Below are 288,358 nucleotides of genomic sequence, written 5' to 3' on the forward strand. Positions count from 1 at the left end.
GGAAGCTGAGCTTTTCATCAAAAACAGTGCTGGAGATATTAGCTCTGGGGCAGCGCCGACGCGGCTGCCAAGGCAGGGTCACGCACGGCTTCCATCAGGAGGATGTACGCGGCCGTATCTGCGTATTCACTTGGGCCACGCGGCGTCCGTGCGTCATGTGGAGGCCTGCCTTGAGGGCCAGGTGCAACGGTCACTCTGCCTGGGTTCACAGGTCACGGAACAGTAGTGCCAGTGAGTGTGTGTGTGTGTGTGTGTGTGTGTGTGGGGGTCATTGTACAAAAGAGAATAGTCAGCTCTTCTTGAACCTCAGGCCCCTCTTGTTCACATACACCCCTCCCTCCCCCCGACAATACCCAACTGCACAGAGGGCCCACTCCAAGCAGCTGGCCGGCGACTCCATAATGCCTGGGCGTAAACTGATCTGCCTGGACTACAACTGCAGGGGCACCTTCCCAAGAACATTCTGTCCCATGGGTGAAAGCAAATAAGAGATGTGGTTTATTTTCCTAGTTTAACAGCTAGCATCCTTTCCAAGAGGATTTATGGGGATATGGAGAAGGGGCTCTGGAATGTTCTGCGCATGGGCAGCCTTTAAAAGGTGTAATGAAGAGAAACGGAGAGAGAAAAGCTCTTTTGATGATCCCATCAAGGGTAAAACATCAAGGGTGTTGGAGCAGCACTGCGAATCAACCAGTAACATGAAAGACAAGCATTAGCAATGTGCAATTTCAATACCTAAATCAATGTAAGGGAACAATGTATGAGCTTCAACGGTGCCTCGGAGCAGTTTCAGAAGAAAATGATACAACAATTTCCTCTTAGAGTTGTTTTGGAAATTTTACAGACTAACTCACTTCTCCTTCTAAGCAATGATGGATAGGCCAAGCTTTCTTCTTGTTTTACCTTGCCTGAAGGCAAGTTAGTTCTGTTCTGTGTGGCAACAGCGTGGCAAGAGACCCTTTGCTTTTTGCCACCGTTGACGAGACACATATATCAGGCCTGGCACCCCCCAAGCAGAGTTGATGGAGTCTTTTCACATTAAGTACTCCATTGCAAAGCTGGAATAAGTGACGTGTGAAACTCAAACACTTATTGCCACAGGACAAAGGCCACTGCTTTGGTTCTGAGAGAAGAGGAGAAGGTTCTAGAACCATTAACTGCCCACAACTCAGGGGTGCCAATAATTCTGGAGCCCACTGTAGCTTACAGTACATATAATTACTTCCAATGTTCCATCTGCTTAACAGTTAAACATGGACTCCTGAAAGTTCTGCTTTGTCCAAGTGATTCTACATTTGATCACTCACGGTACTAATAATTCCTGCCAGGATATTAATTTAACATGTAACCCAGTCTGATAATGTTTTTTTTAGACCTGACAGAGACATATTGCCACAGTTCTGTGCCTCTGTCATTTCACACCTTAAGAAACAGACAATTCGATAAAGTTTAAAGCTTCCAAATGTACATTTGTTAAAGTGGGGGATAAACCAAAATAACTGATTTTCTTCATATTGACCGTTTACGCCCCCAATATTAAAAGCAGCCATACTGCCGGATTGCCAAGACTTCAGTGCAAAACAAAAAAGGTCCCTGCAAAATGAAACCCAGAAGGCTCTGCCTAGCGACAGAAACCGCAGGCCAATCAGGAGGGGTTTTATGTTGCACACTGACTCTGGCTACAACAATTTCGTTTCAGAGCTGACGGCTGACATGGCTTGAGGCTATCCACGGAAGGTTATTCTGAGTCAACGACCTGAAGTAACACCAGAGCCTGACGTGGTAGACACACCCACTTCCAGTAAATAAGCCTGTCAAGCTCTAGCTAATGCTAGGAACAATCGGCGTAAACACTGTAAAATACTTGGTTCCACATAATCAGACTTTATCACATATTGCCGTTTACCACAATGAAGTCTTTACTAGCCAGTTGCCTTGTTTGTTGTCTGTTCCAAAACAGTGAATGATAAGAACATGAAAACAGTACACGGGCCCCACACAAATCTCATTGTATACTTCAATGACCCAACGACATCCCTAACAGAACAGCTGGCAATTTGACCTGAAAACACATAATGACTGCCATTTGCTGAACAATGCTTTCTGCAGTTCCTTGGCAACTTTATAAACAGGACATATTGTGGCTTTAAATACGAAGTCAATGGTTCTTTTTAAACTGAGCTGGTTTTGGTTATATTGCCTTTTCCTACCCAAAGACAGGCAGAATAGGGTACCCCTCTGCCTACTGCTAAACTGACAACGCAAAGTCAAACATAATCAATCGGTTGCATCATTAAGATTGCAGAACCGCCAAGGTTAGGACACCGATACGCAGTTATAAAAGGAAAGGGCTGCCAGTTGCCAAGATCGCATCCGAGGCCTAGCACAGAAACTGCCGTAATTAACTTGCAAATCGGCATCCAGAGAAACCAGATTATTCAGAAGCGAGTGGAAAAACAATCGCAGAGAAACAAAAACAACTCTAGCTAGGAAAAAGGTAAAACCATAAAATGGACTAAAGTACAGCTGCAGTAAGAGCACCGAATGATGGAAGTGACCATTTAATTCCGTAAATCGTTTCAGGTCAAAAGCCGGGGACAATAGATTCAAGTGGAGCAGGAAATTCTAATTACTGAAACCCGTCATCCCTACAGACTCTCCAGCAAGACCAGACAGTGGTGCAGGCCTTGTCTGACCACTCACCCCTCATAAGGAACTGGAATAATGAAATCCCATCATGCCACTCTCCCGATTTACCCCACTGTCAGATTAAGAAAATGAGTGACAGGTCAAGGTGGGGGGGGGGGGGGGGGCTGGTGGAATCCACCGGAACAAGCAACTATGTGCCCATCTCTACCCTGGCTGCTAACTACAAAATGAGGATTGCACCCTCATCGATTTCTCCTTACGCGAACATAGTGTCTTCAGCCTCAAATGCAGTCTCTTCCCACAGCGAGTCCCCCATTCTAAACCCAGCCTGCAGAGGGGAGGGAAGTACAGAATACAGAGAGGAAAAACAAGTGCAAACCAGCAGGCCCAGGCTGTAAAATGGAGGCTGTCTACTGTGCGGCGGATTAGTAATTAGAAGCAGGCCTTTTCAGACGCATTCACTGCGGATGGGGGGCTGCGTTAACCACACGCCCTCCCTGGATAACCCCCGGCCGTTGTGATCTGAATTTTAAACGGCCGGACGGGAACGGGGTGGACTGGCGATTTTCGTCGACCGTGCCGCCTGGGCGTAGCGAGGCGGATCGGCTCTGGGGAGCCGCTTGTTTCGGCCACCGCCCGTCTCGCCTCCGTGGGCACGTACGGGGGGCAGCGCACTGGGGCGGGGGTTGTGTGGCATGCTGGGAAAAGCTGGTGTCCGTCCAATTGGGCAGAGGCACAAACATCCCACAAAGGGGGCCTCGGCAGAGCTCTGAAACCGGGGTTTCTAATCCCCAAATAAACTGGGGAAGTTTCAAGCTTCCCATGTTATTTCACTTCTTCACCATTTCCAAACAACAAACTATAATCTCAGAATATTTGCCTGTTTGTTCTGTGGCGCCTTTGGTTAATGCTAATTGTTGGCCTAGGGGGTGGTGGGACACAGGGACTGATTCTGGCAGGACAGAGTTGTACTTTTGAGAGGACGTAGCCAACATTACACTGCAGGGGGTTAGAAAAACGTGGGCCTGGGTGCCTGGTAGTTAATGGGACCCAGGAGTGCCTGAATCTCCAGTAAGTTTAAACAAATATTTTAAATGACTTTCCTGAGCTTTGTCAGTAAACAGCAATGTGCATGTGCTGTAAGTGCTTCTGACTCCAGCGGATTCCTACAGATGAAACAATACAATAAAACCCTACCTGGCCAAAGCCCTGTCGGTGTTTACAAACATATGCAGCATGTGAAAGAAACGTATTGATTTTAGAGGGCAGTAAAAGGCCGGTTTAATATTTTCACAGTAGAGGCTTACGCAACCCCCTCTGAAATCCTGTACAGACTCATGGAGGTTTACGTAACCGCGCTGACAGAAGTGCGACCGCGGTGTTCTGTGCCAGTGCCTTGCCCGCGGGGGTCTACACGCCCTCATAAACGTGCGCCGTTTCCACCGGCCCGTAGCGAAAGGCACACAAACGTCCGCACGGTGTCGAAGGGCAGGCCTTCCCGCCCCTAACCTCAGTCTTCAGGAAACAGACCCTGCTCTGTTTCACCAGCCCAGGCTCACTCAGCCTTGTGGCACCGCAGAAACCTCCAGCCGAGGCACTTTCATTAACAGCTACCAGGTGCAAACAGGAAATGCGCCGGAAGCCATTTGTAAAAGACTACAAAAGCCCAACAGGGTAGACTTTAAATGGTCCCATTTTACAATATTTTGTCATTGTACCTACACAATTAGATTTGAAAACACTATTTAAATATTAATAATGACATTATACATAATAAATTATACCTACAAAGAAACTACTTCTGAAATTATATACTAGGAAAAAGGCCACTGCTTTAGAAAAACATGATCCCAAAAACAAAGTAAGAAACTTTCTAAAATTTTGCCATGAACTTAATTTCTATTGAAAATAAGTAGTAGAGTGAAGTATGTCCAGTATACTTGTAAGATTCAGAGCAAAGGTTTTTAAAATAGTTTGTGACCTTGGCAGACTCCAAGATGCCTGAGACCCTCACACACAAAGCCCAGCACAGTAAATGAAAAAAGGTTTTCTCCAGACAGAAGCTCCTCCTCTGTGCCTTCCAGTCAGAACTGAGTCACAGCTACCAAACGGCAGGGGCCACCATCTTGCCGCTTTGGAACTTTTGTCAGCGAACATCACGCGCCTTGTGAAAGCCCATTACTCATTCTGAAAGCATTTTTAACAGTCAGAGACAAACGGGTCTAGCTTTCCTAGCAACTGAATAGGACTGTGCAATTGCGCCTACATGCTCCTGCATTTACACTTCAGAACAAAAAGAGCATTATAAAGCGTTAAAAAGGGAGTGATATAAATTAGTTCACTTTGTCTCCTTTGTCTACAGTCAGTGTGCCACCTCGACAGGGAATCAATACACTTATCTGAACGATCAAAATAAGAAAGCAATGGCCTTAGGCCAGTTCTCCTTTTAGCATTTCTTTCCAGAAATAATAAAAACTGGAGAGCTTGGCAAACAAAGCACTCTTTTTCACGTTAGCTTTGAAAGCGGCAGCTTCGGCCAGTTTCCCTGATGCTGGGTGCGGGCGTCTGGCCCCTCGGAGTGCGGAACTGAAGCACGTTTCTGCGCGCTCCCAGAAACGTGTGCTAAGCGCGTGCTTTAATTAGCCATCCCAGCCCTCATCCCTCCCTGGCCCTAAGTCCCTCCACCATATGTTTGCGACCAACGTAATCTCTCGGAGGTCAGAGCAAGTCTGGGCATCCAACAAATGAGAATTAGCCGGCAGTATCCTGCTCCTTCCGCCCTCATAAATTCACAAACCAAATACAGCGATGTTGTTTAGTAAGCATGCCACATAGTTTCAAAAAGATTCTTGCTTTGTCTGGCCACAGGGGCTGTGACAGAGCAGACATGCAGTCCGGGGTGTTTAACAGAATGTAAGCATCAAATTAACCACTGATAGTGGGTGTTGCTAACACCTCAATTCAAACTTTTTTTCCACCAAGCCGTCTGTGTACTGCGGAAAGGAAGGTTTCTAACAGACATTAGAAGGGGTCTGGACTGGGAAGCTCTTCTCCCGGGCACAAAAACAGAAAAAGACTGATAATTCACTTGGAACAAAGCCTTGCCAGGACTTGTGCCCTGATGACAAATACAAAACTCATACACTGGGTAAATAGGAAGTCATCAAAATGTCACACATCCCGCAAACACTTATGTGGAAGCGCTAAAGATTCCTTTTTACTCAGTAGTGATTATGACACAGAATTCTTCAAACTATCTCTGGCTGAACAGGAAGTTTGAAGAACAAAGTAAAAAAATAAAGAAATAAAATGTAAAAAAACGAAAGAAACTCTTGGTAAAGCTAGGAGATGCAACGCAGCAAGCTTTGAAACCCTGGGGGCGACAGTGTGAAGAGTGAGGTCACGTTTCCTCATGCCTTTCATCTTACAAGGAATGACCTACAGTAACACTGAGTGACAGGGGTTACTACAGGGCATTCTGGAGAATAGTATCATTACCACGAAGCAGGTTGACTGGCTCGCATTACAGTCTGCCCGCTTTCTGTCTCCTGTCTGAAGGCTCCGTCCACCACAACACAAACTACAACAAAGTATCCCCACATAAGTGCCTGGTTTACTATCAGTACTAATGCATTAGGGTCATCCTGTTTATTTAGCACTGTGTATTAAATGGGTGTAATTGTACGATATATGCTGTGAATAGTAGTTTTTTGTCGCATTTTGACGTCTGACCTCATCTTGGTATGGCCAATGAACATCAAGGACCACGATGGAAATAAGTCCATGACTTTTTCATGTTATCGTGTTATCCAAATTCTTCACATGTTGATCTTTTTGATACATAGTATAGTACCGCAACGTGAGTATTTAAATTGGCTCGTATTTTGCCACTGCAGGACGGCAATCAATGAGCAGCCGTGGTGAACCAGGAATTAGTGAGTCGGACATGGGACATACCTCGTCTGCTCCTGCAGTATGAGGTGAGGTTCAACAAAAAACTTGACCCGCAGCCGCAGTCTGCATGGAGTCAGGCTGTCCATCTGCTGGGAGATCCTGTTTCTCAAATTCAGCCATAAGTTCTCTCCTTTGCTGCCAGAGTACTGTAGCCCAAAGTAGTCCACTTCTATTATTCCCAACTTCCTACAAACCTGTAGGGGAAAAGGAACACAATAAACCACTGAACTGTAGATGGGAAGTGTAAATGGAGATAAAGGCTCTATATACACTTGTGCAATTTTGTGGAAGTATATTTTTATGGAGCATAATAAAATGCTAATTAAATGTGATGAAACGGATTCCGCTGATGAGCTTCTGGAGCTGTATCATCCATGCCCAGCATGCAATTATAAGTAATATGATTCTACGATAGTAATACGGACAACAATGAAGAGATGTACTAGCACATCCCTTCCCCCCTAAAACGGTTGCATACCCACTTCTCACCAGCGGCAGGAAATTAAGGGGATAGCTATTACGTAACCACGAGTGTGCCTTCAGAAGCGGCCAAAATGAATGAAATCCGATTCCATGGCCATTTCAAACGCGGGCACAATTTTTTTTTACTTTGAACTTCTCATGATGGAGGCATATTAAATGCAAAGTGTAGAGGATGACAAACGACCTAAACGCGGAAGCATGTTTCCATATCGAATCCGCACGTCATTTCAACAATTTTGTCTCGCGGACAATGACAATATGTTGGATTAAACATATGCATTATCAAACGTTTAATTTGTTATATGCCGCAATTGTCTTCTGAATTTTTACACTAACACAAGTAACGCAGAAACGCAAAGCCTCACTTGTTGTAGGAGGTTTCTTGTTGACAAAGCATATGCATTTAACAGGAGTAGGTTGACAAAACATCTGCGGGTGGCGCATATGAACTCTAGTAACCTCGGCTATCGCACTAGAGATCTCCGGCTTCAATGCAAATTAGGCTACTTTAAGTTCAACTTAACTCGTTGAGTATTTTTCTTTTACCGATTAAAAAAAAACATTACACATATTGCAATAGCAACACACTAATCGTAAGATAAATACAAAATAGCCTATTTTATATACTGTTTTATTAAACGAATGCGCGCTGCCGCGATACGAATGATGTTTCAGTAGTCACTTCGAGCGCTTCAGTTTTGAATGGCAAATTTAAGCAGACTGTACATTTTAGGCAAAAAAATATAACTCGACTGCAGTTATGCATCTATAATAAACTAATAGGTTAAATCGCATTTTCCATTATTTAATGTTCAGGCCGGGCAGACTATTCTTTGTCAAAATTAAAGTTGCGATCGTGGTAAGTACTCCAAAAAATAATTTGCCTAATAAAAAAAAATCAAATTGTAGCCTATCTTTTGAATAACTACAGAACAGTACATGAAATGACAAAAACAGAATGTGATGCATTACCTTATTCAGACAGTCTTCGCCGTTTGCCTTCGTATCAACCTCCACCTCCATCACCACCGAATCCGGACGTGTAACATGGCAAAGCATTTTGGCTTGCAATAATTTATCTTTGGTCTGACCTTCCTTTGTGGAAAATAATAAGATAATCTCTCTCCTCCTTTGAATCCCTACATCAAGCCCTCATTCACTTCCCCAACCTTCCTCTTCGCCTGGTGTTAACTGTCTCCCAGCTGTGTATCAATGAACTACTAGGCAAGCATTGCATTCCCTGAAACACAAGCAAGGAGCCAATGACAGCCCGCGTACCATACTGGCTTGAATAAACCGACCAACGGCAAGTACTTTCTCATGCAGGCGAAACCAAAAAGAGGTAAACTGCAGAAGGTTGATGTGGAGCCCCCCTCTGTCTGCTTTTTACATTGTTTTTACTTGTCGCAGAATTTTACTCAGAAGGTCTTTGAGGACACATTGGCCATCCAAATTGAATTTATCCAAAACAGAAAACTTAGTTTTGACAATTGACAATTGTTTCTGAAAAAACATGTAGTGCAACTGTCCTAAATTCCTCTGTGATCTTGTCAAATTTCGAGTCCAAATTCATATACGATAGTATATATATATATATATATATATATATATATATATATATATATATATATATATATATCTTATCTTATAGATCACTTATTTTCTGGCATAATTTTCAAACATTGTCCCTCTCTAACCCAAATTCTGAATATAACATTTCTGTTGGGCCCTATTTAACTTAATGCTAAAATGTTTTCATTCTTTCTCGGTGGAAAAGCTTTGATCCTAATAGCCATATACACACACTTTGTGAGAAAGTAATGACATGTTTTTTGTCAATTTAATGTAAATATGCTGCCTATTTTCGTTAAATACTTAGAGAGACACATTTTAACCTTTCAATCACACTTGCTACTTGAGTCATTTAGAGTGAGGTGAGTCGACTGACCCCAATTACATTTTACAGGGCTTAGTCTGAGGAACAATTTGTGAGTTATGGAGATAATACTGTATCCGCCACTTTTCAGCTTACTGCATCTGAGCTCAAAGTAGTTCCCTTATAATTACCCTTATGTTGGTAGTTATAGTTGGGTTGCTGGATTTGGATTGGCACTCTTTAAACCAAGGGATTATACAATAATAAAAAATAACCCATGGATCGGTAAAATGCTTTCTTTCAGGGCAAATTAATCAGCCTAAATCCAAGAATTAATCATTTTGTAAGTCAGCTAGATATGACCTTTTTCACAATCATTAAATATTCATGTAATATTTTGCATGGACAATTCTCATTTTATGAACCAGCACTACACGGGATGACATAATTAGGCTTGCTTTCACAATCTTTTAAATACTGTCGTGCAATGAAGACTATTTTCATGAAGATATATTAGGCATTATAGAACCTGCATTATAATCTCTCTGTGCATGCTATACAGTATATAGGGATAAACTCAATGAGCAATTTATTAGGTAGACCTGTACACCAGCTTGTTAAGGCAAATATTTAATCAGCCAATCATGTGGCAGCAACAAAATGCATAAAAGCATGCAGATGTGGTGAAAAGGTTCAGCTGTTGTTCAGACAAAATGTCAGAATTGGGAAGAAATGTGATCTAAGTGACTTTGACCATGGGGTGATTGTTGGTGCGAGAGGTTGGTTTGAGTATCTCAGAAACATCCAGTGAGCAGCAGTTCTGTGGCCTAAAATGAGTGAGAGGTCAGAGGAGAGTGGCCAGACTAGTCGAAGGTAAGTCAAAAAAGTAAGTCTAATAAATACCTAAGCGCTCACTGAGTGTATATCCATCCATCCATCCATCCATTATCTGAACCCGCTTATCCTGAACAGGGTTGCAGGGGGGCTGGAGCCTATCCCAGCATACATTGGGCGAAAGGCAGGAATACACCCTGGACAGGTCGCCAGTCCAACGCAGGGCACACACACCATTCACTCACACACTCATACCTACGGGCAATTTAGACTCTCCAATCAGCCTAACCTGCATATCTTTGGACTGTGGGAGGAAACCGGAGTACCCGGAGGAAACCCACGCAGACACGGGGAGAACATGCAAACTCCGCACAGAGAGGCCCCGGCCGACGGGGATTCGAACCCAGGACCTCCTTGCTGTGAGGCGGCAGTGCTACCCACTGCACCATCCGTGCCTCCGCTCACTGAGTGTATATTAGAATAAAAATCCAAACTGCATTATTTAGGTATTTGATACTTGGTTAAATTGAAATTAAGTCGAACCTTACTATTATACATTTTTAACTATATATTACATAATAATCAAATATTTTTATTTGATTATACCTATTATACCAATATTTTGATTGGTATCATCTGACAATTTAGACAGTTAAGCATATGCAATGATCCACCTCAAGACAACTTTTAGACATATCTGAGATTGATCTCGGCCAGCTCATTTTCTGATAGGCCACTGGACGCGGCTCAGTTCAAATAGACTTGGTTTTAAACCGAACGCTTTTGTGTTATGAGGAATAGGTTTTGTAAAAGTGACACACACCTTTTGCCTGGAGGAGTGTAATCATCAATTATATATTGCAATACAGCAACTTAGCATAAAATTGTTCTTTTACCTACTGTTAATGTATCATTAATGTGTCCTTTACATGTTTTTAAATGCTGAAGTTATATGCATTGTCGCTGCAGCTGAAAGCTATTTTTAAATCTAGTAAAGCATACTGACTCAAAGGAACAGTGCATGCATGGAAATTACGTAATATTATAAGTTACAAAGGGCAGGAAGTGTGTACTTGAAATAAAGAGCAAGTATCCTGTTCATGCCCATCTTTAAAAGCACTTAAAATTTTAATGCCATCAGATATGTAGCTCCAGTTTGTCTCAGAGGTCTGCAAAACATATTTTTAGCCTCCACTCTCCAGTCTCCATGACTTGTACATCACTACATCTTGTGTTCAGTTTCCTTTTTAATCCAGGCGACTGTTTCCGAATAATCTGACTTCAATGGACTGTACTGTCTTAAAGGGTCTTAGGGTCTTAGAGGCTCAAGGTCTTGTCGTGAATCACGCTTTTGTAGATTATTTCAATAAGTGTAGTGATAGTAACCTTGGGTATGATGAGGCAGTCAGACAGAAACGTCTGTCAGTGGAACAATGGTTCTCTGTTCTATGAGGGCTCAGAATCATCAATTATTCAGCCATTTAACTACATGAGTTATAAACTTATCTCATCAAATTGCATTGTGCTGACCAATCAAATTTAAGCATTAGGTATAGTGTGTCCTCCAAATAATTGCTTTGCATATGCTGCATTTGCTTTCTACATTGTAAACAGCATGTCAGTTGGTTAATATGACATCATAATCATTCCTTCTTACATCCATGTTTATTTTCCAAATTGGGGGACTAAATAAATAGTCTGTGTAAATGTCTAAATAGGGCTGCAATTCCTACAGGGTTCACCCAATATGGATGTAACTGCCCAGAAATGAAAGCCGACATTCTGCACTTCAAACTCACATTCAAATCCTATATTCTGGGGTATAGGCAACGAAAACAACAAAATTGTGTGCTTATGGACAAGCCATATACAGTACTGTTCAAAAGGCACCTGTATAACATTCTGTACAGATAAGATTCTTTCAAAAAGAATTAAATGAAAGGTCCTAAATAAACGTAATATCCATTTTACATTACATTTTAGTAATTCGGCAGAATAGTTAAAAACTCAAAGTGCTGCAATCAAATCAATATTTTTTTGTGACCACCCTTCGGCATTAAAACTGCATCACTTCTCTGAGATAGCCAAAGCTGTCCTGCAGTTCTATAAGCCAATCAGCAGGGAGGTTGTTCCAAGCATGTTGGAGAACTTGATCATGTTTTTATGTAAAAAGTAGTCAATCATACTAACACACACAAAAAAACTCCCCATATATATAATAAAGTCTAGGGCGCCTAAGACGTCTGCACAGTACTGTATACTCGTGAGTTGGAATGTCTGGTTGCATACTGTCAACTCACAGCCAGTCAGGGAGATGAATGGACTGGCAGTTGGGCATGGCCTAGCTGAGCTAGCATACAGTGTCCTCTGCTCTCCGTGGGAAGGGCAGTGAGTGTAATCCTCTCACCGAGCTCCGAAAACGAACGTCACACTCTCTCAGAGGGCCAGAATGCGGGATCATCTCACAGAAATCCCACATTGTCCAACGCAGGCTAGCATGTGGTATAAACCAGTAAGATACTTGTGAGAGTTGTTGTGTGATACTTGAACATCGCTTTGTTGCCCATTTTTCCCCCATTTCTCTCATTTTGGATAGCAGCTGTAGTCCTGTTCCATTACAGCACTGTCCTTTGTCATTGAGAACCTGAATGATATGATTCTCACTTGTGTGCCAGACCTACAAGAGGCCGACAGACACAGTTGACATTGACACAGACAGGATTAGACTTCATTGCTGTGCCACTACCGCCAGGGTCTAGTGATGGGATATTCCATCCAATAGCCTGCAACTGTTGGTCATCTTTTCATAATATTGGGAGAATATTAGAAACAACCTGCATCGTCTCCCCTTGAATTGTATGGTTATGTAAAGCTTTTCCTAAGTATATCATGTTCAGATTTTTCTTTTTAGATACGTTTTTGCTTGGAATGTTTAAAAGCCCTTGCATAACCAAGTCATCATCATAAACTATCCCTCGTATATGAGGATGACAGGTCTTGAGGCTACAGTAAGTTATTAATGTGTCGTGTCTTGTCTGTGCTGGCTGATTTTGGAGTATACACCTGAGCACAGGAATCGCAAACACAGTCGGACAGGATTTTTGGAGTGAGTACTAGGGGTAGTGCAGCCTTCTACAAAACTGGACCACTTGACCAGTTCAAACCAGCTCCCAGCTTGACATGGTTTGACCAGGACAAGCTATGTTTTAAAACATACTGGCATACTACTTCAGGCTACACCTTTCCCTCCCCAACTCACAATCACCGTGATTAGCCTTAGACCGTAATGGCACTTATGTATAGATATCGTTACTTGTATAGGTATTGTTGTTTTTATTGGCTGTTGTATTGTTGTATTCTAGCTGCCAACTGTGGTATGCTAGTTTGAAAGTTGATTCAAGGGTTCTGAATTTCTGTATGTTTACACTAGGACTCGGGACAGTACTGTCCTCTCAGGTCCACTTTTGCACTTGTTCTTGTGTTTGATTTGCACTTTGTTGTACGTCGCTCTGGATGAGAGCATCTGCTAAATGCCACGTAATGTAATGTAATGTAATGTAAAAACAGCTGGTAGCTGGTTGACCAGCTCATAGCCAGCTAGACCAGCTTTATGGCCACCGTAGCCATGCTGGTTGACCAGCTCATACCCTGCTAGACCAGCTTATGACCAGCGTGACCAGTTTTTAAGTGGGTTAAGCTGGCATAGCTGGATTTCATAGCAGGGAAAAGAAGTCTGCTCATGGGTAGTATAACACAGGGAAGCCATTGGTGACTTAGCAGACCAGACAAGGGGTCCAGGGTTTCCGGCCCCTTTTAGCTTTCATCCGCCTTCCCAACTGTGGGGTGGAAGGAGTCGTGGGAGTGGGGTGAGGCTCCTTCATCTGCCCGGTCTGTTGGCGAGGACTTGTAATTAAACATCAGAGCTGTCCTTCTCCTAGGCTGACTGGCTACCAAAGCTGGAGACCCCGACCTGAGCTGCATCCTTCATGATCATCAGAGGGGCCTCTTACAAGTTACTGACAGCCGGGGTCAGCTATGCCCGGCACTCGTGTAGCTCAGGGGCCTTGCACCCTGACATAGATAAACAAGCCGAGGCTACCCACTGCCCACATAAGCACTAATCTCAGTTTGTATCCGGTTCCTTTACAGCTACTTACAAAGACTTCAGTAACAGCAATGCTGTGAGAGACGTTTTGCGGGAAACTATAGCTGTGGTGGTTTAAAGGAATGCATGTAATTATGGCTAACTGGGAGGGACGTGGTACAGTGTAACATGTTGGAGAAGCAAGTCGTGCTGCAAGTGAACAAAGAGCAGACATACCCTACCTCTCATTCGACAAGAATCTGAGCATGTGCCAACTTCTCCCCTGCTCAAAGCAAACACAGAAGAAGGAACGTAGAGCAGATGTACTGTAAGCCCAAAATCTCATAGTGTACATGCATAGCACCACAAATGCTTCCAAAAAAAAAAGAAATTAGATGTTTTTTCTTACTGGTGAAAGTTGTGTCTCTACTGTTGTTCAAATGGAAACCTTCTAATGCCTCATAAATATTCACGAAGGGGTGTGAACAAAGACAGTTACTGCTGCAGTGGCTATGCTGTTTTTGGGCAAGCGTCCTCTTGAATCTTGTTTTTCAGAAAAGTTGCACTTGGATTAATTCTACGGAATGTTTTATGCAAGAAAGTGATTATTTCCCTCTTATTGTTTATGTAATCATCTCACAACCAAGCGTGTAACAACTAATCATGTAAACGGTGTGCTCAAACTATTGTTTGACAATAGAGCGAACCATTCAGCCTTTTTGAAAACACAATGTCTAACTTGATCTTTTTAACCCTCTTAGAAATAGCTGTATTGCCAATTTTATTAATAAGCAATAGTCGACCAGTACTATTCAGATGAGTAAGAAACAGTGGACCTGTAACCAAACAGAATTCATGAAATGTGAATGGTAGATGAATAAGCCCTTCAAGGCCATTCTTTTTACTTCTTGCTAAATCATCTGTCAAGGCTCATCATCAGGGTATTGTGGCAAATATTTCTGCAACTGCCGATTTTTCAGACATCTCAAGCATTCTTTAGATTTATGAATTTGCTCTGCCCTATTGGCCTTGTTGACAAGGCCCTAGCAGCAAGCAGGCTTGTCCTGATCAGAGCACTCAGTAGTGGTTCCTCTCCAGTTCAGTACATTTCAGTGGCTCTGACTTTCACTAAGCAGAATTTTAAATCTGCTTTGTGAAAGTCAGTGTCCCCTGTCTCTGCTTCCAGGGGAAGGATCCTCTTTAAAGGCAGACATAATGGCCAACAGAGAACCTTGGGCTGAATGAGATCTAAAGCTCATCCATCTCCTTATAGTGCCTGCTGAACACAGGCAAAGGCATGCACATCAAAATCAATAGTGTCTCACAAGATAGTATCTTAAGCTAATTCACATTTGCCCTATACACTTACTGAGCACTTTATTAGGAGCTTTATGCACCTACTTATTCATGCAATTATCTAATCAGCCAGTCGTGTGCAAGCAGTGCAATACATAAAATCATGTAGATATAGGTCAGGAGCTTCAGTTAATGTCCACATCCACCATCAGAATGGGGAAAAAATCTGATCTAAGTTCATTGGAATGATTGTTGGTGGCAGAGAGGGTGGTATGAGTGTCTCAGAAACTGCTGATCTCCTGGGATTTTAATGCTGAATAGTCTCTCAAAGAATGGTGCGAAAAACAAAAAACATCCAGTGAGCAGCAGTTCTGTGGGCAGAAGGGCCTTGTTAATGAGAGAGGTCCGAGGAGAATGGCTAGACTGGTCAAAGCTGAAAGGAAGGTCACAGTAATGCAAATACACACACATTACAGCAGTGGTATGTAGAAGACCATCTCTGAACACACAACATGTCAAACCACATATCAGTGGATAGGTTACAGCAGCAGAAGACTAATATAACAGACTTAATACGTATAAAAAATAAGTCTAATAAATACCTAATAAAGTGCTCACTAAGTGTATGTACACTCACCGAGAACCTTATTAGGTATTTATTTGACTTCTACTGCTGTTTTTTTGCGTTACTGTCACCTTCCTGTAAGCAAAGTCAAAGTCAAAGTCACATCAAATTTTTTTCCCCATTCTGATGGTTGATGTGAACCTACATGATTGTATGCATTGCACTGATGCCACACAATTGGCTGATTAGATAATGAATAAGTAGGTGTAATAAAGTAAATATGTACCTAATAAAGTGCTCGTGAGTGCATGCGTCCTGTTTGAGAATTGGGTGTGTGGGCAGTCCCTGCTGGAACAGCAGTAGTTTCTACTCCCCTCATTTGAAAGGGAATATCTTCTAGATGGTGGAGGGAGGACTCCACTGCTATGCACTGCATAACTCTACTCAGGAGCGTTTCCTAAACATAATATTAAGCCTATCTATAAGACTAAATACCAGGGTGTCTAATGTTATCCAAAAAGGGCCAGTGTGGGTTCAGGTTTTTGCTTTCAGGTTTTTGTTCCCTGGATACTCTGCGCGCCATTTGCTGCATTTCATCATCCCAGACCCAGAACCTTCATGAATAAGTGTTGTTCTGCTACAGAGGGTTTTTATACAAAAAAGCTGAGCATAGGCTGTGTCATTATTTGCCTGGGAAAGGAAATCTTCATTCCAACCGATTTTGGCCTTGCTCTTCCAGGGGTTAGACTGGGTAAATAATCGAGGGGTAGGTTACTACTACATTAGATTCTCCCAACAACATGTCAGACAGGCACTCAGAAGCTACCAGTCGTCGTCTGTGAGAGATATGTCTCTCCTCTGAGCTGGCTCTTTAAAATGATCAGGCCTGGTATTTTTTCCCTTTGGCACTGATTACATAACATCTACATGTCATAACTTTGGTTTTAAAATGTCAAATATACAGTCTAAACCATACATGACTTGGTCTTGAGCAGTGTTCATTTTGTCAGCAGTCCACATAGTTTGAAAACACAGGCAATTTTTGTTTGTTTGGTTTAAGCAACAAATTATAAGTCGGAGCCTTCTCAGCACTGGGGTCTGTCCATAATCTTATTAAGTAATCTTTTTGTTGAGTGTAGGCAGAGCTGAGGGGAGACTCTGACCCCTCATTTCAGACTAAAGCCCTGCTTTCCTGTATGCCCACCCCACCAGCAGCTATCCACCTGGGCAAGCCTGGTAGCCCTTTAGTACAGGCTGCAAACAGTACTGGTCCTCTTGGTTGGCTCAGTTGATCTTGACTAGTGCAATTGAGCCAACCAAGAGGATCAGATAGCGGAGTTTGCACTTTTTGAGAGTATTTCATAAGTTCCAAAAACACCAGACAAGCTCAGTGAAGCTTGGAAAACAATTTGAATACAAAGGTCTGATTGTGGACAGTAGTCGCACACAGTGTTATTAAATATATGGGACTTTAACTGATTAAGTACTTGTACTAATCCATATTTTCTTCAAGTAAATCCAATTATAAATGTTTTTGAGTATACCGCTCTGTAGGGAGAGTTTGACATTATTCAGAGACCACTCAGTTTCCGACAGGAAAAAATTAGCTCAGCAGAACACCTCCTCGATGTGATGGAAACAAATGCACAGGCAGGAAATTAAATGGCACTATGTTTATGCTGAGGAAAGGAAAGTTATTACAATGGGTTGACTGCGATACAGCTTCCAATTTGAGGATTTGCATGTTCTGGTTTCACCGATGTACCTAGTTAAGTATGCTGTTATAGGTAACACTTTACAGTATGGTTACATTAATTGGCATGTACTAATGTAGTTGTTAACTAAAAAAGTTCAGCTGTTCAGCTTTGTTTATCTATTTGTACATCATTAACACGTGCTAAGAACTACATTAGTTCATGCCAATTCATATTGAAATGAGAAAAACTGTTAATGTATCTGTCAACGCTTAACTAATTTTATGTTAATCCCATGGTTTGCTAATGTATAAATATTAATGTCACTAATACATTAGTTAGGAGTTAAGCGATACATTAACTAATGAAAAGTTAATTTCATGCTTAATTAATGCATTTGTAAATCATTAACTCATGTTACCAACTACATTAGTTAATGCCAATTCATGTGACCTTATTGTAAAGTGTTAACCAGTTATGATATCACGTTTTAACTTCAGGTGGGTAGTTTGTATTGCATTTCTAACACTTAATTGTGTCCACAGCACCTGTATATGTATACACAATGTATACACAGTATAATTGCCAGCTCACAATTGCTCCAACAAACAAGAATGATAAATTGTTATTACCTCCTACTGTGTCCATCCTTGTGAGAAGTTAACAACATTGTAGCTCTACTGTAGGGTAACTGCCAGTCTCTAATAACCATCAGTGGCCTGATTGTTGTGATCTATTTAAAAGGCTATGCACTAATTTGAATCAATAATGCTGTCCCTGAACATGGCAGTGCTAGAAATGTGTATTAGAATACCCATCAGACACTGCTGGGATTCCAAGACAAGGGGTGAAATGTATTCATTGTTACCTATGTGAAAAACCAAGAGAAAGTGTTTGGTTGGGATTGTACCTAGTATTCAATGTACCTAAAATCTAAAATCAATTGTTTGGACCTTTGACCTGTTTGAAGTTTGTCAAGCCCATTCAACACTTCTCTAGGGTTTCTTCATGTGTTCACTCCTAATTTTTTCCCCAGAAAGCACTGAAGGTATCCCCTGCTCTAACTACATTTCTTATATCTAGGGATCTTTACCATGTAAGTTACATGTTACATTTCATCCTTCCAAAGAACCACCCTCCATCTTATAAAGTGTACTGCTATCTGGGCAACACTGCAGGGCCAACAGTAGTATTTACTGTCCACGGTAATGGTGAGTGGCCTGGTAAAATGGCCATGCTAGAACTGTGTAAGCGCTGTTCAATAACACTCATTAATCTGCCGGAGAGGCCTCGGCCACCTGAGCCCCCATTCATCTCACTGGATACCCTGCACGTCGTTCGCAGCATTTTATCATCCCAGACACAGAATCTCCATGAATAATACTGTTCTGTGTGCGAGTGCTACAGAGGGTTTGTATACAAAAAAAGGCTGAGCATGGGCTATGTCATTATTTGCCTGGGAAGCGGTGGAACACGTTTTGGCCTTGCTCTACCAGGGGTTAGGCTGGGTAAATAACCTAGGATTGTTTAGGTTGCTGCTACATTTGGTTCTCCCAACAACATGTTAGGCACTGACCTATTGTCAGTGAGAGATAGGTCTCTCCTCTGAGCTGGCTCTTTAAAATAGTCAGGCCTGGTATTTCTTCAGTTTCGCACTGATTACATAACATCTACAGGTCATAAGTTTTGTTTTAAAATGTAAAATATGCAGTCCAAACCATACATGACTTGGTCTTGAGCACTGTTCATTTTGTCAGCTGTCCACATATTTTGCTGAATACACAGGCAATTTTTATTTGTTGGATTTGAACAGCAAACTGGTTTGTTACAGAGATGTCTGAATATGGATTTGCTTACTTGACTGTCGCTTAATATAATGTAATTATGAGCTTTCAGTATGCTAACTTAACAGCCCATGTGTTAGGTACAATGGATGGATAATTATGTGACACACAGAAGAAAAATCAATGCAACAGATTTGTTATTGTCGAAATTGCAGCCAGTAGACTGTCATACTCATAACTTTGTACATTTGGTCAGAGGTCTCAACCACATCCAAAGGCCTACCCGATTGATGATAGTTTTATAGTATTTACATATTGTTGATTTCTCCAAATGAAATGGTGTGCTATGCAAATAATATGAAAATAAGCATAAATATCAAATGAAAATGTCATTTAAAAGTTCACCATCATTAATTATGGAAATGTACAAACTACGGAGCATATATCCTTGCCCTTTCACTGGCCTGAAATATGCCTTTATCTTTGTGTTTTAAAGACTGAGGAGGACAGTTGACATAAATAATTGTTTTTGGATCCTATTCAAGGAATGTCCTCACATCTTGTATTTTAGTCAAACAAATACATGTGTCTGCGATCATGTATTTTAGAGGGTTGCATTTCTCAGTCCTTTTTGGTTCATAATGTCCCTTTGATGGCGGCACGGATGGTGCAGTGGGTAGCACTGCCGCCTCACAGCAAGAAGGTCCTGGGTTCGAATCCCCGTCGGCCGGGGCCTCTCTGTGCGGAGTTTGCATGTTCTCCCCGTGTCTGCATGGGTTTCCTCCGGGTACTCCGGTTTCCTCCCACAGTCCAAAGACATGCATGTTAGGCTGATTGGAGAGTCTAAATTGCCCGTAGGTATGAGTGTGTGAGTGAATGGTGTGTGTGCCCTGCGATGGACTGGCGACCTGTCCAGGGTGTATTCCTGCCTTTCGCCCAATGTATGCTGGGATAGGCTCCAGCCCCCCTGCGACCCTGATCAGGATAAGCGGGTTCAGATAATGGATGGATGGATGGATGTCCCTTTGATGCTACATGACGTTCCTGATGTCATCATCGCTGAACACACAGTGTGTCCTCAGCTTCGGGCTCAGACAAATAATTAATACAGCAAACTATCTGCATACTTTAATAAAGACAAACATATTCAGGGTGATGAATATGTGACATCCACATTTTACATTTTAGTAGCTCACTTTGGTCTTATTACATCTTCAGCTCAGTAAAATTTTCTGATGGACTGTTTCTATTGAGGAAGAGAATTTGAATGCTGGTGTTCAGCTCTCTAATGCTTTCAGATACAGTTTGTATTTAGCTGGGAACATTAGACACTAGACAGCATGGTGTTCTGTCAAGGAAAGCTATTTCAACTTTTACCCTCCAGACTAAGTGACAGCTCTGAATCTGATGAATGACGTGTGCTTCGTTTCTACAAGTCGAGGAGTACTTGCATTGCACGGAAAGAAAAATGCTCAGATGTAACAGGAAAAGACAGGAAAGAGACAGGAAACAAAATGCCAAAAACCATACCATCGGTTTTTCATACAGAGCACAGAGAGCTGTCGCTACCAAACAAGTTATTTTACTTGCGGTAGTTCAGAAGAGAGGATGAAAGTGAGATTCTACGGAGCAGAAAAATGATGGTCCAGATGCCAGATTTATTAAAGCAGATTCTCTCTCACTCCCCATCTTGGTGAAAATAATATTGTCCCTCAGACTGCAACCATCACTTCCAGGCAAAACATAGCGAGTAAATTAGGGAGCATCTCTGTATCTCTGCTATAGCATGCTGACATAATGCAATTTCACAATCTAATATGTCTTGTTGCACACTGGAACTGAGACGGCCTGACTGGAGAATGGGTTGATTAAGGACAAAGGAGAGATGTGTGTGTGTGTGTGTGTGTGTGTGTGTGTTTCGGGTGTGGGGGTGTGAGGGGAGTGGTGGTGTTGGGGGAGTTTTACATGTCAAAAGGAAGTTACCACATGTAATGACCATATGGCAACCTGATTGGTGGGGAGGAACCAGCATTTTATTTTGAGTTTAGGCTGTCGTGATTGCACTTAAACTGTACTATATTGTATTTCCCATGCCGTGCTTTTATGTGTGAATTTGTGTTTAATGATCAATCTTTTCAATAATTTGGAAATCATGAAACAGGTCATTTCTTATCTTATCAAAACAGTGCAGTCCATAAGTATTTGGAAGGCGACAAATACTTATTTGTTTGTTTTGGCTCTGTACTCCAGCACATCGGATTTATGTTTATGTTCAAGCATATGGGAAAACTATATACTTTAATTTCAACACTTACTCTCATGCTTCAATGTTTTTCATTAAGTATTTTTTTTTTCTGAAAACAATACATGCCAAAATTATTGCCATCCCTTGTAAATAGAATCAAACAATGTGAAATAGGCAATACAATTTTACTTAATTTAATCTCTGTCTAAAGCAGGGATGGGCAACTCCAGCCTTGGAGGGCCAGTGTGTATACAGGATTTTGCTGACACCAGTTACCCTGGCCAAATCAGCTAATTAGCCATATGCATCATGACTGATTCACTTGTAAAATAGACCACAATAAAATGCTACAAGACAATAACATTTATCAGATGCTGTTTATGTCACGGAATGTTGCTATGAATGACAGATCATGTAAATTATTGGGCTAATTAAATAATCAAGAGCCAAAGTAATTAAGATACACCTATCCCTGGGCTAAAGGAACTATATTGTGTCATTCTTCTCTTCTTCATTCTTTACTTCCAAGTATGCAAATCCCTTTGTCATCCATCACCATGGGAAAAGCCAAAGAACTGTCAAAATGGTTAAATATACCACTTAGCACTGTCAGGGCAAGAAAACAAAGTTCTGCAAAGGCCATCTCAGTCCCCAGACTTAAATCCCATCAAGAACCCAGGGATATCAATGATTCTGAAAAGTTCTGCATGGTGGAAAGGTGAAAAATCCCTCCAATGTATTCTCTAACCTAATCACAAATTATAGAAAAACACTGATGGCTGTCATCTTTGCCAGGGTAATACAAAGTTTATAATATAGTTGTCATATATGTTTGGAATATTTATCTGTGTTGTTTGCTAAATACAGCCTTTTTTCTTCATTTTTATCATTTTGGTGGAGTGTTAAAATGAAATGGCCACTAGGGGTGGTAAACAAGCTCAGACTTTAAGGAATGTAACATGCACGGATGGTGCAGTGGGTAGCACTGTTAGGTAGCAAGGAGGTCCTGGGTTCGAATCCCCGTCGGCCAGGGCCTCTCTATGTGGAGCTTGCATGTTCTCCCCGTGTTTGCGTGGGTTTCCTCCAGGTACTCCGGTTTCCTCCCACAGTCCAAAGACATGCAGCTTAGGCTGATTGGAGAGTCTAAATTTCCCATAGGTATGAGTGAATGGTGTATGTGCCCTGCGATGGACTGGCGACCTGTCCAGGGTGTATTCCTGCCATTCGCCCAATGTATGCTGGGATAGGCTCCAGCCCCCCTGCAACACTGTTCAGGATAAGTGGGTTAGGATAATGAATTAATAATAATAATAATAATAATTATTATTATTATTATTATTATTAATAATGAACATTACAATAATTACCGAAATTCTTATTTTCACGTAAACTGCGGAGAAGCCAACTGTTTAATTACATTTGGTCCCCGAAAATGGGGGGGCTATGTATAAAAAGAGACATAATTTAGACGCGGTTCACCTGATATGGATGTGAATAGTACACTCAAATTTAAGATGACAGTCTGCAGTTTAACCTCATAGTTTCATTTCCAATCAAAAGTGCTAGAGTACAGAAATTGTACCACTGTCCAAATACATATGGGCTGAACTTTAAATACATAAGAGCATGTGATTGAGGTAGAGTGTCTGAATTAATGTTGCGTTGACAGACTACACACGAGAACTTACAATTTAGTCTAGTTAACTCAGCTGTTGTTCAGTTGCCTTTTCACACAATACACTCGGGTTATGCAGCATAATTATACAAACAATCAGTCATTTACCTCATCACTCAGTAAATTTTTTTAATTATTGTTGTAATTTAATATCAACACTCCGCAACCTGGAGGTGACTGGCTCTTCCTTCCTGTACTGGCCCCACTGTAGTGGAGCTGACTTCCGAAAGTGGTCAGGAATGCAGAATGATTGGCTATCTTTTAATACAGACTGAAGACCCTACAGACTGCGTCTTGGTTCCCATCCCAATACAATACAATACTTCTTAAAATCTTTTTATCCACTCCAAATGTTCTCTGTGAGATTGAGTTTGTTGTCAAAAACAGTGCCGGGATATTTGTATGTGTGGACAATAATTTCTACATATGGTTGGGGTATGCTTCTGGAAATGTATAATCATGTCCTTACTGGAGAACCCAAAGTAAACCCACATGAACACGGGGAGAACAAACTCTACACAGAGATGGCTGGGATTTGAACCAAGCAACAGTGCAACAGTGCTAAAAACTAGTCAGGTCTGGCATTATCGCACACTTTAATCAAGTCAATACACTTCTGTTTGTTATATATATTAAGTTACACTAGATAAGGTTGTAAGTGTAAAAACAATTGAATCCACACTTGCACTCCTTGGAAGAGACACTCATCTGAGTTTATTTAATTAAGAACCAATGTGTAAATGTTTACATGTGAGAACACTTGGAAATAAAATGGATGGAAGACACTGATGTGGTACACTTCGAAGACAGAGGGGTTTAATACACATTTAATATACACAATATGAAAGTGTTCCATTTATGCTGGGAGAACAGATGCATATTGCTGCATAATACATTGAGTTATAGACTGGTTATGAGTGCAAGGCTTGCCCATAATAATAATGCATGGAACACTGCAGGAGTGAAACAGTCAGTGCAAGAGGTCTTCACTGCTGCTGATAAGACGTCTTGTTTTTCTTTTCATCATGACAAAAGGCTGCATTTCACAGAGGGAACTGAGTAAATTGAGTCACTAAATCTCACATATCATAAATGATGCATTGCCAAACTTGAATGTTAGACAGATTACACAAAGGTATTACACAAACATATGCTGCATATTCTTATATATTCAGGAAGATACCTATAGTTTTAAAGGAGGAAATCCAAAACCTGCATCGGAAAATTCATCATGTCACTGGAAATTATATTTGACTCTATAAAATGAACAAATGCTGTTGCTGTTTTTTAGCTGTGGGATTAAGGCCCTTGCTCAAGGGCCCAACAGCTGTGGGATCTTACTGTGGCTACACTGGGGCTTGAATCACCAACCTTCAGGGTCCCAGCCATGCACGTTAGCCATTAGGCTACATACTGTCAAAAAAAGCCTCAGCTACATAACTAATGAAATGTACTGACAGTTTACATTAGTTTGCAAGCAGTGGAAACAGCATCCCTGGTACCAGAGAAGGATGCTGTGGAGGGTGATTTCTCCTGGCAGGTGAAATGAATAGCTTGCAAGTGAGGGCAAGTCGGGTTCAGAGCGCTGTGTGCCAGATACTTTAATGAGGGCGCGGTAAACACTGCGCACAAAAGGCTGGCGGCGCTCACCGGAGTTTGAATGATTAATTGGCACCACTGTGGCCGCTGCATCCCTCTGCACAGCTGACTGTAACGCAGCACAAAGCTAAGATTGATGAACGACTCAAGGTGCATTCCAAGGGTGAAAGCAGGAATTATACAGTACTGGAGACTGCAAAGCTCTTCTTTGACATCACTGTGCATGTCAACAGCTGGCCTTGCATGTACTGCACGCTTCTCAACGATAAAGACATTTCATCAGCAAGAGGAGGAGATCTCACCCAAATATTGTTCACCCATTTTCCGTCCCCCCCCCCCACATAACACTGTAACTAAGTATCAAGAACTGTCGTCTGTATTCCCATGTAGCTTAATTAGTGCATGAATTATGCTGCATTATGTGTGGGAGTTTAAATGCTTCTAGTTGTTGAGAAACTACTTTGCTGAACCACTGTTTGTGTATTAATGTAATGCATGATGCATGAAATATTTTAAATAAAATTAAGAAAATATTGCATAAATACAGATCAAATAGCCAGACTGAATTACTTTCAATGTATTAGTGTTTTAGGAAGTCACTTGGAATGCTGAGCTAATTTCTGGTTTTTAGGACTTTGTCAATACCAAAAGCACAATGGCGTGGATTAAATAGTAAAATAACAAAAACTATATGCTTCCCTTGTAGCCATATTATCACTTTTGATTCACTCTGAATTGTTATTAGGATACACTTATGCTTGAGTGCCAGGTGTTGATGGAGGCCTCTTAACATTGTGATGACTGGTCTGTAATGTGATTTCTATGACGAGTAGCTGCTGTAATTACATACTGTCACAATCTTGCCCTGTTAGGGGTAGATAAGGGACAAATGATGGAAGTTGTCACACTGATTCGCTTATTTAAATAGTCATAAACTGAGCTTACTTTCGTTCAGAAAATTTTAACCTGAACATTTCTTCTTCTTTCTGTCAAATGGGCTAGGCTATTGGCTATTCGCCTGTAATGTGATTGGAAGGTAAGGCTACTGTAAAAATGTCATATATTAAGTGACATTTTACAGTGTCATATACAGTATGACTTGATATGTAGCCCAGAACAAATATCAGCTAATTATAAAATGCTACAGTACTTGATAGGGGGAAGTGGCCTTGAATAGGCTGCCAAGGTTTGGGCTGTATTAAGAAACAGAATTTCAGATTTCACAAAGCACTCTCCAGACAGAGAAAACATTTTGGTTTCCTTCAGCATTGGCCATGAAACTGCAAGGAGAGGCAGAAAGTAGGCAAAAATAATTCACCTCAGATCACGAAAATATTACCTCTCCCTATGAACGGTTTCCATCATCGACTGCACAACAGCCACAGTCCTGTTTTTGACGTTCATTGATAAGCCTATATGTGACATGCAAAATATCTAGTCAATATTATTTCTGGACAGAAACTACGCACAAATCAGGTAATGCCAAACACGTGAAGGAAGCAGGAAGTGAACTGGTGCTGGCTGCACTGGCCGCGCAATTGAGCTTGGCTTGAAAGGACTGATCAACTAGGCACAACAAGAGTTATTCTGAAGGAACTGTCTGGGGACCGGTTGTCGATGAGGGAATAAATCAGTACTCTTTAGAATAGGCCGACTGTTTCCAAAATACTGAGTGACAAGAATAAATAAAATACGGAAAATGTTTGAGAATTTCAGAGAAAGATTGCATACGGTGCAGCAAGACTTTTCAACTGGGTTTGTATTTTATTTCGCAATTCGCTGGGCTAACGACACCAACATGCAGGCTTTAGTCCGCTTTACTAAATTACTAATATATATATATTGCCATCTTCCTAACGTTAACTGAATTGAGAATTTAACTTTTTGCTCGTTATTAGCATGTATTGCGAATGATATGTATGGTCACAGCTCAGATGGCTGTAGCTATTTAGCTAACTGGAATGATCTCACTGGTGATGCGCTTTTTGTTGACAGTGTATAACAGTGAAGTTATACAGCTGCGCTGTGGTATGTTAAAATGCATTCGCACTCGTCTGTATTTCTTTTAAATATTATTTCGGTGATTACAGCCCAGGAATGTATCACTTTGTTTCTGAATAGAAAATATCAGGTGCGATGGGGCTAACATCATGGACACGACTTTTGCACATACTCATTGACATTTAGTTTCAGCTGACTATCATGTGGCTTCAGGAAAGTCACATCGACGTAATTAACCAGGGCACCAGCTAGTGGTTACAGAGGCAGTAGCTTGTTCAGATAGCTGTCGTTGCTGTTTTCCCTTTAACTCAATGAACATTAGCCTGCAACGCAATTTGGTGGAAACAGAAAATAAGTTCGGATGGAAAACAGCTTTGTAACCTATTTTCGTTAAAATACTCAGTTAAAACAACAGGAGTTTACAGCTTGCCAAACTAAAACAATACTGTTTCTGACATAGGCCGCTATTTACAATACATTGATCACATGTTCTTTTGAGAAATCACAGGGTTACAACATTCTCTGAATAGAACGCAGTTAATGGCCGTTTATTGAACCTGGTATTTTTTCCCAATCCAATGATATAGTAGAATTTATAAATAAATATATACATCTTGGAGATGTTTTTTTCCAGAGCCCAAACATAACCTCTCTAGATAAAGTTTAAACTAGTGTCAGGACCTGGGCAATGAAAGTTTTTTGCAACTTGGAAGCAACACTTGACCTAGCAAAAGTGTACTTGTATGCATTATGTTTAATGCATGTTTTACATAATTTTTACCCTTCCAGGATAAAGACTCTGAGCATCAAACCAAAGGAACCCAAAGTCAAAAAGAGGTAGGCAATTTGATGCTCTCCAGACACGTTGTTCCTGTTAATTACTCTCTCCATTTATACACCACTCATTGGCCTGAACTATTTTAGCTAAATATACACATCCTCAGCTCTCCTGACATCGGGAATATACCAGAAATTAAACTATGAAGCGCAAAACCTGGAATGAAATTCAGAAACGCGTCAGTTCTTCTTTGTACCCTTAGTGGGACACTGTTTTGATGGTTTCTGCATGATAATGTTGTGTGCATTCCTTTCCATTGCAGGTGTGTTTGTACTCTTATGTAATGACTGTTGCTTTAACACAGGAGAGATGACAGTCGTCCACAGTTCTCAGCAGGTGGGGAGATTCTCAACCGGTAAGCTGAGCACATTAAGAAAATCTACCCTGTAGATACAAGAAAAAAAGGGCTAATTACAGTGTAAATATAATTATAAATACTTCATCAATACAGCCTTGATCAAGTAAGCAGTAAAATAATACAATAATAAACATTGTTTACAACAACTTTCATCCCATTTTTCAAATGTATACAGTGAGAATATTTAAATAATAAAAGTGATAAAATAAAGAAAAACTTGGAAATAAGAAATATAAGTTGTTTAAAATCATTTTTTTACTTTTTTAAAATTGAAAAATAATAGTGTGTCTGATCTGCTTGAATCGGTCATTCCTCAATTAAGGTGCATAAAAACAAATTAAGCCTCTGTGATTGTGGATGGTAGCTTACTAAAAGGTTGGGCAATATTCTGTTAAGTCATTACATGATTTTAAAACAATATTATTATTTTTTTTTTTTGGTAACAATTTCTTTGAAGGGTCCTACCTAGGAGCTATATAACTCCTTCATAAGCACTAGAAAGTTAATTAATAAGCATTGCATAAGCATTCACACTTGTTGCATCAATGTTTACATAACACACTGTATGCCTATTTGCAGATATTGACATAAATGCTTATGGATGCTTATTTAGTGCTTATGAATGGGCTATGTAATGCTTATGGAGGATTTATACAGCTCTTATGTAGGACCCTTCAAAGAAAGTGTTACCCTTTTTCATAAACCACGTGCTGTGGTATTATGAACAGGTTGCAGCAGATCAATGGTCTTTTGCCACAAACAGAAAAACGCTTTTAGGGATGCAGAGTGATATCAGGGTTGTATCAGTATCTGCCTACAAAACGAATATAAAAAACAAACTTATCAGCTTCAGCCAGATGCTAAGATTATGCCCGATATGATGAGAGGCCAGGCATTTCATGTGCTAAAAAAACCTGATGATGGTCATCTGAACCTCTTATTTATTTTTTTATAAAAATAAGTTAGTCTCACAAGCAAAGGTATGGAGACTTGAGACGTTCTCTAGTGCCTAATAATAACATACAGTACTGTAGAGTAAGTAAATCGCCAAGAAGTTTCATTCCACACATCCCTAGTTTGCTCAAAATAAAACATCTTTTAGCCTTTCTGTTACCGCCTGTGTGAAAAATGGCAGTGTTTCAACGGAGTTAAACAGCAGCTATGTTTACATTCTGAGAATGTAAATCATTACCTAAACAAATCTGTATCTGAAGTAACAGCTAGGTTCTTAACTTCAGGTTTGATGTGGAATAACAGTAGCCCTTGGTATTTGGATTATTTTTCTCTTTGCTTAACTTGGTTCATCTTGGTTTAGAGAAACTGGTGCAACATTTGAATTGTAGTGGTCGGTCAAGTAAAAAACGACTGCTAAAGTCATTTTTTTTTTAAATATTCAAAGTAAAAAATTTTGCAGGGCACAAATACATATGTATTGTTTTTTGGTAATTGGTATGTCTTTTGTGGAACATAATCGCTTTTATTTGGTCTAACCATGTGGGATTTGTCACTGAATTGTATTAGCTCTTGTGAGAGCTATTAGCACTCCAGTCAACAACAGACTATCAGCCTAAGCATAATTTGATTTTGTGGATGTAAGAATTTGAAGCACTGCATATTTCCTTGCTTGCATAGCATTGAACGTGTTGTATTATATGAGCAATTGCAGAAGACTTCTAAAGGCCTTGCCTGCATTAAAATCCTGTCTCCAAACCTCAGGAGCATATGTATATGATGTATCTTGAATCTCAAACATAAATAGCGCTTTTTTGTTTGTTAAGTTGAAAACTGTTTCTGTATTTTGATTTATTTTGAGGTTGTACTGTAAATGCATTGCAAAGATACTCATGAATATTCAAGATCAGTATTTTCAGTAAAAATGAATGTTCAAGTTATGTGAGGCTGCAGATACCATCTTCGTATCATCCGTTAAAAGCTGTTTTCCAGTTTTCTTAATAGCCCTGAAATGGCTTTGTTAAATGAGCTTTTTTGAAACACAAATCCCTCTCAGATGGCAGTGTTTTGGCAAAAGTTAATAGGTTTTGTTTGGTAATGCCCATTTTTGCATCCAAACCCTTCCGGGTTCTTTTTTCCTCACTATTTATTGTTAATCTCGTTGAAAGTCAGCTGTCTTGTAATAGGAGTTGGTTAAGCAAACAACACAAACCAACCTTGATGCCACAACCTTGCTTGTTCTAAGATGGCTGCACCGAAGTGTTAGTAGCTGCAAAAAAAGCACTAACTTTATTTTTCTATCAAATATGGGTCAATTTCAGATTTTATATCTGCCCACATCTTATCTAAGGTAAAGAGCAAATTAACCAGTCATATTACCAAGTGCTTCATGTCCCTTTTAAGCTCCATATTTGAGTTGTTTTATTAAAGCCTAGCCCTTGTTCTGTGTTGTGTCAGTGGCCTGTATGAGATCACGGCTGCAGTGTGCCAGTTCCAGCCTGTGGGGTGCTGCCCTGACATGTTCCCGCGTGCCTGACTCTGTGAGGCGACAGGTGTTCCCCGGCCACCTGCGCACAAAGGAATGCTGGGGCTTCTCTGACGCTGCCGATTCGTGTTGCGACCTGTTCCCCGTCCCCAGCCTCTGTCAGAGGGCCGCTGGGCTGGTCTCCTCTGGCCTTTGGACTGCCCCTGGCTGCCTGTTCCTGCCTGGTCCACGCACAGGCGTGTCCTCACACGTCCAGAGCTGTTTACGCTCGCGTTTTCACACCTCCCTGAGTCCTCCATTCTGTGGAGCAGGTGGCTGTTCAGTTTGTTGCGTTTTGTGTGTGGTGTGCCTAGTGCCTAAGTTGCTTGACTGGCACTCAAGGTGGGTGGTTCAAACCCCAGTGTATCCACAATAAGATCTGTACAGCTGTAGGGCCTTAAGCAAGGTCCTTAACCCCACATTGCACCTGGGGGATTGGCCCCTGCTTAGTCAAATCAACTCTAAGTCGCATTTGGATAAAAGTGTCAACTAAATAACTAATGTAATGTAATGTTTTGGGTTCTGTGAAAGTGCTATGATGTACCACACAGTCTAGAGTGAAATTCTGACTATCAGTACTGACTTTGGCTGGCAGAACCTACTAGATGTGTGCTATTGGGTATAGCAACACCCATGGTGTTGAAGCTTAACCTCTGGTTATTTGGCTGTCTGGTGTGTGCGCCAAGTGTGTTTGGAAATGTATCTGGCGCAGTGATCTGGGAGAAATTGAAAGAATTGTGGATAATGACAGGAAAATATTTAAATGCATGTTTGGAAGGCTTTCGTAAAACATGCACAATACCTGCATGAGTACAACATTGTTACTTCAAATCCTTTATGTTGTGGGGACGTGGACTTGTGAGCACACATAAAAAAAATATGTCCATCCATGTAAGAGAAAAAACGTTTTTTAGTTGTGTTGCATCTAGGCACCTTCTACACTGTCCCCACTGTTGACAAAAAGCCTTTTTAATTGTCAACAGTGTAGAAGGTGCCTAGATGCAAAAGCAGGTGATTTGATTAATTTTATTTGATGAATTTTCTGTGTTTTTGATGAATGAGTAATAGCTTTCTATCATCAGAATTCATTATTTCTCATTATGAATATGTTATTAGAATGGCTCTTGTAAGACAGAAACGATCGTGAAAGTCCTTCACCTTGCAGAAGGACAGCGTCAGTCTGAAGAATCATTGTCATTCAGAACCCTTAAACCTGTTAGCATGAACTTCAGACCACCCTGCAGTTTGGTTAGACTAGGTTTTGCACTTAGGAGCCACTGGAATGTACAGTTCTTCTGGGTGGTGGGGATGGGGTTTATTAAATCCTAAGCTGAATCATTGCTGTTGTTTTAAGAATTGTTACGTAAATGATTTGTGTATTGTTCCTAGAACAGCTCAAATCTCTATCAATAATGGATTTCAAACTATTCATAATTAATGGATTACCTATTTGTATGCATCTTGCTCACAAATGTGTTTCTATACTGACCAAGAGTTTCCAGATAGCATAAGCTGAGAAGGAATTCGCTGAAACGTGCAGTTCAGGGCAGAGTGAATGAATGTCGCATATTATTTGATGGTGTTGAAATATGAGCAGAGAACAGAATGAAATAGATAAGCCTCAGCAGACAGAATATTCTTTCACTGCTTTGACTTTGTCAAAAATTGTGCTTCCACCTATTTTTGTTTTAGTGTTGCTGTCTGAATGATGGTTTTTAATGTAGTTGCATTCTGTAGAATGTTTGAATGTTTAACGTTTAAGTATCGCCCCTTTTCTTGACACAAGCTTAAAAATGTCATACCCATGAACCGTTTTGATAACAGACATAATCCTGGTCTCTTCTGAAAGGTAACCGTAATAATTACTCCAAATATTACTAAAACAAAGTTACAGAAGCTCAAATAGTGAAAGTAGAAGCATAATATTTTAGAAAGAGAAACTGTTATGCATTTGGTCCGCTGGACAATTGTTGTGAAAAGGACACCAACACTTACCATATTTCTTGTAGTATGTGGATTTCCAAAATGCAGAGAAGGTGAGATCCCCCCACACTTGTTTTACTACCAACATATGGAACTGTTGTCAATGGCATCTTAAAATAGTTTATACAGATAGAACCGTGAGTTTTCATACTTTCAAACAGTATATTTGTTTCAATAGTGATTGAAAATGATGCCCTGAAAAAAGGAATTAATAGGAATAAGTCCTGTCTTGTGAAGAACTAGGAATTTCACTGCAGTCAAATGAAACACCAGCTTGCAAAAACGAAAGAATTTAACAGAGCCAATCTGTAGCAACTCTACCAACGTAATGTATACCATGCTTATAATATTATCAAATATCTTCCATAATTAAAAAGAACTATTAAAGTGTTACGAAGAGAAAATGGGGTTTGTATAAGGTAGTCGTTCAGATGAATGACTAAAGCGGAATGATCTCATCCAGTCGGTCTGTAATGCACAGTTATACTGTATAATGTGGTAAAATCTTAGTTGTGAAAATCCCAAATCGTTTCTGGTTTATTTCTAATTTTCTGAAACTTATTGATGCCTTCGATCATGCTTCACCATGTTATGCAACAGAGTGAACGTGTACGTTTGTGACGGGTTCTGAGTGACACGCTCCTGTTTTGCATTGCAGGTATGAAGACATGTGGGTGGCTCTCCACAAAGGAGTGAGCGAGTGCGCGAAAGCCGGAGAGGTGGGTTTGTTTTCCACAGCTCTCCTGCAGAGCATGTTTCAACAGTTACAAAAAAAGAACACCGATCGGCCGAGAGGCATATCATTTTCAGGCAGCCAGCCTGTGGTTGCCTTTCGTTATCGGAAACACTACGGCAGTAACCAAAGGAGGCCAAATGGACTGAAACCCACACGCCGTGGGACAGCGCCCGTTTATAGGCCTCTGCAGTATAGACCATAGACCAGTGGTCTTCATTCCCGGTCCTGGAGAGCCGCAGAGTGTCCTGGTTTCCATTGTTACTCAGCACTTGTTCAATGAAAGCAATTGATTACACAGTTACAGTAACTCACCTCCCCTGGTTTCTTGGGTCTGAATAGGTGAACTGCTATTAAGGCAAAACCTAAAATCAGAAGACCCTGCAGCTCTACTGGACCAGGAATGAAGATCATTGCTGTAGACTGTTCATGGCCTACTGGACCACTAAGGGGCTAATCAATTTTCATTCTCATCCATATTATTGCCTTTCAAGGCCTGCAATACCTAATTGAAACCTTCATTTTATTACTGATATGCCTTTGCATTGGATAGTGTTGTAGAATGATTGTACACAATGTAGAAGTGTGAGATCAAACTTGTCTTGCTTTGTAGTTTATAATCTAAAAGGTGTTTGTAACAGATTCATCTTGTGAATGCAGAGCCAGGTGAAAGGAAATGGGGTTTGACAATATTCAGCTTCCCAAGACTGTCTTCTGTCTATGCAGTTTTAGTATTTCACTGTTAGAGAAAGATAGATATGTCTGCTACACAATGACGAAGCCAAGACATACTCCGTTAAATGCAAAAGAAATGCTGGTTGAAAACAATGTTGATTGAGAAAGTACAGATGGAGAACAAAACACTGATTAAAAGATATGGAAATGGGAAATAAACAGACTTTGTAGATTCTAAACTAGTGTAAGTAATTATAAAGAGCAATAAATAAGGCTGTCTCTTCAATATGACTGTTTCAAATCTCAAATGACGCCTTTTATGGCCTGAATAAACTTGCGAAATATCAAGCCATGTGCCCAAACACATTAAACATAATTATGCAGACAAATTTCAAGGTTGAATCAAAGGAATTTCTTCTGCCGCTTGCTCTTTCACTGCCTGTTCCCTAACTCACAGTACTCCTTAATTTATGGCAAGATGTTTTCAAGAAGGCAACTGTTTATAACAAATATACACAACACTTGCAACACATATTCAATCAAAAAGGGTTAACTCTTTATTTTACAGTCCAGTAATTACCTAGTATTTACTGTAACTATTTCAGAGGTAAGTACTATGAAACAGGCTGTAAAACATATTTATGTACTACTTACATATGGTGCGTACTGACTTTGTTCCATAGTACTTACCCCTGAAATCAAAGTAGTTACCTAATAATTAAGTACCTGGTGTTTACCCATAAATAGTTAGACTAGGTAATTACCCGGTTGTAAAATACAGCGTTCCATACAAAGGCTCACAATATTTGTTCACCAAGGACAACTTTGAAGCTGTTTCTCCAAGAAAGACATAACTATGGGAAAAGTCTCGGTTTTTTAAATCAGTGTTCAAGAACTCATTGCTTTCAGTTACCAGTAACGATCATTCATCACCATTAGAATGTTCAGTTTAGGTTATGTTCCACTGAAAACACATCTTTGATCTTCCAGATCATTTCAGAGGTACATACCTCAATTATCATGAGGTATGGACTTAAAAAGATACATTATAAGTAAGACATGTTTGAAGATTGTTTTGAGCTTTTTTTAATCACCAGTAAGCTATAGTCATTTTTCTGGAAAGTTTCAGCATCTAACAATGAGATTTTTGATGCTTTACCTGCCCATAAAGCTTTTAACAAGAAAATACTTGGCTGAAACCTCTCCTGGATATGGAGTAAAGGTTTGTAAAGTTTCATGATGATAGGATGACTATGTACTGAGAATAATGGTTCTGTAATGTTGTCCATAATCAAGTTTTGAGAAAATCGACTCCAAATATAGAAATTATACTATTTTCACCATACACGTGGCGTAATCATTCAAAAGTTGGTATTATCCTGAAAGTTGAATAGTTGAGGGATGATTTACAGCAGTAAACAGAAAAAGGCAAATTTGACAGAATTATTTTCTTCTTCTATGGAACAGAACCTTAAGAACATATTTCTGATCTTGCCCCTTTTAGCCTTTTCGGGTTAATTGTTCAGTTAGAATGGCTGGTCTTTGAAAATATTCTACTTTGTTGTCCTAGAATGAATCTCTTAGGGAGCAGCTGGGGTTTTGTGACTGGTTTGTTTACTGCTTCAGTTCATCAGTTATTTTGAAAAACAGCCCGTCCTTGAGTTGAAGGTGTGTGTGGGGGTAATCTCTCAACATCACACTGGAGAGCACTCATCATTCTTATTATATTGACTTTCCAGTTAGTTCCAGCTTTCTTTCTCTGTGCAGTTCCTTTATTGGAATTTGGAAAGCAGCCCTTTTTGCTGGCACCCACGTTGAGGTTATTATCGGTCATTGAGGCTGCCTGAGTTCGTCCCTCCCCCTGTTCCAGTCACACCTGCTTTCATTGTAGCTTTCCGGATTAGTCCATCTCCACTGTCAGGGTGTCTTCTCTAAGTAGTAGGATATGCACTTCCCATAAGATCTCTGCACAACAACAGTGTAACGCTACCAGCTACAAACAATGAGATACTCAAAGTGAAGACAAGCATAACCTTTTTGGCCAGACTGCAGTGAGAAAAACAAATGCTCCTTTCTTAGTCAGAAAGGAGCCTCTCTGCAGCATCACATATCCGAAAAGTTCTGTTGTGCATTGTTACTGAACGCTGAGTGTCTCCTTATAGGTGGATTCGAGTTGTGCAAATAGCTTATACTGAGAGGCCTTCATTACATCACAAATTCATCTGAATGACTCCCATTTTCCGTCAGAACTATAGTATCAAAGAAACCAGAGAAATAATTTCATTTCAAACTCAACTGCAAATGTGTATCCCACCTGCATCACATTATTTGCAAATGTGTAAATGTGGATGTTCACACATTCCTGCACTTCTTTTTTCTTTATAAATCTGTTTCTGCTTATTTCCCGTTTTCGTGCCCTATCTATTCCAACTGCCCGTGTGTTAGCTTGGTATCAATTTCAGACAATACAATATGGTATCTCAAACTGACGTGGAAACAATAGGATGTCGCCACATTTGTCAGATAAGCTCTCGTACAATAAGACGACCGCTTATGAACGACTTATGAATGTGTCAGGCATACCATGCATATGCTGGTCTGGTGTTGAATGTGTAGTGGCAGTGCGGCATTGGAATAGAATTTCCCAGAGCGATAAACATCAGTATCAGTTTTACTGATCCAAGCCAGTCAGAGTCACTGATAGTTCACCTAATAGAGGACATGCAAGACATAGTATCGCTCCCCAGGAAATGGATCCCATTACTAGCATGCTTTGATTTGATAATGATGCGGTTTATTGGGTGGCGGTAAGCACTCTAACATTACAGAGTCCGGTTCTTCATGCTGACAACAGAGTAATGAGTAAATTCTCTCAGTTTCAATTTAATGGAAAGATCTTAAACCACCCCATAACAGAATGTAATCGTTTTAATGTAAAGGTTTTATGTTCTTATTTTGATTGAGCGAATAGCTGGTGCTTTAATTTGGCATTTTATAGGTTTTTACTTATTTTTATATTATATTTTATTGTATTTTTTTATTATATTACAATATTATATTATATTTATTGTCATTTTTTATTTAAATAGCACTATACATTTGTTATTAATTTTATGTAATTCAGGTCTCCCTTGAAAATGAGATCTCTATCTCAATGGGATTTGCCTGAATAAATAAACGTTAATAGTTGGAGTTCTATTAATTTATTGCATAATCAAGGCCTTTCTATTCTACCCCCACAGCTAGGTTTTGATGAAGTAGATGTTCACAGCTGCCTGTGCTTCTCGCTCAAGGGCACGACAAAAGGTCCCATCTGCAGTTTGGACCCATAGTTTTAAGGTCACGACCCCAGTGCCTCATCTTTTTCTGCCGCCTTGCTCATATTTTGTGACCGGAAAAAATTGAACGTGCATAACTGAAATTGGGGCTGGTTCCAGACGCATAAATCAGCGAACATGAACCGGTTAGCCATGTGGTGACCCCATTCCCTCTCCCTCTGGGGAAGAAGAGAAATATTTTGTTTCCGAAATGTAATTTTTTTTATGCGCGGCTGATCGCGTCACGCTTGTACGGCTTTTATGTATTATTTATTTTGGAAAGAACTGCTCGTCTCCTGAGCCAGTCAGAATAGAAGTTTGTTCGCTGAGAAGCAATGTATCGTGTAAGCAGTACTGCCTTCAAAGGCCCCAGCAGCCGACAAGCAGCAAAAGTGGTGAATGAATTCAGCTCGATTCCGGCATATTCCAGTACAGTCCCGAGCTTGGTTTTCTGCTCTGGGTCTGGCTCACTGTGGGTTTTTTTGCAAGTTAAGCATCCCCTCCTGACCCCTACCATATTGTCTGGTGCACCCGAGTTGTTTTGGTATCCTTGAGGATTATTGTTATGATTTTCCTTACTCGTGTACCATATTGAGGTAGTCACTGGGTGCACTGTATGAAATCAAAAAGGGATTTCAGTGTTCTCAATGTTTTTTTTTGAAATTATTATTTTGAAATATTGTCCAGTTGTGGACAAAGCTATTTAATCAACTGCATATTATTCTACTTCAATCTATTCTGACTCCTCCATTGTCTGGTGTTACAGCAAAAAGACAAATAATATCTAATTTTCCCTGTAGTTGTAAAATTGCATAAAACCCTGGCACTGAATCATGGAATAATGTTTAAGACACTATACACACAGAAAACTATAAAGTTTATAGGTGCAATCCAAAAAAATGAACTTTGAATGTGGTATCAATTCTGTATAATTACAACACTTGGAATTAACTTTAATGTGGTTTAATTTTTAAAATGGTTTTAGTTTAGTATATGTATAACTGGGAATGAAATGATGAATTGGGTTCATGCCATATTCATTCATTACAGTTTTAAGCATAGACCATTTGTGAAATTCAGAAACAGAACATGGTATTAAGTAGTTAGAAGAACATCTGGATTTCTGCACATGCACATCTGTGACTTGTTCGCTGATTAGCATGTGTTTATACCTGAGGAGCACTCTGTCGAAGCCTCTTGCACTACAATTAAAGCCTGTGAATTATCTTAGTTTGCCTTCATATCTAGAAATTACAGCTATGAATTTAATTAATTCCTGAAAAGATACATTTTGTTCAAGCAGCATGCAACTGAGGTTCTTAGTAGCAAATCTGTCTCCCTTTAAAAAAATAAATTTGAAATTATTTCATACACACGTACCAGAATATGTTGTAATCCATTGTCCTAAACCCTCCCCTACCCACCCTATGCAGTGAACTGATTGTATCTGTGTATTCAAGTCAATAGAAGCAGTTGCTGTGGAATGGAAAGAAATGAGTGAGTTTCCGCTGTATTTCAGTGGACACTGTTTAGAGATGCACTGGAAAAATACTGGAGGGGCCAGCTCAGGTTAAACAGATATCTGATGCTGTTGCACATAGAGTATAATTTTAATCATTTTAATAGAAAATTATTCTTGTCAAATAGGGCAGACATATCCTAACTTGGTACTGCTCTATATGTGGAACTATGTTGTTTGTTGTGTGTGCTGTATATGATATAAGAAAAATAATAAAAAAATGTAAGAAAGAAAAGTGGTTGTCATCATATGCGTTTAATAAACAGGATATGCTTAGGGTTGGGCTTAGGGTTGCTCAGGTGTGACCATGTAAATACATGTAAATGAGTTGTAGTTCTAGTATGACTATTGTGGCACGTTGATTGGATGAATCAGAGATGTGACCGTGCCCCTGTAGGCGGTGGATGGAGATGTGGTGGTGCTCTTGGCGCACTGGGAGACGCGGAGGGCGGTGCTGACGGGCCTCCAGGATCAGCTCAGAGAGGTCCCCAGCTTCCTCAGCGACCTGGGCTCCATCACCTCCCGCATTGGTGAGTCTGGGCCTCTGACCACCAGGGGGCAGGAGTGAGGGGCACAGACAAAGGCTCTTCAGAAGCACTGGCTGGGTTCAGAAGTCATCACAGGTTTACTACTACTATACCTAAAAATGATACAAACATTGTAATAAATCATTATTATAACTGTTATGACCCAACGCTTAACACTAGGTTCTCTGATTGGGGTGTCTCATTTTTCTATGTTTAAATTTGTTTGCTACCATTTTCATAGCTTCACACTATGCTTTTCTTCATCCTACCCTTGTACTATTTATACATGAATGCAAGTATGAAGTGTGCAGTGTATGTGTTCGAAATTAAACTACAACAAACCAAAAGGTCCACAGCCCATGCTGGGAGGTAGGATGTTGGCTCACTCGCTCTGAAGCCTCTCCTCCAGCATGGTTCCCTGTGGGTGAATGAACAATATCTCTATTTATTCATCTAAAAAATAAAGGTTGGAAAAAAACACCTCCATTCTCCAATGCCATCCTTGCACTGCAAAGCACTGCAATCCAACTAATCCAATTAACTTCAATAATTCCCAAAACTTCTGGGGTCAGTAGTTCACCTTAAAAGAACCCTGGGAAGTAACTTTTCTAACATAACCTATACTAATATAAATAATCATTGATTAGTTTATTATATTTTTTAAATGTCTGCGCACCATACATCAAGGCTAATTAGCTGAAGACTTCTAATTAATCGAGGGATAATTCAGTTCCGATTAATTCAGGCCTACAATCTACGATCTCTACACCTTCAATCTCGGTTGAGCTTTATTATATGATCATGGGGAGAAGTACAAGCATTTGTAGTTCTCTGAAACAGTTATGGTGTTGCCCATATTTATACATAGACAGACAATGATAAGAAGAAGAAGAAAAAAACAACCACAGGACTCCTGCCATATATCATTCTGCCCTTCTTCCAAACAGGAAAGGAGTCACTGAGAGCAATAACCTCTAATAACCTTCAGTTCACCTCCTTTTCAAAATTCCTCTATAATTCCCTCCATTTTGATCATGAGATCAATTATTAGTAAACATTACTCGGGTATCAGGTCATGATAGGTTCTGGGAACCCTTCCAACTCGTATGTAGTTGTTCCTACGAGAGGAGAAGCTTGGTGCAGCATTTGCATGTTTACAGCAGACCATAATTATTTTGTGATAAAGGCTTGGATACAAGTTAAGCATGACATGCCTACGCCAAATAGGAATAGAAAAACAAGTACTACAGGTATTTTTAGTGTGATTGCAAAGCAACAATCCAAAAGTTGTATTTATTATTTCGCCAGTTTTTTGTCTGCCTACTCCTCCCACAGTTGATGATATCGATGCCAACTGGAAAATGACCGGCTTGGTTTTGAATGGTGTGCTTGTTCACAGCTTGTCGATTTCCCATTATGTTCCAAGATATTTAAGGTTTTCCAGGGGGAAAAAAAGGAATGAATGGAGGAATGTTCAGTTTCTACTGTGGTGACAGGTGGGATTAAAAATGTTGACACGTTTTTTGAACTGGCATTACTCTATACATTTTTACACTACATCCATATGTTATACATCAAAATGTTCATGGTGTACTGGTGTAAATGGAAGTATTTAAATACGATAGTATTAACAGTAGTAACGATAGTCCACCGATTTGCTGCAATCACACATTTTCTTGAGGAAATGCACATCTCTAATTAATTTTAAGATTTCAAAACTCCCTATTCTCGTGCTTCTGGAATTGAAAGGCATCTTGTAGCCTCCCTGTAACTATTCCATTTTACATCAGAAGCATCAGGTATTAATGTACAATATCCTTCAGATTTATTTAGTGAAGCACAGAGACCTCCATATAATCTAAAACCATTTGGTGATGCATAAGGACCATATCAGTATTTCTTAGTTGTTTAGTTACCAGTTCAGAGCCTTTTATAGTTTAATTTGAAAATTGATCCAGTGTGTTGGTGATATTGTCATATGATCAGCTAGATATGTGACTCCATAAACGGGAAATATAGCTATGGCTATCTTTTCTCTGACACTGGTTCTAAAGATTCTAGCTTCAGGGGTGAGGTTTAACTAACTAACTATCTTTTAATCCGACGGAAGGGAGTAGAGGTGGCATTTGTAATAGGGTAAATTTCATAGGGTGAGGTTAGCTTAGCTAACAGCATCCAGTCCAGCTTAAAGGTAAATATGTATTTAACCCACAAACCCACAAGGCTTGATCTATCGTACCTATCCCTGCAGCAGGGGCAGCACTGTCAGGGCCCAGGTCTTTGGCTGTCGCTTCAACTTTTACCATGTCTCCTTTCTGAGTTATTACCATGACTCCAGTATCGAGTCCTTCGTGGACATAATTCTCACAGCGTGACAGGCCTAGCCATTATTTTCCTGGAGTACGAGGATTAGAGGCCTTATCTCTCCAAACACAATAAGGGGCCAAGGTTGGGGCCTGTTTTACTTCAGTGTGTTGAGGGGTGTGGGGGTTTGAGGCTGTATGGTTGTCTGGATACAACCAGTGTCAAGAAACTAGGTAACGCGGGTGTAGAGACCGCAATAGATGGAAGTATCACAGAGGATTGCGATAATGAGCGTTTAGCAGCCTGATCAGCAAGGGTATTTCCCTGAGAAATGTCATTAGTTTTAACATTGTGAACTTCACATTTAACAATGGCAAATAGATTGAAACACGATAAGGGGCCATGGTTCAGGTCTGTTTTACTTCAATGTGTTGAGGGGTGTGGGGGGTTGGAGGCAGTGTGGTGTCGATGAACTAGGTAATGTGGATGTAGAAACCGCAATAGATTGAAGCACTGCCTGATCAGCAAGGGTATTTCATTAGTTTTAGCTCCACATTTAACAATGGCTAATTGATTAGGTAATAATAAGGCTTTTGCAAATTATTAATTAGTAATGTGTGTTGGATTGGTTTACCGCTTGAAGTTGTAAATCCACGATGTTGCCACAGAGTATCTCCCCCATGCTGTTGGTTTATTTTTTCTGCCTCACCTCCTGTTAACCCAGTTCCTTTTTGTTGACTAATTATGTCATCTGCAGAAAGGTGAGACGATGCACATTGGATCGCCTGTAGTAATGCATTAGAAAGATTTTTTTCATTTTAGTTTTCTGTCTGATTTTCCCCCATTTTCCCCCAATTTGGTAGCCAATTGCACCCTATCTATTCTAATCACCTGTGTTGCTGTGGATGCACTGTGAGCGATACGCCTTCTACAGGCCGCATCGTCTCAAGTTCCCGCGACCGTGACTCTGAGACGAGTGCAATCGGCTCTACTGTATACAGCAATCCTACAGGCCCTGCTGAGTCCCTCCCCCCACCCTCGGAGCGGCGAGCCAATTATGTCACTCCACGTGTGATCCGGCCAACCTCGGCTTTGGCAGGACTGGGAACCCCAGTCCTCGGTGTGCAGCTGCAACCAACTGATGCCTGCACAGCTGCACTTCTACTTTATTTATTTTTGTTTTCATTCTTGGAATCATTTGATTCTAATTCCAGCTTTCGCTTCTTCACTTTTTGGGGTTGATGCCGTTTCGCAACCGTTTCCACACACCGTCATGAGTTTTCTATCCCAATTTGGATCTCCTGTAAATTTTTATTTCCTCTTCATCTGTTTTATTTTATCCAAGTTCAATGACCATGCGGCCACCTGCCTTCTGTTCAACTGTTTAGCTCATGTGTTAACGGCACAGCCCAATAGGTGGAACTTGTTTTGGTAATTAATTTATTGACTGGAGAACCTGACGGTACAATTGGTTCACACAATTCCTTTTTTAATTTGATCAAAATTGTCCTAATTTTTTTACTCGGCTTAAAAGGAAACTCAGGGTTTCCTTTTTCCTTCACACAGCAATTTCCCATTATACTCACCTCTCTGCACATCTTCTTTTTCTTTTCTGTAAAACCAATTGTATTGAGATCTTGTTTGTGACGCAAATTTGTAGAGGAATAATAATTCAGGCCTACGCAGACTTCAATCTTGGTTGAGATTTATTACATGATCACTACAAATTCTTGTACTTCTCTCCATGATCATGTAATAAAGCTGGACCAACATTGAAGTCTGTGTAGGCATGAATTATTCTGAACAGAATTATTCCTCGACGAAGTATAAGAAAAAATATAATTTGGAATAGAGTGCGTCTTTGGTTACTTGGAGTTAGGTTGAGTAGTTCTATTCAATATGTTGTCATTCATCCAGTGAGCATTATTAGAAAAACTGCAAATTCAGCAAAGCTGTCCAATGGAAGTTTGGCTATAAAACAGTTATTAGCCTGGCAGAGAACCTAGTCTGATGTCTATCTGACCCTGAGCTGCTGACGTTTTCCAGATTCACTTTGGCTGGGAAGTGCTACAGTAAGACATGTAGACTGTATATAGAAGCTCTTTGGTGCATGTATACTGAGGATGTAGCTGTCAGAGTGGTTTCCAGAATAGATAAAGTATCGCTCCTTCTGCTAAGTCAGTAGAACTATTCTAATCAGTCTATTTCTATGGTGGGGGCTTGGTTCACCTCAAGTGACCCTCTTGTTTAGCACTGTTCACTGAATTGAGTTGGTTTGGGGCTTACACACAGTCTGTAAACAGGACCTGGGGGGGTTGTGTTTATTCTGTAACTTTGTGTATTTTTTATAACTCTAATAATCTTGCTTATTGGAACCCACCTCTCAGAACTAATCACGCACATTAATCTACAATAATGCCCGTCTTTGCTGTTTTTGTGCTTGTGGTGTAGAAGCTTTTGGAATTTGGGACAAAATGGAAGCTTTCTTAGCTATCAAAAGGCTTAAACAAACCTTGGGGGTTTAGACATGGGCTGCCCCTGGCCAGCAGTCAGCCGGCACTGCTCAACCTGACAAGCCTGTGTGTTGAGCCTGACCTTAACTCCTGCTGACATGCCAGATGTCTGCCAGGCCGCGGAGGACAAATGCGAGAGACCTAAGATGGACGACCCCCGAATATACGCTATTAATAGCAACCTCTCAGCTTGTCATCACCAGTTTCTTTATCATCATCATCATCCCCCATCATAAACCATATGAGAATGTAGTATCATAACAGATGGTGCACTGGGCATATGCAATGGTGCAGTGGACATATTGAATTCAGGATATTATTTAACTGGGTGGAGAGTTGGGAACAGGAGTCTGATCATTAATCCAGTTTATGTTGCGAGACATCACCTTCAACTCCTCCAATAATTATGCTTTCATTTATGTTTTTGTTTACTAATATTTAAGCAAACCCATCAGTTTGGAGCTCCATTGTAACAAAGAGGCATGGCTCTTCAACATGAACTCCATCTACCAAAACATTAAATCTACATTTCCAGTGATTAATTGTCTGTATTTGAGTCAAACACTGTACTATCATTTGTTGTTAGCTATTGGAAGATTAGAGTGCAGTACATTCGTTTTTGCTCATAAGGGACTTGCGTGTAACTCAAGGAGCACAGTTTCACATTGGACCACTTGGGATGAGGTCAATCAAGGCCTCAGACAAGGGACGTACTAGCAAATTGGGACACGGTATACAGTAAAACAGGAAATGCTAAAATGCATGTTCTCTGTTATACAGTTGCCCAGCTTCTCAGATAAACAGAAGAAAGATAAACGAACAAAACAAACCCTTTCAGCAGACCGTTATGGGAGCCATCTTAGTTCATATTTACAAATCCCTCTGTCTTTTTTAGGTCAGCGAAAACAAGCCTGTTGTTTATTACATCAGCCTTGGAGCCTCAGTGGTCTCGGTCACCGTGAGATTCAAGCAGGGTCATACTTTATTTAAGAGGGTTGTAGGCTGATTGCACCATGGAAAATTGTGCTCGCTTCCTCAGAACTGAAGCCATCTCTTATTTACAACAACTCGGTTCAGCAGAGGTTGCACAGAAGCTCCTCATGTCTAAGCTCTCAACCTCCTCAAAGTCAGTACAGTAATCACTCTGAAATGTTTACTGTAAACATTTTTATACATTACATGTTGTGTGGAGGCAACACTTTACTCTGTAGTGTCTACCATTCTTAATGTTGAAATGTTAGTTTGCCACCAAATTTTGGTGCACTGAATTGCACCGTGTGTTCACCGCAGCATCTGTCATTTGTGACTGTTGAATCACGCCTTTGCCGCACACACCCCAAGCAAGATTCACTTCAGTGTTCCCTTATGTGAGCTAGGCCACGCAGTACTTTGGGAAACTTAGCTTTGAGTGAAGAAGACTCTCTCACTGACGGACAGCTGTTAGCATGTTAGCACCTGCTGCATCATTGGAAAGATTTACCGTAACTGTAACCCTCAACAACTCAAGCCCTGTCCATTGGTGCGACACAGTCAGTTGTGCCCAACCACTATGTGATCCCAGTCATAGCTAGCCAATGACCCGACACAGGCTTGATTCTGTCAGTTGGCAGCAATGGAACCCACACCACCTTGTGTTGAATGCCTTTGCCCTTAGCCACTTGGCCCAGCTGTGTGCCTTTTCAGAAGTTTGGCAAAGTTTCTAAAATGTCTGCTGCTACCATATGCTGTCCTTGAGGTGTGGAATACTTGTGCTAAATGTTGTTTACATGTAAGATTAAATTGTGTAGAACTATCATTAAAACATAATCAAAAACAGATCTGTGAGTCAGAGTGGTATTAGATAAACAGGTGTGCAGTACGATCCTCAGTTTGCCATGTTGTGTGAATAGTTCTTTGAATGTGTGCTGCCCCCTTCTGTCTGTTCATATTCATTACCGCTTATTTCCTGGATCCCATGCTGTAGAGATTTTGAGCCTCTTCATAGCCAGTTCTGCTGAGTGCTTAGGTTCTTAATGACAGAACATTTTAATTGTCATTTCCCCCTGAAACCCTATTCTACCCCATCTCAGCCCCTTATCACACATTGTTGCATTTTAAGTTAGCTAGCATTTACTCTGCACTCATTCTGTCGTGCAATAACAGCTCCAAGTCAACTGGAGTACAAAGAGCTCTCTAATTTTGTGTTCTCTCTGTCATTTCCCTTCTCCCCTGACTATCTAAAGAGACATTCAATTTCAGAGCTCTGGGAGGCATCATTGTGTTCCTGGCGGATAAAAATGAGTCTGGCTTTATTCGATACAGACTTGATTCAGGTCCTACTCCAGCGTGTTTTTCATTGTTTTCCTGCCCTGTAGCGACAGCAGCAGAACAGGAAAGCCCTGAACCCCATTGGCCAGTCCCCCCAGGACCACCGTAATGCATGCACGGAAATTGTGGGGAATATGAAAAAAGAGGGGGGGAGGGGTCTTTTGTGTAGCTGGTAATTGGACTCCATTAATCCATATTACAGACAGGCTAAGCGTAGTGCTTGGCTGTCTCGGCTCACAGGGTTTATCTAATCCTTGCTAATAAGGCCGTGTTTCGCCATAGAAACGACATAGAAGTGACATGACAGGCTGACAGGCGTCACTTAAGTGTGCTACCAGCAGTACCCTTTTCTTACACTAGATGACCACTGCGTTAACAATGGCAGTATCTTCAATGTTATTGCAGTTTTACATGAAACAATATTTTTTAAAAACCCATCTGGGGTTTTTTAAAAATGGTAAAGTGAATTCTCCACTGGGAAGTTTTTATAATATTGCATTTGAAACAGACTAACTTCAAAATGGCAACAAATACACTAGTGATACAATGTTATCTACAGTTGACACAATTTGGGTGTTGAAAAACAAGTCCAAAGCAGACACACTTATTCCGTGGAATTTAACAAAATCTCTGCAGTAATCATTTACTGGTCTGACATTTGTCTGGATGGTTTACTTAGTCTCGATTTAAATTGCTCTACATTCCCATATTGCTGTAGGAGTAATTGCGTATCAGGACAGGTCTGTAATGAGACCACTAGGTGGCAGCATGTGCTTGCATTTCCCTTGCATTTCCATCAATATGTAAGAGTTTTTAGTTCATGAAATGATAGCAGATATGTCACAGTATTTGGATTAACAGATTAACCGATTTCTTCATAGAATGATATCAAGCATTAATTTTAGGAAGGACTATGGTACATTCTATGGCAAAGATGTGAATTTACAAGGTAAAATAACAAGAAGCCTATCGAACAAGTACAGAGAACTCAGCCACCCAACAATATAGGTGACCAAAAACCCACACCATCTTTCCTTCAAAGTTATGTTTTCTTTCCATAACCCTTATTTATATAATGTCGGATTAACTCTGCAAATGTCTGCTGCATAAATGCATAATAATAACAGTATTAGTTCACCTGATAATCATATATGTCCCAATATGACAGCTGGTCCACAAGAGTTTGGGCTTGGGGTTAGAGAAGTGGTCCATTATCCACTGGTGTTGCTGTGAGAGCTAATGTAGGCTCTGCAGTTCAGTGCTATGACGGACTGACCTGGGATCAGTGGTAAGACAGCACTGTGCTTGTTCGGTAACGTCTTGATTTAAAGCAGTCCTGCAGGAGGAGCACAAGGGACCTGTTTGTAGTGGCCATCAATGGCCTTGTTTTCATCCGGTGCTGTGCCCTGGGTGGACTGGGCCTTGCTGACCTGGCTGGCAGTGCTAGTCTCGGGCCTGCTTCTGAATGAGCTTGCTTCACACACATGCAAACTGGGGACCAGGAGCCTTCTGCGACCACTCTATTAAAAATCTTTTATGGTGACTAGAGGATGGAGAATAGTCATTGCGAATGGCCTTGCGTTAGCTTTTATATTATGTGTGGAATTCAAGGTCTCTCTCTTTCTCTCTCCCTCTTTCTCTCCCTTTCCATCCAGACTGTTTAAGTTTCAGACCTCCCGGGTTTTAGCGTGACTCATGCTTTTTTGAGTCATTTAATTCATTGATTTGTAATTCGCTTGGCCAATGGGTGTTGTTTATTTGACGGGAGGGAAGAATTCCTTCAGTTTGGCCTGTTGCCCTTGGGTCCTTGAAGAGATTGTGAGGTGTTGACGCTGGTGAGACTGTGACCACTGTGATTCATGTGGGTCTCTGTTCACTGGGAGAGAGGGAGAATGAGCAGGGCTAATGGCTGAATATGTTTTCATTTAGGAATCAGTGAGCTTTCACTATGCTCAAATAAAACTAACAATATTCAAGTTTGACCAACTAACCAGCCTTGGTTGACTGGCTATCAACTTGTGATAAGCAGTATACTGTATGTTTATAAGTTGCTGTTTTTTGTTAAGTGGACTATGTGAAGAGACCATAAGAATGATCTCACAGGCTAAATGTTTGCCGGCATAAGTGATTTAAAATTAAATAAAATGGGGTTGAAGTGAGTTAAACACAGATTCAAGCACTTTATGGTTTGTGGAGAAATCTTTCGAGTCGAGCACTGTAACTAATATGCTGTTGGAAACCGCACAAGGAACATACTCTGTGCAGGGCTGACGGTAATCAGCTTCGGTAATGAAGGGTTAGCTTGTGCAGAAACTTGCTCGAAAATAAAAATCATCCAAGCAAATGTTTACCAGAAATAAAATGTGTTTTAAAACTGATAAAGGTTTGCTGCTAAGCTTCAAAGAGGGCCTTTTCGTTTTTACAACGTGGGTGGGGAGCTCAAATTCATGCCAAAACGGCGAGCCACGGAAACTGTCTGCCAGACTGCCTGGGCCAGAGCCGGGGCTCCAGTTGTGTGACCTCTGACCTCTGACCCCCTGCCCCCCTGACCCCGTGTGCAATTATTCTACAGCGCACATGGAGGCGGACTGCGAGGAGATGGAGAGTCTCTTGATGCACCTGGAGAACCTGTGTGGTCAGTGTGAGCTACAGCGTGCCAAAAACTACCAGGACGTTCAGCTGGAGAACTACAAGAAGAAGAAGAGGTAACTTCACGCCATGTGAAGCACACAGCTCATCTGCAGGGAGTCTGGGAAGGTTTAACAGCTCAGACAGCTGCTTTCACATGTTATTTTAGCTTCAATCTGAAACCTCTTTCCTGTTTTTTTTAAAGATTCACACTCTGGGTACACAGAGGGAATGTAAATTCAAGAGTGCTATGTTACAAGTTTTTAACCGTATCATTACCACCAAGCTGTGAAATAGCAACTAGTATGTTTATTTTTATACGTACTGTATTTCCCCCCCCCCCCCTTCATTTGGCTGGCTGTTGTGACAGTGGAATGCCTCACGCACTCCTTCCATCTCCTTCCGGAAGTTCAGACATGGGTATTTCTACTGCTCTGATGCATTCGAGACCTGAGAATTATACGGTCCTAACTGACAATGTGAAAGCTTTGCAGCTCAATATCTCAAAATGACCTTATAATTCCAAGGTCACAATTTGCCCGTGTCTCCAGTGGCTATTTGTCACACTGCAAGGTTCACCCCAGCTGAATAATAATAATAATAAAGCAGCCCAGATCTGAAACAGCAGTGACTTGGCTGTATGACTCAGAGCTAGCACCTTTGCCAGCTAAGCTACTTCAGGACCTTTCCCCCGGGATTCCAGTGATTGGCCGGGGAAGACTGATCCATTAGCAATTGGGGCTAACTTCCACTCGAGACCTTTTTAATCACTGCAAGCTTTGTGCTAATTCAGCTTTGTACTAACATCAGAGCACAAACAGTCTCTGCCGTCTACGTTGATTGTGAATTTACCAGGACCAGGATAACAAAATAGACAATTGCAAATATTTTCAAGAACTAAATTGAAAATGGTTAATAATGCACTTGTACTAAGCACTAATTCTGTGGTCTGTGACCCTCATTTCAGTAATCGGATGAATTAAAAGGATTAGCATCCACAAAATGAACGCCATTCACGCCCTAATTGTTTTTGATTTATCTTTGAGTACTGCGGCAATGCCGTTGACCGGTAATGAGAAATGGCATTTATTATCACTTGCATGAAACCACAATGTCCCTCACAAGCGTACAGACTTGGACAAGGCACACAGTAGGACATTTTTGCAGACGTGTTCTGATTCCAATATTAACACAGCTGAACGATTATAGAATTCAGAGAGATTAGGGCTAAAGGTGTCCAGTTGAGGAAGCCGGTGTTAATTTGTTAAATGATTCACTCAATCAAATTTTATTTATATAGCACATTTTACGAAGACTTCCTGTTTAGGGCTGTTATCGGAGTCAGTGTAAATGTGTCAGTGTCATCTGGTCAGGGGTGGAGGAAGAGGAGGAGGTAGAGGTGGAGGAAGAGGGGGAGGAAGAGGTGTTGGTTCGGCAGGAGTATTGATAAAGGAACGCAGGAGGCCCAAGGTTAATCTCCCTAATCCCCTTATTGACTGACTGTAGTCACCAACATGTGGAGGAGGAGGAGGAGGAGGAGGAGGAGGAGAAGCCCTGTTCCTTTGATTCACAGCGGGGGGGGAGAGACAGGCCACTGCATTTTAAGATGCCTATCCTCTCTGTCCCAGCCATTGTCCTCAGTCTTTCTGACTGAGGCTGACAGTGACCTGTCTCTCTCTTCCTCTCTCTTTTTCTCTCTCTCGCTTACTGCTTTTCTCATTATCTCTCACTCCCTCTCTTTCTCTTGGTTTCTGTTTCTCTCACTGTGTTCCTCACTTTGCCTCTCTCTCTCTCCTCTCCTTCACTCCCTCCCAGTCCCTTTGTAATGTAAGGAAGCAGTAACGCCTATGAAAATATGCAGGATTAAAATGATGGAAACCGAATGCACGAAGGGGACTGGCGAGGGGGGGAGTTGAGCGGAGGGGTATTGAGGAGGTAGAGACGGTCAGGAGTTCCCCATGGCGACGCATCAAAGCGTTTCCCTCACACAGCTGCAAGCCGCTGTCAGGTCCAGGATGAAAAGCCTGCCCTCCCCTGGAGGCTATTTGTCAACAGTAGTAAAGGCAGCCACATTAACTTATCTGATCTGGTTCCCCGTACAATTGTAAGATCACGTGTAAAGCCTTCTTTCTTTTTTGAATGCTCGCCGCATTGCCTAAGTTGCTGGGCAGATTCCATGGTTTAAAGAGCACTCCCACTGTCAGGAAAAGAGCCCCCAGCTTCAAACGGTTACTTAAGAGAAATAGGTCATGCGTTCACATCACCACCAAAAATCAAAGACAGGCCCAGTGCAGCGTAAACCTTACATATGTAATATTTATGTCAAATTTGCCAAGGGTAAATAGTGACGGTTCTTCCAGCTGGGCTGTGTCAGCTTTTCTCATAGGGCTTTAATCACAATCAAAGGACTGGTGCGCTTTGAGAAATTCCCCTTTTTGGCTGAAATATGCTTTCATACGAATCCCACGTGTTTACAAGACCAGGGCGTTTGACTCTTTTTCCGAAGCAGGAACAGCTGCGGTCAGGATTCAGCTGCACTCGCAGTTGGTTTTTGTTGCGAGTGATTCAAAAAGATAAGGGATGCTAACATTGGAATTGTCATTTAATTTTTGCTCTAAAGACCTGATCTTGTTTATGGAACCATATGAGTCTAAAAAAACGTGTATGAATTTACTCTCATGGGCTAAATTATAATTGATATTATGTTACATAATAACCTTATATTATGTTCATAATAATAATAATCTGTTTGCCTTGCAAGCTGCTATTCATTTTCTTGTTTTTCCTTGATCTCAGTTGAAGTTAATTTGGTTCGTGCATGAACGCTTTAAACGCTAGCTAACATTGTTGGATGGCGAGCTCCAATTATTTCCTTTGTCACAGACAGACTCTAGGCTCATGTTATTTTGAGCGCTTGGAACATAATATGGTCTTAAAATCCTCTGAAGCTTTTGTGTGTGGTTAAAAACATCCAATGACCATGTTCTAGTGATGGTTCATTAGTCGTTCTGGCTGCAGATCAGTGAAACCGCTTTTTCATTGTTTGCATATGTTCATATTATTTTGGCAGAAAAAAAAACTAGCACAACATGTTCATAGCGTGCATCCCACCATGTAACCTCTAACCTTGAAACATCTAATCAAGGGGAGTCGTAAGGTCCGTCCACACCAAAAACTATAATTAGAAACGGTAACTATAACGATAATAATGTGAGCATTGATGCTGATGAATGATAACATTCTGTAAATTGTGGCGCCGAGACATTTTGAACGTGATGCCCTGTAAATTTGGATTGATTGGCTGTCAGTTTTTCTGTCGTTTGTGCAGCTGGTAAAAAAAAGTGATTCCAGCGATATTGTTTGTCACTGTCGTTGTCGTTATAGTTGTGGTGTGGACGATATATTTATAGTTATTATAGTTATTGATCTTGGTGTGGACGGGCTTTAACACCAGTGATCTAACCACTAAGGGGTGCAACAGCAACAGTTTTCCTAAGATTCAAACCAAACCTAAACCCAAATGAACTTCATATTATCATATTTAATTCTACTGTGAAAACGTATCATATCTAATAATGGGGTGATTCTTGTTGGCAGCATGTTTTTCTGGTAGTAATAAGCATTGTCTGACCTTTTTGACCTGCCTCTTCCACAGGTTATTAATGTTCTCCCAACAAGCAGCTGCCAGGCAAATATGTTCATACCTGCAAATGATTGCAAATTGAGTGAGAGTCGCTGAACTGCATGCTTACCTATTACCATTAATTATGTGCAAGTTATATTAGACATGAAAGCAATAAACAAAAAGGGAAATGCTTTATGTGGTTTGTTGTGGATTGTTGTAGTACATGTACAGTGTAAATGATTTCGATGGTGACACAATTTCTGTTATTTTGACTCTAAATACCAGCACATGGGATTGAAATGAAACTATGAAAGTGCTATCACCTTTAATTTGATGCGATTTACATCCATATCGGGTGATTCATATAGGAATTACAGCCCTTTTTATACATAGTCCCCCTGTTTCAGGGGACCAAAAGTAATCGGACGGTACACTTCTTGAGCTGTTTCTGATTAGTCAGGTGTATTCAATCGCTTCCGTGGTCTAGTTATAAGAAAGTATTCAGCAACTTTCCAGGCTTTTTATTGCCTTTTTAGTCTGTTATTGTGTTTGTGAACATAAAGAGTTGTGCCAATGGCAGTCAAGGAAGCCATTATGAGGTTGTGAAATAAGAATAAAAAAAGAAAAAAGAAAAAACCAGTCAGAGACATAGGCCAAACAGTAGGTTTATCAGAATAAACTGGAACATTATTAAGAGGAAAGAGAGCACTAGCGAGCTCTGTATTAGCAAAGGGGCTAGTAGGCCAAGGAAGAACTCTACAGATGATGACAGAAAAAAGTATTGCCATAATGAAGCCCCAAACACCTGTTTGACAGATTAGAAACACTCTTCAGGAGACAGGTGGGGTTGTCTCAGTAACTACTCTTCAGAAACAGATTTACAGAGGCTACACTGCAACACACAAACACTAGTTAGCTACAAAAGTGTACAGGTTACACTTTGCTAAGTAGTACCTAAAAGAGCCTGCGCAGGTCTGGAACTGCAGCCTTTTGGACAGATGAGACCAATATTGACTCGTATCACAGTGATGACGTGTGTGGAGGCTAAAAGGAACTGCCAAAGACCCAAAGTACACCCCTCATCTGTGAAACACGATGGCATGTTTTGTTTATGTATGGCTGCCACAGGTGCTGATTCACTTGTAACTGCTGAGTTAAGTCTTTTAAGTTGTTTTGTTATAGTAGCAAATGAATGAATTCTGAAGTGTACAGAAGCATCTTTTCTAATGCCTTCAAACTATTGTTTTATTTATTTCACAGCCTCATAATGGCTTCCTTGACTTTCATTGGCACAACTCCTCATGTTGACAAACGTAAATTACAAAGGCAGTCAAAAGCCTAGAATCAAGACAAGATATGGAATTCTTTCTTATACCTGCACTAAGATAGTGATTGAATATACCCGACTAAACAGAAACGGCTGAGAAGCCAACTGTCTAATTACTTTTGCTCCCCTAAAACGGGGGGGGGCTATAAGTATATTAAAAGGAATGCAATTCCTACACTGATCACCCAATATGAATGTAAATACCTTCAAATTAAAGGTGACAAAAGAACATTGTATCATTGAATTGTATCACTGTCCAAATATTTACGGACTGCACTGTATGTTGCTATAATTATTTTACATTGTCCTCCTATGATAATTCAGGTAGAGAATACTGAAGGGAATGGGAGACGAACCCAACCACCTTACATGGTTATAAAAGACTAATGTCATGGTGTGAACTTGATTTGACAGGGGGTTTGAGTATGAGTGTGTGGCTTTAGTTTTTTTTGTGTGGATAATCTCAGCAGGGACTGACTGTGTTTCTGAGAGGGGAAATGGGTCTGACAGTAGAGTCAGAAATGCTCTTCATATTCATATTGTGAAGGGCCTCTGTATAAGACTACCTTTGGGAGACATAAAGCTACAGTAAGGTTAACCAAAAAACACATCTTTGGGGTATGGGCGGCAATGGAATTACTCCAAAGCAATATTAACAACTCCAGATGAGTTCCTGGTTAAAACCCTTTCCGAACTTTTTTGTTTTTGTTCAGCCAACCAGAGGGAAATTTGAGACAAAGTGATTTTTGTATGTCTCTAGAAGGGGGGGGGGGGTATCATAGCTACATCAGCTACAGAGAACTACAGTGTGCCACCTAGCAACCACAGCCATATCTGGTTGTTTATGGATTATGTACAACAATAGCTGTAGAATAATTCAAGGTAATTGTTTGGAAATTGGTTCTAATTTCCACGGCCAATGGTGTTTCAACGTCAGAGTGTTTACAGAGAAGGGGGAGGGATAAACAGTGTTATGGTTGAAGGTGTTTGTTGCTGCTATTTCTCTCTTGACCGTTAGAAGTCCGAAAATGCCTATTGCCAATTGGGCCATATCAATTTTTTGCTCATATTAAATGTGATATATTATATGATATACTCAAGTATAGCATTACAATTAAAAGATGAAGTTTCCTTTAGCTTTAAGCTAGATGTATCCTTAGTTCAATAGGCCTTTAGCAAGTGCACTGTGAGCACCCAGTTAATCAGATTTTAAAAATGAAGTATGCACAGTATTATCATTGAAATGGGATCCAAGGTATAATTTATACATGAAATTTGATTGCAACTTATTATCACTTTGGATTACAACTTGGTTGTCATAATCAGTTACACCATTGCAGTTCCATACATTTAAATGCACATTGGCTACGTTTAAAATAAAATTGTACTGCTTACTGTATGGAAATAATGCTTGTACATTGTCATATGAATATGACATATGAATATGACAGTTGGCCTCATCAATAAATATAATCTCATTTCATGTGCAGAAAGATGTTCTATGCAAACAAAGTTAACCAGTTATTCTTATTTCGATTGTGACTTCATTTGTTAGCAGTTATATAATTTCTGTATCTTTAGAAAAGTGGGCAACTGCTAAAATATTACATAATTCTGTTAGTGTTGGGCATCTATGAGGTGTAAATGGCTATGTAAATAGAGTGTAAAAACAGTACATCACTTCAGGAGAGCGTGTGAATTGCCTTGCACAGTAATGCCCAAGCACACAAACCCTGCTGTATGAATTTCATCCTTTTTGAAGTCTTGTTGGTTTTTATTACAGCATCTATTCCTTACACAAGGCAATTCCACCATAAAAAATAGCTCTTAAAATGGCTGACATTCAACCCATCTAACACTGAGGCGTGTGATGTCATCTTCACACTTGTGAATATAGACCCTGTGTGCTAATAGTCTTCTGTAGACCTTTCCTGAAAAGTGTGTTTGGATGGATTGGAGCTTGGTATTATATTACAATTTGTTTCAATTAACATTTTGCTGTTGTTTCACTGTGTAGCAAAAGCGATGGTGGAGCAAAATAATATCTTTATTTAAAATTGAATTCCTCACAGATGCCATAATATTACTGTTATTAAAAACTATAACCTAGACTTTTTGGTATCTTTATTTCAAACCAATAGACTTTCGATTGTGGGGAATTAAGTCTTATCTGTTACTCTTTTCAGAGCTTTCTTAGAGGGAATTATTTATCTGTAGAAAGTGAATAAATCTTTCTCTCCCGTATCTCGCCCACAAACTAATTTCAATTTGAAATGCTAAACTGCTACGATAACCATGGACCATATTGTATTCTTAATGAACAGACATTAGTTTCTCAACAAAAGGATTGAGAACAGCAGATGTTACGTGAATCTCGCACCTATTTGTTATATTTTTCCTTTTGTGTTTTATGGTATACCATCCTCTTAATCAACCAGTACCAGGTCGTCAATGTCTGATGCTGGTGCATGGCAACCTGAACACCTACTCTCCTGAACTTGGTGCTTATCTGAGTATTTCTGGTATTTATGCTCTCCAAAAAGAGTTGTTACACATGAAGTTGATTAAACTAGGCATGTTGCTATGGAAAAAACCACAACAACCGGAGAACAAACATCTGGCAGGGTTTGGTGTGCTGAAAGACTGCAGCCAAGTGCAATTTCCCTTGAATTTATCGCTCTGTTATCTCTGCTATCTTTTTTCTAGCTTCTTCACCCAGCAGTTAAGCTGAGACTCCGAACAAACACGGTGCCTTTTGCTCCGATTCAGTAAGAAAAGGCGCTTGCAGCACGGGCCCATCGTTGCCTGGCAACAGGCTCCCGCCACCCCTGGAATTAGTAGGGTTTCGGCAAGCCCACTCACTCTCAACAGCTTACCTGCAGACTCCTTTGGGAGTCTCGTTCGCTCGCGGCTCATCCTCCTTGGTCCGGGGTCTGCTTTCTGATTTCTCCCAGATAAGTTGAAGAGAAGTTGAAAAGATTGGGTGGTGGGGGCATTACTTTGAAAAGTGGACCTCACCTTTAGTCTAACTGCGATTCACTGCCTGTTGGGGTTTTCTCTATTATCCTCTGTATTACACTGCAATTCTTATATCTTTTTTGTTAAATAAATGATTGCCAATGAGATCAGACATTTACTCATTTGCCAATGGGAAATTTCACTTGTCAAGCAAAAACTTAAAACAAGGTAATCATCTTTACCTTTAACTACTTTTAACTACTTAAACCTCTAGAGTATTTTATAGTACTTTTAAGTCTCATTACAAGCCTATGCTTTGTTGGTGATAAGACCAGTGTAATACAGTGTAATAATGTAAGAGTGGACAGAGGAGTCTATCTTGTGTTTGTTTTTCATATAAATTTTGTCATGGTAGCCTGTGAGATCTCCCAGGGGCTGAGCAGCTGAGAAACCATTATTAAGAAATCACTGATAGCATTAATAAATAGGTCAAAAGTATTACATATGTGAGAAAGATCCTTAGATTTTGAGGGAACCTTTGATCTGAAGGTTCCTTAGCCCTATCAACTTGCCCCCTTGGGGATCAAAGTAGAAGCGTTCATGTTGCAATCCCTGTCAAGTAATACTTGGTATTATCTGCAAATTGTAAACGATGTCCAGAAGCTCAACAGATGCCAGAAGCCCCTTAGTCTGCAGAAAGAAGAGAGGCCAATGCCCAACTTTGAGGCCAGCACTGACTATTATATCTTTAAATATTGAAGGGCTTATCATTGTGATATTCTCTGCCTACAAGAAACCCACCATGGACCTAAAAACCCTCGCCCTCGTATGGAAGGTATGACCACCCTCACAGAAAGACCTCATGAGAAATACGGAAGCATCATACTAGCAAAAAATTGGACAATCGCATCAGAATATCAAAGAGCGAGAAAAACACCATTGAAGTCCTAATCGCTGAGCTCCGAGGAGTTACCGTCACCTCAGTTTACAAACCACAACATCCCAAGAGGCTGCCGCACTCAATATATCTCGGGCCTTGATGCTCAAAGTACCAAACTATATGAGAACCCTCCAAATACACCAAAAGGCAGAAGTATCTGAGAGGTGAAGGAAACGTGTACAGACATTTATAGAACCAAATCCCACCTGGTTATGAAGCTATGGGTGCTTTCTGACTAACATTGGAGTTTATTTTGTAATCCATTCAGCCGTTTTCGAGAAAGCAATCTATTTGCTGGGACTAAGTGAATGTCATCTTGTGCTAGGTCATTTCAGTACTACAGTATTTGGACTTGCTATAGATAGATATTAGATAGATATAGATAAACCTGTAATTAACTTCATTTTGAAATAAATTTCATTTGAAATGTGATGCAGGTTAGTTAGAAAGCATTAGTACTCCTTTTTCGAGAGTTTTTGGACACTTTGGGCATGCTTTATAAAAACATACACTCATATATGTGAATAAACACACTTGAAGGTTAATTTTCTTTACATTTTGTAGAAAAATAAGCTTTTCTGATCTTTCATTCGTCTGGACAAAAAAATATGCAGCTGTTTTGTATTTGGAGAGATTTTGGGACACTTGAGGACATCTGGGTACAGTTTTGGGAAAACGCATGTGGAATTTGAATGCCTGTCGATATCTTTACCGAATTTTGTACACAAGTTTACATCAAGTTTGTGCACAAATATAAAGTTGGGTAGGTCTTTTGAGATATTCAGTGCTATTAAAAACATAAGGAGTTTTGTAATTTCTTTGGTAGTTTTGTGTACACAGCATGTACATTTGTTCTGTCTTAAATGTCTGAATGGTACAACCCTCTTTTTTAATTTAAGTCTTCAACCATGTGTGTGCAGTAAATAGTTTTTGATATATTGACACTTTTCCAGGACTAGTACAAAATGGGTGGAAATTGCCCTCTAGGGGACAAAGTGGAAAGGGTTCTTTTTTTTTTGTCTACTCCTGATGTATGGAGGTAAATTTTTTTTTACATTCACCCTAAACAGATCAAATATTCGAATTATCCCATAATGTGATATGAATGTCCTGTACTGACAGAAATGTTAGTCTCTGATTGCCTGTCTTCGTCCGTTAATGACACAGTCATAAGACAGAGTGAAGGTAGTGAACTTTGATCTCCCCATATAATCACCTTCCTTGTTCATCATACATACATCATTGGATATTTGCATCTTTAATGTTAGCCATTATTATGTTCTTTGCTTAAAGCATATGAATAATTTCTCTCTGATATGCTAATATTAATACTTTGTCTTGTCTCCTCCACAGGAAGGATCTAGAATACCTCAAAGGTAAGAGCCCAGCTTAAGCCGGTCTTTGTGTGGATAGTAATTGGTGCCTGGTGACATTTTTTGCAGATCTCGTACAGTGAAACAGCCCTTAATTAGCCCTTCCCCTGCCCTGGTAATGAAAGGCTATCGCCAACTTTCAGCTGTGAAGACATGTGATTGTAGTGCTTGGAGCTGTCTGCTCCCTGTCTCCGCTTGTCTCTCTGCTTGTCTGATAGGCTTTAGACGCTGGACGTCAGTGCTCTTCATAACTCAAGTGTGCCGTTTCTGGTAGCTGGTACTTTATTCTGTCAGCTGTACAATGCAGGCCCTGATATACATCTTCGACCAATGGCATCAGCTGACAAGGCTGTATTTCCTGCATTTGATGTGTAAAAACTCCAAACTTGGTTGGGTGAATGTAGTCCTAAAGACGTGTTAAATTAGCATTTGTGATGATTTCATGCTCACAAAACAGATGTTTCAGTGTCAATATTTTTCCATTGTAACACATGAAATTACCTCTATATAGAAGCAATTATGTGGACATTGACATTGCAAAAATGTGATGCTCATCATTGAAATTGTTTTTAATTACTTTGTAGAGTATGTATATAAGCATTTGGCTATTGGCTATTTGGTAGATATTCAACCTAATGGCTTTACAGTATACAACAAAAAAGGGTGTCATTCCTACAAGGCTGGTAGACCATTCTGTGTGAACATGCCACTGAAGCAAGTGTTAACAAATGCTCCACTTGGCTCTGGCTCTGTCTGAGATATGTGTCAGCTGATGGCTGCCACGCACTCACTGACATTTTTGCATCGTGTAATATGTAAATGTAAATGAAAAAGTACCTAATCCGAGCCCCTCTGCTGGGAAATATACAGAAATTTCCATTTAAACAAATGGGAGAAGATGAGCTTATGGAGCACTTTCATTCCTCCCAGAATGCCTGTTTACACAGAAGGACTGTATTTTAGATTTATTGAAGCAATAATGTATTGTCTTGTGTGCAGAATGATATCCTTATTTCAATTAAGTGGTCCTGGTTTGATCTCTATGGTGCCTTTCATCAAATACTAGAACAGTTTGTCAAACGGTAGTCCATGTGTATTGGAGCAACCCTGAAATGACCACTTTTGTGTTATAAACCTGAGCTCCTTTTGGAAATTGGAAAAGTAAAAAAGATGAATTGAAGGTGCAACTATTGAACAGCCAATTAAAGTGAGCCAGAAAAAGAGGTGAGATGAATTGAAGTTACCAGAAATTAGCAGTACAAAGTTACCAGTACAAGGTGTATCTAGGCTCCAATTCTTTTCTCATCACACACCATACACACTCTGCTGTGATTGGTCTAGATCCCTCATTGCAAATGTTTGGTCCAATTGCAGTCAAGTACATGTTTTTTAAGAAGTGTTTTCCCCATGGTTCTCCCGGTGAGACTTCGAGAACAATAAAGAATGCAGCAGTGGAAAATATCAGTGAACTGCATTGCTATTGAAAACATACTTCAAAACAGAATCCCACTCCTTGCCCCACCTACACTGCTAGATGAGGTATTGAACATTACGATTAGGTCTACAATTTCTATGCCCTGTGCTGATTTCTTCATGTTTGAAACCACAAGAACAGTGACTGTGCTTACTCCAGCTTTGCTACAATAATAGGGCTTTAGTTCACTGGCAAATAATTAGACCTAAAACTGTTATTTAAATTAAGTGTGGATTGGCCATGCAAGCAAGTTGGTTGGTAGTTGTTTAAGTGAGACATATTTCACACGCATCTCGTCAAGCCAATTCACCCCTTCCGTTTATCTCACAGCCGGTTCTCCCTTTATTTCTTCTCCCATTGTCGCTCCCTGGGGTTATTCCCCCCATTATCTGCCACCATAGTTACGGTGAAATTTGAGTAGGCTATAAGAGGAATCCAGAAGTACAATGATGACACCGTTTGAGAAGATTATTGCAGGAAGGGTGAACAGCTGTTGGAAGTCTAACTCCCTATGATTAAAAAATAGATCCCTTTTACTTCCTTTACAATTGTAAATGTGCCTATTACAGTGAAGTATATTATATGCTTTAAGTAAGTAACTCTACAATGGTATATTTTCAAGATGCTGTATAACAACTGTGGGTAAATATCCCTAAAAGTCAGATTCTGCTCTTAAAAGAGAAGATGGTTCCAAGTTGCTTCTACTGTGGTCTTGTATTACAGAACATAAATTTTTCCCCCTCTGAATTAAAATGAATTAAAATCAATGTGACATCCTTTTTGCTGCAGAGTAAATGCTTTTGATGTACATCAAAGGGTGCTGAATAAGTCTTAATTTCTCTGTAAAACAGAACTGATGGATAAGAAATGTGGGAAACTAGTGTTCTCATTATCGTACATGTGTGTTTTCAGTGGTTCATTTTTAAAGTTCCTTGTAATGGAAATGAACTCTTTGCCATGTTATGTTCTGTAGAGGACTGCTTAATTAGTCATTGATTGGCTGACTAATTACATAACGTGTCACTAGGGTGGCATGTATTTAAAATGTTGTGTAAGTTCAGCCACATGGAGGCAGACTGTTTAATGTACTGTGAGACTGCCCTTCTATCTCTATGGAACAAACACACAGCATGATATTTCATATCAACATAATTGTTAGTTTAAAGCTAAACCAAAATATGAGTAATCTGTAATACGTCTGTAGCCGATTCAAGCAAGTGTTGCATTTCAGCTTCAGGTATTTGCTGGTCATAGAAAAGCATTATGCTTACAGTACATGAATTGAAGTCCTCTTGTAATTTGGATTCAGATAATGCAGTTATTTTGATGTAACCTAAATGATTACCCCAAGGATAAAAAGCATTTGCACATATGCACACCTACTTTGGAGCAGAAATGTACAGCCTTTTTTTGCCCTGAAATGCTCATTTAGAACGTAGGGGAAGATGATTGTTCTGCTATCCGTGAGAACTATTGGGACAACCATGAAAACCATGAGTGCTTGCATTTTCAGTACCAGTGGAGTATGGAAGTGCTTTGTTACATTTTGGAAACTGAGTGCACTCTATTTAATGTATTTTAATTTAATAAATGGCAAACGGGCCTGTTGGACTTAACTTGAACGACAGGTCTCAGGCCATCTGTACTGCAAAGAAACTAGCCTTTTAGGCTTACCTAGACAGAGTTATTGACTGTTCTCAGATCAGCAGGTGGGTAAAGAAAACTGCCTTCGGGATAATACACAGCTGGGAATATCTGCTCTCAGACCAGCTGTACAAAGAGAAGGATGAGTTCATTCTCCTTTTCCCTCTCCCTTAAGGAGAGCTTGATACTCTGTGAGCTTGTTATGACATTGGCGTGTCAGGAAAGTGCTTTGAGGTAAAAGCCTGGTCCCAATGAATAATAAATCACCCATTCAATTCAATAACAGCTTCCCCGCTGATGGGAAATGCCCAGCAAAACCTCTACCGTGGGTTGCAATCCCAGGCCATAAATATTAATAGCCAATCGATACAAATCAAGATAGTTTGCCTTTTATAGACACAGGGTTGCATTTGGACAAAAAAACACGCCGTAGGATTTTTGTTTTCTTTTTACTGTAGGAGTACTCTGAATGAACCCATCGTTGCTCGTGTGTACAGTACGTTGATGTGTCTGTTATGCATTGAGCTCTTTGTTCTGTGGAGGAATATTTTAATGGGAAAGGAGGCCAGGTTCATAAAATAGCTGGAGCAGAGAGGGTTTGCCCTGGAGCGTTAAGCTTTGAAATCCTCCGCGATGGTCCTCCCAAGAGACACTACAGCCCCCTCCCCCCTCCCCCCTCCCCTCGAGACGTGGCAAACGCAGATGATGTTTTACACTCCATGTCATTTCGATTTTTTGGTGCGAATTCTCCAGTGCATTAGTTACGCCCAGGATTATGGTCACACAGCGGCATTACGATATACGATACTCTCCTCGTATCCTAATTCATACACTATCTATGGTGAAGAGGGGAAATTTTAATACGAAAGGGACCCCTTTGACAGTGGGGAAATTCAATCAAATATTTACCAGTGTGCCATGTAAAAGTGTTTTCAGAATTCTTTGGTTTAAAGTTGTGCTCTGCTGCTATTTGTAATTCATTTAGATCACTTCGCCAGTGAGTAATATATCTTTGCTGGAGACCCTTTCAAAGTTCTCAAAGGGCAAATGTGTTCTACAATTTCAGTTGGCAAATTCCACAAGGGCTAAATTATAACTGAGTTTGAAGTGCATTTAGGAGAAGCGATTCAATACGAATACATTCTCCGCTGGCCCAAACGGAGCGCTTTTATATGCGAAGGGGCAGTTGTGAGTCAGCCATAAATCAAGGCAGTTAAACAGTCTTATGTGGGCTTCGCATTCTGGTTGATAATAGCATGATGACCAAGTGTTTGTGGTTTTTAATTATTATATTTTGGAAAAATTTGGAATGCACAGTTCAGGTGGCACCATTGTCACAATGCTGTTTCGGAAGGAAACATGCTAGACCCTGTTTCCCCTGAAACGCTCACCAACTGCTGTGCAGTCAGGATAGCGGTTGTGGAACTTGGTTGGATACTCAGAGCTTTGCCAGTGATCTCATTAGTATAGCTAATTCAGTAGGTTAATCCAGTCATGTTGTGTTTTTTGTCCTTTGCCCATAATGTCATTTGCTTCACATTTTATACAGGATTATGTGAGTTACCGCTACAAAGGATCGTCTCTGTCCAAATCTCACCCTCTTTGTGTGAAGGACATTTTCAGCAGTTCACTGAAATTGCATCACCATGAGCCATTGATGAGTACAGCAAAGCAGACAAACATCTGATTTGTTCTTCTTTATGTTTACCCTAAATGTCTTACAGTCTTGCAGAAACAAATACCAGCCAAAGCCAAGGCAGCTGAGGGTTTTTAGGATAAACAGATATTGCTCTAGCTTATCCGTGAGATAAATTTAATTACTCCCTCCGGTGAAGGTGGAAACTTACCACTGGTAACCAATAACAACACATGTTTCTCTATGTAATAGATGTAAGTAATAGGTGTATGTAATCTAATTTATACAAAGTAGAGTGTGAGCACTGATAACTGCCTGTGGCAGTAACAGATAGGATTTTTCTAGATTAAAGGTTTCCATTTAAACAGACTTGCTATAATTCTCAAAAAATATTATTTTGTCTCTATATTTTCCTGAACTGTAGCCTGTATATGAGTGTTATCTGTTACATGATCATTGTAATCTGTTCTATTGGAATGCATATTATTTCTTTATGCTTCATGTAATGCATTGGTTGACATTTGTAGGGCAAATAATTAATCTGTTTTCAAATATAGGTTTAATGTTAGCACCCAGAGGGCTATATGTTAACTGAGTCTGTACAGCTGCATATGGCAGCTGATGACAGTGGATCATATAATTTTTCATATATACAGTGAGCTCCAGAATTATTGGCACCCTTAATAAAAATGGAGAAACAAAACTGCATATAATAAACAATTCCATATAATAAATGGATAATATTTAAACATACAGAAAAATGATGTACTTTTATTAAAATATTTCGTCTCATATTTGAATGTTTTTTTTTTTTGGTAATCTCATTTTTCTGAAAACCACAGGTGCCAACATTTTTGAGGTAACAAACATGCAAAATCCCTTTGTCAACCATCAGCATGAGAAAAGCCAAAGAACTGTCAATTCAGATGGCACAGATAGTAATTGTTTTTAAAAAAAACATAAAACATAGTGAATGGTTCCAAACTTGCCAGGAAGAGGATTCAAGTGCAGGAAGTGCATATTATCTCTAGAAGCAAAACCAAGCATCTTGCCAAACCTCATTGGAATTACAACTGGAAGAGAGTGCTATGGTCAAATGAGACAAAAATGGAACATTATGGCTGTGTACACCATCAACATGTTTGGCAGCAAAATGGAATGCATACTTAGAACAGCAGAAATCCCATGAAAAACACGTCTTCTGACCTGAAGAGGGGCATGTCCGAAGGATGATTTTGAAAGGTTCTGCATAGAGGAATGGTCAAAAATGTTTTCTTTAACCTTTTACAAATTATAGGAAAACACTCATGGCTGTCATCTTTGCCAGAGGTGTTTGCACAAAGTATAAAACCAATAAATGTTTTTTGGGGAAATATCTTTATTTGCAAATTGTAAGACTTTAGTTGATTCCATTGAAATGTTCGAAAATAAAGCTTATGTCAACTGTTATTTTTTAGGGGTGCCAATAATTCTGGAACCCACTGTATTATGAAAAGTTACAAATCTTAATGCATTTGGAAAATGTGTATAGTTTCCTTGCTAGTTACTGAAATATCGTCTAAGACAGCGGTCGGCAACCCTGGTCCTGGAGAGCCGCAGGGTGTGCTGGCTTTCGTTGTTACTCTGCACTTAATTGATCAATTAAAGTAGTCGATTACTCAGTTAACTGGCCGCACCTGGTTTTTTGGGTATGAATCAGTTGCTGGTATTAAGGTGAAAACAAAAACCAGCACACCCTGCGGCTCTCCAGGACCAGGGTTGCCGACCCCTGGTCTAAGAAATGGATAGATGGGGTAGCCATGCCATCTGGAGACAGTGTCAGTTATCTCCATCCTTTCCCAGCTACAAGCTCTTATTAAACATTTTAATTAATTCAACAGAATATGGTTATATGCCATCATTTCAAGTAAGGAGCAGTAATTAGTTAATTTCCAGACTCCTAATTCCATCCCATGGATCCAGGCTAAATGCTCCTCTAAAACATTCAAAGGGGAACATCTGACTTAAAATAATGTCCGGTGCACCTGGACGTTGTGTTACTGCATTTGTATAGCATGTACGTTCTCTTTAATTTGCCTCCTTTGCTTTATGCTAAGCAAGGTCAAGGCATTGACTCAGACCGCTCAAAGGTCTCTGTCAGCCTTCAGAGTGCTTTTAGCATCCACATCCCTGCTCATCAAAGACGATAAATCAAAGCAAACGAAGCAGATTGACAACAGAAGGGCAACTGTCGGGAGAACATTGAGATGAAGCCTACAGGAGTGTTGAAACCTACCAAAGTCAATGCCCTCTGTATGTCTTCTGTCTATTCTAGGTAAAAAGTCTGAATGTTAGGATGAATGGATGTTGCTTATATATTTAGCTTTATGTGCAGTGTTTTTTGATAGGGTTGCATTCCTGTGGACGCTATGACTCTTCTTCCACTGGGAATTTAGAGATGCAGAGCTGGCTTGAAATTGGTCCGGTCATCTGAGAAACTTGCTTATGATAGGTCGACCATCATGAAAAGAGGTCTGTCATTTGAATGTTTGACCTATGATGCTATCGAGTTTAAATAAAGTATATAATAATAATAATAATAATAATAATAATAATAATACCCCCCCGGTTTGGTTCTGGCCAGAGGGGCAGTGGTCGCACCTCCAGCTCTTGTAGTTAAATTCAAACGAGCCTTCCCTCCTCCCGTTGCATCATTTCCCCCAGGGCTTTGGTTGGCATCTGTCAGTGTTGAGCCCGAGGGGTTTTCCTGGAAGGCATTGGAGCACCTGTTCCTGGGAGCAAAGGTCAGAGAACAAGAGAAAGTTAGGAGGGGGAGGGGGGGGGGGGTTGTTGGGAGGAATTATTGAATGCACATAGCCTCACATCACCCCCTGTTGTCAGCGGTGTTGAGCATTATTTGGTGGAATAGGATTACGAGTCAGCATTATGCGCCTAGGACACGGAATGACATTACCGCCAGGTCTGGGGCTCGTGTTTGTTTTCGCGGAGTCTGACTGAAGCCCCCCCCTCCCCCCCCCTCAGCGGGGCCGGTAAGTGGTACGTTCCAGCTACTACTAGCCCGGCTCCACTGCCAGCGTCTCCACAACGTTGTCAGTCGGCAGGCAGCTCTGCACCGAGCCCTGAGAGCGGGTGTGTGTGTGCGAGAGGCAGCGTGGGGGGAAGAGCATCGGCATCGCGTGCGTACGTGTGTGTGTGTGTGCGTGCGTGTGTGTGCGTCTGTGAGTGTGCGGCTCCTCCTGAGCTCTCCCTCCCCGGCCTCAGAGGATGAGCGGAGGGCCGGCAGCGCCGTAGACCGACCGGAGTTCCACCGCGCCTCCTCGCTCCGATCCGCTCCCCCCCCGTCAGCGCAGGGATGTCTTCTCCGGGATCCGCCGACGGCAACAAGAAGGATTCCTGTAGGTCCTCTGCACTCCTCCTATTCAAAAATAATCTACAGGTTTACTTTGACTGCGCCTTAAATGCTCAGTGCGTTTTGCGTTCAGAGCGGGTTGGTGCCTTTCTTAGCGGTGTTTGTAAATTGTGGCTGTAAATTGTGTATTAGGTGTGTACAGTAGGCAGAAAGTGTTTTGCTCAGCTCCGGGGGGACTGTGGTATTGCGGCTTGGCCTCGCCAGCAGTTGTCACAGAAACGGGCACTGCTGGGATTGAGGGAGAAGGGCGGACTCTCGCTCTCCACCTCTCTTTCTGTCCTACTCTCTTTCCTCCTCTCCTTCGCTTTAAATGCCGACTGCTCCTGGTGTCCGTGCAGAGCTCAGCGGGGTGTCATGTGATGCAAAACTTGCATTAAACTCACAGCACGAGACTCAAATTAAACTGTACTTTCGTGTGATACTGTTGGAAGTATGTCAGCGTATATCAGATGTTGCTTTGGTACCTTGAAAACCTAGTCCTGATGGGTGATGACAACAACAAGAGCAGTGTTAAAAACGACGACGCTGATGATGATGATGATGAAGACGGCAGCGATAGCGGTGATGACGGTGACAGTGTTTGTCCACTTTCTTATTCCGGTTTGAAAGTTGTGAAGCTAACAGCAGCGAGAGCAGGTGCGCTTGTGGAGGGCCAGGTGCAAGGGCTCTGATGTCTGATCCTCAGTGAGTCCCGTTAGCGCTTCCCTATTTGGCTGTCCTCACTGAGAGATTAACTGTCGGGATTCACTAGGACAGTTTCTGATGTGAACGGGGGCAAGTGACAAACTGTTGTGCCTCTCTACATCTCATGCTGCCACACAGGACACTGGGTGTGGGGACACTCATCGATCAGGCCCAGAGAAGGAGGCTGATTTTTATTGTTGTCTTTGTCGATTTTGGCGGTCTCCTGAGACCCCGGAGCTGATTTACCGTTCTTCCCCCTGTTCTGGCAGAGCGGCCGTTATGGTTCCCTCGCCCACCCCGTCTGTCCGAGAGCACTCACACAGACCTTTAATTAACTTGATGGGCCCTGCGCTCACCCCAAACAGGGAGCAACAATTCATTCGCAGAGGCCTCAAATCTGAGATGGAGGACGTGACAGCCAACAGACCGAGCCAGGTTAAGTAGCAACAACAAACCGAAAATCCAAAAGTTCCACGAACGCATTCGGAGCTACTTCAGCTTCTCCAGTTGGAAAGGCAGAATATCGAACACTCCACATAATCACGGCGCGCGGACGCTGTGAGTTGCTTTTTGGGTTAAACTTCTCAACGTATTTTGTGTTTGCGCTTGACGTTCTCGGAGCCGCGGAGGTCAGGGATGAGACGAAGATGCAGCAGGATCCTCGTGGGCGGAAGCACACGGAACGTTCTGTGAGAGCGTGGCGGCCCACGCGAAAGTCTCGGTGTTCAGCGTTTAACCGACTGCACATCGCGCCTCTCACTCCCGCGTCTCCTGACCCTGCACCTCTTCCTGTTCCCATTCAACGCTTTGCCACAAAGACCGAGCGTATTTGAATTTGCATTAAATATTAATTTCAATTAAAACAGTCTGGTGCTGTAGCAGTTAGCCTCTGCTCCACGTTAGTAAGAGACCACATCCTGTAGGGCATGTCTTATTTCTTCTGGTCACGACGTGGTTTTATATTTTTTTAAGCGGCTTCTGGTTAATTGTGAACTTAACGAATGAGGGATACCATGGAGGCCAGAAGGGGTTGGGCCGGGGTGGCTCCTGGAGGTAAGTGGCAGTAGGGTTCCTGTTTATAAATGTGCAGGCTGAGAATTTATGTGAGGAAACTGTTTAATACTGAACATATTAGTTACAGATATATTATTCAAGGCACTAAAGGATGCCGCATATTGGGTAGCCTACAACTGGCCCTGCAGTTGGGAACAAGACTGTGCTGAGAGGGTGAGCTCAATTCTGGGAGCATGGATCTTGCATTTCACTTGCCGAAAAGATAAGCTTCACATATTTCACAGCAAAAGGCTGCAGTGTTTTCGTCTCGAGACTTAAAATCATATTTTTTTCTCTCAGGTAGAAAGTATTACTGTTTGCTTGACAAGTGACATTTATTTAACACATTGGCAAATCTTGAAATTAGAAACTCAATATTTTTGTCTTATTTTGCAAAAAAGCAATAGAAACTAGATTTAAGTTGAAATATAAGACTATGATACTTGACTTATAGTTTGGGTTTTGCAGTGTGAGAAAAATACTTGCTGAAATATTCACTAAGCAGTAGTCGGGATGCTTTGTGTGAGATTTTATTCTACGTTGTTAACCAAAATGTTCTTTACCAGTCCTGTACAACTCTCCCCACTGTTATTGATGGTCTCTCACTCAATTAAGGTGCTTGTTACTGAACCTGGGCATGTTCTTTGCACTGGAGCATAGACCTGGCAGTCTTACAGGTGGAGAGAGAGAAAGCGGGGGAGAGAGAGAGCGAGAGGGGACAGAGTGGGGGCAACTTGGCACATGCTAGAGAGCAAAAGGGAGGGGGAAGAGAGAGAATGAGAGAGGTCATCTGCAGTTAATTGGCAGGCAAAGTCTTACAGACCAGAGGATGAAAATGGAAGAAACCTCCATGAAAGTTAGGTATCTGCCTGTCATGGGCATTTGTCACGAAACAAGAAAAGAGGGCTGTGAGATGCGGCCATTAACCACGACAGCCGACAGGCCATCATGTGAGGAACAGGAATGTTTGAGGCTGCCTCGCTGCCTTGTGCTTTGAGCAGAATCCATGAGGGCTATTAGAAGCTGGCACACAGCGCTGTGCTTTGCTGGACCAGTTCCAGAGTACGGCCAGCTGCCGTTCGATGGGACACTTTTCTGTAAGCAGAAATGAGATTCGATCCCGTCTTGGGTCCGGCTCGACGCTCATTGATCGCCTCGTCACCTGTGACGCGTTTGTATTCTGCCAGCTCTTACCTCAGTACTAGGTGATAGTCTCCAGACCTCAAAGGAAGCGGTGCCGTTGGGCAACACTTTGCATCGTGATGATTTTGAGAGCGAAATGCGGTTAGAATAGTGGCCTATGAAGGACGGCTCTCACTCGCTCGTCTTTCTGAGCAGGGGTTTAGCTTGTCAGCGGTAATCGGTGTGCGGAAGCTAACGAGCGGCTTGTGTGTTTATTTTTTTCCCTCGTGTGCGAAAGCGGGAAAGCGAATGTGACAGTCCGTCAGAGGCGTTTCCGTCCGAACGTGGCGTGGCCCGTCTGCGCTCATCTCCCTGCAGAAGTGTGGGCGGTAATTAGTTTGCATGGTCGACCGGTTTGCGTGACACGATGGTGGCAGGTGCAGAGAGATGAACCGCTAACAGGAACCGCTAACTCTTCTGAGGGCTAAAGAGGCGCTCTGAGCCCAGGGGACGCTGGGTAATTGCAGGCCCCGCAAGAGGCCTGGAGAGGAGAGATGGATGTCGTACCCAGCCCTAAGAAAAAGAGTAGTCTGGAATTAGAGTAGCTCATACATCCTCACATCTGTCTCTACAAAGCAAAAATCCTCCATCTCTCCTTACTTGAACTTACTTGAACTGAAAATCAGATGCTTGTTGAATGTCATGGCCAAAGATTACCACAAGGTTAATAAACAGAGAACAATAACAGTGGCAGTATTGTGAATGCACAATTATTCCGTGTGGGACCGGTCAAACCAAAGAGTACGCTAAAAAGCAAAAAGACCCATGACTAACAGGTGACTAACTTCACAGATCTGTGGAGTTATTCACTGCAGCTGACAACAGTTCCCTCCTTATCAAAGACGGAAGGGCAAAGAATCCTGTAATCCTGAAAGGGAGAAGAAGAAAAAAGCAATTTGAAAGAGGAATTTAAACTCCCTCCTCCCACGCAACCTGCCCTTTACGGTCAGCGCCTGCGCGCCCGTCGCGCTACTGTGCCTCTTCCCCGGGAGATAGCGTGTCCGCGAGCCACGCTTTTATTTTGTAACCATGTCATTGTGTTTTAATAATTCAGTCACGGCTGCCTCTGCCACCCTGGTCTTTAACGGCGGTGTGATAGATGGTGTGATAGAAACGCCTCCTAGGCCGGTCCGTCCTCCGGGAGGAGGAAGAGCCGATTCACATGTGGAACGCCGCCTGAATGATGGACTACGCCGTCTAATTGCTTCTGAAGTAGCGCTCCTTCAAAGCTCTGCCGGGGGAAGAGTAATGGATACGCGAGAGTTAAAAAATTTTACGCTCCGTTTTTATGACCACCCGCCTGGTAGATTATGTTTGTCTTTGCCAGAATTCTGTATCGTGCGTGTTTTCAGGAAACGATGCAAACGGCTGGCGCTGTAGTCAGCTGATCTAGTTGGAGAGCGTTCTGTTGTAAAATCCCTTCGCGTTGGCTCGTAAAAGAAAATATGATGTTGTTGTGCTGTCATTTGCTACCTGTGCTTAGTAGAGGAGTAAAAGAGGTTTTGGTTTTTTTTGTGCTCACGTAGCTCTGTGGTGAACTCAGGGCTTAAGGTGAGTAAAAAGGTGAGGCTTAGTATAAATAATATTTTACTTGAATACATGATATAATGCGTAATATTTGAATTTAATGAAAGCCATTTTGGTGGACCATCTGCACATTAACATGTGCTCAGCATTTGGATTTATTTTCTTTTTTTGGACACATTTTTATTCACTCTTTTTCTTCCATGATTTGGAATGCCCAATCATGACTATGTTATTCTTCCCTGTCACAACAATATCCTCAATTCATTACGAACCCTAAAGTGAGTGCAACCAGCCACCACTTCTGTTCACTATGCAGTCCACCAACAGAGCTGTAAAGCTACTGCTATAGAGAACTAGACTTCTGATTCAATCGCGATGGATTTGTCTGATTCACCACAGGGGGCTGCCGTTGCCAGATGATGCAGAAAATCCACTTCTGATCAAATCCCTCTATTTATGAGTTAGGTTAGACTCCTGACCACAGTCAGCACTGTGTTGGTCCAGATTCCATTCGTTCTTTGGCAGCTCACACCATGAGCTGTCGTCCAAGGGCAATTTTTTTGCAGCACTTTACACATTTAGTTAGTCATCTGTGTCTTGGGTGGTTGGATGTAATAAAGGGCTGAAATGACTCCTTCAGTTACTTACTTACTTACTTCACCATCCCCAAACTGCACTACTGCTGAACAGGCCTTTTCTATTACAGATCAGCCTGGCCACAACCCTTTATCTTTATCTTTACGTGCTAACGTGCTAAACTTGCTTAAAAGATTAATTTTAACGCGCCTCCTGCTCTTCCCAGTGACATTCTGATTGGCCAAATGCTATGCATTTTATTCTCATTTCTGGTGCAGTGAAATTCACAAGGGTCAAATATTTTCCTAAAAGTATAGAAAGAAGTCTTTAATTCAATCACCTCTATCAGTAATAGTTCACTGCCTCAGATGGACACCAGGCTGCTCATTGGTATGCGGTAGGCATGATTGATGTCTCTGCAACGTGCATTTCTGTGAATCAATCTGTATGAATTTGAAAATCGGTGCTTAGGGCCTTGTCGAGAAGCATGTCACCCTACAGATAATCAAATCTGAAGTGACATATTGGCTGCACAACCTCAAAGAGGGCATCCTATTTTTAAAAACACTTCCCTTTTCAGGTTGTGTTGTGCTTTCGGGGCTCTCGAGTCTGGTTTAATGGACTTGACAAAAGCACTCTGGAACAAACAGATTTTTTAAATGAGATCAACTTTGAGAACCAGTCAGTGTATTAAGAAATGCATTGCTCACTATGAATAATTCAGTTTTTCCACACAAAAAAAGAAGGTTTATGTATTGTGCTAGTCTCACATTGAATCTTTTGCAAGTCAGTTTCCTTATTCAGTCAATCGTTCGACCTGTATGATGCTACACCAAAGAGTAGGGCCCAGAATATATGGAGCTAAAATGGACAACAAGTCATACAATTAGATGGTAATGTTAGGCAGGGACTGATAGCATGAAAGTGCTTGGCATTAGCATCCAAAAATAAAGTAGCAGGCTAATGACCATCTTGCACTACCAGACAATTAAAGCTTTCATCTTGAAAGCCACACTCACCCCCCTTGTCATGTCGCTAAAGGCCAGATGCTGCTTCCTTCCCGCTTTACGATCCTCCAGTTGGCTACATGGTCATTGCTTTAAGGTCCATTTTAAAGGTGGTGCCGTCCGGATGAAGGCACAGACTGACCAGGGCAGTTGCTACTGTGTATTGAGTGCAGGAACATCGTTCAGACTGAAAACAATGCAATGCTGTGGTCTTTTTGCCTCGCCCAGTGAGACTCACTGTTAGGCATCAGCCTCCAGGGTCACTCCATTCACAGCCAGCGCTTTAGCTGGATAAGCTAACCCAGGAAGTCTATGTTAGCATTTTCCCATTATCCTCCAGTGGGTTTAATACTTTATCTAAAAGAAACAGATACTGTTTCCACCTTGACTTTCCTCTGTGCCTGTAATGGATTGTGCAACTTCAGTGGGCAGTCTTCCACTCTCGGGCACAGCAAAGTGATTTGCTAAAGCTGCCTCAAGAAGAACAAATCTTTATTGTTTACAGTAAAATCATTTATTGCCAGGAAAATTGCCAGCAGCAAAATGGGTCACGTTGTGTTATCCCAAGCGATGGTTATTAAAGTCTTTATACCGTTTTTTAAATGTTTCTTTTTTGGTAGTTTTTTTTGGTAGCCTTCAGTTTTATTGTTCTCATTTAGAGTTTGAGGCAGTAGCACTTTTATTGTGAAATTCTGTTGAGATAATGGGCTCAGAGTCGTACTGTGAATATTAATGTGTTACATTGTATCAGTCTGCCCATTAAATTTAAGCTGGCATAAATGGTTTAGTGGAAAGAGAACTTTTGGTTTGTAAATGCGTGTAGAATATTAGATTTAAAGGCTTTGTTTCCCTCAGCAATAACCTTTGTAAAATGTAAAGACATTTTGATGGATTTTTGATAAGAGCCAGACACATACCCTCCCTCTGCTATTCTCCCTTTTAAGGAAAGCTCTGCATTTCAGCCTGCCAGTCTGCCTAGTGTTTTTTTAGGCCTGCAGTTAAAATGCACAGACACTTCTCATCAGAAAATCATCCACAATCCCCCATCCGCTCATTAAGAACAAAACACACAGGCGTTCACACTCATACTGTATGCATGCATTGTACACATGCGCACACACTCAAATATGCAGTGTAGCCCCACGTTCCTTTGGCAAGCTCTTCTGCTCATCATTAAACCAACAGCCTTAGGTGTTACTTGATGGAATTTCATGTTTAGTTGCGCTTTTTTGAATGGTGTGAACTGTTGATTCTATATCTTATGCACTGTCCATTGTCTACAGCTCTGAACTCCGACTAAAATATATTCCTAGTCAAGCATTCCCCTTGCTTTACTACAAATATACTGTATGTGCTTGTTAATGGCCTGTATTTGGTTGGGGAGCCCTCTTGGTACATTCGTGCCTCCTGTTACATTTGCACTGACCTCCACGGCCAGCCGCTTCCTGTCTCTGGAGATGAGGTGGAGTCCCCCCATGTTTGTATCGCTTTGGCACGCTTCAGTAAATGTCATGGGGGGGGCCCCGGGCTGTCTTCTGCCCACGTGTAACTCTTTGCTGATATTCAAAGGGCAGAAAACTGGATCCTTCTGACACAAACGCAAGCTGACGTAGGCTTGTGAGCGTTGAGCATTGACCACTCAGACCCTACAGCGCATCAGTAGGCTTCTTTCTTTTACGCACGCGTTCACCGTACCAGGAACAGGTCAGAGCGTGTAATCTGCAGGGGGTGGGCTTTCCCACAATGGTTAGAACAACATAACAGTTGTGTAAGTGTGTACTTGATTTATTCATTCATTTTTTCACTATCATTAGCGTTGTGTTTTGTTAAAAACACTTTTTTTTTTTCCGTTTGTCATCAGATTAATCAACAAGGCCCCAGTTCTTATCTTTGTGGTCATTCCTAGCACTAGAAACTATACTTCCCTCTCGGGTCTTTTCAGTGCTCTTGTCCTCGGTTATGGTTATGCACTTTGTTGTACGTCACTCTGGATAAGAGCATCTGCCAAACGCCTAAGTGTAATTTAATGTAACATCACAAATCAATGCGTCTCTGTCACACACGTGTTACTATCGCACGTTTCTGTCTCTCTATAATAATGTACAAGGGGTGACTGATGCCAGCTTGTCTCTTGGTTGTGGTGCGTCTCTCTCTGAGGCCTCAGTGTGATGCCTGCGCACAGTTACCAGCTGATCCACGTCACAGCGTACCCATCAGTCTTTTTCACCTCCGTCAGCCTGAAGGGTGGAGGCCAGCACCTGTCAACCTGACAGAAACCGGGAGCACAACCACGCACTTCACTATCTGCTGAGACACCGCACGACTGGCTGAATGTTTTAATAAACGCTTCCTTTCTTAGAGGCGTGTGTTTGTTTTGAGCCACATGCAGTCGCTCTAAGGACGCTGCTCCTCTTCACTGTGCAGTACCCCGGGTTAGCCGTGGTCGTGTCAGAGAACGGGACAGCTGACACAACCGGTGCAGGCAGTTTTCAGTTCCCCTGTCGGTCAGTGTAGTCAATGCTGTGTGTGATGAGGCGCAAGATCTTACCCCTCTCTCTGACCTATGCTTTGGCCAAAAAAAAAAAAAAAAACCCATACACCAAGACTCAAGCTTTTTCATGTGGGTAATGTTTGGTAGTTTATAAAAATGCATATACTAGCCTATATCTTAACGTGTATTTGTCTAAATATTCACAAAAGAGGGTGGTTTTGCATTGTGCTCTATCAGTCAAGTTGAACTCTGAGTACATTGTTTGGGAATTTAGGATTTAAAATGAAGGCAGTTATCTGCATGTTTTGGAAATATTGTACACCTGTTTTTTCACATTTCATGATATCTTACTGAAGCAAAGTTGAGGGTCAAGATTAGTATTTTGGCTCTTGCTCGGCATAGTTAATTCTCAGTAATTGATGTCAGTATTGATGTCAGCTGCTAGTCTGGGAAAGTGGTTACCCAGGACAGACCGTATTACTCGCAGCCTAAATCAGGTCAACACACTTACGCTCTCTTACCTTGTAGATCGATCTGGATAGGAGCATCTGCTAAATGAATGTAATACAATAAAATGCGGTCCAAGTCCAGCCAAATCAAGCATAAAGTTGATAGTCTTATTGCATTTCTCCACCGTGTCGCTGGCAGATTAAAGCGGTAAGCATTATTTATGCATACCGCCTCAGGTTTGTACTGTGTCTGTACATTTGGGCTGCTCATAAGGTTGGTTTTTTAATAATTCTTTCAAAATTATTTAATGAATTATTTATCTGGGCAAAACCCGGTGCAACAGAAGCGAATTATCCAGTTCTCAAGGGAGAACTGGGTATTCATTGGTAATGAAGGCAACCCGGTGTGCATGTTAGATGTTATGGAATCGAGCCTGATGTGCATGTCAGATGTTCGGCTGTGTCCTCGTCGTGAATTTAATGTGACGTTGAAACGTGCTTGCCCGGAGCGGCCTGCGATCTGTTTCAGAGTAAGAGCGGTTTATCCAATCGGAAGAGGCCGTCAGCTGCTTCCAGCCTCCGTGTGATGCTCGGCGCAGGAGATGAATGTTTTTCTTTGTAAGTGTGACACCGTGTCACGCTCTTTTGCTGGGCTGCGCGGAAAAGAGTTTTAAGAGTCGTGTCCTGCATGAAAGAGTGTCAGGGAAGCACATAAACTCTCTGTTCTGTCTGTCTGAAGTCTCAAAGGGGCAGACCGAGGGAGGCAGTGTTCTTACATCTTTCATTGAAAGTAGTGCCCGTCAAGCACGTAATGTTGAATGCAGTCCAAAAACCTGTAACACCCACTCAAGGTGTGCTCAAATGTATGGACAAAGTGCATGATGGGGAGATTGAATACCATTATACAAGGTTTTAACTTGTGCAGAATATCATGGGTTTTCTACTGTTTTGTTTGGTTATTTGTTTTGTTTTGAGCTGTGTTACTTAATTCAGCCAATGGGCAGTGACTTTGGGACTTCTATACTGTTTCAGAAAAAATGTTCAGATAAAAAGTAAAACAGCACGTAGTCTGTGACTTGCTTCACAGAGCATGGAGTACCTGCTGTCATACCTACCTGAAATAATGACTTTTTCTCACATGAGCGGGACTTGAGGAATGATTAGCCTGAGAAATGGACACTACAACATTTGGACGTTACAAGGGTACAGGGTGGACAAGCGAGTTCTGCTTTATCGAGTGCCACTGTTATTTTCTGCATCGGCTCCCATTCTGACATTCGATTTATTCTCAGGCCAGAGCCTTAGACTCCAAACCTCATTGGCCCTTACCCAGAGCCCTCTCCCAGACAGACAGTTTCTAGACAGTAAAGATAGGGCTGGCCCTATGTTAGTGTATCAGGGGAGTCTTGTTAGGAACCCAGGCTCATATACAATAGCACGTGACCATTTGTGGTCCATGAAACACCATAACGGTACTGGAAAAGCCTGTTCATCCCCAATGCTCTTTGCCCCTTTGAACCAGCCTGAAGAGGATTGTGAGACCATTCAGGACCTCCCCCTCCCCCCCGCCCCCACCCTGAGATACTTTTCTCCTTGCAAAATCACAATAAGATTGGCAGGGCTGCGCTATAGGAGATGAGGAGGGCCGGCCTGATTGTTATGGTGGTAATATGGGGCATGGTACAATGTGGCTATGGCTGCGCTGGGTTGTTCTTAGTAAACAGCACCTGTGTTCTCAAGCCAATCGACCTGTTGACTGTTAAATGTGTTTACTTATTTACTATTGGACAGATTTTGGAAGATTTACTATTGGACAGATTTTTTTCCGATATACTATATAAATAAGAATTATATAGGGATTATAATAACATTTACTGTATTTACAGTGTTGTCACGACTACTGGGCTCAATTTAAATGGATTAGTATGGATGCCTATTTTTAGCCACTGTTGTGTGTGTGTGTGTGTGTGTGTGTGTGTAAGCGTGCGCATGCACATTTGCAAATGTTTGTACTCGTGTATGCTAATACGACTACTAGAAAGTAATAGCTGCCCCCGCACACACCTTTTGATATGCCTTATAATCACCAAATCATTATGAATCACAAAGACAAATTAAGATATGGTTCCACTTGTCTGTGCCTGCTGTAGAATTTCAATTGTGATACCTCACAGCTATAAGCCTGCTTTTCAGAACGTGACAGAATTCACTGACACTGATTGATGCGCCAGGTTTAGGAAACAATACACAAGATAATGTGTATGCAAAAGAGTGTAGCATCTGAAAGTCACCTGTGCCAAAGTAGTGGATTGTGTAATTCATTTATTGTATATTTCACTTTTCGGGAGCATTACAGGCTTCTGATTGCCAAGGTTACTATGGTTTCAGGGATTGCTAGGGCTTTAAAGGTCCAGAAAACTGGATTCCAAGTGTGGTTACACTCACAAGCACTTTATTAGGAACATTTTAACTTTATTACACCAACTTATTCATGCGATTATCTAATCAGCCAATTGTGTGACAGCAGTGCAATGCATACAGTCATGTCGATACAGGTCAGGAGCTTCTGTTAATGTTCACCTGGACAATCTGATCAACCATCAGAATGATTGTTGGTGGCAGACAGGGTTGTTTGAGTATCTCATAAACTGCTGATCTCCTGGGATTTTCACACACGCTAGTCTCTAGAGTTTGCCAAGAATGGTGCAAAAAAACAAAAATAAAATCCAGTGAGCAGCAGTTCTGCTGACAGAAATGCCAGAATGGCCAGACTGGTGAAAGCTGACAGGAAGGAGACAGTAACGCAAATAGCCACACATTACAACAGTGGTATGCAGAAGAGCATCTCTGAACACACAACACATCATAACTCTTAAGTGGATTGGCCACAGCAGTAGAAGTATAAAAAATAAGTCTAATAAATGCCTAATGAAGTGCTGACTGAGTGCATAGTCCCCTGAGTGAAAATTTATTGTCTTCTTAGTATTTACTTCTAGTCTTTCACCCAATTATAACCATTCAATTGTAATAAACACTTTTCAGTTATCCTGACCTCTTCAGCAGGTAAGGAGAAAGTGGGCGTGCATCCTGCGCTCATTAATATTCATATCTGTAAGCTGCGTCGTATGTAAACCAATCCTTAGGTTAGTGCAGGTTGTCTCTTGCAGTGGCTCATGAACATAGACACCCAATTATTATTATTTATTAAAAGGTTAGAGCAGGTTGATGACAGTTACAAAAATGGCACACAGTGTAAACGTTAGTATTATACAGCTGTACACATATGAACCGGAGGACTTTTTGACAACTGCGTGCCTACAGTTCCAGCATCCACCTTTGCAATTTTGTGCACAGATTTTAGGTCAGGCAGCTGTATACTTGAGGATAGCATTGGATGTTTACCTGCTTAGTTTGAAACAACTGTGTTTTCCTACAGTATCATTAGACTACCAGACAAGACGAAAGAAAGAAACGTAAGCTAGGCTTCATCAACGTGTAGTTAAGCAGATCATTCAATGTGCACGAATGTTGTGACACTGAGCTAGTGTACAGCAACATCAATCAACAGCAGTTTCAAAAAGAAAGGCTTTGAATCCGCGTCTAAACTTGAAGGCTTTAATTATCACTAGGTAACAGTAGGCCAACTAACCCATCGCATTGGCAGGGAGGTGGACAGAGAGAGAGCACTGCACTATGCACCAATGCTAGCTCTTTAGCAGTCACACTGAAATATGAACTGTTCAGGTTATTGCCTCCAGAAATAAAACCCATTTCTTACAGGTATGAATTTCTTTGGAAAAGCAAAAAACGCGTTTCCAACTAAGCTGGTTTTTCTGCATCCAGAGAAGGTGCAATGCTTAGGCAAAGAGACAAGAGCATCGTTTTCACCATGGTAGAAATTGTTTCAAAGGTCTTGGCGTTCTAATGACATACATTGTAAGCAGCTGACCACACCCACTGAAAAAGGGGCAAAGCAAGCCATCTCTGTTTCTGCTTTTCTTTTGCAATAAAAAAGATCATAAAAAAACAGAAAATGAATTACTATATTCAGGGTTCCAGTGCTTCTTGAAGATGCTTGAAAATCTTTTCATTCTGGTCAGCCATTGAAAAGTGATTGAAACTGGTGAAATAACCCTGGCTTGGACATTCCACAACCAATAAATACAAAAATCATACTGGAATGCTTGCCTGGTGAATTTTATCAACAGGTCACGGAATGGCGCCTTGCTACCTCGCTGGATTGCACATTAAAGCCAGGTTTTTCAATCCCTCAGAATCTTCAATATACATTTATCCTTGAGCTTGATACCTTTTGAAGTGGCCTCCTTAATCTGCGCTTGCTGCTAGTACATCTCTTTCGAGTTTGTGCCTTGAAACCTCATTTAGAAGTAATAGAAAATCTGTTTTGAGTGGGAATGCTGAATAATTTTTCTCAGTGGATAATGTTATTTCTCCAGTGTGACTAATGATCCTTCTAACTGTACTGCTCATGTGTCCTGCTATTAATTTACTCCTATATTTCTGTTCTGCGTCATTTAAGGTGCAATAACTCTGGCTGTTTGTAAACAGGGGCCGAATTCCATCAATGATTCAACCGTAAGTGGATATCATCATGGCAATGCATATGGATGTGTTCTTTATCTGTGAACAGGCACTTTCCAGAAATGAAGTGGTGGTTAATAGTGGTTCCAAATCTGTGGGTCACAAAGGTTGTTGAGATTGTATTCTGCATTAGGACAGTTTATAAGGGGTGGTTCACAAAGTGTATGTGTCATTAAGTGGGTTATGGGTTTGGGAAGCTAGGGAACCCATATTTTTTACGAGGCCGTTTGGGAAAGGAACTGTGACATGAAAATGTCAACCATCATAGCTGGAGGGCTAGAACATTCAGCGGCAGATGTGAACCATATACTCAGTTGTTTTTGTGGGTGACAGGTTTATATTTTGGTTTATGCTTGAGGAAATTAGCGGCCTGTAGCGTAGTGGTTAAGGTGAATGACTGGGACACGCAAGGTCGGTGGTTCTAATCCACAATTTCTAGTGTGTTCTAGTTCTAGCCACAATAAAATCTGCACAGCCGTTGGGCCCTTGAGCAAGGCCCTTAACCCTACATTACTCCAGGGGAGGATTGTCTCCTGCTTACTCTAATCAACTGTACGTCACTCTGGATAAGAGCGTCTGCCAAATGCCAATAATGTAATGTAATAATGAAATTACACATATCGAAAGATTCTGTCACTTGGATATTTTTCCTAGTTGTTGTATTGTCTTTCTCTGTCGTCTCTTATTCCTCGTGGTAGCAACTTTCCAAAAGCCCTATCTGTAAACCTAAATTCTACCACTGTGGGGGAGAGTGGGAAGATGTCTGCCCTAGATGTATCCCTTTGAATGCAAAAACCTGCTTCCTCCTTTTGGCCCCAAAAAACTCCTTGGTTGCCTTGGCTGTATGTTTTGGATCATTGTCCTGCTTCATGATGAAGTGTTGTCCAATCAGTTTTGATGCATTTACTTGAATCTGAGCAGACAAGAACCCGTTATGATCATAATTAGTCGTAAGTCGTGGAGGCCAATTTCACATAAATCGATGTTCATGTAAAACTGCTGTAGAACACTAGGGCCAAATTCAGAGTAAAAATATCGTTTTTATGCTTTTAAAGCAATGTCAAAGTCAGTAATACCGGAGTTGTGCATTGTTTGGAGGCTAGTCAAAAATAGTAAATGTTCAGAGTAAAAATATAGCTTTAAAGGGTTTATACATAAGATGACAAGTCATAGAGTTTTGTTAGCCCAGTGTCGGTAGTCTCCCAGCCTCCATAACTCTCAAAAACATGGTATGGTGGTGCTCAAAATGAAACAGGGCACAACTCTCTTGATATCTGTAGTAGATAGATATATTTAGTATCATTAGAAAGCTTACATTCGCTCTAAAATATGTTTGGTCTCACTACAACTGATTTTGATAGAGCTGGTGTCCTTGGAGCTTTCCTTGCATCAGTACCTTATGTTTTAGCATGTTAATCTACACCATTCAGACATCAACCTGTTTAGCACTACACTACAGGCAGAATTACATGAGTTATGTCATTGTTTCCACTGTAGTAAATCTATCAAAAATTAAGTAATCATCCTATTATATCGCAGGTACATTATCCATCAGGGTTGCTTAGTGAAACAAGCGTATGGACTCCATACATTCTTAACTACTGTACATATCGTTGTTAATAAAGATAATGTACACAGTTATGTACCCACTCACAGTGAGCACAAGCTAAGGCATGCCTCATTCTGCATGGACTCATTCAAAAGTAGTGGCCTAATAATTAATTCCCTTTAAATTGCTCATTAAATGTGTCTGGAGACTTGAAACAGAATAAATGATGTTGGATTATATGTGAAGTGCTGAAGATGATTATGAGATGAAAGATGTGCCAAGGCATTATGGGACTGTACCGCATAGGTTAGGAGGACCGTTCTGCTTGTGTCTGCAGCAGTGCCAGGCATTCACCCAGTGACAGAGCATTTGGCCATTGCACATGTGGCCCATGTCCCCTTTGGGGTAGGGAGACTTTATGATGTTCTCTGCATGACAACAAGCTGTTTGGTCCTCACGATTACTCGATTACCGTTTTATTTTATTTATTTATTTATTTATTTATTTTTGGTGGGGGGGGTGCCTTAAGCCCATTTTATAGCAGCAGACTCACTTGAAGGTGTCACAGAGCATTTATTTTGGCTTTTGTTCTGTAATGGGTATGTTCTTAAATCAGGTCCAAACTGAAATTACCATGGTAACGATACAGATAAGATAAGATTTCAGAGTTAGAATGTTTCTGTTATATGGCCCCAGGACTGGAATAACTGAATAACTGTGTTAGTAAACTGATAGGATATTGTTTGATAAATGTTTTCTTTTGCTATTCTGGGAAAAAAAGAAATGAAAATTTCTAATAAATAAAAAAATTAAAAGACAAACCTGGTCTATATCCAAGATAGCACATTTTCTTTTCCCATAACCCTGTAGTTCTGTGTCCATTTTAGCACTGCACTCGAGGGAACGAGGCACATCCTGAGACCATGCTTTCTCAAACGAGGACATTACATTTGCTTCCCAAAGCTCTATACAGCATTTCTCTTAACATAAAATTAAATTCAATATATATTTAAATATATATAAATATATATTTTGCATACAGTATATATCACAGCAACATGTTTCTGTCATCCAAGATTCTTAAATACTTGAAAACATTTTATCTCCCAGGTCTCAGGAGGTTAGTCATTTATTTTTCAAAGGTGGGCTTGTTCTATTGAGCGATTTATTATTTGCAAAGCAGGTTTTTTTTCCGTAAAGCTCCTCACCTTCCTTTTGTAGGCTTTCTGCAGATTTCTCTCCCAGATCTTGAGTAGTGGAGAAGCGGGGCGTTGAGTCAGCCTGCAGGTCTGCACTCCCACGCTGTGTGCGTGGGCCTCTCGCAGTCGATCGGCCGGGCTGGAACAGAGCAGCCTCTCGGACAACGGAACATTCCAGAAAATGCAGCTAACGCCTGACTGCTGCGCGTTAGCTGCATTCGTCTACTCCTCCTTACGTAAACTTGTGTTCATCTCCAGCAGCTGTTGCTGTTTTTAACAGTCTACTTCAACACTGTTTGTTTCAGAGACAGTGGATTTGGATTGCTTTGTATTGGCACCGTGCTGTTCACACACAAATGGTTCCTTGATGTGAAATTCAGCTAAGGCATTTTCAGTGCGCATTCACACTACTTTGTTTTAAATGCAAAAAGTAGCGTGGTGGTAAATGATGCATCTAAATCGAAGTATGTTCAAGATGACAAGCCCATCTAAACTACCAAAGAGCACTGGAAAGTTTGACCTTTTACAGTACCATTCCACACAGAGCTTACATAAAGTGGCGAATGCAGAAATGCGTAACCATGTTAACACAAGTTACTACTCGTTACATCAGCAAATCAGACGCGAGCTTCTACGTTCTCTACACGCTCAGTCCCTGACTCTTTAAGCAGGCCCAGTGATGCGATCAGGACTGACACTCTGATGACGGATGGCAATAATGAGGGAGACACCGCGCACTCAGGCCCTGAGGCTGCTCCTGACTCATGTGGTACCACCGGCGAAGTTTCATTCACCATTAAACTCAGCACAGATCTACTGTTAATCAGGCACTGCTCCGAACATGGAAATTGTAGTAATTTTTTTTTTCTAAAGTGGGGGTGGGGAAAAAAGTAATCACTGACCAATTTTCACTTGAGTAGAAAGTAAGACGTTGATTTTTTTCTCCTGTGGAAAAGCCCAAACTTGCCGCCCTGTGATTGTGTGACTGCACGACATCTCTTGTGTGAGAATCGTGAATACAGACCTCAGTGTACCCCGTACAGACCAGGTGACTAAATTCACAGACTAATGACAGCTGCCCCTTGTTAAATGGCTCATGCGGTGACATTTTGTTGGTAAGTATTCATCAGCTCGGTTCAGTTGTCGTGCGACACCCGATAAGCGATTGCTGCTGATCCTCATGAAATCTCATTTCAGAGAACTGTGGCCAAGCTGCGATAATTCTCTTTGCGGTCGGATTACTTTTTTGTACCATTCTGTGGACACGCTATTATTTATTTCATTACAAAGCCTTGCGCATAACACATTTCCCACTGGATGCGTTGTACCTGTATGTTTGCATTGTCTTAGAACGGTCTGACTAGGATTTGCATTAAATTTGGCAGATTTGGCAACATCAAGACCTGAATAAAGTATAACTGTACCCTTTGGAAGTATGAATAATGTTTCCTTAGCAAAACTGAATGCATCTGAATGCATGCCTATCTAATTAACATAAGAATGATGCAGAACGTCGAAACTGCAGCTTTAGTTTTCCCATGTAGTTATCCCTTGCTTTAGCCTGACCCTGGGCTGCTTGCTATTCAGGGAATAAAAGAATATGCATGCTAATCAGCTATTTCAAATTGGAGAAAAAACTCAATTGTAATATAAAGCTGTAAAACGCAGCCAATTATACTTTGGTATGAACATCTTACGTCCTATTGTGTGTGTTCTTACCGCACTGCTGTGCTGTTTTGGTTATAAGCTGAAAACATTTCAAACTATTAACAACATATTGTTCACGAAAACACTATTTTCTCTTCATACAGCTTTGAATTGAAGTTCAAAGCTAGATTTGTGCAGCTGTGTCCTGTGCTGGTAACCTGAATAAAAATGAGAGCAACAGAAACCAGTAGAAGTCTGGATGCAGTCAGCCATGCCCCATACCATAGGGTGCCCAGTGACGACCTCTTCCTCAGGAAGAGGCCTTGATGGAGGGAGATGCACGCAGAAGAGCTCCTTATTTTGCCCTGAAACGTTTCCTTGATCTTAATCATTCTTCCGTGATGCGAATCATTGCACGCGCAGCCCCTGTTCGGCTTGCCGTTTGGACATCGCGTGCGTTGTGTCTGTGCTACACTGCGGTGGCTGAGGCGTGATATGGGATTTGGTCCGGGGGGTGGGGTAGGTGTTGGCCGGTGGGCTTGTAATTTCAGTGCACCAGTGTGGGCTTTTCTCTGGCATGGTGAGGACATGCAAAGGGCAACACTAAGTTAGGGCATTCCTAACGTAGGTGCAGGAAGAACTTAAACTGCCATCTAAACTTCTTTATCTGCCCAGGGCTTGAATTGCAAGGCTTCGTGGTATATCCATACCTATCTATCTGGATCCTCTCACCCGTGTGGTGACACCAAAACCCCAGAATCCACCCTACCCAGTACTAAATGTACTCTAGCTGAACTTCTGACCTGCTTGTTGGGTGACTGTGTTTTCATATTACTGCCAGTCTTTGGCATTACAGAATGGGATTTGTTTGCTGTGGTTGCCACTGTAAGAAAGAAATATCTTCCTTTCCAAGAACAAAGTGTACAGACTCATCATCCTGCTGTCCTTGGTGTTGCTGGTATTTTCATGAAAAATGTTTTAATTCTGGGGGGAAGGATCTTTAGTTTGTCACAGCTCAGATGTCAGACAGTAACAGGCTAAAATCTATTTGCTCAGTGTAAATCGAATCAGTTAATGTTATTGGAGACACTTTCGTTCCGGTAACTTCACATGGTGTTTCTCAGGAGAGCTACATTATTACCTTGCCTGTACTATAGATATCTTATTTTGGCATTAACATTTACTGTTTATGGTTTTCATTTTTTGATTTGTTACTTTAATGGTTGTTCATGATAACTAACCAGACTTCATTCACAAAAAAGTATGAAATGGCAATAAATTAGTACCATTGTTGACATTGTGAAAACCATGTTGCCATTGTGTGTGTGTATAAGGAAGCAAGCATGTTTTATAGAAGCAGGGATCTATTGCTTCTTTGTATTGCTTTTGGAGATGTTTTTATATTTTAAAACTGGAGGAACTCAGATGGAACGATTCAAGTGGTTTATGTTCTACAGACTCAAGCTGTGCATTTGTAACTTGTGTAAATGCAGTATTTAATTGGTGAAGATAGGAAACAAACAGGAGACTTACTGCTGGCACTGACCTCTAACTCAGTCAGCATCTTGACACACAGTCCCTGCAGGGGGAAGTATCTATGTGGCTGCTGAGGGGAGGGATACAGTTAAATTGCATTGGTGAATTAAGAAAAGTATTTTCCTTTGTGATGGGCCCATTTTTACCTCCTTTCTCTTTGACTGTGTGCTTTGATGCTAGAAGATGAGTCACTCTGTGGTTTATTGGTTCTCTTTCTCTATTTCTGCTGCTATTTCAGTGTACCAACTCGTTTAATGTCTTCTTTTTAATTCATTATAATTAGTGAGCTGTGAGCATATAATTCTTATGTTATTTCTCACTGCCTGTATTTTAATCTTATATTTCTATTTTAAATCCTGGTGTGAGTTGGTTTGATTCCTCCAATTAAGTATATGACCCTGTCTGCAAATCTGCACTTTCACCACATGCAAATTGTTTGTCTGTCTGTCATCAATCAGAAAAAGCAGAAAAGGGCAAGGTGTGTCGAAAATTTAATTACATTTGCTTATCTTTCACAGGGATAATTCATTCTAGACCATAGCAGAATTGCAAGCTGCCACTCTATACAGTATCTTTGACAAACTCCTATTGGCTGATGTTGCATTCTCCTTTGTGATGCAGTGTCGTTTGCACTGTCAAACCATATCAGCAGTGTTGTCGCATGCTACTGTCGTCACCAATTGTTAAGTTTACTGTAGCAGAGTAGGCCATATTAATACATCTCACCAGCAGGAGGTGTTGACTTTACTGTAGCAGAGTAGGCCATATTCATACATCTCACCAGCAGGAGGTGTTGACTTTACTGTAGCAGAGTAGGCCATATTAATACATCTCACCAGCAGGAGGTGTTGACTTTACTGTAGCAGAGTAGGCCATATTCATACATCTCACCAGCAGGAGGTGTTGACTTTACTGTAGCAGAGTAGGCCATATTCATACATCTCACCAGCAGGAGGTGTGGACTTTACTGTAGCAGAGTAGGCCATATTAATACATCTCACCAGCAGGAGGTGTTGACTTTTGTAGGGTCCTTTCATAGGGCACAAAATTACTGTAGGGTCCTCGCACGGGCTGCCAAATAACTTAGGGATTTTACTCTCTACCAAAACGGGGCGCCAGTTAATGTTATGTAGCAGTATAACTGCAAAAAGTAATCAGTCTCATAAAATTACTGTTATCAGAAATATCTAACCACAAATTTAGTATTTTAATTAATAATTAAAACAACTAATATTAATGGTTAAACATACCGATAACCTGAAGGTTGGAAGTTCTTCGAAAGACTGCTTTAACTTGGCTCTCATGTCTATGTGACGCCAAAACAGACACCGGGTTTAATAAAATATATTTATTAAACAAATGTACAAACACAGAACAGATAAACTAACGGGAAGTTAGTAGGGGAAGTTAGTAGGGTGTGTGTGTGTGTGTGTGTGCGTGTGCGTCCTTGGACAAAGGAAAGGTAAATTGGGCGTGTCAGTGATAGAGTTAGCTGTGAGAAGAGACTACTTGCGTAGTTTTACTCTAATTACATACGTGAAAGACGGCAAATCAATCAATCGCGATGGTGCTGTGAATGCGTGTCCTGGAGAGGTGCGCAAAGCTGGGGCGTTCCCGTCTTAGCCGCGCGTTGCTGTCTGGTCCGCTCGGTTGCTGGAAGGATGTTCACTGGTCCTTTTTCCGGGTGGAAAAGTTTGTTGATGTTGTTCCTTGGTGAACTTTGCAGGGGTAAACTGATGTAGCGTTCCGCGTACACCAGTTTCCACTCGCTATAGGCCACAAAGTTACCGCGAGGTAACTAGGTGTGTCCGTAGGCCTGATAGTGCGCTGTGCAGCATTCAGCCTCTGTCCGAGTCTCGGAGCAGATGAGCTGAAGCGAATGGCCAAAAAGGGTGCATCGAGGAAGGGTGGAAGAAGAGAAAGAAGAAGAGGAAGAAGATCCCGAGAACATGTCTTGCTCTTATACGGGAAAGTTTATTGCTCCCGCCATTACGGGATTGACTGAACCAAGCTAGACGTCATGCGGGGTGGACGTCGCGGAATTGTCCTCTGGGATTGTGGGAGTTGTAGTTCCTACACTTTGCTGTAGCAGAGTAGGCCATATTAATATGCAGTCTCACCAGCAGGAGTTGTTCAGGTGTAAAAGCTGCTTGAATATTGTGACATCATTGTGACATGTCCCTGGCTGATTTTCACACCTGTGTGCTGTGGAAAGCTTTACACACACAAACTAACACTCACACACACACACACACACACACACAAACATGCAGACACAGGCACGCACATGCACACACATACACACACTCACTCAGACACACAAACATGTAGACACAGGTACACACCCTGGCACATGTACAGAGATACAATCAGAAAAACATGCAAATATGCCTTTGAAAAGGACATACACATGCATGCATACACAGACACACACGCACACACACACACACACACACACACACACACATACAATAACTCTCACACACAAAGACAGACACGCACAAACACACACACATACACTCCCAGGCATGGGTCTACAGAAGCAATCAGGAAAACATGCTCATATGCCAATGAACAGGACATACACATACATGCAGAGACACGCATGCACACACATGCATATACATTCAGACACACCAACACTCACACACACAGACACAGACAAACACGCACACACAGGTAGCAGTGTAAGAGAAGTGTCTGGTGATGAGCTGTTTACATAGTTTTCACAGAACTGTCTAACAATCATCATGTTGAGTCACAGTTTGTATCTGACAGCTCATCCCTCAGTGTGGGATTCACTGGGCCAAGCCAACATGTAGCACAGCTAATCTGACTCATCGCTCTGCACTTATCACCTCAGTTAGCAGCACACTGTGTGCGTGTGTGTGCGTGTGTGCGTGCGTGTGTGCGTGCGTGTGTGCGTGTGTGTGTGCGTGCGTGCGTGCGTGCGTGCGTGCGTGCCTGCGTGTGTGTGTGTGTGTGTGTGCGGGCGCATTTGTTTCTTCCTTTGCATAATGCAGGTACTCATCTAATGTGTGAATGTGACTGCTGTGTTTGCGCCATCGTTGGATAGTGTTACGCTGTACAGCGATCGCTATACAAGCAGTGCAGCGATGATTTCTGGTGAGCTTCTGTGTTTAGCCTGAGTTTCGCGTTGTTATCTGGCAGCCGCGCTGCTTTCTCAATCCTCACCCTGGGGTTCTACAATGGGGGGGGAAGGTTATAATCAAACTGCAGAGGAAGGGGGGAACACTCTGGAGGTCTCCATGACGATGAAAGGCTCGGTTGGCCTCCCTGGGGAAACCGCAAACCTTTAACTAAATTTAAACGAGGAGAAAACAAAGCGAAGGGGGGAACGATAGAGAGCGGAGAGAAAAGATGGCCCCTTGGGGCCCAAACCTAATAGAGCAGTCTGGGCGTGCCGCTCCGAGCAGCAGCGCCTCTCTGCTCTCAGATGCTCGCTGCCGGGGAACAATAGTGCTGGAGGAGGCCTCGGGAGAAATACCCTTCCCTTTTCAGGTTAGACGCACACGTCCTCCCTGGGGACATGACCTTCTGACCCGGTAACAAATGGTTAAAATCACACTCACAGACCGCGGGGGCCCTTGTGTGCCACGGTTCCTTTTCAACCAGGCAGCTGAGTGTGTGTGTGTGTGTGTGTGTGTGTGCGTGTGTGTGTGTGTGTGTGTGTCAGTGTATGTGCGTGCCTGCATTTGTGTGTGTGCGTGTGGGTATGCATGTGTGTGTGCATGCGTGTGTGCATGTGCGCGCGCATTTGTGTGTATGTGTGTGTGTGTGTGCACGCATGTGTGTGTGTCAGTGTATGTGCATGTGTGCATGCCTGCATTTGTGTGTGTGCGTGTGGGTATGCATGTGTGTGTGTGCATGTGCACGTGTGTGTGTGTGTGTGTGTGTGAGTGTATGTATGCGCATGTGCACATGTTGCTTTCCCTGGTAACCAAGGCTACAGGATGGCATATGTCTGTTCTAGGCTGGTCTGTGCTTGTGTAGTTTCAAGGCTGTGGGTCATAGTCTATATTAATGTTTCTGCAGAAAGTCAGTCACAGACAGCACAGATGACCACACAACAGCGTAATGAGAGCACAGTGATCTTCATCTCAACCATCACTCCTTACAGGTTTATGGAGATCCTGGAAACATGACCCCTTAGAGTCTAGTCATATAGCTGCGCTCGCATGTTTGTGTGTGTGTGTGTGTGTGCATGGTGTGTGTATGCATGTGCATGTGTGAGTGCACGTGTGTGTGTGTGTGTTTGTATGTATGTGTGTGTGTGTGTGTGTGTGTGTGTGTACAGTATTTGTGTGGTTGTGTGTTTAGGGCGACTGGATTAGAGTCTAGACAAGTAGTAACTGACAATCAGTTACTCCCCCCTGGTGTTCTGTCTCCTCCACTGAACACTCATCTTTTCTGAGAGGCAGTCTGGAAGAATAAAGCAGGTCAGGACAGAACAGAACAGAACAGAACAGCACATACAGTCATACAGCCAGTGCTAGTACAGTATCTGGAGCCTTCAGATCATAGCTATAGTTACATAAAATATGTAGGTCATACAGACCCTTTCAAGGAAATGGTAAAATGTATGTATATGCACTGGCCTGTCAGATTAGATGTGTACAGTGCCCATGTAACTATGTCAGTTTTGTAACTTTTTGTAACTTTGCACAATTATATAGTAGCTTAGCACCCTTTGTTAACTTTGCTGTCCATACCATTTAATATTGAGTGTTAAGAAGAAATGACAGTGGGACTGTGATGATTTGGGCTGAAAATTGAACCAACTTTCCAGTGTGGACCAGGCAACAACAATAGCCTTACAACAGTGCGTGTTGACTGCTGTCAAATTAAATGCCTCCCGGTTTCCTCTCATTCCTAAAGCGATAGTTCAACTTCTTTTTTTATTTTCTTACTTCTTTAGTAAGCAGTTTAGCTTTGTGTGCAATGAAGGGTATTTTAATATTTGTTTTGAAGACCTGCCAGCTTTACATTACCAGCAGAAGGCCGTTTGGGGGTTGGTGGTCTTGAGCAGGAAAATACACTTTGTATCTATATTACCCGATTATTCTTCAAAAAATGATTTTAGGCTAGAACTCTTTCCTTTGGCGCATGCTACCCAATACTCCTGCGTCCAGTGAAAGACTGGAATCTTATTAAAAACAGATATTTATGTTTTTAATTCTGAATAAACACAAAAAAAACAAAAAAACCTGTACAGCCTCTGGAATTATAGGCAGTTTTATGTTGGAGAAGACTCAAGTGTTGCAACAAAATGTGGAAAGCAACAGCTTTCCCCCTTTCCTTTTTTCCCCCCAAAACATGAAATCCATTCGTCAGTCTCCTGCTGTCTTGCAAGGCTGTCGGGTGGCTGGCACTGCGAATGTGACAGATGACGACACTAATGTGGAGTAATTGAGCCCGGAGTGGGATTTGTGGAAATCCATACTGGCAGAGTGTATCCCCAGAGAGGCCTCTTCTTCTTCTGTGGTTTACACGCCTCCTATGCGGTGCCCTGTAAATGAGACTTCTGCATAAGGTTCTGCGCAGTGTACATGTTCTGAAATCCCCTAGCACAGCGTTGTACTGTTTTACATATATTTTATATGTAACTTATTTAAATAAAGTCATGCTAGGTGTTTAACCTCTTGTATGGAATAAGGGAGTGATAAAGGGGTTATGTTTTTATGAAGACATCAGACAGAATGCCATAATTCAAAGCTTTTTTTAAGCAGCTAGGAAAATCAACATTTACTTACACTGTATACACTCAGTGAGCACTTTATTAGGTATGTATTAGACTTATTTTTTAGACTTATTGGTCTTCTGCTACTGTAGACTATCCAATTAGACATTTTAAGCATTGTGTGTTCAGAGATGCTCTTCTGCATACCACTGTTGTAATGTGTGGTTATTTGTGTTATCGTCACCTTCCTGTCAGCTTTGACCAGTCTGGCCCTTCTCCTCTGAACTCTCTCGACATTAACACATTTTTGCACACAGAACTGTTGCTCACTGGAAGTTTTTGAGTTTCTGCCACATCATAATTGGCTGATTAAATATTTGCATTAACAAGCTGGTATACAGGTCTACCTAATACATTTCTCACTGAGTGTATATTTTTTGGATTTTTTGTTTGGGACCCATGTCAGAAACACTAATAATAAATAGATTTTCAAAAACAAATATTAGCCTATGCATTGCTCCATTTTGAAAATCAGTGTTCTTTTTATATGAATTATGACAAACTACCTTCTGATGTCCCTGTATGGTAGCAGATAATATAAACTAAAAGCATTCAATATAGATGTACAATGAGTTTTTCAGTTTTCAATAATTTAAAAAAAGATATTTATATCTCCCCCGCCTTCCCCCTGGCAGTGGAGCTGGATTCTGAGCATGCTCAGAAGGTTCTGGAGATGGAGCACGCCCAGCAGGTGAAACTGAAGGAGAGACAGAAGTTCTTTGAGGAAGCTTTCCAGCAGGACATGGAGCAGTATCTGTCCACAGGATACCTGCAAATCGCAGAGAGGAGAGGTGAGAGGGGACAGGCATCTGCCAAATACTGTACATTATATTCCTGTCATTATAGCTCGTAGTGTTAACACTTTCTTGGGTACTGCAGGTACAATGTTTGAGATTCTAATGGTACCTTTCAGTGGTTTTCCTGAAGGCACTACCAAATGATGGATATGCCATCCATTTATAGAAATAATGTGTTCAGTGGCACATTCATGGACTTGGGAACACCTAAAAATCCATGGAAGATTTGGTTTCAAATGATGCGTTTCCCTATGTTAGTACTCGCCCCTCTTCTCCGATAATATCATGCTAACAAAGAAAGGATAGAGTTTGAGGAGGAAGGATGAGTTTCACATCACTACTGGAGAACAGGGTCATTTCTATGTCGCTGGAGACCAGGTCGATCAAAGTTCTGTCATCAGAGACAGAGCGTCCTCCATAGTTTAATTACCATACATGGGAGAGATGGGGTAGAAACACTGGGCTATTTATGAGAGGTCACAGGGGGGCAGATAATGATTTTTGTAGGTCAGCTGAAAGTCACGTGGTTGTCATGGGAATGGGATTTGGGTAATAGAATTGGCAGATCTTTCTGAAGTTAACTCAAAGAACCTACTGTTGCTGAAATTGTTAGTTCAAAACCCCCCCGCTTTGGATATTCTTTTACTTCTTGCTAAAAGGAAAGTTTTATCAAGAGAAGTGATTTAAGCAATAGTCAAAACTTGTAAACTGTTCCAGGAACTAACAAGTTTACAAAGTCTCCCAAGTTATAAATGCTCTTTCAAGTCGGAACAACATTTTTCATATTCAAACACCCAGTTTTAGCTGCAAAAGCAGCCTTTTATGAGGTCCTCCTAACATAGAGTACATTACTATACAGAGTGAAAAACCTATGAAAAACAAGATATCCCAGTATCCAGTGAGACTTTGCCTTGCTGACACAATCCTCACATCTCCTAACGAAACTACAGGTAGCTTTTTGTCGTTTTTAATTCAACATTTATCTGTTGGGTCAGGACACAGTAGATAAGAGATAAGATTGTTAAATGTGCATATGTGCAGAACCAGTGACTCTACCCTGACATTTAGAGCCTTTGCATGTTTACTTAGATTGAATGAGTCAAGGATCAGATATGGAAAATGATTTTAAAATATCTTTAAACATTTGACATTTAAACATTTAAACATTGTCTGCCATGTCAATACTGAGTTAAATAGGAAAATCCTTATATTATATTATATTCTGCAATATCCTTATACATAATGCAGCATGTAATCTCGACAGCAGTAGTTCCCAAACTCAGTCCTGGACCCCCCCTGTGTATGTTGGTTTTTGTTGCAAACCACAATTGCAATTCCAGAATTGTAACAAGCGGTTAATTTCTCTTAAGTGCTTTTCATGCTTACAGGGGGGGATTATTCACCTCTTCAGATACATGTTGTTCAAAATAGCTATGCACGCCATGAAGAAATTGCAGGTTCACATTGTGCTTATTGTGCTATATTGCAGACTTTCATAAAGGTTTTTTCATTTATCATATTTAATGAGATGAATAAATGGGCTCGTAATTAAGTTGTTGTCATGTGCTTAAGTTCTTTCATAGTTTTTCTTTAAACAAATAAACAGTATTAACACAATACAGGTTTTGCTTGTTGTCTTTTAATTCTTCATTATCTACCAAATGGTTTGTTTTAGTGGCTATGTGTCCACACTTTCACCAGTTATGAGCCTATTGATTCACCTCAGTCTTGATATTGATCATGAACTGTTCTCGTTTTGTAACAATAAAAAATTACCTCTTTTTAGGCAATTGTATAGAATATGGGAGAAGCAGCAGAGTGTGAACATGGGGCATTTATTCTTCATGGCATTTATCAGTATTTATGACATAATGTGGCATTAGGGGAGTAAATAGTCCCTCTAAATATGAAAAACACCTAAGTATGAACATTTAAAATTCAATGTTAAAATTCAGGGAATGCAATTGTGGTTGGAATGAAAACCGGCATACACAGGTCCGAGTTTAGGAACAACTGACATAAGAGACTGAACCACTCAGTTAGGTACTGACAGGTAAGTATAGTTTCCCATTTTATGAACTGCGAGCTGTACTGTGAGCTGTTCTGACTGTGCACTGATCATATATTGTAAAATCTTTTCCTGACTATACAGCGATGAACCAAAACATTATGACCACTCACAGATGACACAAATAACGTTGATTATATCATAAGAACGGCATATGCCAAGGTCTGGGATATATTAGACGGGAAGCAAACTGTTGGTTCTCGCCTTCGACGTGTCGGATGTGGGAGAAATTGGCAGGCGTAAGGACCTGAACAATTTTGACAAGGGCAATCGTTATGGCCAGATCACTGGGCCAGAGCATCTGAGAAACGACCAGGCTTGTAGGGTGCTCCTAGTCAGCAGTGGTACGTACCTACTGACAGTGATCCAAAAAGGAACAAACCACAAACTGGCGACAGGGTGTTCGGTGCCCAAGGCTCATCGATGTGCAAGGGCAACAAATCTCATCTGATCCGAATTCACAGAAGGGCTGCTGTGGCACAAGTTGCAGAAAATGTTAATGATTATTATGGGAGGAATGTGTTACAACACACAGTGCTTCGCACCCTGCTGTGTATGGGGCTGTGTAGCCATAGATTGCCCATGCTAACCCCTGTCCACTGTCGAAAGCACCTGCAGTGGGCACACTAGCGTCGGAACAACCTTGGAGCTATAAAAGAAGAGTTGCCTGGTCCAATGAGTCCTGTTTTAATTGATATCATGTGGACGGCTGGATACGTGTTTGCCGTTTATCTGGGGAAGAGATGGACCAGGATGCACTGTGGGAAGAAGACAAGCCGGTGAAGTGTGATGCTCTGGGCAATTTTCTACCTGGGTCCTGGCATTCATGTGGATGTCAATTTGACATGTGCCACCTACCTAAACATCATTACAGACCAGGTACACCCCTTCATGGCAAAGGTAATCCCTCTTTCAGCAGGATAATATCCCCTGCCACACTGCACAAATTGTTCTGGAATGGTTTTGCACCTTCAGAGGTCTTGTAGAGTTCATGCCTCGGAGGGGCAGAGCTCATTTGGCAGCATGAGGAGGACCAGCAGCATATTAGGCCTAATGTCATAATGGTCATAATGTTTTGGCTCATCGGTGTATACTGTATCTGTGAATTTAGTTAATATGCTTCTTGGCTTTGGTCATATTTCATACATCTTCATGCAGAGTGAGCGGAGGTCTTCCTGTGTTTCACTTCATCATTGCTTATGTATTTTATTCATTGGTTACATATTTCAGTTTCGAGAAATCTAATGGAACTCTTTGAATGCATTTTCACTGAGCTCGCCACAGCAAACAGTTGCAGGAGGCTCCTAAAACCGTGACAACCCACATTTAACTGGAAAAAAAGGCAAAACCATGACATTCCTCTTGAGTTCTCACAGTCCAGCAGGACTCCAAAAGGCCCAGCTAATTCTGGGAGAGTTTTGATTCACCTACAGTGTTCAATTGTATTTTCCACCACGCCTTACAAATCACCAAAAGCTTTGTGTGGGTTATCAAGTTTTTCAGGATAGTTGTTCCTCAAAAGGCACTTGCATTTCTGCATTCGCAGGAGTCGTACTGTAGTGAAACTGGGGCTTAACCTTTGGAAGGTTATTTAGGGATATTTCCTGAAACCTGAGCTGTAAGTGATTAGTTCATCTTCCTGCTTTTAATTTCATACCTTGCCCATCATAACTGTCTTTTCACATGACCTTCTAATCAGCGCAGGACATTGTTGGAAAACAGAAGCATTTAGTTGAGCGTACACCTCTCTCACAAAATGCAAATGATCCTCATAAGGAGGTTTAACAATTCAAAATCCCAGCATGGCAATAAAAATTGATACTTTTTTTAAAGGAACAACCCAGTTAAGACCCACCCTAAATATTCAGAATGCTGAATATTGCATGGTATAGTGAGGATAGTGTCCAATAGTACCATTGAGACAATAGAATCAATAGATTAAACTCGTACAGTAATATACAGTAATACATGTACAGTATTGGTATAGCAGCAGATTCATAAGCAGTGGGTCAGCAGTGCTAGCTGCACAGTAGTGTCTCCCAGGCTCTTGGCAGTATGAAACCTGCACCTCTCATTGCTGATCACCACCGCAGCCTGCAGAGATCACACACGCGTCTGCATGAACCCATGCTCAACGGCTGCCTTTCAGCGCCGGGCACCTCACAGTGGCGAGAAGGCCGGCGATGTTTGCCGTGTGATGAATCGCTTCGACTGCCGTGTGTGCAATTCAGACACGCTAAACATCCTGGCGGTCGCTGTGAGAGGCTCCGCGTCATTGTGAGGTGTGTGTGTGGGATGGTGTCTTTGTTGGGACACAGTGTGCGGTCATGGGTGAAGGTGGGGAGTCAGCGTTTCCTCTGAAACGGACGTTAATGGTGTCCTCTCTTTCCTTACTGCGTGTCGCTGTGCCACCCCTGCGCTAACATCACTTGAGGTATGGAGCCTTTGAATAAGTGGACACCATGATACCGAATGCGAATTATTTTATGAGTGTAATGGTCTTTGAGAGTGCAAATAAGCTTCTTAAGCTTGAATGAAAACTAGCTTTCAGTCGAACAGCAAGGCTGAAGGCGACGCTCACCAAGGGAACTGGTTGTTCTAACACAGATATTATTTTAGACCAAGCAGATGGTCAGCTCCATACTCCAAACAAAGAAAGTTCTGTCTCCATTCCATTGAAGCCAAAACATTAAATTTAGTACAAATTAATTAAGGAGATATTTGGTACAGTAAAGTACATTCTCAGTGGATGTTCAGAAGCACCAGAAACTTTTGTTAATAATATTGTTGTTCAGAAAAAGGGAGAAAGGAAAGAATGTAGGAGCTGGCCATCTGGTTAGTCTGTAATATTTGTGGGCCTAATATCAATGTTGTGGGATCTTTGCTGATGCTACTCTTCCTGAAGGGAGGGGGGCCATATTTCCATGGCAATATGGGCAGAAGATTCTCAGATTCTTTTGTTGTAACCTCAGAGGAACGGATGGGTGCCCATTGGCCATCCAGCTCATGGAGAGGATGATTGCAAAGCAGATAACCTTCAGCTGCTTTGGAAAGGCTCTGGCTGAACCTGTGGCTAAGTTACAGTTTCAGAGAAGGCTTTGTATACTAATGTATTATTAGTAATGTATTAATGTAAAACTGAGGTGCTTGCCTTTGACACAGAGAGTACTCAGCATGTCTGAATACTTGGACCACAGGTAGCAGTGGCAGTCAGAACCCACTCTCCCCCCAGCCACCCCTCTATTGAGCCTGCTAGTAAAAAAAGGGAAGGATGGCGGTCTATTCCAGTGATCTTGATTCCTGGTCCTGGAGAGCCACAGCGTGTACTGGCTTTTGTTTTTACTCAGCAATTGCTCAACTAAAGCAGTTAATTACAGTTAACTCACCTCACGGTTGAACCTCATGGATCCAAACAGTGTGTAACATTTCGCAACAGACTTTGAGGTAGGTTTGTTCCTGTTTGGTGGATGTGTCGGGGGAGTAGCTCAAATAAAAAATGACAGAGGCCTATGCTTTAAAGCCAAGAGAATGCCTTCTCAGATCATATAAGTAAACCATACCTACATCAGTCATTTCCGCCAAGGTTTGCAACAGGATGTTCAATACGCCATCATCAGTTTAAATAAACATTTCACTACGTTTTGTCGGGGCTGAACGTGGCCCTGGTTTCTTGGGTCTGAATTGGTTGGGAATATTAACAAAAACCAGCACACCCTGCAGCTCTCCAGGACCAGGAATGAAGATCACTGGTCTATTCCTTTGTGCCACCTTAACCAGTTGGCTTCAAGTTTGGCTTTATAATTGTCTGTAGTAGGCACTTAACCAACCAAAAGTCAACTAATTGTTTCAGAATGAATGCCCAACAATATTATTTCATGTTGTGTATTTGCAATTGGCAGTTGTCTATGCACAGTTGAACTGTATTACTGTCCCCAAACCCTGAAACCAGTAATTTGGGAAAATTGGGACACAATCCCTGGATTTTGATCCTTGTGGTTGTAAGCATTCTGGGTAATGTAGTCTTGAAAAGGCTGTGACTGTTCTTCCTTTGTTGTGAGCAGAGCCAATAGGAAGCATGTCTTCAATGGAGGTGAACGTGGACATGCTGGAGCAGATGGACCTCATGGATATGTCGGACCACGAGGCCCTGGATGTCTTCCTCAACTCCGGGGGAGATGATAACAGCGTAGCCTCACCGATGCTGGGTACACCGCCTTTCACGCGATGCAGTTCCGCTGCCGGCTGCCTGCATTCAGTCATTTTTTGGATTAAATTCCCTTCATTGATTTGGCATCAGCTTCTAGTTCTTTAAATTGTAAAAACATACCGTGATATCGATCATAAGGGGGCTATTGCTCGCTGCAGTAGTGGCCTATCCGCCTGCAGTTGTCAGCATGTTCATGTACCAGAAATTGCTGTAATCAGCAGCGACACTCTTCCAAGTCCCAATAAAATCTAACTGCCTTTGACATTTGCCTCAGAGCACTTAGCCAGTGTTTCCATAATGTTAACCATTCCAAGAATAGTCTCGGGCTCAAATAAATCCAACGACAGTCAGTTTTTGAATGACTTTTCTACTTTTTTACTTAGCTGAACATGAATTACACACATTTAATTAAGGGAAAGCGCTGGATAGGATGAACGTGGCTCTGCTGTTCTGGGCTCAGGTGTGGAGTCGTTAACCTCACACCATACACGTACTCACCGTCCCTCCCCCCAGCATTTTCAGCTGTTGGTTAGCAGAACAGAAATTTGCTACTAAAATAATTTTCTGACAATTAGTGAACTTTTCTATAGTTACCTGACTTAGCGGAACATGAATTACAGACATTTAATTAAAGAAAAGCGCTGGATAGGATGAGTGTAGGGGACTCTGCTGTTCCATGGTCAGGTGTGGAGTCATTAACCTCACACCGCGAGCGTACTCACCCTCCGTCCTTTCCCCCCAGGGCCGGATTCGGAGTCGTTCCCCGCAGAGATCACGCTGAGGGTGCCCACGCAGGCGGAGCTCAGGCAGAAGCTCTCCTCCCTCTCCCCCGCCGGCCCGGAGACGCAGGGAGGCGAGGAGGCCGGGGGGTCCCCGCTCGTCCAGCGAGACGAGGAGGAAGTCCACCCCGAAACAGATCTACCCGAGGGCGGCCCGCCCAAAGATTCGGACGACAGCGACTCTCCAGCCTCGTAGAGAGAGGCGCCACGTGGAAGGGACCGGACCCTCTGTTTAAAAACTACGACACAAGCGTGCCGTGCAACCAGTTTTCAATCGTTTGTGTTGCCTGCTTATTATTTTTGTAAAGAAACTCGGTCTAGTAACGCCTGACAGTGCTGTGTGGTAATGCGATCTCCATCCCCCCCGAACACTAGCCCATGATCAACTCATATTTAATGAGCAGAAATCAGAAAACATAGCTTACATGGTCTTCAATGGTTTTTTTTCACTGCATAAAATAGCCAAATTTTGGGTTTCTTAAATTTTTTGAACTGCAGAAAATGTCACTTGGTGGTTTACTCTTGGCTGGACATCAATAGCTTATTGCGGAGGTGCTTTTACAACATTGCAACATTTCTGTGCCCTGTTCCTTTACTTAATTTGACACGAAAGAGCAGGAGAGCAGAGAGCTTTAATAAACCCCAACAACTGACAGCATATAACACACATTCAGAATTGTGTAGCTTTGTTCTCACCCCTATGATGATAGAGACCGTGAAAACTGTATCAGTTTGGAAATACAGGTTGTCTGACAGATGCTTAATGTGTTGTTGAGAGCTATGCAAATCCTCTACAGAGAAAATATGAATGCAATGTTAAAATTTTGTGAATATGTTATTGGGACAAACTGTATGGGGACTCCCAAGAGCCTCGTTTAATGCAGGTGCTTGCAGGGCTGAAGGGGAGGTCACACTAGCAGGAAATTGCTGCGAGAAAGGATATGACATCATGTAGTTTGCGAGATTGGGGACCATCATTTTAAGTGGTTGGGTAGCAGAACAGAAATCTGCTACTAGCTAAATAAACCTGAGAAGCTGAAATTATTTTCGAGCAATTTCTACAGAGTTACCTGACGATTCCAGCAAATAGTTTTTCATACCTTGCATTCACGTATCACAACTGAATGGTATAGTAGCTAGGTATCATTCAGCCATGGTAAACATGCTAGTTAGCTAGCTAGCAACAAACTACTATCAGCTAGTATCATCAGCTAACTTTGACACATCTACAGAAATGTAATGTCCTGTTTTGCAACTGACTGCAAACCAAGCTTCTTTTTACATTTTGTGATTTGGGTTTGGATTTTCGGAGTATGTGGGCATGAGCAGGATAAAGTCATCCAGATATGTGAAAATACTTGAAACATACATCATGGTACACTTCGCAGGGGGAGTGGATGAGGGCGCAGTTGAAGCCATTTTGTTCGTCTACTTCAGAAATTGGACAGTGGAGGGAGCAAGTCCACAAAGATCTGGGTCACAGAGTGGCAGAGGGTGGTAGTGGAGCAGAGGAGTGGGATGTACCCATAATATGCATCTGGCATTTGCTCACCCTTCGCACAGTTTTGAATAGAAGTGAATGGAGTATGAATGGAGTCAAATAAAATATTTGCAGATTTTTCTGCCGGTGTGACCGCCCCTTAAGTCAAAAGGTTGAACCATTGGCCGACTGACCAGGAGACTGCAGCTCATCCCACTATGGCAGTGGCCCTCACTCCTGGTCCTGGAGAGCCACAGGATGTGCTGACTTTTGTTGTTACTCACCACTTAATTAAAGCAGTCAATTATTTAACTCAATTCACCCAATTTATTGGGTCTGAATTGGTTGCTGATATTAAAGTGAAAACAAAAAAACTAGCACACCCTGCAGCCTCCCAGGACCAGGAGTGAGGACCACTGCACTAGGGGTAAGATGGACTTGAGTCAACCAGTGTTCCTTGGCTTTCTGCTGCAATAGGTCCTCCAAATGGTGCACCGGGCACCCACAGGCCAACAGCCGTCATCTCCTCCAACCAGGGCTAGCCTCTCTGTAGTATTTGTCAGCCTGTCCCATTACCCACACTGGTTTTATCTGCTTAAGTGCAGGTTCATATGGCATGAGTCCAAAAGTCTTCCCAAATGGAGACTTGCCAAAATGAGGGGGGAAGAACACGTTCCAATGCAAGCTAGGCATCGTAAAATTGTAGCGCATATTAGCCCATTTATTATGTCCATATGTCCAGTATGAATTAGAATGGCTTTGAACGTAAAGGTTAGCAATAGCCACCTATTGGCATCACTTGTTAGCAGCATCCAGCACAATTTCATGGTGATTGAATTCCATTTGTGACATTTGTTGCCTTCACAATTGGGAACAACATGAGTCAATAAGGGTATCCCAATGTGCAGTGAAAATCCTCAGCAAGCATAAGTAGCCCCTATGCCAGGAACAAAAACCACAACTGTGCGTAATGGGACAGGTGCTGGCATGGAGGAGTGCACAAGTCAAGCTGCCATACTCCCCGCATAACCTTACACAGCAATGACTCCGGAGGTACTACTGATGATTACAAATTGGGCAGGGGGGGGAAATAGGAGATTGTATTAGATCAATGAAAACAATATTGTTACTGATTTTGTTAGATGCTACCAAAAGTGTGGTTCTCCAATCTTTTTAATGTCCCCCACAATTTCTAATTTGAAATTGACAGAGAAAGAGAAGTCATTGCTCAGATACAGTAAAACAGGACAAACCGTAGTAACCATCAAATAAATCATTTCAGGAATGGAAACAGTATTTGTGGAGCAAGAGAGTAAAAACATAACAAACCTTTTACCCCAAAAGGAAAAAAGAACACAGAGAAATGTCTGTAAGTTTTTATTAAACCTTAAAAATACAAACTCGAAAAGTAAAAAACAAAAAAACAAAAAAAATAAAACCTGGCAAATGCCAGTATGGACCTTTCTACATGGCAAGAAAGGCCAGAGGGTCAAAGCCAATAAATAAAAGGTCAGACTGTAAGCAATAGTTTTACTGTAGAAAAAGGAAAACAACTCAGAATACACCGTAAGGTCATAAAAACTCGACAACCACGTTTTGTTTTTTGTGTATTTTTTCAGGTTTTTTTGAAAACACTCAACTCCGGTTTTCATTAAATACTCCTAAAACAGTTCAGTCTTCTGTAAAGGACAACAACCAACAAACTGGATTATAGGTGGTCTTGACAGTCACCTCCAACAAGCTCAGTGCAACATGAGTAGCTACTACGTTGTTGAATTTTCAGTAATGAAAATGTAAAAACCTTTTTTCGTGAATGAATTTTTCCCTTTTATTTAAAAAAGTAAAGCTAAAAAAACTAAGGGGCCACCGCTACTCGATATCTTTTTTCAGTGATGTAAGCAGCACTTATTTATAAATGTTACAAGAGCAACCCTGTAGCATCAAACACACACAGATGAAGAAACAAAAAATGTAAGGCTTTTTCTTCATCTATCTTTTCATCCCCCCTTCTCACTCCCGCCATCACCCCAACTTCCCCTCCCCCCTCCCAAAAAAAGGCTCAAGTATTTAAAAGAAATTTACAGGAATATGTACAAAAGTTGTTTTTAGTTGATTTTGTGGTTTGTATTTAATCATTCATAGTACATCTGGAAAAGTGAAAACTCAAAAAGGGGGAAGGGGGAGGGAAAGCAAAACTTGGATTTTCTTAATTCACATTTTACAACCTTTGACTAGTGGCTCTACTTGTGATAGCACATCAGACCAAAAATATGGATCAAAAAAACACAGAAAATAATATAATAATTAATGCTTACTGGTACAAATGAAACAAAAGGATGAGGAATATGGAATGTCAATACGATTGCACATCTAGACCTGGAAGGCCACACAGCCTTCCCGTCCTGTTGAAAAGAAACGCTAGAAATCAGCATTCCTTTTTTTGTCATTTGATATACAGTAATACCCAACAGCACCAAAAACAATGTGGATTTTCCTACTAAGAATCAGGCACAGTTTTCACACGCAAGGAAAGGAGGCCTACATTTGCCTCTTTCCTTTCATTCCTAGCCGGTGGAGAGATCAGTACTGGTCACCTCCTCCCGAGATATCGTGAACTCAACAGCCCCGGTTTCCTCTCCACCCACCCCTCCGAGGGAAAACTAAATGGAGGAGGAGAACACTTCCGCTTGGCTAAAATCAAGAATAAAAAAAATTAAGCTGGTAAAAACGCTGGTGAGCCAAATGTCTTCTCGCCATAGTGCTCCCACAACAATAGCTGCTTGCTTTACTTGGAGAATAAAATCAACCAATCTAGAAATAAAACAAATTAAAAATAAAAACATTTAAAATGTCTCCTGCCGATTAGGAGTTTCCTCCGTTGGTTCGTGGATCAAGACGAATGTGTGCAGTCATAGGGGCCAACGAGGGAGGGTGGGGGGGGGTCGACGATCTTTAGGAAGTCACAACTCTTTGACCTCAATGAGCAGCGTTGGTTCAGCAGGCGTAGGATGCGTTTTACACGTGCGAACGTTTCGTTTAATGCTAAGACGGACACGAAAAAAAAAACTAAAAACAAAACAAAAATCTTCTCTCGAGCTAGTGCAAAAAAAAGAACTCGCGGTCTATGGCGGGTTCTTCATACTAAGGGGGAAGGCAGAGCATGTAAAGAGGGAAGGGGGGGTGATAAAATGAAACCAAAAGGATTTTAAAAAACAACATTTAAAAGCAGGGACTTTCTTGGCATCTTCATGAGGAGCTCATAGCACTTTTGGAGAGGTGTGTGGAGGAGAGGCGGGCCAGCGAGACCTCCACTGTGGCTCTTTTCCGGGGCCCGCGCTTGGCCGTCATTTTGCCCGTGGTCACGCCGTTGCAGTGCTCCCCGCTTTTCACCACTGCTTTCCCGCACACCTGACTCACCAAGCTGTTGATCTGCTCCTGCGCGCCATCGAGCAGAGGGGAAAACACGGAGGAAAACAGAAATACACATCAGGAGAACGCCTACAAAATTCTGCCTTCAAAAAAAGTGTTTTCTTTTTTTTTCTTTTTATCTAGAAATGATCTAGAAATTACTCAAATGTCTTATGTGGCTCATGTTTTTTCCCCTTACTTCAAGAAATGATATCATAAGATGACAAACAAAAATAAAGTTATCCTTCGTCAAAATGAGTTGTGAAAGTAAATGGAAGAGAATGGGTCCAAGTTAAAAGCAAAGGCTATTAAAAGTACATAAATAAAGAGAAGTGACTGTGCTGAGGATTCTTAAAGGACCGATATTGTACACCTTTTGTTGTATTTTGGGTCCTAATATCCATAAAACGATGGTTGTATGGTTTAAAGTACCAAAAACAATCTCTGTCCAGTTTTACATGTACATCCCAGCACCTCTCTGTTCTGAGGTTGTACTGCAGCAAATGAGCGTATCGTTGTTTCACAAAAGTCCAAACGGCTCGTTTAAACGCACATTTAATATGCGTTTTGATACTTTCACAGTGTTTTTATAACACCTTCAACTCCTTTTTTACACATTTTCTACAATATGGGACCTTTAAGATTGGATAAGATTGTTCTACCAGGCCTATATATAGGCAGGGGTACAGAACAAGGGCCGATCCGTTTCAGGATTTTGTGCTAACTTCTGGTCTTAATTATTTAATTGACTCAATCATATCTTATCTGACATGAGTATGAGTACAGGTTACAGCTATAGACTGCAAGGGTATCCTAATGATTTTACTGTGCTCAAATTTATAGAGCTGTCAACAAATTAAAAATAAGGCAATTAGTTGGAACAAAAACCAGTACACAGACCGGCCCTTGAGGTGACTAGCAGCCAGTTGTACTGATGGGCCTCTGAAGATGACACAGAACGAGATTACACTGATGCAAGGCTGCGTGTGCATCCAGACTAACACAGAGCATGGAGAAGAACTGCACTACAGTGTGAGCCCTGGGTTCTCTGTCTCAATGGCGCCCCTCCATGGTGAGCTGAAGTACCGGCCTGCCTACCTCATCATAGCGATACATCATCTTGAGCCCGCGACAAGACTTGTGTTTCTCCACGTAGCGCAGAGCGCACTCCAAGCAGAAGACCACGTTCTCGTTCTCCTGGACCACCTGCAGCCACAGGAAGGGAGAGATGTCAGAATTGGGAACCGTATTAATTTATATCTGCATCGGTAAGCTACAATATTAGCTTTGGCTTAGCCCTGTGTTTACATTGCTCTTGTGTGAGATCTTGCTCTTTTAGCCCTTTATTTTAAATGGGGAGATCAAAGGGGAAGCTTTATCCTCATGATATTTATCACACGCCAGGTTTAGCAGCCAATTTTTAAGTGCTGGTCAGGGGGTCATCCAGATGCGGCTTGTTAACTGAACAGAAATCAGCACAAAGGCTGCCTGCCTCGTCTAACATTACACTGCTGACTTCCAACAATTTTCACAATCCCGACACACGTCTTCACAGCCACTACTCAACTACAGTCTAATGTAACGTCTTCCTCCATCAAATAAAAGTCCAAAAAGGCGTTCCTGATTGTCTGTACCAAGCACTTGTTAATCACTTTCAAGTACTTTCACTAACGAATCACAAGAATTCAAATAAATGTCAAGCTTCAATAAGGGAGAAATGATCAAAGATAACTTGTAGAAAATTGTAAAGAACTGCCATAATGGCTTATGTATTTTCAGTACAATAAGCTACAATTATGAACAGACTTCTGTGTCTGACAGTACCATAATTACAGCTGTTCTGCACACTGCAGTCATATATTATAGTGCCACAGTGCAGACTTAAAAAACATATGGTATATTAGTCCAACCCCCCTGAAATAGCATAGTCTAATTGTAATGCGTGTCACTTCACTTCACAACAAATTCTTGTAGTTTTCCAGAATGGTATAGTGGACGCAAAGCTGTAGTGTTTGATTGTTGGTAACATGCAATGAAAGGAAGTTTATAAGGGAGGGCAGTGTATAGCCTAGTGGATAACTTGCTTGTCAGGGACCAAGATGGTTGATGGTTTAAACCCCGGTGTAACCAAAGTAAGATCGAGGAAGTTGTGGGCCCTTGAACAAGGCACTTAACCCCACATTGCTCCAGGGGGGCATTGGTCAAAATGAACAGCAAGTTGCTTCGTATAAAAGCACCAGACATAATATAATAATGTCATGGTATTCCTTTTCCCGCAGTAAAGGTCACAACAGTAATGTCAGACAGACCTCACAGGCCCAAAACCTCCTGCCCCAGCACTGAATTGGCCTGGGTGCCCACACCGGACGGTCCTCACCATGGAGAGGTAACAGAGGTGCTGGCAGATTTGGCAGCGTCGCTCCGACGACTCAAGAGCCAGCCACTTCCGCTGCGGCTTCTTCCTGCCCTCGCCGGGCGGCTGGCTGGTGTCGTGCGCGCCGTAGCGGGCGGAGGACATCAGCCCTGCCTGGTACAGCTCCTGCCGCTGTCTCATCTCCATATCCCTGTGGGGACATTCTGCACTGTCATACTGCTGACCAAGGGCCCCGACTGCTCACCGGCCCCACACTCTGAAGAGCTTTTATTTACAAGCCTTCCCTTATAGAAACAACACACTTCTTGTACTGAAATGCATAAGCAGGATCAGACCAACACCATCATGAGTTAACTTATGCTACAGTACTGCAACACCACTGTGGTAAAATAGAGTGCTGCTTTACAATAAATATTTCTTAAAAACATTGCTTCGTCATAATGTTTTACAGAAGAACACAAAAAGCAGTATTTTGCGTTGACATAGGTTTTATTTTCAATGTCCTAGGAGATGTGGAATGATATGAGCTAGAATTCCATTCTAAACACACCAAGACAGTAACAGAAAGGTCATTAAAAATATTTTAGAAATATACCACTACAGGTCTCAAAAAAGCATGATATCATACTACTGGTTGCTTCGAAGGGGGGCATTATAAATGGATTGTCTCTGTTGCTAGGCGACGCACCTGAGATCTTTGAGAAGAGAGGAGATTGTACTCAGAATGTGTCCGTTCTCGCGTTTGGACTCAGCGGTGGCAATCTGGTACAGCAACTTCTCCATGGAAAAGGGCTTTGCAATGTGCCGCCATTTCAGGTCCTGAGGAGTTCAAACCATACACTTAGAACTCTTTTCCCCCCTTTTGCAACACCCACTTTTGTCAACACAAGCCTGAAAATTACATACCCAAAATAAAATGGTTACAATTCTTGAACCCTTTTGACAACAGGCATAATCCTGGTCTCTTCTGAAAGCTAACTCTTGGGAGTTTGTTTTCCAAGAGTCAGAACTCTAAATATTATAAGAACAAAGTAATAGAAGCTCAACACATTGGAAGAGAAGGTTGAAATAAAATGGGATCAAGTCGTTGACTGAAAAAGCCCTCTGTTGGGGAGTCAAAGTTGTTTTCACTGAGGAAATACCCACTCAGACAAGCGGTTTCTTCCAAAGCTTCCAAATGCCGAGTCTTCAGTATAGACTATAGGCATTGCAATATTTTTTTTTGGTTGAAAAACAATGTTTTTAGGCATAGTCTAAAAAACTTTTTTTGTTGGTGCGTTACAATCCCAGCATGTGTACTGAAAAATGTATGGTTTGCTGATGTAGGAGAAACAAAAGTGTGTCCCCTTATGTAAAAACCTATACAACATCAGAAATATAATTTTATTGCTAAAACAAGGCCACCGCTGCCAATATTGCCATGATAATAATATAATAAGAATTACCCAACAAGACTAGTTTTCAGAGCCACAAATAGGTTGCAATTTGTTTGGTTGGTGACATTTATTTTAGAACTATTGGTAGTTCTACAGAAATTTATACAACAGCTTGGCTGAATTCTCAATACTCAATACTCAAAACTAGCATAAATCTATCTTCCCATGTAAACCGGTTCAGAAGGACTAGAAAGACGCTTTTGTTGCTAAGTGCTATATGGTTTGTGATATTTCCTGAAATATTTAAGTAATGTTTCCATTGCAGTAGTATTGCATATATTGAAACATAAAATGCTTTGATGATAATGCTTTTTGTTGGCAAGCCATTGTATAAGAGGGATAATGACAGTGCATTATGCAGTCTGAATGCTCTTCATGGAGGTTTCACCTCAGGCAATTTACTACCTCCGTGTTGGGCATTCAAACTGCATAAAGTATAGCTCCTCGCTCATTATCCCTTACCTAGACTCCAGATAAGTCCAGTCCTGATTTTATCTAGGTCACAAATGTACCACACTAACTGACCATTCACACTTCAGCAACAATAAATGTTGTAATATTATGAGCTACAGTATGCATTTACTACAAAATTACTCCAGATTTGTCATTCAAATAGTTAGAATGCAACCTCAGAGGATCAACCAACGAGTTCAAGATAATGTAAACGTGAATTGAGTGATCAACTCAATCATTACAGTCATTACAGATTAAAATGAAACTATCAGGTAGAAAATGTATATTTTGGCTAGTTATTACGCTTTTTTAAAGGGGAAATAGGCAACAAGCTTTTCAGCGGTCCTGAAAAGGCACCCATCCCACACGCGGCCAAGAGGGAATTGTCAGGGCCCGATGGCCTCTCATGGTGTTTCAGAGTCAGGAAGCGTTCACCTGACAGACCTGAGGAGGGATCTTAGCTCACCTTAGCAGCCTCGTATCCCAGGTTCATCCACTGGGTGGTAGCAAAGTGCACGGTCTCCGAGACGCTGTACCCGCAGCACACTTTGGACACAAATGCCCCCGGGAAGCAGACGACAAACTGGCCGCTCTTCTGGACCGTGCGATGCACCTTGATCCCTTCGCGACTCAGGAGCTCCGGCGAGATCTGCAGGGGGGGGAGGCGTGACATTGTCACCCCTTTCTTTACCCAAAGTCCCACATGTCTGACGGGCTTACTGTTTATAGGCTGTCCACAGCTTGGAAAAGTGTGTGATTGGACCGTGTGATTTAGTGAAACAGCTTTGTCCCATTCTGCACTGCTTTGTCCCAAGTGCAGCCTTAAAACCACATCTGTGCACAAACAGCAGCATACACTCAGTGACCACTTGACATTTTTTAGAACTATTTGTCTGCAGCTGTAGCCTATCCTCAACACGTTGTGTGTTCAGAGATGCCTTTCTGCATACCACTCTTGTAATGCGTGGTTAATTCAGTTACTATCTCCTGCCTGTCAGTTTTAACCAGTCTGGCCATTCTCTTCTGACCTCTTTCATTAAGGTGTGTTTTTGCCCACAGAACTTCACAGGATGTTTTTTGTTCTTCAAACCATTCTCTGAAAACTTTAGAGACTGTTGTGTGTCAAAATGCCAGGAGATGAGTAGTTTTTGAGATACTCAAACCACTCAGTCTGGCACAAACATCATTCTACCAAGTCACCTAGATCATATTTCTTCCTCATTCTGATGTTAGGTCTGAACAACAACTGAACCTCTTGGCCATGTCTGCATGCTTTTATGTACTGAGTAGCTGCTACATGATTGGCTGATTAGATATTTGCATTAACAAGCTGGTATACAGGTCTATCAAATAAAGTGGTCACTGAGCATAGTCTGTCCATAATATGCACATTAATACAACTTGAGATTAATTGAAAGGAGTAACAATAAAACAAAGAATAGCTGTTAAAACTCCCTCTCCAATCAATTTCCAAAGCTTCAGGGGAAAGAAAGCTCTATTGTTAAAGGCCTTGACAAGATATTGGAAAATTATAATGGCAGCAAAAATTAAATAAAAAAACCATCATAAATTAACAGAAATAATTGTTTTAACATGTAGTGTTGCTACTTTACTGTCGTCAGACTCCCAATTAGGCGTTGAACATGTTTTGTGAGACTCAATGTCGAGTGCTCTACATGCATGGAATTTATGGATTTGATGCTTTTCACTTGTTGAACATATACTGTTTTAAGTCACTTAGCGTTAAACGCGTCTGCTAAAAGACTAAAATGTAAATGTAAAGCGAGTGGCCCTCATACACTGTAGCCCTTCCTGCACAACCCACGGCTGCTGGCAAACACGTTACAGGTGAGGTCAGGCAGAGCTGGAGAGAAGGGAGCCCCTGGGCCATACTACAGCAGAGCGCTCGATGTGTGCCAGGCGCAAGAGGCAGGGTCGAGCGATGGGGGGTTCTCACCATGATGTTCTTCTCCAGCATCTCCAGCCCCGGCGTCCCGTTGGCCTGGAGCAGCGTGTGCACCACTTTGTCCAGCTTCGACTTCTCCTCAGCAGGAATACAATACCTAGCGGGGGTGGGGGAGGGCACGTGGTCAGCTTCCAATGCGGCATGCTAATGTTAGCATCCGCTACCAATCGGATTGAACATTCTCCCCTCGCCCCGCATATCTTAATCCCCCAATTGTGAGAGGCTTGTTGAAACAAAGCCTGCCTCATTGGTGCAAGCAGACCTGGGTCAAGTACATCATTGTTTTGGATTCAAATGCCTTTCTTTGCTTGACTGATCTTGCCTGGTGCAATCGAGCCAACCAAGAGGATCAGAAGACGGAATTTGCACTTTTGAGGGCATTTCATAGGTTCTAATACACCAGACAGGCTCAGTATGAAAGTTTTTGAAAACAAAACAAATACCTATTTGACCCAGGTCTGGCTGCAACGTCCTCTATCGATTCGGCAGAGCATGCCGGACCACCGAAACACACACAGCCAAGCGGTGCTTCTTTTCACACAAGTTTGGACAGTCAATTCAGCACTGCCATACGGCACTACTACTGGGAGTAAATCTCCAAGAATTTCCTTCCAGAATCTGCTTCCAGACTAGGGGGCGCCCCACAGCTGCAGCAGCCACCCCAGAACCCTGCTGCGTTTGATTTGACAGAGCGTCTCCTTCGAAGAGCTACACAGTGAAGTTCGAAACGAGGAGGATAATGAAATAAGAATGAATTTATTCTGCCAGATAATTCCAAACAGAAGGACCTGCTCTCCCCACGCAAACAAATAAGCGGCTCTTTGCATAATTTTCCCAGTCTGCTGGGGAGAGCCGCGGGGGGCACCAGAGCAAACTAATAAAATGGCGCGTTTACAAACGGGCTTCGGCTCGCTCTTCCGCACGCACCACGGGGAAAGCTGCTTCAGCAGTTCCTGCTGTCAGAATGTCCGCCTCTCTATTTCACCGCCACACAAAATTGCACTGACTGGGGTATCGTTCTTCATACTGACTAAGCACTTCTATGCTAACTGTGTTCAAACAAGCACTTGGAGGAGCATTTCATTTCTTAAAGCATGTAATTAAGGTAACTGATGCTCAGTAATGTCATTATTATCGCAAGAAAGGCACCCATAAGAGATGAGAAACGTAGAGTAGAATCCATCCATATCTGTCCTAATGTCAAGCAAGCGTGAAAGATTTGCCACAGACTAATGCCTTGCATTATGCAGGCATCTTGGCTGAGCATTTTAAACTTGTTATAAAGGATTCGGAACAGGGAAGCTAGCATGTTGGTATGATGTCACTGTAGCTAGGCAGAAGCCACAGCCACAGTAATAATCAAATAAAATGGAAGAGGCACAGGGTAGCACATTGTGTGTTCTCTTACCACACTCTGAGGGATAGCGAGTGACCCCGTTAACTAACCTGTTACTGTTACACACACACACACACACACACACACACACACACACAGTGTAATTGTTTATATACTAAATTCAGAATTATCATTACTGTGTATTTTTTCCATGCTGCCATCTTGTTTTGTTCATCAACAAGCTTTGCCAATACAATTGTACTAATTTGCCATTCCAATAGAGCATTTTGAATTGAATTGATGCAGATTACCCCATGTCCTGGATGACATAAAATTTGATTGTGTCAACTGGGAACCATAACTGCGGTGACATGGCAAAGCCTCAGTTTAGCGTCAGCAAACCTATATTCTGGCAGCTGCCAACCGATCCTTTGAAAAGGTAACAGCCGTTGCTCTCCCTTTCCTGTCCTTGAGTATGATCTTAATCTACTCCAGTCTAAGGGAGAACGTAGTTCTGTGTTCACTGGTCTCCTGGCTTTTATCCCATGTTACTCTGAGCTTAAAACCTGCCGCTGTAGTGTCTCAGGCAAGCGGCTGATGCAAGAGCTGCGTATATACTTCCTTTGTCCGTTTCTTTGTCTCAATGTTTTGTTCGCGGCTCTCATCTTATGCCAGTTTTTACATGAATGAATAACACTTAGGAGGCCATTATCGTCCCTAAGCAGATCAGTTTTGCAATCTTTTACAGTACGGTAAAAAATTTACAGCTCTCGACAGCGTCGTGATTTCCAACTAAGAGGCACCTAGCGTCGCCCTGTGAGAAATAAAAGCGCTGGAAATGGCTGGTTGGAACGTACCGAGCATGAATAAATCTGCCTTTTCAAGCCAATTTATTTGGTGTGTTTGTAGTTCCAATTAAAGCATTTCCCTGGGGTTCATACTCGTAGCGTTTCGAGAGAACTTAAAAACGTATTCCGAGCTCCAATTAGAAACTAGTGTTAAATGATAATTAAAGTGAAGCACAACAGGTCTGGGTGCCATTTGGACTACATTTCCAACAAGTGACCTGTGACATCACTGCTCCTTTGTGACCTCAGGTGAGGACAGCGTGCCATTAGATGACGGTGGGTACCTACCAAACGCAGTCAGCACCAGTGTGTAAGTAATCGATGTATGGAAGGCGGTTTTGGTCTCGAGACCAGCATGAGGTAGAGAACACCATGCCAATGTTCAGCCAGGGAATAGTCACTCCTGGAGGAGAGAGAGAGGGAGGGAGGGAGAGGAAGAGGGGTGGAGAGGGAGAAGGGTAGAGAGGTAGAGAGCGAGAGAAAGAGAGAGCGAGAGAGATTTTAACACTGAGCACACCATATACTGTAGTAAACCTGGAATGCATTAAGTGGGTTTTTGTATCACTGTGTAATGCGTTTCCTTTGATGCCATACGAGCACACGGGCGGCGTCTGTTCACAACACACAGCAGTGTCATTTTCTGTACTGGAATATTATTTCTTCCATTATGATGAATTGTGTGCTTGTCTTACGTCCACCTTGTTGACATGCAGGCACGGAACAACCCACACACACACACACAATCGGGGCGGGGGGGGGGGGGGGGGGGGGGGGGGTGCAGGCTTGAAAAGAGAATGCGCAGCACGTTTTCAGATACACGCTGCGAGTGGGCACGGTGAATGTGGGAGAGGGAAACGGCTGCCAGCCAGCCCTGAATGCAAGCTTATTCTGCGGCCCTGGCACGGCCGGACAGGGCCTTGAACCCGCGCCACGCATGGCAGCTGGCGGGAGGCTTGTTTTGAGTGCCGCTCTCAGTCAGAACCCCAGGCTTCCTCTTCAGAGGGCGAGTTCGGCGTGGGTTTCCGCCGGACGGCTGGAATCCGAGTGCTGGGCCAGGACGCGCCGGGCGACCCACGCGCCGCGTCTTGCAGCTGCTACTTTCAGCCCTCCCCGTTCCAGCTGCCGCGTCAGGCTGAATTCAGGACCGCTTTCCCCCCCCCAAGACCGGGAAACGATTTAACATTAAATTCTGGGGAGTGTGGGTTTCAGCCTTTCGATTACTGCCCATTACAGCACGGTGAGAGAGCTCGTCAGGTTGAGGCAGGCCCCTTAAGATGGCCGAACTTCCCATCTAAACAGCTCGTTCCCCCGTGAACGACTGCACTCCTGCTATACAAGCCAATTCACATAAAAAATGTATCTCTAGCCCATTCACATTTTACTGTACTGGCATCAAGGGAGCTTAAGTGCTGACGCAGAGCACAGTGTGTACATTACGCAGTATGTACTGTATTAGTGTCTTGCTTAAATACATAAATTAAACTGAGAGGACCGGGGGTGCTGGGAGGTGACTTACCCGGCACAGCACCAAGGTGACGCAGGATGGATCCGGAGTTATTGGGAAGGACCGTGAGATTCCATCCATGCCTGTAGAGGGAGAAGGGCGTGGTTATTAATGAGGTTGCACGCGGGAAACCGCAACGGACAGCGGATCTCAGCACGGAGGCCAGCCAAGGGCGGAGGCATGCAGAGATGGAGGCACCTCGTACTGAACACCTGCGGTTTGAGAGCTGAGGTCAGGTAATCTTCCCTGTTAGGTACAGCCAAGAGCCGGTTGACAATAGTATTTGTATGGAAGCTGTCCAACAATACTGTGGCATTGGAAGTCGGCTTAAATGAGAGCAAAGCAGTTTATTTATCAATCAAAAGAGTGATCAAAAACTTTGATGAGACTGCAGTGCTACACTGCAGGTGAAAAGTTTTAGTTCACACGCCGTGTTTTAGTACTCTGTTTTAATCTACTTTTAAAACCGGTTTGCCCCCTAGTGGTATACTGCAGAAACCAGTGTCTACACTTTGTAAACATCAAAAATGCAGCATTTGTACCACCAGAATAGCTTATTTTTTTTATCAGTGACAGAAACATGTCATATTTCCCATGGTTGGCTCATAACCCATGGAGGTCTACAAACGAGGAGACCACATAAGATACAGACATTTAAACAAGAGTAAACACAATTCTTTCATCTAGCACCAAAAGAAAAGCCTCAACGCAGGTTTCGGTTACACTAGATGATACAACATTTTGCTGTTCTTTCTGACTGATGTTTTATGCCTCGTTAATCATTTCTCATAAACGTTTTATTATTTCTTCGACCTTTTCGCTTTGTAAAGTAATTTGCACGATGGTGAAGAAATGCACAGTATGTCCCTTGTGTAGGAGTGTAGCACAAGTGAAAAAATTGGTGACTTTTACTCCTATAAATGTATAAAATTTCTCTCGACTTAAAAATACTCCTAACCTGAGATAATATTTTTATCTTAAAAGTGTATTAAAACTTTTGACCAGTACTGTATGATAAAAAAAAAAATCTATATTTTTACTATAAAGACCTCATATTAAACCCTCACAAATAAAGCCAAAAATTATTTGAGAACTTTAAAATGACTATGCTTTCCAGGAATTCTGAAAGCTGGGATATTGAACACGCTGTTTCATGAGATGTAGACACATCCAACAAAGTATACATAAGTTAAAGAGATAAAATGAAAGGAGGTGAATGGCTGGCTAATGTCTGTGATTGTGACGCCGGCCCTTACTTTGAAAATGGCTCTGACTTTCCCACAGGGAAGCCGCTTCCGTGTGTGTTTGTGTCCACTTTCCCACAATGCACTGCCACGTGGCAGTCCTTCTGCTCCACTACTCGCCAGTACTCTTGCTGCAGTCAAAAGAGAAGAAAACACAAACGATACAAAGAAAGAGAGGGATGAAAAGAGCAAGAGAGAACAAATGAAAATGTGTATGGTATGTTGATGCTCCAATACACTGACAGAAAAAAATAACCACAAGTTTACTGTGAGGTTCACCAATTCAAATAAGGACAGACTTTCATTTGTTACAAAGACGATGAGTATTAAGGCATTTCAAATATAGCTAGATCCAGAACCACATCCAAAACGAAGAAATGAATTCTTCCAGAAATATCACAATTTATTATACATGTGTTTATCAGTGTTCACCATTGGCAGCATTTGCACATTCCTCTGGAACAATGCCATAAGCATTAGACTATAAAACCCAAGGAAAAAGGCTGGTTGGATTAACACAGATGGTCTTCACTAGACTGAGTAGAACATCCAACCAAACGTTTTGCCTGAATTTCAGATATACTTTTTCCAGATGGCAGCACGCCATTGATTTAGGGCAGAGGAAGCGTACCTCGACTTCAGTTGCACTGGGCTCCTTATTAAAGCACATATTCATGGTATTTCTGGCAGTCCTGAAGAAGGTTGTCAAAGATACCGACCTCCCCTGGAAAGACAGAGAGTACGACAGCCGTTGTGAGCGAGGTTCGAGCGGTCGCCCTTTCAACACCCCATGCCTCCACGAGGCGATGCTGGTCATGCCCTTGAAGATCAAGGTGGTGCAGAAAGACCGGTCTTCGGGTGGGGGGGGGGTTGCAATTTGAAAAGCTGATGGAAAACAGTGGGTCGCCGAACGACCCTATGACCTCCTCTAGTCTCCCGGGCTCGGCCTCAGAAAATCAGCACTAAACGCAGAACTTTCCGGAGTTTCCTTGGAAGAGGGGCTTTGAAGCCGGCCATAAATCAGCGGTGGAAACGCCCGGGTTTGACGGCCTGTTGAAATGCGCTTGCGGCCATTGTCTTCGCCAAAGCGCTGAAGTTACCGCATTCTCAAAAGTCGTTTGCGACGGGCCCGTCTATGTGGATATTCAATTACAAACTAAAAGCTCCCCCGAGGGACTGATGCCAAAATAGGGGCCGTCGGGTGAGCCTGCTCAATGCATCGGGATGAATGCCGACAGCAGTATCTTCACATACAAAAGACATTTAAAATGGAATTTAGGGTGAAGAATGAGAATGAAATTCAAGTTTGATACAAATATACTTTAGACGGAAGTTGTTGTGAAGTCGTCTGGTGAAGTTGTTATTATACACTACAAAGTGCCCAATAACACACCTCACCAGTAACGACTGCAATAAGACCATAAACATTATGATCAGCTTCACAGAGACTTGTCTTCATAGAAAGTGTAAAAAACAATGTTGGCATTGCTGTCATAGTCACGATTATCACTGGAGGCTTTTGAAGCAAGTTTATAAGCCGGTTGTAATGTTTATTCACAGATTTATGACAAAGGTCATGGCTGTAGAGAAACAAGTTTGAGTAGTGTTTTTTAAATTACTCACACACCGAATAACTTTTGCTACTCCTGTTTGTACAACTGAGAAAACTCGCTCAACAGAATAGTGGGCTTGATTTCACAGTTTACTGAAGCATCTGCACCTGTCTGTTTGTGTGTTAGGAAAGCGTACAAATAGCCCACAAAGGAAACACCGGAAGACGGAGACAGAAAGGCTGAGTCGAAACCTGCAGTGTGTCCATCTCAGGTGGCTGTGTGGTGACCTACATAATGTTACAACAGACTGTGTGGTCAAGGGTGAGCAGGGCCTCAGTTTTAAGTGGGGTGGCCCTCCTGCGCTGAAGCCACTGTCAGCCACTTCCTTCTCTCTTACACACACGCACACAGACGCACACACACACACATACACATACACACGCACACAGACGCACACACACACACAGACACACACAGACACATACACATGCACACATGCACACATACGCATACACATACACACAGAGAGACACACACACACACACAGAGAGACACATACACACACACACACATACATACACACAGACACACAGACACAGACACACACACAGACACACACACAGACACACACACACACACACGGACATCCTGACAAAACACCTGCATCGCTTCCAGCTAAACATTACCAGCATACAGAGAAAGCCAACAAACTATCAAATTACACCATGCAAAGCTAACACTCTCCTTCCAGCACACAGAGACCAAACAGAGAGCAAGCAAACAAACTACTAATAGCAGCAAGACCAAAGTGTCACAACTTTCAGCAAACATTTCTGTGGTCAGCTCACAGAGGATCAAGAAAAACAAACACACAGTGTATCACACACATACTAATACGCAAGCATTGTAAAAACATGTGTACGAGCACAAACGTACAAACACAGCCTCTCCGATGCTGGTGAAGCATATGGCAGTAGAGCAGGGGCAGCCAGCAGCGGAAGCTCGATTGGTCCTGGTACAAACACAACCACTAGGCCAAGCAAACTGTGAGCCAAGGACCTGCAGAAAGCATGCTCTCTGAGTGTTCTGTGCGTGTGAGTGTGTGTGTGTCTGTGTGTGCGTGAGAGTGTGTGTGAGGGTCAAGCACAGCAACGTTCCCCTTTCTAGATAACTTTTTTCCAGGAGTATGGTCGATGCAGACGATGGTTGAGATCTCTGGACGTTGACCAGAGCCTGCGGCTTGGAAAATGGCTTCCGTTTCTGAGAGCACATCGCTGCTCAAACAGAAAAGACCCGTTTCCCCAAGACACAGCAGCCTTTCTGGCAGTCCAAACCCCACACAACACGATTCACCGCCATTACCCGCTCCCGCCCAGCGGTCAGGCTGTAATTTATTACTGTAATAATGAAGGTTGGCTTGAGTGGTCACAGGCAGCACAGTACATCATTTAGGCCAAGGTGCGGGACGCAAGCTGAGTAATGCAGGCGTGTGACTGGGTGACTGAGACTCGACAAAATGTAGTTGTCGTTGTCCTTAGGAAAGCATATAAAACGCACACCAGTTGTTTAAAGAGTATAAACCAAATGTTGCAACGTCCATAATTGCATGTTGTCGGTCGCAGCGACACTGTAGACTATAAACTCGTCATAAAGTAGGGTGTTGTATGGGATACAGAGAGCGACTAAGGCTGGTCATAAACCAGGATGGCGTACGATACACAGGGCAATACCTGTATTACACTGAACTCTCTGGTGGAGGGAATTGAGGGAGCAGCTCAAGGCTCGTAAGGAGGGCCACACAGATAAACACTCCGGTCGTACCTTGTATATACACTTGTGCTGGTCACTGAGAACGCCTCGGTCCTTGCCCTCTTCCGGTTCCTTCCGTTCCTGAGCGAACAGCCTCCGCCGGCCCATCTTCAGCTGCGAGCCCAGCTCCTTCATCTTGCTGCGGAAGCCGTTTTTGTGCACCATGCCGTTGACCAGGCCGTTCTTGGGCTCGTAGCGCGGCAGCGACAGGGAGCGCTGGGAGCTCTCCGAGTGGCCCTCCAGGGGCCCCTTCCTCCTCTCCAGGTTCTCCTTCTCGGCCAGCACCTCCTCCTCCAGCCTCTGACGCTCCTCGGGGGAGAGGGAGTCGTAGGAGAGCAGGTACTGGCAGTAGGCCTCCTGCAGCTTGGCCAGCCGGTCTTGGGCGGATTTGGGCACGCGCAGCAGGTCGGCCAGCTTGCTCCACTTCTTGAGGTCCGTCACCTGCTGCATGCCGCCCATGTCGTTGATGAGCTGGAAGAACCGGGCCAGGTCCAGCTCGCAGCCGCCTGGGGGGGAGAGGAGGGGAGTGAGTGTGAGTGAGAGAGTGAGAGTGTGTGTGTGTGAGTGTGTGTGAGAGAGTGAGAGAGAGTGTGTGTGAGTGTGAGTGTATGTGTGTGTGTGTGAGTGTGAGAGTGTGTGTGAGAGAGTGAGTGAGAGAGTGTGAATGTGAGTGAGAGAGTGAGTGAGAGAGAATGTGAGTGTGTGAGTGTGAGTGTGAGTGTGTGTGTGTGTGTGTGTGTGTGTGTGTGTGTGTCTCCTCACCACACCACATGTCAACCAGAAACCTGAGATCAAACTTTTCCATACATATGGACTTAATCTGACTCAAGTCAACCTTCCTTATGTGGAAAAAGGGAAAAATGGAAAAACATTTTTGTCTGCACTTACCATCATCAGCATTATGGATTAAATAAAAGTGTTACCGAATGAGCTAAAACGGCACTGATTGGTTTACGTAAAGCATAAACCGTGACACCATTTGAGGGCTGGGGCCTCAGACCGTTGCCTGAGAAAACACGGTCACGGTCTCGGCTGGACCCGGGGCCCTGTCTCTTGTTTCGGCTTTTTCTCCACCCCCCCCCCCTCGTTTCCCCTCAAACCCCCACTGCTGCCTTTGAAATCTACCAGCAGACATTCTCCATTTGTCACAGGACAGGCTCACAAAGAGACCCAGCACTGCGAGATGCTCAGAGCTGATTCCCCATCAGGGGGAGTGATAGCACTGGTCTTAGGTCAGGTATTGCAATAGCATTTCCAGGTCAAATAAGAGTGGAGCAGCACCTGCAACTGATTCCAGATCAGGTGCTGACCATTGCAGTGGGCTGTGTGATCTCATCAGAGATCCTCTCAGCAGAGTGAGTATAATCCCTCTTTAGTGGGGAGTTCAGACGGTCCATTCTACAGGAAACAGTCAGCCAGGGTTGGGTAGATTTAATGATTTAGACAGCAGACCTACAGACCTTGTGAGTGTTGTGCCTCTTAGCACAGTCTGTATTGAACATACCAGAGAGGTTTAACGTTTTTAAACAGAAAGTTATGTCTGTTATACCTTGAAAGACATGTCCAAAATGTTACAGAACTTCTGGCTGCTAAAAGAGCCCTCAGACCGAGTCAAAAAAGCAGACTGTTAAGGCTTTGCATTACGGACGCATGGCGATATTTGTGTCACGTGACATCGGCAACAGCCAAAGATACCTCAAAACAAACTTATCGGTAACATAACCAATTATTATTATAACCAAGATTATGATGGGCCAATATGGTGGCCCAACCCAGTTGCAATGCATATGATGTACTTAATGCAGCTGATTCAGTAAATTACGTCATAATGTCAGGCTAAAAAGGTAGCCTGATCGAAGCAATCACATCCTCTACTTCATTCTTTTTAATTCATCATTTTCACCAGGCAAATTCTCAAACAAAGCTATACAGAGACTCAGTAGACTTCTAGAGCTCATGCATTTCTTCTGTGAATACGGAAACTTGGTTGTGGTTATTACAAATGTAAATATCGTACAAATTTGATTTACAAATGTAAATCCGCATCACCCAATATGGCATGCCAAATATCCCTATCCATATTTCCCCATCATGCACTTCTACAACAGGTTAAGTCATGTGAGCAGACAGCAGCCTGACTCTTCACATGCTTTCGAAGCACAACACAGCTGGCATTTTGGGTAAAACACAGCCATCGAATCCTCCCTGGCCCTTGGAAAAAAACACCCTAAAAGATTAGATATTGATGTTTTAAGCTAGGCTGTTAAGGCTGCCTGATAACGATTGTGTAATGCTACCCCCTTGTCTCTATTGTATAAGAGGGATTAATAAGAATAGATTGCAGGTCGATCAGAAGACTGTCATAGAGGCAAGGTGGTGGTTCAAGCCACGTTAAGACCCGCTCAGCTATTGGGCTGTTGAACAAGGCCCTTAACCCCGCATTGCTCCAGGGGGGATTGTCCCCTGCTTAGTCTAATTAGCTATAAGTCGCCGTAGATAAAACCAACAGCTAAATAACACATTATTTGTATAAGTGGCGGTTTGGTCTCACCGATGAGAGGGGGTTCCTCCATGGCGATGCCCTGAGATTTGAGGTGCTTCTTGATGCAGGCGAGCCGCTGCACGTTGGGGCCCCAGCGGCGGCCCAGCTTGTGGACGTGCTGCACCTGGGTGACGAAGCGCATCTCGTCCTTCAGCTTGCACTCGGGCCGCCAGTCTCCCGGCGGAACGACCCGGCACAGCCCGAACGCCTCGGCCCGCGCCCGCACCGAGTCCAGGTACGCCAGGGGGTCCTGGAACTCCCGCGACCCGGGCCGGAAGACAGGCGCCTCCGGCAGGGTGGCCAGAGGCACCCTGCTCCTCTCCCAGGCTTTAGGCTCTGCTGGTTTGTGTAGGGCGGGGGTGGAGGCGGGGGAGGGCTTGCTGGTTGAGGTAGTGAGGCGGCTCTCGGCTGTGGGGGGCGAGGGGGCGGTGGGCGTTCGGTGGAGGTGTGCTTGGCGGCTGAACATCCGGCGACCGGCTGTCGAACGCCTGGGACGCTGGTGGACCTGGGGGGCGGGCTGAGGGGCGGGGACTGAGGCGGGCTCAGGAGCGGGCGGAGGTGTTTCCGGGACAACAAGCCCATTGGCCACGGCGACGACCTTCTCCTGACCCACCTTCTTGCTCCGCGTCTCCACGGGGACGGCCTCGACCTTGGCCTTCTTGGCGCCGCCCAGGAGAGGTTTCTCCCCCTTGGACACGCACCCCCCCACTGCCTCCAAGCGCCGTTTGGAGTTTCGGAGGCCCTCCCGCCCCGGTCGAACAGTCTCCTCCTCCTCCTCGGGACACCTCCCGTTGAGCCGGCCGTTGACCCTTACCCCGGCCCCGTCGGCCATTTTGTGCACGCCGTTGGACAATAGCACCTGTTTGCGTGTTTTTGCATTGCTACTCTGGGCTTTTCCTGAGAGGTGGAGGCGATGGTGGGCGCTGCCGCTGGGGCGCAGGTGGTTGCTGCTGTGGTGCTGCGGCCGGTGGGCGCCCGCCAGCTTGCCGCTGTGGAGTTTGGTTTTTTTGACCAGCTTTGCTTTGGTGTAGGTGACGTGGCCCTTGGTCACGGTGGCTGTGTACTTCACAGTTTTGGACGGCGGTCGGAAGTCTTTTGTTTTTTTGGCACTGGGCGCATGTGTGGATGATGCCCGCGTGAGTCCGTTTACTTTTGAGACCTGCCGGGTAAGAAAAAAAGAGAGATAAATTAAGAAGTACCACACTACATACCTCTTGGCAATAAGCATGGTGAAAAAATACCCGACATATTCCACACCATTTCATGAAGTCCACCATGTTGTCCTCACATTATTCTGCAGTAGAGATATGCTCCGTTTAAAAACAGGTATAAAGCATGGTTAAAGCATCGCTGCAATCTGCCACCTGTTTTATTGCCAAAGACAGGGGGAGATATTCTGGCTCCTCAATTAGACCAGATGCACAGCGCTCAGACGATCGTTAGGAAGAACTTGTGCCCTAATTAAAACTCCAACGATTCCAACGCTGAAAGAATTACAGCCGTTATGATCATTTAATTGCTTTGGATCTGTAGCTCCGCATACAAAAGCTAAAAACCATTTCGTGTGGATGACGAGCAAAGAGCAAAACTGCCCTATTATTCCTCAATAAACCAACTATGTATTCTAAACTGACAAAGAGTTCTAATAGATTTATTTATAAAAAGCCTTGACATAAAGGGGGTGTTGGGACATAAACTTGAGTTGCTTATTAACACAGCTGTCAAAGAATACATTGAGACAGAAGAAACCAGTAAAAAAAAAAAAATGTGCGCATGAGTATCTATATATAAAAAGGAAAATATGATTTCACTGAAAAATGGCTAAAAAAATCAACCCTTTACCCGTTTCCATGTAGTTTTCTTGCATGTTTTAACTAGCTTAAAATAGTTGAGGACAATAAAAAACTGATTTTTCTGACTGATATTGCAATTCATGGTGTGAAAAAAAGCATGAAAAAGTCTCTCCTGCAGATGTGTTAGGAAGCATCAACCTTGCCATCACACATCCAGAGTCTTCGAGGAACTTTCACTATGCAGTGCATCAGCGATTAGAAAGTCTGTCACAGTCACTGAAGGTGCTACTCGAATATTTCCTGCTTTTCTACTGAATCCTGTTCAACCTGTCGCATAATTAGCACTGTAACATAAAAACACTGTAGAGACTACACCAGAGTTTTTCTGTCTTCAGCTGATCTTAGCCCTGGGCTGGGTAGAGACCCACAAGTACATGAATATCACTTTAGTTATTTTATATTCACAGTGTGTTCATTTTTGAGAGGTTGATGGCAGATAGAAGTTATACAGAGACAGGTGGGCCACCCTGAACAGTCCGCTGGAGAAAGAAAATAACGAAAACTGTTTGGGGGGAAAAAGGCAAGGTGGGACAGGTCTGTCTACTACTGAGCAGTTACAGGATACAGAGAAACATTATTCAAAGATAAAGAGAGCGAACAGTCATTTCTGTCAGTAGAAAAACACACGAGCCCCAATGCAAGCACTGGCTACAGTATGTTAACGGCCACCTTTCTTACAGGGAAAGCTTAACTTTAACACCATTTTAACACTTCTCCTGTGCCCGGTCTCCATCCTCGCTCGTGTTCATGGTGACAGCCCCCACGCTGAGATCCTCAGACCTTTGTAGTCCTCACACGCGGAGGTGCTAACAGTGTGCTGCGAAAACACTACCTTTCAGACAGTGGGGCCCAGATAGGAGCACAGGCTCCTATGATCCTGTGAGAACCACAAACTGTGTTGAGCATTACACCCTTCAAGTCACCTCGACCCAAGGGAGATGACAGTGCTTACATTACTGGCACTGATACTGAGAGGTTTTACTGGACAGTTAAACTTTGAAAAATTATTTAAAAATAAAATAAAATAAAAAATAGTGTGTGTGAGAGAGAGAGAGAGTGTGTGTGAGGAAGAGAGTGTGAGAGAAATTTTTTTTCCAGTACTGCAGAAGATTTGAATAACCAACAAAAAACATGATAAATATACTGCTATAAAAACTACTATCTCTGAGAAAGGCTAATTACAGAACAGAACAGGTCAAAGATCAACAAAACCACCGTATAATTAGTAGGACAGCATCCATCGATACATGGGGCCTGTATCTGCTCTGCTTTCAGCTGGACACTGAAATAAACTAGCATTGGTAACAATTGCATTTGACTGTAGAATCAACATTTTTTGTCAAGATGAAAACTCTTCATGAGAGGTTTACTTTAACCCTGAACAATCCAGGATTCAACATCAAACTGGACACATACTCCCTCCAAACAGGCCAGTTTTACTTAGTGACATTGTGAGCCTCTGGATAAGCACGCTGTCTTGTAGGTCACAAACCTTTCCGTGCCGTATACGGCTCAGGTTCACCAGCGAAGCGAGGAGCCTACGCTCTTCCGCCACTAGAGGGCTCACTGGCATTACCCTACGAGCCTCCTGAGAGTTGGCACACGTGAGCGTGGTCTCGCGTCGCAGTTGTTTGGTCTACTGCAAGCGAGATCCCTCGCAGCTGCAGAGCTTGTCACAAGCCCGTGCCCAGGCAAGCTCGCTTAGAAGGCACACCCCCCAACCCCCCTCACTCGCCCTCAACCACAGAGAGAAGCGCGGGGGGGTGAACGAGGATGGGTGGGGGGGGGGGATACAGTGGCTGGAGGCAGGTTACGAAGACTAACATGACTGACTGCCAGGCTACAGAAGACTGACTGAAAAAGACGTAGAAATAGAAATGGACGAGGAGGAGGAGGAATGGGGGGGGGGTTAAAAAGGAATAAAGGAAAGGAAAGCAGGCAGGGCTCGGGAGCGGAATCGGCCGCATGTGAGCAAGGAGAGCGAGGGAGAAGACGAGGACGGATGACATCATGTGTTGCTATAGCCCAGCTGCAGGATAGCGGGGAAGATTAACGCCAAACATCTGCAGACCGCCGGCCCTGGGAGGGAGAGCTTAACCCTTCCGCCGCAGCCACGGCGACCGAAACGGAGCGGCTCGCGCCCGACACGGTCACCCCCCCCACGCGCCCCCCGCCTCGGTCGCACTCTGTGGCCCCCGGCCGTCCGTCATGTACATCACGGGGGGCTGCTGAACCGTGTACGCGCTCTGCTCGCCTCTGCCCAGCCCTCAACGCACTGCTACAGGAAAAGGCCAAGCACTTCACGAATAAAGCTTTCCACTATTCTTTAAAGGAGGAGAATATAGGTCAACATATGCCTCGCAGATCGAACATATGTCAACAGCATTACGTTGCTATTTTATTGTTATTGCAGCATTAGTGCTACTTAAGGATATTATCCTCTTCAGCTGTTATAATAATAACAATAATACTAATAATAATAATAATAATAATAACTACACAATGAGTGATAATTACAAAAGATTACCACTGAACTAGCAATAATTTCTGTTGACTACTGTAAATACAAGCAATTTAGAGATCTCATTTATCCCTTTATGCAAGGCGATGCGATAGCATTACGGAGACAGCGCGCGTACGTGTCCCGTTTTGCTCCGGCTTTCCCACCGCGCTCCGGAGAGGAGACTCTCCCCCCCAGCTGCCGGAGAACGTTAATCCCTCCAAATGACTGGAGCCCCGTTGCCAAGGATGGAAAAATCCGTCGGAGCAACACGTGAGCAGGCGAGAGAACAAAGGGCGATAACTTCAACCAATTTGTCTTCGCTCTCCCTGCTCACCGAGATTCATCGTTCGTTTAATTAATGAGTTACTGGGGGGGAACCGCGACGGGCCCAGGCACCGGCGCCCGGTCTTCCGAGTCGAAACGAGACGGCGAGGAGAGGGGGGAAGCCATGGCTCTCTTTATCAGCTAATGTGGTTTAGTCAGCGGCGTGCGTTTTTTGAGCCGTGCCAAAACTTCTCCCTCCACCGTATCCCTTAAAGTGCGCTTCGCCCTTGGACCGGCCGGCGCTTTTCACAGCTCGGCTAAATTTATCTGGGGCTGGACCTGTAACACGGTGCGGGGGAGTGGGGAGACCCGACTTTGAACTCCGCGGTTTCACGCCAAAGCGCCGACTCCCCTCCGTACCAGCGGCCTGAAATAAGCACGGATTTGTCTCCCTGATTTTCACGCTGTAACCGAAGTGTTCTCACCTTTCCATTTTCACACTATTGTATGTGCACTGTAGCAGTGTGCTATTTACCGTACTATAATGAGTCATTTCAATACACTAACTTGACTTCTGTTTTTTCATTATAAATTTATTATACTCAATAATTTGTACAAAAGGGGACATAATGGTCAAAAGTTTTGTGTGAAATGAAAGTTGAAACTTCATAGTACAGATATATAGTCACTTGTGTTAACCCACAAGCCACATTAATTGAACCCACTGGACATAGTGTGTATGGTGTACATACAGTTGACTGGTAACGCATTTGTGTACAAAATCTTTGGATGAGCGAGAGGCAGGGGATCAATTCCCACCTCGGACTAAGGCAAATCTCTTAACTTGATACATGTATCTGAGAATACTTTCTCTGTGGATGTTGGTACACATGGTCTACCATACCTGTGGGGTGTACAAGATGCAGAGCCTACAGTACATCAGAGGTGTTTGGTGTGTGTGTGTGTGTGTGTGTGTGTGTGTACTCTGGGTAAATGGTGTACTGTACCTGAGAGGTGTTTGGTGTGTGTGTGTACTCTGGGTAAATGGTGTACTGTACCCGAGAGGTGCTTGGTGTGTGTGTGTGTGTGTGTGTGTGTGTGTGTGTGTGTGTGTGTGTATACTCTGGGTAAATGGTGTACTGTACCTGAGAGGTGCTTGGTGTGTGTGTGTGTGTGTGTGTACTCTGGGTAAATGGTGTACTGTACCTGGGAGGTGCTTGGTGTGTGTGTGTGTGTGTGTGTGTGTGTGTGTGTGTGCGTGTGTACTCTGGGTAAATGGTGTACTGTACCTGAGAGGTGCTTGGTGTGTGTGTGTGTGTGTGTGGGTGTGTGTGTGGGTGTGTGTGTGGGTGTGGGTGTGGGTGTGTGTGTGTGTACTCTGGGTAAATGGTGTACTGTACTGAGAGGTGCTTGGTGTGTGTGTGTGTGTGTGTGTGTGTGTGTGTGTGTGTGTGTGTGGGTGTGTACTCTGGGTAAATGGTGTACTGTACTGAGAGGTGCTTGGTGCTCATAAACACACGGGGTCTACTGTACCTGCTTGCGGAGCTCCTCTGCAGACCGTCTGTAGGGGAAGCTGCTGGCCGCCGGGTGTACAGACTGCTCCCTCCGCGCCTCTGCTCTCTCACTCCTCTCCTTCACCGGCGTGGCCTCCTTCACTCTGGGCCTGTGGGTGGAGTCCTTCTCCCGCACGGCTCGGCTGTGGCCGTTGAACACTGAAAAGGGTAGAGGGAGAGTTTTTAGTTTTAAGCCACATTTACTGTGAGACTGCAACTAAACATCACAGGTCATATAATGCAGAACAAGGAAAACCAAAAAAAAAAAAAAGTAGCCTACACAAAGCGCAAAGACAAAGAAACACAACACATGGAGTCACAAGGAGTGAGAGAGAGAAAGAGGGAGACAGAGAGAGAAGAGAGATACAGATAGAGAGGGAGAGAGAGAGGGGTGGAAGGTTAGCACGTGACGGGGGAAGAGCAGGAGCACAAACGGCCAACTGTAACAGGAAACCGACACGGAGAGCGGTGACTTGGAGATGCACTCTGCGGTCTGGGGCTGAACCTGTGGCTGGCAGCCCCACAATGCAGTGCGGAACAGGTCACACGCTAGCATCGCAGCGAGGGAGTTTCAGATGGCGGGACTGCCCTCGCCTCGTCATGCAAAAACGATTCCCGCACTTGCTGCAGTCTTTCAGTCCAAAACAATTATTTGACCCAGGTCTTACAGTAGGCAATGTGTACCTACACACAGCTGACTGGAAACCAGCAGGTCTATACAAGCTCGAGAGGCTCTCGTTGCAATTACTGAGGATTGCTTTTGCTTACATACAGAAAATCATACTAAATATTATGCAGTGTTTTCGCAAGACCTCTGAAAAGTTTAAAGTAGTTCAGTTGAAATGCAGTTGTATATACAGCTTTCACCAAGCCAATTTGATTTCAAACGAATAAAGTTTGTCTGGTAATGCACAACTCAGTTCACTTCCCAACATCCTGCTATTTTTCAACTGGACACCAAATGCAAATAAGTCTGCGTCAAAATGTATGCGTCAAAATGTATTACCAAATATTCAAACATCTCTGATGTGTCAAAATGCATATATTTTACTGGCAGTGCACAGTGCATGTACATGGAAGCATCTACCCAGCCATAAACCAAATAAAAAGTTAAAACAGAAATGAAAATGAACTCATGGTACTTTTTAAGGTTACTTTTTAATGAAAGCAGTCCTCTGTAGCTGCAGAGCTTGTACAGACGTTCTGGTTCCTAGCAGCTTAGTTCCATGGCAGACTGGGGTTGACATGAAGAAAAGCCTGTGGATTTGTTTGGGGAAAGGTTGGGTGTTTTTGGCGGTGTGTTGGACTCTGACACACCTCGGCGAGTGCTCCGGCCTAAAGGCTAGCCGCAGCCCCCATACGTGCACCCTAGCGCATTCAGACGGTTTTAGCTTTCGCAGCAGAAAGCAGACAGCTCCGGTCGCTTGATAAACAGAGGGCTATTTGCACGCACAACTGGGTCATACACAAGGTCCCACAGATGGTTATTATTTATTTATTTCTTTGAAGATGACTGTTGGTATTGTTGTTCCGATAGCTCTCCAGCTTAGTAGGAATCTCAGCCAATAAAACAAAATGGCTTCCTACTTCGTTTACTGCTGAGATTCATGACCAGGGTTGTTATATTGAAATGGTGACCATGTCTGCATTGCGGAAAGTATGGGTTTTTGGGTTGCTTTTGGTACCACCAGGTGGTCTACTCTGAGCATAGTTCACAGTAACATGTCTAATATCAAATCGATTTCTCCACAAAGCAAAACTTCCGAAAATTGTAATGAAAGAGCAAAAAATCTATATTAAATATAGCGTATGCAATTGTGTAGTAAAAATATTGACACTTCAGGCAATTAACCAGATGGCTATTACAGTAAGTAAAGCTACGAGGGATTTGAAAACCACCCGCTTCTGGTCACAAGCCCAGGTCTGTAATATCTTCTCCCGGGCCAGAAGGAGCGATCCTTCGGTGACCTCGCACACCTGTTTACAACTGAAACAGAGCTGGCTGGCACTGCGTGTAACCCAGCTGCGGGCCAACAGGGCCGGGGTGCCATTTTGTGTCCCGGAGCGAGCGCGGAGAGGACGCTCAGCGATCCGTCTCAGCGGGGTGGGTCAGGTGACGGCGGCGGGCGCGGTCCGGTTGCAGCTTCCCTCCCTCTCCGGTTTCGGGGACAGGTTTCAGGGCAGGAGGGACGTTGCCCGGAGCGGAGCGGAGCTTTAGTTACGCCGCGAGCGGCCGATCGCTACGGACGCTCCAGAGAAGGCGAGGCGGCGAGCACCGCGCCTGAACTCACGGGGTTGGCGGGTTCGCCTGTGGGGTCGGCCAAGGGTTTGGGTGGCTTAAAATGGCGGCGCTCGGGGCGTCTCGGTGGTGCAGCCTGTAGAGCACTGACCGCATGCTCATTGCGAGCCGCGAGGTCAGCGGTTCGAATCCGACCGTCTGACATTTGTCGCATGTCTTCCCCTCTCTCTCGCTCCCATTCTTCCTGTCTCTCTATACTGTATACTGTTCAATAAAGCTGAAAAAGGCCTAAAAAATATAAAAGAAAAAAGAAAAGAAAAATGGCGGCCCTTTCAATGGTGAAACAGAGGGAAAGTCTGTACTTAGGCCGAGGGTTTGGGAGGTTTAAAATGGGAGTAAATGGTCGAATTGGTCAAATACGTAATTGTACTTAAAAAGTACTTTTCTGTGCACGATATCATCTTCCCTGGTTCGACTGAACCAACCAAGAGGACCGGAAGACAGGGTTTGCAATTTCTGAGAGTATTATATAGGTTCCAATAAACCAGACAAGCTCAGTAGTATTTGAATCCAAAACGACTAGTCTGGTTAGGTCTGGTCCAAAGTGCGAGACGGGGAGAGCAGGCAAGAGAGGACATGAGCAGTGTCTTCGGCGAGAGAGCAACGCGTCTACAACTGGAGCGAATTGAAAGGAGGAAAGCCGATTAAGCAAAACACTTACCGCTTAACACCAAAGAGAAAGGAATATCAGTCATAAGCGTGAAACGTGCGTTGGCGCCGGGAGAGGAAGTCAATCGAATCCCCCGGCGAATCAATACTTTTGTTCCGCTGCTGTACGAAGCTCACGAGCCCCATAGAAGGGGAAGTGGTTTCAACTTGCCTCCGACCTCAGCAGGTTGATTTGCGTACGTTTTTGTTGTATAGGCAAGCCTATGTGTACGTGTGCACGTGCGTACAGGCACATGAGCGAGCGGGGGGCGGTGTTGGTATTCGCGCAGGGTTAAGAGGCGTGGGGGCGGAGAAGCTGAAGACGCCGGTGGTGCGTGTTGCTACAGCTAGACGCTCATCTACTTCACCTCGGGCGGGTCAAGGCTGACATCTTCATGGCGGAGAGGCAGACGTGTACAGCTGGGGGATATGGTGTTATAGAAGCTCTCGCCTCTCCTTTTGTTTCCCGTAATCCAGGATAAAGAGCTCCAGGGGCTTGCGAGCATGAGCTACGAGCGCTGCTTGCTGCTGGTCGACTTTTTCACTGCTTTTCAGTGCCGTCCGGTTAGCCGCCGCAGGCTAAGGGAGCAAACGCCAGTCCCAAATCAAAGGACTGAGCTTGCGCAGAAGATGACAAGACGCTGACCGCACTATGACCACATGCTAACCGTCCCCAAATCAGTGTAGACAGTCTCCACAGCGCAGCATTCCTGGTTTAAACCACAGGGAAAGGTTTCAGCTAGATGTATGAAAATGTCTAGAGCGCACTCCAATACCTCATGAGTCTACCAAAACACTTTCCCTGGGTTTGTTTTCAAATAGGATAAGATAAGAATTGCAGTCACCCAATCCGCCTGAAGCAGGAAAGCAAGGCAGATGCAAATGTGTCTGCATGTTTTTCAGCCTGAACCCATCCTGCCTGTGTGTTGCAGCATTTTGAAAGCCCGACCCAGTTTGAACCCGACTTTAAGAAGTGTGACAGTACAGTAGACACACCCTGGCACGTCTGATCTGCCATAATGTTGCTGCTGCATTTGCATTTTAAAATCCCACGCTTTCATTTGCAGCTCAGTCAAAAAGAATGTATAAATTTTCCTAGAAACCTGATTTTCCTATTGATGGCTGCTTCCATCACAGTCCCCTGTAGATTTTTCCCCTCTGGCTCTGTGGCATCCATTAGCCTATGTCACTTTTATAAGGAGCTTAGCTTAGCTTAGCCTAGCCTAGCCTACAATGGCTCATGTGGTGCTAGGTCCAAAGGTCCAGCCCAACCCCAAGTCTAGTATAAAATCACAGAATAGGGCCTGAATCAATCACAAACTCTCTGGTTCTGGCTGAAGATTCTAAGTGCAACAGTCAACACCTCTGACCATTTTAAACTCAACTGTCTCTGGAGACCACCGTTAAATAGCTAATATTGTCTGACGTATTGGGAATCTATGCAATACTCTCAACAAGTGCAAACCCCGCCTTCTGGACCTCTTGGCTGGCTGAATTGCAAGAACAAATCGCACACAGAAAAGTATTTCAACACAAAACAACCATGTATCTGACCCAGGTCTGCTGCGTAATAACATGCCCACCACTCTACCTTTGACTGTGTCAGAATTCGATACCCCCCATCCTCAGTGAACGCTGACTAACCACGCACCGAACCAACAGCAGATTCGCTTTCATTACCGCTGACAGATTATTTAGTTTTTTAACATGACATGTTGAATAAGCAAATCCCCCTAACACACCTGCTAACTGGCACTGTAAATTCACACCTAACGCCATTTTTCCCACGAGCCCCTTCTGGGGCGTGTCGCAGGAAGTATCTCCTAGCAGCCGTCCTCTCCCCTGCCGCAGCTGTCTGCCCGAATCAGGAACGCCTTGTTACCACGCTTCCCGCTAAGTGCTAATTGGAGTGGAATCGGCTCCTTGCCTTCCGGAGAGATCCGCAGTCTTTGCGTGGGAGGGGACGGTTATGGGAGGCTGGAGGGGACGGCCGCAGATCTCAATACTCGCGAACACGATGTTTCTCGGTCACAAAATGACAGTTGTGAAGGTAAACCTGTGTATATTAAACGTGGCTGCTTATCGTCAGAGAAACAATATGGCGAGGACACGTATGGGTAGTCCATGGGGCGTAACCCAGAGGAAATTCTGAAAACCAACGAGCTGTGGTTTCAGTTGAGTGTGTGTTTCATTGACTGGTATTGTTAGCAGCCAGGTCAACCATTTAGGTTCAAGAGAGAAAAGAAAGAATGTGATGGCATGATCTTGAGAGATTTAGAGATTTCCTATCACTGCAAAGTAGCATCTACACCAAGAACCTGGCACCTACCGCATTCCACAACAAGAACTATAACTATAACGTTCTGTAAATAGCCTATCGGCTATGTCATCCACCATTTTGAACTTGACACCCATAAAATTTTGATGGGTTTTCATTGGCTGCCAGTGTTATCGCTCATGCAGCTAGAAAAAAACACTCTGAAAGTGAGCCCAACGGTATGGTTCACCGCTATCATCGTTGCTATAGTTCTGCTGCGGACTCCACTTGAGTTATAAGATTTTTGAAAGGACGTGTTAATAGTTACGGTTATAGTTATTGTTATTGTTATAGTTCTCGGTCTGGGTGCAGACGGGCCTTCGCTCTGACCGCGCGGCGGCGTACCGTGTCCGTTAATGGCCGGCCTCCCCGGGGGCTTGCCCTTCCGCGGCGTGGACTGGCAGGATGTGGACGGCACGCAGGCTGCGGGCTTGGCCTCCTCGCACTCCTCCTCATCCTCCAGCTCGTCTTCGTCCTGGGAGCTCCCGAAGTACGCCATGTTGCTGGGCAACGCCGCCGACCCTGTAAACGAGCAGTGGGGGGAGAGATGGGAGTGGATGGGGGGGGGCACAGAGAGAGGTGAAAGGAGAAGAGGGGGAGAGAGGGAGAGAGAGAACAGGATGAGGCATCAAGGTTAAGGAAAGGAGGAGCGAAAGAGGTAGAAGGAAGGGATCCAGGGAGAGAAAAAAAGAGGGGTAGAGGTAGGGCCATACAATTAGATAGAAGAGAAGAGCGAGAGGGTGGGGTAAAAGAGAGAAGGGGAAGGGATTTGGAAAAGGGAGGACAAGAGAGGGGAAAAAGGGGGAGGAAGAAAGAGGGACACCTTAAAAAACAAGGAGAGATGGAAACAGCCTGACTGGGGTTGAAAGAGGAGAAGGCTCTCCCCCCTCTCTTCAGGAAATCTGCTCAGCTGACAGAACAAGCGCATAAGCTGCACCGCGCTGGAATTCTAATCCCCCCCAAATCTGCTGCTTTAAAACTTAAATGGGATTATGCACTCTCCCAAATAAAAGACACCGCTTTTACCGAGAAAGATCCCCCAACACTGTGTTTTCTGTATCACTTACACAATAGACTCCGCCGAGAATGTACTCCCTCACCGCCAACACGTTCGACATCCGACTCTCGCAAGCGCAGGCCTTCGCCAAGCTGACGCTGGGAATAATAAATGTGGCCGAGCGCATTACGATCCCACAGGAAGAGAATATATATTGGAAGAAATATAATGCGTTATTTGAATTCCGCTCCGCGGTGACGGTACCTTGGAAAGGACTGCGTATGGCAAATTAGTCTTGGCGTTTTCTGTCAAACGCGATCAAAACTGAAATCTAAAAGATTAAGAAGAGTGTTTCAAAAGAGGCAGCGTTCGACCGCGAAACTCGTTTCACCTCAGCTAATCCGGTTATCAGTTTAGCAGGGTAATAATCCATTTGTATTACATCTCGCACCGCGGTTCCTGCCCTCCTAAAAAAAAACCATGCCAATTTGCTACCCTTGCAGTGGGGCCAAAACCTAAGCTCGCGATGCAGGGCATTTAAGGGAGTCGGAGCTTCGTTCCGACATCGATTTGTGTCACAGCATGTTGTAGGCTGTAGGTGCAGTGGAATACGTGCCTCCCTGCCTTTTCCATAGTGGGAAAAGGTCGTCCTTAAAGTGGGAATAGAAGTTTCTCAGGGGGAGTCGGGTGGGGAGTTTAACCCTGAACACCAGGGTGCTGTCGGAGAAAATGCGAGTCACGCTCTCCTTGCACTCAACATTTCTCTCCGCCTCGATATAAAGAGCTCCTCAAGAGCGCTTCGTCAGTCTGTGACGTCGTGCGATAAACCAGAAATAATCGCCACTGTGATGAGGCAACGGAGACGTTAGTGTTGATATTTGCTTGTCTTCCCGCACTGCTCAGAGGCAGACCTTTAAAAACAGAAACGCCCGTAAAATTTCTGGACGTGGAGCAAGAGCTCGGATCGCACCAGTCTGAGGGCTCAAGCCCCCTAAGGAACGGGGTGCGTGCCACTTTCACGCAGCGCAACAATTATCGTAGTCTACTCACATATAGGAACGGTCCCATAAATTAACCAGCGATGCACTGCGTTCACGAGCCAGCCTCCATAAACCTGAACTCATTAGTCAGCTGTAAATCTGCATTTATATCTCTGTCCGCCGCTAACGATGCACTCGTTAAAGCAGTCTACGGATGAGGCGACTGTGGGGCGTGGGATCGGCTTAAACCACAAGGGGCGCTCTGGCGGGGAAACGCTCCTTCTGCACCTTAAAAGGTTGTGTGTCGTACACCTCTCCGGCGTTTTATTTTAGGTGCACGTTGCTTCCAACGAGTCATCATGATATCCATAAGATGTCTGTTCTGAGCTAGCTCCAATGAACTGAACGTTGTTGAGTGCTTGGATTTGTTTCGGCTACAAGGCCGTGTTGACAGTGAACGAGCATATCGTTGCGATGTCACTACCTCACGGAATTCCAAACGGCTCGTTTAAATGCACGTTTTCTTCATACGAATTGTAGGTTTTGCATTCTGATACTTGATATTCAGTGTTTTCATAACACCTTCAACTCCTTTATAATCCACATAGTAGGGGAAATGTCAGTTTCCATAAGAGGAGACCTTTAAAAAGAGCCACACGCAAGACGTGGGGTGGTCTTATGCGCGGATGCCTCTTAACCCTCTGAAGAGAACAGTTTCTGGAATGTTCTTTCAGAATTCTAACTCAGTCTTATAGAACTCAATTGCTCTGAATTACCAGTAGTGATTGGTACATCAGTATCGGAATATTCAGTTGAGAACATGCTAATCACATATTTGTGATCTTGCACCTTAAAAGGGGCAGTTCACCCTTTCACCTCAAAGGTGCTTTGGGGGAAACTTTGCATGGACACAGCTGGCAAACTATTCTCAATTAAAATAGTTGATGTTCGAGAGGAACTGGCATTATTTGGAAAGATATATTGCTGTGAGCTTTTCAAACATACATCTTTTGCCAGAAAATGAGTAGACTGCTATATAGAGCTCTGTTACTGTATATGACTGCAAACCGCATCGAAAAAGTCAAATAGAGAAGATTCGTCACACCTCAGCGGAACCATCAGGATGGATAGATCGTACTCTGGGTAAGTGGAAAAATACTTTCTTTTCTGGGTGAACTCTAAATGGTTATGGTTATACAAGTCCCTCGATAGGGCTGAGAGGGTGGGGGTTGATCCCTGCAATGGCACGTTCAGAATTGTGAACAATTCTCTGTTACGCTCTCTGCTTTCTCCCTGTCTGATTAAAACTAAAAATATAATAATAAAATAATAATAATAATAATAATAATAATAAAAAATAAAAACAGCCGCCCAGTTAGTGTGGACGATTAATTATCTTTTGAAAAACCCATAAAGGCCAGGTTTTCCGCAGTCGTGTATGGGGGGGGGGGGAAACGGGGAAAAGGTGGGTCGGATGACCGGCGGGTTAGGGCGTCGGGTCCGACCCCTGGCTTCGGCATGTGACCTGTTAATCAGACGGGGGGCCCGGAGGGGTCGTGACCCCCTGGGCTGTGGGGGGTTTGGTGGAGAGGGGAGGGCAGGAAATCCAGGTAACAGAGAAGTCTTCTTTGTCCGAAGGCCAACAGGGACCTTCGAGGCGATACGATCCGTCTCAGCTCCCACCCCCTGGTATCAAGCCTTCATCACTCCCATACATTGGGAATACATTCTTAGACAGGGGAGGGGGTCATTTCAGGGCTCAAATAGCGTAAAGCAACAGGGATCCGTTACACTGCCAAGCACGGAGCCATTAAGGCTCAAGAGGCTGGCAGTTTCCACTGCTAACATTTCAAATGCTTTCATGAGAAGGATACCTGGGCAAGCAAATAATCTTCAAGTGAAATAAAGTAATATCATATTTACACTATATCCAAGTTTTTGATGAAAGCAGAAAAAAACATTCAAAGGGCTAGCAAATACAACGTGAATATGGGGCATATTTGGTGAAAAACACATTTTGAACCACAGCAAAGACAAACTGCATGAACCAGACAAGTCGTGTGGTCCAAAACAATGTATTTTTCAGTAGATAATCCAAGTACAGCTAAAATTCACCGATAATAAAATATTTAATATTCAAAATGCATAAATGTTAATTACTACCAATATATTATCTATCGTCTACGCTAAAGTTCTATTCAGAAGTGGATAAATTTAACTAACCTTCATTGTGCCACGTACAGTAACCTGAAATTAAATGTACAGTAAAGCTACAATTAGTTTCACAGAGTCCAAACGTTAGAATTCAGAATAAAAAGAAAGGGTTGTACAAAGATGGATGAATTTATACAGAACATCTGAATTAATGATCAGACCTGCATTTAAATCAAACGAATGCTAATGGAGGAAGGCCTTTTTTCAACTGGAGGACATGTATGGGGGGAGAGATGAAAGGCGATGGTTAATGTTATTTAAATGTAGTAATGGGTTTCAATGACGGGTGTAGCACCTCTCCATCTTGCAAAGCTTTACTCGCACGTGTGAATGTGTGTGTGCTAGGTGTGAACGCACATGCGCGGTATAGTTGAGCACAAATCCCACCGGCTCAAAGGCCACTTCATAACATCCGCTGAGGGGAGATACAATAAAATACAATCACACACAATGCTGTGCGATTGTGTGTGCATGTGTGTAATCAGGACAAAGAACAAACACAAGCTTGGCTACCTAAACTACTCCATAAATAACAGACTACAGACAACGCCTTGCTATAGTGTAAAAATAAGCTAGTATCGGTTAGAAGTACAAGCTGTAAAATGTATAATATACAGCATTCACTTCAGACAGGCTGGGGAGACATTTAATTCAAACCTAATAAAAATGTGTTTATTTTACATCGAGTCGTACATAGCAGTCCCACAACCAGGCCACGGCAGACTGAAGTTCCACAAGACTGGGAGTATGAATGTTTTATTCTACCCTTTATCCTTCCCCACACCACTGTGTATATACGTGAATATCCATGCCAGCTTTCTAGCAGCCGACAGCAAGATTCCTGAGACGAAAAAGGCCAGGGGTGATTTATAAAACAAACAAACAAAGGCCACCGGTAATCAACTTTGAAAATGACCCGGTTAATTGAGAAAATGTCTGCAATTACTCTGCTCTCATGTGGCAGGGGGAAAGGTCAGGGAAGAAATGGCAAACAGGCAGCACAGCATTGAGGCCTCCAGCCCTCAGGCGGAGGGTGGTGGGGAGGGGGGCTGGTGGTGAGAGGCTCCTGACCGGACCTCCAGAGGGAGAGGGTGCCTATCCGGAAGGCGTGGTTTGACTGTTCGTGGCTGGAGACCCAAAACCGGTAAGTGCCTGTCATCTTTTTTCTGGACTCGGAAATAAGGCCTCGCTCCGTTATGAATTTTGTATTACAGGCGAGAGAGAGAGAGAGAGAGAGAGAGAGAGAGAGAGGGAGGAGAGGGTGAGAGGGAGAGTGTATCAGTGAGACAGAGAGAGAGAGTGAGTGAGTGAGTGAGTGAGTGAGTGGGTGAGTGGGTGAGTGGGTGAGTGGGTGAGTGGGTGAGTGGGTGAGAGAGAGAGAGAGAGAGAGAGAGAGAGCGAGAAAGAGAGAGAGAGATGAAGACATGCCTCGGGTGACACTCTCTTTCAGCAGAGAACATGTGACATGCTTATGACTTCCATGCAGTGTGACCAGCAGCTTGGACTCTGGGCCAGCTGGGCCTCAAGATTCAAAACCAGCAGGCCTTCAGAATCACCAATTACATATGCTTTTCTTAGACAGAACCGATCGTAATTAAGGCGGAACACACCCATTATATCTTTTTCAAACAAAATACATACTGCATATCCGACTGTGTTGAAACTAAATCAAAACACTGACTTCGCGGAGAGCACGTGACTCCTAGTAAACAACATTTTCTAAATCAGTAGTGGCTTAAAATGATAGTTCTCCTACACTGGACAGAGATGCTGCCAGCAGTTAGCATAGCCACCGCGGAGCGTCAGAAAAAGGGGACGACCCCCACAAACTGGGTTAGCCGCTCGGTTAGAATCAGCCGATGCATTATTCAGCTGCCATTTCCGCCATTAGACGAGGCAGGGCGCTAACGCTAGGAGCGATTCCGAGTGGCGACGCACCTGAAAGAGCCTCCTCTCTGTCACCGCGCATCAGAGAGAGAGGGAAAACGAATCTTTTCAATAACATTGTGTGGAAAACCACGGCAGAGAACGCAAGAGGATTACGGATTATATCTCCTCCGATTTACATTCCTGAATGTCTGGAAATCCATTAACCCAGTTTGCCCTCCGCGGCAGAGTCACAGGCAAATTTAATCAGTCTGCTCGCTGCCACGGCGAAGCCCCCCGAGCGCGGTTAATTGAATTGAGATCGGCCATCTTGTTCCGGCTCCGAGTCACTTCCCGAGGAAAAAAAGAGAACCGCTCCCGAACCCAGCTTAGCCGGTCCGAAACGCTACGCCCAAGTTTCTAGGAACAAGGGCCGGGAAACCTGCCGCTGACGCGCCGCGTAGCATCGACGAGCCGTCGGTGCAAAGGTGAGGACGGCGGAAAGTTCCGGAAACAGCCTGTTATGCAAAGCATGCTCCGTAAAAGTCATTCATTTACTACTGTAGGCACGCTAACATGTACAGTACGTGCTCCTAGCAAGCAGAGGGCCACGTAACGGAGCACTGGGTGCTGATAGGCCCATGTTACAGAGGGCTTTGTGTGACAGCGGCCAACAATAACCCCTCTATCAGACACCCAACTCCACTCCTGGTTGCCACTCCACAGAGACATCCACTCCTTGTTCCCTACGTTCCTTTGAGGGGGAACGAGTATGAAGAAGCAGCAGCATTTGAAGTCCAGACTTCGATCCTCCAAACACAATTTCCACAGGAGAGGAGAAAAGAAATGAGGCGATAAAAAAGGATTTGAACGAATGGCATTATTGCCGAACTGTATTTTCTTAGATTTTTTTTGTGGACAGCATATGTTACCCTACATTGCATCAGAGAATGAACAATGCCCAAGAGGGATTAAAAATATATCCGTTGTGCGAAAACAAAAAGAATGTAAAAAAAAAAAAAATTTGCCCAACTTGCTATGCTGTTGAAATCCCAGCTGAATACACACTGGAGACTACAAAGCAGTCACTGATGGGCCGGAACAAAAGAACGGAACAAAAAAAATAACAATTTTGCCGCAAAAAAACAAAGGACATATTCAAGCCTACTAGACGTCGTTTTTTGCCAATAGTTGATTATTTTGTCTCATTATTCAACGGTTTTTATCGTGCTGTCAGGGCGAGCGGGGCACGTTTGGCAGGTCTGTCAGATAAGATACGTTTCATTGTAAGCGAGCCCCAGCGGACTCCGCGAACAAACAACCCTCTGACCTCCCGCTTCTTACAGGGGAGGCAATTGATCTCTTTCAGAACTAGAATAAACGGTTCAACCGGCTTCCCGGCTTCCATTTCGCGAAACGATCGATCAAAAAAAATAAATAAATAAATAAAAAGAAGAGAGAAATAAATAAGCCGCACGGTGATCTTTAAAAGGGACAAAGTGATCATAATCACAAACGCCCAGAAGGGGTTATTTTTCTGTTTGTCTTTCATTTAAATGCAGCGACCGACAAACAGAAGAAAAAAAAAAAAAGACTTTAAGGAGGCCATCAAAGGTGGGCTAACCCTTTGAAATATGAAAAGTGAGGGTTGAAACAGCGCCTCCTCACGCTGAGACCGCACTGAGACCGCACGCCCCCCGGTCGGAGCTGACATTCCTCCGCCCGTCCCTCGTGGAGTGGGTTGCCGCCCCTCGTGTGCGAGACCGCCATTAGGGCTGTGCGGTACGGAGGCCACGACCAGCCACATATCCGTAGGAGAGCGCTAGCGGTAAATAATACTGCCGGCGGGAACGAGAGGTGGAGGGGTGAGGGGGCGGCGAACATTTTGAACGTTGGTGAAACGGAGCAGCAACAGAAACCAGAGGGCACCGGGGCTGCGTCAGTGCCTGTGTCAGTGTGTCAGTGTCTCACAGGTCTGGAAAAAAAAGCTTACAGTCTCAACTGTGTGAAATACAGTAAATGCAGTTCACCAAACCTCAACTATTTTTTCTCTGCGCTGGGAAAATGACCAGAAACACAAGGACCAATCAAAGTAATGAAAACAAAACAAAAAACAAAGACAAAACATTTATAATCCCCTTTTTCCTATTGGGATGGGACAATTGATGTTCGCGAGCCGTTAGAAACGGTGAGAAGTAGGCCGCTTTTCCGCAATATTTCACGCGCATCGCTGTCTGTCACCGACATCGTGTGGCGCCGCGCTTCTCGGGATTAAAACGCCGTGCGTTGTAACAGGGGAAGCTTCCCGTAACGCGCCCCCATTCCCCGCAGAACGCCTCCCGCACCTCTTTAACCTACTTTCAAAAGCCAGCCAAGGTTAATGGAAATACAAAATTAATCTAATTGAAGCATTCATCTTCTTAACGGCCGATTTCTGTTTGCAATCTTGTCAGGCCCTTCGTAAGAGGCGTCGGGCGAGGGTACGCCAAGCAATGAGGCTTAAACACAGATTTACACACGTCGTAACAACATGCTGCTCATCTGCAAATAGCATCGAAGACATGCTATAGTGTATCCTGGCATTCACCCCCAATTCATTTTTAGATACGCTTTCATGTGGATGGGAAAAGAGGGACCCACTTCCTAGGAATAGAATCAAGCTCCAATTCCTACCGGTACCAGGAGACCGGTAACCGGACAACCGGCGGGTGTCCACACTATCTGAGATAACGTGCCTTACATGTCTTACAACATCCTCAACGCTTTAGCGGAACGACAATAAACAAAGTAGGACAAACAAAGAGGCGCTTTCTTAAGCCAACGGCACAGCCGAACACCCAAGGACAGCTACTGTACACTTGGCACGCCGCCCGGCGAATACCGCGAGCCGATGTCCGTCAGCCACTTCTCAGAAAGGTCAGTCCGGGAAAAAGGCGAAGGGGCTTTCTAGCGAAGCTCCACGTCGAACTCCCGAAGCGCCGGCCACGTTTGCATTGGCGGGCGAGAGTGCAAAGCGTTCGGTTGCTCGGAGGTGTACTTTCTAGGAGGGGAAGGTTTATCTTGCGCTTGGCGGGGACTTCAGTGTGGACACAGCGCTGTGGCTGCAGGCTGATAATGCGCCTCAGCAGAATGCTACACTGATAGCAGCTCTGCCGTTTCTGAGAGATTAAAGCTTGTTTGCACACTGACCCGACGCCGGTCCAACTGGGGACAAGGGGTTTTCTTGTTGGACCACTGCACCGATGGGACTGCCTCAACCATAGATATGCATACTGAACTAGATAGGCCACAGAGCTGTTCTGCGAGACAGGCAAGCGCACCTTCAGTTAACCTAAGCTCGTGAAGCCTTAGGAGGAAGCCTGTACTGCACATGTTGAGTGCTAAAGTGGAATATCAGACTTTTGAAGGCTACATAAAACTTCCCCCAGTGGGATTTTGAAAGCAGTTTTACGATAGTTACGTTTCATAGGAATAGCACATTGTGAAACTACCTAATAAAACGCCTAATACCTAATAACAAAATATGGACATTCAAATAAATATTTTCCCAAAACACAAGTTTTCACAAAATGCTATACATATGATCGACACTGATGATCAGTGATCACAAAATGTTTACCGATAAGGTCAATTGAGGTCTTTGGTTGTTAAATCGCCTTGGGTTTCTACACTGAATTCAATAGCCAGCAAGCTCTATTGCACTCAACATGCAGTTACCTAATGTTCCTATGTACTACCTATGGCCAGAGCCCCTAAAGTTCAGCTGGAGGGATAATTCAATAGTTTGTCATCCATTAGAAGCCTTAATACTATAAATTACATCTAACATTAAAACTCAAAAGAATCAAGCCAGTGCTCATTTTCTAAAGCCACGGCAACCAAAAACATTTTTATTGTAATGTTCTGTTGCAAAACACTTTTAAAAGCTTTCCACAAAGCTATTATGCTGCATGCTGAGCAAGCCAAGGTTAAAAAAGAAAAAAAGTTATTTCTATTTCACAACACTACCAATTTCAGCGAATGGTTTCTATTTTAATTACACATGAATGTTGTCCACAAAGATCTAAATGAGCACGCCACTGTTGTCGCCTTAAATATGCATCATCTCAAATACCAAAAACACCAACTTGCACCACCAAGTACTTGCACTACTCAAATACAATTTTAGACCAGAGTAAGAATGTGTTCCTGGCACAGTTACAGTAAAAGCAGCCAGCTAAACAGCTCGTGCTGCGCTTCAGGAATTTCTATGTTCCTAGATGTTTGTATTTCACAGAGTTTGCTCTTGAATTATGTTTGTGGTGGGAGGCAAAGAATGGGCACTATCTGCAACTGAAAGTATACGTTTGTGTATGGTGTGTAGCAATGAAAACTTTAAATATAACTTCTACCATGAGATTCATGAAGAGGAAAACTGCACAACAATAAAAATTCAAGCATCTCCCGGGTCAGCTTGCTTTAATCTCTCAGAAAGGAACGAGAAAATTAATTTGTCTGTTTCTATCGGTATAAGTTCAATTACCAGGCGAGTTAACGGGTCTTTCGGAAATAGCAAGCTATAACAATTTACCCAATAGTGACAAAAATAACTTTCCAGCACTAAACAACAATGTAACAAATCAAAATAAGTCTACAAAATGCTGTCAAGTGACCCATGGGCACTGTTTGCTCCGGTTTATTTGGGGATGTCAGGTCAGTTTTAAAGTGCTTTTCACAGAGTCATTTTGAGGGATCAGATTCCCATTAAAATAAGACTTGAATGGGCTGACACGAGAGCTTAGAGATCAGCAGCCCAGCTACTCGAATCAAAATGGCGTCTCTGCCATGTACCGGCCCGATTCATAATCTTGTCAACAAGATAAAATCATAACGTGCTTACTTTCTCCCACTTCTCTGTGGCAAATTGTGTTAAAGCACAGGAACTGAATCGCAGTGGAGAAAAGCTACACTAGTATGTGGAGAGAAGAGGAAGAGAGAAGAGAGGTGTGTGCGTGTGTGCATGTATGTACATGTACGTGTGTGGGTGTGTGTGTGTACGTGTGTGTGTGTGTGTGTGTGTGTGTGCGCGTGTTGTCTGATGAGGAGTGGAGAATACTGTTAGGATGACTGAGTGTGCAGCGGCGCGAGTGTGTTTGTGTTTGTGTGTGTGCGTGCGTCGTGCGTGCGTGTGGTTGTGTGTGTGTGTGTGTGTGTGTGTGTGTGTATGTACGTGTGTGTGTGTGTGTTGTCTGATGAGGAGTGGAGAATGCTGTTAGGATGACTGAGCGTGCAGCGGCGTGTGTGCGTGTGTGTGTGTGTACGTGTGTGTGTGTGTGTGTGTGTGTGTGTGCGTGTGTATGTAAATGGTAAATGGTTGGCATTTATATAGCGCCTTTATCCAAAGCGCTGTACAATTGATGCTTCTCATTCACCCACATACACACACTCACACACCAACGGCGATTGGCTGCAAGGCACCGACCAGCTCGTCAGGAGCATTTGGGGGTTAGGTGTCTTGCTCAGGGACACTTTGACACAGCCCAGGCGGGGGATCGAACCGGCAACCTTCCGACTGCTCTTCCTGCCTGAGCCATGTCGCCCCCATACATGTGTGTGTGCGTGTGTGTGTGCGTGAGCGTGTGCATGCGCGTGCGTGTATGTACGTGTGTGTGTGTGTGCGTGTGCGTGCGTGTATGTACGTGTGTGTGTGCGTGTATGTACATGTGTGCGCGCGTGTGCGTGTGCGTGTACGTGTGCGTGTATGTACGTGTGCGTGTGCGCGCGCGCGTGCGTGCGTGCGTGCGCGTGTGCGTGTGCTTGTGCACGCGCACGCGCGTGTGTGTGTGTGTGTGTGTGTGTGTGTGTGTGTGTGTGTGTGTGTGTGCGTTGTCTGATGAGGAGTGGAGAATGCCGTTAGGATGACTGAGCGTGCAGTGGCGCCGGTGGGTGAGACACTCCGCCATCTCCACGGTGACATCACGGCTCCGGGCTCACCTCGCAGGCAGAGGAAGGTCAGGAAGTCCTCCGTCTTGGGCTTGCGCTTGGAGAGGTCTGTGATCTGGGAGGCAGGAATGGGCAGCGCTGCGTCCACCACCTTCACCGGAGTGGTACTGGGAGAGTTGGGCTGTGACTGGGCAAACTTCCTCTGCGCTTGCAGTCTGGGCCTACAGGAGGGAGCAGGAAGGCAGGGGTCAACCAAACCATACTGCAGCTTCAAATTCAGTCAACCGAACTGACTGTAAAACAAATTATTTATCCTGTCTGATAGCATACCTGCCGCCAAGGTTTAGGTTAATGCTCTATGGTTAATCAACATTCCATTTTCTATTATTTTCCATCTTATTATCTGAAGAAATCCCTTTGTCATGCTAATTATAAACGTGCTAGCTACACTATGCAATGTATCAATGGCACTGCACTGTCAAATGAATCACAGAATTATTTTTAAATAAATTGACAATATACTGTGATATATTATGACAATGGTTAACATAATTATCGTTACCATCCCCGTCTTTCAGATAACCCTAAAGCACACAGTAGCTGGGGCTCCTATTTTCAAAGCAGAATCTCCCCATTAATCAACACAACTTTCGACATCCAGAAGTGAACATTTACATTCAGTAGATCCATGATTACACTTAGGCTGTAAACAGTTACAGGCCTTTTAAACAAAACTATCGCCAAAACATGTTTTGATTGACAAGAGCTTCTCATTATCCAATGAAAGCATTTGTTTGCATCTGTATCCAGTAAAAGCATCTTGTGTTTCACATAAGCTAGCTGTAGCTCAACAACAATGTCAAATAAAATCATTATCAAAAGCGAACCAAAGACTTTGTTTGTACCCATTACACATACTGCCGCCTACATCGCATAAACAATTTCAATACTTAAAAATTAGGAGGAGGAAAGACAATGTTTTATATAATCGTTGACTAAAATGATGAAGGCATTAACGAGGATGAAAGACGTTTGTTCCGTTACTCTCCCTCACCACCTTTCCAGCAGTCATCCATCTCATAATTGCCAACTTTTGATTCATGTTGAGTCTATAAAATGTAATTAAGTTCTCCATTAAACGCTGCCAAGACCTTTGTGGCGGCTGACAACTGATAAAAGTACAAAGGATGCGTCTACGTGCCGACAGACTCAAGGCCGCTTTGTCAGGCCTTTTTCCTTTTAAGATCTCCCGTTCTCTCCTCCGTAAGACAAACCCTTCAGATTCCGTCAACGTTCAAAGCCTGACAGGCTGGAATACTAAAAATCTGTACGTCCTCAATACGAGAGCCGGATTGAGCCGGCCATCTTAACGCTACATTCCTCCCGCGCATCTTACAGCGTTTACGGAGTGAGAGCCAAATATGATTTAATTATGTTATTTTAGCAACAGGAACCTCCTGTTCCGGTTCAATTCATATATTTGATTCCAGCCGGTGGACCGCTGCCCGTTTTGCGCGAGTCGTTTTCGCTGCGAACAGGCCCTTCTCTGCTTGAGAGGAATTCACTGCCATGTAAGAAGCAATTTCAGATTCAAACAGATGTCTGTTCCAGGGACTTCTCATCCATTACCAGAGGTTAAGCAAATGCAGACAGACAGCACTACCAATCAATTCAGACCCGGCAGAACTGTTAAGAAAGCACGGCCCAGTTCTCTGTTATTTTAAATAAGGCAGGAGTGCCATGTTTATCTATCCATTACAACATTTACCCAATTCTCTATTGCAAAACGGACAGCGGTTCCAGAAAATTCTACTCCGCTGTCTAGCGCACTTCCAGCTCCAGATTTTGGAGTCCTTGAATCACGGCCAAATCAGAGCACAAAGAAAACCTGCTGTGAGCCTCAGAACCACCGTACCTGACATCAAAAGACTGCCATTTCTATCACAACAGCCAGCCAGGAGTATTTATGGTTTTTCATAAACAATCGCTCTCCCTTTCTCCCTCACTTGCTTTTTCTCCCCCTTTCTCTCTCTCCCTTTCTCTCTCCCTCTCACACACACACACACACACACACACACACACACACACACACACACACACACTCAATCTCCGTCACTCACACATCCCCACGTGTGCATGCACGCAGGCACACACACACACACACGTACGTGCACACGTACGCACATACGCACATACGCACATACGCACATACGCACATACGCACATACGCACATACGCACATACGCACATACGCACATACGCACATACGCACACAAGCACACAAGCACTCGTGCCTATTTTCCAAAGGAAAAGCTTAATCCCTTTTCAAAGAAGCCCTAGCAAAAGGGGAAAGACGGTGACGTTTATTCAAGGCTCTGCCCTGCATGTACTCAGTGCTGCTTTTCAGGCAGAACGGTTTGTGAGAGCAGTCTGGCTACAGTTTGAGTACACCCTCGCATCGTGCCCGTCCAACACAGCCCGACGTGGAACTCGCAAAAATTACTAGGCTGAACGCAGAGCACTCTGAAAAACGTGAGTCATTTCGCCAATTTATGTAATACTTACTAAACACTATAATCAGCCCCCGCCCCGATAGGCTTTGACTGACAACGCCTTGACCTCAGCGCCTCGCATGCAAAAGCCACGCAATTAAATCCCAATTCGCCGATTTAAGCATTTCCACATGACTCCGTTCTCCTGGATGTGTGTCGCAGTCAGCCGTCAGCCTCGTCGTTCAGGCAGAAAAAGGCTGCCTTAAGGTTTTGGATAGCCGGGGGAAGGTGGTGGGGGAAGGGGGGGTTTCATAATGGTGACATCCGCAGAACTGAAAACCGGGGAGGCCTCCCTCTCTCTGAATGTCCGCTGAAGAGGAAGAGAGGACGGCTTCCCAGCAGGGAGTAATTCCGAATCCTACGGCCTAAATATGGCTGTCACAGTGGGAGTGGTGTTGACGGATTCATTACCTGGGACGGACTTACTCTTCACACCTTGGTCATAATGGCATTCATCTGACCGCGTCTCCAGCTATCGAGCTCATTAGCCTGCCACTCACTAACTGCTGCCTCTAACAAAATGGCTGATAAATGAGACTTTGTGAAGGCGCGATGCTGCCTCTTCACACATCACCCGAAGGCCACTGCCACTCAACCCGCAATATCGGCTTCATGGTGGGAGACATATTAAAAGCCAGAGATTCACAACTTTGTTGATACGGGTTACATTTCTGTAAAAGTTCTTCATGTTTATATATTGATGAATTCACAGAGGGTACGTTGTAACGAGCACAGTGCCAATATGATTTGTTTTTGACATGGTTACATATTTTTCTTCCATGAATATCTGCGCATAAATGTGGAAATGTTGATGACATGTTGCATCAGTCCATGATGGAACTGGATTAGAATGATGTCACTAGGGTGGCTGAGCCAATCGGGAATTGGCACATTGAAAATGTGATTGTGCTTCTGGGTATAGACTAGCACCATTAGTTCTATTACATCCAGACAAAAGCCAGACTGCTGAAATGACTGACAGCCTACTGCAGTACTCAAAATGAAGTGTAGTATTCTTTTCTAATTCTTTTCAAAGCTTGTCCTCCCATGTTTTATTTACAGAAATAATGGCCCATTGCCAAAAAGAAAATTCTCAATTTAAAGAGTTGAGTTTGACTTCTTGATAGCCTACTCAAATTAATACAAGAGGAAAGAGCGCTCTGAAAACTGACATAATGAGCACAGAAAAATTCACATAACAGGAAAAGGTGTTAAAAAAAAAAAAAAGCGATTAAATTACTGTTTTTTAAATTAGTGCCAAGCTGATGAAACATCTGTGCAACCGTTTACCCTCCAAATAGGTTCACGACAAACAAAGTGAGACCCTAACATGGCTATATTCTGAAATCAGGCAACATTAATCCATTGCCATGACTAATCTTCTCTAAGCTTGTTGTTTACAAAAACTGACATACATTTATGGGTGGCACATCCCGTTAAGGCACTGTCCAAGTGGATGGATGGGCTCCACGGTCTGGCATCAAATCTGAACTGTGCCAGGGCCTACAGAGGCCAGCAGTCCTAGAGGCCTATGTACATTGGCTCTAGCATTGAACATGGACAGGAGAGATTCTGTGTGTCTACTCGCTCACTAGCAACCCCTACTGGTCGACTGAGCAACCGCAAGTCACTCTGGCGAGCAGGCTTTCGAGGAGAGCACGATTGTCCAAAATCATAGCAGAGCATCGGCTGTGGCAATTATAAACAATTTGTGTCGGTCCATCAACTGTATATTTTGAAACCCGAATTAAAGAACATTTTTAAACAAAAATCTTACCTATTGTACCTTGAACATAATGACCCCCACCCGCACTCACAACACCCCACATTTTAAATTGAAATGACACCCTTGTAGCAGAGGCAATGGCATAAACTGCCAATAAAAAGGATTGGCCATTCCAAATTTGGGAAGGGGGAGGGAAGCAATAATAACATAATACAGCATTAAAATAATACTTTTTAAAAATCTAACGTACAGTACAAAGAAGCAGAACTAAGGCACTGTGTTTTTAAACTTCTGACCAGAGCTCAACTTGCATTAATAGTTTGACCAGCTGGCAGTCATGTCCCTTTCTGATTCTAATTTTAAAACAAAATGTGACACTCCACATTTAGTTACAGTTCAACCATTCCAGAAGCCTGCATGATTTACATGACTGTACTAAAACGTGTGAAGCCCCTCGAGTTAGTGGTCATTGGTATCTTGTGGCAGATGCTAATGTAATGGCTTTCTAGGTCTCGTTTTATTCCTGTTGACTAAGGTCCAACACTGCACTTTCACCGCGGCTGCGAGAAGGCCAGTGAAGATGTCAGACACCATTTTGTGGTCGGTGGTTTGGAGAAGTCCACTGACGCAGTGTAAACAGATACTTTGTTTTTAATCTTCCTTTGGAAAGAGAAGATATTACTTTGCTTGTCCAAATTCGGAAAGTGGAAGTTACGAAAGCTTACTACTGAAAGCTTATAAAAACAACAATCTACCCAGCCAATCTAACCAAGGCTTTTAAATAATTGCGCAATTTAATTGGACAGAAGGAGAAGAGAGCCAATAAAACACTGGGGGACTACCATCCTGTCTAGACGGTTTAAGACTATGATGACCACTTTTACTGGGCCGGTTTTATCTGTTGCCCATTCATAAGCATTACCACTTAATTGTAAATCTCCTAGTAATGAAATAAAGAGATTTAACCGGTTACACGTCCAATGTATTACATTAGCTGCAAGAGATACTTGATATTGTCAAAAGCCCTGTGCATTTGGACAATTCGTAGGGACTCTTGGCAGGTCTGCGAGTTGAAAACGTCTCCAGGCCTTTATTCGAAACAGATGAGGTGCTGAGTAAACATGAAAAATAAACAGATCACAGAAAGTGTCCAAGCCTGTTAGAACCTGATTTTTAGTGGAAATGCTACGCTGTTGGCTTTTCAACACCGCGTCAAAATGATTAATAAGAGTTTCTGGCAAAAAAAAGAGGAAGAAAGCTTGCCGTGCGATGACGGCAATGTTTTAGTCAGCTCGAAGGTACAGTTCCGCATAGAGTGTGTAGTGTTTAGCGGCGTTTATTGGTTTTGAGAGCTCAGTACTTTCACTTGCGCTGAAAAGCACAAAGTATAGTCTTCTCAGAATGCTTTTGGGTTATGCTGCTCAACAAGCGCTCGGTTTCCCTGTCTCACATGGACACAATGGGAAGATTTTCACTACGAAAGCAAGCAGAATTCCCACCCCCTTACACTCCTTATCATGTCAGCGTCATGACCACAGAGTCGGTGAGGTGGTGTCAGTGTGGCAGTTTTTATTTTTCTGGGGAGGGGTCCAGACTTGTGCAGGATCTCCAGAGCCTTACTGCAAGGCTCTCTTTGATCCCAGGCCACCCATCTTCTGCCCGCACAAGGTTGTGTGTGTGTGTGTGTGTGTGTGTGTGCGGTGTGCGTATGTGTGTAGGGTGTGTGCAGTGCATGTGTGTGTGTGTGTGGTGTGTACAGTGCATGTGGTGTGTGTGTGTGTGTGTGTGTGTGTGTGTGTGCGTGTGTGCGTGCGTGCGTGCGTGCGTGTGTGTGTGTGTGTGTCGGGGAGTGCAACTGCCCTTGTAGGGTTTACAACCCCAGAGCAATCTTAATGGGACAGATACAGGCCTTCTGACAATGGGGCTTTTATATCAAGAAACAACAGGCCTGAATAATTTATAACCCACAATTAAAACAGTAAAACAAATACGGTAGGAGACCATCAGGTTGCAGATCCGAATCGTGTTGCCACCATCAAATTTAGCCATTGTATTATTGAATAATAATTCAAAGCTGCTGAATAAGGGTAGGTGATTCATATATGAAACCATAATATTGAAAAGAAATCAGAAAACATCAAGACAAAATATATATTTCACATTAAGTTACATTTCTAGGTCTACTTTTTACTTTGTCCTCATCGAGTGCAGCTATTCTGTATCAAAGACTAATAGAAGTGTCTCCTTGAATCTTATTGTAAGGCATTCATTCTGCAAAGCAACCCAACACACTACCCACCTGGCTGGCCACATCAACTGCAGCAGCAACGCACCTGCAATCGCGGCACAGACCGGCAATTATTCCAGGATGTTCCCCGTTCATCCCGACATAATCCCAGGTTTCCCCTGTTCAAAGGAGGCTCTCCTCTGAAGTTACAGCTCATTTAGCGCAGGGCCTTTGATTATCCGGGAAACGGTTGTTATGAATAGAGGAGCTGTTTGCGCAGAGACGACAACAATAGCGGAATCCAACACAGAATTTATGTAAGAAAGCTCTCAAAAGCACTGCGCTAATTTCCAATGTGGCCTCTTCCATCTTGAAACTGTAGCCGTATTGTTTATGTCGAACAAGTTTCTGCACCGATCTAGAGCTGGAATTCTAGGCCAAACTTAGACCACAATGCTGCCCTCATAATTTCAGTAATCAAAGAGAACTGGTGTCACTTTCACAAAGCAGCGCATTAACACACACGTACAGTGCATGTCAACTACCTACCACTTAACCCAAACATCACTCGTCACTATGGCAATGATAATTCTATCACTCAAAAAAAATCAAAGCTATCATTTTTTTTCACCTTTTTCAGCAGTAGCGAACGCATACCAAGGCATCTTACAGACATACTCCGTGTACGCATCAGGGGAAAAAAAGGGTCTATGACATACACTTTACGTCCGTCTTTAATGAAATGCTAACTGCGGCCTAGCATCGTGGCGAAAAACTGAAATGACAGGGTTGCGCCTATGAGCGTTTATTTGTGACTGAAGGACAGGAAGCTAATGGGAGGCAGCAGCCTCCGCCCCCCGTGCGGGCCTGGCTGTCAGCCTGTCTGTCTGCTCCGTCTGCTCTGTGTGCTCAGTGTGAAATGAGTCTAATGGCCTCCTGCACCTAGACCGGCGTGCGGCGTGCGCTTGGCCGGCCGTCTCGCGCGTCCTCCTCCAGAACACCGGTTCACGCTTCAAACGCCGGCGCGGAAATACTGCCGCTTATTTTTCCGTCGCATGTTTTGGCTGCTGTGCCGGATGGGAGAACTGACCGTTCTTAACCCATCATGGACTAAGGCACCGTAAAGAAAACCCATAGAAAGGCAGAGGAACTGCAACGCATTTCAATGGTCATGTGTCTTGAAAAACGGTCATAAGATCAAATACAACGCTGGTATCACATCCTTCTGTTAAGAGAAGACGTGCAGGTTGCATCCCCCCATACGGGGTTAATAATGATAGTAATAATATTTACTTTGCTATTTAGCTGACGCATTTACCCAAATAGACTTACAATTGATTAGACTACGCAGGGAACAAGCCCCCCTGGAGCAATGTGGTAAGGGCCTTGCTCGACAGCTGTGCAGATCTCATCGTGGCTACACCAGGGCTTAAAGCACCAACCTTCAAGGTCCCAGGCGTGTATCTTAACCACGAGGCTACAGGCTTTGTTCCTTCAGAGCGGCTGAAACCGGACCTGTACGAGCTGACTGCCCGACCTCGCCTGTCTGGGGAAGAAGGGTCTTCTGCAAATGAAAGTCTCTGGCGCCGCAGGTAAACAGCAGCACCCAGCTCTGGGCCTGATATGAGGCCTCCACACATCAAAGGCATTCCACGGCCGCTGGAGTCTCTCCTAATCTCCTCCCCAGCTCCCCTTTGTGGGGAGAGAGCCGGGGGGGGGGGGGGGCTCCAGAAGGCTCCGCTCGTATTGAGGCCTGTATTGTTTACAAGCCTGCTGACCCACAATCAGAGGATCAGGCCCAGACTACTGTGCTGACAGACCTGCTTAACGGAGGCTTAAAATTAATTTCAATCTCAGTTAATACAAAGATGCCCTATTATAACCAAGATAACCCGATGAAAACTTTCCAATGAGGAACGCTGAAGAGAATTTTAACTGCTTAGTATCATATCAGAAGACAATATCTATGTTTTAAATGTCTATGGAAGATAACTACAACACTGAAAATAATACCACACGGCAACTGATATAACCACATTCTAAAAAAGTTATGTGATAAAGTCTTAATGCATTACGCATGTCATTTTTCACACTGAATGATCGCAGTTCTCTTTTCTGTACATCTCATTTCCTCTGGTTCGTATTACGCCATTGCACAAAAGATGGATTTCACAACTTAAGTCCGCACAATTAATAGGCACATTAATTACAAAAACGTAATGGGAACATTAATCACCAATACATGCAGTGGGCCCCAGAATTATTGGCACCCTTAATAAAAATGGAGAAAAAAGGCTGCATATAATAATCAACATGGATAATGATCTATATCTTATGTTCAAACATATGGGAAAAGTATATACTTTTATTTCAATACATTTATGTCATGTTTCAATGTTTTATATTTAGTGATCACATTTTTATTTAAAACAACAGGTGCCAAATTACAGCATTTTTCATCATTTATCAAGGGTGCCAATCATTTTGGAGCCCACTAAGTGAATGAATGATTTTCCATCATTGCCAAACCAGAGTTTGGAGGAATCTGTTATACCTTGCTGTGGATATTTCTGCCTGCTAACTCCTGGCACCTGTCGACAACCTACACCTGTATTCAGTTATTCAGCCCAGGTATTGACTGGCTGTCCAGCAGTGGTTCGTTACACTCTTCCACCTGTTCCCAGAGTCTGCAACTATGCATATCTAAACATCCATCCACTTATACCGTCTGGTTGCAGCATGCAGAAATCAGGGATTTGGAATTGGTTAATAAATAAACAACAAGTAATGCCTGTTGCCGAATGAGGAAAATGCATAAGTGGTAGAGCCTATCATAAAGATCCTATTGCAAAACATAAGATTTGTGGTCCTCCACCATGTCAAACAAGCCCAGAGGTCAAACTCGAGAACACAAGACTGGACCCCACAGGACTCACACTAAACTTTATGGCAGATTTAATTCCTGGCTTTCTGTAAACAATCTTTGTGACAGTGGCTTTGTAAGTACTACACAAATAAAATGAACTGAATATAATCGGTCTTGTTTTTTAAAACTTCCTTGACATTTTCCTGCCTGAAAAAAATAATAAAATGGAAAAAGCCTTTTTATGTTCTCGCTCCCCAAGGTAGAACGGGTTTGCAATCGGTGAAGATTTGGTTCGTGTTAAAAAATGGGCCGTGAAAACACAGTCTGGCTCCTGTGTTTTCCCATGAATCAGTGCGGTCGGAGCTCCCTGCGGAGACTACGTGCCTGGCTCCTAATGTAAACAAAGGCGGGTAGACGCACTTTGGTTAATGTGTTTATTGCTTTCTGTCTGGGAGTACCCAGCGCACTGGTGACAAGCCTCGATGAATAGCCTTACATAGCGCTGACCCTTAAACCGGCTGACCTGCCCAGACCGCCCACCTCCCCCTTCCCCCTCCCAGTCATTATTCCAGACACACAGGTGTAAACATGTGGAGAGGGGACCACAGAGGGATGTCCAAGGTTAAGCAGAATAAATATTTGAGGAGTCTCAAATTCTGAAGGGAGTTATCCGTGTTTGGAATGCGTAGTGCTTTATCCAGCACTAAGGGCAGCAGGTCAGTAGTTAGGAAAGAACGCCGTCCGGTATACCACAATATTATCAGTGAGCACTTCATTAGGTATTACTTTTGCTGCTGTAGCCCATCCACTTTCGGTGCATTGTGTGTTCAGAGATGCTCTTCCGCATACCACTGTTGTAATGCGTGGTTATTTGCATTACTGTCATCTTTCTGTCAGCTTTGACCAGTCTGGCCATTCTCCTCATATCTCTCTCATTAACAAGGCATTTCTGCCTGCACTGGATGTTTTTGGTTTTTGAAACTATTCTCTGCAAACTCTAGAGACTGTTGGGCGTGAAGATCCCATGAGATCAGCAGTTTCTGAGATCCACCCTGTCTGGTACCAACAGTCATTTCATGGTCAAAGTCACTGAGATCACATTTTGATGGCTGATGTGAACATTAACTTAAGTTTTTGACCTGTATCTACATGATTGTATGCATTGCACTGCTGCCACACAATTGGCTGATTAGATAATCGCATGAATACGCAGGTGTACAGGTGTTCCTAATAATGTGCTCAGTGTATATACACGATATTCCTCCACTACGACTGTACATTCAGGAATCCACAAAACACACTAAATTGTGTGCTAAAGCCTCACAGTGCGATGACAGCATGAAAAGCTTCCAAATTACGGCACGTACATGCTTTATAATTTTTTAAAGGGCACTCATGGGAGCGAGAGTATCTAATACTTAGTGATTTTTTGAAAAACAGATAAACACATGAATAAACTAGTGAATATAATATGCCATTACATAAATTATTGCAGGCATACGCTGGAGGCATCCACACCACTTCAGGTTGCGAACAAAATGTGTGAATCGAACAACACACTCAAATCATTAGAGAGGGTGGTGCATTCTATTGGCTCATATGTGCGCTTCCTAATTATGTTGCTATTTCCGAAGCCCTTCTAGTTTATTTTGTCAATCGATAGTTGAAGGCTCCCAGTTCAGTCTCTCCTTGCCAGATTCTTTCAGGGTGCAGTGCTCCAGTTACACTCAATGTTTCCCACTTCAACTTCACAGTACAGCACATCCTAATAGTTCCGCTGAAACGAAGTATTGAAATGCAAATACGGAGCTCCCCTTTTTATATCATTTTCTCCATGGCGACAGATCTTTTTGTTGAAATGAGACGGATAAGCGGCGTTTTATTTCCAAAGATGTACGCTACCACCAGCTTATATATACTGTACAAGGCCGATTTTTCTTCTCTGTGATGAAGACGATAGGCCGACAGGATGGGAGAGGAACTGGACGAGGCCGCTTGCTCGACGGTACAATCGCAGAGGCGTGCAAGGGCAAGCGAATAAACCAATCAAATTAAGGAAGGCTAAAATATAATCTTGTTGCAACGAAGGAATCTGATTAGAGAGCAGCGGGACTGATTGAGCCTTTCCGAAACGAGGCGACCAGCTCTTGAGCGGCACCTGTATCGTGGCCCTTAAAACCGAATCCAATTTGTTCATTCTTTCATTAAAGTGGACGGCAGCCCTTTCTGTTGTGTAATGCACTGACTGAACCGTCGGCCGGTTAATGGCAGGGAGTCTCACAGCGGTTCCTACATTGTCTCATGGGCCATCCATCACTCTTTATAGCCGTGACTAGCCTGTGTGCACCTCTGGGGTGGAGAATGCGGGCAGACGACCGACTCAACCCGGTGACCTTGGCAGGCACCGTAACAGACATGTCCGCTATGGCGTCATCCTCCGACCACCCTCACGGGTACGTCGCACGAAAGTAGCCCTTTCACCACCACCTCACTGTTTCTTATCTTTATTAATAAAAACAATTCTCCATTTCCAGCATTCTTCTTATGTAGGCCAGTTGAGGAGCAGCTTGTGAATAAATGCTGTGGCAGGTCCCCGATTTCAAACAATACGCAATAACCCAACCCAAGTCCAGGAGCACAGAGAGATACGCATTGCACAAAACTGCACCAACCAGCAGGGGTTCCACAGCATTAGTGATGGAACATTCTAGAACTTTTCAGGGACATATTTTCAAGGACAATTTTACTCAATGAACTTATTTGTAAAATTAGAAAGTAACAACATTTTACACTGTAAGCAGTTCATCAGGCGGTTGGCTTGCCATAGAGAATGACGACATTTTTCCGACATTGTGCCATCAGGTCTCGGTCCAGGCGAAATCGCAGAACGCGAACGTCTGCGAACAGACGCACGAGTGAAAGCACACCAGTGCTTTTCTCACCTCCAGGGCCCGTCTGTGTGACACACAGCTTTAAATTGTGTTTCAAACACCTGCTGAGTCTGTCAAAATATTCGCTACAATACTTTGGAAGGAATTTGGTTTCTGTCAAATTGATATTGCTGTGAAGGTACATTAGCTACTCTCAAGCGGCTCACGCACCCTCTCGCAGCTGCTTGCCAACCGAAAGTCCATGAGCCAGTAAATATGTGTAGAGTTTACAATGTCAAATCGAATGAAAATCTGTGGGGGAAAAAAAACAGGAAAAACTCTTTTACATTACAATTTATCGCTTAATGCCCCCCGAGACGAATTCCGAACACCCTGTTCTCACTCGTGTTGTAAAAGGAAGCTTCTACGTCGGTAATTCACAGACTGACATCCTAACCCACTTAAAGCAAAAGGCAGCCTCTTTTGATCTTCATCAAATCATTCCCGGCGAAATTTAAATATCAGGAAATGTATTCATGTAAATACATGTTTTGCCACCTCCCCCCCCCTTCTTCCCTAATCACCATAAAACTTTACCTCGTTATCCACTGACAGAGACAGCGATTTTACATACAGGCAATTAAAACTCCTTGGAAGAACAGAACTGTTGTTTGTAGGCTGCACAAAATGAGCTTCAGTGATGGGGGACTGTTGCCTACTGTAGTTTCTCAGCTTCTGTTTGTTTTCACACAAATCCTAACAACACTTTTGGACTAGACTGCAGGTTCCCTGCACATTATCCAGGCTAACCGTTCTTGTGTATGTTGGAGCAGGCCGAGACCAAGTGTTTTACTTCAATTTCAAACAACGGTGATTGCAACCGACTCTTTTGACCGCACACTCCCACCACCACCCAGCAATTGTTTGGGTAAAAACATATATATTTTGCTGACTAATAATAGCAATTGCCAATACCAGCAGGCACAAGTCACATGCAATTCTTCTCATCATTACATAAATATGTTGTGATACTTTTGGTAAATTTATAGAACACTAATGAAGATAATATTGGAATACTAGTCATTTCAGCACTGAAAACACAACAATCTACCCAAGAGATACAAGTTTGTTTAGATTTATCTTCCAACAAATTATTGAGACTACGATAGCATCGCCGACAAATTCCATCCTTATGAGAACAAGCCAGATCATATCAAACACCTTGTCTTTGATTCATGATGAATAATGCAACGTGATTCCTGCATGGCAAGCTGTCGCTACCTTCAGGTGTCTTAACTCAAACAAGATGGCTGCTAGGACGTTCCCTACACAAGCACGCACTTCTCACACTGGTGTATTTCCGTATTTCCGAGGCCTTTAAAGACGCTCCTGCCATGGCGAGTTTGAGGCAGACACGTTTCACGCCGCAGGAAGAGAGCAACAGCCAATGGCCTGAGAACCCACAGTCGATGGCACAGTCAGACATGGAAAAACATCAATAAGGGAGAAAAAAAAAAAAAAAAAAACATCTGTGGCACACACAATTATGACCAACCGTGGAGCAGGTTACGGAAAGCCATTTAAAAACTGTGTGGAATAAGCCCAGGCAGCTTTCGGGAAAGCCTTTCACAGTCGAGAATCAAAGCCTGTCCGTGCGGACTGAAAAGAAGAGAATTAAAGCGTTGGCCACTGGCAGTCAGTCACTGGCTGACATTGCGGTTTCTTTTGCAGCCTCTCTCAAGGCGGGGAGCGGTGACCTAAACGCGGCTCACAGCTCTGTGGCTCTGCTCTCCGTGAATCGGGCCACCGCGACGGCCCCCGCTCGATCCTCTCATCCCGTGCCAGCGGTCCGAGCCCAAATTCATCCCGTAATGAAAGGGGGGGGGGGGGGGTTTCAGGCCTTTGACTGCGCGCTTACTGCGGGGGCTGAGTCAACACAAAGAAAACATTCCTGCCTCGTGACTCAGGTCCTAACGCGGCCTGGCTCGGCGCACCTGCCACGCCTCTTCTCACGCGATAGCACGGGACCGCGGCGCTACAAAGCGACGTGGAGCTGCGCTTCGCCCAATTAAAGCCATTTCCCCCAAACACACTCACACACACACACCAAAGTCAATACACAAACACACACACCCACACACACACAGGCGCACACACACCAAACACAAAGCCAATACACACACACCAAACACAAAGTCATTAAAAAGGATCTCTCAGTCTAAGCCCATTTAGAGTTATAGCGCACACTCACCTACCCCTATGCATTCAACTGCAAACACCTACCAGTCATAAATTCTCTCCTGCAACCATTCAAATTTTGGGGAATTACCCCATTTTGATTGTATTGTTGTCGATGGTAAGGATGGTAATCAACACAAATCAACATATAAATATAAATATAAATAAACTATAATCAACAAACAAATATAAATCATATAAATCAACACTTTGGATAAAAGTGTCTGCCAAATAAAAGCAATTAAATGCAATGTAATGCAATAAGAGCTGCTTCACGGGGACACGCTCACGGGGGACACGCTCACGGGGGACACGCTCACGGGGGACACGCTCACGGGGGACACGCTCACGGGGGACACGCTCACGGGGGGACACGCTCACGGGGGGACACGCTCACGGGGGACACGCTCACGGGGGACACGCTCACGGGGGACACGCTCACAGGGGGACACGCTCACGGGGGACACGCTCACGGGGGACACGCTCACGGGGGACACGCTCACGGGGGACACGCTCACGGGGGACACGCTCACGGGGGACGTTAAAGATGAACAAAATGGTGCGAGAGCTTCAGCTTAATGCTTTCAAAAAGGCTGATGAATGAATTGTCATACGAATAGCATCCATACTGTCATTGTTTAGATAATTGTCTATATTGTCTTTGTTTACATTATGATAATATTCATGTCATTTAAATTCATTAAGAAAGTTCATATTTACGTGCGTCTTCACAACCTGCTTTTCGATCACACACAGCAAGTTTGTTTTGAAAGTTAGCCACAACCACCGAGATTTATTTATGCAACAAATTACATGCAAATCAAAAGCATATTTTTTCCAGCCAGGAAAGCAGATCCACTGGCAGCTTCCCTCAAACATCTGAAAACCCGTTCAAAGTCTACACCGACAATTAATATTTCTATGAAAAATAGACAAATAAAAAAAAACTTTTTTTCTTGCAGGTCTTCAGGCAAGCACAATCATAGGCACCGATAGACTATACCTCTGCACGAGATGCAGTTGTCTTCGCATAATGTGTCACATGCTAAAAAGCATCTACCATACACCATATTTGTATATTTCAAACATGCTGTTACCCTGCGAAGGCATGAACAACGAGGACAATGAGAAGGACGGCTTGGGCCCTGCCAGGACCGCAGTCCCACTGCTTTTCTAAAGGAAAGCGCATGAGCTGAGGTTCTAACTGACATTTCTGAAACTATGAGTGTCATAAATATGTTGCTTATAGGGCACTAAATACATGTATGAAGTTTTATACAAAAATCCTGTTTACAAGTATGAAAAAATGCTACATTGAATACATCTGCTTGGAGCTATTAACTTTGGAATCTTTGAAGCTCAATATCTCAAAACTATCAGAGCGCAGATAGAACCTTCTAATTCCCAGTTCCCAGTTCCCAGTTCCCAGTTCCTAGCTCCCAGCTCCTTCACCCTGGATGAACCTGGTGGAACCTCCCAGAGGCCCCCCTCACCACTTCCTCTGGGGGGGGGGTGACTCGTAAGACTGGGTGGGTGGGTGGGAAGCGCTCCTTCCTGCTTGGCAGCCGTACCGGTCCTGCAGCCTTTTCACAGCCCTGGGAACGCAAACACCCCCTCGGTCTCAAGAGGCCTTCTGGAGCCTCCCCAAAGCTGCGGCTTTCACACCGTACCGGGATATCAACCCGGGAGCTGGAGCCACTCCCGCCTCTTATTACGCCAGGCCAGGTGCGAGGGCCCACGCCCAGACACCGGCGTATCGTCCTCCGAGCACGAGGCGCGGGAGAGGCAGGAGGCCAGCCGCGCACCTCCGCCCGTAGCCCCCGCCATGACGGAGAACCGTTCGCAGAGCTGCCCTGCGTCTGCTCCACGGCACTTTGTGGTTATCCAAACCCCGTATGCGGCACTCCTCTACCGTCGGTAGCGAGGCTGGGCCCTATTGTTGGGCGATTGCGGCTGCCACACCTCTGTCTCTAGAGCACGTCTGTGATTAGGGGGTGCGGAGCGGCGGTTAATGACGGGTACCGCGCCGGCAGGTGCTGCCCCCGGCCCCGCCCCCCTGGCGGTTTTCCGAGGTGGGAATAATGATGGAGGAGACGCCGAACCCTTTGGGCTCGGGAGTTCAGGGATCGGCACGGCCGCTTTTTCAAACGGACATCTGCCGCGGGCTGGCTGGCCGTCAGGACACGGCTTACAGGGCGGCTTTAATGAGGGAGGATTTGATTCGACGGGTTTGGAGACATGAGGCTCATGTGAGCAGCCTGTTCTGCCCTCACAGAGAGAGAGAAGGATTGAGGAAGAGGAGGAGGGCAGAATGAACATGACAGATATCATATTAGTTCCCTTGCTTTCTGCCTATAATATCTTTATCTGCTTTCCTGCTTGAAAAACCTAATAAATACCATTTGTAATAAAAAAAATTAAAAACAAATAATACAAATAAATGCATAAATAAAATATGTTTCATTTCTTTTCCTCCCAAAGAAAGCTTCTGGTGATCACACACAACTGCACAGAAATGAGATAAGAAGGACTTACACTAACCAGAATACAAACCTACACAAGAGACATCCAGTGAAAATCTACATGCTTGTATAATCCAAATTGAACATTAACACTGGGAATTGCCAGCCTGATCCGACGCATTGGCTCATCTGCTGTTAATGAACAGTCTGACATGTCAGCTCAGAGCATAGACAACAGCAATAGTACAAATGTTAATGAGCCCTGCTACAGCACAATTTATATGTTAAAAAGTCTGTAAACCAGGCTTTGGGTAAACTTTCCCAGCGCATAGATTACTAAGGTGCAAGTTGTCCGGGGTATCCATTTCCCACATAAAAACTCAATTCTGAGACAACTGTAATGTAATAATCAACTACAAGAGCTGAAAAAGCTCCGGAGCTTAAGTGGGGCCCCCTGCCACGGAGGAACAGCGGATATTTATTTCCTGTAACAAATGAAACACAGACATTGGCTGGAGCCATTTAATGTGTCAGACCTTTTGCCGAGCACTACCACATTTTTTTAAATCTCCTTCCATTCAATTTTCCTCTACTCCACCTCAATAAAGTACCGTTTTCTCTACAACATCAACCATTTCAGTAAAACGGAATACTGCTTCTTCGGAGAAAATAAAAGTCCTAATAAAAAAATAACCCTTTCAATACATGTATACGCAACAGGATCTCTAACATTGCTGTAGTTTAATCTTCAATAAAGTCAAATCTTGGTCAAATAAATTGGAACTCTGGTGCCTCTAGTAAAACAGGAAATGTCTCTATGCTTCAATCAACAACAGGAAGTTGGCAGAGCATTATGGGTATGCCAAGTGAAGGGAAATGAGCTTGTTCAGCTTTACTGACCTTCCCAATGTCATCTCCTGACTCCTTTCCACAACAGGCAGACCAGAAATAAAGGTTGACATTATACAGAATGCAATGTTCAACTTTTCAGTCACAAATCAAGGGTGCCGTTTTTGACGAGAACTATTTCCTAGCAGAAGAAGAAATACTGTCAAGAGGGACGCAACGGGGAAAGAAAAATATTAATATATTCATAAATATATCACAAATATTTATGAAACCCATGACTGTAGGAATCTGTTCTGCTATAAGCATTAAATCGACATTAACGAGAAGTTTCCATAATAAATCCTGCCTGGGAAACTTTCCGAAGCAGGACGGTTAATTTTGGTTGTCTCCAGTGGGGGGTATCTGTGAGTGTCGACCCTCTTGTTTTGGGTTTGTATAGAGCTCCTGTGCTGACCAGCAGTGACACTCCGTGCAGAGCACATTCATTACACATGCAGACCCAGACAGGCTGCTGAGGGCTGTAATGGGAATGGATGACCCCTGCAGTGCCTCCTGGGTAATGGGGGGAGATACAGCCCTCAGCTCAGCCGGTCCCAGACGTCCAGCACTCCCACACCACTCTCACTGCTGTTCCTTTTAGAACAACACCACCGGGCTGATTTTCTCCTAAGAAACTCCTGATGTGGGATTGCCTACAAGTACAAGTGTGTGTACGTGGTTTGTGTGTGTGTGTGTGTGTGTGTGTGTGTATGTGTGTGTGTGTGGTTGGCATTTATGTGTGTGTGTGTGTGTGTGTGTGTGTGTATGTGTGTCAGTGTGGTGTGTGAGTGTGGTTGGCATTTGTGTGTGTGTGTGTGTGTGTGTGTGTGTGAGAGAGAGAGTGTGAATGTGTCAGTGTGTGACTTACATATACACACATACACACGCGCACATACATACACGCCTAAAACACATTTCTCATCAGACTAAAAGCCGGTGAGAAGTGCGGTAAGCAGACCGGGCCAACAGTTGCCCGTTTATTTCCAGACTTGATGGATGAAGGTCCGGAGCGGCACCTCCCCGCAGGCAGTCTGCGGCCCTCCGCTAATTTAGACTTCCCTCTCCTCCCGTCATTACTGAACAAACAGCACTTTTACCCGGTCCCTAAGCCGAGGCCTCAGAGGGCTTTCAGTCCAGTCCTCTCAGCAACACCACAGGCTTCCACACACCACCAGCCAGGGACTGAGGGAAAACGCTGCATATCACATAAGGTGGATTACTGGACTGTGATGCGAACCTTTTCACCTGCTGTTAAGTCCTGCCCTACACCTCACAGTAATTCCTTTACATCCCCATATTCAAATGCATTAACCCCTTATGGGCGGATGTGACCTGCTCGTTACATCTCCTTTAACAGACGTATGTGGGGGAGCCGCGGTGGCGCAACAGGCTAAGACGCAGCAGACTCGCGGTTGCAGTTCGCTGTTCGACCGGGGTTCGATTCTCGGTCCTGCCAAAAGCCAAGTTTGGCCGGCTCACGTGGAGCAGCAATAATTGGCTCACTGCTCCAGAGGGAGGGACTTGGCAGGGTTAGTAGATCGCCGCACAAATCAAGCACCTCGGGCGCCTCGGAATCACGGTTACAGCTTGGGAGGCGAGACGGCTTGAAGAAGGCGTGTCGCTCTCCCGTTGGCCGCCGAGGGACGGGGTGTGGGCGGTGTATCTAATACTGGCTCTAATTGAATCAGTAGGGGTCCAATTGGCTACCAAATTGGGAGAAAAAGGGAAAAATCGGATAAAAATTATAAAAAATAAAAAATAAAAAAAACAGACGTATGTGACCTGCGCGTTCCATCTCCCTTAACAGACGGATGTGCCAGCGTTGTTTGATCATATGACCGTTTTTCAAGAAACATGACCGTTGAAATGCATTGTGATTCCTCTGCCGTTCTATGGGTTTTCTATATGGCGCCTTAGTCCATAATGGGTTAAGAACTGCTGGAAATCGAGAGAAATGTCCACCCGGTTAACTGTGAAAGGGGAAACCTTTTTTTCTTTTTTTCTTTTTTTTTTATACCTGCTTTGCTTTATGCATTGGAACTTACTTCACATAGAGACTGCCTGGGGGTCTGGCTGGCAGTGACGGTTATGCCAGCAACGCTCTTAATTTCCTTAAGCCTTATTTACAGAACACAGATTGAAAATCACTGGGAAAAATGATACGCCAACAAGATAATTTCACATTGCACTTGAACACATTAACTTTGGTGTGAATTATTAATTGGAGATGCATTTTAACTTTTCATCGCGCTAATTAAAAACGACTAACGTTTTAAAAATGAATACTCATTAGTCTCTGCATTCTTTTAAATGAAACACTGTTTAATATTAATATTTCATGCAGTCTTGTCTACGTGTTATCTTCGTAAGCTTCTTCCCTTTTTCTCCGCAAGATATCGACTACAATGAAGATGGCATACGATACATCAATTATCACGGCATAGGATTTCCATGATGTCAAAGGCAATTTTGCAGACAATTTTCCGCAAACAATTTCAAGGGCTGAACAGTTCTGCTCTTTCACAACCCCTTTTCACACTTTCACATCCTATAACCACATTATCATTTCTCTCACCCATTAACCGTCCCATTTACATACAACACTGCCTGTACACAATAGGATTTATAACTTTTCATATCTCAAAGGCAAACAATCCATCCAAAACATGCTCACTTTTAGTTTGGGGTTTTCAACATTTTTTTAATCAAGGGACCCCACCCATTACATTACATTACAGTTATTTTGCTGAAGCTTTTATCCAAAGTTGACTTGTTGATTAAACCAAGCAGGGACAAATCCCCTATGGAGTAATGTGGGGCTAAGAACCTTGCTCAAAGGCCCAACAGCATGGATCTTGTCGTGGCTAGACCGGTGCGCTTGAACCTTGTCTGGGACTTCTCCCAGTCATGTACCTTAGCCACAAGGCTACAGGCAGCCCTCCAGCTACACCCAGCCTCAAAGGAAAAAAGGTACTCAAATCATAAGTGAAAACAGATGTAAATTTTTTTCAAAAGGTTCTATTTCGAAATATATTACCGAATGTACGTATACAGTAATTGCATATGAAGTCTAGCCAGAGTCGGCCAGCTGAAAGGCCAGGACCCTGTTGTCCGTTGGGAGCGGTGGACTCACCTCTTCTTGGCCGGCCCTTCCTCTGAGCAGTCACTGCTGCCATCGGTGCTCTGCCTCGAACCCCCGTCCTTCCCTCCGCCTTTGGGTGCGGAGCCATTCAGCGGACCGTTCGCCAAGGAACCTGCGGGCCAGGAGGAGAGACCGCGTGAGGCCCGGGGCTGCACGAACACGCACGTGAACACACCCGACGTCTCGCGCGCAATCTCTCCCAATTGCTCATTCTGTCACTCAAACGCTCTCCCACTCACCCACCCATCGACACAGTCACAGGTCAATTTCGCTTAAAGGCAAACGGGGGAAAAAAACGAAGTTAGAAAAACAATGACGGACTTGGCAGCAGGAAGTGCGGCAGATTCTTCACGTTCGCGCTCAGCAAGATGTGCAATCCTTCAGAACGACATAGCCCACGTTAAAACAACAGGGCGGCGAATGACTCAATTCGACGGGCGCTTAGCAGTCAATTGAAAGCAGGGCCGGCTCGGCCTACTAGCTCAATGACTACAGTCACATCAACCCCTGGCGCCAGGGCTGAGGCCTCGTCTATGAGGGAGGGTGGGTTAATATGCCTGCTTCACCTTTTCAGGGGACATCATTCAACTCCCACACAAACCCGCTGCCAGCATTTCTCCTCCCATTTTCTGAACAACAGCAGCCCCCCCCCCCCACAGCGCACCCCCCTTCGTACTCTCGGAATGAGACCTACATCACAGCGCTTTTGTGCCTAAACCTGAGTCACTCCACAACCACACGCCCCGCTAACCGCAAACGGCAAACGACTTTAAAAAAACAAAACAAAACAAAACAAAAAAGACATTTTTCGGATACAAAGAGCGGCCGACTCATCCCAGAAACATTTTGGGATGCAAGCCCGGGCGCCTTCGCTCGCCGCCCGCTCCCGAGAATCCGCGAAGGAGTGCGCGTCGCGAGGAATTTCAGCGCCGGCTCGGCGGGAGGTACAGGATGCGCTTCACCTTGAGGAGCCCAGATTTATAGAGCGGGTGGGAACTTGACAAGCGCTTTATTATCAAGCGCGTCACTGCGGATTGCCCCTGATGCACACTGGGATAATGAGTCATTTAATTATGTTTAACCTCTGCAGAGTGAGAGAGGGGCGTACAGTCCGCACGCAATGCGCAAGAATTCAGCTCCCGCCGCAGTGAACGCTTGGCTCGTAACGACGAGGAAGACGGCCTTCAAACCCACCTCGAACGGTTTCCTCGGATAATGAAAGGCAGTGAAAACATTTGCCTAGACATACTACGGCTTTACAGGTTTATAAATCTGCTTTGCGGTTTCATTAGACGGCGCTTTGCTTTGAGTTCATTTTTAAATGCGCATTTACTTTTTTTAAATAAATTTTAAGATGGATGTCGAGCACCAGTTAAACCAATTACAAGGTGAGTCCAGGGTGCCCTCTAATGCAAATTTGAAACAACCGGTCATCATTCAAGCCGGCAGTGCAAAAGATGCTTTGTCCCACTAAGTGGATTAAGGCAAACTGCTGGAATTAAAAACGGCTCGATACAGGGAGCGAACAAACAATAATCAATATATTAAACGCAGTCTAACACACTCAAAACGAGTCCCGCCGATTGAAAACCAAGCATTGGGGATTATGAGCTTCGTCCAAGCGCAGTAGAGGAGAGCTAAAACAACGGCTCAGTCTCGGCTCTCCCTTCCTCCGTTCTGTTCATTCCGTCTCTCCCCTGCCTTATTCAACATACTCCGGTCTCACTCGACCGGCTCCTTGAGAGGCATCCAGGACCCAGCGCCGGCCAAACTTCTCGCTAGTTCCGCCAAGGCCCCTTCCGTAAAATATGATGTTGATCCATCCGGTAGAAGCGCTTTGGGCCACTAATCAGATTTATGTGCCTTTAAGTACACCAATCTCCTCCATCTTCCTCCCTGCTTGTTCTCTGGGGGGCTGGCCAACAGCGGGTAGGACCCTCAAGTGGAACCCATTAGTGTGGGCACAGTAATCACAGGGCGATGTGACCAGAGTCATGCGGAGAGGGAAAAATAAGCCAAAAAGAGGAGCATTATTCCGGCCATTATTAACTTCACCAAGATGTCTCCAGTGCAATCATCAGTGAATAATGCCATACCTAATAGACCACTGCAAACTAGGGCCTCCACAATAAAATAAAATAAAAAACCCACATTTGTGAGTATAACGGCGCTATTAAAGCACGGAATACAGCTCAATCTACTTCAAAGCCCCACTGCTGTTCACAACGGAAAAGGCCTCGATTCATACAGAAGTTCGGTCAATCGAGAACATTTAACCAACCTTCAACCTTCTGTCAATCAAGATCTTAATGTTACTCAACATACCAGTAGCGAACCAAAAAGAGCCAATGCTGAAATAACTCTGATGTGTAAGTGTTCATTAAGGGGTCATTTCCAGGGTTGAGGTTAATTTCATTTCAATTCGGTCAATTAAAAAATAATTTAAATTTAAATTCAACAATTTAAAAATTGCTATAATGTCCTGTGAGGATTTCTCAATTCACTATTTGAATTTCAATTAATTTCTTGAATTGACTGAAAATAAATTAAATTGACCCAAACCTCACTAGGCAGTGCTGCATAATTTCAATAATTACAATAATGTACAAGTCTCAATGATAAAGATAGTATATCCATTACATTACATTAAAGGCATTTGGCAGACGCTCTTATCCAGAGTGACGTACAGTTGATTAGACTAAGCAGGAGACAATCCTCCCCTGGAACAATGCAGGGTTAAGAGCCTTGCTAAAGATCCAATGTCTGTGCAGATCTTATTGTGGCTACACCGGGGATCAAACCACCGACCTTGCAGTCATGTACCTTAACCACTACGCTACAGGCTACCCTATCCATTCCAAATATAAAAATATTCACCAGATGTACCAAGGCCACTTTCTCCTTAGCCAATACAGATACTTTTTTTCAAAAAAAGGAGAAATGGTGTGTTACAGTCACATTGCCTTTCCACACCCTATTGCCCACCACCCACAAGATCTCTGAACCAATCAAAACTACACAAGTCAATAAATTTCAACCTCTTTAAACCAGCAGTGGGTAAAAACCACAAGGGAAAATGATGACTCACAACCAGCAGTCAGAGCTCTGGTAAACTGTCTAACCCCTCAATCTGAACTCTACTCATAACATACTCAAACTGTGTGTGCAAGGGGAGTAGGGAAGAACCACACCGGAAAGTAAGGTATAGACACTCCAACCCAATAACTCAGTACCACCTCAAAATAATGAAACTGAGAAACCTCTGACCTAGCTACTATACGTTTCCCAGATACATGGCAGGGCACTATTTTTAATTCTCAGGCGACCCTAGGTAATGGAAAAAAGAAAAAAGAAAAAAAAGAAACTGGATATGTGAAACGGTTGAGCTCAACAAGAAACATTTTCTAACGTGCTGCACGCGGTTTGTGTCGAGTCACCTGCTATGGTACTGCTGGCCTGCACTCAATTTCATTTAGAGCATCCATCTTAAGAGGAATCGATTCTAGATCGATCTCTTGTGGTGAAGCGGCACCTGCACCGCATGGGCGTTGAGCTTAAATTCAGAAATGCCAGATGGCTTTGCCAATCGGACGTAAATATGCCATAGTGTTTGTGCAGTGTGATAATGGGAGAGACTGTTAGTCACAGGAACACTGTGTGCTCTACTTCTCCCCGCACTGGCATGGCTAACGCAACTGTGCGGTGTCTGGGGAGCGTCTCTTCTTCCCTCTAAATGGGTAATGGCATATGATAGAGACGAAGTGAGATGAGGGAGGGAAAGAGGGAGGGGGAAAGAGAGGGAGAGAGGTGGATAGAGACTGAGTAAGAGGAGGAGGATGGAAGGGAGGGAGAGCGGTGACTGACTAGGAAGAAAAAGAAGGGCAGGGGAAGAGAGGCAGACAGAAAGACATGCAAAGAGGGAAGATGAGAAGGAGGAAGAGGTGGAAAGAGAGAGGAAGGGAAAGCGGCAGGAAGGGAGGGAGAGGGGAAGACAGAGAGAGTGAGGAAAAGAGGGAAGAGGGAGAGACAGAGGAAAAAAAAAAGCAGGACGGCAGCACTTCCTGACCGGGCAGCAACCGGAATGCCGTTGACGGGAGGCCCGCCATTGGTGGGGGTGGCGGCGGGGGCGGGAGAATGAGCCGGGGGCAGAAATGTCATTGGCTTAATAACACACAGGGCCGAGGAGGCAGAGCAGGCCGGCGGGGTGGCGATTGCCGGTTACCAGACAGGCCCACGGAGGGGGTAGAGACGCAGACCCACACACGCTGTCATGTTCTCCGTCTAGACAGCCCGCAATGTTATTGTACAGTCTGTAGCGACCGCGAACTGGCGACTGCAGGGTGACTGTCAACAACGCCCCCTTTTAAAGGGGCAAACAATCGCACCACACCACTGGGAAAAAAGAAAAAATCCCTTCAATACCCAGCTGTTCTTATTGTAGCCGCCTGCCACGGTTCCCCGTTGAGAAACCGCGCGGTTTAGCTCGCGAGCTGCAACAGGAGTACACGTTGCACCACGTTCTTAAAAGACTAATTCCGCATAATGGCCGTACGTTATAACGGGAGGGGAGAGGGGAAATGTCAGCGTGCGTCGAGAGAGGGAGTCTGTGAGAATGCAGCTGCAGCGGCTCGCCGAGCCCACCTACACAAATCCCCCCAGACTCCCATTTCCATTCAGAGCGTCCTTTGTAGCGGACCCCCGATACGAAGGCGTCGTAATGACTTATTTTTATTCAGCTGATAAGGTCAGCCCTTCGCCGCGACTTTAAGGGCCGGCGGAGCCCTGGAGTGTCGCCGCGCCGCAGCTGAATCGAGAATTACCCACTCGAAGGGAAAGTGCCGGTCTTAGAGGCTTTCAAAACCAGAGTGGGGGAATAAAAACAACCGACGCGTAGTCTGTTCTCTCCAGCCCCTCAAACTTTTTTCTGCAGCCTAGAGCCAGACCCTTTCTCCTTTTTTCTTCAGCCTTCCTTCGTGACAACAGAGGATTTGTTCTCGGGCTGTCTGGAGTCGGGGCTCCTTGTTCGCTAGCTACCGAGCGGAGGTGTCAGACGAAGCCCTTGTAAGAAAGACTTCAAAACGCTAATTCTTCCTGTTTTTTTTTTTTTTTTTTTTTTTTTTTAACACCACAGGCAAACGTGCCGAGCCCTCGAGTCCAGGCTTCTCATCGCGGCCCGCTCAGATCTGCTCTCTGACACGCTCCCAGACATCGCGTACTCTAGTTTCCCGGGTGCAAAATCAACTCCTGCCCCCATTAAATGTTATATCAGCTGCATTAAATCGGTTACCGCTTCCCACAATTAATAATACAGCTCACGGGTTTAAGGAAACAGCGCTACAATTAGCATTGGGCAGAATACATCCATCAATTCATGATCTAACTGGCTTATTCCTGGTCAGGGTCGCGGGGGGGGGGGGGGGGCGGAGCCTTTCCCAGCATGCATTGGGCGAGAGGTAGGAATATACACTGGACATACATCACAGAGATTGCCGAATTTTCTAAAAAAATATCGATCCAGGGTTAAAGGGAACACAAGACAAACCGGCAGTAAAGCAGGCCTATATCTTCATAACAGTAGACAAAGTGGTCTTGCATTCAATTGATTTCATATGGATCTTATTTATAAGGACATAGTGCAATCACCAATTCATACATAGTATGTATAAGCACATAAGTTATGAGAGCCAAATCATCTAGAAAACTCCAAGATTATCAGACCACCTCTGCCTCCGCTCACCCAATTCAAGACAACCTTGTTATCTGAAGATACATCCTAGACATGCAAAAACATTTTCTCAATCTAATTTTTCAGCTAAAATGTAAGAGGTTTGAGTGAAATAAATTCAAATCACTTTACCCTAATGCACAGCATTACAAGGGAATTGGGATAGTTGTGTTGTGTCACATTTAATTTTAATTGGAATGAAAGATAATTAAGAGTTTAGGAATTAAGTGCTGAGGAAGAACTGTGAAAAAACAGAAAAAGAAACCCAGATGCTATTACAAAGAGATATTCTAACACAATGCAGAAATATGTCCAGCCACGTTCAAGGTTGTGACTCATTGATTGCAAAAAGCAGCTTAAATCCTTTTTAAGTTCAAAAGTGCAATGTCGAGCTTCATGTAAATGTACGGACCAGATTTTATTTCATCCCACTTCCACACCTTTGCTGGAAGCTGGTCAACCATGAAGACCTCACCACATAAATGTATCTACCCCATTACTTCCTCAGAAACATGTCGTTCCAAGCCAATGGAGACATTATCTTTGTTCTAATCATGGAATCGTGTTAATTGATCAACACAGAGATGTAAAAAAATAAAATGTTAATTTTTTCTTTTTTTTTTTTTTAAACCTGAATGTATGTCAATTCATAAAAATGAAGTGTCTGTCTCTGAGCCGATTAAAGCAGACCACACCTCTTTTAAGGACATTGCTCATGTAACTGGAACTGTAACATGTAAGGCTGGATAACAGTGCAGGAGGAAAGTTGTGATTAAAAAATAGATGAGTAAGAAGGGAATGCTGCCACTGTTGTCCCCATGACTGCATCCTAATTATCCAGGCTTTCAGTCACTTTTTAACGTATTACACCACTTAAATTTAGGCAGCATATTTTTCAAAAACTAACCAAAAATTTTTAAGATGGAAAAAGTTAATTTTTTCTTCCAACTATAATATAAACCTAGTCCTTTTCTACCAAGAGGTAGAAATTGAGTTCTGATGCCTTTCCTGATCTTTCCCACATACTTGTCCTCTTCTGGTCAATTATGAGGCTATAGCTGTGAGATCTGCCCCTTGGAAAATGGACTACAAAATATCCCAGAATTCCATTCCATTCCCCTCTTCCCTCCCCAGTGCCCTGCATACAGTGTCCTTGCCCTGTAATGGAGCCAGGTGGCATATCCTGGCCTCACCTGAATCTCATCAGAAACACAGCGGTGTGATCTCTGCCACCTGCCCTGGTGACAACCGCCACAGTGCTGGAAGCGGTCGCAAGTGTGTTCTCAGTGCCCTCTACACTCTGACCCACCCCACACTCTCAGGCCTAACTGACCGGTAAACCCAAAACATGGATGCAGGGGTAGGGTCAACAGCAGGGGCCATCAATCATGTGCCACAGAGCATGTAGGATTCCATTCTAACCAATCACTACACCAGCTGATTGACATAGCTACAATCAGAGAGAAGGGAACTAGTTACTGAAATCAGCTGGATTAGTGATTGGTTGGAATGAAAGCCTGCTTGGTCTCGGCCCTCCATGATTGGGCACTCCTGCTCTACAGTGAAGATGTACAGGGTCTTTTAGCCCAAGTGGCCACTCACCGTTGGCGTTTTTGGTTCCGTCGGAGAGACCGTCCACCAGCTGTCTCTTCTGTGCGCTCTTGAACTCTTTCAGCGAGAGGTACAGCACCTTGCGGACCACCCTCTCTTCTGACCATGGAATCCCATCGCTGTCATCCTGTACAGGGAAACGATGGTCACAGTTAGCCCAGCCCTCAAAAGACCACCCACATACGCACACACCAAAGACTATCAACAAACACAATTCACATATACAAGACACACCAACCGCCACCGAAATGGCTCAAAAGACAGTACCTGCTATAATGCAACCTATGACACAATCCAGATGCAAAAAGCAATGCACAAGAACAAATTTTAAAAAATGTAAAAAAAATAGCCAGCATAAGAACATAGTACGCAATACATATAATGCTATTCATCGCAAAACCAAGTAAACCACATAACAGCCAAGGTGAAAAACAACTGCAAGTGCCAGGCTAAGTCACACAGGGGACCTATGGCAGCTCCAGCCGGTTAAGTCACGAGGGGGGACACCTCGAGTCCGTGCCAAAAAACGAGAAGAGCGACTCTCCCTCTCAGAAGCCATACGTTTCCGCTCCCCTCAGGGAAGAAAGGGAGAGGATGTTATTGTTATAGTCGGTTACCGTGCTCTCGCTAGTCTCTTGCAGTCTCTCCTTCTTTCCCCTCTTTAATCTCGCAATTGTACAAACATCTGTCTGTGCAAAAATCCACGACTGTACTTCTAAAAGCCGTGAGAGGGCTCGGAGACAGCCTACTGCAGACTTCTGTTAGTGCCAGCGCTCCTAAAAGAGGAGCGCGCCAACTTCCACATTCAATAAAATAGTTATCTCTTCCTTTCCAACAAGCTTGATAAAAAGCTTTGCGGTGTAGTGTTCCTTACTCTGTAAACAGCCGCGTTTTCCCCAGCGACGACCGCCGCGGGAGTCGAATATCTAACAATAGACGCAGAAGCCCTCCACCTCAAAAGGAAATTAGCATTTGCTGCTATTTAAACCTACAGGGCCCCGACCGGCAGTCTGAATTGACAATGAGTGTCTACAGGATGTTGGCACAATTTCCTTTTGCTTTCTTTTTTTTGGGTTCTGTTGATGGAGGCATTTAGAGGATAGAATGAGATTCTGTCAGTCACATCATTACAGTTAATTATCACACAAAAAAAAATAATCCATTTTTTTTTCCCTCACTGTGTGCAATGACACTAAAGGCATGTTTATAACAGGTATTGATCTGCAGAGACTTGAATCGCAAGCCACGTTGAAGGGAAGGCACGCTACCACAGATCTGATTCTCAATTTCACCTCATTACAAACTCATTTCGCCATCATTGTGAAAACTCGTAACCGTTTTCACCGTATGGGAGACATTACAGCCAGCATTAACAATCCCTTTATTGAGTTAGTTTGTGTATACAAACAACCGTTATAATTCACTACAAATATTTTTGTTCAACAGTCATGGCAACAGCATTCACAGCATAGTAAACGGTTACCTCACCATTAATGTGTGAGCATATGTTTTTGATACTTAATTACGCCTAATTACGCCTTATTCGTTATTCCGGATAACACATTTTCAGTTCGCCAAGGTGAAATCATAATAAAATGGACAAGAAAATACTCAGCACAACATACCAAAAAACACACTGTAACAGGACCCCCAGGGACAGGAATGCTGCACACAGGCTCAGCGCACTTGAGGTTTAGACTGCGATTAGACCGCCGTCTCCGGCCAGTGAATAAAAACAGACTTTAAATGGCATCCCTTCTGTCAGGGGGCTCCCCTGGGGATAGTTTCGGCAGTTTGTTATTGCAGGAGGAGGGACAGCAGAGATGATACAAGACACACTTGTGCTTTTTAAAAAAACGGAGAGGCAAACTGATTTGTATTCTTTCACCATAGTACAGGGGTAGAGATACACAGGCATGGAGTCCTCAGATATTTTCCTGGGCTAATCTTAAAGAACATAAACGGACAAAGAAACCCCCAAAAAAAAAAAAAAAAAAAAAAGTTTCCCAGACAACATATTATTGTGTTGTCGAATACTATGTTGGCTCAAACACTCTTCAGGTCTGAAAAGGTGAAATCTTGCGAGCGGTTACTTGTTTTGGAACCGTTTGCAGAGGAGGCCGAGCCCGAGCCATGCATGATTTATGCAGCCTGTCCGTCTCGGCCAGATCGAAGCGCATCTGGGCTCTACGTGACGCGCCACAGGCAGCCCACGCCGCAGTTATCCAACACCGAGCGCAGAAAGCGGACGTTGCGATGCGAATCGGTGGCTGTATAAACAAGCAATTAAATGGGTGCCGCTTACAAAGATGGCCGCCATTAAGGGGAGTCCCAATCACCAGGCGGCTGCCAGACGGTTAGCCTGTAGGCAGACGACTTGAGTTTACACCATGGGCGCTTCACACCAGACTGCTGAGCGTGCAGCTTTTGTAAGGATAATGTCTTCCTTTAAACCCCATAAATGTATGTGTAAGTTCTGGTAGAGGAACGTCTTCTATGTTCCCCACTGAAAGCCACAGCAAGCCTTACAAGGAGGTCTACTCTGACACACGCCTCACAGAGGTAAAAGCTCAATATGTATGCAAGGTGCTTTGCGGTAACAAGCAAAGAGAGAGGAAATGAAGACGTGCGGATACGTCTTTGTCACACGGTTAAGTTCCTGCCCGCGAACGCTCCTCGGTCGGTGTGCGTTTTCCCGAGGTTTTAGACCTTTCCCGGGAACCGCGCGACAGACGGGTCGGCACGGGGTTTCGTGGAGCCTCCTTTGACACGGCAGGCTTTCCGACGCGGGGGCGGAGGGAACGGGGGGCGGCGGGGCTTTCGTTTGAGGACGCTGACAGGGGAGCGAGGTGTCACCGGCTGGCAGACACGCGCGCCCGCGCTCTGACAGCGCGTCACTCCCAGACGCGCCGTCTGTGAAGCCGCCAGATCTGCTCATTACGCACACATCAGCCGCACTAATCTCAAAAGGCTCCGGAGGTGCATCGCCTCGAAAATAAAACCCGGTTACTGCGCCTGGCTGGACAGAGCACGTACCCAGAAATAAACCACGTACAGGAATGTCATTTTAAGCTCAAATTATGAAAGGGTTACAATTAAATTACAGGATTTTCAGTTTGGGTAGGGAAGACTACGCAGATGCAGAAGTGAAGCGATCTGAAATGCTAATTGGAGCGCGTATCCGCCTCCGTTCAACATAAAATCAGATTCGCAACACAGGTCCTTTGACATTTACAGGAAGAAAAAAGCCTTGTGACAGCTCGCACCTCAGTTTTGAGGTGGGACCAACATCACAAACGAACAGTGACTTCACGCGCTGATTGCAATACACAGATCACACAGAGGGACAATTAATAATCTTTGAGGAAATGATTTGGGATACGGTTGGCTGAAGGTGAGATGGAACAATGGGCTGTATGCAGCGGCAGCAGCCATTCGAAACAACCCGAAAACGCAGAGGTGGTTCTGTTGGCCGACGCGCAACTGCTCGCTAGGTGAAGGACAATTAAGCAGACACCAGGTTTTTTTTTTTCCCCTTGCAGTCTGGAAGTCTGCCAAGCAGGGACAGAAGGGTGTAAACCCCGAGTTGTTACATGTACTACTGTACCGAGCCCTTTGCTTTGAACTCTGGGAAACGAGCAGGAATTTGCTGGGGTTTCTCAGAACTTTGGCGACTGGCCAAGCGGTTTCCTTTCTCTCTCTCTCTCTCTCTCTCTCACTCTCGTTCATTCTCTTTTTCTCACACGCACACATACAGACAGACACACACGGTGTTAAAAAGCTGCCGAGTAAGGAATTATCAGGTCATTATCAATACGCAGTTATAGACTGCTTCTTGGCCTTACTTTAAATAGGAAATGCAGTGTAAAGTTGGTAGAGACTGCTTTTCAATTGACAAGCTGAAAAACAACTGGTATTATCTGAAAAAATCAGGATGATGAGTTTCATGCATTTCTTAAATATAATAATGTAGGGGATATGCCTCTACATATAACGAAGGCAAAAACCTACATAAACAATAAACTGTAAAATATAACTGATATATTATATTTGAAGTAGTTCAGAACAGTGTTTTTTAATTTAAAGGACAGCTGCAGTAAAAGATTATATTGGCCCATATGTTGAATGAAAGATATCTAAACGACCCTCTGCAAGTCACTCACACAATTCATGCAAATAGGTCAAAATAGACCAAAAATCATCTAGTCTGCTTAATGTGAAAAAAATCCAGGGACAACATAGTCAGCGGGACTTAAGTGTCAGTCCCCTCTCGACATTGCTTTTTTTTTTGTTGAATGAAAGGCAATGCTTTCTTTGTCTCTCCTAGTGTTAGCTAGTTATCATTTGTAATTTGTGTTTTGTTGAGGTGGGGCTATGGGTCATTAACTATGATTAGCGCCAGCAATTTTCAAAAATAAACAACTAATCATTTTTATCTGACAGTGAGGAGAGAGTGGTAATAAAACACAAACAATAATGAAACCAAAACAAAATTGAGATTGCTTCTAACACATACATAGACGCACGTATACCTTCAAGAATTGAAGAAAGCTAATTGCTAAGTAGCACAGAGACTGAACATATGGCAAAAATACACGGACATCAAACTCACCTCGTCCCCCCCAAGCATGTTTCCTGTGTCATAAATCACAGTAGTTTCATCTCCCAGCTGCCATTTTCCAAAGTATTTATTTGTTCAGGGAAGGACAAATGGGGGAGAATCAATTAATTTAACAAAAAAAGAAAAGAAAGCCAGCACAAGCCTAATTAGAATATCCTTATTTTTATACATAAATATATATTTAACATCTTTCTCACTCAATTCTCTCTCATTAACTTGCGCTCTCGCTCTCTCCCTCTCAAAATGCACTCACTCCCGAAAAGTGTTAACAGCTGTTTTAGTCTTGTAATGGGACTTAAAATCCTATTTTCTTTTCTCTCAAGTAGATAATATTAGCTTGTTTTGTGTTACAGTTCACTTCACAAGTAAAATTCTTACCATGTTGGCAAACCTTGAACAGTGTCAAACCGTCTCACTTCATTGACGAAAGTGTGCGTCTTGCTTAACAAAGGAGTAACAAAAATAAGATTCAAGTCTGAATATGAGCCTAAAATACATATATTTTTTGGTTTTCGCAGCGTTTCCCTGCTAAACGTCAGGCCCTTGCTCCAGAAGGCTGCGTCGTTGCGCTGGCATGGTGTACCCAAAGCGCAGCCTCTTTCCCAGCTTCCCCAGAGGAGCAGGCAGGCGCGCTAATGAGCAGCGGGGCCCTTCATCACACCGCACTGAGCACGCTCCGTTTGCCTCACGCGGCTCCCACAAGCCAGGCTGGGCTCCAAAGGGACGAGAGCTCACTCGCTTCAATATCGCCGCACGATTGTCACAACAAGCATAGACATGTTCTCTCTTGTGCGCGCACACAGACACACACACACAACTGACAAACTACTATCATTGTGAGGACAAATCACTTGAAATAATATGGAAAGAGAAGGGCATGGATGTTCTTAATGAGCAAATGGTTTTCTTGCGACAAAATTAAGCACTGCCTCTCTATGGAAACCAATGCCCCTGATATCGAGTCCACTCAACTCAAATGTGCACCACGCCATCATTTGAGATTAACGAAGGGCTGCAGATTGGAAGGACATTCGTTGTAATCTGGCCAATGGACACCTTGTGGATCGTGATGAGAACTGTTCGTGAATCAAGTCTTCGCTCATCAAGAATGCGCTCGAGTACTTCGACGACTAAAATAATTGGTCCACGTCAAAACATTGGAGAAGACGTCAGATAATAGAGAAAGACAGGAAGAGACGCATTTCCCTTATCATCAGGCTCAAACCAAGGCCGAGTGCTGCGTACATTGGATGGTGGCATAGTTAAACATGAGAGAGCATGTAGGTACATGTTTTTTTTAAACAAAAATCAGATAAGCAGACCAGTGCTTCAGTGAATGGGCCAAGGTTGACTATTATCCAGCACACATGGTACAAATTCCTCCCTTTGTTGTAGGAGCTTTGTTCGGTCCAAGTCAACATACCTGGCATGGCAGGTACAGGGTTCTGACACATAAATCTTCATATGAATCCCAAGCAGGTGACTGAACCAGTAACTGCAGTGACGCCCCGCGTCAGGGAACAGCCCGTGCCGTAGCTTCGTCTCTTGCGTCACAGAACAAAAGCGAGTCGCGAAATCCTACATCTCCGACACGCAGGACCTGCTGCCTCATGTTATCATGCCAGAGGGAAGACCAAGCGCTCACCATAAAAAAAATAACAGGTGTAGTAAAAGAAAATGCTAAAAAAAGAGAACAACAATCCTAAAATGCACGGGTGGGGCTAACAGAGAAGAACAGCAGGAAACGCCCTTGTGTGAAAGAGGGAAGTGAGAGATGAAAACCTTGTGAAAGACTGCCGTGGACAAGTAAAACTAGCAAGGCCAGCGCAACCGCTAAACAGAACGCAGACCAATTTGGGTCTATTCAGTAAAATCCATAATCTCAAGAAGTTTCCAGGCTAGTAGAACTACGCCTTAAAGCTAAGATTGTCCACTTCAACATCTGCACATGCATAAAAAACTGTGTGGTGCAGGTGAGAGTATTCAATTCAATTTAATTGTATTTGCATAGAGCTTTTCAGAGAAGACTGCCACAGCTTTACAGAGTAACAGAAGGAGATCAAAGGTATACAGAGTATAAGGTATAAGGGGCAACCAGTAGCCTAGTGGATTAGGCAATAACTAATGTAATGTATTGGGTATTAGAAGTATTAGGAGTCATTGAGTAGGAGCAGGGATGAAAGGAAGGTGGGGGGGGGGGGTTATTTGGCCCGGCTGTCACCCAACGTTTCGGAGAGAAGGCCAAGAGGCCCACAGGGTCAACGAGGCCTAGCCTCAACCGCCGCTACCTGGAGGCCTCCTACAGGGAGGGGTCAGAGGTCTGACGTGGCCCGCGCTACAATCCGGCTGCGCCGACGTGCCCGCGTACCGATGTCAGTCTGAGACAGACCAGACTCGACCCCCGGCAACAGCGTTCAGAGAGAGGCCCGGTAACCACGGCGCCTGTTTGAAGGGAAACACTCCGCGAGGAGAGACGTAGTGCGTGGGTGTTTCCAGCGACGCCTCTCGAGAATGTCACCTCGAGGCTTGTGCAGGTTGCAAGTACAGAACGAGCCATTTTATTCCTCTGTAATACACCCTCTGGCCGTCGAATCCAATAACACCAGAACACGCAAGTAATTAAATTTCATTGGTCTCCTCTAACACTGCTTTCTTGTGACAGTAAAATGCTTTACTTGGGATTGGTTTTGAAAGCATACAATATACCTTCTTGTGCGATGACTGTATGAGGATGCTTTGTGAACAAGCCAGCAATATTTAGTGCAGGTTGGTTACAAGGGTCTTTTTTGTCAATGTCAGTCGAGGTCATTCAGTGAAACAGAAAGGTCTCAAAAAAAACTATTTATGTAGGAAGAGGAAATTCACGCTTTTTTCCTGATGAATATGTAGCACAAAAGAACCACTGCAGCGAAAAAGTCAACCACTTAGAGGGATTCCGGTTTAAAAACATACGGGCAGGCATTCACACGGACGGCTAAAAAAAGAGCTGTTGGTAATTGTCTGACTTTCATCAGCAAAGAATGTCGGCGCAGTGCCAAAAACGGATCCTTTTTACATGCTGAATTCTGTTATTACAACATACATTCACTCATGCTTGTGTTTGTGTAGCACACATTCCTCCTCCAGTAGCTGCAGGAGTCTCCCTCGCCCCTTCCATGTGTCTCCCAGCTGTAGCTCCCAAGCCGTTCCGCACAAGCTGAAAAGCGCCAAACTAGCGCAATTGTTAAAATGAATTTTGAGAAGTGCTATGTTTCAGCTAACGACTAGCTCAGACGTAATTGGCCTTTAGAATAAAGAGGTGTGCATAGTACTTTTAGCTCGGCCTACAATGAAAAATAAGGGTTTTTGAATGCAGATTTTTAAATTACAGAAATGTCAACAACATGTTTAGTGTGAAATAGATTAGTTCAAAGGGCACGGTTGCCAGCCGCATGAAGTCAGTGCATTTAGTTCCTAAAGCTATGACTGCAGAAGCAAGGAATATTTCAAAAGTGTCCAGCCTGCAGTTCTGGCATTCATCCTCTTTTGGATTGACCCAGTTCCCATCTCAAATTGCGACTAATTTAATTTATTAAAGCGGTTTTGCAATAAATAAAAAATGGCCAATGGCCATTCAAAACTCAAAATAGGCGCCTGAAGAAACCAAGCAAACATGAAGAGACCAAGCATCTCCTACATGTACAGACTTCACTTCTCTCTCCATAAGAGGAGCTGTGGCCATGGAACCATTTAGCTTGAGCTGCTGCTTTTTTTATCCCCCTGTAAGCTATACTTTGGAAACGATCCATTTGCCGGAGTCTCGCAGTGCCTCTTAAGAAGAGCCAACTATTTCTTGCTGGGTGTTTACAGTCAGGCTGGGGCGCTGGAAAATGTCTGAGGACAATGAGACGAAACGCAGGCGAAGCTGCCTTGCTTTCCTGCTTCATCAGTCGGATGGACTCCGAGCACACATGTGCACGGACGAGTCAAACTTCAAACGGAAAATGATAGACTGGTGCAATTTCGCTCAATCAACAAATAACGTATTACGTTAATGAAGCTGGTGGGTGGAGATACGGGGCACATGAAGGTAAAAGTTCCATTTCTCAAATTTCAACAAATAAATTCCACACGGAATTACAGGTTAGACTAATTACTCTGCTGCTGCCCAAACAGCCTTAAAGAACAGGATTTGAGGAAGTAATACAAACAAATTTAGAAATGCAAAAATTTTATTTATGGAGGTGACGGGAATTCCATTGATAATACACAAATAGACTGCTATCCTCCAAGACCTTTTTTTAGAATTGGAGAGTACACAGTATACAGTATTCAAATTCCCTAGCCTAGTTTCCGCAGTGTTTATGCTGGGTCATCTCTCTCTCCGCGCGCACGCACGCACGCACGCACGCACGCACGCACGCACGTCTCGTAATCCGCCATCCCTCACTGCTGACAGTGGAGCTAGACCCCCGTGCTCGGACCAATCCCCCGTCAGCGACACTAATGACAAACAGCCTTCCCAGACTCACACGCTCCTTCACATTCCACGCTCATCCCAAAATTTTCAGTGCGAATACACTGGCAGAACGCAAGGCTTATTAGGCCCAGTCTCGGTGTGCAACGAGCAAAGCCAGATAACCGAGAGATATACCCAGAACCATACTCAAAAATCAACTCAAACTCGACCTTAAAAAGGACTCAGGTTGCTTGGCTTCTGGTGTCGCACAGCTCCATAAATTGCAACATGTTGGGTTTCGTAGAACAGATTCTCAGCAGAAGTTGGTACTGGTCTCAGCAAAACGACAGTGCAATTCTAGCCACATTCCCTGTTGTAACACCAGGGGTGAGGCTATTTACCACACTCTGTGGGGGCAGCTTAGCATCCTCTATAATGCACTCTGCATTTCAATGTCTTGTTTGGCGTCAGAAAGCTTACACGCTCACACAAGCAACGTGACACACTCGCAGGGAAATGTATTCACTGGTTTCCATTCATCACATTATTCGGACTTGTGCGCTGTACCCTTGTCATTCCCACAGGGAACAGGCTGCCTAGAGCTTATTTAATACATGAATTATTTTTAACTTTTGACCCCTGTGAAATAGCAAGCTATTTGTAACCTTGGTAAATCCCAAAGTCATCCTGGAACAGTAAATGCACAAAGTTCACTTTTTTCCTGCAGTGGTCTTTGGGAAGCATATGGAAAGCATAAGCTTCACTCAGCTGGCTAATCCCTCCATAGAAAATAATTAGTCTTTCAGAGGTGCCTGCACTACCTTTCCCCTTCAAAGCTAACCTTAAAAATGGAACCTACTCTTACATCAAACTTACATTTCCTGTTACAGGTATAAGTGGAATGCTAATTTCCTAAGAGCACGAACAGGCCCTGCTATCGTATGTTGGGCCACGGCCACCATCTCAAGGGGCTTTGTTGGTATGTATTGTATATTAGCTGAAGAAGCTAATTTCAGGGAAAAAAATTACTGAAATGATAGTAGTTGAAATGATGGTAGTTTTGCTCATAAGCATTCACAATCATGTGAATTGGTTGCAGTGCAAAAAATTCTTTTTTTTTCTTTTCTTTTTTTAAACTCTCAGCGTTGCAGCGGCCTGGTCAATAGGGATCAACCACAGCTGTCTGAGGGTTGGAGCGAATTTCCATGGAAATTTCCAGAAAAGGCGAACCACGTAACGCACTCAAAAAGTTGTCCTGGAACAGTGGCACAGTCCGGTTTAGCAGTCACATTTGCGCCAAGGTAAAACAACATTATTTACTATGTTTAAGAGAAGACTTCAGTCCAGATGTGAAGACAGAACAGTATGAGTCCAGCAGGCACTGTCTTTATTTAAAACCATTAATCTTTCACTGCAGGTGTCAGAGGCAGATATACAGAAACAGAGCCCAGATCTGGGGACGATTTGCTCCATGTGCAAAAGCATGTGTAACAAAAGAAGGAGACCTCAATTTAATGAACACCATAACATCTAGCCTAACGTCCAATAAAGAACAGCTCCTTGCTATTAAAGTATACCCACCAGCTGCTTGACCTGTGCCCCCTCACCCTTCCCCCCCGTCTGCACACCTAGCCCCGAGTTTAAAACAAGGAATCGGAGCAGACGCATTTAAAGTTTTACAGGGCAGGATGCTTCGACCGTTAACGTGACAGGCTGGACAAGAGGGGTTTTAAAGAGGGCGGTTTGCCCGCTGACCTCGCCGAATGCCCACCTGGTTATCATCATAGCCAGAGCTGGCCGTGAGATCAGAGGCCCAGCGCGACCGGCGAGAGGCAGGAAGTGGCCGGGGGGCACGGCTGCAATTCCCTCATTACTGCAACGTCCCCCAGCCCAGCGGAAATTTCCGGATTCCATATGTTCCCCAACAGGGACGCACAGCCCAAACACAGACAAAAAAAAGCCCAGACTGTTCTTTCTTCTGAAGGCTGGGCATGTAGAGACTAAGCGAGACTTGAAGCGTCTTCTCTTCGTCGAGGCAAACGATGGCACAACACAACAAAAAACGGGAAATGGGGAAAAGTGCAAGCAGTTCTTTATTTAGATTTTATTTCATTTGTTTATATATCTGGTGGAAAAACGTGCAGTTCCGCAGCCAGCTTGAAATGTACGGCCAAAGGATATCCAGCTGTTCGTGGAAACCGCCAAAGAACATGTGATTTCAGAGTTTCCAAAAAACAACCGCAGCCATGGTGCTGGGGCTCTGTAGCAGAGTGAAGGCCTGAATTAAACTCAATACGAAAGCCGCTTGTCCTAAACGATCATTTAACTATCCCATCTGAGTCCGGTCCAGAACCGAGGAACGTGGCCAGGGCGAGGCAATGCGGCAGCTGGGTGGACGGTGGGGGAGGGGGGATTCTGGACCCGCTCGTGGGCCCAAGGCGAGGCCCTGTTCCTTGTCTATCTCACAGGGCCCCCGGGGGAGCCTTGGGGTTAAACTTGCGGTGCGGTGGTGGCCGCTGACAGACCTGGCCCGATTTGGTCATCCTTAATGAAACCGGATCGTTCCGGTCTGCACAGCGCAAGGCTGCCGCAGAGCTCGATAAAAGTTTACAGAGGAGCGAAAAAACGCACGCGCTAAGACGGAACAGATGGCGGGGGGTTGCGCGTTTCTGCCCCCCCCCCCCCCCCCCGCCTTCTCTCACTCGCTCCCGCTCTCCCTCTCCTTCGCTCTCCTGGCTGAGCGGCGGTAGTTATAATGGATTTGACGTTTTCCTCCGCAGCTTTCCAAAGTCTTTAATAAATAAACGGGAGGCCGTGGAGTTCCAGAGCTCCCGGAACGTGAGTCGAAAGGAAAGCAAATCCCGCAATCAGCGCGAAGAGGTCCGAGCGGAGTCACAATATTTTTACGCGTCTCACAGGCGGGTCGGGAGAGAATGTACACAACACACCGCGGAGCGGGGCCCACACGCAGACGAACGGAAAAAAAGCAAACGCAAACAGATGCCCAGTTTTGGCCAAACGCTCTCCTTTGTCTTGCTAGCAGCCAGGCATAATAGGCTGATTCTTCTCTAATGAGGAAATACAGTATGACAGCATCATATACATTGGCCATTAGGGTTTGATGACTAAATTATCTGCAGTTCCTTTTTAACATCCGTGTTTTCTGTGCGGCAACCACAATATCCTTTCATCCCGGTTTCTTACAGTTCTAACCACATCCGAAATTCCGGCATTGGCCTCCCTGAGCTCCTTGCGAAAGTTCCCTCTGTACCGTGAGCAAAAGGAAACCTCTAAGCTAGCTAGCACGTGGGTCCCAGGGTGGATGAACTCTAGTTAGTCATGTAAAAAATGGAGTGGAGGGGGGGGGGGGGCGGTGGAGGAATGTTTCTCAAATACAGCAAGAATTCCCAGCAGCCAGTAGAGCCGTGGTGGCGCAACAGGCTAAGATGCAGCAGACTTGCGGTTGCAGTTTGCTGCAGTTGTACACCGGGGACCGGGGTTCGATTCTCGGTCCTGCCAAAAAGCCAAGTTTGGCCGGCTCACGTGGGGCAACAATAATTGGCTCGCTGCTCCAGAGGGAGGGCAGGGTTAGTAGATCGCCGCACAATAAGCGCCTCGGAATCACGGCAACGGGCATGAGACGAGACGGCTTGAAGAAGGCGTGTCGTTCTCCTTCGGGCCGCTGAGGTGCATCTAATACTACCACCTCCAATTGAATCAGACGAGGTACAATTGGCTACCGAATTGGGAGAAAAAGGGAAAAATCTGAAGAAAATTTATTTTAAAAAATAAAAATAAATAAAAATTCCCAGCAGCCACTGGGGCACAAACAGCCCAGCACAAGAGGGCCCTGTTCCCAGGGCCTGATGCACAGACGCAATGACAAACACACACAGACACATTCCTATTCTTCACCAGAGACCACAGTTAAACATAAGTCACAAAGGCCCTCACATTTCACTTTGCATCTATTCAATGCCAATGATAACACACACACACACACACACACACACACACACACACACACACAATTTAGACAGACATATCACACATTTACATTACATTGCATTACAATATTGGCATTTGGCAGACGCTCTTATCCAGAGTGACGTACAACAAAGTGCATACCCATAACCAGGGCTAAGTGCGCTGAAAGACCCTAGAGGGAAGTACAATTTGAAGTGCTACCCGTACAACAAAGATAAGGACCAGGGCCTATTTTTTTTTTTTTTTTTTTTTTTTTTTAAACAACAAACAAACAAACAAACAAAGCAAGAGTGACCAAACTTAACTATGCAAATAATGCTTACCTAGCCAACTAAAAATACAGAAACACTACGTAAATCACAAAGACAACAATTAAGGATCACAGGGAGGTAGGGAGGGATGGGAAGAGGTGCGGCTTGAAGAGGTGCGTCTTCAGTTTGCGCTTGAAGGTAGGGAGAGATTGTACAGTTCTGACCTCAACGGGGAGTTCGTTCCACCACCGTGGAGCCAGAACAGACAGTAGTCGTGAGCGTGAGGTGGAGGTTCGGAGAGGGGGAGGTGCCAAGCGGCCTATGGAGGCTGAACGAAGAGGTCTGGCAGGGGTGTAGGGTCACATACACATAACAGAGATATGCATATGAAGGCCACACAGATGTGGACACATACACCAGCATGCACACACATATTAAAATATATCTCACACATACACATAACATAGAAATACACATATGAAGGCCACACCTACACACGCATGAACAAGCACAAACACAGGTGAGACTGGAGATGACCATACACACAGATTTTCCCTCGAGGACATGGCAAGCAACATGACCCAAAAATGTGAGTAACCCTAAGAGCCAGACCCTAAATAACCAGCCACCTCTAGAGAGCAGAGCCTCCACACCCATCACCCGAACCACCATCAGTCTAAACCACCTTCGAGACGCACTCTCCCCCCCCGTGTAATCCATTCCTCCTCCACAATGCCCCTCATCTCCTGTCGCCCACCTGATTTAATTGCTGCATAATGCACGGTGAAAACACAAAAAGGAAACTCCATTAAGCGTAGCGCGAGCACGTCTCGAAGCTCCGCGCATCTACGTCTCCTGAATAATTCATGTTCTCGGAGCACCGCGCGGGCGGTGCAGAGGTGGGGAGGGACGGCCGGGAGAGGTCCCGCTCCGAAAGGGTTTTTTTATTCGCGGGTTATGATGTCCTCAGGAAAATCGATGGCTGCATACGTCTTTATCGTCCCAGTGGGCAATTTGTGATGTTCCGAATGCTAATGTAAAACGGGGCAATAAATACCGAAGGGGGCACATTCTGTTCACATGGGCGGTGCACGGCAACAAATTTTCCACATGCCAGCTACAAATATTCAGTGGCTTCGCTTGCCCGGCTCGACCTGCTCTTTAACGCCACGCCACACAAAAAATGAAACTTTTAGGCAGTAGAACGGTTCTGAGCACAAGGCCGGCAGCCGGTTTGAACCGTGACTGAACCCGGCCGAGCCGGTGGTAACCGCTCGCGGCAGCTCGACGGGGGAACCTCGAGCAGGGCGCATTTGTCCGCAGCCGTTTGGGTTAAGAGGTGGGCGGAATGGAGGGCCTCCTCGGTTTCTTTTCTTTTTTTTTTTTTTTTTAAAGATATTTTTTAGGCCTTTTTCAGCTTTATTGGACAGTATATAGTATAGAGAGACAGGAAGAATGGGAGCGAGAGAGAGGGGAAGACATGCGACAAATGTCGGACGGTCGGATTCGAACCGCCGACGTCGCGGCTCGCAATGAGCATGCGGTTAGTGCTCTCCAGGCTGCGCCACCGAGACACCCATGGCGGTTTCTTTTACCCGAGGTCTTATAGCCACCTGATTCAGCACCCAGAGTGTGGCCTCACAGCCCTTTTTCGACACCCACAGCCCTTTGTCTACATGCACTGTAGAGGACAGTGCCTAAAACCTGCTGGCGAAAGAGATCAAATGGGGGATCTGGGAGTCTACACTGTATTAGGTAAAATAGGAATAATTTTGATTATGCATCAGTTATATAACCTTGGAACCAACTTATAGGCACAGACATATACATACTGTATGTGCACGTACGCACGCATGCGCACACACACACACACATATATATATATATATACACATACACATACACATACATGTAAACCCACATACACATACATACATGAATACCTACATATGTACATGCATACATTGCAAGAGGGAGAACGTAAATGACTGACTTGCCTTTGCTTTTAACCTAGACTTCGTTTCGTCTCGCTCCCCTCTCCCTTGTGGAATTACACAAGGTTATTGTGACTTGTTACCTCACTAGTGGAGTCAGCCAGCAGGAACGGAGCCAAGAATTGTGTGCGTGTGTGTGCATGTAGGCCTTTCTGTGTGCAAATGCATGTGTTTGTCTGTGTGTGTGTGTGTATGTATGTGTGTGTGTGTGTGTGTTTGTGTGTGTATGTGTGGGGGGGATATGCAAGAGGACAAGAACGGAAGAGTCAAGCCCTTGACCAGAGCGAGCAGGCAACAGACGCATCACTATCCATCAACTGGCTCATTTACATTTTACAACACAGCTTTATACATCATGATAACAGGACTCCATTTTCCATTCTGCATTACAGGGGACAGGACAGTGCCATCGTGTGACAGAAGCACTGCTGGTACAAAAACAAAAAAATCTGTCCTTCAAAGACTTCGCAATCTAATCGTCTAGTAGGAAGCCTCCCTCATGATGATAAAGATGGGTACTTTAAAGAGATGGCGGCAGGGAGCACGTTTGATTTTCTTACAATAAAAAACGTGAAAGACAATGAGTGACAATTTGCACTGAAGCGCAGATCAAATCAGCCGACAAAACAACTGTCCAAAAGACCCATGCACACCTTGGCCCAGGGTCAAGCACTATAAAGAGACAACTCTGCGGAACATGCTGGATTATCAAGAGTCAATGATAGCTTGCGAACATCGGGCAAATTCAAGGGTGCTCTGTACATGCCAACACAGGGCTTAAAAATCTCTGTGAAGCCCAAAATGCTTCACCTGGCTTGTTTGGAGGCTGGAGCAATGGTAATCCCCCTTAGAACACAACAGCTAAAACGAACGGGCAGGAAAGGGCTTGATACTCCACTTAATAAATGTCACCCTTAAATGAGGGTGGCCTGTAGCGTAGTGGTTAAGGTCCATGCCTGGGACACGCAAGGTTGGTGGTTCAATCCCTGGTGTAGCCACAATAAGATCCGCACAGCCATTGGGCCCTTGAGCAAGGCCCATAACCCTGAATTGCTCCAGGGGAGGATTGTCTCCTGCTTAGTCTAATCAACTGTACGTCGCTCTGGATAAGAACGTCTGCCAAATGCCAATAATGTAAAGTAATGTAATGAGAGCGGAAGGGAAGGGTGATCGGAGGCTAATCCTCTTGTCAGTTTGTCCGTCCTGGCAGGGGCAGGTACAAAGTTATGAAGAGGACGAGCACGTTCCCTTAAGTGCTGTGTTCCCCAAAGTTTTTATTTTATTAACTGAAGAAGCTTGCCCATGTCAAGCTCTTTAAAGGACCTCATTTGTCATCTGTGGTCCCAGCGGACAACCTAGATTCGCTGCCCAGTTTTGTTTGGAGCGTGGCTCGACCACAACCGCTTCACACCAAAGTTTTTTTTCTTCCTTTCTTGTGGAAGACGAAGTGACTGATTCTGACATTGACTGTACAGGGTTGAACCATGGTTTGACTCTAACCATAGCAGGTCAATAGGCCTTGCTAAAATGTAGCCAAGAAAGGTCACAGGCTTTTGATGATTAAGATAGCTTCAAAAGCTCAGCTCAGTTCAACTTTACACAGGTTTAATTTAAGACCAATATAAAGTTTACCCGCCTTAAAATGACATTTTAAAAGTAAATGGATACGTTTACAAACAGAAACTTTTGTTACAGCACCAAGTACTCTGAAGCAATTCCTTTTTCCCTTACTCTGAGGTAATTCATTTTGCTACGTGAGGCAGCTGAAGGACAGACTGATCGATGCCTTTCGATTCTCCAAACAGAAGCCACAGATGTACACAGAAGTGGAGGGAGAAAAATAAAAAAATAAAAATAAATAACAATACTAGCACACTCGAGATGGCAGAAACTTTAGACGACCTGGAAAAAAATCTAAGCTGGAAATCGAGGCAGTTTCTCTTCAGGTCAGGAAATTGGGTGTTTTGAGCTGAAGAGGCAGTGCAGAGGTTCTTCACCTTCTGGAAAAGGAAAAACTCAGACAGCCCTACCCCTGTACTGGCCAGCATTCGGCCCAGAGAATTTCTCACAGATGGTGTAAATATTTTTTGTGCCGTTTGGCAGGCAGTGACGGTAGGCCCGAGGAGGAGAAGTGCCGCGTCGCGTCGCCGGGTGTCAGAAATAGTCTTCGACGGACGTGGGAGGGGGTGGGGGGCGGGGTTGAGGCGGTGTCCTGGAGTGCCCTTCGGTCCTTGGGGAGGAGTCAGCGATGGCGGCCCCCTTCCTGTATTTTCACTGGTGCGTGGACAAAATAGGATTACTGTGTGTTTGCAGCGCCGAACAGTGCGCGCAGTGTTTACACGCTAGCGTCCCGGGCACTATCTTCTGGCCCTCTCGGAGCAGGGCGTGCCAAGTGGAGCAGTGTGCCGCGGACTGGAACTAGGCACCAGGGCCATTTGCCGTGGTGAACAATTTGTCAGGCAGGACTTACTCGGGGAAAGTTCGCCATTTCCCCTCCGCTTAGAATACCTTCACCGGCAACGGCAAACACACGGCATATGATTGACGGCAAACGCATGCCATACCATCGCCTGTTAAGTGCATCTAAGGCATTTCTCTGAAAAGTCTTCGCTAGTTTGCGGTGTTATTATGTACATTAATTTTCAATTCATACTTTTCGCTGGCACATAATTTGAATAAGTGCTAAACAATATAAATCAAGGAATGAGATTAGATTAGATATACTATGCATGGACGGGTAGATTGGTTTTATGGGGCAGATTTATAAGTGCTTCACGTATCCAGGCAAACAGTTGCGCTAGCCCGCCCCCCCACACTTGCTCCTTAGAAGTGCCCTTTAAGGTCCAATTCCTCCAATCACATTACCAACTACAGAATTTACAACAGGATAAGCCTTTAGGCAGCTGAGCAAAAAACTTTATAACAAGAAGCATCAATCAAATAACTCTGGATTTCTTTGCATCGTAAACTTTAGACTTTAATAAAAGAGAGGTTCCTAATTAATAACCGGCAAGTGCAATATGCAGACCTACTCTAAAAGAAGTACTTCACACAACGGATATAATTTCTTCTCAGTCTGCTTCTGAGAAGAAAACCCTAAACAAAAAAAAAACAAAAAGCCGAATAAATAAAAATTCCCAGTGCAGTCTGACAACAGTTATGTACAGCAGGGGGGTGGGGGGAAAACACACTTCTCTTTCTCCGCATATAGATGAGACTAACACGACGCACTGCCATTCTGCTTCCAGAAAGCAGTTAAAGTTGTGAGTTACTGTCCTGTGAGAAAAAGCCAGGCAGACCCTCTACCCTCAACACTTGGCCAAAGCCTTAATTATATGATTAACTGTGCTAATAATTATCTCCAGGCCATCTTACAAGTGCCATCCTTTCGCTTATGCTAATCAGTCTCTTTTATGCTCGGGATAGGCTAATATGTGATACTTAAAGCCGCTGCGTTTTGTGGCAGCTGGGGGGCTTATGTGCGCACAGTCTTTAACAGAAAGTCAATAGTTAAGAGCCTATTCGCTTTTTATTGCCCAAGGTCAGGAGGCAGCCGTACGGCACAGGCCTTAGGGCTCGTCACCTCGAAACCTTTTGTCATTTGTGTGCGCAGATACGCACACGTGATGTTATTAAATTCACTGTGTGGAGGCTGCCAAACCCCCCTCCCCCTGTCTTTCTCCACCCTCCCTCTTTCCAGCCCCCCCCCCCCCCCCCCTCCTCCCCCGCCCCAACCCCGCTAGGTCAGACTAACACTGCAGCGTGGTCAACTGCAGCAGAACGGCACAGATGTGGCACTGCTACGCGCCGCCATGTTCTTCCCCTCTCTGCGAAGGCCTCCATTATCAGCGCCGGATCCATATGGATGCCTGTTAATTGAGAGCAACGGGGGTCACGGCGAACATATGTCGGCCGCGACACACTTTCGCGGCTCCACGTTCTGCGGCTGGGGTTTTTCCCCTCCTCTCTCCCTCAAAAGCAGCGTGCCTGAGATTGACAGCACGCTAGATGAATGGTTTGTGAAGTGACCTTTCGCCGCAGAACGCTGGTGCTAGTGAGGACTGTGCAGTTCTCTCTTTATGTGTTCTTTAAAAATCTGACATTGCTGCTGCGGCAAAGATGGCACTCAACAGGACGACGACATTTGATTCAAATGTGAACGACCTGCACAGCGTAGGATATGTACACAGCAGATTCGTTTGTTTTCAGCACCAGGGTAGCCTTAGGCAAGACTCCATGAAGATCATATCAAGGCTAACCAGCAGGACCAGCGCTACATCCTGCTATTAAAACGCACGCCTATTGATTAAAGTATTTGTTCAGAATCCTGACCCATGATGAATTCAAGCAAAGATGGACTGGGCACCCAGTATATCTGATTTAGTCACTCTTATAGACTTTCTGATTTTGAAAAAGGGTTTCGCATCTGAATGTGTCACACAGTCAAAATCTAGGGCTCTGATACAATCAGGCCAGCATAAAGAAACTGCAACCGATTCCTCATCTACAAAGACAAAGTATGTTTTCACGTTTTTAATAATAGCTGTTTAAATAAAGCTGAGGTTGATTCCGTTATTCATTCGGTCACTCTGTCAGGGCATTTTCGAGAATAAAAGGATTTCAATTGCTCGAAGGAAACTTCATAGTTTCCACTTGATAAGCAGCTATTTAAATGTCAGTCAGTGGTCATTTACATGACAAAACAAAATTATTTCACCGGGCTTGGCCCGAAAACCAAAAAATAACACACAGCAGGGAACAGCCAATGTACAGTACGAGTAATGATTTACAAAAACGGACATAAATTGGAAAATCCCACTGCTTCCCTGGGGCAATTTAGACAGTTCCAGAATTGCTATGTGGCTGGCTGCTAGCACGAATCACAGTTTAATTATGCCTAACTGTATACAATGACACCAAGTGTCATGTTTGCCCAGATAATTTGCAGCAGTCTCCATTTTCTCCATCTAGACAGGATCCTGATCATTATTATTAGCCTACCTATTAATGGATGTTACCATATGTTTTATGAAGTAGCGATGGCACTGGAATGCTTTTTTTCCCCCACTACATATAATCATGTAATCTTCAATTGAGGTTAATTAACTATCATTTACACGTGGGCTTTATTTATTTAAGGTCAAGTTTGCTCAGCGCACACACCATACACAAAGCCTATCATTTTCACTGGTGTTCGTGTTATTGCCCTAGCGTTTGTGGAAAAAAACTGTAAAAATAAAAAATTGAAATTATATTCAGATGTTTCATAGCAGTTGCCATTTTAGAAAATTTTCACACCGGAGTTTTATCATCAAATACTGCAGTGGGCATTATTGCTCACAAGCTTAAACTTTGTTTTCATAGGTGGTAAAATATTCATGAGACTCAAACAAGCTGGCCTCTAAAACTAATTTTCGATAATGTAGCCTCACATACCCAAATGTACGTACAGCATTGGCCATGCTTCAGACTCAAAATACCCATTCACATCGGCCACCTAGGCCTCAGGCCAAGTTAATCTTCCATTGCAGGGCTGAGAACACAAGATGGTGACTTCAGTAAGGCTATGATTAAAGCAACATTAAACCAGCTCTTCCATGATAACTACACGCATATGAATCTCCAAGGAAACAAATCCTTTTTAAATCATAATTGGTGATGAGTGAGTAATGTAGGCTTACATTCAGCTTAAATTCTACTGAAATCAGGACTGATCAAAAGTGTTCACTGCAGACCACAAATACAAAAAAACAAAAATGAAACCGTGGTCCAAGAAAATCAGCGCTATGAAATTATGCGTCACAAGAGATTTGAGGCCGGAGCCCGGGTAAATGGGAACCAAAGGCTTGTCCGGAGAGGTGTCAGAGGTTGGGGGCGAGCAGGTGGCCCTAGAGGTCAGGGGTCAGTCCCGCCAGACACCTCTCTGCAATGGGTGAGCTGCTCTGCTCAAAAAACCTGTCAATCACTGTTGATTATCCGCACTTTGTGAATTTCCCCGTTCGCCTCGGCTTTTCTTCCCCCTTCAACTTTGGCTAAATAAAAGAGCCCTTTGCATGACAAAATGGTAGGAATTCCTGAAGTAGAAAAATACAAAACAAAGAAAAACCTTTTCAACCTCTGGGCTGCCAGAAGCTCCCAACCCCCCATCCATGCTCTGGTCTCCACTGCTCTTTCATACAAGTTGTATGTTTGACCCCCTCCTCACAAAAAAAGCTCTCCTCCCTAAAGCATGGCACCTCCACACCAAGGAGCACGATATCATGTAATATCATAATCTACCAATGAAAACCTTTTTATGAATTCAGCTTTACTTTTGTTCACCAAAAACACTTTTGTGTTTAATTGTGCCTTTTCTATTTACCAGGTCACCAAATAAAAAAAATAACTAAAACAAAATGGTCACTCTTAATAGTGTAGCCCAGGCTGCAGCCAGGAGAGTTTGGCAAAGGAATAATAAAACTTATTTAAACATCATCATAATTATGTTGTGTTTGGTAACAAGCCATTGGCTGTATTGAGAGACATAAAAGAGAGAGACAGAGGTAAAAATGAATCCCTTAAGGGGCAGCAAAGAAAAGTGAAAACAACATGGAGGTTTGGAGGGCCAGTAATTAGAGTCTGGCACACACTTCACACTGGCTCTATCCAAAGCCCTTTCTCCCCCCCCCCCCCAGCAATTCCACCGCCATTTAGGCTAAACACAAAACCAATTACAGGTCTGACGTGAAATAACACAGCTCTAAAACTACACTCTATTCTCGCTGACAAGCACAATCGCATTCACCTTGTTCAAATCGGGACCCTTAATTAATGCAAATGTGTGACCAAAAAAAAAAAATTTAAAATGCGTTTCAAACCTTTTTTTTCTCTTCCAAGTAGCAGCCAGTTTCACGTTCAAATTGGTCCAATTAAAAGTCTAGTTTAATTATGTTAAAATAATAATAATCAAATAATGTTTTTGTAGAGTAGCAGGTGTTCTTGTTTTTAATGACAGCAACAATACAAGCTTGTAGAAGCTTATAGGTTCTTGGATTTTTTTACTTTGAAAAACTTTATATACACCCAGTGTATGTGACCACTTTATTAGGTACACATCTCTGGCACGGAGTAGGACAACCCTTTTCCCCCAGAACAGCCTGAATTATTTGGGGCATGGATTCAACAAGATGCTGGAAATATTCCTTAGTCAATCTGGTCCATGTTGACGCGATGGCACCGCAGAGTTGCTGCAGAATTGTCAGATGCACATTCATGCTGCAAATCTCCTGCTCCAACAGATCCAGAAGCAGACTAACCTGTGCCAAGAAAACATTCCCCACACCATTACACCACGGCCAGCCTGAACTGGTGACACGAGGCAGAATGGACTAATGGATTATTATAAATATATAAAGCAGAATTCATATTGTGTTTCAAAAAGAAAGAAGCAAATTAGGAGTAGCTGTACACCAAAGAGAAATTATGTTGCCTGACCCAGCGGTCTATATTGTGGTAAGCCACAAAGTCCTTGCCATTTGCTTGCTAGATACCTTCCTTGCAGGAAAAATAAATATGGTTCTCTTTAAATGGTTAAGCGCCTCTTACTGCAGTTCTTACCGCTGAAAAGCATATATGAAAAGCAATAATATTTTCTCTGAGACCACCTTCCACATGACGAGGAAGAAGGGGTGGCTCAAGAGAAGTCCCATTTCAGCAAGAGAGGGTGACTTATTTGGATTTGAGAGGCAAGTTTTATGAGTGCACACAGAGGAAGAAGATAAGCTGCCCATTCAGACAGGCAGGATACAGCAGGAATGAGCTTCTATAAAGCTCTTCCACCACAAGTGCAGTCACCTCTGCAAAGTTCTCCCACACCACATCATGAGGCTATCCACTATGTAGCCTCATTTACCTGCAGAGCATCACTCCCTAGCATTGAGTTCGTTTGAGTGACCATCAGAATTGCACTCACTTCCTTAGACAGACCTGTACAACAGCTTGTTAATGCAAATATTGAAATCAGCCAATCATGTGACAGCGACTAAATCCATAAAAGCATGCAGACATGATCAAGAGGTTCAGCTGTTTTTCAGACCAAATGTCAGAATTCGAATCTAAGTGATTTTGATTTTGGAATGACTGTTGGTGCCAGACAGGGTGGTTTGAATATTGCAGAAACTGCTGATCTCCTGGGATTTTCACACACAACAGTCTCTAGAGTTTGCAGAGAATGGTGTGAAAATAAAAAACATCGAGTGAGTAGCAGTTCTTCGAGCAAAAATGCCTTGTTGATGAGAGGTCAGAGGAGAAGGGCCAGACTGGTGACGCAAACCACACATTACAACAGTGGTATGCAGAAGAGCATCTCTGACACACAATGTGTCAAACCTCTTAAGTGGATAGGCTACAGCAGCAGAAGACCAATAAGTCTAAAAGTCTAATAAGTGCCAAGTGCTCACTGAGTTTATTTTATATCAATTGATATTAATGAGCCTTAAACATACAGTCGCTAAAACAGCCTGTTCTTGGTAAAGCTCATGAGAGGCGCTGGAGAATGGACATGTAAAAGAGGATAGAGATTGTTTTTGGTACATAAAACCACACAAACTTCTTACAGATATCCAGACCTAACAGAGAAATGTGTACAATATGGGACATTTAACTTAAATTACACAGGCTGAGCACCAAGAGGCAGTGGGCAACACAACCAATAGACCTGCAGTAAGTGTTTCCTGTGTTCCTCCAGTGAGCAATGAGTGACGTAGTTCCATGCAGACCTGGGTCAAATACTTAATCGTTCTGGATATAAATACTTTTCTGCATTCAATTGATCTTTTCGGGTGCAACTGAGCCAACCAAGAGGAGAACATGGGGTTTGGACTTTTTGAGAGCGTTTCATAGGTTCCAATACACCAGACAAGCTCAGTAAAGCTTGCATTTGACTCGAAGACAATAACATATTTGACCCAGGTCTGGTTCCATGCATACTTCTCACATCTGCAACCGGCCATGCAGGAGGCCAGGAGAAAGAGAAAGGCCCGAACCACACCCGGTACGTACTGTACAGCACAGCCAACACGTCCTCCCATTACCCGGGAGATGCTGTCCATTCCGGGCTTCTCGGTTTACATGGAACTCCCTACCCAACAGCCCTCCTCCTCCACCCCCATTGACAGTGACAATGGTGCGACCTGGCGAGACAACACCAGCACAAAAGACGCGAGGGAAGAAAAGAAAGAGGTAAGAGCCATGCGCCGAGTTACCGGTCCTTTAAAGGTATCCTGGAGGGTATAGCTGAAGACTGTGCTGAATGTTTATCTGGCCCAGACAACTACTGACCCAGATCACCAGCAGACACTGTCTATCGTGTGTCACATTTGGGATTACAATGGACTATGGCTATCCAATACCGGGCATGTGGTTCACCCAAGCCCTGAAAAAATAACTTCCTTTGTGAATGATACTTTCAGATCCATAAATTTTAACCTTTTACCTGAAGATATTTAAAAAGGACGACTTTCTACAGGAACAAACGCTTTCCAAAGATTTTCACAAGTGTCTGGAAGTGTCTCGACCTTTGAGTAATTTGTAAGTTTTTTCCAAGGCCCTGCGAGAAAAGGGATCATGCCATACAAAGAAAACATTTAACAGGCTTCCATGGTGAAAAATGTAGGCTAGTTGAAAAGATGCAAAACAAGCCAAAGATTGGCCATGAAAGTAAGTTTCCTATAAACTGAAATCTCAAAACTGAATGTGTGTGCACTTCTTGACCCATGATTAATTTCTTCTAAGAATACAAAGTAAATCAAACTAGAAGGGAGATAGCACAACAGGGAAAAACGCCATGTAACAGCAACAGGGGAACTGTGGAAGAACATTGACCATAAAGGAATGAGACCATTTTATGAGCCCAGTGGAAACAGCAAGGCATGTGATCTATTTTGACCTTGGCCAATATCTTTTCACAGCAGGGGTATCACTCTAAAACTGAGTGAAATGCCAAGAAACCCCTGGTTTATTATCAAGAAACTTCTAAATTAGCAGATGTTGGGAGTCAAAGAACAAGCAAACTGGACAAGCTGTAGCAGCCAGAGGATTAAGAGGCTGTGGTGAAATGGTCAGAGAGAAACATCTTCACAAAGCCCTCTTTCACATTAAGGGAAGACACACAACAGGTGCTTCAGGGCAGCAGACCGCGGCGCTCCTCTAGCAGTGGGTAAACATTCAAGGAACTCCGTTTGTGCCTTAAGTGCACATTCAACATTTTAATAGAGAAGGAACATGGCCCCCTCTTCATCTGTTCGACACAAGACATACCCCCACAAACCTAATTACAAACCTCCCTATTGGAGCAGAACTCGCAACAGTGCCAGGTCCGTTCTCCGTTCACCTTAATACGCAAATGCACAAGCACACACAGCAAAATGTACAATATAACCTTTTTTTCTTCAAAAAAAAAAAAAAAAAAAAAAAAGAAACTTCTCTTTAATGTGATGAACTGCCTGCTTCAGGATGCTGGTGCCTGTATTAAATTAGACAGCAGAAGAGATGCCTCAGGGTCTTGACTGAATTTGTTGAAGACAAATTACCGTTTCTAAATATGATTTACAAGGCAAACAGCTCTTGTTTTGCAGGGAAATAGCTTGTTGTAATGCTGGATGCATTCCCTTCCGACAGGAATTGGTGGACAGGATGTACGGTATACGAAGGTGTGTGTGTGCTCAGACAAGCTCATCCAGAGAGATGGTTTCCATGCAACATTTCAGGTTGGACGCTTTCAGGACTTCACACTTTTCAATGTGTGGCCCCCATGAACCCTCCCTTCCAACTGCTGGTTTTATGGTCCAGGACAACAAGCGCATTCTTGAAATCCATTAGCCTGAACTGGCCTCCCCTCCCCTCTCTCCCTGTCCTTCTGCCTCCCCCTTGCCCACATCCCATACAGCACTCTCCCCCCAGGGCACCCCTTCACGCTCCCTACTTTTCACACTGCGGAGCCAATGTCGGTCAGCTGTTTAAACACAGGCTCGGCCGCTTTCAAAAGCACATCACCGCGAAACAATGCCGTCAGTCCGTACGGCAACAGGAACGCCGCCCAGCCAATCACAGTATGGGGATCACACCAGGAGCAGTTGGGAAGCGAGGGCCTTTCGAGTGTGACGCCGTTCTCAAGGACAGCGAGACACGAGACATCGGGAGCTTTTGCCTCACCGCAGCTTTTTCAAACATTCCCAATTCATCAACAGGGAGCTTTATATTGTCCTGAGGGTTTATTTTTTCCCCCTCTTAGCTTGAAGACTTACCGCCAGGCTTGTACCCCTCCTTCACAGAGGGGCTTGGTGGCCCTCCTCCCCCCCTACTTTTCACAGCCATGCAAAATTCATTCCTTTCATATGAAAGCTTAATAATCCGCCCTCCCCGCACTGCGCAAACACCCCAGGCCCGACTCGGGCTCAACGGGCCGGGAGGACTTCAAAGAGCTGGAGCTGGCGCTGGTTCGCCCTCCAGCTCTGGGGTGTTCGTGTTTGACCAGCTGTACTCGCCGAACAAAAATAAAACCAAAGAGAAAATCCCCCCCAACTCCTACTAGACACCGAACCGGACTCCTCAGAGACAAATGCGGTCCTTTTACCACGGGAACCGGAACGTTCTTCATGGAAGAGAGGACATGCCGAAGCCCCGAGGTCAAATCTCAAAACCTCCCAGGCTTCTACGACTTTCTCCTTCCCGTCAACACACGGAAGGTGGCCCCTTTCGAACAGCGTGACCGCCGAGTAGGCAAAGCTCGGAAGCTGCCGGAAAACACTGTGTCCGTACAGGTTGGGGCCTGCGCCGAATATACCGGCGGTTTCAGCCTGCACCCAGGGGCAGGAGAAGCCAAACACGGTTTACAAGACAGGCCTGACCTGCAACAACTGAGCCTCCACCTTCAGAGACTGCCAGAAAACACACAGCCCACCTGCGGGCTCAAGTGGATTTCTTTTATGTGCTCCAAGAGTCAATTTTACAAAAATCCTCAGGAGCACTGAAAGTTGGCTTTAATGCAGTTGCATTCAAAACAGTATCACAGACTGCCAGAATGAAAGACTCAGTAAATTCAGGCACTGGGTTAACCATTGAGTAATTACTGCCACTCTTGAAAGCCTCTACATTGTTTGCATTCCTGTGCTAGCCTTGCAGCACAGATCTATACCTCCTACTGCTTTATGAGTTGATTGCTTCCACAATTTATTTACAGCCTAGTTTATTTTCTGTGTTGAAGTGAACAAAAACAGAAAAGAGAGTTGTTCCCTTCCTAATTTGTTGGTGGAGTACAGAAAAAGGAGGTCAGACCTTATATGAATTGACATTAACTATTGTAGTTAACTTATGTACAAATACATGTTGTATATATGTTAACTAATGTCTCTTAGTCACATGGATATTTATACATTAGTAAACTAAACTTGTAATTTGTTAAACATTAACAAATACATTCATTTTTCACTCCAATATTAATTGGCATGACCCAATGTAGCCATTAACATGAATTAAGTATGTACAACTACATTAACAAAGTTGTACAGATTAAGTTTAGTAGTTTGTTAACAACTACACTGAAGTTAATGTCAATTCAAGTAAGCTTATTGTAAAGCATTACCAAAAAGGATCTAGAAAATAAAATGGGTTATGAACCAGCCATGAAACTGAAATTACTTTAAGTGCAGGACTGGCTGACTGTAATGAACACTGATGGCTCTCCTCAGGACACGGTACTAACAGGGATCGACTTAATGGCCCAGCAACAGAGCGGCCCTTTCTCCGGGGGGCACATTTCGGCACACAGCCGCCTCGCCGCGCAGAAAGCAGGAGATGACCCGGTCCCCCGTGAGCTGCCAAATTCTTAAGCCGCTCTTGGGGAGGCAGGGCTCAAAAATAACCCGGTTCCAAAATGGAAAACGGCACTGGGTGGCAGCTGAGGACCTTCAGACACGAATGAATAGATCTGGCAACAGGACTGCTTTCCAACGAGGATCAGAGAGGTCTCTGGTGTTGCAGCCGGCTCGTGACAGCCCCTCTCGGCTTTTGTTTTATGGCTCGTGCGAAGCGGCCCGGGCAACGCCACACACCAGTTGCCACAACGCTGAACCTGCGCGGGTTAGAGATAATCCCATTGGCCCGGGCGGAACTCAGGTCACAATGAGACCTATGCGTGTCGCCGCAGGGGAGCCACTGCTAACTGGACTCTCGGGTTCTGCCTGTCTTATAAACTGACCGTTTCGGCTGTTATCGCTGGATACGATGTCGTCCATCATTGCTCATCCATTTGAGAGCGCTTGCCGCCTGACTTTTATCCCTGGCACACACAGGACAAGTGGTGGACCAGCTCAGTGTGTCAGTCGCACTGCCAAAAGGCCTCTTATGCACCGGTCAGAAATTCAGCTGGTGTGTTTAACATGATTGAAGCACACTGCCCGTTATCATGAATATTCACGAGGGGGTGGGAGTTGAGCAGAACATTCACACCCCGCAGCGCAACAAAGACAGCAGACCTCCCGATGCCCAATTGGAAGGGCTTTGATCCAGCAGGAGATAAGATATCCAATCAGAATAAAGGATACTCGCCAGTACTTGTTTTCACAAAGCTGCATTCAGGTGTAGACAGTCGCCGGCTCAGGGGCGATTTGCTTTTGTGTCACTGCACGATTTAAAAAGGAAGGTATGCTGCTGTTCAGCCCACTTAAGGACACACATCGAAAAGTAAAAAGCAAATCAAAAAAACAAAGCCCAGGTAAACAAGCCTACAGCCCAAGCCTACAATTACCCCCGACTATATTCACCTTTTAGAATTTTCCTGATATCCTGTTATTTATTTTTTGCCTTTGGACACGTTTACTTCTGCGGAAAATATAAGCCGTACCCTTGGCGGATTCCTTGACCTGGAGTTACTGTGTTTTAGATACCCTGCAGACCTTTAATTGTAGGAATTCCCACCTGCAATTGATCGAGGTCCACACGAAATTCAATAGAGCTGCTGTGCAGTTCATCTGGTTATGTACCCCTCCCCGATCCACGTTTTCCCCCAGCAGGGGGAAAGTCCTCCCACAACTCAACAGCATAAAATAATAAAACTGGGCATGCTCAGATAAGAAATGGGGGAAGGTAGCATTAGCAGTAGCAGTAGCAGTAGCAGTAGCAGCAGCAGCGCTTCCACTGACACATCTCTGTGCCTCCCTGTTTCCAAGCATTCCATTACTTCTCCAGCAATCCACATTATTAACGGCTCTATTTAACCTAGATTGTACACAGAGTCCTGTGGCTATTCGGTTCAGGTTGTTGGCAATGTCACGTTGATGTAGAGGCCTCTTAATTTTACGATGACTACAGCACAATATACATAGTGTATAGAGAACGGATAGCATTGAAATTGCATGCTCGGCAAGGGCGCAAGTAGGCCCAAACACACGGTGCTAATAATGGATTATGTATGCCTATATATTTTTCAGACTTTTTCCTGTCTGCATAGCTGGCTTCACGGTGCATCAGCTAAAGCAATATAATTGCACAATTCAGGGCTTTTTAACCAATCCTTACATTTTAAAGTGGGTCATATACATTTTATGTGATTCACGAGGCTTCATAAAATGTCATTTAATTTGACCAATTTGCAACAAAATTTACAATACTTCCTCTGTGCTCACTCACTAGAGGTATTCACCATTGCATTTGGGACTGTTAATGGTGCGCTGGAAAAATGCACAGAAATAGACAATGACATAATTGCATTCCGACAGCAACCATTGTGACTAAAGCCCGACTGGCGCTAAAAATAGATTTCACTGCGCTAAAGATTTGAGATATGGAATACATTCAAATCCTGTACAGTAATGCATTTATTGACTGGGAAATTGTTGACTCCTATTACGGGGAATTACCAAATTACCATTTAGCACTAGCATTGCTTACACTGAATACTTTTGTTTATTTAAAAAAATCTAATCAGGAAAATAAAATACATCTGAGTGCATGTACTTAACATTGATTACATTCTCGGTCCTTTGAAATCACAAGTACGAATAATCATACCAGCAGCTAGTCTCTGAAGACTTTGCCTACATATGCATGTCGGCATATTTAGCCCAGTCAGTGGAAAACAAAATTAACATCAGTCAATAGGAAAAACATTTTGAAAAGGCTAAAACTGGAAGGATATATGAAATACATACAGCACAAGAAATTGATACAGTACACAAAGAGTTCCCCTACGCACACAAAATCAAATCCATGAGCTCATGGCCACTGCTTCCTTTCAAATAAGTTTCAACCATAATTTCTGAAGTCAGGAGCACAGGTGATGACTGACATTGACAAGTTCCAAGAAAATAACATGCAAAATCAGGAGGTTGCCAACCAAGGGGCTTTAATTATAAGATGGTGAAAAATGTCACAGCATTTTAAATACAAATTTAAAATTAAAATGAAAAAATAAACAAGACATTTGGAAGGGTGTGGGATCACTGGAGACAGCAAAAGTGAACAAGAACTCAAGTGAATGACCAGAGAAAGCACTGCAAGGTTTTTAGCTTTGTAAACAGTCAAGAGACTTGCCTTGCCTTGTCTTTCTGGTTTAAGGATTAAGAGCCTCCATATGCTCATATCTCATATTGTTAATGAACCATAGGCGCCCTCCATTTTCCCTTTACATTTCTGTTGCTCAGATAAAACATGTTTTGTCTGTTGTCCCTGAGCCTTGCAGTTGAAGAATTCCTAGAATTAATTAATTTATCAATCTTAATCTGAAAATGACTTGGTGTCCCGTAGAGAGATTCAGGAGAGTTAAGTAGCATTTCAACAGAGAGTGAATCTTAAGGCATGGTAGAAAAAAAGTCTCATGCATAAGACGAAATCTGTAAGCTACACAGTGCGTGAAGTGTTCATTTAATCAGAGAGCTAGCCAACGACCCAAATCTGTTTTATACAAATAAGCATGTGGGGGGGGGGGGAAAGCACGCTTTGGTTCTTGGATAAAGAAACCCCTTCTAGAAGAAATATCTCAGCATCAAAAAAGCAGCCAACAAAATTGGAGCAAGTGTGACATTCATACAAAGTGAACTTAAAGAGGGCAATACTGGGCCAATTTGTTTTACATGTTGCTGGTGCTGGACATGCATACGCTTCAGTTAGATCTTCAAGCTGTATTGCTAAAAGTTTTGGAGGACTGTGGTCAACCAGCTAATGATACCGTCACTAGACTGAAGAAAACATTACCTGGACAGTCAACAGTCAACCCTGCATGTTAATTATAAAAGGTCACTGTGAACATTAATGAACAACAAACATCTGAGTTTAGACCAGACTGAGTTTGTTTGACGCATTAGAAATAAGCATTTATTGCTTCCGCCACCCCACTTTATTTAAACGTTTAAAGACAGGAAGGTCCTGCCACCATTGGAAAACGAACGCACTGTGTAAAATGGCAGGAAAGCTGAAAATCGTCAGGGGAAGGAAGAAATGCGGCGGTGTGCCAGCCAGTGAGGCCGTTTCAAAACACAAAGAGACAACCTGACTCTTGGTGATGAAATAACCGATGCTCTCTCCGGCAAATGAAGACAATAACCATACCGAGACAGCAGGTAAAGAGCTCGTGAAGCTTCATTAACCACAGGCTGATTCTCTGAGCCGGGCAGATTTATTCAATTTAATGGGAAATGACAAGACGTCAGCTCGGCGAGTGGAGCTGCCTTGTGTGTGGCTTTAGCAGTCGGCAGCTCGCAGCGCAAACTGAATTACCGCTTCAACTCAAGATGGAAGGACACGGAGGAACGCAACAGACAAGTATAATTACATTAACGCAAGAGGGAAGAGAGAGGAGCGAGGCCCCATTAGGCGATGCCATATTGGAAATCGGGTCTCGTTTCCGAAGCAAAGGTCAGGACGGTTCAGCGGCGAGGACCAAACCAGATAGGGAGTTTGCTAAACGTGATGTGCCCACCGGAGAGTCGAGCCCCGGAACAGGTCGATAGTGCATTAAGAAAAGACAAACTATACTGCAAGCAACCTTTCCTGTATGGTTAGGGCTTCAGTAAGCCTCTTAGCATTCTTAAAAAAGCAGCATTGTGCCACAACACCAAGGCTTACTCTTTCTTACCCAATTGTCCTGTCTAACTTCACCTCCAACCAACCTTTTCAATGAGACTGCATAGATTTTATTACGAGCCAATACCAACAATAAGACAGTACCTCGCCCTTTCTAATCAATGACAACAGGCATCCAGCAGGATTAGGCAAATCCCCTTTTAAATACAAAAGACCACAAATGTTTGATAATCTACTATTGATTATTCCAGATAACATCGCGATCCTAAGGGAGCAAGTCAGCAAAGCCTCTCCTAATGTAAATGGTACAAATCGAGCAGTGCTAAGGTGCAATGAGCTCGTTAATAGATGCAAAACCATTCTGAAGGAATGATGTGACAGTGTTTATGGACGTTAAGATGTAAAATATATAATTCTACATTTGCTTGTGTGCAATATGAAAAGATCCAGCAATGGGATTTAATCAATTTTGTCAATGTGACATAGGCTATGAAAATAGCTAAATTAAATGTACAGTAAACATTTCAGGGAACCAAGGAATTAGGAAGGACTCACTTAAACCAAGCCATAGCTGCTTTACTCAATGAACAGTGTTAAGGGGAAACATTTTAACCACCCCAAACCCCCCCAGCCAAAAAAAAGAAAATGCAAATTTGGCCAGATAGCTAAATAGTTGGCAATCCATTTCAATTGTTTGCGAGCTGGCATAATACACGGTTAAGCACTCAATTGCACATCTAGTGTAATAGTTTCATGGAAGGGTTCATTTTATGTTTCAATATCACGCCTCAGGAAGCAGACCGTACAATTACTTCCATTTCTGCTGCGGTAAAATTACAGCTGCAGAATGTTGCAGAGGCGAAAGGAATCCCTCGCAAAACAAACCCAATATTTCCCTCCAAATTTTTTTCAGTCGGGCAATTAGTTGTATACAAGTGCAGAATGACCATGTGTACCTACGATTTAATTGTGACAAATAAGCATCAATTAAATACCGGTGGCTTTTCGTGACTCATTGCAGCCCAAGAAAGCAGGATTTATCTGAGCAGATGCAGGCGAGAAAACAGAAACGTAAGAAAGCGCCGGGCCGCAAACTTCGCTTCGTCTTGGCGGACTGCGAGGGTGACCCTGCAGTTATGAGTCCTTTGTTTTGGCAACACTAAACTAAACAGGCAGCGTCAGCCAGCCACAGATCCTTAGCGGAACAGTACGGGGGAAGAATGCGAGTTGGCAGGCAGAGGGAGCACATGTGCCTGGTTCAGCCTCCATCAGCAACACATGGTGCATGGGAGCCCTGGTCCTCCAGACCGGTGGGCTGCAAGTTTGGACCCACGTGTGGGCCACTGCTTTCGTGACCTTGAGTGAGAGGCTTCACCCCAGTCATTCAAGCAAAACCGTTGAGATATAATAAACAGATTTCGGAACATGCAAAGGCTGACTTCAGAGCACTGCAAGCCTAGAAAGAAAACAGGAGCAAGCTGAGGCAAAAAAAAAAAAAAATCAGACGGCTTTCCTGCCTTTGCACCTATCGAAAGGCCAAGAATTTATTCAGAACAGATGAACATGCACGGCCAAGAACTTATTCAGAAGAGATGAACTTGCAAGACCAAGTTCAGAAGAGATGAACGTATCTATTATATCCTGAACATTACAGCGTAGCACATCTCTAAAACTTTTGATTTAGTGAAAGACTATCATCTCCAGGTGGGTCACAGAAATGGCCACGTCAGGGCTCTACACCGCGACTATTTTAGGAGCATTCCAGCCTGTTGTGCCAACTGGAAAAATATTAGTGTGCACCAAGAATGTTCAACTCTACAAAAAAGGCCGTGCACATGGGCACTGCCTATTCGACATTGTTGGTGCGGCTCCATTTCGAAGCTTTGCCAAAATAAAGTCCAGGTTCACAGGCGAGGCACGACGACAGCTGGACTTCACGGCTGGAGACGAAACAGAAGCGAGGGCTTTTTCTTCAAGACACCAGCTCGAGTTTTCCCTCCAACACCATTGCCGGCTCAACCAAGGCTCCTCTGCACTCGCGCCAGCTGGGAACCATTCCGGCTCTGCTACATCAACAAACTGGCACGTTTGGGAAGAGCTGGGTAATTGCAGACATGCTTGCTCACATGTGTTTCTGAATAACAAATGATGTCTTGGGGGGGGGGTGTATATGTTGGGGGGGGGGGGGGGGGCGTTGAAGGAGCCATGTAAATGCTGACATCCAAGCTGAAAAACAGATGTTTGCTGACTACAGAAAAACTAAATGTGGAGCAACGAGAAGAATCTGTGGCGCAGGGGAGGGCAGATACTTCGGTACGTCAATCCAGGGGCACGCCGGGGTGAGAATATTTAGGAGACATTGTAAAAATGCGTCGCTTTCCATCCCTGTCAGGAAGTAATTCAATCAAATTCACTGGCATCCACCCCAGGACGAGCAGAGAAATTCCTGTGCTGCTGCACGTGCAGTCATAATGAATTCGGTTCCAGCACACGCTCGTGAAAACAAGAAATAATTAAATCCACCGCTGGAATCCGAACATACCTGAATGTATAACACTGACTATAGCGTGGAACTAACGCGAAAGACATACCTTGTAATTATGATCTCGGCTCAAATTTACACGATTCACTTGGTTCTGGCATATTTTATAGAAGGTGGTGGGTGGTATGGATATAGGAAACATTACCACAATTATCCCTCTCTCACTCTCACTCTCTCTCTCAATCCTTCATTCTCTCTCTGCCGTGGTTTGCACTGACTGAAAATGCAGCAGACAGCACTGGCTAAAGTCTCCCTCAGACTCAATCTGCAGACACGCCTATCACAAAGAAAGCACTATAAGAATATATCTTCAATCTTCATACTGGCAAGTCAAATGTGGCTTTGTTGAATATTCTGCACCAAAAGAGCTTGTGTTGGCCTTCTGCCCACCCGCTTGCTAGAGCACCAATGCTCCAATTTTACCCTCTTCATATTTACCCATCAGGAAATCCGAACTACGTTTTTGGAATGATTTTAACTGGACACCTGACTTTTGCAGAAGACATACGTGGGGCTGGGTGGGGGGGGGGGGGGGTGGTTGCAGTCACATGGTGTCAAATGGCAATCCGTGACCTACAGAATCCAGGAGAGCTTTGTCTTACTTAAGAGCATGACCGCAGAAACAATAAAGCGCATCGCTGAAACAGAATTCTTTTGAGAGGCCATTCTGCTCGGAGAGATTTATGTGGACTCCCTGTTACAGAGAGTAGGGGGCTGGGGGGCTCAGGCTGTACGTCTGAGCCACGGGGACCTTTCCAGCTGCCGTCCGCATTAACTCGACATTTCAGCTGCCCTACATTAATGCTCCAAAGGGCGGCCGCGGCCAGGCCAAGTTTCACGAGCCGCCGGCAAAGCGACCGCGCAGAAGCGCCCACAGTCTGCGGCTTCCACTCAACCTCAAGGCGTCAACACCATCTTCGCTCTCGTTCCCCGGGCATTCCCATGGGTGTAGATTACGGCACGCTGTCACTGCGCAAGTCGTTCCTTCCTTCATTCGAGCAGACCGGCTCCGGGCAGAAAAACGTCTTCCGGATTTTTACTGGTCTAAGGTACTTGGTTTCCAAACTGGGTGGGGCGCGCCGTTACACGGGTACCGTTCGGCTGGTGCGTTTAATGGACTCAGGCGTCGGTGCTGCAGAACACGCAGTATAAATAATTGTGAGGCTGGCGCAGTCGAGCCGTTAAGAGCATCCTTCCTTCGGGTAGAGAGGCGACGGAGCTCTTCTGCTGTCGAGTGGAGCTCGGTACAGCACAGCCCAGCCCGTTACCGGGCGGAGGGGGAAATTGAAAACGTAGTTCACAAACATGAAAGGTTTATGAAGCATTTCGTACAGAGGAGGTGCTTCAGTAACCCTCACTTCAAGCAAAGTGGAAACTGCCTCGCAGCGCAAGGGTTGAAGACTACGGCGACTTTTATTAAAATTTCTTTAAAACGCGAGGGAACGCAACCGCTATATCTGCGGGAGGGCGGTCCGCAGCAGCGGTGCAGCGCGGTCGCCGGAATGATGAAGGAAAAATGCTTTCAGGTGACAGAGGGACGGTGGCGTGATGCGGAGTCATTCTCGTGAGACTGATTAAAACACCAGGGAGTCCACCGTCAGTGAAAGGATTGTGCTGGCTGGAGAGGGGGGGGGGAGGCTAGGGAAGACGGGCTTTAGCGCAGTTGTGCATCGCATCGAACCATCCAAACCTGAAATGTCTGACGTGACGGGAGCCCGCTTTCTAGACACCTCGGCTTTCAGACGGCTGCGTCTGATTTGATTAGCCGCTGCAGGAGAGAGGGGAACGTGGCAGAACGGAGCGAAAGCACGGATCCCACGCCTCTCCCCGTGGCGGCCACGCCCCCGCGGTGCACTTCCTGCGGCGCTGTGGCCACTCGCATTACGAGCGAAACCAGCCTTTCCGCCAGCCAGACCGGCGCATTCCGCCAGAGGATATTAATCATCTGATGAATTATACATAACGCTCCCTAATACCATGAAAATATTCCTTTCACAGGGAACTTGTCAGCCATGAGTGCAGAAGAAGGGGAAATTAATCAGAGTGAGACCAGTTCAGAACAAGGAAAACTGAAGGAAACTCTTTTTCCTTGCAGTCTTATGGTTTAGGGCAATTGTCTCAACACAATCCAGCATTCATTTGGTCTGTCGCTGACCTGGATGTGGCCTTACATTATGAACATAGCCTCAATGTGCAAGAAATTACCGGTCCTTGAATACCTAACAAGCATGAAAGGAAAGAATCTTTGTTCTCTCTACAATAGGACAAAATATATCAATATGCATAAGAGCATGTGTTTCAAATCCATGGCAAAAATTACAACACTGTTATATTGTCAACATCCCAAATATATAAAAACAATAAAATAGCTAATTATGGTCAATCCTCATCTCCTTTACATGAACTAAAACAATTATATTTGAATATTTATTTTTGTACCTTTGACTTTATCTCCACAGAATTCTTTAGCATTCATCTGTTCATTTATCACATTTACTTTTCTTTCACAAATAACCAATGATTTTATCAACCAGAAGGACATCACATTGTGAAACATATTACTCAAATTACCTGCGGCCAACATGAACACCAATTCCCATGAATTGTGAAGCCGTGAGACTCCATTTCCCATGTGGCATTCTCCCATTCCGCTGATGAGACGGAACAAACTGATCTCTTCAATGCAACCGAGACAGTGGCCATCACCAGCAAGCGCACCATGATAAATTAACTCCATTTAAAACAACCTGCAAGAGCTATGCTGGCCACACAAGTGGAGAAAAAAATGAAAGCGATCCAATCCCGCGCTCCCTTAATCCAGGCCCTCGTCACTCTCCCTTCTCCCTTCTCTAAACTCAATTCTGGGAACAGATGGAGACCCTTTCAGAGGGAGGTCCAGGGAGCGGTGATCAGGCTATCCCTAGGGTACCCTCCTGGTCTGTAACCAAGGAAAAAATAAGATATGGGGGGGGGGGCTGGCTATTGCTGGAATACTGCATAATCAAAAATGAATGTCCTGAATGTGATAAAGAATGGTTTGAGGAAAGCTTTGAGACAAAACCCTGAAACCGCTCACTTCCACGTAACTTTATTGTACATTTTTGTACAGCAGGTAATACTCCAAAGAAGCACTGACCTCCTACATGGGTGTGCACAGCCCGATTTGACCCCCTTGTAACTCAGCGAAAACATCTTGGCGACTTCTCAATTCTGAACGGTCAACGGGCAGCAAAAGCGCTCAAGTCAGAGGCTTGTTTCGCTTTCTTTGCCGGCAGGATTCTCAGGAAGTGGAGTCGATCGCTTACGTCTTTTCCTCCAGCTGAGAGCAGCACGTGGACCGCATTAAAGAGCCAATGAGTGATAGGGAGGGATCAGTTTTTATAAGGGGATGCTCCGAAAACCTGGCCTTGTGCAGGGAATGCAGATAAAACGAACTTGTGAGAAACTCGCCAGCATTCACTCCTTACATCTCCTCATCTGCCCAAGCAGTTCCGGCCACTATAATTACAGCATGTAACCACCCCCCACCCCACCCCTCCCCAATCCCTCCCACCCTACCCACAGAGGCAATCTCCTTCCGCACCCCACGTGCAGAACCGATTTCCTACACCAGCCGTCTGACCTTTTTTTAATTATCTGCTCTGTGCTGGAAGCACCGAGAGATCAAAGGGACACACTGTAAACCGAACGTGGCTCTTTAAAAGCAGCTAAATAAACCAGGGAAGTTCATTTTCAAATGGCCCCATTCACTTTGGTGTTGGGAGGCAATTGGGGGGGGTGGGGGGGGTGGGAGTGGCCTCCATATATCCTCAGGCAGTAAAAAAAAATATATAGAGAGTGTGAGAGAGAGGATTTTACCAACTGTTTTCAGTTACTCTTCTTGGATGGCAACCCCCAGCCCCCGCACCTCTGGGCCAGTCTCCTCGTAATTTAAAACCCTTGTCAGATGCCGGTAAGGAAGTGCCTTTTTGCATGTTCATGTGTAACAATTCCCCCGGAACAGAAAAAAGAGTCCTTGAGGCAGACTCCTACTGGTCACCACGGATGACTGGGCCAATGGCTCGCTCACACGTGACGAGATGTGACGCACCATGAGCCCATCTCCGGCACAACCTCTGGTCTTGCCAGACCTTTGTGTCCGGTTAATCATCCCAACCACCGTCTCCTGTGGTTCCTACTGGACTCACAGGCCACCCAAAATCACATATATTGGGACCGGATGTCTGTCTGCTTCCGGACTTGGATCACTTTCATGTCAAGTAGGGTCACCACCGTGGGACTCATAAGCCCTGCGGCCACCTTAAGAAATGGAAGCGTGGAAATTTCTCCAAACCACAACACAAAACCTAAACTTACACAATCTCAGTGGAGGCATAAAGACATCCACCCCACAGCGATTTAAAACTCTCAACCTTTTTCATGGTTTCTGCGGTAGGAAACACCTTCTGGCCCTCAGATACTGAAGTGTATTGACTTGTTCCTCTCCCTTTAATCTTTCCGGAAACTCAGGAACATCCCAGGGGAACACAGCGGGGACCAACAGAGGCATAATATATGGAGCAGTACCTGTGAAGCATAACCCTTGTCTGCGCATATTACCATGTGCAAGACACATCCTCTAAAAGCCACTTGCACAAGCCTTTTGACCTGGGAAACTGAAGACTGCGAGAACTGATATCAACCACCAGGTTAATGGCTTAGGCCATAAATATATTTCTGAGCTGGTTACAAAATAAATTGTTGTCGATCACTTGTCTATGGGTACAGGGTTGCCAGTAAAACCTACACCATGAACTAAACATAGGGAATCAGCATTTAGCGTTTATGCTACACACAAATGGAATAATCTCCTAAAAAAGTTCAGAAGTGCTCCAACCATTAACACTTTTAAATCGAGATGAATTTTTTTTTTCCTCCTATGCCTACAATTAAATGTGATGTTTGCACATTATTCTCTGCAGTCTACCTTAACCTTTTACTTCTCTTATTCTTGTCATCCCTTTCTATTTTATAGTTTTTTTATTTATTATTTATGACAAATACAATTGTTAAATTTGTGTCATTTTACTCCTGATGCGAGGCACTTTGAATGACCCCTGGTTTGACTTGTGCTATATAAATAAATACACCTTGTCTTGCCTTGTTAATGGAGAAACAGTCCTCAAGTATAAGGCCGTACCACTGACTCAGCCTTTATCAGCCACACTCATTTCATAATCATTATTCTGCAGCAGCCCCAGTTCTCACAGAAAGTGCCTGTTTCTGCTGGGTAAGAAGAAAAGTCAGCAAGTCAGCTGGAGTGCGTCAGGCAACTCCGGAGCCATGCTCCGACGTCTTTACAGCTCAGCGGAGGGATGGCAGGGTGTCCTTTCCATAGGCTCGACTAATCGAAGCATAGGTACCTTGTGCCTCTCTCAGGCTTTGCGAGACCCAGCGTGGCCGTGTCTCCCTGACAATCCACCCAGTTGGGCCTTGGCCGCCTTGCAAGGGAAGAGGGGGTTTCAGATCATAGACATTACAAACATTCCACTGGGCCACGCTCCAGGAACTCTGTCTCAACAAGTACTGGTCTACTGAGCGCTACCACATGACTAACCTGTCTGTACGATCCAGGTTTCTGCCACTTCCTCATCAAAATCTAAATCTCTCCCTCCACTCATCGTTTTTATGCCCCCAGCGGCTGCGTAGGGCTTTTTATTCCCCCGTTCATGGTTTGGGAGACTGCCAACGCGTTGAGTTATACGCAGGCTGGGAACCCCGAGCGGTACCACACTCCTTCGAGATTTAACTTCCCAACTTTTTCAAGGAACAACGTTTACACCACGTGTCACTCAGGCAGCCTCAGAAAACACCAGAGATGAGTTTGGAACTGAAAGCTTGGTTTTCCAGAGACCACATGAATGAATAAACACACAAAGAAATACAGAACGTGCTCGTTTAAAGGGCTCTTTGCCATTTGAAAATGAACACATTTAAGCGGAGCGACAACAGGTCACGATTCAGGGTCACTAACCTTTTCAGTCGAGGCCCAGAGACAGCACATTGGCCAAAAGAGGATACACTGGTCTCTGTGTTCTACTATTAATCCAAATACAGTCTTACGTTTCTTCGAACTACGAAAATGTTTTAGAGAGAGAATGTTTGGATACATACAAACCATTTGCTCATCCTTGCTCAGCTGCAGATGTGAAGGATATATCCAAGAGGAAATCTTGGCAAAGATAAATTCTGCCACTTGGATACAAGGCACAGCTGCACATGACCAGCAAGAAAATACAGATGCCAAACAACAGGGACCCAAATTCAGCACAACACGTCTCCACGAGCTAAAGTTCACCAGCAGCAATTTGTCCACCAAAACTACTACTGTACACCGTATGCAAGAGTCGCCGTGGTAGGGGGCCTGTTTGTCAATGAGACCCACTTTCTGCTATGGCAGAGCTTAGCAGCAGAAATCAGAGAAGGGTGAAATTTGTGTGGAGGCAGAGAAAATTAACGGGCCTGCCATTTCGCAAGCATGGTGAAAATCAACACGGAGGGCAAGAGGCAAGCGCATTTCCGTTTGGCAACCATGATGCCCCTATAAACGTGCCACAACCCCTGACACTTTAAATCAGGTGACAGTCCTGGAGTACAGAATGCCTCACCTTTGTACACACAGACACACTCAGCTTATCGTTCCTCCATTTACCCAAGGAGTTTTCAGAATGTCAAGAATTCTCAGTTCTGGCCTGCTCCCTCTGCTGAAACGAGCCCCGCTTGTAAAACGTGCATCCAAAAGTCACACTCGCAGGAACAGAATAACTACACTGAGCAACCGTTAATGTTCCTGTACAGGGCGCTTGTGCGATAGAGTAAAAAAGACCAAAAATGGCCCCGACCCCAGTCGCCTACACTGTCTACCTCAAGTGACCTCACTCATCAAATGACAGATAATGACATTCAATGTTTCAGGTTTTTTTTTATTTTTATTTTTTTTTATATTGCCCTAGAGTAACCTGTCAATCAAAAACACATATAAGAGAAGACAATACTTGGAGTTGACAAGCCTGAATTTCCATTCTTGACATTCCTGGGGTCAGACGTAGTGGTTGACTGTAAGGAATGCGGTTGAATGACGTTTTAAGAGCAGCAGTCCCTACTGCCAGATGAGGAACATGAATCGGCACAACGAGCCAAGAGGGCCGCAACCGTCAATAAGGGCAATGCAAAGTAGTACTGCAGGCCTGAAACACAAACCCCCACAGGCGGCCATCTTAAAAGGAGCAAACTGGGACGTAGGAGGGTGGAGGAACGCAGCAGGTTGTCGGGGACGGTGAACTCTGGGCGCACCCACGGGCGGCGGGCGGCACCGTCCCTCAGACACCCAAAACCACAGCTTTCAGTGACGGATCCCGTGGCTTATCGAGTGCCGTCTCCGGCAGACCCGGTTTCTAATGGCCTCCCTGAGAAAATGGCAATGGGAGCATGAAATTAGAAAGCGGGGGGGGGGGGGGGGCGAGAGAAAGGACTGTGAAGGCTGGGCTTGTCGTCTGCCTGTCTGGGAAGGCTCCCAGGGCACCAGCGCACGAGAGAGAGGGAGGGAACTGGAGACAGGTTAACTACTACTGTCTGCGTACAGAGGAAGGAGGCTGGCGGAAATCGGGCCTAAACATCCGTTATTTATAGAGAATCCATTGATCTCGCTCGCGTTCTCTCTGACCGGAGAGCCTGCAGACACATTTTCCCCCCATTTAAATAGGGAGAAGAAAAGCACAATTAAAGCACTGTGGTCACATGGTCACGGCCCAAACCGAAACCTTTACTGCTTATTTTTATTTCCCCCCTCTGGCAGTCGCACTAATTCCTCGTTAATCCCCGTGTTTGGGGCTAGAATCCCCGTGGGCCAGCGCAAGCCAGCCAGCGAAAGGGGTACAACAGTGAATGACTGTGATTGTAACCAGCGTCGTTTTAACAAGCCAAATCAGCATGCAGACATTCAGCCGTTACGGCATTCTCAAATACCATATTTTAAGCCCTTCAAGACAATTCAATTGTGCTTGGAACGGCATACCTGTCAACAGGACTTATATGACAATTGTAAAATAGTTATAGTAAAAGTTGGATGTTTAAGAGGTTTACAGCTACAGAGAGAAGTATTCCAACTTTCTCTGTGCAGTTCAGGTCAAAATTTTGTAGTTAGGTTTTGGAGGTAGCACTATTGAACAAGAATTGTAGTGAGAGCCTTCCCAAAGGGTTACTGAAACCAGGGATGCCAATAATCTTTACTGAACAATTTTATTAGAATGAAGGAATAGCCCCGTTTGAGCACAAAATGTAGCTCATTTCCTGTATTGTTTATTATATACAGCATTTTTCACATACATACAAAAGGTGACAATAATAATTTGGCAGCCTTAATAAAGATGAGCAAAGGAAAAATACGAATTGTTTGTGGAAGAAACTTAAAGACCAAGTTAAATTTAACTGCCATTACTGGCACTCAATTTATACCACAGCGGTTAAGGTTTCTCAAAGTTTCGTTTTAAAGAGACCAAGAAATATTGGAAGCAGAACAACTTTTCCTGTAACAAACCTGCATGGCGGCTTTTAAAAAAGAAATGTACTCATAAGTGAGGGCCACAAAACTGGGAGAGTTAATCTTGTAAGAAGCATACACGAGCATCTCATTTTCACTGCCATCTACATCCTAACCCCCCCCCCCACACACAGACATCAAAAGTGGAGCTGACAGTCATATGGCAGTTAACCACGTGGAGGAAATGAATACAATCTTCCATGAAACGGTGCAAAACCGTTCCCTCCCCCACCTTTTCCCCACACAAATATCTTCAAGCGCACACAGACCGACAGACACACACGATTGGGAAGGCAGCTCAAAGAAAACAGACTGCAAAAGAGGAAAATGAAAGGGTGGGTGGGGAGTACAGTTTCTGTACTTTAACACACACACACACACACACACACACACACACACACAGGGGTGCTGTGCCAAGACACACGACCACATGGTCTCATACTGCAGACAAGTGCTCAGAGCTGGCTGGCGCACAGCAAACTGGAGTGTAAAAAAGAATAATGGCTCAGATCCACCAGATTTATTTTCTCACAGAAAAAACTGAGACGGAAGCAGTCTGTGGCAAAAAAGTGCCCCCCTCTACATTTGCTGAGAATATTAATTTTTCTGCAGTGCAGACTAAGGCCAGAGCATCAAACTGTCAAACAGCAAGGAATGATGTCGAAAATAACAAGACGACGGGAGGATTTCACATTTTCATGACCATAATCTGAACACCTAATGCCCGCCCACCAACTGAAGCCCCAACATGGCAGCTCAGCATAATGAGCAAATATAATCGAGGCGGCTGTCACAATCACACGGCTGCCTTCCTCAAGCTCATCTTCCTCAGAGGCTGGCATTCTATCCAAATTAATCGCCGCAAAACATGGATGGGCATAAAAAAATAAAAAAAAATAAAAAAAACACATCCAAAACACTACCGAAGTCTTGCATTTTAAAAAGAGGGGCAGGGAAAGTCAAAAGCTGCAACATTCACTTTGACTTAAAACCTTGGCATTTTTCCAAGCAAGTCACATTTGCAGGAAGTTTGAGGTTAACACCAAACAGAGAAGTTGTAAATACAGGAGGCATTTCAGGTGGGTTATTTGCTTCACAGACAGGACATATATCCATGGTGGCGAAAAGGCCCAGCAGTTGAGATTGGAAAGGGGATCCCCTAACAACCGAACGCCATTTCCCGTCCAAGTTGAAGTCATACCTCAGCATCTCCATCACCACTCATTTTACCCAAACTCCTCCTTCAAAGACCCGGATGCATACGTGCGGACTGCGTCACCAAAACCGCTGTATGAAGCACCGTGAGAAAGAACCATAGAGACAACGGAGGTTGCCGGGTTACAGCTACGCTGACCGAGGGTTGACGGAAACACGCGGCCGACGCGGAGGTGCCGTGGGCGGGAAGTGAAGAGAAGAAAAAAGAAAAAGCACCAGGGTGACCCAGCAATTCCTGCACACCCACGCAGTTCACTGCCATTTTCACTAGCATTCCTGCGCACAGAGCAGGACTGCTGGAAACAGTGTGACTGCGCTTTCCCCGTTCCCCGTTTCCATGGTCACACTCGCAGACACTGCCCAGGTGCTTCAGAGCCGGGGGGGGGGGGGGTCCCCGCAACAGTCACACAGAGAGGAAAAAACTCCTGTGTGCTGAAGCATCGCAAACTTCACTCATTTTGTTACCCAACAAGGCTTAGCAAAGGACTTTTTGCCCTTTGGTGAAAACACTAATACCATGAGTACCGGAGCTAGGGGAATTTGCAGTTTCTTCCGACGTGCATCACTTCCGATAAACACCATCATCAACCGAGTTGTGGTCAAAAAAATGAAAAACAGCTAATATTTGACACTTTCCCTGAGATTGCTGGACACAGAAAATGCTTGAAAGACGAATAATACAGAAGCCAAAGAGATCCCCGCTGACAGAGTAGATTAACTTGGGGGGGGGGGGGGGGTGACTGCTATCGCGGACCCTGCACAAAGACATTCCACAGCACGGCCCTTGCCCCCCGCTAGCCTGTCGGCCCCGCCGGAGGAGTCGCACCCTGACGAGGAACACAAGCCAACCGGTTGTTTTCACGGCTAACCCCCCTCACCTTTGTCTGTCTGCTCGACTTCTCGTCTGTCAGTGAAATTATTTTACATTTAACCCAAAAAGCTGAACTTAAAAGCTTAAGGGGCAACAGCTGTTAACTGTGAAAACTAAAGTAAACCTGCTTTTGAGACGTCGGAGGTAGCTGTAGCAGATGTGCCAGTTGTTCAGACCCTTTGGATACATTAGCCTATATTAGCATCAAAGAGCATTAGCCATAGACACATCCCCCCCCCCCACCGCACTGACAGTTCTGGAAGTTTCATGAACTGCAAATATAATTAACTCAGTATAAGAACTATCAAAAGGCATATCCATTGTTTGACCACCCAAGTGGGTGGATGTGTAAAAATGGTTATTTAAAAAAAAAATGGTACTGCAAAGCCAATTCACTTGCTAAACATTAAGAAACCCAGATTATACTGGACTGCCTGAGTAAAACAACACTCAGACAGACACTCAAGCTCTCCGAGACCCCTTCTGCGAGTGAGATTTGGCAAACCCCGGTGCCTCAGGACGCCAAGAGAGGAGGCTTCCAAGAAGACCGGCTAGACCGACTTCGCTCCTTTCCGGGCGAAAAGGCGCACCCGACATGAAAGCGTGTAACGATTCGAGTCCCACAAAAAAAAAGAGAATGCCTCCAGGACCCGCCCGTGATCCTGATCAATATTTTATTGATGGAGAGCATTATAACTCCCATTTCCGTTGTAGTCGTATTGATTTTATTACACGCTGATCCCTATTCATGCCTTCCCATTGAGGGCGAACACAACCCCCCCAGACCACAGCAAGTCAGATAAGGGGAAAATCACTTCGGAGCTTTATACAAATACAAAGAAGAAGAAGCAAGAAACAGATGGCCACGCAATTTTCCCTTCCATCGCGGCGTGCCGATCTGGAGTGGCACGGTAATATCCTCAGCTTCTGTTCCTGCTCTTATTAGCCATTTAAACACAAGACAATGCTCCGGGGACACCCCCAGAGTCCGATTACACTACTAAAGGATTTGCAATTCACTCATCAAAAGCACTTTGTTCTCCACAACAGGGCCGTCCAATCAGACGCCCGGGAGCCAAGACAGGAGGCTCTGGTCTGGGCCAAGGAGACCCGGCGCTCCGCCTTCTACGCCTTCTACCCCCCCCCCTCCCCCACCCCCCATCTCCCAAACAACAGCAGCATGCTGTTCGCTCTACCCAGCAGACCAAACCATGCAGGCTCAGTCTCTCATTCTCTCGTTCTCTCCTCCTCCCTCTCCCTCTCCCCTTGCAGACTCAGGTTTAACTCTTTAAAGACACGGGGCCTTGCTGCAATCGTCACTTCTCCATTTCCTCGGTTTCGCCACAGTCGATTGTCTGCGCGGAAGTGTGTCAAGGAGACCGTCTCCAGGGCGATTCCCACCCTGAACTTAAATAGAAACGGATCGCAGACATACAGACACAGACACGCATGTGTGCGCGCACACACACACACCCCTGGTTGTGCCCCACCCCACCCCTCCAGGAGGCGGACCCTCGCGGGGCCCCTGGCCGCTGACCCCACGCCGGTGGGAGGGCAGTCCGCGTTTTTGCCGGAAGGAAACTACCAGTAAAACAACAGAGCCCCAGCCAGCCTAGATTGGTGCAACAAAGGGTACGTGAGTGTGCGTGTGTGGGGGGGGGGGGGGGGGGGGGGTGATTGCGACACAGACAGATAGGCAGACCAAAAGAGTCGGCACTCGCATATCTAATGTAGTTTGAGCACGCACATAGCCCTACACTCACAATGATTGCTGCGTTTTGAAACATTGTCTTTGCATGCACAGATAAAATAAATCAAGGGAGAACAAAAGTGGTACAAGGACTAAAACCTGTGTTTGTCTCCATTTGTCTTGCACCTACCAAAAGTCGGCTTTTGGATATGACTGTGGCTGTATTTTTATTGTATTGCTTTTGTTTTGCATCAGAGTGGTCCCTTGCACTGGCGCACTCATCCCTGCTTCATTCTTATGGGGTCGGGGCAGAGGTGTAGGGGGGCTGGGGGAGTGGGATCAAGGATCATCCCCTCCCCTTTTTAACACTCATTGCTTCAGGGCCCCTCCTCCATATGCATAGCAACAAAAGCCAGAGGCCCCCTTCAGAAAGCAGAGGTGTTAACAGGAGTATGACAGAACTCAGCCGCGAGCAGGCACCTTACAGCCCCCAATCAACAACACACAGGCATTTAAACCACACGACTGGGAGCCTGTCTAGACTCATTCAAAACGGCAGAGAACTCAGCAGTGCCAAAGCGCCATGTAAGTGCGAAGGGTCGGTTTGTTGCCATCCACTTGTTAAAAGTCCCCATCGCGAACATGGCTTCAAATCCTTGCCATGTCGGTTACCCTTTCTGCTTTCTACCGGTCAGAAGAACACAAGAATACAACAGTTTGGGTTAGTTTGAAAAAAAATTATACTTTTCGGCTACACTCAGTGGCTTTTCATTTCGGCTTTTGATATCCTGTTTAATTACATGGTCGAGCATGGCTAAGGTTTGCCGCTTTCACTGTAACAACTGCTGTTCCTGTCCAGCACAGGGCTAAATAGTGGAAATGTTAGAAGCATGTACTGGAGGGGGAAAGAAGCCAGCAAAAATGTCTCAACATTTCAGTTCATTTCGGTGCTCACTTCCACTGGCGTAAAATTACCTTTGTAGTGTCACCTGACAATTTTAAGAAATTTGAACAATTCTATGTCACTGTGTGAAATGGGTTAATGCATTAATGCAACAGTGTTTCAGTTGCTATTGAACTACAAAGTGGGAACAAATTTTAGTAAAGCCAAGGACAAATGTAGGCTTTTACACACAATGACATAATGTTCCATTTAGCATCGCGACGCCTTGTGTGAACCGCTGGCAAAACCACTTGAGGTTGTTGGTCAAATCCAGAACATTCTGGAGAGCCGATACAAAGATTTTGATGGCGACCCTTTACAATATCTCTGTACCTGCTCTACATACAACTTACCAAAAGACCAACTGTGGCTGGTGTGGCGTTATATGCAGTCACTGCTGATAAAAACCCACTGTTTGCTCAGTATCATATCTGTGTGCTGTACTCCTGTACTTAGCAGTCGGTGCCCGAATATGAGCTCGATAAAGAGAGGAGTAAAGCAAACAGCTTGAAACGGAGACAGAGGTGTGACTGTGAATATAATCACCTCCCCGTCAGAAGCACCCTCGAGTTAACTCGCGTTCTAGATTCAATTACAGGCCCCTACTGTAGCCATGGAGATACCTTGAATAAAATCAAAGTAGCAGTACTGCAACCTCCTTAAAATGTAAAAAAAAAATGTTTTGCCTGAAAATCAAATCACCGTCTACGAAGTTATTTACATCGTATTGCTCTAGCGCGAAAACAGCGGCGATTGATTTACTGAGGATTTCACTGGCCTAAGAAAAAGGCACATACGCATATGAATATGAACACACACACTCACACGCAGACACACACTTAATAACTAGCATGGATAAAACCAGACTCAGCTAAGCAGTTTCACAACTTCCCAGCTTTGTAGGTGACCCTAGCCGCGGGTCAGGACATCCAGCAAGCTGCCCTGAAGCCGTGTCTGGAGCTCTGACCCTGCGCCATCTCGCTTTCAGCCCCAGTTCAGGTTTCAGCCAGAGTGTACCTTTCACAGCGCCTTCTGCATTTATTTACAGGATGCTGGCATGGTCTTTCAGTTTCACTCCATTACAAGTCCTCCCGTAGAGAATGAGTACACGATGATGAAGCTATTAGTAATCTCAACTACAGTGTGAAAACACTGATCTACAAATTAATATCATGCAGAAGTGAAAGGTACGGAGGTCATACCGTTTCAGTTTATACAAAAAAAATATATATATCTCAATATGAGCTACTAGCTCATTTCCATCTGCAGTCACGAGGCTCGCGTAAACTCCACTGTATCTGTATCTGTATCTCTCTCTCTCTCTCTCTCTCTCTCTCAAGCACACACTCATGAGGACAAGTGACACGTAATTCAAGATGAGGGCTCACATTACCATGCACACCCAAGACATGCATGGGTGACTTGACCGTTTGGCCAAACACCTGCAACACGTAATGGTGCACCGGTGCCAAAACCGGTTCACACAGTGCAGGTTCAAACATCAGGACCTGATGGGGGGGGGGGTACAGTCAACATGGTACGGAGAGCTGAACCAAGATAATCCACTCATATACAGAGGGGGGGGGGGGGGGGTGGAGAAAATAGGAAATAGAGACATTTGCCCAATTTATCCTTTTTTCCCCCCCTTGTAGGAGAACCTTACTCTTTACCAGCACACAGCGAGAAGCTGAATGCCCAAACAGAGTTCCTCAAACAGCTCCCCCCCATTTGGCCATCAGTCAAAGCAGACTAAGGAAGCCTTTGTGTGCTTCAGCAGAGTAGAACGGGCCACGTTTCCATTTTAGCATCAATCAATCTCTGACAGGTTATTTAAATATTAATACGCTCAGTTTGGGAAAGTCTCCCTGGAATTTATGCACCATAGGGACAAAACATTTTTTCCATTAGCTCAGTTCACAAAATGTAACTTGTTGAACCAATGTTGGAATGACCAGTTTTTCCTGTTTGAAGAAGAACATTAAATTTGACCAGCACAAAGAGTACAAGCAGTTGCATACAGCACAGTCTAAATATTACAGTGAGACATTAAGCAATATTACAAGTAAAAAAGCACATATAAAATATGTGTATATTGACCACAATTAAATTCCAATTTCACTTGCAAGGATATACACTTGCAAGGGCCGAGACCATTTTGATTATCCTCGCCGCAAGATAAAAAGCTGTTAAAAACAGTAATCCCTAAAGATAACGCTTGCCACAAGGTGCAAGATAATCCCGCACAAGGTACATGGTGTACCTTTTTGTGAAAAGATATTTTAAGAGCTTTGTGAAAATGACAAAGACGGGCCCCCGCGTGCTAGCCAGGGAGGTCGGGGAGGGCATTTTGTTTCAGCACGGCTGGCAGCTTCAAGCTCCTCTGCTTCTGACGACGGAGGCAGGCTGACAGCGTGTAACGCCCGGCCACCATTACGGCTCCGTTCCCCGGGCGCTATCGAAGGCACGCGAGGCTGCACGGGGCTGTTCTGGCAGGGTACCCCGTGGGGTTTGGGGGTGCCGGGGGTCTACTGTGCAGCTCCGCTTGCAAATGGGGCCAGCCGGTTCAGAGGCTCCGAGCACCACACTCCTCGGCAGTAGACGCGTTGATGAAGGTTCGGCGCCCGTCTACACGGCCCGTTGGCCCTCTGTCTCGTGGACTGTTGTCGGTTCACCACAGCCTGACAGTGCATTCTGTGCCTCACAGCACATAAGGTTTTTTTTTTTTTTGGGGGGGGGGGGGGGGGTGGGGGGGGGGGGGGGTGTGAATGGCCAATAAGATTTCCATCAAGAAAAGCGTGCGCACTATTCTGGTAACATTTCCTGTCATAATCGGCAGAAACACAAAAAAAACAAAAAACTTTTTGCCTTGAGGGCCAAGCCACAAAACCAGATAACATGAATACATGCCCCGAAGAGCCATGGTAAGCTTACGCCGACTCGTGAAAATTTTCCATACGAGACATTTTCTTTGACAGCCCTTCTTTGCTGTAGTTACGCAAGGCGCGGCTGCACAAGAAAGGATGACGTGAACAGCTGCCACTGCAAAACCTCGGGAGTTAGGCGAGGAGAGAGCGATTGGTGGACGTAACGCAAACAGACGTGGAGATAAGATTAGGAGCAGAGCCTCGGCCCGATAAATTCAGCCACGGTATTAAAGCGACAGCGGACAGAACACCGGAGCTTAGCAGGCAGAGGCCTGTCTGGACTTTTCAGCCATCTGAAACCGGAAGACCCAGACCAGTACCACACTGGACTTCATTATCAGCCATTTTACCTAAAGCTTCGACTGGGAAAGAAGATTAATTTGGCCACATTACAGAGCTTTATCCACAACATGAACGTGAATTGCTGTGATAGGGTGTGATAGGGTGCTACACAATGGAAATTAAGGCATTGGCCAGGTACAATAGCCAACTTAAAACGCATCATCATACAGCACTACAATATAAAAGGAAATGAAGGCACAATGGAAAAGCTGCATCCTGTTCTACTATCGGAGTCCATTATCACATCAGTGTGTGAAACCTTTGTCTGTGGCAAGTTTCTCACAAGCTTCATAGTAGAAACTGGAAATCGACTCGCAGAAAGTAACGCATACATGCGACCCTTGAACCTTCAACGCGATGAACAAAAGAGAAAGATTAGCACTTTGGCGATGCCAGCCTGCTGTTCTGAGTGAGGTGTTGAAAAGGACCTCTCAGGTACAGAGAAACTGGCACCGACAGAGCAGGCTTCTTGCCAAAGAATTGTGAATTAAAGGCCATTAAGACATCTGTTTGGCTTCAAAGGGAGGTCTCGTCTCATCGTTTTCCCAGAGCATTAATCCTGACGGGGAGCTTAAACGGTGGAGGAAGAGGACAAACACAGACGAAGACCCACGTCCATGTCCGGAAGGGGAAACCGATGGTGATGTATGGGAAACTATTCAATCAGATTCAAAGGAAGGAAGATGGAGGGGAAACAAAGGGCAGAATATGAATTCATCCGTTCCACCCAGCCTCCGCCTGAGAGACAGCTCAGAGGAGACACAGGAAGCAGCTCTGAAACACTATCTGTCCACTTAACCGCCACTCTACCTGTCCATCTCAGACACGCCAGGTTTTAATGTACAGGGAAGGCACTTTGCAGAGTGAGGCAATACTTGGACATCTCTCGGTAGCTCTCTCTCACACACACACACCCACACACACACACACACACACACAAAAGCTGAACCTTTAACATTGGGGCAACAGCTTTCCCTCTTTCCCTCAATCATGAAACTTTTCCCTTCCCCCTTTCCCCCAACAAGCACAGACAACCTCGAGATGGACACAGGTATGCCGTTCCTGTGGAGAGTCGATCTCTGGCGAGCCAGACACGCTCCATAACAAAGCCAGGCGAGGAGAGGAAACGAGCGTGTTTTTCTTTCCTTTCAGTCTTTCCATCTGCCCACACAGTACCAAGAACGAGTGTGGCAAAGATGTCTGAAATGACATTTCGAGAAGTGCCATGACGCCAAGCAATTTCGGCTGAACCAAAGATTACAGTATGACACATCTGGAGTTTCTATATTCTTGGAAAAAAAAGTCACAAGGCCAGTTCTCTGCCATTCACAGTAAGTGGGCAGAAAAATTATAATCCTTCAAAGGGCATCCTGAAACTCACGGTGCTGACAGAGCAGGCAGAGCTCACCGTAGCATGACCGCGATCATCCCTGGGCTATCTGATCCTGCTTAGGCCATGAGGACCATCCAACATTTTAATCTCTTCTTTCACACCTTAAATCCATGCCCCTAGTGTTCCCTCACGCCCTGAAAGTTTACACCAATTTAGGGAGGGTGGACAGATTTCACTCGCACACACTGGCCCATTTCAAAACGCTAGCCTGTGTGATATTTATACTGTACTTAAACTACATTTCAGATCCACTTTGGACTGAGCCAGAGGGGGTTGCATTAACTTGCTGACTGCCTATTTATTGATTTATTTGTAAAACATGGTTATTGTATCAAAATGGGGAAAAGTGTTCGCCTATATAAGCGAAAAGGTTTGCCCTCTTTCCAAATTCAAATGGAAAAAAACAACACACACAAAAACCTGCCAAGCTTTATTTCCTCTGATCCAAGCTTGCTTTGATGCACGCAGAAGGAAAATATTTAAGCAATGCATTAGGGGTTCCCATGTTAAACAAAGGCTTTTGAAAAAAACCTATATGCCAACTCACAAAAGCATATTTATCAAACACACAAGGCAAAAGTAACAAATGTGCCACAGATTAGATTACTGGGGCAGACCTACATGGTGGGCCTCGTCAAACTATTCCACCTCACCGTCAGAGCTCTGGGCACTCATAGCCCTGTTCTTTCCTAAACGGTCATGTGACCTTAACGCATTTCACTGCGCTTCTGGGTAACGTGCAAAAGCTTTGAAGTCCCCGGGGTCTCTCGTCCAATAAAGTTTTGTCTGTGGAGCAACGCGCTAGCTTCGCTCGAATCGCATGCAGCTGCACAGAGGCGAAGCTGCCTGACCTTGGTGCTGAGAGAGAAAAAAAAAAAAAAAAAAGGTCACATAACTCACCACGTCTGGTAGACACAAAGGCAGAGGCAAAGCAGGAAGACTCTGCAGCAAAACAAATTACCTTGGCAGCAGCCGGACTTATCAGGACCAAACACTCACAGCGCTGATTTGGGGGTTCAGACTTTTTTTTTCTTTGTTACGAAAACATCATTAGGGCAATAGGAGAGATCCATCAAGCCAAGGACTTAGGAGAGATTACGATTATTTCCTTCGTCATGTTCTTCAAAAAATGTTTCCAAGGCTCACCCCTTTAAAAAAAAATGTTAATTCATTTATTTTTTTTAATCGGGTGTACTTAGACAATCTTGGGGATGCCAAGTTCACAAGTGAACAGCCATATAGTTTTTTGCCCTTTTTATTCTACCCCAAAACAGTCACATTTTCTTACAATTTCAATGCTTCACTATTTTGAGATACTTGAAGTACCGATTCTGAACAGCCTGAAAGACACTCCATTCTGGTGCTACAGCAGTTGCTATGGAAACAGGGTGGCTAGGCCCCACTGATGACATGGTGCTTTAAAAAGCACATTTTGGTCACTATAGCAACCTTTTTCTTTAGGCGATAAAAAAAAAATAACAAAAATTATTGGCACACAAAAGCCATGTTTCTTTTAATTTATAAAAAAAAGGGTGTTATTTACACTTCAAGCAACTACAGCTTAGTGTCAATAGCCACTCCCCTCTTATTTTGATTATGAAAAAGTTTGTTCCATAGTTTTGCACGATAATTATAAAAAGGAGCGTTCCAAAGTTCCTGGACAAGGACTTGGGCACCTGAACCAGATAGCGGCTAACGCTGCTGAAGAAAGTGATTACATTTTGGGTCGCTTTACAAAACCTTCTCCAACATTAGCCAAGACCAAGGAAAGGTTAGAGTGTGAAATTCCATCCTCGCCATGAGTTTGATTTAATTATTTCTATCCGCTTAAGTTTGTCCACGACATGGCCCCAGGTTTGCTCAGAGGGCTCCGCTCAGACCCGTCACTTGATCCGGGGCCCAGAAGCAGCTTTCCATGCAAGGCCTTGGCTCTTGTCCCTGGTTTTACAGGGTACCAGACTCCCCTGCCGTGAGGCCCAGTGGGACTCAGATGGAGCACCGCTCGATGCCCCCTTTCCCCACACTGAGCCGAGACGAGATGAGAGGAGGTTGGCTCCGGATCTGCTCATGTTGCTCATCGTGTGCTGTGCTCACGCTTGCAATCCCAAAATGGAAGCCAGCGTCACATTAGCTTACACCGTCGAGTCAACCGGCAAAAACCCCCCGACAAAACCGCGACCGAAAAGCTAATTCTCGGCTGCAATATGATTGGTTCTGCCAGTGAAGGGCAGAAGGCCTGGCACTTGTAGAATTACGAGTCTAGTGCGGAAGGCTATGGTCAAACACCTGCAAGGATGGGCTGACCTGACAGAACCAGAGCACAATGAAGAGAGATCAAACACAGATATTTAGCCAAACAAGATAACCGGCTGTAACCCTGCTTCCTCCACATTACCCATCGGTTTACAGCAAGAGCTTCAACGGATTTCCTTAGACAAGTCTTCAACAGAAACGCAGGAGGCTTCAACACGGGCTCGGCTCCTGAAATGGCTTTCATAGCAGTCAAAATGCCACGTCGCTTAGGGCACAGTTTAATCTAACAATGACATACATCATCCTCGGCACTGCCATTAAAACCAAACACTAGCAGCTTCCTGGTGGCTCATCCTGTTAAAGTGCTATTCTGGCGTGTGGGATCCAGAGCGTGCCCATGTCGTCTGTGGGAGGAAGGGATCCCAGACAGCAGGATGTTCATGTCTTATCACACACCAGCAACCCCCCCTCTGGTCAAACGGTCTTCCTCCATAAGCGGCACGTGCAACATCTTTAACTTCAGCAGCGCAATGCCCGAGTTTAACCGGCAGAGTGAAGAGGGGGGAGAAAGTGTATCTGCTTGTCTGCGCTCTTTGGTTTGTGAGAAGAGGCTGCAGCAACAAGTTGGAACAGAGGTGAAATTAATAGACTTGACTCTTTTTGGACAAAACACATCGGCTGGTTATAACTGTGGGCTAGGTTTAACACATTTTTTTGGAAGCGCAGTAAGAACTATCTCCAGCATGCAGTGTTAGATTTCTTTTGTCTTTTTTCATTTAATCATACCTGACGCAGTAGCACCTCCAATTTTCTGAGCCTAAGTGAAATGCTTCCAGGGGAAAGAAATGTCACTCGTATCTTTTAATTGTTGATACGACAGCCACAGGGCCATGCGCTTTCCATGTGGTAGGACTACAAGGGTAAAGCATGAAAACATAAGCAATGTTTTTTTTTTTTTTTTTTTTTTAATCTAATAGGTAAGTTAACCAACATAGAATAGATACATACAATGTCTACCCCGGAAGCCTTTGAGTGAAGTTTGGAGATGTGTTACTGTATCAAGTGTGCCTAAGTACACAATGCCAACCATTTACCATTTAAGGACGAAAAAAGGAATGAAACCTACCGCCACCTGCCAGAGATAGTTCTTATTGCGGTAAAAAAACAATTTGATGTACCGCGATAGCTATACCACGCAGCCCTACTGTGGACTTTAACTAAGGAAATTCAATGTTTAGCAGAGTGCGTCTTTCAGGTAAATGACAAAGGGACCACGATTAACAAGGTTAACAAGACTTGTGTCGAATCAGACATTCACAGCGAGCTCATGAAAAGGTGATCATTATTCATGAAATCTTCAGAGAAAACTTATCCAGAACCAAGATAATTTCATGCACGTCTTTATTTCATAGACTTGCTGCTAGAATCCTGTAATTCTGCGGAATACTTCATCTTTACATTTAAGAAAACTGCAACAACAACCAAGCTCCAAGATACTTCCACCAAACATACCTGCCGGAACATTCAGTAACAAAATGTTACAATCACAGACACAAGCGAGGAGAGGGCTATGTTTCCAATGGGTACTCCAGGAAAAAATACAATAAAATACATAAAAACCGCTGAAAATGCGGGAGGTACTGAATGCAACAATCAAGTGCACATGTAGGAAGGGGTCTTTTTCTCTGGCCGAGAGAAGGCTCATAATAAATATGCTTGCGGTGAGCTGGTGGAAATCCTGCCGAATCAACTTTCTCTCGGCGATTTAAGAGCTTTGCTACGAGGAGACGGATGAAATGTAGCGCTTCCGTTCACACGCACTACTGACAGACGATTCATATTCCTCAGTCCTGGGCCTGCAATATAACAGGGTGAGTGATGACATTGATTGTGTACCAAACACAGCAACACTCTTTTAGCGCGGACAGGCCGCGAGATGGAGCCGGGAATCAATAATTTTCTGCCGGTGTATCCAGCTCTCCGCCATTACTATAAATCAAAATATCAAATACAAAATGTACACAAGAGATGTCCTTTATTGGTCTGACTTCTGAGATATCGATCCTGAGAGGTTATAAGGTGCTCGCTATTAATTAGTCAGTCTGGTCATCCCGTTTCTTCGTCATTTCAATTTTGGAGAAATCCACAGCTTGGTTAGCCAGTTGTCGGGTCTAGTTTTCATTGTTGCAATTCATGCTATTCATAATATGCAGTTTAAACATATTTATTTTATTGACCTTTTTAAAAAATAAAAAAAATTATGATAATTAGCTTCCTGCTTACATAGTAACACTACAAAACCTCAATTCTCAGACACACAAACACATTTCCATCATCTAACACACACAGTAATGCTAATGCTGTTGACAACTGGAGTTTTATTGAAGAGCCAATCTTAAATAAGACTCCTCCTCTGATTAAAGCCATTTTGTAACTTAGCTGCTTTGGTTAAGACAGCCAAGATGCTTTTGAACCACTCGAAAGGGAAAGTCAATATTCAGACAACGTGGATCACAGGCACATGCAACCATCATTAATACAGCATGACAGAACAAATAAAGAAAAATGTACCAAATTTCCAAAAAGTCCTTGAAAGGGTTCCCTATGCTTGGTAGCTCCAGAAGTCCAGCTGATACTAAGGGATGGATGAAAAGGAAAATGGCCTGTGAGAACAATGGCAGACTATAATAATGGCGTGCAATAATCCATGGCACTCTGCCATTGGACAGTGTGTTGTGTCCGAGTACTCTACCATTGGACAGTGTGTTGTGCCCGAGTACTCTTCCAATTGGACAGTGTGTTGTGTCCGAGTACTCTGCCATTGGACAGCGTGTTGTGCCCCAGTCCTCTGCCATTGGACAGCGTGTTGTGTCCGAGTACTCTGCCATTGGACAGCGTGTTGTGCCCAAGTCCTCTGCCATTGGACAGCGTGTTGTGTCCGAGTACTCTACCATTGGACAGCGTGTTGTGCCCGAGTACTCTGCCATTAGACAGCGTGTTGTGCCAAAGTCCTCCGCCATTGGACAGCGTGTTGTGTCCGAGTACTCTGCCATTGGACAGCGTGTTGTGCCCGAGTACTCTGCCATTGGACAGTGTGCTGTGTCCAAGTACTCTGCCATTGAACAATGTGTTGTGTTAGAGTACTTGGAACCCATTGTTCAGATCTTTGAGTGTTCGGAGGACCACACTGGTTCCCTCTACAACAGCTGTAAGCCGGCAGCTGAGAGGGAGGCAAATGCCTACTGTCTGCTGCAAAGAAATGTTGATGTCTTCCCTTCTCCTCTCCGGAAGTGGGTTATAATAATCCCAGAGATGTACTCATTAGCAAAGCGTGATCGCTAGTGATGTGTTTTTTTCAGTTCCTTTCAGTGACTTGAGCCTTTTGACTCAGCTGCCGACAAAATATTTTTTTTCACTGATCTATATGCAGTTTCATTCACTTGTTTTTTTCTGGTTAGTCATTTGCTTGAGAATGACTCAACGGACACACGTGCAGACAGCAATTTTGTTCAGTAACTTCGCATAGTAGCAAAGACTGCAAAGCGCAGCCATGTTAAATTTTAAACCCAACCTCTCACTTCATAACTGGACTGTGCTTTTTTATTTTTGTATTCATGTTTTTTAAGCAAAATAAATTTGACATTATTTCCATTTAATTTAACAATTTTCTAAATATCCTCTTTAGCTACATATCTTAGAATAATAAAAGTTGTATTTTATATTATGCAATCAAATGGGGAACGGTCTGTCTAAAATGTATGGTTGTGAATGTACGTTATACGAATAAAAGAATATGCCAAAATTGTTGTTGAGTCAAAATAACAATTAGAGGGTTATCAAAATGCTAAATATGAACAACCCCTCCCTCTGACTGTTTACCCCGTGCAGGGGGAAATGCAAACCATGCCTAGCAACAGATATGACACATATGAAAACAAGTTGCTTACATGCGTGTAGAATTAAACGAACAAGTCTCTCACCAGTCAGTGTTCCACTGCATGGGGAAAGCACAGCTTCCAAGTTGTCACTCAAAACTGGACAGCCCACGCATGAGACTTTAGGTTATGCAATAATGAATGCTGACAACTAGAGGGTGAATTGCCAACAAACAAAAGGCAGTAAAATAATAAAGGAAAAGTTGCAGTCGCCGCTGATTAGCGCGGGCCTAACTGAACTCAGCAGTTAAGGGAGCTCTTGTAGTCAGGCAGTAAAGTGGAACATCATCTTTTTGCAGACAGGGAAAGCTGTGAGAAAAACATCAGCGCAAAAAAATCAACAAAAAAAAAAAAAGGTGAAAGAGAATGCTGTGCTTGCTGAATGAGAGCTCACTCTCAGTGGACCTACACAGTGGTTTGTGGGAGGGGGTCGAATTGGGTGACAAAACATCATAATGCCAACTTGCAACCCATGGACCAAAATACATTATTTAAACACCCTTGAAATAACCAGACTAGGGGTTGGCCTCAGTTATGAGTGCGAGAGACTAAATAAGATGCAAAAGGTTAATTTCATGTGATAATATTATTTCAACAGCCTATCCCAATAATCCTTTCCCTTGTTCAGCTCATGGTATTTAATACAACATGCGTGGTCAATAGAGCTGATATGCTGTAGTGAAATCATGATGAAGCAAATAAACATGAAGGTTGTTTTTATTCCTAATAGACTACTTCATGGTATTGCCAATTAAAAAAACTCCTTATTTTGTTCTCAGTGATAAAATAGGCTAGGTGGCACAAGTAGGCCATTTCTATAAAATAACGTTTAAGCTTATGATTGATGTCTCAATTGATGGCTTTTTAAATGCTTGCTTAGAATACCAATGAAGAAACCCTTTCACTGTTCAGTTTTGGTGAATTTTCAAATGGTGCTAAATTAATGTATCCTGCCATGTAGTAACCTTTTGAATTCTTGAATTCTGATAGTTGTGCTACCCCACAATTCTACTGCTGATTTAAGGCCTCTACACCCTTGTTATCTCCCCTGGTGAAATACAGATTGCTTCTGAAACAGCTCATACTGTAGGTACCTGCATAATTCTTTACAACTCACAACATAAAAATCTAACAGCCAAATTTTCAGTTAGGCTCCCATGAATAGTCCTCTCCTGACAGCTAGACTGTTGTGACACTGCAGTTTACCAGAATAGCCGCAGAACTGGAACATGTAGCTATTTTGCGAGATTAAAAGGAAGCTGGCTGAATACCACGCAATGACATGCAATTATAGAAGACTGTCGACACTTCAACCAACCCAAAATGAAGTTGCCCTAAATCCCAACTCTCATGTTATTAGAATACCGTTCCAAACACTACAGCTTCTCTTCAGCGAGATGAACTCCAACAGAGCCTTAAAGTCCAAAACAATCCCCAACTTCAGTCCTCGGGAGGACCCACATTGGAGACAAAATCCTGTTGTGTCACACAATTTTTTTGACCATTTGCATTAAAACACAGGGTTAAATGAAGCGCAGTTGAGCTTCGGCATGAAACGCAACGCCATCCTCAAGGGCCGGCAAAGGGGACCCGCATTTAAATTTTAAAGCTGGAGGACCAGGGCAGCCTTCACCGGCCCCAGCCACATGCCATTTTGTTTCTGTTTTGTTTTTTTTTTGTTCACCACACACTGCAGTGGATTTTTGGACTCTGGCTCATCAGTTGTACGCCTGATGAAACAAACACTGACAGCTTCTTTACATTTGTAAAGGCCCCGGAGCAGCTGTGCTTATCCCAGCATACAGCAATGAATTAGAGTCGAACCCCAGCTGGGCCCGGGCAGGAGACCGCGCCGCACAAAACGGCAATATTATCCGCGTTAACTCCGCTCGCGTTGTCACATTCGCTTAAACTAAACAACAACAATAAATACCGCAACCGCCATTACCCTCACCTTTTACTCCAGACACCACTCCGTGCAAATAAACCACCGCTGCACATAATTCGTTTCGTTGTTAAAAAGAACACGTGCTCCCTGAATATCTAGCAAGTTGGCATCGGAAAAGAAAAGCCATTAATATCAAAGCGCGCAGTGAATGTCAAAGTGGCAATTCTCCCTCTCTTTGGTAGTTTTACATTTACGTCTATCAATTGGGGGGGGCAATATAATTACATTTTCTTGTTTGCTTTTATTAACTTTTTTTTTTTTTTTTCCTCCACTGATGAATTTTAATAACATCCCCGGTGCATGAGGAAAAACAACTCCCACTCTTGTTCCAGGGGAAATGGTTAAGCCAAGCATGTATAATTGTCTTACGCTAATTAAGGAGAGGTTAAATTAGAAGGGCAAGAGTTCTGGTCTAAGTGGAGGCCCCCGGGACCTCTCCTCCAGGTTGTTTTTGTTGTTTTCCTGGTTCGGTTTTGACCAGATTTCACCCACAGCTGCCAAGTTTCAGCAGATGTGTCAGGCCCAGTGATGTTATACACGGGCCAATTCTGAACAAAGGCAGCCAAGACACAACACACTGTCGAAGCAGGAGGGGGACAGAGCGAGTGACACACATTTTATACCGTCTGACTAAACAAAGATGATATGCATTTCACTTGCCGTGATTGTGCAAAATAGCTGCCGTGGATGCAAACCAAATCAATTTTAGATTTTGTTCTTACAAATATAGAATGAAAAATTAATTTGGAAGGTTTTACCCTGTTGTTCACATTTAGGTTGCTCAATATAGTCTCAAATGTTTAATTCTTACGATTACCATTTGCTACTACGACTTACGAGAAAAGCATTCAGAAGTGCAAATCGTTTCATTTTTCCTTTCCGGAATTCTCCCATCAGTGGCAGACTCTCCAGTCTAATTAATTTTAGAGAGAAAGAGTGTTAACACAGTGAAGGGATTTCCTGTAATCAGTGTGGACTACTGCTATTCTGAAGCACAAAATTGCACAGCCTGTACTCTTCACATGTCAAAGAGAGAGACAAATTATTCAGACAAGGAGTTTAGGGAGGTTACGGGGGAAGAAAGGAGAAGGCAGGAGAAAGCCACATTGTATGTAGTGGGTTCCCCGATTAAAACTTCTACTCTGGGATGCCCAACAGGCCTACAAAATATGCACCTGGAGTGGGAGACTATTTCTGTCCTTGCAAAAGCCTGTCCCAGAGGTTTTTGGTGACAGTTTGACTCCCAAGAAACAGCATTTATGCATTGCGGTCTAATTCGTGAAGGGAAATGGCATGGAGTTAAAAGGAGTATTTTATGTTTGTGAAATGAAAAGTCTGCCATCACCATCAACCGTCCACACACACACACACACACACACACACACACACACACACACACACACACACACACAAATGCAGGCCAAACATACGGACATAAAATCCTCAAACAAAATAATCTAATGAAATGGATGGATACATTTCTTTGCATGTGTTCTGAAGCAACACATAAGGTTTGTGAAGGGGGTAGAAAGGTTCAACTCTCAGTGTGTGTAATGTTGAGCACTGGACAAATGTTTCTTCAGTAAGCAGCTGCACAAATGAAAAACAAGCAAGTGTAAGCAAGTAACCTTTCTGCTAAACAATTACAGAGCACATTTGAGTTCACGCCAGTTCAGGTTAGTGCTGTCATTAAAGAGCCCACTAGAACGATTTCTGATGTTCACGTTATTTACATGAGTAATTTGATCCAACGTCAAATAATTAGGCCTACTAAATGCAATGAACAGTACGTATGAACACCTTATAAGGAATGTATATATACGTATTAAGGATTTCCAGAAGACCGCAAAATAACATTTGTTTCAAATAAAAATAAATCAGAATTCATGCACTGCTGATAAGTTTCCTTGAAGAACTCACTCTGTAAATATGGAAAAGTCCGAGATAGGCATTTAGGCTACTCATGCTTGTAACGCGATGTAATTGTAGGCCTATTCATTGGCGCTAAAAACTAAACATATGATTGGAATCCGGAATCAGGCTCACAATCAAGTTTAACATATTGCAAATGCAAGTCTACTACTTCCTAGATTCGAAACGTAGGATATTTGCTACGTTTTACGACAAAGCTCAGGTATGACACTTTTCCAAGAGAAAAAAACATGCCATGACGCTGTTACACAATGTTGATTATGTTACATTGAGGAAAAAACAAATTCGTATGCATCACGTTAAAAGGGAAATCTGTGGGTTCAACTGCGATGTAACCTGTTGCTCTTCGGTTCAAGTGATAAGAAACAAATGCAACGGGCATCATCCATACAAGCCTCTTGCTAATGCTTGAAATTAATAAAAACGATGGCTCCTCTACTAGCCTATTTCAACATGACGAACACGCGTTCAATGCACAACAGTATCTCAGATTGTTGCTCGAGCTAACCCTTTCTGAACGGGGCATCGGGGATAATTTACAATTCAAATAATATGCAATTAACCGCAGGCATGGGGTACAAAACCAAGCACGAGGAAATGCTAGTATATCGAACTCAACTCACTCTTACAAGGGAACGTAATTTCAAGGGTTAATGCTAAATAAGGTTGCACATAAATGTGCTGAGCGACTCAGTTTGAGTTAAAATCTTTAGCTTGCACTTTTTAGAATCCCCGTGCGTAAAAGCTAACCACGAGAAAGATCCACAGTGTTTACTTCAAGAACGCTCATGGATTTTAGACTCGTAACGACAAACTCACTGCTTTTAATATTTCTTGCAAAGATAAAATGGTTGCTGTTCTTTCACACATGAACCCCTGCAATGCGACTCCAATTACTCCCTTCTTAAAACGATCCCCAGTGCTAGATCCTTGCGTTTAATCAAATCATCTACTTTACATTCATGTGTGCAGTGTGTACACGAGCTCTCATAAAAAGATTAACCGCAAATCCCCCATCTTTCAAAAACGCCGAGAATATCTGAAATAATCGCTCAGACAGCCAACCCTGGCTGCTGCAATATCTCCCATCCGTCCACTCAGAGGTCATATACATGGAGACGTACAACACTAGACTCGCACTCAGTATTCAGTGGTAATAATAAACTGCAAAACACACGTTTGTAAACTCGTCATTCCGGCTACAAGTGCATTAAAGAAATACAACTAAAACGCATGACCCGTTTTCTGTCTCTTCGTAGCTAGTGATAAAACGTGAGATCAAACACCCCTTTCTCCATACATCACGGTAGTGTCCGGTTTCTGCAAAGGTGTAAGTGCTCGGTCGAACCAAAATAACAACTTGGAATCTGTTGTGATGTTCATATCATCAGGAAAAGCTGTTCGTATCGATGACAATTACTATAGTTTTCTCCCCTTTTCTTTTTTGACGAGGAGGTTTTTCATCGGCAAATGGAACCCGGAAAAAGCCAGAGGCGATATGGCTGTCTGCACGGCTTTCAAATAGGATCGCGATGAAGAGCAAACAAAGCCATTCAGATTACAAATTACTCAGGAAATTCCGGTTATTTGACGTAAATAATGTGTTTGATCAAGCAAGTCAACAATTACATCTTATAGCGCGACATCTAAAATTAGTTTTTGAGACTCAATTTGTAGGAATATCCGTAGCTTGCCAAGTGGTCAAATAAATTAGATTTGACGTTGAAGGGGAGACCAGACAGCACGAGTATCGTTTAAAATGAATACCCATTTAGCTAAACAATCAATTCATTATATGACCAAAAAGGAATTTTTAATATTTACTAGACAGAAAATGAGCAAATCGCCTTCGCAAGCTTTAGCTACATTATGCATGAGCGGCCCGCGATGAAAGTTTTATGCATTTTCATCAAAACAAACCAAACATACGTACAAACTTGTATAAGGTACATTTCCTTGGCACGCACAGGAATACAAAACACTTACATATTTCTTTTGGATGATATTCCTCTTGGGTCTTTCTTTGCTCATTCTGCAATCCAAAACTGTATTTGTTAAAGAGAGAATCGCCACATGAATTTTTCTTCCTTTCTGTTTTCTTGGAACCCACCAAACACGATTTAAATCCCCGGTTTATAGTTAAGCGTGCGTTCTTCCCCGTCCTGTATTTCCTTCACGGAGAGCCGCCTTGATTTGTTGGTAAATCCCAAATCAAAGATCCACGATGAATAGAAAAAAACAAAACAAAAAATCACTTCGGCGTAACATGCTCGCAATAATTCACAATATCTTCCATTAGCAAAACAGCATGTCATTCACTCTCCCGATTTATAAAAAAAAATTGATGAGTATTCTCAAAAGAGTGTTTAAGTACTGTAGCTAGTGATTTACATCTTTTTCAAGAGGAGGATTCAAAGGTAGCTAGCTATCTAACGAAATAAATAAAAGGTTCGCAGTCACGTTTCGGCTGGATCAAGCAGACGGCGAGAACTCTCCAGCACCACTGATAATCCGCACTATAGGCAAGCTTCTTTCTTCCAACGACATCGGCCTATCACAACCAAACCACGCACAGTGGTAACTTTAAAAGGACTGCTCTCTTAGGGACCGAGTATAAATACAAAACCAGTTTCTGCGCCGGAAGCACAATCTCACCGACTTCATGACTGTAAAACGAACAAGACCTTACTGTCGGTTTGTAATTTGGATTCCCATGCGCTTTATACAATAACAAATATTTGTATCCGACTGAGGTATGAGATTCTAAAACGTATAATATAACAATAAATTAAACAAAAGTCACAACTGGCCTGTTCCGAGCGCCCTCTTCATTCTATTGCTCGCATAAACAGCTTGACATTTTTTCCTGGGGGTGGGCGGTCGCTTATAGCTTATCTCTATTTTATTTCAGAAAAAGTAACTAGAGGTTTGTTTAAACGTTATTGGAAATCAGTGATACATAGGCCATAGTGTACCAGATTGGTGACTGTCTGAAATGAATGATAAAGACACCAATGTAAGGAGCACAAAAAAACAAAATCATATGATTGAAACGGTCAAAAGCACGGTCTGGCAGGCCAACCTACTCATACTGGTCCCAGAGTTTCAAGCATAAAGTTGGGACTAAAAGCATTTTTTTAAATACAAATGTAATAAATTGCCATGGATTATTTCATCGTGATTTTTCATTTATACATTTATAAATGAAAACATTATACATATATATATATATATATATATATATATATATATATATATATATATATATATATGTGTATATATATATATATATATATAAGTGAAACTGTCTCAGAGTGTTAGGGAAGTGTGTGTGCGCCCGCGTGTGTGCGCAGCATACATGTGTGTGCACGCGGCATGCATGCCCACATGTATGCGTGTGTGTTTGTAAAACAGTGCATAGAATGTTTACAAGTGATCAAAGGGTTGAATCACTTAAAGTGGTGTGTTACTTCAACTGCAGGCCTTTCTTGACATTTCCACCCCCTATCCTGTGTACTGAAAGAAAACAAGTTCATCCCTTTCTTTGTGAGAACGCATGACTCAGCAGAGCGCTGAAAATCGGTAAGATTTGCCTCTTTTTTGTGTTCTCAGAAACCCACTAAGTCCCAGCTGTCACTCTAGTGGGCGTTTGCCATCATTTGCTGTTTCATCAGATCAGGAGGATGCTGTCAAGAGGCGTGCGTCAGTGTGTGGATGGATACAATTTTGCAATCAAGTGGTTATGATGACTGGTTATGACTGGATGATCTTCACCCACACTGACACAACTGTAGAGGAGTACTGAGTTCATTTACTGAATAGGAAGCTAATTCTTTTAGCCTTAAGCATTGAAGGGAAGCATATTGATGGTCTAAAGCAGCCACAAAGCTTGTGATATTGTGTAATGTTAAACATGTGGGTGATCATATGATTTATCTGTATGGGAGCTGCATTTTTAACTGCTGTTTCTACATATCTTCCTTCTGCTATTTTGACAACAGATCATAGGTGGAAACCACAACTCTCAGATCCCATATTTTAAACTTTAAGGTAAAATTGCTAATTAATAATGCTCATTATCTTCATTCCCCTATTTTAGTTCTCAGGTGCACCACACTAGCCTTTATTGGGTTCATGAAATTGTCAGTCACTTTTTGGGTTCAATACATACATATAGGTCCAGGTTCAACATAATTGCCAGGCAGTTTCTCCTTAACTTTTGGTAGCCCAAAGAATTTAAGCCACAGTTACGTTTTAACCAAAAATATTTATGGAACTAAATCAGTTCAGTGCCAGCTGATTTACAAAATCAGTTTTTTTTAATGTAGTGTATAAAAAAACATAAATTATCGTGGATTAGCAGTTTGAATCCAGACTCTACACTGATCAGTGATTCCTCAAACTCTTGTCCTCTGTTAGGCCCTACAGAACAATCCCTATAGATTCAGGCACAAGCTTCTGAAACATTTCTAGCATTATTAAAACACAATGACAGATAACAGTTTTGGAACCTGACTTCCTTTTTCTGTTTTTGTTTTGTTTTGTTTTGTTTTGAAGTGGTCACTTGCTGTGAATCTTGGCAGCAAGGGAAAATGATAAAACATAAGCCTTGACACTGCCTGAAATTTACAAGAAGCCTTTGTCTGCAGTCCATATAATCATGTAACTGACAGACAGGTTCATGTTTTTCTAGTCTGCAGTAGTGTCTCATGTCGTTCTCAGTCTGAAATGAGTACATTCATGTTGTGACATAAAACATTCCTGTAACAAAATGGTGGACATTCACATGTTTGGCAAGGCAAGTGTAGGCTACTGAAATGAACTGTACTTGTACACAGTATGTATCAGTATATGTTTACTTACTAATCAGAAAGAGGTGCAAGTGCTTCTCCTCTATATCCGCACAGCATATTGGATTGATACTTACTTTTTATGCATTTTCATGCATTATTTGATGAATATTTTCATATTTCATATTGAGATTTGACATTAATTTGACATACACTCTCAGTGAGCACTTTATTAGGTATTTAATAGACTTCTTTTTTTTTACTTATTGGTCTCCTGCTGCTGTAGCGTATCCACTTAGAAGTTTGACACGTTGTGGGTTCAGAGATGCTCTTCTACATACCACTGTTGTAATGTGCTGTTATTTGCATTACTGTCACCATCCTGCCCTTCTCCTCTGACGCCTTTTGCCCGCAGAACTGCTGCTCACTAGATGTTTTTGGTTTTCCGCTCCATTCTCTGCAAACTCTGAGGCTGTTGTGCATGAAAATCCCCGGAGATGTTTCTGAGTACCACCCTGGCACCAATCCTTACACGGTCAAAGCCACTGAGATTTATTCCCCATTCTGACATTTGGTCTGAAATACATCTGAAACTCTTGACCATGCTTGTATGCATTTAGTTGCTGCCACATGATTGGCTGATTAAATGTTTGCATTAACAAGCTGGTGTACAGGTCTACCTAATAAAGTGCTCAATGAGTGTATATCCCATTCAACTGTCTTGTTTCATGATAAGCTCATAATTTCATATTTGATTAGAGGCAGCTATGTTTAGCTCTGTTCAAGCAGACATGGAAGGGCCAAGAGACCACAAAGTACTGTAATTAGTTTGGCTACTTTTGATTAAGAGTGACAGAAGTTTGGCATGAAATGACTATTCTGCCAAAGGTGTTCAGCCATAATAGAGTTGTCATTGACATTGTCTCCATCTTCTCTATGTGCTTTTCTATTGGTGAATGAATCCACAGTGTGTAATTTCATTGGTTGATGCAAAGCAAGGGAGCAGGTTAGGAACTACGCAGCACCAGCAGCAGATATCACTATGTTAATATAGCAGATCTTCACACATGCCCTATAATCATCGCTGAGACCGTATGTACACTTTACTGTCATTTACATTTTGACCCAGATCGAAAAGCTGCTTTGCATATTCAAACTGTCTGGAGCTGAATCAATTTTTAAACGATGTTTTTAACTTGAGACTGGCAGCCTCTTCCGACATGCTGTGAGTGACATTTAAGCCCAAATCAATCAATGAGGCAAACTGGGCTGAGAGTCCCTGGTACTGCTGCGCTAGCTCCATTTATTCTGGATATATTTATATACTCACCGCATGATATGAATGTGCTTGCAATATACCCCAAGCAATGGAAATATGACCTGAGGATATCGCTTCATTTTAAGTGTTGGAAAATGCAAAAGAGTGTCAATTCTTGCATGCTATGCGTGTGTTTAAGTGAGTGATGAATAACTGATTCTTTTCTTCCATCACCTTTAATGGCGTATATTAAATTGGTGATGATGGGTCAGTTTGTGTTCTGTTGGACCATAAATAATTTTTGTTTATTCTCGTGATGGTACTTTTATCATTAATATATTTGCTTCTTCACTCGAAACCTATGGTGTTACTGAGATAAATTTACTCAACACTTATGAACACCAAAATACCACAAGAATTTATAGGTGTTATCTTAAAAATGAACAAAAACAGAATGTAAGCTTTCATTGAGTGCTAATTTTGTACTGTTAAGGCACACTAAAATATTCAGAGTTAAATCAACTATTCTAGAGTATGTACTCTGGTAAAGTTGAATGAAGAGTAGACATTTTACTGTATATATTGCATTTGAAAGCTGAACTGTCTTATCAAATGCTACATGCAAACACTGTCACATTTGTCTTTAAACTTGAATGAAGCACTCTTTGAAAATGACGACAAAAAATAAAACATTTTGTCATATGCTCCTTACAAAAATCCTTAAAAAATACACACACAGTATTTATTTCATCAATGTGATAGCATTAAAATATTGCCATTTAAAAAAATAACAGCATGTCATATTAGTAATTAGTAATAAATGTTTCAAAAGGTCTTCCAGAATGGGATAGATAAAAACAAGTTTGGTTTAACATTAAAAGCTGTGAGTAGTCACATTAAAGTGGCGTTCCCTACCCCCAGCTCTGCTGAGACCAGTAACACACACAAACACAATTTATTGTGTGCCTCTCACCTCCTGCGGTGGGGACTGGGGGACTCAGTCTCTTACCGTGGATAATTGAGCACCTTGAGTCTGGAAATCCCCCTTGAAATGAAACTCACACTGTGTAATTGCATCATGTAAACCGGGGTGTAAAACAGTACAAGCGGTATGGCGAGCTCAATTCACGGACAATAAGTATCACAATTTGGCCTACTTGTGGTGACAGCCAAATATTTGCGGAATTGCTGGTTCAAATCATACATGGTGTTTCTGAGGACGGCATATATGCAAGTCAGAGAGGCTGATACGTCTTTCTCGTTCAGGAGGCTAATGTTCGCTACCTGCACGGGCTCAGAAACTACACAGCTTCTGTCACCTGGAAACCAAATAAGCCCTGCAGGTCATGTGACGATGTCTGAACCATGACAACAAAAGAAAGACAAAAACCGTTCATTATCAGAATTCTTTAGTTGGGAGAGAAAAAAGACTGCCAGTTGAGAGTTTTTTCTGAATTACTGGCTTGCCTTTCTTTACACCTTTTCCCTTTCGTATTTGAATTAACAATGAAATTCCCTCGTCACTTGAGTTAAAGCAGAGAACGGGCAGTCGAGCCTTTTGCCCTTTTGTAATCTTGACACAGGAAAAGAAAAGCAGAATACAAAACAGTCGAGGGATTCCGCCTCTCCTGTGCGACAACTGGAAAACCGGCTGTCGAAAGAGACGCATTCATGTGAGCGGTTTAATGAGTCATCTGGGGCCGGTTACTGTACGGGGAGTGAACCTATCCCAGCCTGGTGTTTGTGGTCCATGGGCCTTTTCACTCGGGGACACCTGCACCAGGCACAAAAGCTACCCCTGAGCCTCATTGTGGGTGCGGAGGGAGAGCCGGGCCAGTAGCGCTGACCTCCGTCTCGCGGAAACAAAGTAACACAAGCGGCCGTGGCTCCTGAACAGCTGTAGAGCTGAGCAAGCACGGCTTGGGTGGTCTCGGTGGGGGAGGGAGGAGGGACGGGGTGGAGGCGAGTTGAGCTCAGTGAAGCAGGCAGGGGATTCGCCAAAGTACCTGATCAAAAACCGAGCTGAGGGTTTATTTGCCAGGTTTGGGTTGTTGTATTTTTTTTGACAATCCACTATTCACGTGAACTTGGTAAAGATTCTTGAATACTTTAAATCTGTCTTTTTTCAAAAATCAAATTTGCATGGAATATTTACCACCCACCCACCCTACATTCTCATTTTGTAAGCTTTCTGGTTTTCAGGGACTGTGCTGCGTTGAGCACATTTGTGCGGTTTGAATTACAGTGTATTATAAGAATCGACAACATAAACTGGCACTGAATTATGTAAAGCCATAGTTGCTGTGTCACCATATGGGTAAAATGACTGATTGCACATTTCAAGTCAGTTGTGTTTAAGGACCAGACGCTGGCAAAGACTGGATATTTTCTTTCGCGTACAAGTGATTTAAAAGCAGTTTCAATTTAATTGTTGCATAATAGCATTAAGAGTAGTCATTTTAATTAATCTTCCAGGATTATTAATGATGGGTCAATTGAGCCTGTTCTCAAAGAATGTATAATAGCCCTTTCAGAGTAGCGCATTCACACAGAGTGTAATATTCCTTGTGTTTTATTTTTTTTATATGGAGCTTATTTAAGCAGCATGGTTTGCATGATAAAAAAGTAGGCAATTCTTACAGGAGGGCAAGCTGATTTACATTTCCCCTGGGATCGGGTAATTTAGCTACATGCGTCTCTTTTCTAATAGGTTGTCTTTTTTTTCTGAGAGCGGGTTGCTTTTTTGGGGGGATTGTTTGTCTTTTCTCATTCTTCTCCAACCCTATTTGCAAATGAAAAGGCGTAATTGTGCTCAAACTAACTGAATAATAACTAGGTGGGAAGAGGGGAGTAAACGACAGAGAAAGGTTCAGTGTATTTTTATTAGTTGAAATTGGCCTGATAATCTCGCATGGTTTCTCCCTATTAGCATGAGCAATAATGAAGCTAATGGTAATCACAAATGCACTCCAGGAAAAACAATCACGCCACATATGTACCAAGGGGATTCGCTGGATAACTGGACCATTATATAGAGCTGTGAAAGAACCCTCAAATTGGAACAAATCGCATCTGGTGAGATTCCGTAAGTTATTTGGTGCGCATCACTTCTGTCTTTTTAATACAAGGCTTTCAGGCAATCTCCCCTATTGCTAACTATATGACGAGGTCACATGGAAAGATTGCCCGTTTATATACCTCCCCAAAGTCGGTTCATGGGCCCCTTGAGATATTTTGTAAACAGGGCATGCCACTGATTTTCACATCAATTCCACAATTGCTATAATACTGCACATTTTTAGATGTAACATCCCCTTAACCCTCAACTCATTTGTACGCTTACATAATTAGTTCATTAATTTAAGGTGTTTTAGGACTGTGAGATGTATGCCTTTAAAGCTGGGTCAAGCATTTGAAGCTACATGTAACAACGTCGTCAGTCAGCATATTTACTATCTATGTGTACTCAACTGGCACACATGAGGGGGTGTAACTATTGTGTCTGCTCATCAATATAATATGGACATGAAACGTGATCAAAGTAGGACGGGCGACTTCTGGTGTTAACTGAGATGATCTAGATATTTTTAAGAAACTCAGAAAGTTAACTTATTACTGTCACTATTCTAATTCTAAGCATTGAAGGCTGCAGCTGCGCCAAATGTTTGACCTTGTCACCTGCAATGCATGTGATTACTGTGATCATATGCACAACAGATTTGGTTTGGGTGTGCACTGTGATTTCACTTTTCCTAGTGTGGAATATTCAGAGCTTGTGGATATATAACATTATATTTTTTCCACTATAAAACAATAATAATAATAATAATAATAATAATAATAATTATTATTATTATTATTATTATTATTATTATTATTATTATTATTATTATTATTATAATATACTTTAAAATAGTATATTTTTCATCCAAACCAACATAAGCATCAACAATAACAAAATGTGATTATGATTATATTAATTATCATTACTTTCGATTACAATATCCAGCCAGGACCATCCATTAGAAAGTCAGCTCCTTGTGGAGATTGGGGGATGTTGGTAGCTTCATTAGTTGAGCGTGATTGCACTGTGGCGTCTCTGTGTGCTCATATACAACTAATCAACGTCTTAAGTCCGTTAACGCGAACGGAACAAAATAAAACCAAACAACGGGTCTCGTCAAATAAGTTATCGCGTCCTATCTTGTCTGTGGTAGGTTCATGTGGAATAAAAAAATTATAGTCCACTTTATGTCCGTCAGGGAGCATCTCGAAGGAGGCATAGGCGCACAAGTAGGCTAAAATGCAGCTAAAATGAAACTTCCAGCCGAGTCAAAGAAAATCATAGAATAAAATGTATTCCATAAATTATTTCCAGAAGCAGAAAACCAATAAATCACTTTATTTACCGCGAACACCCACCAAAGGCCATTTTACTTAACCTACGTGCAGTCTTGAGGCGGAGATGCGAGCGCGCTCCTGAGTAATCACACTGAAGATTCTTCCACCCGGGAGGTAGATTGCTGCTCTCTATTGCGAGTGGAGACAGGAGGGGTAGGAGGGCTGTTTAGTCAGGCAGCGGTCATGACCACTTCATGGGAAAATCATCACGAATTTTACCCGGGCTGATAAGCACCCACTTACTGCGAGGCGTCAGTGACAAAGCCATCCCGCACACGGTTGCTGTATCATCAGAAGAACATTCAAATACCGCCACATCATGAAGATTTATTTTATATTAAACACTAATGTGACTATCTATGGTAGTGTATTTGAAAAAAGATATCCGTGGTTGTTCATTTAAGAAAATATGTTATCTTAAAAATGACTACATTTGTCACGAACATTGCTTGTTTTTTGACTACGCTCTCTGGATATTCCCCGAATAAAGCCCTGACGGGACTTTATTACACCCCTGTTTCTGAGTCGTGCATTTTGGGTCCAACCGCCCACGCACCCGTCTCAACATTTATGTATTTCATGTACGTATTAACTCTTTATTAAGAACTAGATATATGCAGCTAGGTGTTGTGTCTAAGTATTGGCTATCTAAGATGTCAGTAAATACATCAGCTGTTAAGTATGTAGAAATTAACCACAACATTTGTTTTGTGTATTCACTAAGCCCACAAGGAGACACACCTTTAAACTGAGATGAAATTTTATGAAATAAAAACTCCTTCTGATGGATCTCAAGTCAGGCAGACTTTTTGATTGCAGAAGCCATGTTGTAACCACTGCTTACAACATCACACCACACCAATCTGCTGTGTCCATTTCTCTGAAATTGCGCTTCAGTGTTTCAGACCGACACGCTGCAAGGAATAGATAGTGCTGCAGTCCTCTCATTAGTTCCTGTTCTACATGTTTTGGCAGCTTTGTGATGACATCTGTGGGAACTTCAAATGTTTCCAAATGAGGAAGAGATTTGAACCTGAAGGGAACATGTAGGCTGTAAACCATTAGCATATTTCATGTGGTCCCTGCTGGATGCCTGCAAGATTTTGTTTGGGTGGTCAGGTGCTCCCAGTATTCTGAAATTGAAATTGAATTGTTTTCTTTTGATTTTCTTTAACACTATGCATTTACTTTAAACCAATTAATGTATGTCAGTGATGGGAAAGCTTAGAACTACAGAACATACAGTATACCATCTTCGGCTCATCAAAAAGAAAAACGGACTATTGAGGAACCCCTTAACACTCTAATTAGAATTAAATCAAAGGGAATTAAAGAAACGTTTTTTCTCGCTTTCGCTCTTTATTTCAAACAATCTCTGACAAAAAATCAGACATAAAGGTAGGGATGTTTCAATTTATACTGTGCAAGTCTTTGATTTATGATGTGCCAATTAAAATAATATATGTTTATATATGTATATTAACTAAGACGGACTTGAACTGTTACCATGAGCCAGTGGAAGGAAGCCTATTAGTTACATCAGATGAACAATGAGTGTGGGGACTATGGTTTGCAGGGTTCAAAGCACCGTTGGCCCATTCAAAGAGTGCAAACTGTCTCAATGACAATAGGCCTATATAGCCCAAGGCAGAAGACAGACAGTCCCATAGAGAATCAGCACATATCTAAAATGTAAACTAAGCACAGGGCTCGCTTTAAGGAAGGTGTCTCCATTGAAAACAAATTTTACAACAAGAGAAAACTGCTGCTTCGAGTGGGTGTCTCTTGACATATTCACAGCAAAAGACTCACATATACTGCACTGAAATGGTAAATAAAGAAAAAAAATGACATGATTTGCAAGTATACACATGTTGAGACTGACAGCTCTGATGCTACAACAGACGCAAAATCACACAAGACCACGTGCTTGCTACGAGTGTGATCCTATGCTTTCGAAGAAAGTATGCTGCAACATAAACAAGTTCAATGAAGCATCCCTTGTGCTAACAAGTCATACAAACCGTATAGAAATAGATTCATGTGGGGAATACTTCTCACTTAGAAATGAGGATGTAACCTCTATTACAACAAAAGGGAATATTTCACATCAGCCATGTAATACCAATTGCAAAACACACTACTTTATATATAAGTTAAAGGCAGTGAAGTTGCCTAGCTTGCCAAACAATTTTCCTCTTCAACTCCGATAAGACTGAAATATAGGTAGTAGTCCCCAAACCTCTTATCAATAAATTCTTCAACGTTTCTTTAAACAAAGATGAATTCTCGGTCTCAGCCAATGCAGCTGTTAAAAACCTTGGTGTGCCAACTGAATCAGAACACACCTTTCAGAGCCACATGAATAACATCTGAAGAGTGGCCTTCTTTCACCCGAAGAACATATCTACATTGTGTGTAGACAAGCTGAAATAAAAATTCACCTTTTCCCAAATATAGTCAATTCTTCATAACCATATAAACACGTCTGAAGGTATTCTTAAATATATAAAATTGTGATACTTCTGTATTTTTTCCATCCACTACCTGGAAAACAATATTTTATGAGATTTGCGTCATCGTTTACCAACGGGCGTGTATTTAGGTCTGTCAATTTTCCGTTCCCCTCCAATCGATATATTTTCACAGTGGCCTGTATTCTTCCCCCAGAGACATAGGCTATGGCTGTGCTTCCCCCTCCTCATTTGACACCAGTCAATTTGCCTCCCCGCCTTCCAAAAATTCCCCCTGAAAGAGCTGCTTTACTCGCATATACATCATATCGCGGAAGCTAGTGCTGCTCTAACTTCTGCTTCAGCTTGTTTTTTAGTGAGGATGCTGTTAACCCTGCAGGATGCTGAAAAATGCCTCATGTCTTTGTAACCTCTAGGTAGAATTACTTTCTTGTCTGCTTGCACTAATTCAGCCATTAAAATTCTCCAAATTGTACAGAATGTGGCCGCTAGGAGACTTAACAGTCAATAACGAAGAAATGTGCATATCAGTCCGGTGCTCGCATCTCTTCATTGGTTGCCTGTTAAATTTAGATTTGACTATTGACATTTTAATCCTAACGTACAAGGGTGTAAATGATTCAGCTCCAGAAAGTCTGAATTACTTACCCTCCACTCTACTCCATGATCGCTTTGCTTACAAGGTGGTGGCTATCTGAAAATTCCAGGTATATCAAAAATTACAATGGGAGGCACTACCTTTTATTACATAGTTCCTGTTTCTGTTTATTACAATCTCCCTTCAGATACACTTTTTTTGTGTCTTTTAGTGTAGGCTCAAAACCTACCTCTCTAGTCAATCCCTTTGTTAAAGATGTCTGGGAAGGGTCATTCAGCACTATAGAGCTGGTATGTGAGCTGATCTGATTGCTGTTGCCCTGCCACGACATGTAAATGCTCAGGTTTGCTGTTCTGTGCCTTGTTCAAGATTACTTTCATGGTGTATAGCCCCTTTCTTTACATCTTTTAGATATGCTACCATAACGTAGCAGACTGGGGCTTTTCCATATTCTACATATGCAGCAATTAATGCCATAACTATATAGGGCCTAATCCTTCTTATCTTTTTTATCTATTTTCTTCCTTGGGGCTTCTTCTGCCCCTTCGACCACCCCTAATTTTCAGACCACTCCTGCCTCCTTACTCCCCTAGTTCAAGCCCATGACATAGCACAATCTGGAAGCCAAGATACCAGACCTGGGTTCAAATTTATATGGGTATTTGTTTTGTATTCAAATACTTTTCTGCATTAGACTAAGCTTGCCTGGTGTATTGGATGGATAAAGCCCAGCCATCTGCTCCTCCTTACAGGCTCAAATGCACCAGGCAAGTTCAATAGAGCACAGAAACGTATTTGACCAAAACTCATACTATTTGAACCCAGGTCAGTATTATACTGCACATCTATCTGTCATCTTGGACTGTCTATTTTACCAGGGTCTATTCAAATCTGTCTGTAACCCATTTTATTGTTTGTTTTTCAGTGTTTTTCTTGCCACTGGGGAGTGTTTTTGCCACAATTGTTTGCATTTTAGGGGTTCTGGCCTGGTTTCTTGCCCAATTTTATTTGCATTACCACTGTAAAGTGTCTTTGTGACCGTGTATTTGAAAAATGAATGAATTGAATACAAATTTCCACATAAACACACCTCTCTCTCTCTCTCTCTCTCTCTCTCTCTCTCTCTCTCTCTCTCTCTCACACACACACACACACACACACACACACACACACACACACCACACGAATAACATACCAGTACTTATTATTTCCTGTACAGAGGGGCGGCAATAATTTTATAAATAGACATGACTGCATGGGGACTGTATATGCATTTACAACACACACAAACACACACAATGTATGTTTTCTGGCAAATCTCAGTAAAGTTTGAACGTTAAACCTTAGTTGGACACACCAACCATACACAGGTTCAATTTCATTCAAAGGATCTATTAATTATTCACAGATATGTTATACGTGTATATTTATGGTATATATTCAAGGTATGCTTTGGATCATTGCCTTGCTGGAATACCCAACCTCTCTTCAACTTCAATATGTGGACTGACCTTTGAACATTACAATTGCACATTAGATTTGGTGGAATCCATTCTTGCTTCCACTTGCACAGTATTTCCTGTGCCCCCAGCTGCCACACAACACCAAAGCATAATGGATCCACCTCCATGCTTCAGAGTTAGCAAGGTGTTCTTCTGAGCAAAGGCTTCACCCTTTGTTATTCAAACATACCTTCTTTGGTGGTGGCCAAAAAGTTACATTTTGGTTTTGTCAGTCCAAAGCACATTGTTCCAAAAGGCTTCAGGCTTCTCAATGCTTTCTTTTGCATACTTCAGACGCTTAATTTTGTGTTGAGGTCGTTCCTTCTGGCAACTCTCTGCCATGTAGGTCTTTGTTGTTTAAAGTATGTTGTATTGTTCTGTGAACAGCTAGACCTGTGTCTGCTACTCTTTTTTGCAGCTCTTTTGCAGTGATTTGTGAGTTCTTCTGAGCATTTCTCACCAGGTCTCGGGCCATTCTATCTGAAATCTTTCTTGGTCTTCCAGACCTTGCCTTGACTTCAACTGTTCCATTTATCTTCCATTTTATATTAATGTTTCTGACAGTTGGAATAGGTCTAGTTTTAGTTTTTTGTAATCATTCCTTCTTGATGGAAATGATCCATCTTCATTCTGAAATGCTGTTTAGAGTAACCCATGGTTGTTAACACCAAACAGAACAGCCACTGCAGTTGGATACTTCAGAATAGTTACTTCAGAATAAAAAGTGCATCCCTGGAATTATATTCACCTGAATCATTAGAACCCTATCGAGCAAATCACCTGGGTCTGGGCTGTAGTTTTTAAAAAGTAACAAAGAATAATCCAAAAGGGTTCCCAAACTTTTGGACAGGGCCTTATTCCTTTTCTTATAATTTATAAACAGTAAAAAATAATCCAAAAGGGTTCCCAAACTTTTGGACAGGGCCTTTTTCCTTTTCTTACAATTTATAAACAGTAAAAAAATAATCCAAAAGGGTTCCCAAACTTTTGGACAGGGCCTTTTTCCTTTTCTTGTAATTTATAAACAGTAAAAAATGAAAATGAAAAGTAAACATTTGCAGAAAGTCTCATGTTTAACTGCACCATTTTGAGTTCAGGTTTGCTTTCGATCACATAGAGATTAATTGTAACAGACATTAAAACCAGGGGTGCCCAAATTTTTGCACCCCATGGTAGAAAGACATGCAACTGTACATTTGGCTGATCAGGCAGACAGGCGCTAGCTGCGTTTCCAGACGCCCTTTGCTGCTGGGTGGAGGTCAGGCTTAGCTTTTGAGCTCCACCCAACATGAGCTGCCACCCTGAGATTAGCTCTCCTACAGAGGGTGGATTCTTGTTGTGAGCACACACACATGCACACACCTTTTCTATCCCGTTAGAATGTCAGGCCACTGTTCGAGCTATCTGTTGTATGCTGCCTGGTAACATGTGTGCTAACTAGCTTCGACGGACATGGATTCATGACTTTTCTCTTGAGCCAAAATGGTGCATGTTTCTCTCTATTTCTCTCTCTTGAGGGAGGCACAGTCACTGCAGGCAAATGGGTATATACCCCTAACTCCCTGTCAGCAGTCCTCAAAATATGAAATGACCCTACTGCAAAAATCTTCTCTGCCATGTTGCCTTGCATAGCAGGCACGCCATACTATGTAAGCTTAATGACAAAGCACAGGCCATTCAGCCTATCTTGAGCTGTCATTTCGGTGACAGTCTATTAAATTCAAATTCATATTCATCTGCCCCAGCAGGGGTGGGCCACAAACACTGAATGAAATTAGAAAATTCCATAAGACCCCACAAAGAATGAAAGGGCAAAACCATGTAAAAAGTGTCCCTTGTTTCAGTGTAGATCTGAAGAACCATGAATGGTTAACTCATGAGAGACCCAGCCCATGAAAGTCGGCCAATGTACTGTAACAGAGAACTTTTTGATAAGCAGCTGAATCGCATCACGTGAAAAGAGAGGGAGGGGTACTCCTTTCTTGCTAGGATCTGCATACATACTGTATGTGTTTTGAGCATTTGATATCCTGATATCCTTGTGAGCCAAACCAATCCAATATCATGAAATATGTTGTGGAATTTCAGCAAAAAACACACAAATTGCTTTGTGTGGGGAAAACTTCCACCAATCATTTTTCACTTTATTGCCTTTGTGAATAGAACACTTCATTTTGTCATTTTTCCTGCCTTGAGGAAATACAAACAGATGGATTACAGTGGTCCTAACCAACTTCATAAGTCATATGGGAACTGACCTGGGAACTGTTACCAATCATATTTATTTGCTCCACAGACGTGAAGAATCTTTTGTATGTGCCATTTACTGTATAAGCTTCCGTCTCTCGCCTTTTCTCTCTCTAATACTGAAAGGAGAGCAGCTGTGATAAGAGCTCTTTGAAGAGCCCATCTCTTTGCTCAAACTCATAGCTCATGCTAGTTAGCGGTTACCTTTTGTCAATGGGAAGATGCATTTTTTACTGCTACTAGCATACACAATCTGTAATGACAACAAAACACATTGTTTTTATTTCATCTTTTCCATAGTGTCCAGATGCATTATTATTTTGCTTTATTGGTGCTGAATTGCTGAATTGGTGCCACATAGTAAAGTGATTCAAATGCTGTTTGTTAACTCAGTCCAGGCTGAATTGTATTCCAAATTGTACTTATAGTCTCATAAACAGTATACTGTCTTTAGTTAAATCTAATAGTGAACAGTTAATGGTTAATTTCAAGCTGGAATCAACAGAAATAACTCAATTTTTCACATGCTTTTTCAGATAGCTTCTTGTTTCAGAGGGTGCCAATTACCGAGACTTCCGTGGAGCTGTTTGGTGTTATTTCAATGTGTTCCAACTGAATTTGATGTATTTTGCTTGGCGGATGCCTGTTAAATTAACAGCTGTTAAAAAGACTAGCCATGGAACCTGGGAAGGTTTGAAGGTTGTCACCTATTCTAAGACTGAATAAATTGAAATAAATTAGATATGAATTTTCCATCCAAAAATATTAATTAAAGCATTTTGCCTCTTGTTCAGACATTCTGTCACCACTGGATCCTCTGCCTGCCTGCCCGTTGTTCCATCTTCTGTTATAGTGCTATCTGTGTTATGAAAGTGTCAAGCATTATCATACCGCTTGCTTCTGCGCTGTATTTCCTTGTGTTGTCTTCATGCCAATAACCAAATTGTGCATGAACAAACAATCAGCGAGGCAAAACCAGTTCCATCTTGGTCTCAGCACCTTTGTGGATCATGCTGTATGCATTTTTAATTAGCCCAGACATAACTATTTAAAGCTGAGAAAGTGATTTTTGGGTAAAAAAAGAAAGAAAAAGAAAATAGTTTGGATTGTTTTGAAACACCGGTGGTGAATAAATCAGGGGCCTGTGATTTGTTCATTGTGGGTCTGTCATTTGCTAACAATGAATGAAATATAAATGTTGTTTTGATGGATTTAAAATAAATCCCTGCTCCTCCTACGGGGAGCCCACGTCGTACAGTTTCTATTTCAGTTTGACCGAGGCCGTATGGAACGAGGGAGGGAAACGAGAGGGAGGGAGGGAGGCCACACAGTGTTTCCTGTTCTGCTTCCACTACTGCTGCCCAGCCATTATTTTCGGAGGGGATCCTCCTTATCACGGACACTGAAACAATGCAAAGGGACATAACAGGCCCCCGAAGAATTATACAGGCCACCCCCGGAGACAATGCTATTTTTGATTTGCACCCACGAGTGGTCAGCGCGATGTGAATCACTGAAGCGGCCTTTGTAGCGCAGTCAGATCCAGCGCGGGTGTGACATGTAGCCTTGTCTGCTCCCGAGACGTAGTGGGCGCTTTAGCACTGAAACAATAAGTGTGGGTTAATTGTGTTTCACTTTGATGTCACCCAGTGAATTATTATAATAAATATAGTACCGTAATGAGAGGGGAGGCAGGACTAAAGATGGGAAATGGGAGGAAGAGACACCTGTGAGATTCCTACAGTAGGGCTAGCAGAGAAGCTCTGTTTAAAGACTTCCCCAGAGGAGTGACAACAATGACAGAATGCCCTGTATCCGTGTCAGTTTGTACTTGAGTGAAAACATTCACGCTTTTGCTCTGGAATTATGTAACACAAGATGGCTTATCTGGCATGTTCCATTCTGCCAGAAACGGAGCCTGAAAGAGCACACACACACTTTTACACACACACACACACACACACACATACAACACACACACACACAGGCACCCAGATACACGAGTGATCATGTGGCATGTTGGAGAATATAAGGAGCTCATTTCTTTGGCTTTAGTGGTTAAGCTATGGATCTATATGTGCCCGTATTTAGCAACCTGTGCTCAGCAGTCAACCGAGTAAAATCCAAACCTGAGCGAAATCTCATATTGTGCAATGTTGTTTTTACTTGTTATACTAATTATGTACATGTTGCTGTGACGGAAGGTAATGTTGCTATTACAGATTGCGGCTTTGCACGTGTGCAGACTAAGGGGTTTTATAATTGTGCCCTGTTCAATTCATTGAAAGCTGGCATGCTTCTACTGTAACACAGTGCATTCTGGGAATATCTGGACACATTCATGTTCTTATTTGCCATGATAGCTGTGAACTTGGTGGATAAGAAATATGCAAATAAATGTCATTATTATTGCTATTAATATCAATAATAATACATTACTTTAATAAATATATGGTATTACACTGCTGCAACTTGGTGTATATTCAGTACACCCACACAAATACAAACATCTGCCTATGCTGATAGCTCAGAAACATTGCTCCATTTTGTTTGTGCTTTAAAAAAAAAAAAATCAATGCATAATAAACATGCACAATAAGGCTGGGACGAACCCTGGCAGCCCAGGAGATGGTTGTGATTTACAAATTATTCCTTCCCGCCCATTGGAGAGTAAATCAAGCTTGCTGTTTAAACGTAAAAATATAAGGGTTACCACTTAACCCCTCCACCCCCTGCAGTGAGACTGAAGATTTCCAGCGTTTTCATGCAAATGAGAGCACGTCACGTGTTCCGGGAGCCCTCTTTCTGTGCCCTGGCACTCTCTCACCAGATGAGTCTCCACTCTTCTCTCAGGCCAATGTCTGCAAAGCTGGGACCGGGGCCGGGGCCGGGGCCGGGGCCGGGGCCTTTCCGGCCAGCCGTCTGTCGCTCTTCCACCATTACCTTGCTGTGAGAAACCCGGTTTGAGAACCACAAGGGTGTGTATCCCAGGTTTGTCTTTCAGGAAGCGTCTTTGATGCTGGGGTCTCGTTCATGTGCACTCTAAAAATCTATGAACCGTGAAATGAAGTGCAAGGGTGGTGAATGAGCCCAGAGGCGGATTGATGGATAGCAGCAGGGAAAGAGAACGAGTCGAGGCTGGCGAAACCCAAACGAGCAGAACCGTGTAGGTATCCGGTGGCTGCGTCATGAGCACGGCGGCGCTATTTAATAAAGGAGCAGGCATTTGGCATTCTTGAACTTTTTACTCCGAGTTTGGCGATCCCAAATTTACACGAGCTCAAAACGAGGGGCTTTCTTCCTCTGTCAGCTCATTCCCACACTCTGATCTCCGTGAAAATGGCCCCGATATCTGGATCGCTTTTAGTCCTGTTGGCGTTGATCGTGTAATTACCTCTTCCAGAGACTACGCAATGGGCACACACAAATTCAGCACAGACCCCTCCCCGACAAACGCTGACCAAAGCTCTTGCGCTGTTTATATTTAATCAGAAGATGAAGGAAAGGGACAAGATCCAAGAAAGAGGCATCAAACCATAAACATAACATTTTCCCAACTACGGCTTCCTGTTTTCCCAAGCGATCAGGTCATAGGCAGCATTGCGAGTCACTCTGAGGTCAGCCTTTCCTTTTTTTTTTTTTTTGTTAAAAAACGGGATAATACAGACATGCTGTGCTGTTTAAGAACACATTGTTTCACTTACTGCCGTGTTATGCATTAGGATGTCATAAGAATGCTATGCCCGAATGTCCACTGCTTTAAGCTCTAAGCAACATTTGTGAAAGTGCATCGAAACTGACCGGCAGTTAACTTAGTATCTAGGTTTTGGAACATGAAGGACCTTTTAAGTTTTCCCAGAGGAGAAACAACGTCATTGAAGAATTTTACCTCTTTTTACCTGCATACAAAAAAATCAGCAGCGCTTATCCAATTGATAGTGTATAATTCATGTACCTGTCATTTGACCTCTGACTTAGGTCTGATGCACATGGTCCACGTTCAGCCATGACAAAACGTTTTTTTAAAAATAGAAACGGTGGTGCGTTGAACATCCTGTTGCAAAATGTGGGCTGACTGACTGCCACAGTACGGTTTGTTCCTATGGCGTCTGTGAAGGCGTTCTTCAGCCTTAAAAGCATAGACCTTACTGATTCTGGCTACACCCCCGACACACCCACCAAACAGGAACAAACATACCTCAAAGCATGTTGCATACCGTGGGGAGAAAACATATAGTTCAACACAGCAAAAGGCAAAAGGTTTTCGGATTGCACGTGCTCATGGAAAGTGGCGACCAGGCATGGGTTTTTGTCACCTGCATCGTTTTTTTCCCCAATTAATTAACTTTGTGTTACCAGTCCTCCTACATGAAATAACATAAGTCCAATGTTTTGCCAACGCCACACAATTTTTTTTAATACTGCCTAATGTAACTTAACTTGTTCTAATAAAACTGTTCTTTCATTCTGGCATTTTTTTTGTCCGTCAAAATTGTCTCGCTTGACTCTCTTAAATGTATTGTATGGCTAATCTATTGTGTGAACAGAACAATGGCCAAACATTTTCAAGACACCCACACAAAATAGCCAATTAATTCCATTTGGAATACAATTAACATTAAATTCAACAATGTTGTTTTATTATATTAATATTTTTCAATATTTTAATATTTTGAGTTTCTCTTTCCCCAGTCTGCCAGAATATTTAAGGGAGTGCAGATGTGCAAATGTATTTCACATAGAGTAACAAAATATGTTATTGAAAAATAATTGACAAAAAAAAAAAAAATACAGAGCTTTAATATTAATGTGACAGTGGGTTTGCAAGCTACTTAATTTTATTCATTCATTCATTTTACTCAACATTCATTGAAGGCAGAGAAATTAAACATGTGCATTTATTTTGTAGTTCCAACCTGTTACATTAATCTTTTACCTTAAATAAGTCATTTTTCCTACAACGTTCAGAGTCAGAAATGGTTCCCTCCTCCAGCTCTTTAAGTTGTCATGGAGATGTAACCTTTCCCAAAATAAAAGGCCCCTTGGAAGGCGGATCATTATGAACACACATTTGGAAAATTGGAACGCTCCTTCTAAAAGGATTAATTTGTTATTCAAATTAAACATAAATTTGTGCAGAGGTGCCTTACGTTTTTAGCTCTGATTAATGCAGCAGAATATTCAATTTTTATTAGATCTGAATGAATCAAAAATGGCTTCAATCCTTTTTGTACAGGACCGGTCCTTCACAGTCTCTTTGAAAGGATAGCCTACTAGGCAGTGGTAATATTACTAGTACTTGCTAGCAGAAGTACTAGTAATAATACCAGTGTTGGCAATTCTGCTATAGACAATGCTTGGCATAGAATATTTTATCTGAAGAAAAAGTTATCTTTCTGGTGATGGTCTTGTGGTAGTAGAATCGTTTAGATTTTCAACAAGGAAGTGCAATTTAACTCTGTATCTGTTGGAAATGGTACTTCCTTCAGTAGATGGGCAGTATTATTTATTAATAAAGGTCAAAGAGAAAAAACCTGTTTGTGAAAAAACATTGACTAAATCTAAGCAGTATAGTATTGTCCCACAGAATGTGAGATGCAGCATTATATTTATGTCACGATGTTCTGCCAGACAATGATTATGTGGAAGAAAAACCACAATATGAATGTCATGAATTTCAATAGCCTGAACAAATTTACTACTGACTGAATGTTGAATATGGATCATTTTTTAGAAATTGGTCATGTTTGGGTGTTTTTGTAAATTACTGTTTTCTGATGTGTTGAAAGATCAGTTCAGTTTCACAGTATTTTCTTCTGAGCATGCTCTTCTTACTTTTCTCCCAGGCAAGGGACCTGATGTCTCCCTTAAAGACCCACACGCTTCAGCAATCTCTTCCTGGTTTTCATATCTAAAACACCCACAAAACGTTTGCAAAAACGTGACATAGGTTTTTTGAAAAGTCCCTAACCCTGCCCCCCAGAGCCCAATTCCCCCTCCACCTCCTGTGGTCAGCTCTCTGTTAACATTTAGCAACGTCATCCGATAATTATGCAAAAAACATACGTCATGTCAAGTGGCAGTTAGACCCTAGAGTTCTACCAAAATTACTGTTGTTTTACTTGGATCTGTTTGGAACACAAATAAACTAAAGTTCCAGGATGATATGAAAATCTCAAAAACACGAGAAACATACGTGTGGGCCTTTAAACGTGCCCTGTTCCTCAGCCTGACTGCTCTGCCCATCTCTTGCCATCCAGCTGAGTATGAGAAACAGTGGAGGGGAAGGGGAGCATGGGGCAGCAAAGAGAGAGCAGGGGGAACACGACATTGCTCCCCACTCTCCTGTGTTTACAGTCCCCCATTGTGGAGGGTAATGGGCAGGAGGCGTGAAAATTTGGCCCCTTGACAAAGCAGGGAGAGCACTGACCCCCCAGCTCCCCCCACACGTCCCCCCCTCCCTTCCCCTTGCGCGCAGGCCAGGAAGAAAAGCAGGAGCGAGGGAGCGAGATAAAAGAGAGAAAGCCCAGCTGTAAGCGCACAATGCAAACGAGCGCTTGGCAGGGGCTCAAAGCCGCTCCAAACGAGTGCTTCAATTTTTATTTCCAAATTAAAAGCGGGTCCGCGCTGCAAGGCTTGTGTGTGCGAGTAGGTGGGGGGAGAGGATTATAAATAATCCCAATGATTACACCAAAATAAATAGATTTTATGCCCATTTCATCTTCTCAATTTAAGTCAGAGGACAGATGCCAGCAAGTTTGTGAGGGGAAATCGCATAATACTACAGGTGCATATTCGGAGTGAATAATAATAGTTTTAGATGGTGTTGTGTGGTGAAAAATATTTACAGAGATGCTGGTTGAATACCAAATTAGCAATGAAGGCTCACAAAGACATGGAGTGGAGGACTGCTGTTATATAAACCTGACTAATACAGAGCGGGAGGACCCGGGGCATATGGGGCAGTGAGGGGTGGCAGAGTGCCCAAGCTTGTGAATGCAGTGTTGTACAACATCCAAAATGGGACATAACACAGGAGTCTATATGTTTCCTCTGCTCTGTGATAAGCAGTATCTACACAATGATGTCAAAGTACTAAAACATGTTTAGCTAAAATAAAAACCCTCCGAAGATGTGGCCTTATGTTGTTGAGGGAGGTGTCTAATCTAGACTAGAGCCAGCCCGAGTCTTTGCCTTTTGGATTTAAATCTGTTGCTACTTAATCGCCCGAGTGGAGCACGAGATGAGCCAGGCAATGCCAGGGCCTCGTAGTTGTGTACTGTAACATTACTTTGCTTTTAAAGAAAGAACATATTATTGCTTCAACCGAAAACCTCAAGTAATAGAATTGTTCATTTGCGGATTGTTTTTTTGACTCAGAGGTATAGGTTGTCCACCAAATATATAACACTGTTAAAATGCAATAGCAAAACATTTTATATAATACAGAATTGTATAAGAGATATTAATGAAGAGATATTTTGATGAAATCCCACTGTACCTCAGCAAATATTACAATTTGTAACATTTGTTATAATTCATTATGACAATATACAAACGATGATGATGATATTGGTGGTGGTGGTAATGATGAAGATGATTATTATCTGTATTGTTTTAATTAATACTATACTTACAGTTGCTTCAGAAAGTATTCAGACCCCTTCACTTTTTGCACACCTTATTGTGTTATAGATTTAATCTTAAATGGATAAAATAGCCATCAATCTACACACAATAACCCATATTGACAAAATGAAAACATGTTTGCTAATGTATTGAAAATAAAAAACTGAAATCTCTCATTTATATAATTATTCAGACCTTTAATTCAGTAGTTTGTAGAAACCCCATTTGGCAGCTTTGAATCTTCTAGGGTAAATCTTGCACCCCTGGATTTGGGCAGTTCATCCCATTCTTCCTCTCCAGCTCCATTAGATTGGAAGGGAAGTGTCTGTGAACTGCCTTCTTCAGGTCTTTTCTCAGATGTTCTATGGGGTTTAGGTCTGGGCAGTCAGAGATCATTCCAGCATTGTCATGCTGAAAGGTGAACCATCGCCCCAGTCCCAGGTCACATACATGCTGGAGCAGGGTTTCTTCAAGGACCTCTCTGTATTTGGCTGCATTCATCCTTCCCTCAATTCTGACCAGTCTCCCTGTCCCAACTGCTGAAGAGCACCCCCATGGTATGATGCTGCCACCACCATGCTTCACTGTAGGGATGGTAATAGCCAGGTGATGAGCAGTGCCTGGTGTTCACCAGGCATAGTGCTTGGAGTTCTGCCCAAAGAGTTCAATTTTCGTCTCCTCAGACCAGATAATCTTTTTCCTCATGCTCGTGAGTCCTTTAAATGCCATTTGGCAAACTCAAAGAGGGCTTCTGTCTTGCCACTCTACCATAAAGGCCTGATTGATGGAGTGCTGCTGAGGTGGTCGTCCTTTCGGCAGGATCTCTGCAGAAGCCTTCTGAGGATTTAAACTCCCTGACCAAGGCCCTTCTTGTCCGGTTACTTAGTTTGGCCGGACAGCCAACTCTAGGAAGAGTTTTGGTGGTTCCAAACTTCTTCCATTTCACAATTATTGAAACCATTGTGCTCCTGGGAACACTCAACACTCAAGCTTTATAAATGGTTTTATACCCTTGCCCTGATCTATGCATCACCACAATTTTAGGTTTACAGAGAGTTCCTTGGACTTCATGGCTTGGTTTTTGTCCTGACCTGCAGTGTGAATTGTGGGGCCTTGTATACACAGGTGTGTGCCTTACTAAATTATGTCCAATCAATTCAGATTGCCACACGTGGACTCCAATCAAGTTCGAGACACATCTCAAGGATAATTAAAGCAAACAGGATGCACCTGACCACAATTTGGAGTGCCATAGCAAAGGGTCTGAATACTTATGTAATTGAGTGATTTAAGTTTTTTATTTTTTATAGATTTGCTAAAGTTTTCTAAAAACATGTTTTCACTTTGTCCTTATGGCTAATTGAGTTACTAGTAACACATTTTGACTATAAATCACCATAAATCTTTTCATACCGAGGAGTATATGGAAAAATTTGCCTTTTAGTTTCGTCCCATGCTTACGTCATGCTCAGGACTACTGCCATACATTTATGTTAGCCACATCAGGGCCCTGTGACACTGCTTATGTATTGTACAAGATGTGTCTGTATGTAGGTGTGTTCAGAAGGCAAACTCAAAAGCAAATTGAAGCTCTTTACCCTCCTCACAGCCTCAAGCTCACCCCTCCCACCCCTTCAGAAGTTTATCATGACCCCTCCCCCCCTCCTCCAATGTGACCATGGGGCCCCTTTCTAGAATTAGGGGGCCGATGGCAGGCGAAAGCATGGTGGCTTATTTGTCTCCTTCAGCGGGATCCTGTGAGGGGTGAGTAACTACCCCCAACCACCATCTTTTTTTTCTTTTGTTTTTGCAGTGTAGGGACCACACAGGTCCGTAATATCTGATCCAGCCATCTGTCACTCCAGCGAAACCAAGACTTCTGGTTCCAGTTACTCCAAGTGACAGGGCCACAATGGACCACGGACCAATCGCTGAACCCCTCCCAAACACCCATTCATTAATCTGAAATATACAGTACACACAGTGATGGCCTAGGGCTAACTCTAGAAGTAACAAAAGAAAGATCATTTTGTATCAATGTAGAAGTATTTCGCCTGATTTAATTTGGCCTTTGGTTAGGTCAGGACCCATGGGTTTGAACTGAACATGGTTTGCTTTGCGCTTGTAGGCATTTCCCCGAAGGTAATTTAAGCGTAATCTATTGTCTAGTCTATCAGGTGCAGCTCACCCTGAAAAGTTCATCAAACTAATTTCCATGAAACACCTCATTTAACCTACCTAGAGCAAGACATGTTGCACATAATGGGGTGGAATGAGTGGTGAACCAATGATTCTATTTTCACACGCAAAGCACAAGCTTTTTCTTTTTGTGCGACCTTTGAAAACTGGACAGATTTCCCTTCAATGCAGGTGAATGAAACCATAGTTCATGGAGCGCTGATTGTGTGCATGTTGATTTTTGTCCAACTTCTCATCTCAGCTTCTTAGTTATTCCACTCAGCTCCTCAATTTTCACTTTTTTGAAGAAAGAAAAATACATTTTACAGTTTCACTCATGTGGATTTACAGAAAAGTGCTGTCTTGAATAGCACAGCTAATTAAATAGTTTAACCAATGAAGACATGCTAATTAGCTGGAGAAATTAAACGGCACATCTACTGGCCCTCCAGAGTTGAATTCCCCCAGTGTACCCATAGGCTTGCAAATGTAAAGTCTTCAGAAGACCTGTGGGAGGTTGATTGTGTGGCTGATGTTCAGGCCTATAGTCTATTGGAACGAACCGGCAAAACTGAAACACAGATATCTGCTGAACAGCACGAGCCAGACAAGAAGCCACCCTTCTCCTGCTTTGTAATGTTTTGCTCAAAGGCTTTCAGAGACGTGAGGAAGGCAGTGTAATTGAGGCTGACGCCGCTGTTTTGGAGCTCATGCTCTGGGCCTCTGAACTGCAGGTGCGTTCTAGGAAAGCCCTCGTCACTACGGCTGGGCAGAGCGAGCTCCCTGCTGCAGCTATCATGTGAGGAATGATGTCTCAGTGGCCAACAAGCTCCAGGAGGTGGGCAGGTCGCCAGGTAACTGCTCCCTGCCAGCTGAAAGGCTCTTCATATGCATTTAGTACTTGGAGAAAATAGCAGCTCTTTCCTGGCTAAGCTCCACTTTTATTGAACACTTCATAGAGGAGCCGCACTAACTGTTTTTAAATTTAAGATGACGCTGAAGAAAATGAAATGGTGCTATTGTGCTGATGGTAATCTAGAGCTATACAACCTGAGAGGCTGCATATAATAACTTGTGCACATTCAAAAGGGAATGTAACAATTTAAATATGAATTATCAATCCACTTGTACAGAGTTCTTTAAAACTATTACCCAGAGATATCTGTTTCGTTTTATTATAAGACAGTAAATGGGTGATATAACAGTACATTAGCTAAGCAATATAACATTCAGCTAAGTCTGAATGCTCATATACTATAGCCTTTAGCTAGACCATATAGTGAAGTATTTCAGTGATATTGAAAGAAAAATACCTAGAAAAAATGTGAATGGTAAGCAGAGTAGGTTACAACAGACATTATACTGTATATAGATTCCTGTTATGACATTAAAAACATACACTCAGTGAGCACTTTATTAGAGTCCAATCAACAGCTTGTTAATGCAACTATTTAATCACCCAATCATGTGGCAGCAACTAAATGCATACAAGCATGCAGACATGGTCAAGAGGTTCAGCTGTTTTTCAGACCAAATTTCAGAATGGGGAAGAAATGTGATCTAAGTGACTTTGATAGTGGAATGATTGTTGGTGCCAGACAGGGTGCTTTGAGTATCTCAGAAACTGCTGATCTCCTGGAATGTTCACTCACAACAGTCTGGTGAATGGTGCAACAAACAAAAAACATCCAGTGAACAGCAGTTCTGTGGGCAAGAGAGGTCAGATGAGAAGGGCCAGACTGGTCAAATCTTACAGGAAGGTAACAGTAACAACAATGGTATGCAGAAGAGCATCCCTGAACACACAATGTGTCAAACCTGTAATTGGATAGCCTACAGCAGCAGAAGAAAAGTATTAAAAAAAAGTCTTAATAAATACCTAATTAAGTGCACACTGCGTGTGCAGCCGGGTGTCAAACTAAAAGGAAGAATATAATTTTTTTCCGCATGCTATCACTAAATTGACTGGATGGAGACAAAGACATAGTCTATCCATAATTTTTAAACAATGTGGAACAGCACAGGCAATGAGGCTCCAGCAACAGAGACTCAAATCACTTAGGGCTTGGGAACTTCATGTCATGTCAAGATTACACCGACATTGAAAGGAGTCCTGATGATGCCTCTCTTATCAACACTTGTCATAAAATCAGGGAAACAAAGCCATTTTTTTTTACAACGTACTTCATGCTAATGTTTCATTTTTCCGTACCTCCGCTCAGCACAGAGCTCATTTTGCTTTCTTTAATAACCGGTTAATGAACTCTGGGCCTGCACCACAGGAGCAATGGTCACACTAGGGACGGAGACGTGAAATAACAAAGATAAGAATTAAAAAATGGGGGGAAAAAATCTTTGCACGAACGGAAAAAGGAGCTCACCTCATGCAGTGGGTGACACGCGCGGCTGCTTAGCAGATGGTGTCTTAGCAACAGCCTCGACACCTGGTGGAAATGCACTCTGGAGCCCCCACCACCCCCCAGGGGACCAATTAAACTGTGAGCCCTTAGGTAAAACTAGAAAAAGGGGGCGTCTATCACATGTCGGCTGCGAGGAAATAAAAATTCAACCTGCGCCGTATATGAGATTCATATATTTGTTGTGGTATTCACAGGATCGTTTCTGTTTTGATCTGTCAGCATGACTTGTTTCCGCTCGTAATTGAAACCCCTGTGTCAGTTCAGAGATATGTTCAGAAACTCATAATCAACTGTTGTGGCATTCAGACTCGAACAATAGATGTGAACCTGGCACCTTCCCTGCGCATTCAAATCCCAGGTGTTGTATCCGCAGCTGTTGTACCCCTGAGCTTGCCACTTAACATGAACATCTTCAGCAAATATCCACCTCTAACCGACAATATGTACAAGGAAAGCCGTGTAATTTCCCCTTATTAAACATTGTCTGCCAAGCGATAAATAATGAAGCGTAATGCAATTTGGCCTTTTAGGGTAAACTAAGAAGGGTCTGAGTGTTAGGCGGTCTCTGCTCGATGCGACAGAGAGCTTTGTGACACCGGTGTCTTTGTCAGCAATGAAACGGGATACCTGTTCACAGAATGAGAGACACATTCCTTTATCGCACGTGACAGGGCCTGTTCTCGGCCAGCTCCAAAGTCAGCCACGGGGTTGGGTTTCACTGAGGGAAATATTACTCTGGCCAGGGGTCAAGAACTTGTCATAACCGGGACGGCCTTTAGATGGTAAATGGACTGCATTTATATTGCACTTTTATCCAAAGCCCTTTATAATTGATGCCTCTCATTCACACACGTGCTCACACACCAACGGCGACTGGCTGCCATGCAAGGCACCAACCAGCTTGTTGGGAGCAATTAGGGGTTAGGTGTCTCGCTCAGCGACACCCAGGGCAGGGGATCGAACCGGCAACCCTCTGACTGCCAGGCAACCGCTGTCTCTAAGCTGTACTAAGTTGTTCCCGTGCACCAAGACAATGGCATCAGCGCTTGTGTTTTCCCAGCGAGTCACACCAGCTGGCAGACCTCTAGATCTGTGTGGCAGGCACCCTGTCTTCATTGTTTTAGTGGGGCGGGTGGCTCCAGATACAGATCTCGGTGATTATTTCTGCAGTTTAATTTTCTTCAGTGGTACATAGCAATAATTTACATAGTGGCAGGGTCACATACTGTATAAAGGCAATTATGGATGCAGTTATGGACACAATTCCATTCATTCAGTTTCATTAATTGTTTGAACCTGTATAATTGTTTGGATGTGTTTATAGATGCGAATACAGTGCAGGGTGATGGTTCTATTGCTGAATTTAGCCTGTCTGCATGTGCTGGATCTATGTGGACGCTTCCAGATACGCTTTCTATGTTAAATATCCTATACGTATTATGCTTTGGCGACACAAAGATTGTTTCTGTCGTAACCGTAAAGCAAGCAGAATTCAATGGAGTTGAATTGAAAATTGATAGCCGCCCCTCCGTTCGAACGATTTGATCGATTGTTTCATTTAGCCTTTCTGTCTGGTGTAATATAATATCACACGCGTGTCAGCGGCACACACACTCTTGCGCTGCCGGCTCTGTCAGACTTCATTAATCCTCTTCAGCGTCTGCGGGAGCAGAGACGATGCCTGGAGGTGCTCTTTCCCCGGCCGCTGTCCCCATGCTCTGACCTCCGTTGAGAACCATCCACAGCACATTCAGTGGTGGCGCGTGTCACCTTGAACAGGCTCAGACATTTGGTGAAAGATCTCCCCTTAAGCCCGCTTATTTCCCTAGGAACTCAAGGAGTCCCGACTATCCAATTTGTGGACGCAAATTTGAAACGTCGCACTGGAAATGGTGTATCGTTCCCTCTCTCTCTCCCAATTCCCATTTCAGCTGTATTAATTGGATTCCTTAATTAGTTCCAGCAATAATTGTTAAACCAATATAACAGAGCAGTGTGAAATTTTATTACTCATCTAGCCTCTAATTCCTGGTATTAATGAAGTGGGTCATTAAACAAAGCCATCCTGGATTTATATCATCCAGGGCCACCACTCTGGAATGCCAGTTGGATGACTTTCAGGAACAAAACACATACACACGCACAAAAAGATACATTTCTCCCAAAACGATTACCCCGTGACCTTTGAGGCAGATGTGTAAATATGTGAAGGGGACACACGTAGTTTTAATTAGCTCATTAAAGCTGCCCGGTGAAGCAAACTGCGCTCACAGAGGGGCAACTCGAAGGCAGGAGAAAAACAACACCGTTATTGAAAATGATAACAGAGGGAGACCGCATGGTGTAGTCTGTAGAGGTGACTCACAGCCCGTATAACAATCCCCCTGTACAGCACGGGGTTTGATGCCTCCCCATGGCAGTTTTTGTGATTCCAGTGATCCAATGTCTGTCTGCTGTCCTCTCTGCTTTCTGGGACCTGAATAAAATTTTTCGAATGCACAAGGAAGGTGGACTGTCTGCTCTTCCTTTATTAAGAGAAAATGATATGGGTATGAGTGTCTTGTTTGTTGTGTCTCGCAAATTAAACTCCAGTTGCCAGTGTTTTCATTCTCCGCCACATATCATCTTTCACATGGATTTCTTGAAGGTTTTTCTTTGATCGCTTCAGCTAAAATAAAACATGCTTTTCCCCATAAACCTGTAATGTCAAATACTTTGTAGCCAATTGCATGTTCCAGTATGGGCATCCTGTGTGTTATATACTCCTTGTATTGTATCAAATACTCATGCTTTGCAGTCTCTTGACTGTTCCCTCTCCCTTTCCCTCTCCTGTATAGGACTATAATAGAAACTGAGAAACCAGAATTGACAGACATGCATAATGCATGCCTTGCAGTGATATCATTCCTCTATATTACAATAAGGAGCATTAGGAAGTCCTCAGCGGTGTTGTTAGCATTGCTGGTTCGGTGAATGGGGGTTGCGGGTTATCAAAATGTCGGAATGTCCATTTAAGGCACAGACAGGAGCCGACACAGAGGATTCCCTGAAGAGGCGGGTCTCTGAAAACGCTCTGTCTCAAACCGCGGCTGAGGCTCGTGGCAGTTTTCTCCCGCGAGGATTCTGTAGGTTCAGCAGTGCCCATGGGCAGACCTCTCAGCACATCACAGGCATTAATACTCACATAGGCTAGTGGCGGATAAAAGTGCTTCAGTCAAAGCCTCTGTTCTATTGAGATGCAGTGTGCTTCAACTTTCAAACTTTGAGCAAAATCTTATCAGTTCATATTAGATTTGTAAACATTAAACACAAAAGTTGCAAAATATTGTGGAGGAAATACTTTTTTAAAAAGCAAGATATATTTTACTTTTGAAATATTTCTAACACAAGACTTTATTGAAACTGAACAAGATACTGTCACTCAATTTCAGGTCAACAATGTGGATTGTATTAAGGCCCAGGAAGTTATTAAAAGCCATTACTGATCTAAGAATTATTTTATTTAGTTCATAACCCAAATTAGATTTTCCTCTGAAATTGAATATGACACTCTTATTAAATTATTTCATATTGTTGATTTTGTTTCCTGTGTAATATGTGGAGGAGTATAAACCTTGCCTAGAACTCCCATTATGCATCAGTACAGAGTCCTATTCAGATCAGTACCTCCTGTGGGCAGACATCTTGCAAGATTAAATGTGATTGATCTAGTTTAGCCCAGGGAGTGAGGGATTCAGTCAGCAGCATATTCCCCATTTCCTCCAATAGAAAATCCTGTTTGATCAGGTACCTGTCATCTGCTCACTCAAGCTCATCTGTCCAATGCTCCACCATTTTAGCTGTGGCTAATCGTAGCTGGCAGACAGCTGAGTGAAAAGTAGAAGAGGGTGGCCACGATCTTACATGCTAACATGCAAATAGATATAGAACAGTGCAGTGCTGGGATAGGTCAGCAATTATGAGGTATTAAAAATGTTGGGCAAGAAGAAAAATTAGGAAGAAATGTTCCATGTAAAGTACAGTGGGTGTAATTTGGGCACCCTTGGTTTAAATGTCTGTTACAATGAATCTGTATGTGATCGAAAGCAATCCTGAGCTCTAAATGGTACAAAATTACTCAGACCCAGGTGATTTACTGGATAGGGCTTCAGGTGAATATAATTCAGAACTTTTTATTTGGAAGTATGTCTTCTAAAGTATCCAACTGAAGTGGCTTTTCTATCTGGTGTTAACAACCATTGATTCCTCTAAACAGTAGTCAAAGGATGTCAGAATGAAGATGGTTCATTTCCGCCAAGAACGAGAAGGCTACAAAACTCTCTCAAATCTACCTATTTCCATGGTCAGAAACATTATTAGAAAATGGAAGATAAATGGAACAGTTGAAGCCAAGCAAGGAGACCAAGAAGTTCAGATAGAATGGCCTCAGACCTAGTGAGAAATGCTGAGAACAACCCACACAGTGAAAAAACAGTAGTTGACACCAATCTAGCTGTTCACAGGACAACAATACAACATACTTTAAACAATAAAGACCTATATGGAAGGGTTGCCTTTCCTATGACCTCAACACAAAATGAAATGTCTGAAGTATGCAAAAAAATTGAAAAGCCTAAAGCCTTTTGGAACATTGTGCTTCGGAAAAAAACTAAATTGAACGTTTTGGCCACCACAAAAGAAGGTATGTTTGGAGAAAAAAGGGTGAAGCCTTTGTAGAGAAAAACACCTTGCCAACTGTTAAGCAAGGAAGTGGATCCATGATGCTTTGGGTTTGTGTGGCAGCTGAGGCACAGGAAATATTGTGGAAGGAAAAATGCATTCCATCAAATATCAATAAATTCTAGAGGCTAATGTTCAATGGTCAGTCCAGACTTTGAAGTTGAAGAGAGGTTGGATATTCCAGCAAGACAATGATCCAAAGCATACCTCAAAATCAACCATGTTGTACCTCCAGAAAAGACAAATGAAGGTTTTGGAATGGCCACCACAGTCCCCAAACTTGAATATTATTGAAAATCTGTGGAGCGATCTCAAACATGCCTTAAGTACAAGGAGCCCAAGGTGTTTTGCCAGGAAGAATGGGGAAAATTTCCAAAGCAAGAATTAAACAACTCTTAGCTGGCTACAGGAAGCGTTTGTAAGCTTGAATTATGCTCAAACATTGGCAACCTGTTTACATAAATGTTTTAACACCTTCAAATTAAAGTGTTTCATTAACAGCTAAGATATGAACAGTTTATAACTTTCAATCACAGCTGTGTTTTTACATAAAACCATTTTCAAACTGTCTCTCATACAGGTTAGGCACAAAAAGAAAAGGCAAGCAGGCAGTATGACCACGCGCTATGGTGTTTAAAATTCTGCAGGTGGAACACGACACCTCCCTTCCTTGTGAAAGTCAATCGCCTCGCCTTTGATAGACTTGGAAAGCACTGTGTCATGTCACTGTCTCACACAATGCTCACTGTTGGCTTTGTAAACAGAGCTTTTCATATAAGGATCGTGTGACTAGCTTATAGTATCACCTGCGAGCAAAGAATCCTTTCATAGCTTTTGTTTCATAGCTATTGTTATCCGACGAAACCAAACTGGCGATGGGCACACATCCAATGACGCATCTGACTCAGCTAGGCTGGCGACATGCAACGTTAAGCAAGCAGCTGTAGGTTTCATGTCAATAGCAGCGAGCACATCAAAAAGAAAAGTACTTTCCAACTCAATTAACGTCTGGATTTCATCAAATGGCTCGGCTGGTCAATTAACAAGGTTGAGGACAGTGGGTTATATAAGAAAAGTCCAACAGCTAACAGTTCATTTATATTATATAGAAGGATTTATACTTTTAATTAATCTACTGGTAAATTCAATGAAAAATCATTTTTGTTTTGACAAAATAAAACAATATGGCAGACCAAACTTTTTCTTTTTCCTCCTAAACAGTCCACTAAAATATGTTTCTGAAAACATTTCAGTGAGATGAAATTCAAAGCTTTGGGATTTTTTTGCTGGAGGCTTATTATTCTGATTACTGACATTTTTTGTTAAATAATCTAGTATCGCTTTTATTAATGATAATTTCTCGATCACTATAGGCTACGTATTGGTCTTGATTATTCAGCACATTTTTGTTTGATTGTTAATCCAGCAAAATAAATGAAAGTTGAGTAGGGTAGGCTACTGTCACCACATACTGTAGGCTAGGCCAACATATTGAATGTTATGCAATTTTATGACACAAAGAAAATGGATAGCCAAGTAGGATACATACAATCGCTATATTCATTGATATTTGTTTATTGAATTACTTGATGGATATTCAAAAAGGCATTGGAATCAGGTTGAGAGTAATCAACCATTTAGCTTTTTTCTACATTCGACGGCACGCCACTTCTATTGATATTAAGGACACAAACACATCCAGAAGTGACTGTGATTGAAGTGATTGTGGAGGCCAGAGCAATGTGATTTCATCCCAGGATGTGTGGCTTCAGCCTTACAGTTCTACCAAAACTATTAAAAAAACCTCTGCGGTAACATACTCACACAATTGCCATTGGCTAATTTACACTCATTCGACAGCAGTCTGAAGATATACAATGATTTCTGTGACAAGTTATCACAACTGAGATAGTGTTACAGTAGAAAGAATCAACACAGCACGGCACCTTATACAAAAGCAAAACTTTGTCAGCACTGTTCCTCCCACAGATTAAAGATTATACAATAACTGCTGCTCAAGCAATAAATAGAAATTATGATTTGTAGCCTATGATACACACAGCAATGTCTGTCTCACTGGCAGAAATCAATAGTTTTGGCCCCAACCGGGAGATCTAGGTGGAATTGCTGGATGACAAATCACGTTTAATGGAGTCCAGCCGGTTGGAGAGGAGAATCTGGAATGTAGCTCAGTATCTGATGGCCAGCTCCGCGAAAGGCAAGCCAAATGAGGCTTCTTTATGGGCCCTCTCTGGTGGGCTGTTATCAGTTAGGATACTGGCTGGAGGCAGCAGAGATCTCCATCTGAACCCCACTGCCGACTTTGACGGGCGCCCAGTCGGAGAGAAACGCGTGCGGGCGGGAACCCGGCCGAGGAGAGGTGGAGGGGTGGAGGCGCGGGAGCCCAGTGCCTGTGGCGGGGAGATACGGGAGAGGGGCGGGGGGAGAGGGTCCGACGATGTTTGGCGGTTTTGATGGAGGCAGTGGCGATGGGAGTGAAGGTTGGTGCAGGTCCACGGCGGAGATGCTGGAGAAAAAAATGAAGATTCAAGATTGAGTCCGATGCTGTGAAGTCATACATTTCTCAGCAGATTCCTGGCTCTTCCTTTGTTCTGAAAAATACAATTTGCTCAAATTTGTTTGTTCAAATTTAAAGACAAAGCACACTACGACCTCAGTATATCAGTCCTTGAAGGCCTGTAGGCACAAAGGGGAGGAAAGATTGAGTGCAGAGGGGTCAGCAGTCTATTTTGTTAATATAAGCTTGAGATGAGAAAGCCTGACATTCAGTTTGTCAGAGACCTGTTGGGACGTTTCCACTTACACTGGCCTTGCTGTAGGTCAACTTTACCGTTGGCAGGCACACCTAGGGGGTTTCTAACACAAACTCAGCCATGCCAGCTGCATGTAGGCTGATCCCTGGTAATAACAGAGGGTTTTTCCTGATCCCAGAAGGGTCATGACAAAGAAGACCAAGCACAGTAACGAAAGAAGACATTTTTACTCATTTACATGTTAAGTTGAGGTAGAAACTATTATGTGTATTATAAGTAGTTCATGCCAGAAAACAAAAACTGGCAGTGGTCTCAGACACAGGAACAACAGAAGCTCAACCATCATGATTTCTTCTTCCAGCATAAGCTTGCAACCAAATGGATATATCTGGCAAGCTGTCTCGCTCATTTACTTACAAAGAATTCTGAGACATGCGTGGGTGTAGTCAGAACTCGAAAAGTTCAACACTTAGGCTCTTCCGTTGCCACTAGCACTTGACGCTCCATCAGCTGAAAAGCAAGCCGTTATATTGGCTCACACTAGAGTGGAACACGCACAGCTAGGAGGTCAGAGAAAACCATGTTAAAGATTGAAGCGCTGCACTGCGCATTCAAATGCGGAGTTTGTGTTCTTCTTCGGATCTAATTGAAGTTGCGTTTGTAAGCTCAGCCGCACAAAAGAGACCAGATTAACACCTTCATGAATTCCTTGCGTGCATTGGTGAGAACATGCCCATTTTCCCCACCCCTGCCTTCAGTAATGAGGACCCACCGTGGCATCGAGTATGTGGAGCTTTTACTGAACACCATTCGACGTCTTGACCATTGAATTATTTCAACACATAGTGGCCAAGCTAACAAAACTAAAGCAAATTAAATATTTCAGTGATAAAAGTAAAGTAAAAAAAATATTAGCTGATGTGTTTTTATTTTGGTACGTATATTAGTCAAGGCTATTGAAATCTACCTGGGTTTCATGCTTGCACAAGACTTATATGTTGCAGAAATTTTTGTTGCTTTGTTGAAAACATGTAAGAGCACTATAAATGGAAAGCATATGGCTATGTCTGGGAAATATCCTCATCTGATCTTAACTTCAAGTTCTTTAAGAACCAAGTACAGGGTATCTGGGGATGGGGGGATGGGACAGCATACTAATAAGCTACACATTGTGATATATGCAGGCTTATGTGTACATACAGCATATACACCCTGTTGCCATTCACCCACTGGGTTCTGGCTTTTGAAGTTTAAGTGCAGAGTTCATTTAAGTTATAGGTAAATAATTAGTCGGTTGTAAACTTGAGGCTTTTATTGTGACTTAAATGAGCGGGCCATAAAAAAGTGGAATTGCTGTGTTTTTATAAGTGGGGTTCTAAGTGGATTTTGTTTTGTGGAGTGTGTGTCGGAGACGTGGGCGGGGGGGGCTCTTATCCCTGTGCACAACAGCGGGGGCGAGAGGCAGTCTGGGAGACTCGCCAGGCAACATACACACGACATGTGAACATCTCCTACAGCGATCATCTGCGGAGGATGACCCTGCTCGCGGGCCCGAATCTGCCGCGGGATGAGTCCTTCTTAATTTAGCGCGCGCGGGGTGTGAGAAGTTCCCTCGGCCGCGGGACTCGTGCAGCGGCGAGCCCTCATCACTCGGACCTGACACAATGTGACAGTGTTCTCCCTCTGCTCTTCCTTCCTGGCTATTACTGTAGTCTTTTGTGATTTCATCGTGTGTAGACATCTGGGAAAAATCCCCGCGCCCCCCCCGGCCCCAAACTGGATACGTTTGAGACGGCTTCGCTTTTAAGTCCTCGCAACTGGCACTGGATGAGAGTGGCGTGGCGGGAGTGGGGCGCACACACACACACACACACACACACTCACACACACACCGCTCTGTCAGATGACGAACCCTGGGAGCCGAGTGGCGCTCTGCCATGACGCGCTCGTCTTTTCAACCGCAGGCGAATCAGCTTCCGTGTGTGTGCTGAGTCAGAAACGGCACCGGGGCTGACTGCGCACCGCGTGCGTTGACCGCTCGTGTGTGCGTCATTTTACCATAAACGCACCAGACCTGACGTTCCGGCGATGTGAAGCGGGTTTGACCGGCATTGCCGGCCGCAGTGCCCACTTCAGCCTTTTGTGATGAGAGGCCCCCTGTATGAAGCTATTTGGGCCAAAGAATGAAGGGGGAGAGAGGAGTACAATGAGGTCTTGGGGCTGTTGTTTCCTCTCCTCTTGGCTGCAGATGAGGTTTTTGGATACAGTCCACAGGGCATCTGCCTGCTTGACTCTAAGAGGCCATGCCTGCTTTTGTGTGTGCCGGGGAGACCAAATCACTCTATTTTATGCACAGTTCATGCTTTACAAATGATAACTACTACAAACAATGATAAATGATAAACTTCCGAACTGTATTGTCACTAAAGCTCACTTTGTAGTTGACTTTCGTCTTGACGGCATCATATAAAACTGTGATTTCCCTCCCTGAAAGCTAAAAGGAGTACAACAAAGTACATGAATATAATTATTTATGTGTAGTAAATATTTATTTTGTAATGTTAAAGTTTGTGAAGGAGCAAGATGGTGATAATAGATGGAGTAGCTGTCCCAAAAGAATGCTTTGCGCACCAATTTTCCCTCTAGTTATTGCTCAATCAATCACAATTTGTATGATAACAGGGAGGCAGTATGGCCTTTATCAGTGCAAGTGAGACATATGTGATGCAGCCTCATGTGTTTATCTTATGAATTTATGGATGAAAATGTCTAACAGTTTTGTTATCTTTATTGCCCAAATACCAAAACATTCCAGGGGACTAGGCATTCCAATGATAAGTGGAAATCTGTAACTTGCTTACAATCTTTCCTTCGTATTAATGTAGCCATATTTTTTGCTAAAGCACATTAATTAATTTATTGTTTATTCATGAGTCCATGTGTTTAAAACTGCAAGGTTCTCTGCATACTGGTACAGCAGAAAACCTGTTTGCAATGTATAAATAGAAGCGGGACAGAACCATAGACAGAAAAGGGTCAATAGACCTTGCATGTGAAAACACTTCCCTGGATTACTCTAATTAAGACCACAACCAGGCTTGCTTATTTCTTGGAATGGGGATCACAGCCTGTCAGAAACCTTTCCAAAGCACACCTGTTCTGATAGTAGGCAATAATGTTAGATAGATAGGAGAAAAGGTTTCAAAAACTTATGTTTCAGTAGGGGAGACCAGGGCTGGTTGTAACATTGGGTTAGTTGTAACACCATTGAGTTGTGGTAATATGATCAGTATTGCTCACACCCATATTCCCCTTTGAGCTCACATGAGAATTTTAATGACTCAAAATTTTAATGACTCTAATAGGGCCCCTTCAAATTGGAGGAGGCACTTAAGGAACATAGATGTTGCGGTGTTTTCTCACACACCAATGACTGGCGGTCACAATATTGTATGTAAAATGGTTTAACTTCAATGGCAGTAATAAGCAGTTCCTCTAGTCAAATGTGACACTTCAAATTCATGCTAGCTTCAAACCTGCATGTGAACCTAGCTGGCTATGTAATGTCTGCCTGGGTCAGGGATGGTTGTAACAGGTAATTCTACTTAGTTACAGTACATTGTTTTCTAAGGACAAAAATATAAATTTTAAAAGTGTGGTGTTATAAAAGATAAATTTATATTTGCAAAATTAATTTTAAGTTTTCAAATGTTGATGTTGATGTTAGAAACATTTTATATTTCATGTTTCAGAATAAAAGTCTTTATTGTTCATTTGTTTTATTGAAAAGACCTCAGGCCTATTCAGACAAGTTCTTGTGCAAATTTTATTGTGTGTTCCATAAATGTTGGTTCATATTTCATCCATCCCGAGCTAGTATTACATGTAAAACTCACCCCAATAGTGGCGTAGGTTGTAACAGTGAAACTCTTTGGATTTGACAATAACTCACACATTGTGTGACATTGTAGTAGTCTGTTGACTAAATGACTAGTATTTTTATCAGACAAATATGGGCAGCTAATATAAAAATTTGAGAGCTCTAGCATAAACTCGCAATGAGCAAAAAGTCTTATAATCATCCCCGATGTGCCATTTTTTCAGTAGCACCAGAGACATTCAATATATAAACCATGCAGTCAGCTGCATATCTTTGTCAGGACCAACCCCCTTGAGCACTGTTATCCAAGAATGGCATTTGTGGGACCAGTTTTTGTTTTGTCCCAGCGCAATACATCTAATTTGACTAATCAGGGTCTTGAATAAAGACCATGATTAGTTGAGTAGTTGAATAAGTATTGACTACTGGGCTAGAAGAAAAGCCTCTGCTTATTCCAGCCAGTCTAGGATCATATTTGGGATCTGTCCGTGAATAAGTAAGGATAGAAGGCAGAAGGAACGTTGTAATAGTCCATATGGTTTGTATATAACATCTGTGGTAATGCTGCACATTCCAGTGATAGTTTAAGATGGAAGGTGAGCTCGAAAGAAATGCATTATATTTACAGATGTAGGCACATGCATACCCAATAATGGGTTAGAAACCACACCACTTCCTTTATGGTGTACATCTTTTTCTGAACATACACATCTGTATGGTGATCAATCATAAGAAACATTAATTCATAATTTCTTTATTTTCAATGCCTTATTCCGGTGTTTGAGTAAATAGAATAAAAATGTCTGAAATGTAAGCATAAATATAGTTTGTTTAGTCACAGCTAAAAACAGAGACTCGGCTTTTGCTTTGGCTTCCGTAATAAACTTTGGATGGCCTTCGGGTGGGCCTCCAGTCTCACCGCTCCATATTTAGCCATCCTCTATGTTCCAGTGTCTCCGGGTTCATGGGGATGCAAACTTAAATGTGTCACCAGAGCATGCTTGAAATCCCAGACGACCTGTTAATATGTCTGTTATCAGAAAGGCAGAATCTGCTTAGTATAATAGCCAGCCCCCCCGAGGGGGGAGTGGGGGGAAGGGAGGGCCGGAAAGGGCTGCCCCCTCAGATTAGAGGAGGCACTTAGGGAACATAGTTGTTGCGGTGTTTTCTCACACACCGCTGACAGGCAGCTTATTAAACCGACAGTCCTTGCCTCTGAGGAAAGTACATCCACATGTATACCCATAAAGGGAACGAGGTTGGAAATACAGTCTTTTTTAGTGTTCGTTTTCAGGAATAGTTCTTGTGCTCTAGAGTGCACTTGCTGGACACCCTCAAATGTACTCATAATCCCCCACCGCAAAGCTCCGTTCAGTAGAGTGGAAACGCTGAACTAGCTGTACTGGTCACACCACGTGTGTAGGATTACACCTGGACTCCGGTATCCCAAGACGACCCTGATGCCGTGTCATCTACTTACCCTATACTGTGTCCTTACTAAACCTATGTCACCTCAAGCACTGACTGCCCTCTCAAGGTGAGGCAACGCTCACCTTGGGTGACTGAACCATAGAGCAAGAGTAGATTATACAAGAGTAGATGGTACATTGTATCCACAGCGGTACGTAGTGAACCTGGTTTAGATTTGAATGAGGGAGATAAAATACACTAACCCACAAGGCCGCATTCATGAAGCCATCATTTTTTTACTGCCAAGCTGTATTTGATTTTATTGGTACGTTTTTCAGAAGGAGAATTTTCATTATGCTGTTGAAAATGTTGATATGGATTATAAAGGCGACCGCAGTCTGGAGCAGAAATGCACACAGTTCTCTTCATTCATGATTAATGCAGTGCCAGGCTGGAAAAATAGGTTTCTGTCGCTGTCTCTTTTGAGCACACAGTTTAATAGCTGCTTGGGCTAAATTAATAATAATAACACTTCTCTCTCCCACTCCCGCTCTCTCTCTCTTCCAAAACAAAACCTCAGCCACTATGCTTCACTCACTGGAAACTTACCATCTTGTTTGTCATTACTTTCAAATTTATGAACTCAATGCCTTTACATGACTGATTAAAACTGGTTAAAAAGCTTCCGTCATTGGGGTTGAAAATAAACACCAGATCTCCAGTCTATGAATTATTTCAGCTTGGCTTCATTTGAGGAGATATACAGAGGAGGAACTGAGTAGGCACAATGCCAAGGCCCATTAAACCACCACAAATGCCAGGATATTTGGCACAGTGTCAACTGGCATGGCACTGTACTCACTGAATTGCATTACCGTCAATGTGCAAATTACAGAACCTAACACAGACCATTTCTATTCAAATTACGCCTCAATTTAGACAATCTAACATGAGTTGTTTGTTTTATATGGATCTGATAGATTGGTACACAATGTTTTTTCTCCCCAGCACATCTGAGAGAACTACAATGCCATCCAATGGGGAATTGCGGAGTACAGACACACAGACTCAGTCCCTTTACTAAAAAAATAATTTGTGTTGGAACACTCTAGAATCACTACTGATTAGACTACTGGCGGAATGAATCATGGATATTATATATATTCAGATAATACATACCTAGAGTATGTTTCTGTATGTTGGTTTGTATTTACCTCCTGTTCAGGCAAAAGGGAATGATAAACTGCAGCTGCATTTCTGTTTATGCGCTGGATAAAGAGAACATAAAATAGTGAAAAAAGCAAGGGTCAATGTAGAAGAGTAGGCCTGAATCACAAGAGGATTTCTATTCAGCTAGATATCTTTCACTTTTCATTTATAGCCAAGATTTCACCTGAAAGCCTAGATGGCATTTCACTGACTTTTCACTGAGTTTTGACAACAAAATATGTTCACTGGGATAAGTGATTTTCTATATCCAAGAATTAAGCAGTTCCAACAACAATGGTCTAAGGTTCTCACATTTACAGCATACTATATTGAAAAACACCCAACCTCTAACATGGCATTAATGTGAACTATGCTTGGCAGTTCATTGCTTCTTCCATGAAGGAAGGATCCCTCTTATCTTCTTCATTCCGAAAAAGAAAATAATTGGGAAAAGAACATTTCCAGGTCTTTCATATTAAAAGCAGGCGGTGGCTCGCAGATGTCCGGTTTCGGATCATTAGGCCTATACAGCCGGGGCAGTGAGTGGTCTGGAGAAGCCCGCAGCTACGTCGTGTATGCGGAATCCACAGGTGCACCTCACAGCCCGGAATCTTCCGGATGGAAGGGGAGCTTTCGCCTCAGGGGCACGGAGGCAGGGTTGGCTGTTTCAAATGCAAATGGCCTACCCCTATTCTAGAGAGGCTCCTCTTATTTTAGCATGTCAAAGTGTCCACACCCCGTGCCTCCATTCACAAAATGGAGCTCAAAGAGGAGTCGCTCAATACCGGGAGGGGTTTTAAAGGACACCATACCCTATCAGGCGGCACAAACACATGGAACTAGAGGGTGCGTGGGCTTTTGATATTTCACAAGATAATCAATAAATTAAGAAACAAACAGATTAACAAGAGCTGTTCCACACGTTATTGCATTACAGTAAATATTGTCACAAAACATACACTGCATGTCTCAATTGTATCATTCAATAGTTTAATGATAAATAATGACAAAAATACCTACTAGAAGCGCATCTAGAAGGCTCTACTAATAAATACAGACTCAATCACCTTGATACTGTGATCTCAAAAAGATTTTTTCCTTTTTTCTACATTGTAGTTATAGCCATTTCTCAGTTATTCTTCTCATCTATCCTATCATAATCCTGGAGAGCACAAAACACCATTAGGCTAGTAACCACTTCTTTTTTTTTTTACATAATTTGTTGTGACTGTAACTAGGCAACAGAACACGCTTGGAGAGCGTGTCACTAGTACATCTGACGGAGGTGCCAGTAGAGCTCGCCAGGGGGTGATGAGTGGGAGAGAACAGCTCCAGTAACCTATCCATCCCGTGGGGCCCTGGCCAATTGTATCCCCACTGGCACCTAGTCAAAGGCCTACAAACAAGGCAGCGAGATTTTAACCTACGATGGATGGCTCCGCACCTGCAACTTTACTGCCTGTGCCACCAAGGCATCCCTCTCAAACTGATTAGTAAAAAATAATTTAAAAGATAATGAGTTATTTATTAGCCACTTTTACCTAAAGTGCCTTGCAGTAGATTAGACCAAACAGGGTACAATCCCCCTGGAGCAATGTGGGATTAAAGGCCTTTCTCAAGGGCCCAACAGCTGTGCGGATCTTATCATGGCTACACCAAAGCTTGAACCACCAACCTTCTGGGTCCCAGTACTTTGGCCACTAGGCTACAGGCAACCCGTTGTAGAGATTAATGATGTTCTGGCCACAAGCTGTCTGAGATCCTTTTTTTGGATTTGTGGATGCATTTCCACACGCATTTGTGTATACGGGTGCGTGTCTTATATGAATACAAATCCTGCATTTTAAGCGGAAGCAACAGATGGTGAAAGTTACTCGCAGGCCTCGGGACACCAGCATCGCACGAGTTCTGAGAGAAGGCAGGCTGGTCGGTGCAGGGCTGAAAACACGATGTCTGGTCCTGATTGGGCAAACAGACGCTGGTCGCAGAGGCCTGCGTCCCTGGCCTGCAATAGGAGATCCAGAGAGCTCTGTCTGTGTGTTCCTCAACACAGAGCACATGTGCAGTCTCCTGCAAGAAACAGCTTAAGAACATTAGTAGCATGGGCCTTCCACGAAAGCAACATGCTCTGCCGTTAAGTAACATGCTTACCAGAAAGAGTTTCAATCCCTACTGAAAAAAACTGCTTCAGCTAGGTTTTGAAACAGCTGGTAGCTGGTTGACCAGTTAGACCACCATACTCAACATGGTTTCACCAGTTCAAGCTATGTTTTGAAACAGCTAGTAGCTGGTATCTCAAGTTGGTCATAGCTGGATTTTACACCAGGGAGGACCGTTATATCAAGTGTTAAATTCCTGGCTTAGAAACGCAGTGTCCCAAGCAAGGGTTTGAAAGCTGGTCTCTGGAGCTATCACCCAAAACAATCTGCTCCTGTGTGTTTGTCCTAGCCTTCCAGGGCACCGCAAGTATCGTGGTTTCACTCTCTGCCTTTCAAATCGAGGTCTCTATGAATCCTGGCTTTATTACGGCTGCTAAAAAGTCACAGAATCGTCCCGCGATATTAATTCAATTCCGTTCCCGAATTATTCTAAAATAAAGGTACCCTTTCTCAAGCGCTAATCAAATGGACATTGGTCAAAATGGGAGTGTAGATTCATCTGGGATCCCAACAGAGGGCTCATTGTGCGGTGCTTGGTCAAACTTTAATTGCTGTTGGCTCAAACATTGTCACGGGATTCTCCTGTAAATGCATTCCTCTATATGTCCTATATCCTGATTTCTCGAGTCGTAGACTTCCCCCAGAATGTCTGAATTATCTTTAATCTGCCGTCCAGCTGGGTCAGGCTAGCAGACTTGGGGGCACCGTTGAAATAAAAGTGCCAACATTCACCCTGCATCCAGAAAGTGTTGGATAATCAGTCATAATATGCCGCAGCCTGTTCCTAAACGTCCAAAACATCTAAGCACGCTTTCTTGAGAATGCAGCAGAGGCTATTTATTTATCGAGCAGTCGGACACCGAATGCTGTTGCCATTAGCAAACACCTGCAAGTGTCTGAAGCCGCAAGCTCCTCAATAAGATGACATTTCTTTCCCCTCGGTACAGGGCCAGGCGCTGACGTTTATAATATAATTCATCCTTTTTGCTCTGCATAGAATAAGCGGTATGTTTAGACCTTCCTTCTGTTACAATTCCAAACAGTTGGTCACATGATTAATAACGCCACTCCACTTTCTTCTCCTAATCCCTGCCTCCTGTCTCTAAACCAAGCAGCCAGACGTGAGGACGGCCTAGTCCCAGTGAGTTCCTCTCGCATTAGCAGGACAGATGCGAACAGTCAAACTCGGTGCCGACACGGGCAGTTGATCAACGACCTCTGTCAGCACGTGATTAATCTATACTCCGGAGGAAAAAACAAAATAATGGATGAATAACGGGGGGGGGGGGCGGGTGGTAAAGAAAGAAAAACAGTGAGCACATATGGCATACGGTACTGGGTTACCTACCGCTAACAGCAATCCAGAGGTGTGAGCGCTGGGGGAAGCTGTCATTCGCGCCCATGTTTCCTGACCAAGCAGTTTAAAAAGTAACACAGAGGAGAGTCAGAGATTAAAACATAGGAAGAAGATCGCCCACCTCTGTCTTAGCATTATTGTACTGTGTTGTGAGCTCTAAGAATGAGTAATCTTTCAAAAGCATCTTCATTCACAGAGCAAATGCATGGCCATTTAAAACAGGCACAGTCATAGCCAGCTTAGGATGGCCTTAACCTGGAGGAAATGCACAGGAGTAATATAATCATATGACCACTTAACATGTGCCTCTGGGCAGATGGGCTGGGTTTAATTGGGATGGAGTTATAAATAAACGGAATAACTTATTGGGGGTACAGCCCAGTGAGAACACCCATTTCTTTATGGGATAATCTGCATGGAGAGAGTGAAGATCACTGCCTGGGCAGGATTGAGAGAGTGAGAGAGAGAGGGGGGAGAGATAGAGAGAGAGAGGGAAGCGAGGGAGTGACAGAGGGACAGACAGAGGAGAGAGGAAGAGACTGAGAGAGATAGATACAGGGGGAGAGTGAGAGGAAGAGAGTAACAGACAGATTAAGAGTTGCCACCCTCATTTTCCGGTTTCTGAAATGAAGGCTGAAAAAATAAGCTGCAGGTTTTTTTTCTTTCTGGAGCTAAATATAAACGACGGCTTTGACCTGAAAACGCTTTGGCAAATGTGTTCATTCACAGTATGTTTTTTTTTGTCATTTGCAATAACAGTCACTGAGCTGAAAGACAAAGGAAGAGGATGCACTAACTGAAGCAAAAGGAGGCAAATTAACCAGGCCTTAAAAAGTACTCTGTCTGTGGTCTCTCTGTTATGGCTGTCCAATAAATTGCTTTCAAATGGAGTGCTGAGGAAGCTCCCAAATACTCCCATGGAGAGTGAATTAATATGCCAGATCCAAAATCTATGACTTTTTCTCAGAAAATATGCATGAGATGTCATTTTTTATTGATATTATTTATTTTATTTATCCGTCTGTAGAAAAGCTGAGGTAGGAAACGACCTAGTACAACATGTGGCAGGATGAAACTTTAGTGTTGGATAATATTACCTACCTGGCACAAAAAAAAAAAATGATTGTAGGGTATCTCTGCAGTGTATTAATATAGCTAGGCCTTCATAGCAAATGAGCCAGGGTAAACTTGATGTTAAATATGCAACCAGACTCTTCCCGACACATCTCTGGTTTAATATGCACAGATCACAAGGATAGCCGCCTGTTAGGATGTTGCAACTTTGCGGGATTTTATCTCCTGCTTTTAGCTTTTAACGTAGTCTGCCGTACCTCAGCCTAAGGCTCAGCGCAATGCCAGTGCATTAGAGTAAAACTAATGAAGCAGTGCCGGCAGTGAACACTTATTCTAAACAAGAGCTCTCTCACACACTCACTGCATTCATATGTTCATCAGTTCTGCTATCGCTCTGAACAAGAATCTTCAAGAGAAGCAGCTACTTTACAACATATTTCAAAAGAGCCTATTTAAAAAGGATGTTTCAAAACAAGGACCAGGCAAAACATTTTTATTGGATAATGATATATCCCCATTGCAAGGAGGAATAGGCAAATCAATTCTACATCAAATACATTCAGGGCAGTAAATAAAGTAGGCCTTTTGAATTGTAACACTGATAAAATCAGAAGGCTGTAAATTCTGTGGAATGGCAGTCTTAAGCTATAGTAATATTTTCTTCCTTCGAAAGTATGGATGGTATTTAACTACTACTTCCCATAAATTAATTAGGTTATATTTCATTGATGTACAGTATGTGCCATATATTCTTCTGCAACTTTTTAAATATGCTTGTCCATTGGAATGATTTTTAAGATGATGTTTATGACTTCAAAAATAGATCTTTTAGGGGAAGAAAAGAGACAAGTTGTTAGAATTAATACACATTTCAAGTTTTTTCAAGTACATTGATTAGTAATTTGGACTAGGACTACTATTAAATGTATGGTATTTTACTGTCATTGTTGTTGTTGTTGTTGTGTACACGCACATATGTGTGCATATGCATGTATTCTCTTTAAAGTGGGATACCAACTGCATGGAAGAGCTCTGAATATACTTTGTCACAGAATTTAAATAAAATATATGCTGATATTTTGTAAAGGCACCAGTCTATTGTTGCCATCAATAGTTTATAATGAAAGAAAGCAGCTGAACCTGTATTAAACTGTTTGGCCCACGAAAGGACATTTGCTTGGAAAGAGCGTACAGAACTTGCAGTATATCATTCAATGCATGTTACCATACACCCTCAATATGGACAAAGCAGGTTAGAATATAACATATCTCATATACATCAAAAAAGCACAAAGTGAAATGTGTGTAACAATTAATTAGTGGCTTGATGTATCATTAGAATGCCTTCCTTAGTCAACCATGAAGACAATGAAGGCAAGTTAGACGGCATAAGTAAATTGCCTCTCCTCAATGACAGGACTGACATCTTGAAGTGTGAATTTTGAGTGAATGTTTTACTTTGAAAGCACACAGGCTAATACAAAGCTCCATGAATGTCTTTTATCTATATGGTTTCCTCCTTAACTGGTATCTTTCCTATAATGGCAGCTAAAGGCCGTTGTGCCTTGTCTATATTGTGGTTTATTGTTCAGTTTATTCTATCATATTTCTGAGTCCCATGTTTTCAGGTACCTAAACTGAAACGGTACTGTCCTTTCTTTGTATTTTTACACTACTTTTAAATCTGCCAGTGCAAGAAACTCCCCCAATTATTTAACATTTAGCCAATAGTGACAACGTATAATAAATAGTAATTGGGTCAATAAATACATGTCATATTATTATATTAGCAGTAGTTATTTTTCAAGACTAACAGCCTTTTTGTAAACACCCCACTTACAATGCACACTCACACACTTACATGCACACACGCATATGAACACACACACACACACACACACACACGTTGCAGCGTAAAGGTCAGGCTTTGAAGTGCAGGAGGCCATTAAATTCCACTGAACCAAATGAAACAAGAAGGCATTTTGACAAAGAGCTCAGGGCAAAATTCCTTTGCCATACCGTTCAATGAAAGGCAAGCTGTAATTGTAATCAAATCAATATGTCATTCTAATTTTCTGCATTATATCAAGACTTGAGGCTGACCTTGTCCTCTTTCAGAGAGGGAAGATTTTGGGGAGGGGAGGAGATTTTGGCTGGGGTAATTTGCATTAATTTTCCTTCACATCTAAATCCTAAGTACTGGCTTTTCATTAGGAGGGTTAAGAGGCTTTTATGCCATAATTAGTTAACATAGTTTCCTGTTTTACTCTTAAATCGGAAAGCAATGGAACATTCCGGGCCTCTCAGTCATATATCACACAAACATTCACCACAAATTCAGTAACGTTTGACAAACTTGCTCAACTTGTGCTTTCCCCAGTCTTTAAAATGAAAATTACAATTTAGTTTTTGACTCCTTAATTCAGGGTGAATAATACAGGGTGACAGAGGTGTGGAAAATTACAGGGCCAAATCCAAATAGCAAATAAAGAACTACCATATAACCTACAGCATGCAACTACCAGATGAACTGTGGATCAGTTGAGCAGCAACATGTTGAGAAGCAGAAGGTGTCAGGAGGTGTGGGCTAGCGTGAACTGTAGCAGTGCAGGCCGGAGAGCACTGGGGTCTGAACCACTTCCTGAGTGAGTGAGTGTTAAAGATGTTTACTTTGATGATGAGGCAGGAGTGTGTTTTGAAGAAAATGCGAATGGACCATTGAATGTTACTAAATGTTGAATGTTTATGAGAGCCAGGGTGTTTGAAACATAGATTAATCTAAAATTGGGAGATGGTCTTGGTCTTTAGCTTTGTAAACTAATTGCATCTGTTTACATTATGTCATACTATGGCTGGCTTTCAAATCCCATGGCGAATAATACACAAAATATTGTCACAACATATCTTCTTTTACATATAATGCATTTTTGCAGGGCTATCGTAATTGGTCAGTGTAGTTCATTTTCTCCTGCATTCAATTAATCATTGCCCATGTTAATAGACTAATTGCCCATGCACTAATCAATCTTATTTTGCATCTGGAAGTTGTCTTGTTTCTAACAATGACTGTACAAACTAGATTCTTCAAGCAGCACCTCTCCCCATCCCTCCCTACCCCCCTGTGAACCTTAATTTGTTGTCTCTGTGACTTGCTTTGTGTATCGGTATTTTTAGTTGGCTAGGTAAGCAGTGTTTGGATAGTTAACTTTGGTGACTTTTGCTCTGTTTGTTTGTTTGTTCAAAAAAAAAAAAAAAAAAAAAAAAAAAAAAAATG

General features: G+C 43.3%; 3 protein-coding genes across 5 annotated transcripts in view; 1 reads left to right on the forward strand and 2 right to left on the reverse strand.

Annotated features, from left to right (window-relative positions):
• Positions 1-8,287, reverse strand: part of mylipa (myosin regulatory light chain interacting protein a) — a 19,146-nt gene extending 10,859 nt beyond the window's left edge. The window contains exons 1-2 of the mRNA XM_061256387.1: positions 8,059-8,287; positions 6,607-6,797 (exon numbers count right to left, since the gene is read on the reverse strand). Of these exons, the coding sequence (XP_061112371.1) occupies positions 6,607-6,797; positions 8,059-8,145 (278 nt within the window). The 5' untranslated portion in view covers positions 8,146-8,287. The remainder of the gene's footprint in view (positions 1-6,606; positions 6,798-8,058) is intronic.
• Positions 8,288-26,239: 17,952 nt separating this feature from the next.
• Positions 26,240-103,761, forward strand: LOC133136341 (dysbindin-A-like). 2 transcript variants are annotated; one of them, XM_061253765.1, is made up of 10 exons: positions 26,240-26,493; positions 27,529-27,576; positions 27,882-27,932; positions 33,053-33,113; positions 39,036-39,168; positions 48,862-48,994; positions 59,121-59,143; positions 93,202-93,357; positions 99,493-99,636; positions 100,381-103,761. In XM_061253765.1, exons 1-10 carry the CDS (start codon positions 26,438-26,440, stop codon positions 100,611-100,613), a joined length of 1,038 nt encoding a protein of 345 aa, XP_061109749.1. In that variant the 5' UTR covers positions 26,240-26,437; the 3' UTR covers positions 100,614-103,761. The 2 variants fall into 2 exon arrangements, with proteins under 2 accessions (XP_061109749.1, XP_061109750.1); XM_061253766.1 differs by having other exon boundaries at positions 99,502-99,636.
• On the reverse strand, positions 103,262-239,561 carry jarid2b (jumonji and AT-rich interaction domain containing 2b). 2 transcript variants are annotated; one of them, XM_061253763.1, is made up of 18 exons: positions 238,992-239,561; positions 174,085-174,220; positions 166,749-166,869; positions 145,838-146,007; positions 134,153-134,329; positions 128,524-128,702; positions 122,380-123,529; positions 119,841-120,334; positions 117,098-117,190; positions 116,479-116,597; positions 115,235-115,305; positions 114,007-114,121; positions 111,526-111,631; positions 110,035-110,217; positions 108,368-108,498; positions 107,683-107,869; positions 106,404-106,511; positions 103,262-105,332 (listed from the first exon to the last, which is right to left on the reverse strand). In XM_061253763.1, the coding sequence occupies exons 1-18, from the start codon at positions 239,034-239,036 to the stop codon at positions 105,144-105,146; spliced, it is 3,774 nt and encodes a 1,257-aa protein (XP_061109747.1). In that variant the 5' UTR covers positions 239,037-239,561; the 3' UTR covers positions 103,262-105,143. The 2 variants fall into 2 exon arrangements, with proteins under 2 accessions (XP_061109747.1, XP_061109748.1); XM_061253764.1 differs by lacking the exon at positions 238,992-239,561 and adding an exon at positions 174,711-174,836.
• Positions 239,562-288,358: the final 48,797 nt, after the last annotated feature.

Source organism: Conger conger, chromosome 9 (genome assembly GCF_963514075.1).
Source record: "Conger conger chromosome 9, fConCon1.1, whole genome shotgun sequence".
NCBI lineage: Eukaryota > Metazoa > Chordata > Actinopteri > Anguilliformes > Congridae > Conger > Conger conger.

Bases quoted from the DNA above. Each gene is read 5' to 3' on its own strand.
- jarid2b (XM_061253763.1), bottom strand. From the start codon at position 239,036: ATGAGCAAAGAAAGACCCAAGAGGAATATCATCCAAAAGAAATAT. The intron at 128,703-134,152 runs GTACGCCGCCGC...TACCCTTTTCAG, and splicing joins GCCGGCCATTAACGGACACG to TGTTCAACGGCCACAGCCGA. The intron at 107,870-108,367 runs GTGCGTCGCCTA...ATGTCCCCACAG, and splicing joins TCTCTTCTCAAAGATCTCAG to GGATATGGAGATGAGACAGC.
- LOC133136341 (XM_061253765.1), top strand. From the start codon at position 26,438: ATGTTTGAGAATTTCAGAGAAAGATTGCATACGGTGCAGCAAGACTTT. The intron at 39,169-48,861 runs GTGAGTCTGGGC...ATTATTCTACAG, and splicing joins CTCCATCACCTCCCGCATTG to CGCACATGGAGGCGGACTGC. The intron at 48,995-59,120 runs GTAACTTCACGC...TCTCCTCCACAG, and splicing joins AACTACAAGAAGAAGAAGAG to GAAGGATCTAGAATACCTCA.